At 40.7% G+C, this 219,731-nt stretch overlaps 2 protein-coding genes across 2 annotated transcripts; one reads left to right on the top strand and one right to left on the bottom strand.

Moving 5' to 3' along the window:
- The first annotated feature begins 19,671 nt into the window (after window positions 1-19,671).
- Window positions 19,672-186,835, top strand: ACAP3 (ArfGAP with coiled-coil, ankyrin repeat and PH domains 3). The gene is made up of 24 exons (XM_063436445.1): window positions 19,672-20,070; window positions 88,395-88,452; window positions 93,868-93,987; window positions 95,610-95,663; window positions 125,150-125,208; window positions 134,120-134,303; window positions 134,894-134,938; window positions 138,504-138,599; window positions 140,859-140,933; window positions 141,934-141,945; window positions 157,646-157,758; window positions 158,840-158,891; window positions 159,193-159,293; window positions 168,656-168,767; window positions 169,223-169,431; window positions 170,047-170,116; window positions 170,258-170,352; window positions 171,006-171,214; window positions 172,448-172,546; window positions 175,785-175,877; window positions 176,628-176,848; window positions 177,416-177,525; window positions 178,304-178,414; window positions 180,906-186,835. Exons 1-24 carry the CDS (start codon window positions 20,024-20,026, stop codon window positions 181,051-181,053), a joined length of 2,493 nt encoding a protein of 830 aa, XP_063292515.1. The 5' UTR covers window positions 19,672-20,023; the 3' UTR covers window positions 181,054-186,835.
- A 12,015-nt stretch (window positions 186,836-198,850) lies between these two features.
- On the bottom strand, window positions 198,851-202,973 carry LOC134576720 (phospholipase A2 homolog otoconin-22). Its single transcript, XM_063435437.1, has 4 exons — window positions 202,901-202,973; window positions 201,583-201,727; window positions 200,842-200,951; window positions 198,851-199,242 (listed from the first exon to the last, which is right to left on the bottom strand). Exons 1-4 carry the CDS (start codon window positions 202,938-202,940, stop codon window positions 199,094-199,096), a joined length of 444 nt encoding a protein of 147 aa, XP_063291507.1. The 5' UTR covers window positions 202,941-202,973; the 3' UTR covers window positions 198,851-199,093.
- Window positions 202,974-219,731: the final 16,758 nt, after the last annotated feature.

Raw genomic sequence — 219,731 nt, 5'->3', positions numbered from 1 at the left:
AAACGTTCGCGAACCGGGCGAACCGCCATAGACTTCAATGGGCAGGCGAATTTTAAAACCCGCAGGGACTCTTTCTGGCCACAATAGTGATGGAAAAGTTGTTTCAAGGGGACTAACACCTGGACTGGGGCATGCCGGAGGGGGATCCATGGCAAAACTCCCATGGAAAATTACACAGTTGATGCAGAGTCTGGTTTTAATCCATAAGGGGCAGAAATCACCTAACATTCCTAAATCACAATGGATATGGATTGACACCTGACATATGACATATTGACACCTTGACATATGGATTTACACCTGTCCTCAGAGACCCTGATACACACTGACACAGAGCAGAATAGGGACTGTTCCCCCTACATAGGGTCACCTGGCAGATATGGATTGACACCTGTCCTAAGGATCCCTGATACACACTGACACAGAGCAGAATAGGGACTGTTCCCCCTACATAGGGTCACTTGGCAGATATGGATTGACACCTATCCTAAGGATCCCTGATACACACTGACACAGAGCAGAATAGGGACTGTTCCCCCTACATAGGGTCACTAGGCAGATATGGATTGACACTGTGGCGAAACCAACTTCGCCACTGTGGACTGGAGAAGCCTGGTTGCTAGCCTCCTGCCCTGCGACTATGGCCCTGGACATATTGTACTTTAAAGACTATATTTGGGCATGTAATAATTTATATTGCTGCTACTGGCCCTTTAAAATCAGCGATGAACATTTTGGGACTACTGTCCCTTTAAGACTGTGAAGCATATTCTATTGTACTGCCTGTATATTGTATATGTATTTATGTATGCAGTTAACCTGGGTTATATATATATGCAGCCTGCATCTGATTGTTCGGTAGAATCACTCCATTCCTTGTATTGAGGAAACTACCGAACAACCAGACCACCCAGGACTAAGTGTGCCTCCAATTACCGTTTGCAACAATGTTGCAAACGGGTAATTGGCAATCAGTGCAGTGTGGTCTTTGTCCTCTGGGTGGCCGCCATTCAGGAAACAACCACGTGGCGGCGGCCATCTTTAACTACCGAACAGCGGTGTTTTGCCGTCGATTGTCTGGAACTGAAATCGGACACTCGACTAGGCAAACACCGCTGAGACCTCCAGACTTCCAGGATTTCGTGGGGAAACTACCGAACGGCCCGCCGTTCGGTAGAAAGAAACGTACGAACTAGGGGATTCATACGAATCCCCCTTAGTCTCTATAACACAGACAATTCGTCTGTTTCATTCACTTGTTTGTGACCGACCGCAGGGCCAAAATGCATGGAACGGTTTTCGGATACTTTACCCATGCGGTCGGTCAATACTTTAAAGTCCCATAACTCCCGAACCGTTTATCCGAATGGGCTGATTCTTGCATATGTTGTCCCCCTGAATAAGGGCTATCAGGGGATACCTGTTTTGGAGGTGTAGCATATGTATTTGGGGTACATCCAGGAATTGGGGAAAAAGGTGTACGGTATAATTGTGTTAAGTGTTAATCTAAGGGGAGGAAATGTGTGGGAGGTACATCCATGTGATTGGTTAATTTCATCCTCCCCCTGGGAGTGTCCTGTATGTACTTGTTTGTAATAAAAGCCAGACTGGGTGTCCCAGTCCTGAGTTCCTGCTTAACCCTCAAAATGAAGTGTCGTCTCGTTCTTGGGGGGGATTGGATTGTAAGCTGACTGCCAAGAGTGTAAGCCGATTTGTATGCTTTTCTTGTTCAGCTGTTCCAGTTCGGAGTGTTCGTGTGGTTCCAGTCGGGAGAATGGTGTTCTGCAGTAGCTGTGCCTGTCTCTAGAAAAGGGGATTATCGCCTAAACGGATTTTTCCCCTTTTATGCTGAAACGGTCCGTTACAGACACCTTTCCTCAGGGACCCTGATACACACTGACACAGAGCAGAATAGGGACTGTTCCCCCTACATAGGGTTACTTGGCAGATATGGATTGACACCTGTCCTCAGGGACCCTGATACACACTGACACAGAGCAGAATAGGGACTGTTCCCCTACATAGGGTCACTTGGCAGATATGGATTGACACCTGTCCTCAGAGACCCTGATACACACTGACACAGAGCAGAATAGGGAATATTCACTAAATGCCAAACATTGTTATACAGGGGAATATTCAGTAAATAAGGATAATGGGGGGACCTACTGTCCTCCCCCCCGGCCCCCACCCCTGCGCGGTGGGTGGGGGCCATAAATCACAATGGGGGGACCTACTGTCCTCCCGCCCGCCCCCACCCGTGAGCGGTGGGTGGGGGCCATAAAAATAATGATGGGGGACCTACTGTATGATGTTGTATCGATCAGGTAGTGTAAGGGTTACACCCGCTTCACAGTGACAGACCAAATTTCCCGTTTTACGCACCGCAAACAACCGCAAACAGTCCATTTGCACAACCGCAAACTCCCCATTTGCACAAGGTTGGATACCAAGCTAGCCATGTCCGTTCCTTGTCCTAATTGATGTAATTGAAGGTCTCTTCCTCCACCCAGCCACGTACAACACCAAGGGTCCCTGAAAGTATGCTAATAAACTGAAAAAAGAAAAAAATCTCCCAAGAAGGAGATCTAAAACTGGCATAGGAAAAGGTTAGAGAACTATAATAAAGTGATACCTACAAATCCTAGTGAGCATAGGTGTATAATAGAGGGAGAAAGGGAAAGCAGGGTAATGTTTCCTAATACCGTGGTTAGTACCCTTTGTTAAAGTAAGTTGAGTAATGGACAAAAGTCTTTATTGTATCATTTATAAATAACAAAGGGATACTATACTCATTCCCCTATAGTGGCTAATTGTGTAATAATGGTAATACTATTACCTATTATATAATATTGGCAGGGGCAAGGAAATTCCCTCTAAATAGATGGGTATAGGCAGAGAGTATGGAGACCGGAGTGATAAAGTGTCAATAAGGTGATATAAAGTTAAATGTATCACAGACACACAGACACCCTTTCTCTTAGCTAGTTTCCAGAAATGCTGGATAGGTAGAAGGGCTATAAAGACTCAGAGAGGTCTAAGAAGAATCCTCTAAACTAGCCCTAATCTCCTTAAACACCTTCAAGGGTGTTCTAAGCTAAAGCTCAATCTAAACGTTTAGGTGACTGCCTGATTTCCCATCACAGATGCTGGCTAGGAATAACACTGTGCAAGACAAAGAGTGGGTCTAAGTTCCCATAGTGCAGTAAAGTGTCCCTAGTGAAGTGAAAAAGAGAATAACGAGCTGGCGCCCAAGAGAATAACGAGCTGGCGCCCTATCAGGGGACGTGTATATGGCATCGATTTTAGGAACCGGGAGATGGAAAAAGATGCTTGGTCGGTCCTCCTACTTCAAATTTGGGGCACTGCGCGTGCAATCTAATGTGCCACCAGATAGGAGTGGTGTGTTAAGTAGTACTATTCCTATCAGTTTAATCCCTGTTATGTGCCTTTTATTTCGGTTTGGTTTTTGAAGCCACAGTACAGCACCAGAGGCCCGAAAAATTAGGCATGTACACATGCCTGAAAAATTAGGTATTGTTGTAGCTGCGGCCAGAAAAAATGATGTTTGTTTCCCAGGCAGAAAGTGCCCTAAAACATTGCGGCTTGAACCCTAGTTGGTGGCGGATAGGTCACGCAAGTCAACCGGCATTCAGAGCTAAAATAGAGCAGCGTGTGGATCATTTTTAGCCCAAGGCAGCTCATCTCATCAGGCCTTTTTTAGTTGAATGTATCGCCCACTGTCAGTCCCTTCGGGATCCATCCCTCATTCATCTTAATAAAGGTGAGGTAATCTAGACTTTTTTTACCTAGGCGACTTCTCTTCTCAGTGACAATACCTCCTGCTGCACTGAAGGTCCTTTCTGACAGGATACTTGAAGCGGGGCAGGCTAGAAGTTCTATCGCAAATTGGGATAGCTCAGGCCACAGGTCAAGCCTGCACACCCAGTAGTCAAGGGGTTCATCGCTCCTCAGAGTGTCGATATCTGCAGTTAGGGCAAGGTAGTCTGCTACCTGTCGGTCGAGTCGTTCTCTGAGGGTGGATCCCAAAGGGCTGTGGAGATGCGTAGGACTTAAAAAGCTCTGCATGTCCTCCATCAACAACACGTCTTTAAAGCGTCCTGTCCTTGCCGGCGTGGTCGTGGGAGGAGGAGGATGACTTTCACCTCTTCCCCTGTTAGATTCCCGTTGTGCTGTGACATCACCCTTATACGCTGTGTAAAGCATACTTTTTAATTTATTTTGCAAATGCTGCATCCTTTCCGACTTGTTGTAATTTGGTAAAATTTCAGCCACTTTCTGCTTATACCGGGGGTCTAGTAGTGTGGACACCCAGTACAGGTCATTCTCCTTCAGCCTTTTTATACGAGGGTCCCTCAACAGGCACGACAGCATGAAAGACCCCATTTGCACAAGGTTGGATGCCGAGCTACTCATTTCCCGTTCCTCCTCCTCAGTGATCTCAATGAAGGTATGTTCTTCCCCCCAGCCACGTACAACACCACGGGTACCAGATAGGTGACAACGAGCACCCTGGAATGCCTGTTGTGGTTTGTCTTCCTCCTCCTCCTCAAAGCCACATTCCTCCTCTGACTCCTCTTCCTCACAATCCTCTTCCAGCATTGCCGCAGGTCCAGCAAGCGATGCTGATAAGGCTGTTTCTGGTGGTGATGGTGACCACAACTCTTCCTCTTCACGCTCATCTACGGCCTGATCCAGCACTCTTCGCAGGGCACACTCCAGGAAGAAAACAAATGGTATGATGTCGCTGATGGTGCCTTCGGTGCGACTGACTAGGTTTGTCACCTCCTCAAAAGGACGCATGAGCCTACAGGCATTGCGAATGAGCGTCCAGTAACATGGCAAAAAAATTCCCAGCTCCCCAGAGGCTATCCTAGCACCCCGGTCATACAAATATTCATTAACGGCTTTTTCTTGTTGGAGCTGGCGGTCGAACATTAGGAGTGTTGAATTCCAATGTGTCGGGCTGTCGCAAATCAAGCGCCTCACTGGCATGTTGTTTCGCCGCTGGATATCTGCAAAGTGCGCCATGGCCGTGTAGGAACTAATTAAAATTTTCTAATAGAATATTTGATATATTTACTATTATTGAGAGAACATTTCTAAATGTTAAAATAATAAGGTAATTGCTGTTTAATATTGTATTGTTTACTTTATATAGAATGCTTGTATAATACAAGCCTGTGAGTCATAAAACACATTAACATAGCATTAGGCAAAGACATTATTCATTCATTCACTATTTATTTATTTTTTCATTATAGATACTAATTTATTTTCCTTTTTGTATAGATATGCACTTTGTTATATTAATTATTAATGCATTTTGCACTCTGTTTCTTGTTGCTATGAATGTATTATACAGATGGAACGCATGTGGAACGCATTTGGAACGCATATGGAACGCGGAAGTAGAATACTACACTTACTTCCGGTTTCGCTTTCATTTGAACGCGCTCAAATTTGATTGTAATGGATGTTGAAAGTATTATCAGCTGAGAGGAGCTGTCCCAGGACCAATGATGTCTGAGAAGATTGGAAACACCCCCAGCATTTACTAAATGGACTATGGGACTAGCCCTATTTAAAGGGACTGGACTAAGGGGGAAGTAGGATGTATGATTTTACTATTTGTAATATTGTATGTGGTTATTTAACTATTGCGGTCCCTGAAGAAGTTCATGCTTGAACGAAACGCGTAGGACCTATTGCCGCATTCTTAATTTTGTTCTTATTGGTGTTTTTTTCACCTTTAAAAAAAATAAAATCTGATTCTACTTGGAGTCCTGTGTACCTTTCAGCTACTTCACATTGGCAAGGAGGTTACTAGCCCCCCATACCATCAGGGGAGGCACCCTTATGAGCGCTTTTTTCTACACCATCTCGTGAGTGCATTCATTATTAGCGCAAGATTAACTGTTTAAACTGTATTACACTATTGTGTTCTTTGTATGTTTTCTCTTTAGATTTTACAGCCGTATCCCGTATTGTTTGTGTTTTTTTGTATTGTGTAAAGATCGTTAGTTGTGGATGAACGATCCCGGGAGGCTGCATATTAATTGAAGCGAAGTAATTTACACTTTTTTTCTGGTGTTTATATTTGTGTTCTTTTGCCGTGTAGCAACGCCTGATATGGCCACACACCTTCCTGGCCTGCTTCAGGACGTCCTGTAAGCCTGTGTACTTATGCACAAAACGTTGTACGATCAGATTACACACATGTGCCATGCACGGCACATGTGTCAACTTGCCCAACTTCAATGCCGCCAACAAATTTTTTCCGTTGTCACAAACCACTTTGCTGATATCCAGTTGCTGCAGAGTCAGCCACTTTTCCACCTGTGCGTTCAGAGCGGACAGGAGTGCTTGTCCGGTGTGACTCTCTGCTTTCAAGCAAGTCAAAACCAAGACAGCATGACACTGCCGTATCCGGGATGTGGAATAGTACCTGGGGAGCTGGGGGGGTGCCGTTGATGTGGAGCAAGACGCAGCAGCAGAAGAGGACTCAGCCGAGGAGGTTATGGAAGAGGATGGAGTAGGAGGAGTAGAGGAGGTGGCAGCAGGCCTGCCTGCAAGTCATGGCGGTGCCACCAACTCCTCTGCAGAGCCACGCATTCCATGCTTGGCAGCCGTCAGCAGGTTTACCCAATGCGCAGTGTAGGTGATATACCTGCCCTGACCATGCTTTGCAGACCAGGTATCAGTGGTCAGATGGACCCTTGCCCCAACACTGTGTGCCAGACATGCCATTACTTCCTTTTGCACAATCGAGTACAGGTTGGGGGTTGCCTTTTGTGCAAAGAAATTTCGGCCGGGTACCTTCCACTGCGGTATCCCAATAGCCACAAATTTTTTGAACGCCTCAGACTCCACCAGCTTGTATGGTAAAAGCTGGTGGGCTAATAGTTCAGACAAGCCAGCTGTCAGACGCTGGGCAAGGGGGTGACTTTCTGACATTGGCTTCTTAGGCTCAAACATGTCCTTGACAGACACATGACTGTGGGCAGATGAGCGGGAACTGCTCAAGGCGAGAGACGGAGTGGCGGATGGTTGAGAGGGCGCAAGGAGGACAGCAGTGGTTGACGTGGCTGAAGATGCTGAACCAGGAGGAGGATGGCGGCTTTGAGTTTGTGTGCTGCTTGTACTCATGTGTTGATCCCATAGGCGTTTGTGATGTGCGATCATGTGCCTACACAAAGCAGTTGTACCTAGGTGGGTGTTGGACTTCCCACGACTCAGTTTCTTTTGGCACAGGTTGCACACCCGCTTGAAGGACACTGACTGCTATTAGCTTACAGTGAACAACTTTTTTTCTTTTTAAAGGCACGCTATTGTGACACCAGATATGAGTGGCAAAGTGGACTGGCAAAAGTTGGCAGAGTACACGCTGAAGGCCTGACACCCGCTTGAAGGACACTGACTGCTATTAGCTTACAGTGAAAAACTTTTTTTCTTTTTAAAGGCACGCTATTGTGACACCAGATATGAGTGGCAAAGTGGACTGGCAAAAGTTGGCAGAGTACACGCTGAAGGCCTGACACCCAGACGCTTGCAGACAACTAACTGCTATTCAATCTATTACAGTGAAAAAAATGTTTTTGTTTTTAAATGCAAGCTATTGTGACACCAGATATGAGTGGTGGCACTGGGCAAGTGGGCACAGTATCCACTGTGAGCCTGACACAGAAGCTGGCAGGCAGGCAACTGCAATTACATTACACAGAAAAAAAAAGAAAAAAAAGCAGACTAATGTTCTAGCCCTAAAAAGAGCTTTTTGGGGTGCTGTCCTTACAGCAGAGATCAGATGAGTCCTTCAGGACTGTAGTGGACACTGAATACCCTAGCCTAGCTATCCATTTCCCTATCAAATGAGCAGCAGCTACACTTTCCCTCCTCTATCTAAGAATGCAGCTTCAGAATTAATCTAAAATGGATGCTGTACAGGAGGTGGGAGGGTCTGGAAGGGAGGGTCTGCTGCTAATTTGCTGGAATGTGTCTGCTGACCGTGAGGCACAGGGTCAAAGTTTACTCAATGATGACGAATAGGGGGCGGATCGAACCGCGCATGTGTTCGCCCGCCGTGGTGAACGCGAACACGCTATGTTCGGCAGGAACTATTCGCCCGCGAACAGTTCGGTACATCACTACTCATTAGCTCCTTTTGCTTCCAATATCATTTCTATGCAGATTACACAAATCTACCTGTTTTCTCCCAGTCCCTCTTGACTAGTGTCTCTGACTGCCTCTCTGCTATTTCTAACTGGATGGCTGCACACTACCATAAACTCAACTTGACCAAAACTGAAATTCTGGTCTTTCCTCCCTCAAGTGTTGCTACTCCTGTGTCTGTCTCCCTCCAAGTCAACGGTGCTACCATCAGCTCCACCACGCAGGCTTGCTGCCTGGGTGTTCTTTTTGACTCCGACCTCTCCTTTACGCCTCATGTTCAGTCTATCGCCAAATCCTGCCGCTTCCATCTCAAAAACATTGCGCTCAACCAACCCTACTTAACACCAGATGCGACTAAGGTAATCCGCTTCTCAGTTGTCTTACGTGCTCCCAACTTGCGCCTTTACAGTCCTTAATGAATGCAGCAGCAAGGCTCATCTTCCTGTCCGCCCGCACCTCCCACGCCTGACCGTTCTGTCAGTCCCTACATTGGCTTCCTGTAAGATATAGGGCCCAATTTAAAATTCTGGTTCTTGCTTTCAAATCTCTACATAATGCTGCTCCCACCTATCTATCCTCCTTAATACACAAGTATGTCCCGTCTAGGCCCTTACGCTCTGCTGAAGACTTACGTCTATCTTCTGCCCGTACTCCCACCTCTGATGCTCGCCTTCAAGACTTCTCGAGGGCTGCACCGTTCCTATGGAACTCACTTGCCTCCTCCATTAGATGCTCACCCAGTCTCCACTCCTTCAAAAAATCATTAAGAACCCACTTTGTCATTAGTCTAATACTATCCTTACCTTTTGTGTCACTTTACCCCACTCCCTCTAGCATGTAAGCTCATTGAGCACGGCCCTCAACCCCTCTGTTCCTTTGTGTCCAACTTGTATGGTTACAACTACATGTTTGTTCGTCCACCCACTGTAAATCGCTGCGGAATTTGTTGACGCTATATAAATAATAAAATAATAATAATAATCTGCTATCAACCATTACTCATTATTGGTTGGTTAGTCAGACGACCAGTAGAAAATCTTATTCTGTTCCAGAAAGACCTTAACCTTGATTCCAAAGAAAAACCCAATAACCCCCACACTCTAACAGAGAGACAGGGATATGTCACGACACCCCACCATGATATGTCCCCTTCTTTTATACCCATGAACAGCGTGATGCTGTTGCTCTGTAGGATCCTAATGAAAGCATAACATGTGTACATGTAATTTGTATATATTTTTGTCTTTATGGCAGCACTACTTAGAAATGCATATTCAGGTTTGCCCCAACTCCTTTAGTTTCTAGCAGTCATTTAATGTGATCCCACCACGATACCTAAATAATAGAGGGGAGTGCATGTTTACATTTGTCACTAAGGATGTCACTAGTGGCTGTCAATCAGATAACCATTATATTCACTATGAAGACTTTCACTCAGCAGAGGCTCATCCATTGGGGCACTTAGGTTCAATGTTTCTCTGTAAGAGGCATCACTTGGCTGAGCACCGTGATTGCAGCAAATATCTACTAGGTCCCTAATACTTCGTGAGAAGCACTTCTCTTCCATAAGAATAACTGAATTGAAGATAATCTAGATAGATACTGTAATTGAGGAAGGACAGTCATTTTGGAATAAGTTGGGGGGAGGGCTACTGTTCTAAGTAGGGAACACCCTGTTCCCCACCTGTAGGTCCTCACTGCGGCACGGAGTCGGTTGGTGAGTGACTGCAAGGATTTCCTCCATTGCAACGTTGCTTTGGATAAGTCCTGATAAAAAGAAAGTTGGGAGTCCTCAAATGTCAGTGGGATCTTGCTCCTCACCGCTGCCATGATGTGCCCTTTGTCTTGGGGTACTGAGCAGCGGAGTATTACGTCCCCGGTCACTGTGGAAGTAGTTTTGGGAGGCGGTATAGCCCAGCTATGTTGATTTTTCTTGTGGTTGGAGGTGGCAGTATTGTGGACAGCAGTCTCCTCACATAGTGTGTCAATTTCTCCCCAGGGACGGTAGAAGGTATGCCCCTTATCTTAATATGGTTACGGCGGTACCTATCTTCTTGCGCCGATAATTGCAGTGAGTGGGCCTGTTGGGCTGTTTGTAATTGTAGTATGGAGGCCTTCATAGCAGAGGTGTCATTGTGAATCTCCTCAACTTCAGCTGCTGCCATCCGTCCTGTCACCTGCTGCATGGCTGTTTTCAAGACTGGCAAGTCAGCAGTGAGGAGTCTCTGGGTGTCTTGGAGCATGGTGTGTAGGGTTTGGAAGTCCTGCTTCATTGCAGGTTCTGGGCAGCCAGCTGTTGCTGTGGGCTGATGTTGTTTGGGCTCTGTGCCTGCGGGGGAGCCAGTGATGTGGCATGGGAGACTCCAGTTGGAGGAAAGTTTTCCGCGGCTGCCATTTTGGCTGGAGTGTGCCGCTGGAGCATAACTCCGATGTCCCGCTGTTCATTTGCGGTTCCGGGCGGAGGCTTCTGGAATCTGTGCCCCATGGAAGGAGTAGTGAGCCCTGTGTGAGGTGGCCATAGTTCTGCCGTTTCCCTGTCAAGGTCCCTGCTCGGGAGATACTCGAGGTCACGGTATGCTGGCATGTAATAGGCCCTGTGCCTGCGTTTCGGCTTTGGTTGCTTCGGGGAGTATAAGAAGGGCATTGGGTGATGCAGCAAGACGTCCCCGGTCTGTATCTGCTGTGTGCAGGGTTGGATGGTGGCGAAGTGCTGAGATATAGTGTGGATTGGGTTTTAGGGTGTTGGAGCAGTCAGAAATGGCATCTGGTCCGGTTTAGTGCCAGGCTCCGCCCCCAGGTTTTTTGGTTTTTTTAATTCACTGTTGTGTGTATTTGAAATGGCCTGTTCACACTTTGATTTATCGACTGTATTCTTACATATCCTCAATAAAATTGCTAAGTAAAACTAAAAATATATCAGAGAAAGCAGTTTGACACAAATGAAATTGGGCATCTCTATTTCCCAAAATTGGTTAAAATACAGAGCTCACATATACACTGATCAGCCATTAAAACCACTGACAAGGGAAGTGGTTAACACAGTTTTATGATGATCAAAAAAATAAAGAAACATTATAGCTCCCCTCCTTTCTTACCTTTGACCAGAGAGGGGGGACATTGCAAACCCTGGTGGTTTGGCGGTACTGAGTGAACTCTAGCCTGCAGCTCCTCTGGCTAGAGTTTACTCTTCTCGCGTGATCGGGCACTGTGCTGTCGGAATGTTGCCATAGTAACCGCTGTAATGCTGCGAGCTTGTGAAAGGAGCATTCAGGACCCAGCAGAGCTACAGGTTAGAGCCCATGGGTACTTCTTCCATCTTCACTCTACTTCTGATATGAAGGGCCAGTGGGCCAGGGTGGAAGCTCTTTAATTTCCCCACCAGCCCATGAAGGCACACAGCATGGCCGGCGCTTGAATCCTCTAATCTTCCCTGTTGGCCGCAGCGCATGCCCAGCAGCAGCACAACAAAAATCCATTGTGCCCAAATCTGGTATTTAAAGGGCCAAACCTCCCAGGGACCATAATCACATGGCAAGAGGCTGGCAAGTAGTCCTCTCCAGGCACAAGTGGCGAGGTTAATTTCGCCACAATACAAAATCAGGAAACTGAATAAGGTTTTGTTTTTTCATATATTTCACGAGACTTCCAAATCTACAATGGAGACCTGCATGCCCCATGGCATAATTCATATTTTGCAACCTATGTGTTCCCAAATGTTTTACGTTAGCATGCTTACTGATGACCTTCACTTCGAGACCTGTGGGTCTCAATACATGTCATTTTCCACTGCAATGCTATGTTGAAAGTCGAATAAAACGTTATTTACAAAAATAAATGTAAAAATAAATATTTGGTCTTTCTGATAAACAATGAACAATATAAGCTTTGGGTTTATCACACTTATAATATTGATCAGAAAGTGATAATTCCAATTTCATTTGTAAGGCTGGGTGACATATCTTGTGTAAGATTTTTAGGGTCATTGCAAAGAATATTGCTGTCATTAGAAGTTTATTAATTACTAGGGACGCATCTAATGTGTCTTGTGATTTATGTCAGGTGAAGTACATAGTGTATGATGGCTGAGAAAAGGTTGGGTATAGCTTTTAGGATGGGAGGAGATCACAATAAGGATGGGGGATTTGGCCTTTGGGATGGGAGGATGTGGCTGTGAGGATGAAGAGTTATGACCATAGGTCTGAGGAATTCAGTGCTGGAGGGAATGTGGCAGTGCAGATGGGACATTTATTTACTTTTCTTAAAAAGAGAAAATCACATAATTTTATCTTGCATTAGGCTACTGGGACTTCTTTAGTTTTTATTTCTCCTTGTTTTAAAAATGAATTATTTATTTATCACTCTTTATAAAGGTTTTCAAGTTAAATGGTAGTTAAATGGTACAGCGAAAACTTAAAATGTCACAAAAGTATCAGATGGAGATGGATACATAATAGCATGCACTGGTTTGCACTGTTTAAAGTTTAACAGTAAAAGGAAATAGGGACAGCACTGAGACAAAGTTAAAACACGAACACAGAAATTAGCACATGATGTTGTCATACTATTTTGGTTAGTGCTGCAAAAATGCCCGTTGTAAGAGAGGTCGCAGGTAAAAATAACAGTAAAACCATTCAGATGTAGGTCCATCCATTTTTTTTTTTTTGGCCTTAAATTGGGAATTTCTGTTGGAAGGCAGGTTGAAAGGTGAAGGCAGGAGGAGAAAGGGGCTGTGATTCCAGCCTGAAGGCTGTTTTTGGTACCACTTTATTGGCAATTGAGTTAATAACTTGGAAGATGGAGTACCAGTAAGAGGCAATTTATGGGCAAGACCACCACGGGTGGGCTGTGGTGCCTTCAAACATTTATTAGAGACTGTGGAGGATTCTGTAAAGAATTTAAGAAGTGCGGTGCCATCTGCTTAATAATTTGTAGTTGACTAAATGTATAGAGGAGTCTATGAAAGAGGTATGTGTGTATAAAAATCTTTCACCCCATTCCTCCACTGTAAAAGAAAGAATTTAATTTTGTCATCCAGGCAGCAAGAAATGAGGAAGGAGATGCCTTATATAGAGATGTCTATAAACAGGTCTAGTAGATAAAATAAATTAGGTCCAGGCACTCAGGATTGCTGCAGGAAGGCTGGTTCATTGAAACAAAAAGTGCAACATTTCAACCTACACAGAGGCCTTTATCAAGCGCTTGATAAAGGCCTCTGCGTAGGCCGAAACGTTGCACTTTTTGTTCCAATAAACCTGCCTTCCTGCAGCAATCCTGAGTGCCTGGACCTAATTTATTTTATCTACTAAACTGGATTTTGCCAACCTTGGCCCTGATAAGCACCTGCATTCCTAAGTGTGAGTGCGGTATCTTCCGTTTGTGAATATAAACAGGTTTTGGTGATATATAGTTGTTTAAGCTTGGTGAGTGTCCAATTAGATGGCAGTTTGTGGTAGAGAGGTTTGAGGAAGTGATACATTTGGTGGTACTGAAACCTAGCTAAGGGTGTGTGTGATCCAGGTGGGAGAAAGTGTGTTAAAGGTGGTATACCCTTCCCCTGGACTACGTCAGATATTTTGAACTCTTGTGTGGAGTCAAATTGCTGAGACTCAGTTGGTCAAGTATAAATTGGCGATAGTGAGAGATTCGAAACAATGGAGAGATAGGCTCGGAGAGTCCCCTCTCTGTCTTGTGCTTCCTAGTCCTACATAGTGGGCTTTATGGTCAGGTGTGGTGTTTCTAAGGGTGCAGATTGCCGAGGTGTAGAGTGGAGAGGTACTCTTATAAATAAGCTTTCAAGTTGTAACCATGTTTGCACATATCTGATCTAGACCACAGAAAGATGAGAGATAGCATTACCGTTGCATGGTAGTAATATAGATTTGGCAGATTGAGGACTCCCTTGTTTCTTGTCCTGCAAAGGGTGGACTAGCTAAGCCATGGTTGCTTGTTTGCCCAAGTGAACTTAGTAAAGACTGCGTGCACTGAGCTAAAGAAGGGTGGTGGTATGTGGATTGGCAACATTTGCATTGCAATAGTGTTTTAAGTATTTGGACTCTGCCAAATAGACTTTAGTAGCGGAGGAAAATTACAGACATATAGTTCTGAAAGAGTAGAGGCAACGCTTATCCCCAGATATTTTACCTGGGAGATGGCCCATGTAAAGGTTAAGTGTGTTTTAGGGGATGCCAGTTCTCCAGGAGGAACCGTTATATTTAAAATTTAGCTTTTTTTCATGATTTAGGAGTTCCTCTGGACTCTGGTTTTTCGCTTCTTGTTGCCCATAATGGGTCAAAATGGCTTACAGCTTATCAAACCACTAGCGTGTGGAGAGAGCAGCACTAGAATGCTACCCTACACTCCTCTCACGGTGTAGACCACCCCCTTCTGCAGTAATTTTGATTGATTATTGAATTTTGTGATATATGACTTTTTGTGTCATATTCTATTTAGTGCAATCAATAAGTGCAACATTCTATATACTATTTCATGCTTTTTGTTACTGTAACATTATCTTAGTATTCTATTATGAGTTTTTGTAAATGTAATATAGTCTCATTCACACCTTTAATTGTGTTATTAATATAAAATTCCGTTATTTTTTGTTATCTAGGACTGTAATAATTTATTCAGGATATTCTATTTTTGTGAAGTCTGGAAATATAATATTATAACTCTTATATTCTATTTTTCTGCTTCCTAGTCTAGAATATTATATTCTGGTATTCTATTTTGCACTGTCTAGGATTGCAATATTCTATTTATATTCTATTTTGTGATATCTATAGCCGTAATAATCTATTCTTGATGCTGTATATTGTGCTGACTGTGAATGCTATACTCTGTGTATATAATGTTCTGTGTATTCTATTTTGTGATTTCCATGATTGTAAAATCCGATATGGTACATTCATTAAACACCAAAGTGTAGTGTATTAAACACTGAATTGATCATTTTAGGCTATAATAGCAAAGCTGTGACTATAGTTGTTTGTTATATACAATACTGTGCTAAGTGAATAAACGTCTATTGTTTTTTCATGTTTGGTACTAGTTTCAACTCAGCAGAGGAACACATTTCTGCATTTTTGCACATTGATTGTAAATAACAACCCCAATTTTAACTGCAGTGTTTAGAGGACACACTTTGTGGCTTTGTTCTGGCAGTCAGGGTGTGGTGAGGAGTATGGATGTATTTAATCCTCTCATCCTCTATTTAATCTTTCTTTTGTAATTAATTATTTGTAATTAATTACATTCTTGTCCTACAATGCATGTATGTTCAGATACCTGGTATAAGTGTGCATACTGTTTGTGGAGATTATGCCCCCATATAGACATTATTTGTTGCATTTCTAAAACCACCATCAGGTTCCTTACAAATACCAGTCAGAAGGATATTTCCTCACCTTATTATTTCCTACTTTTGTAACACATACTTTATGAAACAAAAATCAGGGGTCAAGTCCTGGGGAATAAAGTGTGGGAACTCAACCAAGACCAACCCCCCTCCCCCCCCCCCCAAAAAATAATAATAATATACGCTCGTGTATATATATATACACACTGACAGGCGCGCACACACACACTTACACTCACAGGCACGCACACACACACTTACACTCACAGACACACACACACTCACAGACACACACACATACACACTCACAAATTATTATTATTTTTTTAAATCTAAAAAAGTCCACCCAGCCTCCCTACCTGGAGAGCTGGCCTGGACCTGTCCCTTGGGTCCAGTGGGGCTCCAGTGCGGCGGGCGCCTGTCTCCCTGTCAGACGCGGCGAGGGAGCTGTGTCCTCTCTGCTCTGCTCCCTCTCGCCGCGCGGGCTGTCTACTGATCCCGGCATCAGCAAACGGCGCGCGAGGGAGCAGATCAGAGAGGACACAGCTCCCTCCCCGCATCTGACAGGGAGACAGGCGCCCGCCGGGGGAGTCCATCAAGCCACCCCCTGAGTGCCTGCAGGTGCAATGGGAATGGCGTTCCTGCTGTAAAAAAAAGTGCAGGAACACCGTTCCCGCGTGTTCCTGCAGGACAAAAACGGTATACTATTATATGCTAAAGCAAGTTATAGCATAATTTATCATCTCTAAAACATGAGCTTGTTATACACAGCATCAGGGCCAGCCCAAGACATTGTGCTGCCAGGGGCAAATGATGAAATTCTGCCCCCCCACCCCCTTCAACCTTGCGCACATAAAAGAGATGCAGTGTGTGTATTGTATGTAGTGTGTATAGTGAATGCTTTGTATGCATGTGTATAGTGGATACAGTGTGGGTGTGTGTGTAGTGGATGCAGTGTATGTGTTGATGCAGTGTAGTGGGTGCATTGTCTTTGTAGTGGCTGTTGTGTAGGGGGTGCAGTATCTGTGCTTGTGTAAGTGATACAGTGTAGTGTGTGCAGTGTCTGTGTAGTTGATGCAGTGTAGCGTGTGCAGTGTCTGTGTTTGTGTATTGTGTGAAGTGTAGTGAATGCAGAGTGTGTGTATAGTGGATGCAGTGTCTGTATTTAGTGCATGTAGTGTATGCTGAGTCTCTGTGTAGTGTGTGCAGTGTATGTGTGTAGTGCATGTAGTGTGTGTAATGGATGCAGTGTCTCTGTGTAGTGCATGAAGTGTGTGCAGTGTATGTGTGTCTGTGTATAGTGCATGTAGTGTATGCAGTGTCTGTGTCTAGTGTATGCAGTGTATGTGTGTCTGTATGTGTAGTACATTATGTGTGTGTAGTGGAGCTGTGAGGGGTGATCAGTTTTTTCTTTAAAAAAAAAAAAAAAGATATGATTTAGTGTATTTCCCCCTCCCTGCCTCTTACCTGTGATCAGGGAGGGGGCCACTAATTTCCATGGTGGTCCAGTGGCACATTTTGCTGTATCCTGTGGGCCCAGTGATCTGTTCTTCCTCCTGCAGCTTCATGTCTTCTGCTCTCGCGAGCTGCGGGTTTCTATGGCAACGCTCAGCTGCACGTAATGCACGCCTGAGCATTGCCATGGCAACCCGCAGCATTACTCTCGCCGTGTCACGAGAGCAGAAGACATGAAGCTGCAGGAGGAAGATCAGATCACTGGGCCCCCTATCCACAGGACATGGTAGCGGGGGCCCAGAATTGCATATATATATATATATATATATATGTAATCACTATATATATATATATATATATATATATATATATGTATATATGCATAGCCGGCCCAGGCCACACAACAGGCACTTTACAGTGTACAGGGGTGGCAAAATGCTGCCCCTGTAAAAGTGCCGCATGGAGCCTTCGCTCCACTGCTGCCAATGGACGGGCCGGCCCTGCATAGCATGTTTCAAATTATGGCATCCTATTTCATATTGTAATCAAAACAAACTTTCTAGTGAATCAGGCAGGTTAATCCTGTGTAACTGGTTTGTGTTACTGGGCAACATATGAAATTGCTGCCCTTATAAAATTCAAATACATCATTTAGGAAATTAACAGGGTTAATTACGAAACTGTAAATACTCATGAATTCACATTGAATTTGAGGTGAATTTTAATATTTTAAGCTGTAAAATGAGAATTTAAACTGAATACAAAGTGAATTTCAAATTTAAAGGGACACTGTAGGCACCCAGACCACTGCAGCTCATTGAAGTGGTCTAGGTGCATAGTCCCAGGTCCCTTAACCCTGCAAATGTAATTATTCAGTTTTTAATAAACTGCAATAATTATCTTTGAGGGTTAACTCCACATTTAGTGGCTGTCTACCAGACAGCCACTAGAAGGACTTCCGGGTCGTTTACTGATGCTGGACATCCTCACGCTATGCATGAGGACATTCAGCATCATGTAAAACCCCATAGGAAAGCATTATACACAGGGCTCGAATCCTGCAGGAACGGTGTTCCTGCACTTTTTCCACAGCAGGAACGCCGTTCCCGTTACTAGTCCTGCAGACCCAGGGCTGGCACAAGCGGCCGCCAGAGCAAGGGGGAGCACAAATCCGAAAGCTGGGGACTCGGATTTCTAAACCCACCTCTCTACCTGCAGCCAGTGGAGTCGGCCGGCCTTTCCTGATGATGTCAGGAGGAGGGGGCGTGACTTTCACTGCTCTTCTCACAGGACCGCTGGGCAGTCTGGGAGAAGAGGAAGTCACGCCTCCTCCTTCTGACATCATCAGGAAAGGCCGGCCGACTCCACTGACTGTAGGCTCCAGACTCTGTCCCACCCCACCCCTCCTTGCCCAAGGTAAGCCTCAGGGAGGGGGGAATGCATTTAGGTTTTTTTTTGTTTGTTTTTTATCCCCTTCCTCAGCCCTGTCCCCCTTACTCAGTCCCTGTCCCCTTCCTCATCCCATGTCCCCCTTCCTCATCCCATGTCCCCCTTCCTCAGTCCCTGTCCTCCTTCCTCAGCCCCTGTCCCTTTCCTCAGCCCATGTCCCCCCCCCTCCTCAGCCCCTGTCCCCTTCCTCATCCCATGTCCCGTTCCTCATCCCATGTCCCCTTCCTCATCCCATGTCCCCCTTCCTCATCCCATGTCCCCCTTCCTCAGTCCCTGTCCTCCTTCCTCAGCCCCTGTCCCTTTCCTCAGCCCATGTCCCCCCCTCCTAAGCCCCTGTCCCCCTCCTCAGCCCCGTGCCCTTACTCAGCCCCTGCATACAAGCTTATAATTATTATTATTTTTTTTTTGGGGGGGGGGAGGGGTGAGGGATCTTGGGTGAGTTCCTGCACTTTTTTACCCAGGACTTGACCCCTGATTATACATGCTTTCCTATAGGTGGAAATACTAATGCGAGCGCAGCCAATGCTGAGGTCAGCCAGCAGGGGCGGTGCCTGAACCAGCGCTGATGGACATCGGCACTGGACTCAGGTAAGTGACAGATGGAGGGTCTTTGACTGAGGGTGGCACTATAGGGAGTAATAGTGCCAGGAAAATAACTTTGTTTTCCTGGTTCTATAGTTTCCTTTCAAGGTCAAAGTAGTCAAACTGGAACTGGAATCATAGCTGACTGTTTCCAGTTTGGATAATTTTTTTACCTTGACTTTGAAATTCACTTTGAATTCTCACTTTGGTGAATAACGATTTACGATAGTAAATCTTTATAAATCCCTAGATTATAAGCTCACGGGCTATGTATCAAAGTGCTCTGTTAAAAGATTTTTAGATGCTAGATCTCCGCTTATCGGCAGTGCCCTCTACCCTTTGTATTGGTGTTTTTATATTGTACAGCGCTGCGGAATAGGTTGGCGCTTTATAAATGTCACTAATAAATAAATAAAAATAAAAGCATCTTCCCTCCTGGTTGCTGGTACTTTGCAGACGCTCCCTTCATATTCCCACAGCGTTCTCAGCGCTCTCCGTCAGGGACCAGCTGTGCACTTTTGCAGACGCTCCCTAGAGCTGACAGGCTGGGTGAGAGAGTGGAAGCATGCAGACGCTCCCTGGCGGTGACAGGCGGTGGGTGTGGAGTTTGTAGACGCTCCCTGGCGGTGACAGGCTGGGCTGCCTCTTGGTAGCCGGCAGTAGGAGTCCTGCACGCTCTGAGCCCGGGCAAGGATCGCTGGCTGGCTCTCCCGGGGTACCCAGAGCCCCGCCGCCGGGACCTGACAGACGGCTTGTGGATTGCTCGTGGATCCCAGCTCGGAGGGAGGGTTACTTTATTTCCTATGCAACAGCCCCATCAGCCGGTCCCCATCTCCTGGATCCTTGTGTATCCCCTGCACAGCCCATCCCATCCCGGGGTCAGGCTCACCGGCCAGGCATCCCCACACTGTGATCTCTGGGGTCCTGCAGGGGAAGGGCTGGGGGGTCACCTTACCCATTGCAATGCACTGAGGACCAGGAGCTGCAAACATGACGGTGGATTTCGAAGAATGCATCAAGGATTCCCCCCGTTTTCGGTAAGGGGGGGTTCCATGAGAGCCGATGGGGTGTGTACCCCAAAACAGGGACCAATGGAACATATTTTGGGGGGATGGGGGGCAGATTGAGTGTTTGTATTAGGGAGATGACCGTGGCTGGAAGATGAGAAAAGGTTCTAGAATCTTGGATTTTCTAAAATTCTATATGGTTATTTTCATTTGGTTTATGTGTTTAACTTATTTTTTTTTTTTACATTGGGAAATTACATGAGTCAGTACATAGTGTTGGAATTTTCTGTATGGTTTTTAGGAGGAAGTGTTCATTCTAAAGAACAGGCTGGAGTGACCATTGGGTTTTGGTGAAAATGTACTCCTATTTTAGACCAGGGATGGATAACCTTTAGCACTCCAGTTGTTTTGGACTATGTTTCCCAGCTAGATGATGGACAAGAGGGGTGCCAAAAAGCTATCAGTCAGTGTTGTGGAGCAAGTCATTCATTGCATGGGAGAAAGGGGGTTTCTGATCTGAAGGTTATAAGGTATTCTAGACTGAACTATATTAAAATATCATGTATTAATCTTATCTGCAGCAAATAGAGATTTAATGAAATCGATGGATTAAAGAATACATCTTATCTAAAAGGGCAATAGAGAGAGAGAGCCCTTAAAGTATCTGGAATTCGTTCATTATACAAGAATATACATATAAATGATGTATAAATACAATATTGCACTTAATGTGCTCTCTTGGGTGTTGTGTTATTTTAAAAGTTCAGGCAGGCAATAACATCTTTTAAGAGGTATGTGTTCTCTGCCTATTGAAGGAATAATACATTTGTAAAGACATTTGGTTTTATGAGTGTGCTATGTTGGTATGGAGTAAGAGGCACACTCAAAGGAACCCCAGTATTTACTTTAATAGGGCAAATTATATCTTAATAGGGAAATATTGCTGGAGGATCCATTACATTAACTGAAACCACATTTAAAGCATCAACTGAATGTTTCTTTAAAAAAAATAAAAAATCCGTTTTAAACAGCTTTGTTACATGTACAGATTTTGCATATATGTAAACTGACTATAGTTTACTATTTTCAGTTCTTCCAACAATTAAGTAATTTTGAAAGTATTGGTTGTTTTAGTAAAATACAATTCCACCTCTTCTACAAAACTCTCATTTTTAAAAACACTCCTCATCTATTCCTTCACCTGTCCATAGTATATTGGTGATTTATGTGTATTCATTAAGGGGTTTGTCAGGATGGATGTTCCAAAAAATGTCAACTTGGGTGAAAAAAAACTGGCCTAGTTTATGGTATAAAAAACTAGTTGAGTTCATTCATTGACATATGTAGCAACTCCCCCTATCTGGAATTGGTACTTCCGGGTCTTTATTATTTTTTTTTTTTGTGGCCTTATCTCTCTTACATGCAATGTGTGAAACCTGGGCAGTTTACAGTAATGTTTGGTGATGGGAGATGGGCAGCAAAGCATTGTGAATAATCGTGGTTTAAAATCTGATTTTTAATTCTGGTGGATTTTTAATATTATTGGAAATGTAATTTCTGGATGCACCAGGGCATTTTTATTATTAGAAACCGTCGTATCTCGTTAAATATACTAAGGGGTTTAAAAAGGTTGAATTAATACCATGTCAGCCTACATTATGAGTGTCCTCCAAAATCACTTAACATTTTTGGATTTTTTTAGTCCAAACAGAAATCTCTTGATATCAGTTGATATAGGATGTCACTTTGTAACATATCTTCTCAGTTTGCCCTCTTAGTCAATGCTTCTTCAAACCTAGAGGGCATTTTAGATACCATGGATGCTTTAAGCAAGGCTTTGATGTCCGTTCTAGATTAATGGGTGACATGAATGGCCTGCAGTTTTTGTTTTCCATATAAACACCATATAGATATTTGGAAATTGGTGTAAAATCATCAAATGCTTTTTTACTAGTCCCTCTGTTTTAAAAACATACCTGTACATCTTTGGTAGCTAAACATCATATGCAGTGGAGTTCCCAAATATCGGTGGTGCCAAGGCTTCCTTTACCTTCACCTTCACTGCCCTACAAGTATTAAGGCCAAATACAGTACAATCTACAGGAAGCTTGGTAGAATAGAATCAGAACAGTGGTACCGTCAATAATATTATCTGTTTAAATGTCAGCATTGCTTAAACATCTGTCTAAACTAGGAAGGAATTTTTGAACAACTAACAACTTGGCCCAACTTGAATAAATGAATCAAGTTAGCAGTATCGGAGGTGGCAATGCATCCTGGTCAAAATATAATGGGTCATAATTTGCATGTTAGGTAATTTGCATTCTTAGGAGTTGACTATGTTCATTATAGTAGTGGATTGTAGTACACTGAGGTGTGTTTGTGATTGTCTGGTGCGCAGACAGTTGCAGGGTTGGGCCACCGTACATATCAAGCTGGCAAGCCTTCCGTGTCTAATTTATTACTTCTGCTAAGACTGAGGATGCCATTATTAACTGCATAATGCACGCCCTAGTGTCACCGCGTTACATGTGTGACAACAATGTATATGCTGCTATATCTAGAACATTGCAGGCCCATTCTTTTTATTTTTACTTCATAGTTTATTGGGAAAGGCTTTCATTATAATATCTTGGTACAGGCTATGATTTGAACCTGCATAACCCTCTCCATTCCAGAATGCTAAACAATGGCTTTAAATTGTTTATTGTTGCAATTACATCCTCTTTGTGTTTTTTGTTAAGGAAATCTTCCTTTTTGTGAGGTTGTTGGCTCGTAATTTGGTGTCATAGCTTTTCAGTCTCTTATATATTTGGAAACGGTGTGTACATTCCCTACAATTGTATGAAATGGGCCTCAGGGACTGTGCTGACAGCTTTGGGTAGCCATAGTACTATGTGTTTTCTGCAGTCTTTAGGGACCGTCGTTCATGCACACACTTCTGATCACATAACAAAAGGGGCTGGCGTGTGGGTCAGAGGTGGGGTGGGGTATAGCGGGGAGCAGCGGGGAACATGTGTCAGTGCTGGAAGATATGGATGCTATGTTAACTGCAGAGTCACTAGTATTAACATGGTTAGGGATATTCCCTACTGACTGTGTTGTGTGGCTGCTACTGCTGCTAAGATCAAGCATATCCCGGGAGTCTTGATCAGGGAACAGGACAAACACTGTTTCTTTAGCTGCAATAGAATGGAACACATAGTTCAGCTAACTGGAAATTGTAATCCACAGAAGCTGCAGTTATCATATCTGGTCTGTCTACACCCACTAGATCCAGATGATGGAGTATGACTAAAGAATATAGGGATATATATATATATATATATATATACACATACATACATACAACTGGGACCCCCTCGTCGAGCAGACAAATAGCAGAGTCCATCTTTTTACGATGTGCCATAACAAAACAAACAAAGCCGTTGTGTAATAGTATTCTGTATTTAAATATACACAAAGTGTTAAATCATATCATATTATGCCAGGGTTGTAATCCACAATGAAACGTTGTTTTCAGTCAGTCATATAAAATGCATCAATGAGTTAATACATAGCCTAATTTTAAGTGTGCACATCTGGGTGGGTAAAATATATAATATTTTGTTTTTGGTAACATAATTGATCGTACGCCAGTTTGAGGGATTAAGTGTTTTTTTGTTTTTTTTGTTTTTTTGCTTTCTGAATTTTAAATTTAGACACTCCTGGGACAGCCTAAGGAATCGATGTAATAAGGGCTTAGGGCATGCCTTCCTTTCTCCTGTAGCTCATGCTTTTTCAGTACAGAGCAGATGATGGGAGCATGGCCTTGAAGTGACTGCAGCAATCAGCTCCTTGGCTGTGATGTGCATAAGTTATGTGTCAAATCGGCTGCATCCTGCTTACAGGGGTGGGGATGCTTGCTCTGCTCTGGGACATAATCCTTTGTGCTTACCTCATTGGGTTTCTCAGTTGTTTTGTCAGTATGTTTAACATTTTGTCTGACTCCAGTGTCACCGATTTGTACGTTGTTAAAGGGAAGTGATGTAACTCTAACATGGTAACCCATTAAATAAAAGATGGGCCTTGTGAATTTGGTTCTTGCATGAATTGCATGAATCTTGGGACACTACTTGCAAATGGATTCCAAGCCTACATGATTACGTTGAAATGACGATCTAGAATGTAGAACTGTAGATTTGTAGGGTAATGCTGAGTTGCCAAATCACCCTGATTCACAGGAAAATCCCTCCACTCAGGTCTGATTGGACGGCCAATGCATCTGCGTTTTGGTTTACAATAGCTGCACCCCTGCACTGCTATTCTGCTAAATGATTGCTGCGTGTGTTCTGAGATCGGGATGAGCTGACAGTGGACCAATCATTGATGATTCAATAGGATAGGGTTTTATTTTTATTTTGGATAACATTTTTCTTAGTTTTTTTTTTTTTTTAAACTGCAGTAAACACCGCAATATAACATAATTTTTATTCCTATACGGTTGTGTGAATTCTGTTTGCCTGTTATATGTTTGTTTACAAGGGCAAAATGTACATCTGCCATTACTGGTGAATTTATTTTTTTGTCTTTCATTAGTATTAATAATAATAATAATAATAATAATAATATTTATAAAGCGCCAACAAATTCTGCAGCGCTGTGCAATAGGTGGACTAACAGACATGTATTTGCAACAAGACAAGTTTGAGGCACAGGACCAGCGGTGTAGAGGGCCCTGCTCAAACAAGCTTACATTCTATTAAAGCAACACTATAGGGTCAGGAACACAAAAATGTATTACTGACACAATAGTGTAAAACCACCATCTAGCCCGCCTGCCCCTCCTCCCCCTAAATATTGCAAAATCTTACTTTTATTACAGTCTGCTGCTGCTGGCTCCTGCCCCTGATCTGCCTGCTTGGCTGACATAATCGGAAGTAGTGTTTTGAGCCAATCACAATGCTTTAACATAGGAAAGCATTGGATTGGCTGAGATTGTGATGGATACAGATCAGAGGCAGAGCCAACACAAGTCAAACTCAACCCTGGCCAATCAGCATCTCCTCATAGAGATGCATTGAATCAATGCATCTCAGTTCAGTGTCTCCATGCAGAGCTTGGAGACCATGAATGTCAGTCATTGTTATGTATTTGAGCTGTGAAGTCTGTGTTATGCTTTATTTATAATGGTACAATTAATACAGATGGCCAAATCAGAGATCATAATAATACACATTTATTTATTTTTTTGCTTCTCCGATGAAAGGTATGGAATGGCGTAACTGCCATTTTGCCATTACACATGTTCAGCCAAGTTTACAGACTTTTATTTCAAATTCAGATAAGCAACATTTAGCAGTCCCTTCTCCAAACAACAAATGATACTGAGATGAAAATTGAATTGCAAAATACTAGGCTAGTTTGTTTGTGTTTATGACCCTATAGTATTCCTTTAGCTTTGCAATTTAGTATTGATTTTATTGCTATCTAAATATTTCATAGTGGAGTTGTTATTAATGTTTGTGTTTCCTGTGTAGACTACCAGTCCATTTAGTTTGTGTACATTTTAGTTAAATGCTTATGACTACTGGAAAATTCATGTTAACAAAATAAATCGAAATTCCCACTGGCCATTGGTGAGTGGAAACTTACCCCACTGGTGTATGCTACGGCTTGCAGTGGTGAACAACTTTTAAGGCCTGGCTAGTTGCATGGGACTTTATACGTATCAATTACTCATAATGTAAAGTAACACTCTGGCACCATAACAACGTAATCGAGTGATGAAGCTGTTATGGTGCGGATAGTTCTTTGGGCGCTTTCTTACTAATGGTTACACTATTAACGAACAGTTTAATCCCAAAATCTGGCTCCCATTCGCTGTGCCCAGCTTCATCCTTGCAGTCCGAGGTTAAATTTCACTCTGTGTTTGAAAATAGGGAGCTAATGGCGCTCCCCGACTATCAGCAGCAATCAGCATCAGGGATAGTAGAGAAACAATAAGGAGATGCAACACCATGTCGTTGCGCGTATGTATTGTTTTTCTACTGCATGTGAGGTATTGGAAGGAGAACCTTGAAGACTTGCACCCACATTTCTAGTAGAGTGCTTGCCCGGGCTATTGTTTTGTATCAGCGGCTCCTTGTCTGAGACTTTCCTAGGGACCTTCTGGCATCATAACATCTCTATTCCAACGTAAGGGTAGTAATAGTGCCAGAGTGTATAATAAGAGAAATATGTTGGCTAGCTATATGTCAGTTTAAAGGAGAACTCCAGACTGCAAGTTAAATACATTTTAATGCATTATATAGATAGCGAGTAAATTAGAAAAAATGCCAAAAAAACAGTTTGTTTAACTGCTGCTCTTGCACAGAAAAGCCGCAGCAGGTAACCCGTCTCAGATCCAGAAAGGGGCTCCACCGGCCAAAAATCTTTTATTCTAGTGTATGTGTCTGATCGTTTCCCATAAGCCTCTATGCAGTGGGAAAGTGGGAGTTTATGGAATATGCAGTTAGACTCCCAGCAGTTCCATTTATCACATAGAATGAGTGGGACTGCTGAAGGAGCCGATTAAAGCCGTATTATGGTTGTGCATATTATTTCCCCAAGCTGACATGCTCCCAGCCGCAACTGGCGGGTGGAAGGTTATTGACTAAAAGTTAGTAATGTTGTGTTTGTGTTTTTGTTTTAATTTGGTTTTGCAGCATTGTATATCTAGCTATCTTCACACGTAGCATAGCATGCAAATTAATGTAAAATGGAACTGTCAGTTTTCTGGAAATTACAAGGAATGCGAGTCTGACATTCACCTATTAATGTATAAAACCTTAAAAAAAAATAAAAAAAATGTCATACTGAATTTTATTTCCTTTTAACTTAACCCCCCCCCCCCTGATCTCTAAAAAGACCCGAACCGTTTGAAACATCGATTTTGTATGCACAGCTGATTTTGATGGAATTTTGCTTAAAAAATAAAACACCGTTGATTTATTGGAAGACCTGTAAGTGCACCCTATTTTTATATTGTACTTGTATACAATGTGGGTTTGTCACCTAGGCATCTATTTATCTTATTTCCCCTTATTGGTAAAGTGCCAAGCTACCATCATTTCGGACTGGAATGGTTGAAGATAATTTAATGAGATAGTAAGTCACATGCCCAAGTCTGTATTTCCATCTCCTCTTGACAAGAAGCTCTAAGTTTATCTAGATGAGCAAAAAAAAAAGCACCAAACAACTTGAGACATTCTAGCAAGAACGTTTAGTAGTTCGTAATGGCCAACTCTGGTACATGAAGCTAATTTCTCGCAATTTTCCTTTTGTTTTAAGGGGATCGTACTCCCCTACTCTTTGGGCTTGTGACTGTCCAATCCATTGAGTGTTTGGAACTTTGTGTCTGATAATGATGTGAATCAGCCATTACTTGGCCCACCAGTTTGAAAGCCTTTCACATATTCTAGCTTGGCCATTATTCTGTTAATAATGATTGCATGTCATTTGTGCGTGTTCCATGCTAGGCTGCTTTTTGTAGTGACCTCTTCTATTCAGAACATCCGCAAATGTGATGACCAAGCTTGACAGAAAGCTTTCAAACACTTTAAAATTTTTATTTCTGGAATCCTAAAACCCCATGAGGACAAAACATGCACTTAAGTACTCCTCCTATACTCCTCCTATACTCTACTATAGCACAAAGAGTATTGATCACTTTGTAACTAAAAAGGTTTGAAAAAATTGAGACAGAAAACCAACGCAGTCTGTTAAAAATAAATAAATATATATATGTATAGATTGCTAGAGTAGGACCTGCCAAGAATGGGGTACATTGGGCTTATGGCTTATGCAATGTATGATCATATACTGTAACTAACCCTCCATTATTTTTGCCGAGGTGAGTTTTTAAAAAAAAATAAAACTTACATTTTTTGAGCTTTGAAATTGCTGTTTAGTGAATGCGTGAGTCCGCTGGATATTGTATGAATTGGCCCCAGCAGCACCCGTAAAAGTATGTATGTTCAGGTGACTGCAGCCTTGTCCGTCCTTCCGATCTCTATTCCCACACAATCCTATTTACAACCTATTCTGTGCATTAGAACAACACCGTACGTTTACTCTTGCTGTTGTAGATAACCTTACATTAAACATGAGTGATTGTAAATGTTCAGTTCTGGTGATGGTCCCTTTAATGTGTGTGTGTGTATGCATTATGAATATATTTGACTTGAGAATAAGTGTTCCTTTTCACTTTCCAGCAGCATGTTGGAAATATATATTTTCAAGAGCTTCATTTAATTACAAATGATTAAAGCGTTAAGATTCCATGAACGAATTAATGAGAGGTTAAGTTTAAACAAGGCATTAATCTTGGGATTGTGTCACTGGTGTGTGAGCCCGTGCGGGTAACACTTTAATTCTCAGCCTGGTCTCCTTGGCATGGGAGCGCAGGTGTTGCAGGCCTTGTTCTGAATGCGAGATGAGACATTTGCATCTTTTGAATAGATCTGTGTATTCTGACCTGGAGAATGAAAAGTTAACCTTGTTTTAAAAAAAAAAATAGACACAGGCTGGCTAAAAATCGGAATTTAAAAGAGTTTGCTGTTGATTTTTTTTGAGTTATTCTTTAGACTAGAGCCTGCTGAATGTGTTTTTATATGGTGACAAATAATACTTATCTATGTGATCAGCACAGGTATTTAAAAAATATATATTACCCACTATATTATACTATACTATATATTATATTACCCACTAACCCGCTGGAACCGTATAATAACTTCTATTCTGTAGGGAATATTTACTTAAAGGACCACTCTAGTGCCAGGAAAACATACTCGTTTTCCTGGCACTAGAGTACCCTGAGGGTGCCCCCACCCTCAGGGACCCCCTCCCGCCGGGCTCTGGAGAGAGGAAGGGGTTAAACTTACCTCTTTTTCCAGCGCCGGGCGGGGAGCTTTCCTCCTCCTCTCCATCTTGATCGCGACGTCATCGGCTGAATGCGCATGCGCGGCAGGAGCCGCGCTCGCATTCAGCCGGTCGCATAGGAAAGCATTTACAATGCTTTCCTATGGACGCTTGCGTGCTCTCACTGTGATTTTCACAGTGAGAATCACGCAAGCGCCTCTAGCGGCTGTCAGTGAGACAGCCACTAGAGGATTTGGAGGCTGGATTAACCCTCATTATAAACATAGCAGTTTCTCTGAAACTGCTATGTTTATAAAAAAAAGGGTTAATCCTAGAGGTACCTGGCACCCAGACCACTTCATTAAGCTGAAGTCGTCTGGGTGCCTAGAGTGGTCCTTTAACAGTGAATTGAAAGCAGGTTTGCAACATTTAGTCTAAAATAACCAAGATTTGACTGACCACAGTTGAGTTGGAGATTTTTCTCACATCAAATATTTGTTGCCTAAATTATGCCATTGTGTTTACAATTCTGTGAGTAAACCTTTGTGTTGTCTTTATTAAACTTTCAAGGATTACTATAACTTTTTGGAGCAGTGGTGGAGGGGGAGGGGGGTTTGTTATGTGTAAAATGCCCTGTTTAACACTATGATGAGGTATGATGGCATGATTGTAATAAAAGCTGAGAAAAGTTATTTTTTCTTTCTTTTAATTACCTTAAATCCAGCGACTGGTAAAAACTCCTGGTGCTGATATCGGTGCCCCCTTCTACTAGATGCTTATTGGTGACTTTTAACCCCTGACATCTACAGTCCACGCGCCTTAACTGCTATAGCTCAATGTAGCGTTTATGAAATACAATGTATGAATGTAGTTGCTCCAGCTCTTGTCAAACTGATTTCAAGTGATTTGATAAAAAAAACAAAAAAAAAACTGTGTAGTGCTCTGCACCTTTAGACCACATTAAAGGACCTCTGTAGGCACCCAGACCCCTTCAGCTCAATGAAGTGGTCTGGGTGCCAGGTCCCCCTGGTTTTAACACTGCAGCTGAAAACATAGCAGGTTCAGAGAAACTGCTATGTTTCACTGAGGGTTAATCCAGTCTCTAGTGGCTGTCTCCCTGACCGTCACTAGAGGCTGCTTCCGCGATTGCACTTATTTGACGCTGTACGTCCTCATGGAGTCCAGCGTCAAATAAGATCCCCATAGGAAAGCATTGAGTAATGCTTTTCTATGGGCGGGTTTAAATGCACGGGTGTGCCCCTCTGGCCGCGCATGCGCATGCAGCTCCACTCTGGAGGAGAGGTCACCAGGGCAGAGGACCCCGGCGCTGGATTAAGGTAAGTGGCTGAAGCGGTTATAACTCCTTCAGCGCCGAGGGAGGGGGCACTCAAAGAGCCTCTAGTGCCAGGAAAACGGGTTTGTTTTCCTGGCACTATAGGATCCCTATAACAGCAGGCAAAGTCCTCATGAGGAAGCTTGTTAGTTTGTAAAAGGCTGTAAAGTGCTAGAGGCTAGGAGGAAATGCTGTTAGACCTTTTGGTGGGGCTAAATTCATTTTAATCTTTTTGACACTGAGGTATTGACACTTTATTTGTGCTCCCTATGTACTAAAAGTCTCAGTAGTGATTTGGTATGCTTCTATTCTCCAAATGCAGAGTTTATGTAACAACTGAAAAATTACATAATTTAATAGCCTGTTATCCTGGGAGCAGTTAGTTCTCTGCTACAATGGAACTACAAGGCCCATTATGCTCACCAAACATACTAAACGTTTAGGAGAGTTTCTCTGGCTGACTGAGCATCACATAAATAGTCCATTTAAAAAAATTGAATTTTATTAAAGGGATATTCTCAGCACCAAAACAACTTTAGCTTAATGAATCAGTTTTAGTGTATAGATCATATCTCTGCAATCTCACTGTCCAATTCTCTGCCATTTAGGTATTAAATCGCTTTTGCTTGTTGCTTATGCAGGCCTAGCCATAGATTCCCTGGTTGTGACTCACATAGCCTGCATGAAAAAAATGGCGATAAAGTGGTTTTGATTGAATGGCCTTGCCACTTCTTTCTGACACTATTTACATTTTGCCAAAATCCTTCTGACAGTCTCTAGAGCTGTGGTTCCATAACAGGTCCTTCACCTGTCTTCCCCAAGTCCAGGATTTGTCTGAGGTTTTTTCCCCCTAAAAACACCTTAGACAAAGCAGGGTATTACCTAAATCCTGGTCTAGTTGAGGGGCGTTGGGACTGGTTTGGGAACCACTGCTCTAAAGGGTTAAGGTTTTCATGTTTGGTGTAATCACACATAAGATGTCAATTTAATTCAGGGCTTTTCTATGAGAAGCATTGAATTGGTGGGGGGCAACACGGGCTGAACCTGCACCTTAGAATGTTGGATTACAGGCAAGCTTTTTTAATGTTTATAAAGTTAGCTGTGCTTTTATTTTATTGGGGTGCACCCCTACAGTGTTTATTTTAAACCCTCCTCTTTTTTATTTTTATTTTTTATTATGTATTTAATTTTTTTTCTTGGTGCTACAATTTGTACTGATGACATTTTAAGCATCTATTAGACGCTGTTCTAAGTAGGAGGTGTGATTAATTTTATTGGCTTTGTTTTTTTCTGCTTCTTGGACTGTAGCCTAAAGCTTGTTATTTTTGTTTTTTGTTTTACTCTGAGAAGTGACTTCACAGAATGCAGACTTAAGCCTGTGGATAATGATCTGCAGTAAGACCAAATGACTCCATTAGGCTGAACGCTTGATAGGTATGAGGAACTCTTATTGAAGAAGATTGCTCAGCAAACATTTTGACACAAACAGGGATAAGCTGCTGGAAAGACCTGTTCTTGTCCCAGGGATAAATGCAACTTGGCCCACGCAGGATACAACACAAAGTGCAACCACTTGACTTTCATTTGGATCTCTGCATTTTATAACTCACAAACACATGCAGGAAACTTAAAGGAACACTTCAAGCACCATAACAACTTAATCGGAATGAAGTTGCTGTAGTGCAAGGTGGTCCTCTGGCACTGGCTAACTTCAAGGGGTTTTCACACCCAAATTATCCCAGAGTTAAAGAATATTAAATAGCAGAAATTAGGTGGAGCACAAAAATAATTTTTATTTATTTATTAAGCATTTATAAAAAAATATATATTATCTACGTAAATGGTAAGTATTCTTAAAAGTGTTTAATTTCATCAAAACATTGAAAACAAATGTTGCAATTTTATGGGATCTCCAAAATGAAATGTAACTGCTGGAACCCGGCAGAATCTAGATGTCCAGTAGTGCAGTCTTCATTGAAGACTTTTTTTTTGTAAATTCTTTATTTCAAAGATTTTGTGGTTGTGTCGCTGTAGAGAAAGGAAGGGTGAGGGGTTAACAACATAACATAGTGAACTTGCACAGTATACATTTTGCTTCCTAGTTGTTATATCCCCTTTCTTGCAAGTAGCTGCAATTGTTGCAGCATGCATAGAACTGCTAAACGTATTGTGTGGGACTTATGAGTAGCGTTTCTCTAGTAGTTCGACTGTGAGAAGTTAATTAGCCAGGTAATTGTCTTCAGTTCGTCTCATGGATTTCCGTGGGGAAACTTGTTAAGGGTCACGTAGGGTCTGCTTCTCCTAATGAGATATCGGATGTGGTATGGTCAGGCGTGGGGTTGGTGCAAGTTAACGTTAGTCCTCTACCCCTAGGCTGTCCTCCTATCACGTCTGGTTTGGCTGATTATTATCTAGGAGGTAGCAGGCATCTAATTAGTGAGGGATACATGTGAGTACCTAGTAATATGCTGTAGTGCTCCTTCCGAGGCTCTGCTCAGGTGTATCCCACTCAAGATAGTTCTCATTTCTCCCTTTTATATGCTATGTGTGGGACAAGCTGTTAAGTCTGAGCAATTGTAGTAGGGTTAGTGATTGATCGTTGCATCTTCCTAGTGTGCAAGTTAAGCCTCCGTCTATATTATTATCTATCTTGTGTTCCTGTCTCCCGCCTAGTAGTAGGCATCTCATCACTTATATGTCTTCCACTGTTCAGGTGTGTGTGTTACCTGTGTTGGACTGACTTCTTCTGTCCTTTGGGGTCAGTTAGATGTGGAGCATTCATGTCAGTCTGTCAGGATCGGGACAGGGATCCAACACGCAGAGTACAAACAGGTACAGGATACGTATACCGGACCTTAGAATGGCCGGACTAACGTACGGAGAATATAGAGAATAGTCAAAGACAAGCCGAGGTCGAGGGAGCGAGAAGACAGGTAAGCGAGGAACAAGCCGGGTCAAGGGTAACAGAGATAAACAGAGTAAGTCAAACAAGCCGGGTCAGAACCAAAGGGATAACAGAAATACAAGAGCACTGTGTGACTAGGCAGACTAGAACCACGACAGGGCAATGAGCAAATGGGAGAAGCAAGTTTAAATACCCTGGCTGGGAAGGGTAGACACGCCTCCGACGAGTCCTGATTAGTCTCTGAAGGATTGAGTGACAGGTCGTTCCGGGTTGGCGTCATGACGTCGGTTTCCGGACGTCATGCTAGAAAAGCAAGTGAGTCCCTCGCGGCCGGCGTTTACGTGACCGGATGGACCGCGAGGCACAGAGGAAACAGCCCGTCCGGACGGATGGACGTCTAAGTCTCTACCTCTCTCAGAGGTAGAGGCTTCAGGTACCCTGACACAGTCAAAGTGAGGACAGTGTCTTTTAGGTCCTCTTTCTAGTGGGTATGGCTGTTCCAAAGTCTCTATTTTATGTATATGTGAGTAGCTGTTCGATGTGCTAGTGTTAAGCTATGTCGTGTCTGCGGTATACGTTTCTAGGTTCCTCCCAGCTCCGTCCGCCCCAGAAAGTTTTATGATGCGGTATTTGGTTATCCCGTTCAAAGAGGTGTGGTGGGGTCAGATTAGAGTCAGAAGAACAAAAGGGGGACAAGTGGTAGTAAAGCTGTAGTGTGACAAAGGTCAAGGATATTACTCAATAGTAGCTGTGGGGGGGGGGGGGGAGGGAGGGGGTCAATTGAACACTTTACACCACTGCTGCACCTCCTTCTCTGTAACAACAAAGTGCAGGGCTTGACAAATTTGTTTGGAATCTAGGAGCCAGCTAAAAAAGTTAGAAGTTAGGTTTTTTTTTTTTTTAACCCCTTAGTGACCGCGGATGTACCAGGTATGTCCGACAAAAAATGGTCGTTTACGAGCTTGGACCTACCTGGTACGTCTGCGTCAAATTTTAGCGCTGGAAGCGATCGTGATCGCTACCAGCCGCTCTAACTTTATTGCAGAGATGCTTCGATGCAATACCTCCCCTGACTGCTGGGCCGCCGGGTGATCGCTCCCCCAAAGTGACCACTTCCAGTTTGCCCCATGTGGCGCCCGGCAGTGAGGCAGAGCAACGGAAGCCATCAAGTGTGTGTGTGTGTGTGTCTCTCTCTCTCTCTCTCTCTCTCTCTCTCTCTCTCTCTCTCTCTCTCTCCCCCCTAATAACTTGCGCGATTGTTCTTCCTCTCCATCTGGGGTCTGTCTGACAGCCCAGACAATCCCCCCCACACTGCAAATTAGGATCCCACGGGCCATGTGGTTGCATAGTGATCCATAGTGCTGCTTAAACTGACCCCCTGCTGGTAAAAAAGTAAAAAAAAAAAAAAAGTTCATAAATGTAAAATATATATATATATATATAATCTCTATCGCTAACACGTCATACTAAGTGTAAAAAAAAAAGAAAAAGAAAAGGCATTGTTTACATTGCTGCCTTGGGACACCTCTAGCGGCAGTCACTCAGACTGCCACTAGAGGTGATTCTAGTGCTCTAGCGCTCTGCATGGAGGTGCTGAATGTTCCCCATAGAGGTGCATTGATTCAAATATTCAGGTCTGTTAGAACTCATTAAATCACTGCTGCCCTTTCAGCATGGAAAAATTGTATTATACCCCAGTGTTTAAAGCCCCTCATTACACCTATTGTCCACAAGAAACACATTATGACGGATATTGTGAAAGTAACATTTCCTCGTTAGGACAAAGTGGGTGGACTTTGGTTGCCAGAGAATCCTCCATTCTTTGTCAAACCACGTAACAACTGTTTGAGCAAAAATAAGCTGCAGTGGTTATAGTGCTCCCAGTTGCACTTGTAAGGTTCTGATGACCCGGAAGTCCTATTGCAATGTAAAGAAGTGACTTCCAGGGTTGCTTGTTGTTTCTCTAAATGCCTTCCTGAAGTTATTGAAATACAGTGATCAGCGTGCTTATAGCCTGTTGATGTTTCTCAACCTTGTTCAACAGACTATCAGATCTTCTTTGATCATAAACTGCAATGAAACATCAGATGATGATAGACTAGTGAGACTTTGGCATCCGAGATATTTGTGAACTAAATCTCCTTTGATCCTCAAGCATCCTTGATTGGCCGAGTATCATGAGAAATGTGATTTACACGTGTCTGGAGTTCCATTCTTTATAGGAACATACAGCATTAAAAATACAAATCTGTATTCTTAATGCTATAGCGTCCCTGTCCCTACTCTTATTTAGGCCCCCCAGGTGTATTAAAATGAAAATAAAATAAAAAGATTTACTCACCTTTTTTCCACAGCTGAGGCTCCCTCAGCATTGCTTATCTCTTTGCTCCCCCCCCACCCAACAGAAGTGTATTCCTAACTCTATTTGCTACCCTCCCTTGTGCCCCCTGCCCCCAGTTGACACCCACTAGAGAGGAAGTCTTAGTCCTGCATTGTAGTTTCTATAAGGGGGACTTGGACACTGCACCCAGACAACTTCAATTAACTAAAGTGGTCTGGGTGCCTATAGTGTCCCTTTTCATAACCAGAACTCTAAGATACGTTTATGCTTTCATATGTGGAGAGCTGTTGTTCAGTCTTACTGTAGACACCAGTGATTTTAACGTTAAAGGATCACTATAGGGTCAGGAACAGAAACATGTATTCCTGACCCTATAGTGTTAAAACCACCATCTGGACCCCTCATGCCTCCATAAATATAGCAAATTCTTACTGTATTCAAACCGGAAGCTGTAACTCTGCATGCTGTTTGACTCATAAATACAGCAGTCTGCTGACATCATCAGAAGTGGTAGCCTGATCCAATCACAGGGCTTCCCCCTTAGGATTGTCTGAGACTGACAAAGAGGCAGGCCAGGGGCAGAGCCAGCATGATTCAAACACAGCCCTGGCCAATCAACATCTCCTCATAGAGATGAATTGAATCAATGAATCTCTATAAGAAAAGTTCAGTGTCTGCATGCAGAGGGAGGAGATACTGAATGTTTGGATGCATTTTAGGCAGCCATAACCCAGGAAGGATCTCTTAACGGCCATCTAAGGAGTGAGTGGCCAGTGAAGTTATCACTAGGCTGTAATGTAAACACTGCATTTTCTCTGAAAAGACAGTGTTTACAGCAAAAAGCCTGAAGGTAATGATTCTACTCACCAGAACAAATTCAATAAGCTGTAGTTGTTCTGATGACTATAGTGTCCCTTTAATTAAAATGCTGTGTAAATTACAGGTAACTTACTTTAAATCACTAGGTACATGGGACCTTCATGTTTTGCTTTGATATGTGATTAGTGCGTAGTGTTTTACTTTGCTTATGCAGCAAGAAATATTTAATGGATTCACTACTCTCGTTTGCCTTGCTGTATCAATACCATCACTGCAGTCAATTTTAATTAAGTTTTACGCATTTATATATCTTGTCCCCCCCCCAATTTCCTTCTTTATTTTAGAAAGTCTGTCTATGCATTGCAGTTCATATAACAGCAGGAGAGCAAACCTCCCCACCCCTGATGTAAATCATGATTAAAATGTCAATAAAATTAGATTTAGGAACAGTCTGCTCCCATGGAAAGTGCTGTCTCAAGCTGTAATGTTTAAGCAGTAATACAGCAATAAAATGCTGGGTGAAAGTAAATCGGAAATACAGCATTATCTAAAAAAAAAAAAACAAACAAAAAAAAAAACACCTCCCCTGACTTGCTATACCATCCGGTTGGCAGGTATTATAATGTGTTTTTTGCCCAATATATGCACATTTAATAAAGCCGATTTGATTATTGTAACACCACAGCTGGATATGCTTTGCCATCACTTATCAAGTGTTGATACTGAGGCATAGTTCATAAACTGGTTGTAGAATGCATGCATCAAGATATTCAATTAATTCACCCCTCTCATGCTGCCAGTCAACATCCATTAATATATATCTTTCTTAAAAGGCATCTGAGTTTGGTGAGATAGCTCAGTTAGCCAATGAATAAACTATACAATCTGCAAACCTCAGGGCATTGATTCAATTCCAGGGTGGATAAACCCATTCAATATTTCTTTGAGGTTGAGAATATGAGTTCCCTTGAAATTATTGATTACATTTTCCCGGATATCTCAACTTGTAGACCATCAGACTTTTAATCTAAGGGTCCAGGGTTCATGTCCCTGTTTAGGCGCTTGTGTTTTTCCAGATTGTAAGCTCTTTTGAGCAGGTTCCTCATCAACCCATCGTTCCCGTAACATTTTGCAATTGTCTCATTTATTGTAAAGTGCTGCGTAATAAGTTGGTGTTGTATAAATTCCGATAATATATCAACTGACAATATGTCTGAAAGTGGCCTCTAAGCATTTTGAGTCCATTTTGGGGAGAGATAGTGAAAGTTATTTATTAGTTATTAATATTACAGCCGAACTTCAACGAACATCTGCCATTATTCTTTATCCTGACACCCAGTTTTCTTAAATCGATCAGGAAGGTCTATTTTATGACTTAAGCCTTGATATAAATAAGAGATTAACGTAAACTCCGTAAATCCCTTGCATTGCTTCTGTGCTATTCTGAGTTCATCCTTTGGTCATGCAGATTAATGAGACTGAGCCTAATGTCGATAAATGTTTTCTGTATACGATGTGGATGTGTGCGCACGAACACGGCAATTGTTCGCATTGACGTACAATATAGACAGATGGCATGATGCAAATGAGAGAGTCAAATATTTATTTATTTATTTATTTTTATTTTTTAATTCTTTATTTTAGTAGTGCAGATAGACACAATATTTCGACAAGCGCCACAACAGCGTATTTCAAGTTTCTTACATGGTAGACAGTGGCATGAGAATTTGCACAATTTTTAACATTTAACATCTTAACCAAACAGTTGATTTGTCCTAAGAAGGTTGAGTGAGATAAAATTAAGTAATAATGCTGGTTGCTCAGCTAGATCGCCTGTGCTACTTGTGCGCCATATTATGTTTTTTGTGCACAGATATATAAAATGGTATGCTTAGCCACAATAGCTTCTGCAGGCACAAAATATCACGCAAGGACATTGTTCTGGCTTTGGTAAACTAGCATATTTTCAGTTTAACAAGAGTAATACAGGCTAACATGTAATTATGTCCCAGTAGTTAGGGTGTGCTTAAACTGACAGGTTAGACAGGTAAACTGGACTTAACTAGGTAAAACAGTATGAGTTAGTTACATGTTGGGAGATAATAAAAATAGAATTAATAATAAAAAAATAATAAAAAAATATATATAAAAAAAAAAAAAAATTAGACTATTGTTTGCTGAGCGAAGGGCGTTAGCTTTAAACATGAGATGCTTCTAAGGGTTTCAGCCAGATAGCCCTGGTTGAGCTCGGTAATCTTCTCTAAGTATGGCCGCCATTTTATTATATGATTAATGCAAGATGGCCGTGTCTGGCTACTAGTTTAAAACAAGGAGGGTGTATTTCAGTACATCCAGCTTTTTATGGACTAGGACAGCCAACGAAGCAAGTTAGTATAGACAAGTAGGACCGTAAATAAATGAACTATCTAGGTAATGCACCTCTGGGCACAGTGTGAGTAGGTAAGTCCCACTGCAGTGGCAGGAAACAACATAAGGAGATACATCAGAAATAAAAGGCAACCTACATGCTAATTAGTACTGCCAACTTAAATAAAAGAAAATATATATAAAAAAATAAAAACAGGGGGTCCACACAAGATGAACTCATAATACCAGACAGTGTCCACTAAATCTTCATGGACTTAAGTGGCATGGCTGCGGGCCATGTCTCAGTGAGGCAGCGAACGTCAGCCGACTCCCATGGTCGGGAAGAGCAGGGCGACCTCTGGGGAGTCCCAGTGAGCCTTAGTGTTGCGAGTCAGGCTGTGCTTATCCTCCCCGGTCCGTGTGATCACTGGTGCCCCTTGTGCTGGGATCATGGCCTGCTTCGGGATCCGGACTGCCCTGCCTGTGGGGTTAGCAGTGGGTCTGGCTGTGCTGCGCCGTCTTCGGTGAGTGGTCCGTCGCAGTAACGTTGGGCGCTTGGTGTAGGAGCCTCTAGGGTTTGGAGCTTGTGTAGCGGTATCGCCCGGAGGAGGTGCTTTCTTATTTGGCGGTTTGCCGCTGTCTGCAACCCTCCGCTGCTCTGCCACAGTAGCTTGGGTGCGTTCCCTGAGCCTCCGCCAGAAGTTTTGGAAGATTGCATCCAGGCGCCTTAGGGTGAGTTCTGTGCCGATGCTGCATGGCCTCTGGAGCGCATGTTGGTTGTGTTTGTCTGATGGTGGAGCAGACGCCATCTTGGGTGTGTGGTGTGGACCTTGCTTTGGCCGTTTGCCGTGTGGGGCCCTCTGCCTGTACGGTAGTCAGTAGCTGGACGTCTAGAGGTGACCAGGATATCCCCCGCTGGTCAAGGGGGGGGGGTAGGATTGCGAGTGCCGCAGAGCTGCTCCGGGGTCTAGGGAGCGAGGAGATCGGCCGCGTCTCCCCTGCCTAGTAGGCCGCAACTGAGAGCCCTGGTCTCCGGTGGGGTATGAGCTTGATTTGAAGGTCGGCGTGGTCAGTGTTTGTCCCCCAGCTCAGAGAATGCCTTTTCATGTAAGTCGCTTGTTGTTTATGGGGAGATATCACCCCTAAAACAGATAAACTCTGTGGAGCTCAGGCTTGGCACGTCTGCTCCGCTTGTAAGCCCGGCTCCGCCCCGTCAAATATTTATTTATTTTTCGAATTAGTGGATTTCATACAGCGAATCCTCCTATGGTGAAAACCAAGTTGTTGTTTTTTTTCGGGTACTTGCTCCCTAAAGGCTAGTGTGCAATATAATGAACACTACAATACAAGATATAGATTTGAAGTAAATTGGATATTATTGCTCTGTTCGCAAGAGCTTACAATTTAAAATAAGTGAGGATTAATTGATAGAAATGCTAACAAACGCTTCTAATGGAATTTTACTTTTTCCCTGTCTTTTTAGTTACGCTTGGACGTTCTATTTACTTGTGATACTGGTGGCTCTATTCTTCTTAGATTGGAAAATACTGGGTAGGGGTTTGGTAAACAAACTTCTATACACACATTTAAAATACATTCTAAATAATCTCACATTCTGTTGTAAGGGGTACTATGGCAACATTTGAGACATTTTCTCTAGGATTAGAGAGTCAAGGCCAAAAGTTAGATTTACTCTGTCTCGCAGTAAATGATAAGTGATGTGTGCTTTTACTTTTGTAATATTAAAAAATCACGTTCAGTACTTCAAAATGTGCCTCCCACCTAACGTAATCAAGCCTAAATAAATAAATAAACATAACATAAATACACGCCATGTGATGAAATCAAATATCTAAAACTTAACAACAATTCCAAATAAAATACAATGTTCAGTTACATTGTTCACATCCACATGGAACCGCGGAGAAGTGATATGCGAATCTTTCTTGGCATTTAAGTGGGCAGAATTGCCTTCACGCATTAAAAGGATTTTGCTGTGTTCTTCATGGCTCTAATTTGTCTTCTCATAAAATCCCTGAATATAAGAGGAAGAGAAAATTATTCTATATATTTTTAAAGGATAAGCTTCCTCTGCCATCCTTCTTCCCAGAGGTACGAGCAGGTGAAGGCAGCGCTTCACGGGCCAGAGAAAGTGGTCAAACTTTTATTAAAGCCATCGAACCCTTGTAAGAGATAAACCCTTTTAATAAAAGGTTATTTTTAAGCAATATAACAACCTTTCGTAGTTGCAGTGGTTATGGTGCCGAGAGTACCCTGTCCCAGTTTCCCAGCATAGTTTGGGCTCTAACTACAGCTTAATCACTGCAGCTATGAATCTGCTTCCTGGAACAATGACTTCAAATAAGGGAATTTTGAAGTCCTCCATTGCTGTCCTCACAGCTAGGAGTTTGTTGATCTGTCTCCTCCGAGATCCTGAGCTGTGGCCCCATGGTTGAGAGTTCAGAAGATCACTGCCCACAGGCCTGTGAACTGATAAGTGAATAAATGTTTTACTTTACGGAATTAAAAAGAGGTCAGGGACAGTGCACTCAAACCACTTCGATGACATGAAGTGGTCTGGGTGCCTATAGTGTCCCTTTATACTCCCAGTAAAGTGTCTTGAAACTACAATAAATGTGTTTAGAAATCAGTCTGTGTAAATAATTATTATAGAATTATATTTTAATTACATAAATTAGTAAGCCATTTAAATTTATTCAGAACAGCCCAGCCCCTGGCCACACCCCGCCCCAATGTGTCCCTCTTTGTACATTTGAAAGGTTGGGAGGTATCCAATTTGGCTAACACAATATGGAGATTAAAGGAACACTTCAAGCACCATAACCACGACAGTTCTATCAGGAATTACATGAGGAGTTGTGTCAGATTGTTCTGAAATGGTGTCATTTCTTACAGGGGGTGGGGGAGGGCACCGTGTCAGATTAGGCATGACTGAGGAAGTTTTCCTTTTCTCTGTTTATCATGGAACCTTCACATCTGATAACAGAAGTCCTTTAACCCCTTAAGGACACATGACATGTCTGACACGTCATGATTCCCTTTTATTCCAGAAGTTTGGTCCTTAAGGGGTTAAATTATTATTATTTTTTTTTTAAATGATATATTGGTATAACTGACAAGTATTTATATGCTCATTTACTTATTATGCCCCAATAGAACTTCAATGGCCGGAATCACCCCCCCCTTTTTTTATTCTATTAACCAGATGAGAGACTGCTGTCTGGACATTCTGCAGGCCATTAATGGAGGGACCTCCATCAGATGGCTGGTTCTGGGTGCCTAAATGTCTGTTTTCTAGTAGGAGCTCTTATCGCTGTTTAAGGGTTCTTAATTCTTACAATTGAAATAAAGCAAAACAAGAAGCAGATAACCTTATATGCTCTTTGTATATTGATGTTTGCCTCTATGCCAACAGAGCAGGGAACCCACTTCTGATGACTTGATCCACCTGCTCTGACTGCTCTCTACGATCTTCAGAAATCTATCTATTACTCATTAAGCTTGTGTATAAAAGTATATAGGCTATAGCCATCTGGTTGTCCCTTTCTCTATCTGTTTTTGCTTTGTCTCCATTTGATTCCATCCTGTCTTTTAAATCTTATAACTGCTCGGTTAGCACACGTCAGATACAGGGTGTCTATCTGTAATGCAGTTTAAAAAAACAAAAAACCCTCATCCGTAATTATTTGTTTCAACTGTATGCTCAATCTGTACAGTGTGGGCAGACTCACCTCATCCAAAATAAATAGGTCTTTATTGACCTGCTTTCCATGTGAACACTGCGGCATGTTTTTATACTGAAGACTGCGCGGGCGTACCGCGTATATCCTGTCATTCTATTTATACACTGACCCGCCAACATTTGGCAAAGTACATTTCGTAGCAGTTACAACAATGAGCTATCCGAAGGATCTTCTCAATCGGCATAGATTTTTGAAGCTTCAAAAATGTTGAATTCATGTGTTTTGCATGCTTAAAATCCAAACATGCCAAACTCAACAAAATATACGTTCCAAAGGGTGAGACTGTTTGTTTGTTTTTTATTTTTATTTTATTTTTTAAAATTATTATTCCTTTTAAATTTCATTTCATCAGACAGTGTATTGTTCTCTGATGGTCTCACTTTGTTTGCCAACAGCAAACCGAGTATTATGTTACTATGCAAATATAAGATGTTTAAATAATATATTTTTATCAACTTTCTTTTTTTTCTTTTTCTTTCTTTCTTATGGGTTGAGATCTTGCTTATATTTTAGTATTTTATTGCACTTGGTGACACATTCTCTACCAGACGTTTCTCTGTGGTCATTCCACTGCTAATGCTGGTGGCGTTGTGGCTTCCATATTACAGCATGTTTTCCAGCAGCCATCAGACAGAAAAGTGAGATCACTGGCACTGAGCGGACATCTTGGTTAAAGAGTATATTTAAAGAACTAAATATCAGGACCACAGAAAAGGCATTAAGACAGAAGATTTTATTTAATACTTTGTTGTGAGCAGGCAGGTATGGCAAGTCATTTTTAATTAGAGTGAGCAAAATAATTGAGTTGATATAGGTTGTGGGATGCATCTTTATACTGTTTATAAGCTACTTCTTACTTTGATGCTTGAAGGTTTTTTGTAAAAAAATAAATAAAAAAAAATTGTGTTGTGAACTGGCAGCAAAGTTGCAAAATGTGAATTAAAATGTCCAATACTTCTAATTCTGCAAAGATCACACAACTCACTGTTTTTGTTTGGTTAATAAACCTTTTGATATTTTACCCACACAGTGGATTGTAGTAAATATCAAATCAAATTTCAAAATTAGGACAAAATACCAGATTTTGGATATAATATCCAACTTTTACCCTGAATTTTGAAGGATTGTTTTCGGTTCACTATCCATTATTTAGCAAATACAGCTTTAGTTTTTTTTTTTGTTTTTTTTAAAACCTGTTTAGAACCCAAAATAATCTTTCACAAGGGAATCAAATGGTAGATGTGTATCACAGAGCTCCATGCTAATGGGTGGCGTGTATGAGCAAAGCGATCCAACTGCAATGAAACACTGTAATATGAAGTGTACGTGTGTCAATAATGGGTGGTGTGTATCACAGACTTCCACAGCATTGACAAACACAGGGTTATTCACGAAAGTGAGAATTCAAAGTGAATTTCAAATTTAAGGCCAAATTACCTAAAGAAGAAATAGTAGAGTTAGGAACATATTTCCTGTTTTGACTAATAAAGGGACACTATAGGCACTTAAAACACTTAATTCATCTCAATGAAGTGGTCTTGGTCCAGTTTTGTCATTGTAGATTTAAACACACCTTTAGGAGCTTCCCCTGTTAGAACAGTCAGTCTCTGCTCTTTAATCAAATGGTGCTGATTGGACAAGCACAAAGTTTTGCTGCGCATGTGTGTCTTGTCCCCAGTGCTTCTCTATGAGGGTTGATAGAGGCGGCACATGTAGCTGCAGCTCAGGTGCATCAGAGCTGGGTATGAAGTGATTAATTTATATTCAGCTTAACTTCATGTTTTTAACATCAATGGGTGGACAAAAGTCAAAACAAGGGAAGGGAACTTATAGTCCCCCGGACTGTATTGTATAGGGTAAGTAAAACAAGCTATGCAAGTAGTCACTGAAAACGTAAAACTTTGCTGGTTATAGTGTCTACCAGTGAGTTGAAGTAAAGAGCCAATGGGTTCAAGGTAGAAACCGGGTAGGAGAGTAATAGGAAGCTACAGGTAAGATGTATAGAGTACAAGCACTTGTCTGCATTGTGAGCCGGATGGTAATACTCTGTGGCTATAAGCTTCGAAGGCAGGTCATCAAATACCACATGTAGGCCATAGATGGGCGGTCAGCTCCTTGTTAGGACCGGCGATCACCTCCTTTGACACTAGTGTGTGTATATTTTGCAAGTGGTCGAATAGGTAGGGTGTAGCAGACCACCAAGCACTGCATCTCCATTTCCGCAGATATGAGCTTTTACTCTTTGATATTATTCTTCCATGTAGAGGTTTAAATTAGATTCTCTCTTTATATTGTTACCTATAACTCCTTTTACTCATTTATTTCTGTCAAGGTGGTAAGTAAGGTCCACAAATGACTTACCTGACGTCACCCAATTTTGCAGCCTGTCCTCAGAGAGAGTAAACTAAGCTGCAAACAGAAAGTCTTAAAGTGACACGATGTGCACTAATTATTCCTCATTTTTTAGTAATTAACGATGCAAATAATGGAAATAAAAGAAAATCTAAATTCTCCTTTTTAAAATTAATTCTGATCTATGGGTTTTTTCTTTCCTCTTACATGGGCTCCTGACGAGGACCCCTGTGCAGCGGGTTTAAGACATCCAGTTCATGCAGAGTTGCTGAATGCTGATAATGCCACGCATACATTGGTTGTGAGCGTCACTGATCTCTCTCAGCTATTCAATGACGTTCCGCGCATAGAAACCTGCACAGAATTGACATTAGCTAGGCCGGAACTCTTGTTCCTGTTTGGCTAATGACGTCCCAAAGACTCTGCCGGATGTTGAACAGCAAAGGAGTTAAACTCGGTATTTGCAGCTTGTCGTACGCACCATGACCACGTCATAATACTGAGAGTAACCCTTTAAATTCTAGATTGCTTTCTAGATTTGCAATACATTTCGTGTATTACATTTCATCTAATATTTGTGTTTTATTAACCCGCCCTTCACCTGAATGTATTGATCTCCCAATGTATATTCAGTAAAACAAATGCTCAAGAATTATAGGCTTAGAAAATTTGTAATTACCTCCCAGCTTCTGTGAATGCAAAGATTAAACCCAGTCCATGTTCTTCTGCATCCATAATCTTGCTGTGGTTAATGGAGACTACATGACGGCTCTAACAGAAAATAAGAAATCTACCCACTAAAAGTCATGTATATGTTTGAAGCAGACAGCCTTGTTTTTTAAACCACAATGCCAAAGTATTCTCTTGTTCGGTTTGTTTGATGTGAATTTGTCTGTTGTAAATCCCAATTGCAACAGAATTCCATTTTGTCTTCTCTCCACACTAGGCCCTTCAATTACAGGGCTGAGAATTCGCAATCTGCTCATCAGGATAAGGCCTTCAGGCTCAATACACAGAGCTAAATGTGTCATGTGTTCATTTCAGAAGGATCCCTTGTCTGAGATCAAGGATCTTTAGTCCGTATACCATGAGAAAATCCCTGAAGTCATAATAGCCATTTCAGTTTACATGTCAGTCTTTGAGACTACTTATCAATCTGAATGGGCTTGTTAGATATGCTGATAGCTAATAATAAAAACGTTGGAGACATTGTGCCTAGTTTTCGAATTGTGTTCACTGATTGGTTGAAAACTAAAGTAGCAGGCTTAGCACCAGAATCACAACATACTCTTGTAGTTGTTATGGTACTAGAAAGCAGCATGGTTCCCACACTGTTCTGGATCAAACCTGGTTTTGAGCAGCTTGACTAAAACTAAGGATCTTAGTACGCGCTAACCTAACCTAACCCTCCCATTTAATGACACTCATAACCAACTAGCACCATTACCAATACATCAACATGCAGTGGTTATGGTGTTTAGACTGCCATTTAATGACCAAATTGTTTGTCTCTCCAATGGTTTAAAGTTTGGATGATCATGGAATCTTCTGGACCTTGGAAGTTCCCGAAACTAGTTAGATGTTATAGAAAAAACCACAACCACAACCACAAGATGGATGTAATTAAATGGAATTTAACATTTATTTACTAGGTGCTTCTCATTTTCTCAAGAATTAAGATTTTACCTATTCATTTCCATGCGATGTAAGGTGGGCTTGTCATTTGTGGGCCCTCTGGGATATTGTGCAAAGACCCTCAATTCCCCATGACATGTCATGACTGTTGGTGCATCGCATTGGGATGGAGAAAAGGAGGGGGAAATCTGCTCACCCCAATTTCTCAGTACTTGGACCAACCACCTCTTTCCTCTCATGGCATGCCATGTGCCTACATGGTCAAGAGTACAAGGCTATGAAAGATGAATCCCTCCATTACTGCAGGAACCTCCACAGACATTCTTGTACATTAGCAATGAATGCCATACTAAAGGCAGGTGTAAACTAAGCAATATTCCAATGTTGTTGTTTTTACAATTTCCACAGGTATACAAGAGATCCCTATATATCGTTTTTCATAATATTCTGCCTATTTCCGACTGCCTAAGTACCACAGACTATATAAGCATATAATTTAAGTTTAGTTATGAAACTGTAAATAGTGGGAGCACTAAACCCCCTTATTAAGTCTATTTAAATAAAATTGTGTGTAGTCCGAAGAGAATAAGGCAATGTATATTTAACAGTTCATGCAATTTTCTAATGAGCATGGAGCTCCACTATGGCTGTCTTGAATTGCTCACTGCTACATGTAACAAGTGAGTTATTTGTATATGGAATGCGTAGTGGGGCCTCTAGCTAGATTTGCTTTGTCTACCGTTCCTGCTGATTGGCTGGCTGCATGATGATGCGGACAGTGCACGCCCCCAGCTAGAATAAAACCATGGCGGAAATTTTAATTTGATAAAAAAGTTCTGCTAGTAGAAAGTGATGCAACATTCTAAAAGGGAGCAATGACCATGAAACTATACGATCAGTTGGGACAATAATTTGTTTCCATGGTAATCACGATCAGTAGATTTAATGGAGAGCCTTTACACAAGAGCATAATCTAGTTTGGCGGATTTTGAGGGCGAAGGGCGGGCACACTTTTAGCAGAACAGAACAACTAGAGACAATTCGTTACAAATGGCAGCAATAGGTACACTTGGTTATTTTCAGATCTGCATCAGAAATTGCAGGGCCGTTAACAAAACTATTTTGCAGAGCCCCCCACTCACACTCAGACGTGCCCACGGATCCCTGTCTTTCTGATCCTGTCACCTTCCATTCCCTCCTGCTTCTTCCCTCCAAGAAGTCAGTAACGTAGCCTGCCTCTTGTGTTCCTTTTGGCAGGAGGCAATGGATGATTACTTAAAAACTACAGTTCGAGATGGGGCCCAGTGCTTGAGAAAGCGCAGGTCATACTTTCTCTGAATCACACTGTACTTTGAATGGAAAGCCTTTTTTTTTTTTCATTTTTTTTTTCTCTCTCTCTACATGCGTGTTCCATAATTCCTTCCTTGTACACTCTTTTTGCTTTTCTTTGGGGCATTTTAAAACATTGTAGCACTTCAATCTGTCAGATGAAATGATCCCCTTTAAAAAGTGCATCCTATAAGGCAAGGGAAGCCAAAAGTTACGTAGCCAGCAGTTGTGAAACTACAACTTCCTTGATGCTCTGGCACCCCTAAACTGTACCGATCAGATACATATAATTTAGGGAGCAAATGCTAGCAATGTGTTTATATTTAAATGTAATGTGCTTTAAAAAAAAACCAAAAAAAAAACTCACTCCTCGCCAGAATGCCAGCGTCATTGAGGATGATTGCCCAGATTGGAGATGTGTCACCAAGGTGGGCCAGTTGCGTCAGAGGGGCAGTAACAAAACAGGACTGGAGGGTGGAAGTGCAAGAGCTAAAGGTAGAAAATAAAGTAAAAATAATTATATATTTACTGCCTTAGGAAATATTCTGGTGTAAGGGGACCGGTTTACGTTAAGGTCATGGGGAGTTGTCATCTGACAACAGCAAGGATCTACTTTTTGTCTATTCTTGTCAAAGGGCGTGTGTGTGTGTGTGTGTGTATATATATATATAATACATTTTCTTTTTGGTATTGCTAAGGGTACAGTAGCTGTATGCCAAATAGTGGTTACGTTGTTTGGAGTCACACTCATTTTATATCACTATGATAAACCATGCTGACAAAATTGTATGGTCTACTCACAAAGCCCAGCATTTTTGTTTGGCTAAATGAAAAGCTTCCAAGATTGTGCTGGGCTAGTTCTAACTTTACCAAGTTTGTCCAACATTATTGTGACGGATCTTGTTGACGTTTCATTTAGCGATTGGCTCACGTGGCCTTGTGTTACAATATTCCCACCAATTCTGTACAGAACCTCTGAGAGTTTCTGTTTGGATGTCTGGAAATCTAGAATTGGATTCCAGTGCGTGGATATGGGCATCTGCTGAAACAGTCCCAAAAGGGAACAAAAGGAAATCAGAGAGCTAACTTTAGAGATTTATTTACATTCCACATGCCCTATGGCATCCCACCAAATGAACCCCAGCCCAGCTAAGATACTCTGCCACTAACTAAAGATGCATTGATTGAAAAGCACTACAAGTGCAGACGTTCCTGAGTGTCAAAAGCCCCATTTCTTAATTTAGCTGCATGTTCATGCGATGATATTACTGGTGGACTGGTGATTTTTGCTTTGGCTAACTGTGCAGTCAATGGGATTTCTCAGATTTGCTGTTTTCTGATCTCAGAATCGGGGTGAACTTGAGTGGGTGAAATTGCATTTACTATGCTAATAATTGTGTACGTGTATAACCCCTGAAGGCTTTAGCTAGTTTGTACTGCAGCTTGTTACCTGATACTATACTATATTAGGCTTTTATGTTATGACTCACTCTTTAAATTCTCTATTACATTATGTATTTTTTTTAAATTGTGTCCAACCCTCTAATATATAAATGTTAATGATGTATGGCCCACCCAGTAAAAAAAAAAGATGAAAAAAAAAAGAGCTGTGTGCATTTATAATGACGATGATATGAGTCAAAAACAAAGTTCATATGTGATTCTACAAAACATGATAAACCAGTCTGCTCAATGTGATTTAGCAAAATTAGAGATGTAAAAATTTATTTTTAAATTTATTTTTATTATTTTGTTTTTTTAAACAACCGCTTAAAGGGATAATTTTAAGCACCAAAACTGTTTAGTCATAATGTAGTTGTCTTGCTGCTTAGGATGCTGTCCCTTTAATTATATTTTTTGGACAGTATAAAACATTGCCATTTTAGAAGGCTTTTGATTTTTGGAGGTCTTCATGTTCAGTGTTATCATGCACAGCTTGGTGGTGCTGAACACCACTAATGCTTCTCTTGCATAAGCATTGGGTTGGCAGACGTGGTTGCCGCACATGCGTCATGGTTTTCCAGCGCTTCTCTATGAGACGTATTTGCTGATGATCTCAGAAGAGGCAGAGCAGCAGTCCACCCACCGTATTACAGGTTTAATTATTTTAATTGTTTTTCTTTTTATTCTTTAAACAGGGAGTTCTAAATCTAAAACAGTATATATATTTTTTTTTTCTAAAAGGTGTGTTTTCCTTTTAAAGAAGAAATTGTGCACATGGGTGCTGAATCGACCTGTCTTAATTTCCGTAACTATTAGGAGGAATGGCTCCTTCCATTTACTAAAGAGTGTTTGTTTATTTCCCATGAAGCTCATCAGATTTAAATGCTGAACATCATGGGAAGTATAGCTTACAAATGTCTACAGTGCCATGGTTTGCTACTGGTACTTTCTAGTTGTTTTGATCATCCCAATTTTGATCACTCATGTCTGTTACAAAATGTCTATAGGGGGCTCTGAAACACTGTGTCATTAGAACACTACATTTCTGATATTCAGATACAATGTTAAAAAAATAAATAATAAAAAAAAGACCTGACTCCCACAGGCTATTATAAAGTATATCCTTCACAAACTCATTAACCCCGAAGATTCCTCTCCAGCACCATTTCGCTCTGCCCTTCAAAATCTGTGTTCACAAAACTGCTCGAGAAAAATATGTATGTTTCTTAAGTTGGTTTTTAATGAATGGGGGAGCTGATGATTGGCTTGACCGCTCCAAAGCAATCAGCATGTCAGTCTGAGGCTTCCATTTTGAAGATCTTCAGAAACCGGATGTTGCAGGGCAAAGCAGCATTGTGGTTAAACTGTTTGTAAATGGTTTTACCCCTGAAGGTAAGCCAGCATAAGGGATCTTTTTGGCACCATAACCACTTTGGTTGAGTGAAGTTGTTATGGTGCCCAGAATGTTCCTTTACATGTTTTTGTTTTTTTTTAGTTTTTAGTTTTCTACATTTTGCATGTATACTGTAACAAAATATCACAAAATAATGGTTCCAATCTCCAGAAACACTTATATGCTCTGGGCTTTAGGAAGAGGATTTATTGGGAGACAGGCAATCATAAATCCTTTGCTTAGAGCAGGGGTAGGAAACCTTTTGGTCCGGCAAAGTCCCTTGGTGTGCTGTTCCATTTAAAAAAAAAAAAAAAATATTGAGCTGTGTATGTTACTGTATTCTGCTTATGTTATTTATGGCTGCTGCACCTGCTTTGTAGCATTGTATTTGTGTGTATGTGGGCTGTTTATTATATAGGTTCATGTGTAGTTTGTGGTATTGTGTATAATACTTGTGAATTGTGTGTGTAGATATGTCACTTTGTGTGTGACTGCTTGTGGGGATTTGTCTGTGTGTGTGTGTGTGTGTGTGGACTGTTAGTATTTTTTGCATGAGGGGGAGGCTTACTCTGCAGCTCTGTGTATATCTAGCAGCATGGGTGGCTTCGCCGGTGTCCAGTGAGGACCGGGCTGGCCAGGTACAGGTCAAAAGCAGAAGCGGACTCCTCTACTCCAGTGCGGATTCCCGTTCACAAGTGCTGGGAGGAAGTGATCTAAGATCGCTTTCTCTAAGTGCCACAATGCGTAACTGTAAGATTGTCTCTCTCACACCTGCAATCTTGCTCGGTTTGCACTGGCTGATATCTGGACTCGTGATAGGTTTAGAGTCTGTCTCTAGCAGCCTTGGGTGCCATAGTTTGTTGACTCCTGGCTTAGAGCCTACTGCAGAGCCAGAGCATGTAATACTCTCCTATTGTAGCCATTACTGCTGGATTTATATTCTTGCCATCACATCCCTTATTTTAGTTTGCTCTCATTCATTTTAATGGTTGCACTGCCTATTTCCTACATCAAGACAGGGGCAGCGTCTTTAGGTGTTGGGCCCAAAATTGGAACTGATCCACTTAAATTAGGGACATTAGTTTGATTTGTTTCTTATACATGGTTTTTGCTCAGTTAGTGGGCCTCATTAACCTCATTAATATTTAATAGCTACTGGATCAGTGTATATTGGTTAACTACCCATATTACAAGGGTTAATATGATGCCAGATGTTTGGGATTTGTGGAATGATGCTGGGGCTAAAGAGGTTATGCGTTTTGCTGCATTTCCTGTCTTGTGATGATCAGCAAATGACTGCTTTGTGCTCTATCCTGGGATTGTTCAGTAAATGTGTCCATTCCCTTCTTCAGATAGCCCCCCTCCCCTCCTAGTCCCCCTTTCTTGGCAGCACATGAATTATAATAGTAGCATTCCTAAGGAATAGAGGATCATTGTAACCACTCAGATGGATATCACAAATACCCCTCTGCAATAGGGATTTGCAGCCACAGACCATATATGTTCTTGAACACATTTTGATTTGGGGGCGCTCTTATTTACTGACCAATGGTTGTCTCGTCTTTTAACCCTAAAGATGACTGGATTCAACCTCGCCGGTGACCACGGGGTTAAGCAATCCTGTGAATTTTAAGATGTCTGGTTTACATCCAGTTCATTCAGCTATTAGCCTTTGTATCCCACCCATACTTTAACTTTAAATCCCTGCAATAAACAGTGTATACACAGGGCAGCCTTAAAGCAGGACTGTTACTGTAGAGATTTTAGCACAACTGAATAGCTAACTAAAAGTTGGCTGTTGATTGTAATATTTTTCAGAAATCTCATGAATTTCCATTTTTAAATTTATTTTTTTAATTTACCCAATGTGTCTGGCAGTTCCTTGGGGTGCAGAAGTTACCCACACGTTGACATGCAGTGGAGGTAAATAGGTTTACTTGCCTTCGCCGCATTAATTACCCTAATAAATTCTGCATTAGTGTTTATCCATAGTTGTAAGTAGGAACTCTAACAGAAATGTCATATTTCTGCTTAACATAGTAAGGAATATGTTTATGTAGAGTTTTACTCTCAACTTTGATAAAGTTATCAGCGATGAGAATCGTGAATTTTGAATTAATCAATTCTTGCTCCCCTAAAATTCTCTGGATGCTATAACTCTGATTAGAACCTTAGCTGTGCATACAGAATCTGGTTTCTTACCTCTACATTAACTTAGAGAAATAGTTTGTGTCTCTCTGGCTCAGGTAGTGGAGGCGGGAAGAGGTTCCTGGCAGACTCCAGGTAAGAAGTCAAACCTTTCTGTTATGACTACCTAACAGAAGGTGGGGCTCTGAAGTGTTTATAGTGCTTGAAGTATTCCTTTCAAAGATATTTTGTTCTGGTCGATTTCACAATTCTACATATTTTGATGTTTAACCCTTCAGCACCAGAGTTACACGATTAACTATCTCATGTCCATAACTGTCACTTAATAAACTATCCTTACACTCAGTGATGACTGATCTTGCTAATGCATAAATTTGTGACTTCTATTTACCATGAGGCCCAGCAAGCTTAAAGTGCATCATTCATCCTACTTACATAGCGACTAAGCATGGCACTGAAATAATGCAATTGCTCAATTATCAAGAGATGTGCAGTAATTTGTACGACCACACTTTCTAACATAGGAATTAGACTGTGTTGAGTTGTTTTTTACATTTTAGATGAATATCATTATTTGGAAGGTGTGCAATTGATTGACACCCTGCTCTACCTGTTTGTTAAATTTCCCTCTTCTTGTATAATAAGTCTCTGGCATTGATTACTCTGCCGGCTCCTGCATGTCCCGAGGATCAGATGATGGCCAATTTTTATCCGAGAAGATAGAAATCTGTACAAATTTTTGTGGGCCATAAGGGTTAAAGTAAAACAGATCTGTCAGCGTCATTTTAAGGCCTAAATTATGGGAGGAGGTGATGTACACTCCTGAACTCTGAAAAGTCATAAGAAAAGTATTTCGGCAGTTAGGCTGGAAAACAAAAGCCAGGGATGGGTTTCTGTAAGTTGAAGGGTGAGAGTAGACTCGCTCAGTGGAGGTAATAGAAGGAGGTGAGGTGTCGGAATCTGCTGAAAGACTGTTTATATTGTGTGTCTGTTATTCTTGGACATTTCACTCACCAGGCCATCTATAAACGCACCCCTATCTCTATCCCTCCTCCATGCCTTCGTACTCTTCATTCTTAACCTCTAACACCAGACAGCAGGTCATTATCTGCACCAGTTTATGGACTGCTTTATTGACACTGCATTTACTAATCTCTAATTTTACGCTTTATTTTTATATCCTTGTTTTCTTCTCTTGATTTCTTTGTGTGCCCTTAATTTGCGTTTGTCACATTTATCTACATTTTTTTCTCCTTTTTTCTTTTTTAACTCTATTGCTTTGTTAATTTCTCTTCTTCCCAGTCCCTTGAGTTTTTATGCAATTTTCTTTTTTTGTTTTTTATAATCTGTAGCCTAGCCACCTTAAAACCTCGGTGTCGAAAAGATTCCTGTTGGCATGCCAATTCAGAGTGCTGTCTGTAGGATTTCTTGGTTCTTTGCTAAGAGTATGTCTGTAAGTCCTACTATTCTTCCTGATCAACGAGCTACGTTTGTGCTTGAGTGTGGCGCACACATCTATGGCAAAAGGTAAACTACTTGCCAGCAGCCTCCTGTGTGCCATGTAAAGTAGGGCAGTACTTAACACAGCTAGCTTCTGTCCTGGCGCACATCACTGCACATACATTCTCTGTGCTTGAATTTAATTGGACGATGCCCAGCACAAACTAGGATGTTCGTGGTGGGCAAACAAAAGGTAAATTATCATTAGCCGCAGAAGAGAGTTCTACTACTAATGAGAGGCAAGGTGTTTATATATATATATATATATATATATATATATATATATATATATATATATATAATGTTTTTTTTTTTTATATATATATATTTTATGTTAAGAAGCCAGCCAACTGTGTAAAATAAATAAAATATTTTACAAGTATGGTGCTCTCCCTCTTTACGATTCTGTTATTGTTAGTTTGTTTTTAAAGCGCCTGCATATTTTGCATTACTTTGCAATATCTAGACACAACATACCAGGGATTGGTGTCATACAGTTTAGACAAGGTTTAAGGTGAGTTTAAGCTTATTGTTTCCAATAAAGAGAAGCTTGATAAAGACTCAGGAGGCTAGATAATACTACCACTGTGTTTCAGAGAAATCAAGATCTATCAAAAATGTGTTACTCCCTTTATTTTGAAATAATCTGGTCAGGATAGAGGCCAAGTCCTACAGCCATACAGCACCTGGGGTAATATTGGAATCTCTAGGGCAGTGTTGTAGCCTTAACCAGGGATAATGCAGTTAGCTGTGAGTGCAGCTATGGCAAGGGTCCCAAGGGATGGAAGAATCCTTCACTTTAGTAAATGAATCTTCTCAGTCATTGCCTGTTTTCATACATTATTCAGGAGGAGAGAGCACTCATTGTCCCTGGATCAACGTTGATGTCTATACACCCCACCCATCTTTACCTGTACCATGCGAGGATGGCGCGTTGTGTCCGGGTGTCAATACTGGTTGTTGGTAATCTGAATATGTCTGAGCTTTGGGGACTTCACAATGCAATATTTCACAAGTATCTTTAATATTCTAGGTGAAAGTATCTCTGTTCTGTTAAAATCTTGTCATCTTATATCTATTCTAAAATGCATCTCTGCCTTGCCTGTGTCCACCCGCCCCCCAATTTTTTGTTTTGCTACAGTTTAAAAAAATTCAATTTAAAATTTAAAAAATTTTTTTTTTTTTTTTTTTATTGTTCTTTCTTCAATCTCGATGCGTTTCACTCTCATGTCGTGCTGCTATTAATGTAACGAGGCTATTGAAACAACAAGACTGGACTACAGGGTTCTCCCAAGGGCCTTTAACAGGGATTGTAGCTGCTGTTTGCAGTCAGATAAATGGGCTGTTGAGACACGGTAAACATAAATAAAAAGAAGGAACGTGTGTTGTTCCAACTTCTTCTCCGTGCTATGCTTACAATCCTGCAGCGTTGTCCTTTCTTGCATGCTGTGCTGTTGCAAGGCTGCATTTGTCCATTGCAGGTGGATGAATTGCATGCAGTGGTATATGCTGAATGCTGAGCTAGCATAAGGTATCGGGAAAAATCTTCTTGGATGCAGGTCTGGACCATGTTGTATAGAGACAGACTGATGAAAATCATGTACTATAACCAGTGTTGCAGCTAGGATCTGTTATATGTGTGAATATGGGGATTATAGGGAACATTTTAATTGCAGAAATAGTATGATTGTCATTACTGCTGTTTTTTAATTAATTATTTTTTAAAATGTTGTTCTGTTCAAATGCATGGTTATATTGAGCTTACTGTGAACAAACTTGGCTTTTGTTTTTCTGTATTTAGTAGTAATGGACTTTGACATGTCAACTTCTTATTAAGTCATTCTTTGAGGTCCACCTGCCTCACCAGATCATCGTGTCCTGTGGGTAAGGACTGACTTTTGGAAAATCTTTTTATTTTGAGTGACACTATTTTAATTATTTATATGTGACTTTTGGAAATCTGTTCTCTAGACCAGTGTAGATGTGTGAGAAGAGATGATGCCTGGTGTCAGGTCCCTTGTTGTCTAGGAGGGCCACCACCTTGGGAGTTCAGATTTACTGCAGCATACATGTCTATTTTTCTCGCCTTCTACATACAGTGCACCAGGATATCATATAACTAGTGCTATTCCGTCAATTCTGTGCTAATTGTGATAATAAACAAGTGGCAGGATTGGCATCCAGCGTCTGTGGCTCGGCAGAAGCTTGAGGTCATAAAACCTGTTTTACTGGAGACCTATCTCCAACGGAACCAAGTAAGAGGGAAACTGTTGTAAAACGATTTTCCACATCACCAGGGAACGGTGCCACGGTACTCCTACCACTACAGCGTCTGTTGAAGTCACCCTTAAAAAGCTGGTTTGCTATAATGTATTTTAAGCCATTGGTTGGTCTTTCGTTTTTCAGCTGAACATTTCTAATCCATTCTGACTTTATAGTTTATATTGAAGTTATATTGAATTTTCCACGTACATATCAAAATAATTATTTTCTGCTTTATTAATGCATTTTGAACTTGTCTCTTTGGAATGTTAGAAGAAGTGGTGTTTTTTTATACAATTTTATTATTTATGTTCTGATATCGACTGTACTTTGAAGCCAATAGTATTATGCTGATTCGTTCCATTTAGGAAGGAATGTTAAAGGCATAGATAAACATGTACAGCACATGGAGAAGATCAAACGAATATTCATTTCAATCTTTTCCACTCAATATAAATTTTAGTTATCCTAGATTTTTATGTTGGACGTGTTTTGGCAAAGTTGGGATCACATGAGGTCAAGTTCCCGACTAAAAATAAAGTTTTTGGCCTACCGCTTCTTACTGTATTTGGTAGTCAGGTTAAGAATGGTTGACCCAGCGGCTTGGAGTCATCTCCTGTCCCCGTGGTGTGGGACAAGAAGCCAAAGGGCACTAGTCCAGGAAAAACAGATTAGAGTTGGGCTTTATGAGAACAGTGGAACAGGGAGACTAGGCTGTGGAGAGATTAGGAATATGTAGAACGTTATTTAGTGTAAAAGTGAAGGTTCCCTTTGGTTGTTGGAAGAGCATCAGTATTGAAATGTTTATTATTATTATTTATTTTTAATATTTTTTTTATTATTTTGGATAACTCTCCAAATACTTTCTTTTAAAGCCACCAATACGGGAAAATTACAACTAAACGAGCATTGGGTTATTCTAAACACATTTTCACAGTCATTTGTTGGCATAGACAGATTCCGTTCCGTCTGCAGTAAACTGTTTTAGTTTTGTCAGTGTGATGTTAAAATTAGCTCGTTTCTATTTATTTTTTCCATGGTCTGCTTAATACGAATGTTTTAAGTTAATTATTGTTATTGTTTACCTTCACCTCGTTCAACAAATTATGCTGCCAAGCTAAACATGTGGGAGGAAATACTCTGTACGAACGCTCATTGCAAATAGAACAATTTAGAGACTACATTAATACAAGATAAATCCGATTAAAGATCAGATATCGTGCTTGCAATCATTTACTATGGAAGCTTTGTAATAAAGCGGTTCATCTCCATGTTTATATTTTATATATTTCCATAACTCTGCTGATTTTGATTTGGCAGGACAATCCTGATTTGGGACACCACATTGTATTCCACAAAAAGCACAGCGTTGGAGTGTAAAACAGTGTTTCCATGCTGTTAAATGTATGGGCAGCTCTAGTTGGCTATTTTCCAGACTGATTGTCATCCCAGTGCACATGTATTGACCGTTGACCATTTTCAAACTAAATCAAAACATGCGGCAATCCGATTGTGTGGGAGAATAAAAATTGTTGCTACATATAGATTAATCCCTTAGTGATTAAGGTTTTTATTAAAATCTGCATACATAACTGTGAGATGATTGCTCACAGCTTAACCCTTCACCACCGGTCTTGACTCAGGCGGAGAGCTCTTGGGGACCCCAAGTAAGATGTCAAACCGTTCTAAAATGAGTGAGCTGCAGTGGTTATGGTGCTTGGATTGTTTAAAGATTTAGCAATTGACATCACAACCCAGTTCAGACATGGCAAAGCCTGGGCAAACATTGCAGTAGTTTCTGTTTTTCCTCTTATCTGTCTGCTGACTTCGAAGTGCAAAGAACAGAGCTTATTACGTTGACCGGAATGGAAGTACCCAATTGCAGGATAAAGTGTGTGGAGAGGATTTCCACATTTAAATTTATTTATTTTATACCTCTTAAACACATATTTGTTAAATACGGGGGATAAATAAACATATTATTAAAACTCATGGTATGGGACAGCCCTTTCTTTTTAAAGGGACTCTACAGTGCCAGGAAAAGAATCAGTTTTTTTCCTGGCACTGCTGGTCGCCTCTCCCTCCCACCTCCCAATGCCCGGTTTCTGAAGGGGTGAAAACCCCTTCAGTGACTTACCGATGTCCCTCGGCGGTGGTTTCGGGTTGCCGCCGCTCCTCCTCTTCATTACGTCGGCCGGTGGGCGAGACTGATCCGGCAGGCCAACCTTGGAGACCTAATGCGCATGTGCGGCAACGCCGCGCATGTGCATTAGAGCTCTTCATAGAAAAGCATTGCAAATGCTTTTCAATGCTTCCCTATGGGGAATTGAGAGATGCTGGAGGTCACACTGCATGAGGATGTCCAGCGACGCTCTAGCACAGGTCTTCTGTGCTATGGACCAGGAAGTGCCCTCTAGTGGCTGTCTACTAGACAGCCACTAGAGGTGGAGTTAACCCTGCAAGGTAATTATTGCAGTTTATAAAAAAAAAAAACTGCAATAATTACACTTGCAGGGTTAAGGGTAGTGGGAGTTGGCACCCAGACCACTCCAATGGGCAGAAGTGGTCTGGATGCCTGGAGTGTCCCTTTAAAGACAAATGTCTAAAACGTATTCACCTACATGTAAAGTGCAGTTGACATTCTGGAATCTTATCACTATCCTTAAATGAACCACCTTTTGAAAATTCATATTCACAGCTTATTTTCCTGTGGTGGCTTCCCTCATGTTTGGGGGCCGGAATGGATCAAAATTTATACTATAAAAATAAACGCTATGGCTATGTGTGTGTGTGTGTGGAGAACATTAGCTTGCATTGCTACTTGTTTGAAGGGCTTTATGTGGGGCTATTCAGCCAGTGTCAGGATTGGTTTTTCAAAGTGTTGAAGGTCATAGAAACATAGAATGTGACGGCAGATAAGAACTAGTCTGCCCAATTTTCTAAATACTTTCATTAGTCCCTGGCCTTATCTTATAGTTAGGATTGCCTTATGCCTATCCCACGCGTGCTTAAACTCCTTCACTGTGTTAACCTCTACCACTTCACCTGGAAGGCTTTTCCATGCATCCACTACCCTCTCAGTAAAGTAATACTTCCTGATATTATTTTTAAACCTTTGCCCCTCTAATTTAAGACTATGTCCTCTTGTTGTGAATGTAAAGGCCATATAAAGAGGAAGCATACCATGTGTGAGGCATTATAGGATATCCAGCTTCTGTCAAATCTCACACTTTCCATAGGGAGATTCCCACCTGTGAAAATACCTCCCTGCCGATATTACTTTAGTTCTTCCTCGTTTTTTTTATTTTAATAAAAAAAAAATAAAAAAAAAGTATTTGTTATTCTATGGTCATGAGGAAGAGAGGAGAATGCCCTTTTTCTTTTTTATTATTTTTTTTTTGGGCGTGTTTGTAATTGAAAACATACGCAGGTGTTTGAGCCCAGTTATTCTTTACCATATGTGCAGCATTGGTTTACAGATCTTGAAATATACAATATATATACTTACTATTCAGATAATCCAGATTATTATATATTTTTTGTTTAGCACAGAACTTGCCAAAGGAGTAGTTATTTTTTGTTTTCGTTTGTGTGTGTGTGTGTGTTTCACAATCTCAAGTCCTATGCTACACTTACCATAGCTGAATTACTTCTCACCAGGGCTGAATTTGCATTTGCCAATGACTATTTGTAAAGAAGAAATTTTGAGCCCTGCATGTGCGTACGTACGTACAATTTCCCCATCATATCTCTGTATCATAGGTTGGTCAGTTGTTACATTTTATTTATTTAACTTTCACGTGATTCTAGATGTTGTTGTTTGCATTCATTGTTATTTGGGTCCATGGTTTTACATCTTTCTTGTAATTGTTACCGTATTCCTTTGTTTGAAACCATAGTTCGTCATTGTATTTAGTTTTTCAATTTAATTTATTCTGGTTTACTAGCCGGTAAACGTGAGCTTTGTGTACACATGTTTCTTGGTGCAGAGACTTTGGGAGAGAGATCTATAGTGGGCATGTTTTTGTCCCAGGAATTTTGTACCCTTAGTGTGATGGACAAGGACTGGATTTGGGACAGAACCTGCTATAATTATGTATGGGTTTTCTGTTGCTGTAGTGGGAGACTCAGTAGTTTATTACACAATGGTAAGTATCTCTGTGTCTCTTTAGCATTTTATTCTGCATGTAGGAGGTCTGTTGCATAGGACCCTGATGTTTCTATGGAGAACATTTTATCTCCTGTTCACTAAGGAGATATACTGATTAAGAATCCTTTTGATCTTTTAGAAAACCAGGTTTTGCAGTGGTCTCTCACATATATGGACCCTAAAAACGTATTTGGTAAATGCATTGATCGCTTCTCACAGTCGTTTTGTTTTTGGGAAATACTAGTGAACCTTGGATCGTGTGAGATGTGGAACCAATACTTGGTTAAACTCCTTACCATAGGTTGGCATTTCATTAAGCAGCTTTGAAAATAGCCTGAAGTCTGACTTTTAGTACGGTATATCTCATTTATTAAATGTTTGTGGCATTTTTGACAATTGATGAGTCTCTCAGGTGTCATCACAGCCAGAATTTGAGGGATTGCGGGAAACAAATATATTTGCTGTCCTTGATGCTGATCTCAGACAGTCCTCAGATGACCGGTCACATTTTTCACATTGGATTTCTCTGTCTAAAAATCTCTTGGAATGGGAGACCTATCCGTAAGACCGTTATTCTGCACAGTGTATTCATTATAACTCTGGGGAATGAAAATGGTTCTAAAGGCCAAAGAAGATCAGAAGACCACAAAGCTGGGGATATCGTCTCTGAATATCAACAGCTGCCACTTTGGGATTGGTTTACCATTTTTTTTTATTTTCTTGGCAGTCCACTTTTAAATTCATTTTTCTATTTTATTATTTTTTAAATATGTTTTTAGCTGTACTACAGAAAATGAAAAAGGATTAGAAATGCATTTTTACGATTATGTCTGGAATGTCTTTTTTTTTTTCTTTCTTTTTTTTTTTTGGGTTAAAAGAAATCTCTGCAGATTGCATGTTCCACACATATCCTGTTATGAATGGACCTGTATTTTCATGTCTTAAAATAAATCAGATTACTTTACAGACTCAGACTTTATCGTCCACAATTGTAACCACACCTTTATGTATTTATAACTTTATCTGCTTAAATTAGTTTTGAAATTGTGATTCAGAGTGTTGTACTTAAGGAATGCAAGTGAAAGTTTTAAGGATTTTTTTCCCCCACATTCTCTACCTGTTTTATCCACACGGTTTCCGTAAAAAGTGCTTAGACAGATATGTTGATTTAAACCAAATAAAATCCCGAATTCTTCACCCACTGTTTTATTTACCAGCTCTATTGGTAGATTTGATTCTTTTGGAGCCACTTATGGTATTATGAGATTGTCATATGGGGTGCTTTTTAAATAAGGAATACTTTTGGGGCTTTGCACTGGGACCATTGCACAGGTCCTCTGGCATGCCACCTGTTATGAGTTCCTTGTTTGCGAAGTCCCTTACTTTAATACTCCCAGACTCTTTGGTGTTTACAATTAGGTCCCTGTGCCCAGCATGGCTATTTAAACACTTCAGATTCACTTTACAGAGTACAATACGGTCAATGTGAAACCAAAGTCTGCCGGTGCTTTGCTCTGTATCTTTTTTTTTTATTTTTTATTCCCCAATATTTGCTTAGTTTACCTGTCAACCATAGAGGGAAATTCTGATAGTAAGCATGGCAACCTCTCTTGCATTAAGGAGTTTAAGGATTAGGCATCCGATACATGGGTAGAACAACCTATTGAGTAGTCAGGGTCAGTGTTTTGTGAAAAGTTTGTTTCTTAGAAACAAAAAGCTCTCAGAGCCTTAGCTGTTATTAATGCCACATCTGCTTCCGACAGCTATAGTCTATGAAATTCCAGGCCCAGCTGTGATCTCAACCTTCCTTTGGGAATAGTCCAATGCTATCACTTGTTAATGAACTAAAGTAATGTTAATGAACTCTGCATGTCTTTAAATTACCTTCACAGGCAAACGTATATGGAATAGCGTTCTATCTTGGGGGGGTTCCAAAGATGACTAGTTTGACCACACACACAGCCCTCCCATCATTTAAAAAATCATCTAACAGAATTTTTGTATGTCTTCCTTCCTTATTAAATTTAATTTTACCAGTGTAGCTCTAGTGTTCCAAAACCTATCCTCTGTCTCTCAATAGGGTATTCACCTTGTCCGATTCTTCATTTTATTATATTAATTGAGTGTTTGTGGGTTTTTACTCAAGATACTTACACTGTGCTTGAATACCTTAACCCAGGCTTCCCCAAACTCCGGCCCTCCAGATGTTGCTGAACTACAACTCCCATGATTCTGCGAATGAAATAGATAGGCTGAGAATCATGGGAGTTGTAGTTCAGCAATATCTGGAGGGCCGGAGTTTGGGAAAGCCTGCCTTAACCCTAAATCTCAGACATTGCGGTAAAATTCTTGTATTCTGTCACATATTTTCTAACAATTATACTACGACAGAATGAGAAGAAGAAAAAAAAAGTTGAGGGAGGGATATTTATATTTTCATTTCCTGAATATTTGCTACACTGCAACGTTCTACCGCAATATACTCTCCACCCTTCACCTTCCAAACATTGTGCCAATTATCTTCAATACTCCATTGTTTGCTGAGAAAGAGAAAATACATTTCCTTCCTGCTGTACATTTAGAATCTTCAGCTGTCCTTTGAGTTTCCATTACCCAGCATTCCTGAAGGAGATCTAGAATTAGCGACTGCTTTGTAGATACTACACTAGTTTCCATCTTCCAGTGTATTTTATTTATTGAGCATAATTTTCCAAACTATTAGTTCCCCCCACCATATCTAATCGTTCATCCAAAACTTGATTACAATCTTATGGAATGAGGGCATTGCATTAAAGTGGCAAAATAATTTGATGGGCCGTACGTTGTGCAGGTCTGCCCTAGGGGGTGGCCATCATTGTCGTCTTAGTTTGGAGGCACAGCTTATCTTACCAAAACCAACACATGTAATCAAGAGAGAGCCACTCTTCATGAATCCTAGGCCACCCAACTATCCCGATTTCCATCTGAACTGTCCCAAAAAACATAGCTTAAGCGCATCACAACACATTTTCACTACACTCCGGGTGCTAGGACCCTCTAGAGAGCATTAAATCCATGCATTTGCGCCAGGTGTTCCCGCCCCATTTGGGCAGCACCAGTGACTTGACTTGCATCACTAGCCAGCTTGCTTTAATCCCTCCCACCGATGTCCTGATTTGTGGGATTCCGATATTGGAGCCTCTCCGCAATCCTGACATCATGCACCAGAGCCAGGCATTTAAAAAATGCAGTATGGGATAGTAGGAGACTCTCAATTTGTGCATGGTATTAGTAAATGGTGCATCCAATGTAAGAGGGCTAAAAATGGCTGCACCCTTGGAGCAATGGCGAACCAGGAGAAAATAGTTATTAAAGGGACACTATAGTCACCTGAACAACTTAACCTAATGAGGTTGTTCAGGTGAGAACTATAGCTCCCTGCAGCCTCTCTCATGTAAACACTGTATTTTCTGAGAAAATACAGTGTTTACATTGAAAGCTAGGAACACCTCCAGTTGCAGTCACTCAGAGTGAACCAGAGGGACTTCGGACTTGATGGAGGTATAATGTGCCTCCATCCACTCAGATCTGCTGTCAGCAGAGCACAGGGCAGCACTGTGCAGAGCATCCTGTGATTCATTATCTCCTCCCTTTGCATGCAGGCCCTGAACTTTCCTCATAGAGATTCATTGATTCAATTCATCTCTATGAGGAGATGCTGATTGGCCAGGGCTGTGTTTGAATTATGCTGGTTCTGCCCCTGATCTGCCTACTTGTCAGTCTCAGCCAATCCTATGGGGAAGCACTGTGATTGGATCAGGCCACCACATGTCAGCAGACTGCTTGTTTTTCTGAGTCTAACAGCATGCAGATTTACAGCTTCAGGCTTGAATACAGTAAGATTTTTACTATATTTATGGAGGCATGAGGCGCTCAGGGGGGCTAGATGGTGGTGTTAACACTATAGGGTCAGGAATACATGTTTATGTTCCTGACCCTATAGTGATCCTTTAACTTAAAAATTACAAAGTAATACACAACAAGGCTTCATTACATTTAATCTTTTATTTTAAATTTAATAAAAATGATAGAGGGGGGGAAAAATTGCTGCAATTTGCAACTTCTGGAAATTCTTTCTAGATACGTATAAATAGTTACGTTTAGGGAAAAGAAGAACTGGAATGTAACTCATACCTTCAGTGTGTGGGTCACCAGATGGTCAGCGGTTTGTGATTCATGTGGTGCTCTGATGGGTGCTGGGAGGAAATTTGGTTTTGGTTTTAAATGTACCCATTACCCCCTAATCTATCCTTTCCTATGAATGTTTCTTTTCCTTTTAGTACTTCCCTTGAGACAAAAAGAAACCTAAAACCTGCGTTTCTTGTGTGTCATGTTAATGATAAAGAAAAGCACTAGTTTGCAAACTCTGTGGAATTTGAAAGGTGAATTCCTGGATTGGATATACTGACATTTTCTCATGGTAAGCAGGGGGGCCTCATGAAAAAAGCATTATTTAGCTGAAACCCGAACAGTTCTTATCTGTAAATTGAATCCAAACATGTACCAATCCCGCATGTGGTTGTCACATGGTAATACATTCATGGGAAAATGTCAGTAAACTTTCCAGACAAAATGATATATAGTCAAATTAATGTACACTCGCTCGCATAATGTACAGCACAGAGTGCCCAAGGGGGACATAAAAGGGGAAGACAATTGGGAAACTTCAAATGTACAGAAATACTATAGATAATTCACTAGTGATGTCAGTAAAAAAACAACTACCAGTTAGAGCTCTACTAAATCCACTTTAACTTTACTCCCCCCCCCCCATATCCAATAGCCTGTTAATTGGAATGCTGAAATTCCAACACTATCTAAGCTTTACATGATATAAATAATATACTAGTGCAATGATGGACAATCATAGCATTTTAAGCATTTCAGAAAGTGTAGCACAGCTGGTTATAAAAGGGGTATTGTGTAATTTCTAACCTCATGATAAACATCGGACTACCTCAAATCCTCCTAGATTGTAAGCTCGTTTGAGCAGGCTCGTTACCCTTTTTTTGTATTGTTAAGCGCTGTGGAATATGTTGGCGCCATATAAATGAAATATAATGAGTGTTTCCCATGATGCACAGCTACACGAATGTTTCATGCTTAATCAAGGCTCCACTGCAGTGCCAATGCAAGCCATGGCTCCACTAGCAATGACTGCATTATAATGTCATGGTTAGCCTTTCTAGTCTTAGTTTGTATAATCAAATCCATTGTCAAGCTAATGTTGTTACTTTTAAATAATTCTGTTTGCCACTGATAACCAAGATATATTTGGCTTCAGTTTACATCGTAACTTTAATTCAATTTAAAGGAACGCTACAGTCACAGAGACCACTTCATCTTAATAAATGGGTACAGTGTCTCTGTCCCCTTAACCCTGCTGTGTAAAATGTTGCAGTTTCTAAGAAACTGCAAGGTTTAGATTACAGGGGTAAGACCTCATCTAGTGATTGTCAGTATGACGGCCAATAAAGGCGCACTGACTGAGTAAAATTCGGTCACGTGATGCAGAAGTCCCATTGGAAAGCATTGGTTCAATGCTTTCTTATAGGAAAGTTTGATTGTAAATGCTCTATGAGGAGAAATGGATTGTCATGGTGTCATTGAGGAGGCAGGAGTCCCACCACGGGTGGTGGATAGGTAGAATCAAAATAAGTATATGTTTTTTTTTTATGCCAAATTTATGCCAATTTTTATGCCAAACTGGGGGAGGTGCTTATTTAGAGGCAGGGATAGGGACACTATGGTGCTAGGAATACAGGTTTATATTCCTTACGCCATAGTGTTCCTTTAATGAAAGGAATCTGCATATTGTATGTTGTAGAGACACAAGAACTTGAAATATGTGGTTGGTGTTTTGTACATATCCCAATATATAATTTATATGATGGTAGAATGTATACAAACACAAGATTTTCAAATTGGAAATGACCCAATAAATTCTGGACTGTTTGAAGGTATGAATAGGTCTTCTTATTTGAGTAAATAAATAGTAAAATGAAAAGCTGGCCTCTGTAGGTACATGCGCATTCTCCAGTTCTTCACATTCATATCAACAAATGGCCTCAATTGAATTGATTTGGTGTTAAGTACAGTCATGTTCTGATTTACACCTGGACTAAATATCGAGATACAGAGTGGTTCCATTCAGTAGATAGTACACACATATATAATGTATGTACTATGTATTATTTATTTTGGTTATTTTACCTTCCCTCTCCCACCCCCTTCTAGAAGGGGAATTCTGTTTAGAGGGTGAGAATTACTGTATTCGGTATTGGTGTTTTCGGTCATCAACCTCTATAATCCACCCCTGTCTGTAGTGTGCAATGTGAGGGTTAAATGAAACTTTTCTTTTTTTTTTTGAATGGAAGTCAGTATCTTGGCAGAGCAAACTCTGGAGGCCACTTGGTTTGGCAAGAAAGTGACTTGGAAACAATTCCATTGAGCACATTTTTGTTTTGATGAATAACTTGACTTTTTTTTTTCCTTTTTCTGGCCAATTTTCCTCTCTTCCTCTCTTCCTTTCTTCCATCGTTTGTCACCCCCCAGCCCCACCTCTCTGATTGGGACATATTTAGCTGTGAGCTGGAACAGTAAGCATCTATCATAAAGTGTTAGACCTGGACATAATAACTGAAAGATTTGGAAGACTAACCATGCTGTCTTAACTGTTCTTAGACTTGCATTCACGTGTCACGAAAGGCATTTTCATTGAACAAGAAATAATAAAAAAATTAGACCTATAATAAAGCTTAGTGACACAGCAAATTCTATTTCAGCTTGCTTTAGCTGTAATCATAGATTCTTGAAACTGTTTAACTGATTTGGGGATCTGGAATGTAGAGAGAAGTAAAGAGTCGACTTGTGTATTAGTCTTGGTGTTTGGAACATTTGACTCCTCATCTTTTATCGTCCAAGTGCCTCTGGCATTAGATGACATCCAAAGTCATTTTCTCTTAACTGCAGAGAAATATCCATATTATAGAGACACACTGCATTCATACATCAGATAGCATGCCATATATAAAGAAAACTTAAAAAAACAAAACATTCAAATGAGACCTACCCCTTTCGGCTTACAGTTATCTTGTAATAATTCAGCTAAAATGCATGATTGTTGGTACCTTGCAGAAAGCCTTTCCTATTAAAGAACAGGTAGAATCATCGGACCACTGCAGCACTCAAAGTTCCTTATAACTTACATATAAAATAATCACCAACTGTTGAAAATGCACTCTCTAAGTGTGAAATTTGTCCAGCTGGTTAGTCTCTGTCTTGCAAGTCCATGGTTTTTTTTTAGTGTTTGTTTATAGACGCTTCAATAAAAGGAAATGCTTTTCAAGATATTAAGAAATGCGTGGTGATCATTTTGTATGTCAGCCATAAGGAGCTTAGCAGTGCTACGGTGATGTTAATGGTTCTTTATTATGGCAGTAAGCTGCCTTTATGAATTTCTTCTCAGTGGGAAATGTAACCTTGTATGAACCCCCAAATTCGTAGTTGCACGTGAAGAATGGCCTGGAGACTTCTTAAGCCATGTTCATATAATACTAGAGGAAAAAAAAAAAGGTGTCAAAAAATAATTACATAGTAAAATAGGAGGCAAAAAAAAAAGCCCATCAAGTTCAACATTTAATATAATTGTTACTAGTGTTGATTCAAATGAAGAGGAAAAACCCAGCTTCAAGCAATTTGTCACAAAATGGAATATGGAAAATGACAGACTTTTATTGAATTAACAAGTTGTTAACCCCTGAACACTTAAATGTTGTTCTGTACAGAATCTGATATTCCCGCCTGTTAAGGCAGAGATTTGTTGTTCTTAGTGTAAAGAATCCTTTCTTCTGCTGTAGGTGAAATCTCCTGTCTGCAAGTCTAAATTGATGCCTTTTCAGAATTCTGCATGTAAGTCGGAGATATGAGGACCTCCAGCATCAGATTTTCCCCCATAGGAAAGCATTGATTCAGTGGGGAGGTCTAATGCGCGCATAGCACCTGCTGCTCATGCCCATCAGCACCCGCTCGCCACGGCAGCTTTGTATTCCTGGAACTTATAGTACCCCTTTAACCCCTTAAGGACACATGACGTGTGACATGTCATGATTCCCTTTTATTCCAGAAGTTTGGTCCTTAAGGGGTTAAACACAATATCTCACAGGGAGTGTGAGAAATAAGATTGTAGCATGAGAACTTTTTTCCTCCAGTCCCTGTGACACCCACCAAACAAGTTTGTCTGCATCGATATTGATGATATTGTTTCCTCTCCACAGTTCTCTCATTTTAAATACTCTCCGTGGATTGCCTCCATTTTAAATAATTAATTGATACGTTATTTAATTTAAACACTATATCCATTGAGTATAGAATTTGTATAGTGTTACAGATTATGTTGGTGCTGTGTGCACTCCAATAATATGCACGTTAAAGTGAATTTGAAATTTTAGGCCAAGGTAACTGAAATGGAAGCCTAGCTAATTTAGAGGATTTTTGTAGGTTGACTATTTTGGCCTTAAATTTGAAATTAACATGGAATCCACTTTAAATTCTCAATTTAGGGAATAACCCTTTAAATATTTTATTAATTAAAGACCAATTCAGATTCCCTTTTTAATGAAGCCGATCCATGCTAAATAACTAATATTTTTATGAAGGCGGTTATATTTTGTACCCAAATTAGTTTTGGCATATTACTAGAATTTCTTGACCATGATGGGGAAGGCAGATCTACAGTAATTGGAGGACTAGTGTATGTCCACTCATGCAGTAAAACATTGTTGGTGAACAGACAGACATTTTCCTATGACATTGTTCTGCTTTTCCCAATGACTTACCAATGTCATGTGATATGGAACCTACAAGGCTCAAATGACATCTCCTACTATGACTAGAATCCTCTATCAGGGTGAAACCTTTACTAGAAGATTGACTTTCCTATGATAGATTGAATCCACTGAAGGTTTCTCTTGGAAGTCCTAATCATACTCTCAAACCTCTTCTCCTCCTTATTCTCAACTCCACCTGCGCCCCAGGCCTTCCTGTCCGCTGCATGTTCTTCCACAGTCTTCTCTAATTTTTAACGCATTTTAAATGCCACCTCTCTCTGTAATTAGTTTTAAATACACGTACTGTTATACTTCTGAAATGCATGTGACTGCCTGACTAGTAATTGTAACAAACAGCTCTTTGAAATCTCTTCCTAAATTGACTCTAGGCTAGAAAAGATTTTGATCATTTCTCAACCAGCAGCAAATTCTGTATCTACTTCCAATTTTACAATGGAGATATCATACTGCAAATAGTTGACAAACCAATCCATATGAACAGAACAAGTAAAGCGAGCCTTCCTCAGACAAGCTTACAATCAAGGCGAAAAAGATATATAATTTTTTGCCATTCTAGAGGTATTTTAAACCAAGAGAATAAATATCAGTGTTTCTTTTCATAATACATTCATTTTTTTTTTTTTATATGTATAGTTTTGTTGATTTTATAATTTTTCCTGCAGGAGTTGGATTGTGAGATTTTTGTTTTCCCCTTCCAATTCAGCTGACGTGGAATCGTATGCACAGACGTATGCACACAACTACGCACTCTCGAGCAGATACAGACACATTTTGAAATACATTCGTTTCTGTCTTAATGTTCTAGGCTGCCTGGGACTGATGGGAGTTGTTGATTATTAATAATACATTAATTATGTTTCTTACTTCTATACTGGTTTGTAGCTTAAGTTTTTTTATTAAATTGAATTTGCTGTAAAATGTGTAGATAAAGCCACATTCGGGGATAGCCTCTCAGCTGGGGCGTTGGGAATAAATGACAGGCTTTTCATATGGTTTATTCCAACATTCCAAAAATGGAAACATTCTAACCCCATTCTATGTATGAACTATTTTAGTGTGATAGATAAACTATATAAATAGCTGTTTATCCACTAAATTTCCGCTTTCCATAAAGAGTAAGCCATTGAATACGGCAGTTGTCCTAATTACAAAGCTCCATTATCGCCGTGAAGTACGTGTCATGGATTGTGCCATCAATTACATAACAACAAAGATACGGTCTGAGGACGCATAGAGAGGCAGTGAGTCACACGATGCTACCAACAGAACGCTTAGAATCCTACAAAAGCTTTTTATGTTTAGTAAGTGAACTAACCGCTTGCAGTATCTGTTTACTTAAAACACTGGAAACCCTCAGGTGAGGGTGAAAAGGAAAGTTCAGTCCATTTAAAATGAGCCGTCACCCGTAAAGTGCTTTACAGTAATTAACATGTTTTGTTTTTGTTTGTTATGATTCATTGTTCATTTATTTATTTTGTTATGATTGATTTATTATTTATTTGTTTTTGTTTGTTATGATTCAATGGACATTGAGGGGCTATTTACTATAGTGTGATTTGTTGGGAATTCACAATGAATTTCAAATCTTATGCCTTAATACAGTTTGTGGTGAAACCAACTTCGCCACTGTGAACTGGAGAAGCCTGGTTGCTAGCCTCCTACCTGCTGACTATGGCCCCTTTGTTATTTGGGCTAATGGATCTATATTGGGCTGCTGCTGGCCCTTTAAGAACTGTCTGGGGCCATATTGAGACTTTGGGTAACAATACCCTTTAAGACTATGGCCCCTGGAAGGTATTACCTGTTAAAGACTCTTTTAGCAGATTGGATTTTATAAGACTGTCCCTTTAAATAATTTGGAACAGTGCTGCAGCTTTAAATGGGCACTTCGGATGCAGCCGAAGTGCCAAAGTAGTCGAAGTGGCCGCCATTCGACAAACGAACACGTGGCGGCGGCCATCTTTGTTTATTCGAACGAGGTCAGCGGTATGTGTAGCCAAATTCATGGAACTGAAATCGGCTACACATTTTACCGAACACCGCTGACCCTTACCTTCTCCTACACTTCGTTTTTCAGCTCCAGAGACTAAGTCCCGTTCGAAATGGGACTTAGTCGTTTTTCCGCATGAAATTGACCGTCCGCACAGCCCAAATCTATGGAACTGTTTTGGGCAGGAAATTGTGCTTGCGGTCGGTCATAAAGGGACCTCCAGCTAACTTTTGATCCGCTGGAGGGATTTGACTGATTTTTGGAAGTGTTTATGTTTAATTTTTATGGAAATTGAATGTATAGTTTTAAAGTTATAGTGTATGTGTGAAAACTGTATTTTTACTGTATGCTATAATTATGTTATATGTTTATCTGAGGGGAGGAAACCTGGGGGTTGTAACCATTATGCTATTGGTTGTTTTGTCCCTCCCTTAGTGGCGGTCCTGTATTCTCAACTCTTGTAATAAAAACCATGCTGGATGTGCCAGTCCTGAGTTCCTGTTTAACCCTCAAAATGAAGTGTCGTCTCGTTCTTGAGGGGAATTGGATTGTAAGCTGACTGCCAGGAGTGTAAGCGGATTGTATGCTTTTCTTGTTCAGCTGTTCCAGTTCGGAGTGTTATCTTGTATCCAGTTCGGGAGTTTGGTGTTCTGCAGTAGCTGTGCCTGTCTCTCAAAAAGGGGATTATCGCCTAAACTGGGTTTTATCCTCTTGTAAGTGAAACACTCCGTTACACAGTTGTTCTACTTCAGCTATTCCAGCCTATTATTTAAATGGCTGCAATACACCCATCAAGCACCTGAGTTTCCAAAGTGCTTTATTTTACTGAGAGTAACCTATTAAAAAGGCATTTTATAACGGCCACGGAGGTTTCATTCCCACTTCCTCTCGCTCCCCTGAGCTACCGGAAGCGGCGGGCGTGATTCACTTAAACGGGCCTGCCTCCCTTTGCAAACCTGTTCTCGGACCTCAAATCAGACCAGTGCGAGCTTCAGAGGTTTCCCAATGACCTGTTAAATTATACCCCCCAATGAATACATGTATGAAAAATACATGCATGTATTTATGGGTTATAGTATATTTACTAAACAGTGATTAAAAATGTGTATATATATATATTTTTTTTTTTTGTTTCTCTGTGTATTTTGACTTCAAATTCATGTTTAAACTATACTTACAGAGGTATTCACTACAGTCTGAACTTGTAGGACAGAATTATAGAGAGCAGAAAACAGGAAATGGCTTGAAGCCAGACCTATAAGGTATTAATAAATATCTCATCCGCTTTAACGTGTAACAGACCACTTTTATGATCTAATTTTACTTTGGGGTTCCACTTTATGGGATGTACATGTTTTAGGCCTGTGAATAGAAACATCTAATAGCTGAACCATTACTTTTCAGTACTATGTTGACTAATCCCCTATATTTAATAAATGTGTTCTGGTGCACAGAGCAGTCAGGAAGAGCGCCCTCGCGGACATCTGATTGGAGTGTGAAAATTTTTATAAAATGAGAAAAAAGGGACACTGTTAACCTCTATGCCACTTCCGGGCTTTGGAGTGTTCCACCTGATTATCAAGTGAGGGAAGAGCAGGGCTCGAGTCCTGCAGGAATGCGTGGGAAAGTTCCCGTTAGTGCTCCTGCAGGTCTTGTTTGCCTTGTTAGCCTCGGGGCACGTGGCTGGTTGAAGTCCAGGCTGGCCGCAGAGTGATGCCGGAAGCCGGAATATGATGTCAGGTTGAGCTCACAAATCAGTGCTCCCTCGCTGCCCACCTGGCTGATCACCCGCCTACCTGCCTTCCTGCCCAAACAGCCCAGCCAGCAGCCTCACTGGACCCCAGGTAAAAAATCCATCCAGCTCTCCCAAAGGTAGGGAGGCTGGGTGGATTTAAATTGAAATTAAAAAATTATCTGTGAGTGTTGGGGGGGAGGGGGGAAGAGAGTGTGTGTGCCCTGTCACCTCTCCACACTCACACCCTGTCACCTCCCTACACACACTGACTCACACACAGTTAACCCAACACACACTCTCATCCCCATACACACACTGACACCCCATCCATACAATATCACCATCTCCAATCACTTTCAGCCCCCACACACTGTCACCCCTCCGCCCGAACCTAAAATGAAAGATAATTTAGCTTTTCTTTCAGTGGCATCTCTTTTGGCCACTCCAACCCCTGCAAACTCGGTGAAAGCAATCCTCCTGCATCACCAGTCACATATGTTGCATGCACGGCAATTGCTGCAAGAGCCAATAAAAGGTTTCTGAAGCACAGTTAGTCATTCAAGTGTAGTGAATCATGAAGCCATCTTGGCTTTCAGTTTGACAGCTAGAAGGGTGCTCCTAAATCGATACATAAAAATGCTGGTTTCTCTGGAGGGGACTGGGGTGTCCCCTTAACTTTGTCCATATAGCCTGCAGATATTGCAGTGCAGATAATCAATGCCATACAACTTGCTACAGACCAGTATAGTGGGCCAACATGGCTACTGTCATCACATCATTGTTTATGCATCCATAATATGACTTTTCGGGTATACCTCGCTGATCACCAATATGCTTCTGAATGTCACTGTTTATATGGAGGATTACCTAGTACAGGTGTAGGCAGGATTTGGCACTCCAGATGTTGTGAACTACATGTCCCCTGATGCTTTGCCAGCATTACGGATGCAAGAACATAATGGGATATGTAATCCAAAACATCTGGAGTGCCCGAAGGTTGCCAACCCCTGACCTATTGAGACGAACACAATTGAAATAACAATAACCCATCACACTTGCATTGACCTAGAATTAATAATTAAAACGTATAACTAGCACTATAATCCTCTAATGTTGTGTATTCAGGTATTCGTGTCCATGTGTGCTTATTCTGTAGGTCCTTGGGGTTGTAATCAATATGTCAAAATAACTCAAGAAAATATGCTGTAATAAGCATTTTTAATTCCTGTAGGAGCGAGTGGGTCAGATCCTCATCCGTAAGTAGAATACACCCATGTGAGCCACCTTAAAAGGGTCCATATGTCAAGGGATATCGTATAGGAGTTTGTAATATTTTTTGTTCTACCGGCTTCCTGTGAGGCAGAGCTAACCCATTTGTATATTCAGTCTTGATTTAATATGAATTAAAACTTGTTGCTAATTTTAAATCTTAAATATGTGTTTTGCCCTCATTTTAACGTGACATTGACATTGTCACATCTTGGGTCTCATCTAAGACACCCTAATCTTCTTGCCAACATACTTCTTTGGCTCCTGACAACTTTATCTGCCAGGATCTGTTATCACTGTTGTACTCTTGCACATCCACGAGAGTAAAAATCAAGGCCTATGGAGGATTCAGTGGGAATGTTGGGTCTTCTGTAGACTTTCTCAAGCATGCACAACAGATTGCTAGAGACATTTCTTTTCAATTGCAATGAGATGGGAAATTACGGAAAAAAATCCTTATGCCAGAGATTGAAGTAGTCAATGTGATCTTCTATAACCAAATTGCATATACAATACATAAATAGTGTTTAATAAAATCCTTTTCCATATACATATAATTTGCTGGGCTTGATAGCTGTGCAAGGACGTATTGACTTAGTAACGCTATGCCAAAAGCTGTCTTCCAGATCATTAGGTTGAATATTTAAAGTTCTGCGTTTGTTCCATGCATGTTAACCTTGTCAGATATAAAGGCATTGCTCTTGGCTTCCTCTTCTTATATCCTGCTGTCCCAGCATTTGTTACTGAGATTTTAAAACAGGGATTTCTATCTTCTATGACAGGGCTGCCCTGCTCTATGATATGCCTGTTTTAGGTAGTTAAGCTCTGGGTATACAATGTGGTTTGTATATAATGATCTCCGTAACATGCATGCATTACTCCTTTGCCTATAGCTCTGGTGTGCAAATGGTTAACAGCTGTAACATTGCAGTCTCGATTTGTACTATTTTGGTAAAATGTCTTCATATCGGAACCGATCTGCAATATGTAAGACAAGTAACACAATGTTATGTAGCTAGCTAGAGGCTAGCTGTGTTCAGAATGTTGTTTTGATATATATCTTGTTTTGTCTTAATCACTTTTCTCCACCTTACTAGCAAGTGTCCTTGGACAAGACACCTAACGATATACATCTGCCTTCCTCAAAATCCTTATAGATTGTAAGCTCTTTTGAGCAGGCTCTTCTTCACCTTCAAGTATCCCCCTTCCATGACTGTAAAGCATGAAGGCAGAGCTTAATATGCTGGTGCCACATAAATTATTCTGTCTGTCTGTCTATCTATGTTAGTTTCATTGTTATCATGTTTCCTGTATATTACAGCTCTTACCCTCATTAAGGTCGACCTGTCAAGGTCAGTCAGTTCAGTAATTTTTTACCATCTTGCACAGCAGAAATATACATATAATATACATAATTATTATTATTATTTTAATTGAGTCTCTTTGCTTGTCTTTGGCCATTTATGTTTTCGATATGCGATATCCTTTATACTATTGCCATTGGAGAGTGAACATTCAGTCCCAACAATTAGAAATTGAGCCCTAGTGAGTCCACCAAGGCTTGCAATAGTGGGTAACCTTTAGGCATGTCTAGTAGTGTAGGGGTTAGAAAATAACCCTTACACTACTAGACACTACACTACTAGCCATATATAATGGGTGACATCTCTGTATTTGTTAGTGGCACTCCTTGCTCCCATATACAATGCCGGAGGTGCCCAGCCTCTTGGTATTCAATCCTGCCACTCCCCATCCTTCTTACAATGCCAGGAGATTGTAAGTAAATATCATGTTTATATACCACTGATGAATATGTGCCTTGAAAATATTTCTCTTATTGAAGTGTTTCTTGTTCAAACAAAGATTGGCAACCACTAATGTGGTAGATTTATACTACTTTGTTATAACTGTAAACCTAAAAGGTGATTTTAGCCATTCACATTGCTCTTCTGTTATGATGCAAGTGTTTACACCCCCTGTGTTTTTGCAAATGTAAACATGTATGTGTGTGTGTGTGTGTGTGTGTGTGTGTGTGTATATGTATGTATGTATGTATGTATGTATGTATATATATATATATATATATATATTTAAACAGGTGTGTGTATGTATACACACATATACACACACACATATGTGTGTGTGTGTATACATACACACACCTGTTTAAATTTGCAATATATTCAGGTTATCTATGGTCGGTCCTGGGGTTCACTAAACATCAAATTGAATCCGTTAATTTTTTGGTAAATGTCTGAATCCCTATACTTTGTATAGAGTTCTGCCATTTTTTGAATTAATTTTTCTTAATATAAGGTGCTTCTTTGTATCTGTTTGGAACGTTCTATTCTGATCACCAAATTTACCTTCATATTTCTTTAATTAGCAGAGTTGTAATTTAACCCTCACTATGTTTTTCCCTGTGGACACCTGGTTAATATACATTGTGAGAGATCCACGTGTCTCTCTTTGCCCTGTACAGCATTCACTAACCAGCATCTTGTCTCCTGTAATTCAGTAGTTTCCTGGTAGTGTGTCATGAATAAATTAAGAATTGTTGACATTACATAGGGAAACCCAAGATGACCTGTGGAGTGAAAAACAGCAAGTCATTAACGAATTATGGTTGCTATGGATACTGTAGTCATGGGAAGCAGTTACCATGGAGATCTTCACAAAAAAAATGGAAAATTGAGATAGATGTCAGCAAATGGGGTGGTATGACTTCTTTTAAGGGAAGCAATTGAGTGTTGTAAAGGCTTGCGTTCCTATTTATGTCATCATCTTTTGCTGTGAAATTATTATTACCCTATGAGAGATAGACGTGCATTGACATAGCTCTTTCACTCACAATCATTATTATTGAATCTTTAAATCTGACCTTATAGGGCTATTCACATAAAGGGATTTGCAGACACTATACAGATCCTGAACGCTGCTGTATAATCTTACAAAGGGCTATTGAATGCTATCAGTTATATCTGTCTGACTCAGGTGTCGGGTATCTGAGAAGTGTTTATAATCTCTGCTTTTTGTTGTGTTTCTTCCAGCATTTAATCTTACAGCCGTTTTAGGTAAACTAAGGGAAAGGATGACTACCTTGCAGGTGTAGGCATGTCATATTTCACTAAGTAAATGTTTTAGAAAACCTGTGTCCTGAAACATTCTAAGCAAACACAGCACGCTGCCCCCAAATAAACGCTGACATAAAACCGTGTAGAATGGGTTGCTTATCGAAAGCCTTTCCACTGCATTCTATTCTATACGACAGAACTGACAACCCCTTTATACAGGACACAAAGGGGTTTGAATAGATCTGTACTCAAACAGAGAAACCTTATTAATCTCTACATTGTGTCCTAATTTAAGAAACATGCATTATTGTGCGTATTTTCCAGCCTGCAGTTTTTTTTTGGTAAAAGAATACTATATGCATTAAACAACCTTAGCTTAATTAAGCAGTTTTGGTTTATATATCATCCCCCCGCAGGCTCATTGTTCAATTCTCTGCCATTTAGGCGTTAAATAATTTTTGTTTGTTTATTCAGTCCTAGCCACACCTTCCCTGCATGTGACTCCCACAACCTGCATGGAAAAAAAGATTTTGTTTTCAATCTGATGTTAACTTGCTTTAGACTTTATCTCCTGATCTGTAACTTAAACACAAGAGTCTCCAGCAGTGTCTAGAAAGCTATTAACAGAGCAGGAGACAAGAAATTGTAGATTAAACAGACTGTGCTATAAAGGAACCTAAAATATATTCTTTTCAGGAAGTGTTTAGGAAGGCTGTGCAAGTCACATGCAGGGAGGTGTGACTAGGGCAGCATAAACAAAGGGATTTAACTCCTAATTGGCAGAGAATTGAGCAGTAAGCCTGCAGGGGCATGGTCTATACACCAAAATGGCTTCATTGAACTAAAATTGTTTTGGTGCTTATTGTATCCCTTTAATCTTTTTGGAACACACATTATATATATATATATATATATATATATATATATATATATATATATATATATAATTTATGTATGTCTGTGTGTGCAGTTTCTTGAGTTTTTGTGATATCAAGAGATTGAGGGGCAGTGAGCAAACAATATATGGAACAATCCTGCAACACCTTTGCTTCCATGTCTGTTTTGCCCAGTGTGGTATTCACTTAAAAAAAAAAAAAAAAAAAAAAAAAGCATTTTTTAAATAAACTTAAAATCAAGAAGTTATGTACAACGCACAAATTAAATAGAAAATACATTGTAAAACCCAAGGCACTTAATACATAGGACCGTGACCTAATTTGATGAGATTTGCTCCCGAGCAGACTCTTTAAAGGGACACTATAGTCACCAGAACAACTACAGCTTATTTAATTTGTTCTGGTGAGTAGAATTATTACCTTCAGGCTTTTTGCCATAAACACTGCTTGTTTCAGAGAAAATGCAGTGTTTACATTACAGTCTAGTGATAACTTCACTGGCCACTCGGATAACCTTCCTGGGTCATGGCTGCCTAAAATGCATCCAAACATTCAGTGTCTCCACCCTCTGCATGCAGGCACTGAACTTTCCTCATAGAGATTCATTGATTCAATTCATCTCTATGAGCAGATGCTGATTGGTCAGGGCTGTGTTTGAATTGTGCTGGCTCTGCCCCTGATCTGCCTCTTTGTCAGTCTCAGCCAATCCTATGGGGAAGCATTGTGATTGGATCAGGCTACCACTTCTGCTGATGAAACCGGGACAAAGCCAGCAGCTTCAGGCTTGAATACAAGTAAGATGTTATAAGATTTAGGGAGGCATGAGGGGACCAGGGGGGCTAGGTGGTGGTTTTAACCCTATAAGGTCAGGAATTGTGTTCCTGTCCCTATAGTGCTCCTTTAGCTAAAGACATCTCCACACTTTATCAATTACTGCACAATACAGACATAGCTTCACCCAAGGGAGGGGGGTGGGGGGAGCGGTCGTTTTCATGCTGCACATATTTTGGTATTGTCTGCTTTATTGAACTATTTTGGGGGCAGGCGTATAATGTGGTGACTCAGGTTGAGGATGAAGAACTAGGTTTCCACCCTGCGGAAATGTTATTGTCCTACACTAAGCTTCCCATTTCTAAATCTAAAAAAGACGTTCTCCAAGCACTTGTGACTGGCAGCGAGAACACTGGTGCCTGCTTTCTGGCCCTCATCCCCCTCATTCACTAATTGGCTCGACAGGGTGGAGGGAATTAGGATAATGGATGAACAGCAAGTTTACAGATCAGGACAGAAAAATACTAAGTAATATGGAGAGCAAAGCTGTCCTATATGTCTCGACATGAGAGATCAGTCTCTTCTCCCACCACCTCAATGCAAGACCACCCTCGGACTCTGTCTGGGGGATTCAGGAGGGATTCCCAGGTGGCACCCTCTATCCAGTTTTTGATTTCCCAGTCCCACCTTCCCCATCACTGCCATCTTCTTCACACTAGACCTCCTCCTAATATCTATCTATCTCATTCATATTTCACCCTTCCCTTTATATGTCTACACACTGATTATCTACAGTCAGCCTACGGTCAGCTCAGAGTTAGACCACACAAGTTGAACATGGGAAATTATAACAATCATACAATGCTACCTTAATGCCTTGGTTTGACATGAATATGCAAAGCAAATGATTTGACAACTATGCTGTACAGGAAAATAATTATGACCCCAAATGTGGCTACATATCAAAGCCTGTACTAACTATGCTTTTGTTTCCTCTTTTCACTGTAAAATGTGAACCTAAAAAGGAAAATAAAGATTAAAAAAAAAAAAGAAAAATAAATAGAAAAGACACATATTTATAGTGTTTTAAAATAACAACCAAAGAGACAGAAGTTAAAATTAAATTGACCCCATGGCATAGTGCAGCAGTACGAAGTGTGGTATAAATGGGATCTACAAAGTATATTACAATACAAATATTACACCGAATCATGAACTTTGTGTGTGTAATCTGTAATCGTGACCCCGGGCTGGGGGAGAGTGTATAACCTTTTGAGTCTATACTAAGCTCATGTTGGTTTTGGGATCCTCCAGGTTATAATGGCTACATGCCTATCGTTGTTTCTATTAGACCTCCTGTGTTGTGTACTAGAGGTGTGAAATTAATTTAGTATACCCTGTGATGATTCCCATTTTATCAGGTCATTTTTACTGCATCCAATAGTTTTAGCTTCATAGTGTGTTTTGGAATATAACTACTGTAGATAATGTATGACATAAGGTACAATGGGAAGAATACATGCCCTAGCCCAGGGGTAGGCAACCTTTTAGCAGCACTGTGCCGATATCGGATTGTGATGTCCCGTAGCGTGCCGATCCTATTTTTAAAATTGAGGTGTGTATGCTGCTGTATTCTGCTTGTTATTTTTACTGTAATTGCTTTGTATCTGTATTTGTGCGTATATGAGCTTTTATATTGTATATGTTCATTAGTAGTTTATGGTATCGTGTATGATACATATGAATGTGGGCTGTGTATGAGGGCTGCTTGTGGAATTGTGTGTGGATGGATATGTCACATTGTGTGTTTGGTAGTGTGTGGGGGCTGTTTGGGGTATTGCACATGAGAGGCTGCATGTGGGGTTGTGTGCATGTATGTATATTGTTAGTGGTGTTGCGATTGTGTGTTGTGTGTGTGTGTGTGTGTGTGGGGGGGCTGTTCATATTATTTGTATGAGGGGAGGGTTATTCTACATTTCTGTGTATATCTACCAGTGTGGGTGGGTTGCCTGGGTTCCAGTGGGGACCAGGCCGGCCAGGTACAGGTCAAGGACAGGAGCTGCGATAGCTGACGTGGGCTGCTCTACTACAGTGTGGATTCCCATTTACAAGTGCTGGGAGGAAGTGATCTGAGATCACTTCCTCTATGTGCTGCAATGCATAAATTGAGGATTGTCCTTCACCACCTCTTCATATTAGCAGATATCTGAAGTTTTACTGGGACTCCTGATAGGCCAGAGTGCGTTTGGCTCTAGCAGCCTTGAGTGCCGTGCAAAGACACCTTGAGTGCCGTGCATGGCCCTAGTGCCGTAGGTTGCCTACCCCTGTCCTAAAGTCTACAGAGACTCAGCAGAAGACAATGTTTTCTGTCGCCTCTGTCTACTGTATCTATCTATAACAGGGGTTGGCAACCTACGGCACTAGTGCCATGCACGGCACTCAAGGCTTCAGATATTTGCTAATACAAAGAGGTGGTGAAGGACAATCCTCAATTTATGCATTGCAGCACGTAGAGGAAGTGATCTCAGAGCACTTCATTCCAGCACTTGTGGATGGGAATCCACACAGTATTAGAGCAGCTCGCAGTTGTTGTTGCAGCTCCTGTCCTTGACCTGTACCTGGCTGGCCTGGTCCCCATTGGAACCTAGGGAAGCCACCCACACTGCTAGATATACACAGAAATGCAGAATAACCCTCCCCTCATACAAATAATATGGACAGCCCACACACAAACATACACACAATCTGCACAAACGCAACACCACTAACAATCCACATACATGCACGCAGCCTCTCACATGCAATACCCCAAACAGCCCCTACACACTACCAAACACACAATGGGACATATCCATCCACACATACAATTCCACAAGCAGCCCTCATACACAGCCCACATTCATATGTATCCTACACAATACCATAAACTACTCATGACCATATACAATATAATAGCTCATATACGCACAAATACAACAATACAAAGCAATTACAGTAAAAAATAACACAAGCAGAATACGGCAGCATACACACCTCAATTTAAAAAAAAAAAAAAAATAGGACCGGCACGCTACGGGACATCACAATATTCTATCGGCACAGTGCTGCTAAAAGGTTGCCTACCCCTGCTTTAGGAACTTAAAAAAAAATAAAAAAAATTACTTCCAGTTAATTTGTGTAAAAACTTGTCATCTGTATAATATGTCCGATAGCATTAAACCCTAATATTTCTAGCATTGAAGAATAATTTCTATGAATAAGTTCTTGTAAAGCTCAAACTGCATGTGTGGTTTGATGATCTTTTCATGCTTTCCCCCCCATCCTCTGCCCACGCTTGTTTATGTTTTAAGATTTTAACTGATGCTTGTTATGAAAACAGAATCTGATGATCCCTTGCTTGTGTGTATTCAACTCTCCCACTTACTAAGAAACAAAAGCAGCTGCCAAATTTTGCCAGTAAAAGGCAAAACAAAAGGAAAAAAGCATCATGAGCCCTCTAGTGGCTAGTGCTTTAGTGCATTATTGAGAATGTTAAAGGGACACTATAGTCACCAGAACAACTACAGCTTAATGTAGTTGTTCTGGTGAGTATAATCATTGCCTTCAGGCATTTTCATGCAAACACTGCCTTTTCAGAGAAAAGTCCGTGTTTACATTGCCCCTAGGGACACCTCCAAGTGGCCATTCCTTAGATGGCCACTGGAGAGGCTTCCTGGCTCAGTGCTGCACAATAGACAGCCCTGCCGTTCATCGTCTCCACACTCTGCATAGGGACACTGAATTTTTCTCATAAAGATGATTTAATTCAATGCATCTGTATGAGGAGGTGCTGATTGGCCAAAACGGCGTTTGGCCCCGGCCCTTGCCGATTTTAGGCATGGGAAAGCATTGGATTGGGTAAAAATCTGCAATTCTGATGTCACCAAGGGGGCGAGGCGAGTGCCAGCAGACCCGCGCGGTGCTGGAAATAAAGGGAGTTTTTCACGCTTTTAAGGGGGAGGAAGGTGACAAGCCACCTAAATAGTGGGTTTTGCACTATAGGGTCAGAAATACATGTTTGTGTTCCTGACCCTATAGTGTTCCTTTTAAGTCCAGTAGATAAATTGTTTTGTATAATTTTTAGTCTTGAATCAGATGTCAGATTGTTTTCATCATAGCAACATTCTTAAATATTGCCCACATTTTATGGGTCAAGAGTTTGTCTGTTTTTGGTAATCTATACAATGTTATTTGACGTGACTACAGTGGGTTACAGTCATTTATTAAATGGAATAGAAAAAGGAATATCTTTGGCCCTGAGGCTCATACATCACTTTCTGAACTACATGATATTAACTCCGAGTTAGCTGAATCTTAATAATGATTCTCTCTTGTACGTATTGTTTTGTACAGTAAAATATACTGATTACATTGTATTTTTCCTTAATTCCTGAAGTTATGATTTAGAGTTGGTAAAAGTAAAATGTAAAATCTGCATAATCTATTTTAAAACCTCTTGTCACTTCCTTGAACATGGCACGGAAAGTAACGTTCTTCTGTCTTAATTGTTACTATCGCCGGAATGGGAAAAGGAGAGATAAGGCTATTTTGTTCTTCTAAACATTTGTTGAGGAAACAGGAAAATCGCAATCTGTATGTCAGCAAGTTCTTCATCCTCTTGAATGATCACTATGTTATGTTTGTGTTTACATTAGTTTTTTTACGCTTCTGCTCGCATCTGTGTACATTGCCTATATAAATCCATGTGGCTGTGCTTGTCACCAAATTTTTGCGTGTGTGCGTATGAATGTTTGTTTACATACTTTGGGTAATATTCAGAATATTTACACTAGCTAGTGCTCTGTGGCTTCTATACTAAGTAACAATTTAACCAGTTGTAGACCACTCTGCTGCCAAATCTTTGTAAAAGACGGTGTTTTTAATACGCAGTCCCCAATAAACCATATGCCTTTCTCAAGGTGTATAAATGATGTGAGCCAGTTTTAAGTTGCTGCTGTATTATCTTATATCTTACGCAATATCACCCACAGCTACTAATCATCAGCTCAGCACAAAGAGTTGGCCTCCAATTCAAGGTCGTTTTAAGGTTATGTGGCAATCTTCAAACTTAACGTCACCTATATGTTGATTACCCATATCCTTTACTGATCCTCTTTCGTGGTTAACACATTTAGCAACAGGCATTATAGATTGAAGACTTCCTGCAACCAGAAACCCATTTGTGTGTAGAAAACGGGGTGACCGATACCTCATCAGACCTCGCTAATTATTTACCCATGTATCCAGTTATTGAGCTGCTTCCACTTGGTTTTGTATATGTGTGCATTGGCCATTGATACAATCATTTTGTGATTGACAACCCTGCGACAAATTCCATTTTTGTGTGGCTCATGATGTACATTGTTAAGCCTGGGTCCCAGAGTTGCTGACCTAATTCTATATTTGTTTTGTGGTTGTACATTTGTAGGTTTCAGCAATCATCTGGTGAAGTGTTGGTGAACCCTGACTGTTTTTCTTTGTCAACGCAATATATTTGTGTGTCATCATTTTTTAAGATATTTCCCTTTGACAAATGAAATGATAGGAATTCTTGTAACTATTGCACCTACAGTTTCAGCCCCAACTTCGGAATTCTGTAACTTAGATCATTTTGCTTTCAAAACAAACTGATCAGTAAGTACTGATTGTAAAATGTCTTTTATTGGCAAGATGCTTCTAACTGGTGGTCCGTCTAATAGAACTCACTTTTGTAGATACATTTGCAATTGTGATTTACTTACTTCAATGTTCCTTTAATTTGTCGCTTATGTTAATATACCCAGTCTCTGTATACAGTGTGACTGTATTGCCTTTATTATCTCTACAGATGATAATGTAGCACAGTAACACTGAGACTCCTTACTGTTAAATAATTAAATTTAAGTGCATGTGGATCTTGGATTTGATAATATGCCAGTCCCTGCAGAAGGGGTCTTTTCCTCCTGTGTTGTAGCAGTAAGGCTAAAATCTCTACGTTCCATTCTTTCCATTTGCTGATTGAGATTTTGTAATCACAACAAAAACAGGGACTGCTGCCTTTGTGGAGATCAGCAGGTTAGGGCAGTGGTTTTGGGTATAATGCAATGTCACGGATTGCTGAGCTGCAGAGACCTTCTAGAATTCACATCAGCAAAAGTTTGTTTGGAAGCTTTTTATATGGTTTACACCAGACATAAGCAACTCACAGGGTTTTAGCTGTTTGTCTGTAACATATCATCCCCCATCCTTTGTGATGAAAGGTTCAGGACAAAAGAGGCAGATAGTGGATAACATTAGCTTAAAGGAACACTGTAGTCACCAGAACAACTACAGCTTAATGTAGTTATTCTGGTGAGTATAATAGCTCCCTTCAGGCATTTTTCATGCAAACGTTTACATTGCCCCTAGGGACACCTCCAAGTGGGTACTCCTCAGATGGCAATTAGAGGGGTTTCCTGGCTCAGGGCTGCACAGTAAGCAGCCCTGCCGTTCAGCGTCCCCATTCTCTGAATGCATCTCTATGAGGAGGTCCTGATTGGCCAAAACAACATTTGACCCCGCCCTGTGCCGATTTTAGCGAATCCAATGCTTTTCCTATAGGAAAGCATTGGATTGGTTAAAAATCGGCCATTTTGATGTCACAAAGGGGGCGGAACCATCACGGTGTACCCACGCGGCGCTGGAAATAAAGTGAGTTTTAAACTTTTATAGGAGGGCTAAGGGGGAGGGGGAACCACTTAAATGGTGGGTTTAGCACTATAGGGTCTGGAATACATGTTTGTGTTCCTAACCCTATAGTGTTCCTTTAATTTGAAAACCAAGCCGTTATTTAAGGATACCAGGTTAAAGCTTTGGCTACTTGGCACATTGCCCTGGTATACCTTTATTTAAGATTGTTTTTTGTACTGCCTTTAGAGGGGCTCGTGAGCGCCTTGTCTGAATACATGTAATTCCAAATCTCTAGTACACAGACTACAGTCCAGGGCAGGTTTTATACCCAACGTTGTGTTTGCCCAAAGGTGGATTAATCAGAATGCTGACATCCCTAGTTAATATTTGATTACGCAATATGTGCATATGGCAGGGTTTTCGACAAAACCTTTACTGTAGTTTACCCAGAAGACTGGTAATTCTTATTGTATGTTCCAGACTGGTTTGTAATCATAACAAGTGCCATCTGAAAACCAGACATACAAAGGCTCTAATTCTGGAGGGTGTCTTCTAACGAGGAATCCTCCTGACTGGCGTTCTTCACCCCCCCTTTATTTTATTTTTTCTAGAGATCATTTTAATAATTTATTTATGCATTCTTTATAAATTAATCTAACTGTTCCCAATACATCCCGTTCCTCTGTATTTGAAGAGTACAGAAGGATTAAATATAATATTGTTAGTTTGAAAAGAAAAAAAAAAGATATACAGACATAAGAGCTTGTTAAAATAAATGTGCACCTTTCCCCTTATTTCTCTCTTATGTCTTTCTCTTTCCTTTCTTGTCTCTTTTCCTCCTTGTCTTTTTTTTTCTTTCCCTCATCTCCCCTTCTAGTCTTTCTCTTTTCTCTCCCCATTTCTATCTCTCCTTTTCTCTCTCCTTGTCTGTTTTACCCCCACTTGATTCTTCTTCTTTTCCTCTCACCTTGTCGCTTTCTCTTTCTCTCCCACCTGTCTTTCTCTTTTCCTCCCCTCTTGTCTCTTTTCCTCCCCCTTGTCTCTTTCACCCCCCCGTGTCTGTTTTTATTTGCCCTACTGTCTTTCTAATTCACTGTTGTCTCTTTCTATTTCCCCCTTTGTCGTTCTCTTTTCTCACGCTAATTTCTTTTTTACAGTCTTCCCTCTCATCCCACTCCATCCCCAGGGGGGAAAAGGATCTGTATTTGATACAGACCATGTGCTCATCAAGAAAATATTAAGCTTTAACATGACACCCTATCTTTCTGTCCTAAACCGTGGTTTGATCAAGACAGCAATGAAATAGTTTTCTGAGTAATCTTTCTCCGTGTCATTTTGCTTTATTTCCTGCTGGGGGAAGAATGTAAAAATATTGGACACATTTCATTTAGACTTACTACTGTGTAAACATACAGTTTTTTTGGTATCCTTATACTGGAGAACATTTCTTTCTTTAATTTGGGAAGAAGAGCTTGCAACGTTGGCCAATATCACTGATTTAATGAGCAGAATGTTGGGAGACGAACATTGCTTTTATATGGGTTTGACTATTCAGACCTGTTTTTGGCAGCACTTTGATTATACATCAAACTGCAGCCATTTAAGTGACTGATGTGATTGACAGTGGATAAACATGATTTTCTGTATTATATTCATATTGTTTATTTTTTTATGTATTATATTTTTTATGTATACTATTGTATGGACTTTTTTTTTTATAAATATTAATGTGCATTGTAGCTGAAGAAATATTTGTCAATTAAAACTGTCATTTTTTTTATGTATAATATATATATAACTTGTATTATTTTGTAGTGGAACTATACAAAATAACCGTTTTTAGTGCATCTCCTAGTTTTCTGTTACTAAGTTAGGGTAGCCATCTTCAGCATTCTTTGTTCGGAAGCAACACTTATATGCCAATACCATGCACAATTAGAAGACATGAAACCTTTTTAGGTGCATTTTTGCCCTCTGACTGGTGACATGTGACGACATCAAATTTGCTGATTTTTAGCCAATCCAATGCTTTCCATTGGATTGGCTAAAATCGACAAGGGGCATGGCCAAATGCCGTTTTGGCCAATCAGCATCTCCTCATAGAGCTGTAGTTGTTCTGGTGACTATGTAGTCCCTTTTAATGATGATTAATAACATACAGCAAGGGTAAAACACAATATGCACTGGGAAAAAAAAAGGATTTACATGTAATCTTTGATTTAAATAGTTAAGAATTGTGAAAGTTTTCCTTTAATTAGCTCCCCTCCCCCATTTTCAAATTATTTTTATGTTATACTGCTTTTTAGAGTAATTTGAAATGAAAGTCTTCCCTTGTTGCGTTGCTTGAAATGTCCATATTCCTCTTTTTGGATATTAACCTGTTCTTTCCTTTTCTTTTTTTTTTTTCCCCTCTCTCACAGGGCAACTATAGATGACGTGGAAACAGATGTTGTGGAAATTGAAGCCAAGCTTGACAAGGTAAGGAGCACACAATAGTACAACTAACCACCTCAAGGTCAAGCTTGTTAAATGTGACCTGACATTCCCCAAAAATCTTAAAAAGAAGTCTGCGCACTCAGAATAAAAGTTTTCAATATTTGAAAGTTACATCAAAACTCACATTTCAAACAGAAATTATGTTGGTGTAGTTTTCAGCACTCACCACAAGTACACCAGTATCTGTGGGCCATAACGTGTTCAGACACATGTGCTCTACTTGCTTACTTATAAATGACCGTAGTCCTTAACATTTACTTAATGATATTTTATTACACTCTATAGTGTCGCAGGACTCCCGAGGGACCAGTGTGTAGAATGTCGGCTTGTTTAATCTAAGGAGCTTAAGTGTACATAAAACACTTCACATCTATATGGCATGCTTCAAGAGCCATTTTTATTACTGTTTCCCTTATATTGGGATATTGTAGAACCTGTTAATACTGTACTGGGGTACTCTTTAATATAACGCTGGTGGTTTTTCCACATTATGGTCATATAACGTGACCAAATCCACATATTGAATCCATACATTTCAGACTCACAGCATTCATTAAAAATAGTAATGAACTGTGTGACTGCCACGATGCTGTGCAGCGCCTCTAATGCCAGGACAGCACATGTACCAGCCTATCCGATATTAGTGGGAGTTACCCACCCAAGCAGGAGTGTCTGTTTGCAGACTTTCCATTCATTCCCTTTTCCGTTAGTGATATGCTGGTAGAGGAACTAGGGGTTAAAGTGAAAATAATTTTCTCTCCCCGGAGCCCTCTCATGGCATATCACTAATGAGAGATGGGGCAAGCCCTAACCTGAAGTCATGACATATACAGATACAGAATGCTGAAACCTGTATTAAGGAAGCAATAATGCCATCTTTGCATTTCTGACATAAACATTTGGTGTTAAGAGAAAATAATTGCCATTGTGGGATTACGGTAGGGTTGCCACCTTTCTTGGAGGAAAAAAAAATACCTTCCATGCTTATTTGCATAATTAATTATATATGCGTACAATCACCGGATGTTAGTGGCTTTACAGGTTGTGACATTGAAAAAAAAAAAAAAAAACATTTGAAAGGGGGAAATTCCTTAAATCACTTAAAAAAAATTAATTAAAAATCCTTTCATTGTGTACTGTGTCTGTCTGTGTAGCACTGTGGATGTGTATTGTGTGTGTGTGTGTGTGTGTGTGTGTGTGTGTGTATATGGTTTCTGAGTGTGTTTGTGTAGCAGCAGTATGTGTATAAGTGTGTGCAAGACTGTATACTGTGTTTGTGGCACTGCTACAGTGTGTGAATACGGTTTATGTGTGTGTGTGTTATTGTGTCCTTGTGTCATGCTATGTAAAACAGTGTGTTCTGTTTGAGTATGTATATACTGTGTCTGGGTGTGTGTATAGCCGTGTATCATTATGTGTATACTTTGTATGTGTATAGATGTGTATACATACTACGTCTGAGTATGTGTCAATGCTTATATACTGTGAATGTATGTGTATAGCAGTGTGTCAGTGTGTGTATACTATTTCTGAGTGTGTTTGTGTATCAGCAATGTGTGTAAACCTGTATACTGTGTTTGTGGCATTACATCAGCGTGTGTAATATTGTGTCCTTGTGCTATACTATGTATACCAATATGTTATCGTGTGTATATACTGGGAGTGAATGTGTGTCATTGTGAGTATTCTGTGTCTGAGTGTGTGGGGTGTAATTAAGTGTAAACGGCCTTCTATAATAGAGATGGGGATTCTGGCTCCATTTCTGTAGCCATTCTCCCAAACTCCAGTTAAAGAAAATGATCGGCATTTGCATTACTGGCATTTTTTCATTACCAGCCAGACAGCCTTAAATACAGTCTGTCCATGTAAAATACTGGCCAGGTGGCAACTCTAGGGTCCTGAGACGATATATAAAAAAAAACATAACAGCTTTGCTATCATGAATCATCTCACTTTTTGGCCCCCCAAATCTTGCTCAACTACAACTCTCGTGATTCTCTGGCCCTCTATTGTATTCATAGAATTGCAGGTCATCAAAATCTGAAATCCCCGTTCTAGATAATACATTTGAGGTAAATGTTTTAAAATATCTGTGAACGATATGAAACCTGTGTATTGCGGGAGTCTGTGTGTCTGATCAATTATTTTCATGGGATTCCAATTGAGTTGATACATTATTTCCCCTGTGTCTTTACGCTAGAGGAGCATCATGGGAAATATAGCTGACAAGCATCCATAGTGCCAACATTAGCCATCACATCCCTAGCACCTGTATATTAACCACCTCCAAACATGTGATGGCCGCTTAGCGTTACAGGGCACAAAACATAGATTCAGTGACGCTATGCGCATGTCTTCAGCAACGACGGGGTTAACTTTGCAAAGGCAGTTGGGACTAAACATCTGCACCCAGCAAGCTGGAAACATTCCTGAGAAGTTTCCAGAGCACGGAAGACTTTTTTTTGTGCTGAGGGAGCATTCCCTGGCTCAGAGTCTTTGTGCATCCTCACAGCTTCACTGTATACAAGTATCCCAGCTAGCCTGCTGCTGTGCTCTCTCTGTCTGGACTCCAGATGACTGGGAAGTAACTTCCCATGTCTGCACACAAGGCACCCACGTTTACTGGCTCTGACGTGTACGAAAATCGAATTAAACAAGAAATGCTGTAGGGCAGGCTGTGAATTTCTAAATCCGATTATTAAATAGTTTCAATAAGGAAGAAATAGGAACACATTTCCCAAAGCTACTGGATAATGCTCAGACCTATAAGTAAACTGGGACAATAGGGGGCAAATCCACGTTAAACAGAAATTGAATGACCCTCGCACAGATACTGTGGGATTTATTCATTAAGCAGTTAATTTTTGAGAACTGAAATGGAACTGCAAATTTTTGACAAGATTTTAGTTTTTTTTTTTCTTCTCTATACTAATATTTTGGCCCAACATTTCCAAATCCATTGCCCCTTATCCTAAAAGCTTAGTTTATAAACTTTACCCCTGTTTGCCCTCGGCACATATACTGCACCTAAACCACACGCACAAAGCGTTCTTTAGGCATCAATTGCACTGCTCACAAACACACAAAGATGTATATTGTATGGTTTCCATATCTCTGATCTAAATGGCTGAAATGTGACAATTCCTTGTTCCGTCACCCTGTTAAGAGTTAAATTATCTATATACTTGACACTGATTTGCCCAACAAATCATATGAATGAACATAAAACTATCATTTAAAGATTTATTTATTTTTATTTTTAAAGAAAGATTAGGCTGTGCTAAAAATGAGGAAGTGACTTTTACTTGATTTGTCACTTCTCTGGAATTTACATAACTGAAAATCACCTATAACCTGTGTTAAAGGTTTACTTAAACCACCATGACCACTCCTACTTTTAGAAGTGATCATGTTGGTAGGAACCTCTATATGCAGTGTTTCTGCTTGAAATGCTGCACATACAAATTAATCTACACTTATGTGTTGGGACAGCCCCTGTACACGTGGCATAGACAGCCTGGAACTCTGTAGCGGAGAGCCGATCTTTCACAGCTATTCTCCACTAGAGATCCCAGGGAGGCTCAGGAACAAGGGGATGATAAGTCCACAGGCAAGGTTTCTAGCAGGTAGAGTAATACAGCACTATCCCCATCGCAATCCCAATAACTGGACGACACACAGTTTCAGGAGTAGAACTGACAAGCTTTATTCCACAGTGCCTTATAAAGCCCTCTCCCATGCAAGGGAGGAGGTTCTATCACTTAAGACATTATCCAATCTGTGAACAGTAACCTCCCACACATCTCCTCCCCTCCTCTAGCATCATAATCCCCTTATCATGTACATAGTTTTACCCAAGTTTTGGATGTACCCTAAATACTTGGGGTACATCCACAAATCCAATATCTCCAGATAGCCCTAGTCTGGAGGAACAACATATTTTAAAATCAGCCCATTCGGATAAAGCGTTCGGGAGTTATGGGACTTTAAAGTATTGACCGACCGCAGGGGTAAAGTATCCGAAAACAGTTCCATGCATTTTGGCCCTGCGGTCGGTCACAAACAGGCGAATACAAACAGGTGAATTATTGCTGTTAAGTGGCCTGACGGGGATTCGGATGAATCCCCTAGTTCGTGGGGTTCTTTCTACCGAACGGCGGGCCGTTCGGTAGTTTCCCCACGAAGTATTGGGAGTCTGGAGGTCTCAGCGGTGGTTGCCTAGTCAAGTGTCCGATTTCGGTTCCAGACACTCGACGGCAAAACACCGCTGTTCGGCAGTTTAAGATGGCCGCCGCCACGTGTTCGTATCCCGAATGGCGGCCACCCAGAGGACAAAGACCACACTGCACGAATAGGTAATTACCAGTTTGCAACATTGTTGCAAACGGTAATTGAAGGCACACTTTATACAGGGTGGTCTGGTTGTTCGGTAGTTTCATTCCCTTGTTTCATTCGAATGATTCTACCGAACAACCAGAGGAATACAGTACTTTACACACATTCAACTGCCAATATAACCGGATACAATGATTTCTATGCATGTTCACACACATTAAACTAGCAATATGACCGAATACAATTATTCCCATACATGTTGTAGGACAGCCCGGTACCAATCCGCTACAAACTCTGTGCAAAAATTACATCTGTCGGCAGCGGTAATGAGCGCCTACCCTTGCTGGCAGTGCTAGGAGCACTCCTGAAAAGGGAAGCTTAAATATCTCTTATTCTTGCTCTCCGTCCCAGCCCTCCCTGCTTGTCTACATTCAGCAGTTTGTTGGTTTTCCAAATTTAATGTCCTACATTTGCCCACTGCCTATTCCCTCGCTCCCTCCCTGGCTCAGAGTACACGTGCTTTGAGTCTGGGAGAACAGTCCAATCAACTGCAACAGACAGGAGATGGAAACGAGTGAGTATGGAATTCAAGGTGTGTTTTTTTTTTTTCTTGTTTTTTTTTGGTGTTTTTAATATTGTCTTTTTCATAAAGAAAAAAAGGGTGAAGGAGGAGAGGGTAATAGTGCCCAATATCATGAAGTAAAATAACTATATATTGAAATAGGGCTTAACCAATTTTTTCATGAGTCTCCATTTTCTTTTACATTTTTATTAAAAATGTATACAAAATATACGGAAGATCATGTAATGTAGTATTTGAATGGCACCTATGTTCTATACATTTAATAAATATGGGTAGGTACAGGGTTTTTTTTTTTTTTTGGGTAGAAAATTGGCGAATCAGAAAGATTCTCCATGTCAGCAATGTTTTCGTTTCGGCTTTTTTTTATCAGAAATTTGAAATTCACTTTAAACTCATGGACATTTCACACTTCCATGAATGTACTTTTATCTCCTCGTTCTTGCTCTAATGCTCTTTTTTTGTTTGTTTCTTTTACGCAGTTGGTCAAACTATGCAGTGGGATGCTCGAAGCTGGCAAAACCTACCTTACAACTAACAAGCACTTTGTAAGCGGTATCCGAGATTTATCGCAGCAGTGTAAGAAAGATGAGATGATCTCGGTAAGTCTCTTATATTGCAATGGCCTTATATTCATTCACGACTGGGCTACTGCAATTTGAATAAATGGATACTAACTTGATTTACACTATTTGCATTATTGAGGGTGGAATGTAAGTACAGTAATCCTTTCACAAATCATGTTAATCCAGAAGACAAAATGAATTGGAAAAAATGTTTGAAAAGTTTCCAGTCCTATATTTTCCATTGGTTTATATTTAAAAAAAATACAGTGGCGTATATGGAAACATGTGGCTTACTGAACAATACTGGGATACCCAGTGTGTGCACAGCTCTAGAACCAGTTCTTGCTAGAACCAGTAATCTTATCTGATGTGATGGAGAGATTTCTTTTAGACTCTGCAACTGTTTTCACTCTGGATCAACATTCCGACTGTGTTCAAATGAATCATTGTAATTGTGTATCCAGCTCTATTTTGAACTGAATATATCTATAAAGCACAAGCCTTATTGCTGTACTTTTAATGGTTCTGTTTATCCTTTCTAGTTTCCATATAGACTGATTACTTTGTTATAATCACCGGGCTGATGTCTTTTTACTGAATTATTGATATTCTTTCCTATTTTTCTTTTTCTTTCAAATACACACTTGTATCTACAAAGCAAGGAAACCTAGTCGTTAACAAAACTAGTACAGCCTAAAAGACATGCTGCAACTCTTAGACGTTACACAAGTATAGCATATAAGACGTAATGTAACCAAACCTTGGAAAAAAAACAGTGTGTTCTCAGTTTTGGACCTATTAAGACATAATGTATTGGCTGAGGGTATAATCCAGGGGTATGCAACCTCCAGCATTATAGATGATATGGACTACATCCCCCATGATGCTCTTATCACCATAAAGCTGATAAAGCTGACGGTTGCTTATCCCTGGTATGATCTAACTCTCGGAGCCGATGAATGATGTCCAGATAAGGACAAACTTTATATTGCTAGAATGAAATGGGAACATCCACTTTAGTGATATCACAAACGATTAGAAGGATCGTGGATGCCCAGGGGGACACAGGTAACTGTTAAACTGTTCAAAAATGGTTTGGCTCCTTAAAGTGGGATGTCACCTGGGGACTCCAGACACCATAACCAGTACAATATACAGTATTTGTGTATATTATGGTGCTGAAAGCGCCACCTTAACCCCTTAAGGACCAAACTTCTGGAATAAAAGGGAAGCATGACATGTCACACATGTCATGTGTCCTTAACGGGTTAAAGTGTATATGTCATTGTCTGAAAATGATACTAGGGGATTCATGGCAATATATCCACTGCTGTCTGCTGAAGTTATGATGCTAAGATTGTCCTTTTAATTAGCAGGCATGTAGCCTCCTTCCAATACAGTTTCCTCTCTGGTGTGTAGTTTTCCAAAACACATTTCAATTTTTCTTTGGAGTTTGTTTAATTTGTATACTGCAGGTGGGACAGTAGTAAATCCAATTATTTTGACATTCCTCTGTGATGTATTTGTAAAACCAGGAGAAAGAGGCCAGGTGTAAGTTAGTGTTCATCGGATGGAGTGGGATTGTTCTGCATAGGTGCAGAATGTGCTTTAAGGTTGGACAGTGAATATCTAGTAAGCCGTCTGATTTCTCTTTGCAGGAATGTCTGGACAAATTTGGGGACAGCCTTCAGGAAATGGTGAACTACCACATGGTAAGAGCTATTGGGGGGGTGGGGGGGGGAAATGCTCTTGCTTCCTTCTGTACTTATATTGCTGTTCATTGTTTTCTGGAACACGTAGCCTTCTTAATTGTACTCTCTCATGCTTTCTCGAACGTGCTCCTTCATTCCCTATTGCTCTCTTTCTTTGTCTAAGTTACTGTCTCTTTCACTAGCTGTCTCATGCTTTCTTGCACTTTTTCTTTTTCTCTATAGACCTCTTCTAGTGTTTTTTTTTCTCTCTAGAGATTGAAGCACAGAGATCTCTCCAGTCAGTATATTTGTCTGCATTGTTCTTCAGTGCTGGGGAATTATCTTAATTTTATTGATTACACTCCTCCCTCACTCATTCTCTCTCTCTGTCTCTCTCTGTCTCATTAACAGCAGTGGAGTTAAATAGGCAAGTAATATTGTGTTCTGTGCTTATTTAAAACACTCATCTCATTTGCCTGTTGAGACTGGATTATTACAGGGATTTCGAGACACATCTGCTTAGCCCGGCCGGTTGTTGCATAATCACACAGTGACGGGGTTTCTAGTGACTGCCAGATGTTCTAGTACACAGCCCAAGAACAGAGAGACGCTCGCTTCCCGTGGCTTTTCAGTTATTTGCCTAAATCAGGCATCTTATAAACCCCTGGCCTGTCGAGAAACAAGTGACAAAATGAGGGGTACAAGTTGCTCACTTTATTTAGTCTATATGTGTCCAGAAGCAGGGTGCCTCATATTACCTGTACAGCACCAACATGTTCTGCAGCGCTTTATAATATGTAGGTAAAAAAACGTAAATAAGTAAGGGGGGGGAGGGGCGGAATACAATGAAAAAGGAGCCAGTGGACAACACGGACCTGCTCAAATAAGCTTGGATAAAAAAAAAAAAATCATATATTACCATTTGAAAATAATGAATATAGTTTGAGTGATGCTCCAATGACGCAATGTGTCATTGTAGTGACATTCGTCCTGGAGGTATTTTAAAAGCTACAGCTGCAATTAAAGGGAATTAATTTAGAAAGGGCTTGTATTACGGTTTGGCTGAAGTTAGGTTTAAGGGATATCTGTAATCAAGATACTGTGGACCTAAAGTCCTATTTGCAGTTAGGTGAAGCTTGGCTGATGGTGATGGCTGTCGCAATCCACAATATCTATGTTATTGGTAATTCTAAATGTGATACTCTTCTCTAGTCTAATAGTGGAAGTTCAGGGGGTCACGGAGCATGCTTAATTGTTCCACTTGCGTTAATGATGTGCGTCATTCTAAAGAACGCTGTAATGACTCTGAACTAAATTGATTGCCTCTACAATACAGCATCACTATACAGATTTTAAAAATCAACCAAAAGTAAACCCATACACATCCCAGAAAGAGTAGTATAAAATGCATAACATTGGCGTTTTTAGAAAGTCCCCACAGGAAGAAATTCTTTCTCTCTTTTCCCAATACTCTTGCCTTCCCACCCAGCGCATATTGATTGCTAGAGCTTCTTGCATTGGCTAAAAAAAAATTCTAGAGAGGCCCCACTGGTCAGCTATACTTACAATACTCAGAGATTGAATACTCCGGAGCGGCAGACAAGAATCCTCAGGGAATTAATGAGTCAAAAAGTCTCCAGAACAAACGTAGCCCTAGCCCTCCAACTATTCACAGGTATACATTTCCAGTAACCCAGATGCAAAGTGCGAGGGTGTATCAATTTTGGTCTGTATACACACACCTTGTGTGCTGACTGCCTCCCTGGCTAATAATCATGGCAGAAATGTATTCGTAAAAGACACAATAACTTCTGAGTTTGCCTATACTTTCCCTATACAGGGCAAGATTGATTTATCTCTTAATAGATATTCACTAAATAGATTGGAGAGCTTCTGGGAGGAGCTACTTATAATGGGGTGGGGCATAAATAATCCACTAGACCCAAAGGCTGATACATCCAGCAGTTACCCAGCACATTGTTTACATAGCTTCAGGCACACATTGTGGAGTGTGAGACAAGCTGACTGCTGACGGGTGACAAATCCAGATGGTAGGGACTTTACTTACTTCTCTAACCTACGCAATCATTACCCCAGAATTGATTTTGTTTTAATAGCACTGGAAGCCCTGACCCACCTAATCTCAGCTAAGATCGGACATTCAGCATGGTATGACCATGCTCCCATCATCTCCAGCATAGCATCCCCCACTGACAAGGCCAAGCAAAAGATGATGAAAGTTGAACGAGACAGTTATCCAAGATATAGAGAGAGAGGTACCACTTAACGAGGGAGAAACTCTCACGGTTATTCTCTGTGAACGACACAACAGACATGTCTCTTCTCACCAAGTGGGAGGCACAAAAATGCGTAGTCAGGGGACACTTTGTAAACACCTGCACTTTCCTTAAAAAAATAAATAAGTAAAAAACACGTCCAAAAATTAAAGCCAGATTTACTGTCACAAATAGCAACATTAGAAACATCCTATAAAGCAAGCTTATCTGAGGAAGTTTATAAAGAATTACTAAATGCTAGATATATTTTGAATACACACCTAACAAAGAAACCTGCCATAACTCTCCGCAAGTCAGCTTGCTTCTTTTCCGAGCATTCGGACAAATGTGGACAACTGACAACCGTTGGCGGAATGCTGCAAAAGAAGAGACATGTGTGCCATGTTCATCGTATTACTAAAAGTTCTGGGATTGACATATGTCGACCAGAGGGCCATATCTAATGATTTTCATACCTACTACATCGCCCTAGATAAGTTGCAAAATACCCAGTCAGCAACACGAATAGCTACTAGAACTGGAAAGATTAGACTGTACCTGGACAAATATGTCCCAAGATCCTTAAGTGCAGCCTCTGACCTGGAGGTAAAGAAGAAGAGCTCAAAGCAGCTTGTAAATTAACCCAAGCCAGTAAAGCCCCTGGACCAGATGGATTGCCGCTCTGTTATTACAAGGCCTTCGGCAGCATCCTCTTACAACACGTGCCGTGGCTTTAGTGCACTACTACAGGGAAATATTTTCCACAGGGACTCCCTTTCTGCCTAATGCAGACTTGAAACTATTTGCAAAAGTCCATCAGGTGGTTCCTCTCCTAGTCTGCTCAGATCATTTGGCCTTTGTCTCGGATAGGGTGGCGAGGGACAACATGACCAGATTGTTTGATGTGGCTGTTCGGAGTCTATCCATGTCAAAAAGGCGTTTGACCGAGTGGATTGGCAAATACATGATGGCTATAGCCTCGAAGATAAACAGATCACAGCCTAGAGCAAGTTTCATATTATTAAGGACTCCCTAATTTTCCTAACACACCATGGAATGGACATAACCAAATTATAACGTGATTGCCAATCATTTCTACTCCTACTATCTGATCTGACTTTCCTTTTTTGTACTTTGTGATAAAAAATACTTGATAAATATAGATTTTCCAAAAAATTTAATAAAATACATGCAGTCTTTTACTATAAATTTAAAAAATGCCTGTTTTCTTTAAACAGTTGCTACAATTTAGAGGTCACTGTGTCCCCCATGACACCCTTGTCTCTGCTGTTCAATGGGGATTCTCTCTGTCCCTCGTATGGCAAGATACTGCCTGCCAGGACTCAATCACACATGGTAGTAAAAATCCGAAAGCTTCATCCCACTACGTCAGAATTTTGAGAGAGAAGCTTAGGGATGGAAGGCAGCGGAAGGTCAGACAGCAAATCCTATCTCATTTCCTGATGTCTTAACGTAAAGGGTTTAACAGCAGACTGCAGGCAGAATGGAGGGAGGGACGCAGGACATGCTTTAGGAGGGCAGATTTACAGGAAACATTAGGATATGATTTGAGCACCTAGTGATCATCCTCAAATTTCCCCTTGGAACTGAGAGCATTTTACAGGAAAGGGACTTCCCCATCCCATCTTGTGAGGGAAATGATTTATGCATACTATGGAATAGGGGGATGGGAAGCTGCTTAGAGGGGAAAGTGATGGAAAACGTAGACAGACTCCCAGGCGTTGCTGTACTAAACCTCAATTCATCCAGGCAGACAAATAGCAGGGAAATGCAGTGTGTGAAGGAAGAAACCACGTCTTAGAATTTGTTAGCGAAGCTGCTTAAATGGAGACAGTGGGTTCAAGACCTCCAGAGTTACAGACTCGCACATTTCATGATAACCATTTACCTGGCGCTTAACACCGACATAACAGTAGGGATGGCGAGGTGTATGATTGACGCCGTCCATATCTTTTTCCTATGCGACTCCACCTATACGTTGTGGGTATATGACTGAGATCTGTATTCCCAATGACAAAGTAGCATACAGCTCTCTTTCCTGTTCTCTCCCTAGTGCAGTTTATTGCATACTGGGGACATTAGGTTAAAACATGATATCATACCATCAGCAGTGAACAGACACATGCATTGGGTTCAGCCATCTCTAATTTACTTTACTACATCATCAGGGACTGGAACACTGAGTCCGATTTTAACTTCCCCAATGCCTGAGGGAGGCAGCCGGTTGAATAGGACACAAGGGGGTAAAGGATATTATCAGTACTGCCAACGCCGGCATTACTCCACCATAACATTCCCTTAACTTTTGCTCACAGTCATACATTTATTGTGTGTTAATTATAAAAACAAATAAAGCTCTAAAGTCAGAACAGTGGTACCCTTTAAACAGTGGACCAGGGTAACTTGATAGAAGCATTGCTAGAAGATAAAATGATTGACACGGCATTTGTTTTTTTCAAATATCTTTAATCATCATTAAGTAACCTGCACCAACGAGGGACACTTGATTAAATAATAATATTTATTGGAAGCGTGATGACGGGAGACACGTAACTAGGACGTGCACGTGCCAGAAGATGATCGTGGGTTTGGCGGGAGAGTGAAGTGAGCGACGGGAGGGTGGAAAAACGAAGCGGTGAAAGTGGCAAGGAAGCAAGTGCTGGGAGGAGAGTACACGAGCAAACGAGCAGATCCGAAAATAAAATTGGAGAAATAGCAAGCTGCAACCTTGACAGTCACGATACACAAGACTGTATTGTGCGTGGCAAAAAAAGATATAAAGAAAATCAGCTTCATACCACTAAATAATGCGACAAGACAAGCTAAGTATAAGCTGAGCACAAATGATTGACATTCCTAATTGCCACGCTACCAATTCATTATACTCTTTATACTCTTATTAGGTATTTATTTTACCATATTATAATAAATACTCTATACTATATATTAAACATCATATAAATTGAACAGATATATGAATGGATACAACAGTTTGTTAAAAAACAAAAAAACAAAAAAAAAAAAACGGAAAAAGCTGCTCTGCTATAGAACTACTTATAAGATTATAAGATCATCAAGACTGCTAAAAGTCTGTATATGACTGAAAACAAAAATTCTGTTAAAACTGAGTAGACACATAAGTTCTAATACTCCTCCTATTAGATCTTTTTTTTTTATTAGAAAACTCATATTTTTGCATGGGGAATATATATTAAAGAATCTCAGCACAAGAATTAAAACCGACACTCCAAATAGTGGCAAAAAACTAAGAAAATATAAAATGGCCACAAAGAAAAAAACACAAGAACAAAAGATGTCAACTAAATCTGACAAATGAGAGAAAAGTCAAAAAAATGAAAAAAGGCTTTCAACTTTTTTTCCCCCCACAGTCAAGTCAAGAAATATCAGAAATCTTAACTATGGAACTCTCTCAATCCACTTCACCGCTTTCTCCCAAAAGAGTGTCAGATAAGGAATCTGTCTCTTTAATGGAATTAAAAGTTTGCCTGGAAGAAGCAGTAAAGATTTAGATATGTAACACTCCATCCCCCTCATTCCTACTTATATAAGGAGTCAGCAGTTAAAACAATAGAGATCAAGTCAATCTCTATTTCTTCTACCATCATTGCGGGTTGGGTTGTCTCTCCCCATAGGGTACAAATAAGGTACTCAGACCTTGGATCACATTTAGTTATCCAAGAGAATGTGGATTGTTTATTGGGATATGAATGAGATTAATGCTTTTGTATGTCTTATGGATTGGGGATAAACTCTTAGAAGGTTTAAAATTGAAAAGGTTACATGATTAAATTAATTTCCATAAATGCGCAAGGCCTTAACTCCCATATAAAAATAGTTTTTTTTATATGATTTAATGACTAGAGAGAAGGTTAAGGTTGGATTCATTCAAGAGACTCACTGGTTAGCAAATAATAAACGCTTATGGCATTATAAAAATGTTCCATTAATTTATACAGCATCACAACAAACGGAAAAAAAGTGGGGTATCTATTATTTTTTCTAAGGACACAATATTTGAATGTCAATATCATAAAGCAGAATCAGAAGGTAGATTTTTGATACTAATTGGCCTACTGAATGGAGTAATGTATACATTTGTAAATGTATATTTACCAAACAAACACCTGATTAAATTATTAAATAAGAGCTTGAGACTTACTGAACAGGTGAAAAAAGGGTTGGTAGTGATAGCAGGAGATTTTAACTGTATACTTGACCCCATTATGGATAAACAAGTAGAAATTTGCCAAAACAATAATCAAAATTTGGTTAAACAGGCTAAAGAAATGAATAAAATTGTAAATAAATTTGACTTGATTGACTGTTGGAGAATGAGACATCCTAATGAAAAAAACTATACTCATCGATCGATCCCTCATGGCTCTGCGGCAAGAATTGATTTAATTCTTGGTAATTTAAATTTTTTAATTACCTCACATCAGTCCATATAAAAGAAAATACATGGTCGCACCATGATCTAATAATTGCTGAAGTAGCAGAAAGAATAAAAAAAATACCGCCAATATGGAGACTAGACGATCAGTTATTGGAAGCTAAACCAAATATCGAACATATGATTAATTTGATGGATTTATTTATTAAAGAAAATGAAACAGATGAAATAACAAAAGAATGTCTTTGGTGCACATTTAAAACAGTGATAAGAGGCTACTGGATCAAATTGGCGAGTCAACAAAAAAGTAATAGAGAGATAAAACTGTCAGACTTATACATAGAATACTACAAGTTATCAGCACTAAATAAAGATAATTTCTCAAGAGAGAGGCAAGAAAAGATTAACATTTGCGAATTCAATATAAACAAATTAGTTGAAGCAAGAATCCAAAAAATGTAAATAAACTGAAAATAAAATTTTACTATAAAAATAATAAAGTAGATTCCATGTTAACAAATAGACTAAAAAAACAAAATCTAGAAAGAAAAATGTATAAAATCTTAGTAGGTGATGAAAATATTATTAAGCCTGAAGATATAGCTGAAACATTTAGGAAGTTCTGTGGTAAACTATATAGTCCAAAACTTAATACCCCAATATCAGTCATGAAAAGTTATTTATCAAATATAAAAATGCCTAAAATCTCAAAGGACCAGTTAAAAAATTTAAATAAGCCTTTTACAACAGACGAATTAGGATGGGCAATTAAAAACCTTGCAAAACAAAAAGCTCCAGGCCCCGATGGATATACTAACCAATTTTATAAAACTTTCAAAAATCAAATTATCCCCATGCTAATTGAAACATTTAATGAAATATCAAAAGCAGGCCATGCTTTGGCAGATCTTTTGCGGGCACATATTAGTCCGATATTAAAACCTGGCAAATCTCCAACAGAATTATCAAACTATCGCCCTATATCGTTAATAAATGTCGATGTTAAACTGTACTCAGCTATATTGGCAAAAAGACTCCAAGTAATTATGCCGGATATTATACATAAAGATCAAATAGGTTTTATTGCAGGAAGGCAATCAAATAATAATACTCGAAGACTGATAGAAGTAATGGATTGGGCCCAAAAAACTACGGTGCCCTTGTTGACCCTGTCGGTTGATGCCGAGAAGGCTTTCGACAGGGTCAACTGGGACTTTTTAAAACAAACCATGCTGAAAATGGGTTTCGATGGGTGGTTCATGAGCGCAGTGGAGGCTCTATACTCGGCGCCGTCAGCTAGAGTAGTTGGTAGGGACTTAAGATCTGAATGGTTCGAAATTGTAGATTATGCTAGCTTTAGTGTACCTATAATCTTAATTTTATTAATGACAGGAGGCGAGTATTTGCTTAAGTCTCTCTTTACTAGAACTCCACAGCAGCACAGAAAACAACCAATCAGAGAAAAGTTAGGTACTATAAAACTCCCCTCCCCATGCATCATTTCCTCTTTCAAGCTGCGACAAAACAGAATAAAAGGCAGAGAACATCATGGGGAAGAAACGAAGTCCTAGATACGATGAATCTAACGATGTCCACCATCCAAGTGAAACCGTCAAACTAGATAGTGTAGATGGACTGTAAACTGAAACGAGAGAAAAACAGAATCGAACAGGTTGATTATCCAATGAAATGTACCCTGAATAAACATGTAGGTACCCAACGTAGCAACCAAATTAACCTAATATGTAAATATCCCAACCCTACTATGGAAAAGAACACAGACATAAGGAACAAGCGACAGGTAGCAGAGACAACAAACAGAGTTGCATACTTACCTGATAATCTAAACTATAACCTTAAACAAGGGAGGGACAAGAATGGGTGGGAAATACTCGCCTCCTGTCATTAATAAAATTAAGATTATAGGTACACTAAAGCTAGCATAATCTACAATTTTATAACATGACAGGAGGCTTCGTATTTGCTGTTTCAACGCTCAGTTCACCAATCCAACGCTGTTTGTGTCGCTGGTTATTATTCCAGGAAATATCAGAGTAATCCTAATTGGACATTCCAAATACGATAAATGACAGCCGACGGGTCAAAGAAGATGCCAACCGACGAAGTATCTCAGATAGGGAAAAAAAGCACCATCCGCCGGTAAATCCATTGTACGTGGAGTAGCGACCAGTTTCCTAGAAGTCGGTCCATGAGCTGGTAGGCTGACCTATTAGCCACCTTCCTGTAGTTGTATAACTCTGAAATCCGATCCAAGACTTAGGGTCGCGAGGAGAAAAACTGACACCAAGTCTCAACTCATGACCCGTAAGGCGGCTCCTCCGATCGTGCCAGGGCCATTCAGCGATGCGGCCTTGCAGGGAGATCTCCAATCTCAAGGAATGCACCGAAGACCACCACCAAAATCGCAAAATAATCGAGGAGGATTCTTCGTACCTTCCTGTCCCACCCGGTGGGGTGTCTCATCCGAGCATAAATTCATAATGCAGGCGATAGTGTGGCCAAACCAGCCGCATACTAAGTGATTCCAATATTCCAAACGGACTGTGTAAACTTCGGACGCCGTAGAGAAAAGGCTCCAAAGGACGTCCATTCAGGGTTCGAACTGAACTTGAGTGGAGGAACGGTGGTCGACTATTCTGGGAATAGGGAATCTCAGAAATCTTCAAAGGAATGGGAAGTGCAAACAGGAACGCAGATTCCCATCCAGAAATGCCCCCGTCCAAGAGTGAAAGATGTCTGTGTAGGAGTCGTGGTATAGCAGGTACCACCATAAGGTCTCGTAGGTCTCCTCGACGATAGTTGAAGAGTAGGGTAGCGCGAATCCAACAAAAACGGCTCCCGTGAGGAATAACTAGAGTATAGACGGAGGGTCCTCCATCTCCGAACCCTGATCACCAGGTATGCGTTTCGAGGAGACGGGGCAGTCCTGCCATCTTATCCCAAGATCTGATGACCGGGGAGGTCAAGACAAACCGGGTTTCCCGGTCTACCATGTGAACCATACGTACGGTTTGTACCTTCAGAGCGGGTAATAGGCCCTCCTTAATCCTGTTACCCGAGCAAGGCAGAGCCCGTTTGCTCCCTGTAGGTCCCCGTATCTCCTGCCACCTAAATATGGGAGAAAACTGTCTGAGCAGTTGTACAATGGTCTGGATATCCAGAAACAGAAAGCAATCCTCTGCTTTCTATGGTGCCGAATACACCCAAACCTGCACTCACATAATACCTGGGTTCCATCCGATATCCGAACCATCTCCAGGAATGTGTATAAATAAGTGGGAGTCACCCCTCGTTATACCTCGGCGAGAATATCCCTCCGTTGCAGGAGATAGACTAGAGAAATCCAGTCTAAATATGGATATCTTGCATGACCAGGCAGTCCTCTATATCGGAATCAGTAGCACGGACGTCAGATCTACTTGAATGCAGGAGGGACGCCCCTCCATGTGGTCATCGATGTCTTGCACAGGTACAAGCCTGTGTGATGAACAAATGGATGGCACCGTAGAGCGACGAGTGTATGAGAGAGCCGCGCTCTCTACTAATGTGGTCAAATAACGTGCTAACGTCCGGCTGATAGTCTGAGCGGGCCGTACCCGTAAATAACCAAACAGTAGAGTCTGCATCCGTGACCGTTCCTCTCTATGAGAATGTTTCCTCCAAACATGACCCCTGTATCCAGCTCAGTCTCTGGCTGAGGTTGAGGGAGGGGTGCGCCCTCTAATAACAAATCAGTGTCCGGTTCCGTATCTGAGAGGGGTTCGCTCTCTGCTCCAGAAGATAAAATGTCCTCGGATCGAAGTGATGGAGGGCCGCACCCTCCTGTGATCCAAGCTAGAGTCCCTAGAGACTCAGGGTGACCAACTATAGGGTACACCAAATACGAGTATCAGCATAAGGCTGAGGGTAATCTACGGGAAAAAGATGGAAAAACTATCAACTGACCGTCCGGATCCCGTGCGCGCGCGCGGGTTCCAGGCGGACCGTTGGTAGTCTGAGGAAAGCAGGAGACGTTCTCCGCAATCCACGAGCACCCGGGAGGCCGGAGGAGGCCAAGTCAGGCCTCTCGACGACCCGAGCGAAAGGAAAAGGAAGTCACGAAAAAGACAATAACGTAGGTATGAGTAAAAAAACGCAAATTCTATCTCAGCTAGAAGGCAAATAGCAGGCCGGAAGGCAAGACAAGTAAGCCCCACTGCACAGGGCCAGGAGCTAACCTTACGCGGGAATAACTACCGATAGCTATATGGATACCGGGAGGCAGATACGGAGTTAGTTGATAAAGACAAGGAGAACACCGCGTCCTCCTGTAGGTGACTGAGTACCGGTCCTTGCCTGTGCAAAGTTCTCCTTGGAGATGTGCCGTCGCCGGACTGGCGCAAACCGCGGATGTGTGTCCGGGGTCTTAGTAAGAAAACTTGCCCCTCAGGTCTGAGGTTTAGGGCCTTCACCCTACCTACCATATCCAGATGGCCGTATATTGGTGTCCTCTTGGATAGTATGGCAATGGTGCTTGTCCGGACACCTGCCTATTTCCGTGTCACTGGTGGGCAGTGGCTTCTCAGTGATATTCCCCCAGGCCCGCGGCCAAAAGGGGGTTCGGCACCAATAGAGCGGGCCCGGCAGGCCAAACTAATGGACACAGGATAGTTGGCCAAGCAGATAGGCACCGACATAGTAGGCCATACAAATAGGCACCGACATAGGAGGCCAATAAATGGGGCACCGACATAGCAGGCCGTGCTTATGGGCACAGACCTAGCAGGCCGTTCTTATGGGCACAGACATAGCAGGCCGTTCTTATGGGCACAGACATAGCAGGCCGTTCTTATGGGCACAGACAATAGCAGGCCATTCTTATGGGCACAGACAACAGCAGGCCGTTCTTATGGGCACAGACAACAGCAGGTCGTTCTTATGGGCACAGACAATAGCAGGCCGTTCTTATGGGCACAGACATAGCAGGCCGTTCTTATGGGCACAGACATAGCAGGCCGTTCTATGGGCACAGACATAGCAGGCCGTTCTATGGGCACAGACATAGCAGGCCGTTCTTATGGGCACAGACATAGCAGGCCGTTCTTATGGGCACAGACATAGCAGGCCGTTCTTATGGGCACAGACATAGCAGGCCGTTCTTATGGGCACAGACATAGCAGGCCGTTCTTATGGGCACAGACATAGCAGGCCGATCTTATGGGCACAGACATAGCAGGCCGATCTTATGGGCACAGACATAGCAGGCCGTTAATATGGGCACAGACATAGCAGGCCAATCAATGGGTTGTGTATTACCGTTATATTATTATTAACATGTATTTATATAGCGCCTTCCAATTCCGTAGCGCTTTACAATGGGTATTGAATGAGTAACGGGGACCTCTGGGTTCGAATAGAGGTCCCAAAATTTGTAGATCCTCAGGGCCTCTTGTGACATAGGACCCTTAGACACCAACCCTTTAGACAGCGTAATGCCGTTTGAGTAACCCGAACCAGGACTGGCAGTTCATAAATGCCCAGCAGGCAAACAGTGGTATTCCAACTGTAGCGGGTAAAGCGGAAGTTGTCCGAGTGACCACTATGTCCGTGAACGTAAGATACACTGGGCGATACTCTCCGTAAGGCGTGAATCGGTATGCCATGCACACACAGATCGTTAGAAATGTCGTAGCATATTACCATCACCATACCACCTTAATGATATGCAACCATGGGCACTTCCAGGAGTAGGGCTAAACAATAGCCAACTTCAATGACTCTCCCCAAGAACCTGATAAGATTGTAAGGTATCAGCGTCGACTGGTCTCCCATACCAGTTAGAGTCAGAGCCAGGTCTGTAGCTCATATATACGCCATAGGCAGAGAAAACATATCAGAGTAGTCCCTCCTGGGACCTCGCAGCTGGGCTAGAAAAAATATGCACTGAGAAGGATATGAATCCAAGAGCTAACTGGCACCGTATACCCCTGTACCGAGCCTGTATAACTGCGTTCATATACACCTGTAACTCGAAGAAAAACTGTGATATACCCAGACAGAGAACGCACACTAGACAGCGATACGCACTGACCGCAGAAACTCTCCGCGATCTGAGATATACACTGACGGCAAACCCACATGTCAGTAGCGAAACTCACAGCAGTCTGTGATACAGGTAGTCAGGAAAGCTAAAACTCTGAGTACACAGTCAGTACAACTAAATCTGTGATCTACACTGTCAGAAGGCACACAGCAAACTGTAATACTAAATCTGTGATATACCCTGACAGCAAAAATGTTATAGCAATCTCAAGAATGTAAAGCCAACTAAAAATCCTGCAGTCTAGATGTACACTGGCATCTAAAGATAAAGGGTGACCTAAGTATGTATGATCCACAAAGCATAAAAAGGTGGGTTATGGGAAATAAGGACAGAATTACAAGTAACAAAATAGAATATAAACGGAAGCGTTTTACATGTAAATATTCCTCTAAAGAAAGTCACACATCTACAGCCTTTCAGGCATCATATTACTCCTATATGAAACACCCTGGGCATAATGCGCCAGGTCTAAGCCTGTAGGTGTACATCATGTCTCTGTGATGAGATATAAGGCATAAATGAAAAGGGGGGAGGCAAACCTGCAGTAAATCCGTCGGGGAATCCCGGTAGGGCGGCAAAGGGCAGAGCTGTGATCCGTGGACGGAGGAGGGGCCGTTACGAGTAGGGGCACCCTCCTCCACCCGTTCGGCTGCCCGCGGCTCAGAGAAGGAGCTGAGTGTGGCGGCGGCCACGTGGAGAGCGGGGCGGCCGCGTGGGAGGGTGGCTCGGTCGCCGGGTACTCGCTGCCGACCGCGAGTACCACGGTCGCCAGTAAAATACAAAGAGGTTCGGAGAAATCAGGAGACAGCCAGAGGCTAGTCTCCTGAAACCCCTATGCCGTGCATGCAGCCCGGGGACGAATGGCGGGGCATGCAGAGAGGGGAAGGGGGAAGGCACGGCTGACAAGAAATCCCCAAGAACTCCCTAAAAACTACCACATGAGGAAAGGAATCCCCAAGAAGACAGGGGAGGCAAAATAAGAAGTAAACATATATCGATGATACTAACTAAAAAGTATAGATAACGAATAAGTACAAAAATATAACATATATAAAAGTAGAAAAATATATGATACTAAATAAAAGGTACAGACAACAAATAGGTAAAAATACCAGAAATTAATCCTAACAAGTCAAAATAAAACCCAAAGCCACCCACATAAGCAGGAGGCAGTGGTACTCTGACCTGTACTGATGCGGAGCAGCAAAGAAAGAGGAAATGATGCATGGGGAGGGGAGTTTTATAGTACCTAACTTTTCTCTGATTGGTTGTTTTCTGTGCTGCTGTGGAGTTCTAGTAAAGAGAGACTTAAGCAAATACGAAGCCTCCTGTCATGTTATAAAATTCATAATGGAACGAGACAGGGCTGCCCACTTTCACCACTCTTATATGTTATCTCAGTGGAACCTTTGGCCTGCTCAATAAGACAAAACATAGGAATTAAAGGGATCTCTATCCCCAATGAAGAACTTAAGATCTGTTTATATGCAGACGACGTTATATTAACTATTATAGATCCTGAACAATCACTGCCACTGCTAATGCAAGAGACAACAACATATGGGGAAGTTTCAAATTTTAAAATGAATATTAAAAACACTTGCATTAACAACAAACATAGAGGAAAAAATGACTCATTCAGTTGGTCAATTACTCAGCTTCTGTACTTAGGCATTCTACTGACAACGGATGTTGCCCGTTTGATGGAAATTAATTTCTTAAAACAACTAAAAGAAATGAATAGATTGTGTAAAGATTGGAGATCCCATGCAATATCATGGTGGGGCAGAATTAATACGATTAAAGCCTATATTGTCCCAAAATGGATCTATCTGTTCCGTATGATTCCCCTTAAGGTTCCAATACATTGGCTAAATTTAATACAGAGCAGCTTTACAGATTTTATATGGAGGGGTAAGAAACCGAGAATTAACACAACAACGTTGGCGAATAAAGCCTATTGGGGTGGTTTAGGACAGTGTTTCCCAACCCAGTCCTCAAGGCACACCTACCAGTCCAGGATTTAAGGATTACCCAGTTTTGTCTAAGGTGTTTTTTCTTTTTTTTCTAAAAACACCTTAGACAAAACTGGGTAATCCTTAAATCCTAGACTGGTAGGTGTGCCTTGAGGACTGGGTTGGGAAACACTGGTTTAGGATACCCTTTGATTAAAAATATTTATCAAGCAATTATAATGTCCCATGCACTCAATATACAAGCCGCGGACTGCAAAGAACAAGCATGGTACAAATTAGAAGCATATAGAGAAGACATGCCAAATTTAGAAAAATTATTCTGGGCTAAGGTAAAGAAAAAGGGTAACACACCAGAATGTAAAACAATGATTATTTCGCAAACAATAAATGAATGGTAGTATAAAAAAAATGGGAATAACTGATCTAATCCCAGAAACAACATCTCTTAAAATTATAGAAAATATCATGGAAGATATAACTCTGAAAAACTGGTATACCGAATCGGATATTCGCATTAAGGACATATATGAGAAAGACCAACTGATGGATTATCCCACTGTAAAAGCTTGATTGGCCCTACCTCCGAGGGAAATCTTTAATTACTTGCGTATAAAGAGCTTTTTAAAAATACACCTTATGAACTATAACGGAGAAAAAGGAAATTTATTAAAAAAATTCTCTCCATAGAAACTATGTACAAGAAATACTCTATCATACTTGAATTTTTGAATCTTATAAATCAAACTAATACTTCTACTGCATTTAAAAATTGGGAGAGAGATCAAGATATTAAGATAGATTTCAACTCCTGGTGCCTTATATTTCTTAAAATTAAAAAAACATTTTCATTGTTTAAATATACTGGAAAACTTTGTCAAAGTTAGCTATAGATGGTATATGGTTCCGAGGAGGCTAAACAAAATTTGCCAAAGCAATCCTCCAAACTGTTGGAGATGCTTTGACTTGGACGGTTCCATGATACATATATGGTGGAACTGCCCAAGTATCAAACCAACATGGGATCTTACATTTAAAACAATAACAGAAATAAGTAACGTTAGATTAAATTCTACCCCAGAAATAGCTTTTATTACATTTGTACAGCAATAAACTAGAAAAAAAGAAATGAAACCCTGGTCACCCATTGTCTTACTGCTACTAAGCTTTTGATTGCTAGATCATGGATAAAAACAGTCACTCCAAATATTTGTCAATTAAAGGCCCAAATTATAACTCAATTGGAGATGGAAAAAAGGCACAATCCTGTATAATGTGCATATAAATAATCCAATGAAACAGATATATAACACTCTAATTGAGGAAATTAACCATGTGATAAATTAAAACAAATATAATTAAATGATAAACTATATAAACTTTCTACTGCTTGATACATATAGATATAAACCCAATCCAGGTTTTATTATGTGTGGATGGATGTATGAATGTAATTTTTTTTTTTTTCAATGTATTTTATTTTTCGTTTGTCAGAAATAATAATAACATGAAAAACCACATTGGTGAGGGGGGTACAGAAAAGAAAAAGGGAGGGGGAAGGAGAGGACAACAGCATATACCACATCTGTTTTGAATACACAGCAGTTGTATACATACAAGGTTTCATCCAGTTTGAACATAGTGTAAAAACAAAAATTGGTACAGTTGACAGATTTACAGTTTAGTCACTAAGCATATAACCAATCAGTACAGGAATCCCTGATAGCGATGTGTAGGATGGCCTATACGCATCTTGTCCTAACTGGGTAGTGGGGGAGGAGGGAGGGAGGCAGCAGCGCGCGCTAACCTGTGATCGCTTACCATCTTCGTTACGCTAGGAGTTCACTGGCCCTAAATTAAGTATTATGTGTCGTTTGGCTGTTGGGTGCTTGTTATTTACTTATTTAAATATATATATAGTTTTATTTTTTATTTTATGTTTTAATCTATATTTTATTATTTATTTATTTTTTCATGTTTTAATTATTTACATGTTTCACCTTGCTGGTATTCCACCCATCTGTGCCAGCGTGTCATGTGTTTGGCTTGGTTACTGGTCAGACGACTAGCCATACATTCGTACGTGTAGGTGGAATCTAGTCTACTCAGGATCTCTGACAGGGTAGGCGTCTGTGTGGACTTCCATTTATGGGCTATAGCAGTCTTAGTTGCCAACAAGCAGTGGATCATCAGATAGAGTTCGTCTGCAGGGATGGTGTTCGGGAGGATGTGTAACAGAAAGCTTTCAGGCCTCATAGGCTCCTCAATCCCTAAGTGATTGCGTAGGAATGACGCCACGTCACCCCATAGTGTGGAGATCTTTGGGCAAGACCAGAAAATATGGTAAAGGGTACCCACCTGGTTCTGACACCGCCAACACATGTTATCCGACCCTGGGTATATGTGAGCTAGCTTGGATGGAACCAAATACCAGCGCATAGTCAATTTGCAATATGATTCCCAATGGGAGAGGCTACGGGAGGCCTGTTTTGTTTTCTTTTGGGCATGGTACCATGTGTCTATCGGGAAGCAGTTCCCTATATCTATTTCCCACTTTGTCATGTATGAGGGTTTTGTTTGTATGTTTTGGGATAGCAGTGCATGATAACACATAGATAATTTAACCTTCGGTAGTTTCCCCATACATTTTTGAATAAACGGCGGTAGGGAGGCTGGCTGTTTGAGTCGGAGTCCGCACTCCAGTGTGATATTTCTAATCCTTAGGTAAGGGAACAATTCTCGGGATGGTAGTTGGTATTCTCTAGCTAATTCCGGAAATGGTTTGATGCCTTGGGGCGTCAGGAGGGAGCGAACATATTGGACCCCATGCCTCAGCCACGGGTCAACCTGGAGGTTCGAAGTCCGGGCCGTCAGAGCCTGTAACGGCGCGGCCATAAGTAAGTCGTTTTCCCTGAGAAACCGTGGGGTAGTCTGCTTCCATGTATGGAGCAGGGTTTTCGTGACTGGTAATAAGGATTTTGAGGTGGGGAGCTTAGTGAGCTTAGTGCCCGCCCAAAGGGTAAGAGGGATCGTGTTCATGGGCATACATGCGTTTTCCAGCGCTAGCCATAACGGAGGAGATGCACACTCGAGGATCGTGAGACCCTGTGCCAATATTGATGCTTTGTAGTAAAGTTTTATGTTGGGAATGCCTAATCCGCCTTTAGTAAAAGATCGCCACAATGAGTTTTGTGCTATCCTCGGCGGTTTTCGCTTCCAAATGTGTGCATTAATTGTGGCCTGAAATTTATGTAAAATGGGGTTAGGGATTGTGATAGGGAGGGTGCGAAAAAGATATAGTATGTGAGGTAATATCATCATTTTAATAGTGTGGATTCGCCCCAGCCACGAGATCTCCTTGTCTTCCCATTTTTTAAGTTGTTGGTCTAGTCTGTTAATAAGTGGTAAATGGTTTTCCTTTATTATCGCTGCGTGTGATATGGGTAGTTTAATGCCCAAATACGAAATGGAAGTTGATCGCCAATCAAAGGGATATTCTGATTTCAGCTGTGTTATGGTGGCATGTGGGAGCCCTATCGCTAACGCCTGCGTCTTTTTGGCATTGTTCTTGTAGTAGGACATCCTCCCATACCTCTCCAGCAGTGTTAGCAGGACTGGCAACGTTGTCTCCGGGTATGTTAAAAAAAGAAGAACATCATCCGCAAAGAGGGCTATCTTTTGGACCCCCAGCGGCGTGTCTAGTCCTCTAATTGCATGGATATTCTTAATATGTCTGATCAGGGGTTCCATGCATAGGATAAATATTAAGGGGGACAGGGGGCACCCTTGTCTAGAGCCGTTGGTAATTCGGAAAGGCTGTGACAGAAAGCCAGAGTTGAATATTTTGGCAGCAGGATTAGAGTATAAGGCCATAATACATTTCAGGAAGACTGGGGGGATACCCATGTGTGACAATACCGCCTGCATATACGTCCAATTTAAGCGGTCAAACGCTTTTTCCGCGTCTAACGCTAAAAGCATGCCTATTTGGTTGGTGGTTTTGGCCCAAGTGATTAAGTTTAGGAAGTGGCGAGTGTTGTCCCCCGGTTGCCTGTTTGGAACGAAACCTGCCTGTTCTGGGGAGACTAAGTCTTTCAGGATGGGTTGTAAACGCGTGGCTAGTAATTTGGCGTACAATTTGACGTCCGCATTGAGCAGCGAAATCGGCCTCAGGTTGGCACATTCGGTGGGGGGTTTACCAGGTTTGGGGAGCGTAACAATATGGGCTAGCAGCATCTCCTCCGGAATGGACCCTGATTCCCTAAAAAAATTAAAGAGGTTCGTAAGGTGCGGAGTTAGAAGAGATTCGAATGTGGTGTAAAAGCAATTGGGGAACCCATCAGGGCCAGGAGCCTTGTGTTTGGGAAGTTTGAGAATTGCGGATCGCACTTCATCTTCAGTGAAGCTGGCCGACAGTTTAGCGCTATGGTGTGCAGACAGGCAAGGTAAGTTCGCCTCTTCCAAGAAGATGTCAATCTCCGCCTCTAGCGGCTGGTGGAGGCTAGTGTCTTGTGTAAGGTTGTAAAGCTTATTGTAAAATTTAGCTAGTTCATTCACTATATCTTGTGGGTTGAATAGTTTTGCCCCCGTGGCTGATGTCATGAAGGGGAGTTTGGATTGTACATATTGGGATTTTAGGCGTCTAGCAAGCATTTTACCCGCCTTATTACCGTGCATATAATGGGAAAGTTTCAGCTTGCGTAGCTGTCTTTCTAATGTTATTAGAGACAACGCGTGTAACTTTTCTCTTGTCTTTTCAATTTGTTGGGAGAGTTTTTTGGTTGGCCTTACTTTGTTGTCTTTATCTAATGTCTTGAGGTGTGTGAGTAGTTTGTCAGTTTCATTCTGTACCTTTCGCTTGTGTATCGAACCGGCTTGGATTAATCGCCCCCTCAATACTGCTTTGAGTGCTAGCCATTTAGTGTCAGTGCGCGAGGGGTCATTTTCATGGATTTCATAGAACGATTCAATGCATTTACTCAGTGTGGAGGCAGTGGTCTCGTCCTTGATAAGAGACTCGTTCAGGCGCCACGCACTCCGCCCACGGGCCGGGTACATGGCCCTGAACGTAACAATTACTGGGGCATGGTCCGACCAAGTTCTGTCTCCTATCTGCACCTCCACAAGGTTCGTAAGGGTGCCCTTGTCTACCCAGCACATATCTATGCGGGAATATGTGTGGTGGACCCGTGAGTAATAGGTGTAGTTTTCCTCCTCTGGGTATAGGGTGCGCCACGTATCATAGAGATCATGTCTGTGCAATAGGGTATTAAGGTGATAGCTCATAGTGTTGGCTTGTTGGAGTGGATTCTTGCCTTCAATTCTTTTAATGTCTAATTTTGGGTCTAGGGTGCAGTTCAGGTCCCCGCAGATTATGGTATGGCCCACCCGTATTTTGCTTATTTTGTTTAATGATTTTTTTATGAAGGAAGTTTGGAGGTTATTGGGTGCATAGATGGATGCAATCGTAAGTTGCATTCCGTTCAGTGTGCCCACCACTATGAGGAGTCTGCCTTGTACATCCACGTAAGAGTTATTTAATTGGAAAACCCAGTCCATATGGAACAAAATGGCCACACCTCTAGTTTTATTTGGCGATAGAGCGTGGTATACTTGAGGATACCTGGAGGGTAGGAAAGGAGGAGGGTTCCTAGTGCACATATGTGTCTCCTGGAGACATATTATTGCTGCCTTAGATTTGAGCATATCTTTGATCGCTACACTCCTTTTGTATGGGCTATTCAGGCCATTCACGTTCATAGATAGACATTTAAACTGACAAGCCATTAGTGGGTTAAAAATATTCTGGGTGGCTTAATAAAGGTGAGTCTATATCCATACAGGGGTGTGATCATTGGGAGAGCCAGCCAGTCAATAGACATTTGAAGATGTCTGGGCACATGGCAAGGCTTTACGAAGATATAGGAGATCAGCGCTGACTGGATAGGGGCGGAAAGATTAACCAGGGTAGAACAGAGAGTAAAAAAATTAGGTATATACAACGTCTCTCGAACCAGAGAGAATGACAAGGGATACAATGGGGAGACTACTCGCTCCTTATCCATTGAGAGTCCCGTTTGGGGGTCGTGCGGAGCGGATCCGCACCCGGGCCAAATAGTTGTCGTTGAGCCGCATTGTTGGTAGTGATTGTGATTACCGAGGGGCTTGTCTTAGATGGCAGCAGCTTCTCTAACAACGATTTCCCAAGGAAATATGAATATAAGTTGGGAACCGATATAGTGCCACTCCGAGGGACCATTGATTATCAGTTGTGAAATGTAGTAAACCATTTTGCTCGCCTTTTTTTTTTTTTTTTACTCATTTGTTTGTATACATTATACGGTTTGAGAGGCCTGATTTAGCCACCATCAGTTCTACTACTTCAGAAAGGCTATGTTTTACCTAAGGATATACAGCGGTAGGGATCTGGGATGGGATTTGGAGTAGCATGAGAAATCAGTGGAAGGTATAGTTGGCGATATCACAATAAAATAAGCATACAGTCATATACTAACCACATAACAAATATCAGTGTGCAAAAAAGTACAACTCCAGTTAAACTTGAAGTAACCATTAGATAGAAACCTCTGTAACCAACAAGTGAGTTGAAGTCTCTTGAAAATGTAGTTAGTTGACGTTAGATGCGTAGGGTCATATTGTGGCAGCTATCTGGGTTGGGATTTATGATATCGTGAGTGAATGTGACAAATATTGGTAGATCACAGTAACCTGGGCTTACAATGATAGGCTAAGTCCCATTACAACAACAGTGTGCAGAGAAGGATACAGCCCAAGCTGAACGTGGACTAACCAAATGTGTAAGGGCCTCCATACCCAATGCATGTGTTATAGTTTCTTGAAAACTAGCGCCGGAGTAAGTGTAAATCTACTAAACAGATGGCGCAGTAAGGTGTTATATTAAATACGGGCACTGGACTAAAGCATGATGGGGACTGATAAGAATTATGGGTACCATTTTTCCTTCGTTTTTTTTTTTTTTTGTATTTTGTATTTATCCCTTTTTTTGTGTGTTTTTTTTTTTTTTTTTGTTTAACGTGGTCTACTGTACTAAGTTAAGTCCCCACATAAATACCAGTCTCGTCGTCCGGTGACATCAGCCAAGTCCATTATGATAAAGTAAGTATGCTGAAAGAGCTTAGGACCATCGGGTGGCAAATAAGCGATAGTTCTTTTGGCGATCCGATCAGGTCACAGTCAGTTGGGTAGGTTCCTCGTAGCACTGTTAGTTTGTCCTAAGGTGATAGGAGAGAAAGCCGCCATCTTCAACTTTCGATTAGCGGGGTGGGAGGCCCGCCATCTGCCAGTCTGGCCTGATCTTCTTCGGCGGAGGTGTGACAGCTACCGATGTAGAGGCCTGGTCTTGTACATTCCATAAGCCCCATTTAGTGAGCGTGGTCAATCCTTCCATCGGATCATCTATAACATGGAGTTTGTTGTTTCTCCACACCAGGAGTTTGGTGGGGAAACCCCATCTATAAGCTTGCTCGTGGTTCCGCAGGGTTTTGGTGATGGTGGAGAATTCCTTCCTTCTTGCCATTGTTAATGCTGAAAGGTCAGCATATATCGAGATTGCGTTGAAGGGCTCCGGCAGCGACGGAGTTGATCTGGCCGCCTTAAGGAGTGCTTCTTTGGCTTTAAAATAATGGAAGCGAGCAATGATATCGCGCGGCACTTCTGCTGCCAACCTGGATGGTTTTGGGATGCGGTGGGCTCTGTCTAGCTCCCAATTAACGTCTTGTAGGCCGGGCACCAGTGTGGAGCTTAGGGTTTTAATGTAGGTGGGAAGCTGGTCAGTTGTAACGGTTTCTGGGACCCCACGGAATCTCACATTGTTCCGGCGGGAACGGTCCTCCATATCCGCCATTTTTTGCCAAAGCTTCACATTTTCCTCCTCCAGCTTCTGAACCTTATCAGATAAGGTATTATGAGCTGTGCAGAGATCATCAGTTTTCCTTTCGACTTGATCTGTGCGGTCCCCCAATTCTTCTAATTCTTGGTGGATGCCAGACACAATGGTTGTGAAGTCGTCTTTGATCGTTGCTCTTAAGTCCATGAGCATAAGTTTCAGGTAACCTTTAGTTACCTGGCTTTCGTCTGTTGCGTTTTGTGAAAACGCCTCTGAGTTGTTGTCTGTCACAGGAGACTGGGCTCTGCTAACGGCGCCATCTTGGGCCTGCTTCTGCCGTTCCTTTCTGTGCTGACGGACCGCGTCCGTTAGTTTCGTCTGCTTAGAGGGCGACATAGCACTCCTATAGACTGTCCCACTCGGTTTTGGGTCTATTTGTGTAGGTAAAGGAATACTTGGTTGCTCGTTCGGCCCAGGTTAGTACGGAGCTCCTACTCCATGCGACCGTCCGTGCCGGAAGTTGGACACGCCTTGTATGAATGTAATTTAACCATAGAATGCCATAAATGCAAATAATACAATATCACCCATAGTTATCATATAAGACAAGCTACCGACACACTATAAAGCCAGTCTATGGTTTGCTATATGAGGACATACAAAATGGGTTTTTATGGCTATATTTGGAATTTGTCTTCTGTTTATATGTATTTTGTCACACTCATTATGTAAATGTATGTATATTTATAAAATTGTTATTTTTATTGATAAATAACTTAATAAAAAAGAAAACAGAAAAAAATAAATATTTATTGATGTTAGCTTATATGCCAGTCACTGACCGATGACATTCCATAAACACCAAATTGTGCGTAGAAAACAAAAAAAAAATAGTCGATTAAGGCAAAAACTGTGGATTTATAAAAAATATTAAAATCTCAGACTCTATGCTGCTATAGTTAAAGTATTGCCATTTTGCGATTATGTTTTCACAAGTATTGCCAGCACACACAAGTTAGAAAGAACATTGGTGGTGGACTAGGTTCAAAGTCCATGTTATCTTACCATCGAAAAACATGCGTCAGCCAATCTTGATGTAGATGGGTCTGCTGATGTCAGATCATAAGCACATGCTTTGTCCATTAATGTTTCTGCAGTTTATTTCCATGTTCTGATATCTGGGTGACCCTTAAGCCTATTAAACAAACCCTTTAACTGCCATTTGAAAATGTAGTCACCATAATTTCTTGTTAACTTTTTACTTGCGTTGTCCGTTATCAGGTCGCATTGTAAAGGCAGGCTAAGTTTGATTGGAAATCTAGTTCACAAACACTCCTGGTGCCAGGTTTAGCCATCATTGGGAATAGGAAAGATGGGTAATATCACACAAAAGGTTTTATTCACTAAACGATGAATTGAAAACTGAACTACAAAATTCACACCAAAAGAGTTAAATTGGAACAATTCTCTAACTCTGTTACAAACAGACACAGCATGACTATTTTTGCAATACACTTTTACTTCATTTGAATTTACTATTTAGTCAAAAGGCCCAAAGGCTAAAAGTACAGGGGAAATTGATCACAATGTTTTCTAACAATATACACTATCCGTGTTATTTGTCAAAGTGAGAATTCAAAGTGAATTTCAAATTTAAGGCCAGGGTAGTAGTCCAACAGTGAAGTTGAAACAGAATTAAAAAAAAATAATAATCTCAAACTTGGCTACAGACACAGATTGGTTTATTTTTGCTTCAATGTTGGAATTTAGATTTCCATAAACTGCAGATCACTTTTTAGTAAATAACCCCCATGTATTTTAAGGACTTTTTCTCTGAAATTAGCTATATTGACTTCAGCATGCTATGTTTTTTTAAAATTTTTATTCTACTGCAGTTTTTTTTCTTTTTCTCTTTATTAGTTATTTTGATCTGGATAAAAGATGTTGGCAACTGATTTTCTTCCTGGTAATCTGTCTAAATCTATAACCCACTTTTTGGTTTATTTCCTGTTGCGCTGAGCCTGCTTGGACATGTGTCTAGATGTAGAAGAACGTTCATACAGTGCCTTCCATCATGTGAGATAGTCTTTCACAAAGGGATCTTACATCACAGCACATTGCAAGCATTCTTTCTATGTTCCCATTCTTGGATGGGCACATACAGTAACCATTCAAACTAAGCCTATCCCTGTCTTGGTAGAGCAAGAACTTCATACTGATGACTCATGGAACTGCGATGGATTTGTGCGGTCTGCATGCACGCCTAGATATCCAAGATCCAGAAAATGAACCTGTTTTTTTTTCTCCCAAGACACCCCTGCAGGTAGAAACTGAAACACACCCTTCGTGATCTATAGAGCAGGAATAGTGCTCCATGAATAAATATTAATGTATGAACTGTCTACAGATACATCATGTGCTGGTTATACGTGTCTTTTTGGCATTGTTGAGTTTTTTTTGTTCTTTTGGTGTGCTTGTCATCGGGTTAATTCAATTAATTGGACCTTATTACGGATGTATCTGGAACGAGTCAACCAGATCGCTGAAAGAAAAAAAGCTCCTCTGAGATCTGGCGACATCCTCTGTGTGCCTTTGTCATTGTGTGGGAATAAAATAGGGACCTACAAATCCATGTAACCCTTTGAGTGCCATCAGTGTCTTGTATAGTGTAAAAGGAATATTGTCATGGTTAAAACAACTTTACATCATTGTGTGTATTATTGCATAGCATATCTTTACAGAAATATCTGTTTTCAGTTTTTAATAACACCCCTCTTTGCCCCCTCCCCCCCCCCAAAAAAAAACAAATTTTTGTAGCCAATTAATTATTCATCACTTTTAAATGTACAGTGTTTTATTTGACTGCATATCTTCAATTACTTAAGGTACCCCATCTCAAGTAGATATTCGCTTCAAAACAATCAAAGTCGGAAATTAAATTCCCCATTGCTCTGGGATACCGTTGTCCGATTGGGGTTATATAGGAAGGCCAATGAAAAATGTATAGTTTGAACCTGGAATGGTTAAAGGGCAGCCCTGAAACATGTATTTCATATAAATGTCCTTAGATCAACTGCAGATCTTGCAGTTCTGTGCCATGCCATTAAATGTTTCACAAACAGGATAAGGCAAGTATCATCAAGCATGTGTGCAATCCGTGGGTAGCTTTATAATCAAGATACACAACTGAGTGGCAGTTTTGTCTATTTTTTTTTTTAGTTTTGGTCCTGCTCAGCAAGTCAAACAGCATTCTCATACTCTCTCTTTTGGTCTCTGGTTAACAGATGGTATTGGGTGCTCAGTCGCTTTCCCAAAAAGCTTACACTCTAAAATTCCCTATGCAAAACTGCAGTGTCCATTCTTCTTACCTACTCAGGGCAGCAATGCCACCTACCCTTCTCTTAAACCTGTCTTTCTACCTTGTCTTCCGGAAGACTGTTCTGTGTGCCTGCATCCCTCTCTGGCTCAAACTTTGCTTGGCATTAGTGTTAGTGAGTAACCTGTTATAAGATACCTTTATTTGATAGCTATGTCTGTTATTATGCATTGATTACTTCATCCTTTATAAGTACACTAGATTTAAACATGCATATCTGCTACCCTCTGCTGTCTGAAAGTAGAAGCGCAACTTTTGATATGGTGTTCACCTGCATGGTGTATACTACTGGCTTTGCCTCAAGATCAGTCTGGACACTGTAATCATAGTGGTTATGGTGCTCAGAGTCCCCTGGTGCTGTTTTCTGGCACTGTCCCAGTATAAGTAGTCAAAAAGTTTTTGATAAGTTTGACATTTATCTGGGTTCCCCAGGCGCCCACTGTCCAGATCTTCTTCTCTGATATATCTAAAGTGAAAGTACTCCTTCTGCAATAGATGTGTCAGTTTTGTAAGTACATATTTGTAGTGGTTATGGTGCTTAGGTTATCCCTTTAAAGCTTTTTAATTTTTGCCTTATCGGATCACAAAACCTTTCTCAATGTCACAATACTTACTGTATGGAAATGTACCTGCATATGTGTTTTTTCTGTGTAATGTAAAAAAAAAAAAAAAAAAGTATATATTTTAATATTACTCCAATGCATATATCGGCGTAATGTAACTTATTACATTTATGTGTTCACATTTGAATTTTGTTACCTATCTTGGATATCCCAATCACGTTTCACAAATTTGTAATACTATGTAGAATATAATATGTAGAATATTTAAAAGGAAAATTTGAGAAAAATATAGAAAGTGAATTAGATGTTGTCATTTAGATCAGTATATTTTAAATAATATGCCAAAGTATTTTTCATTTATCTATTTGTAATAATTTTTCTGTAAAGTTATCATTTCTTCTTGCAGTCAGGCAGCACATAACAAAAGTGCTACCCAACAGTATATATATTTCATACGTTAATAATCTAAACAAACACAAAGTGATAAATCACAGTGTTGGGTACACCCTAAATAGTGTTTTAAATATAAATATACTTATGACAAAAGTATTACAAGTTCTGGTATAATTCAGATGTAGCACCTATAGAGACAAAAATATGCAACACGTACTGTGTACTATATGGCAAACGGAGTATGGTAATGGTAAATTAATACACTCACACGTTTCAGAGCCATGCCAGGCTCTGTATAAAACGCCCAATGGTGCCCTATTGGGCAGGTAGAAACCACCTGTGGACAGCTCAGAATGAGGGATCCGCAATGAAGTGGATGTCGGCAGCAAAATCAAATCAATAGATCTATTAACAAAATAAGATAAAAACAAATAGACTTAGTATCATCCTTGTGGGAAAATAAATTCGGCCTCTATAAAAGTAGAGCGCAGATTGGTTTCGACTTTAATTCGGTCTTTTTCAATGTCTCTGTGTATTTCGTACGCTGCCAGAAACAAGTCTGTTTACTAGTCATCTCAGAGTTCTCAATGATCCACTATATCGGCTTATTCACTGAAGTGGGAATTGTCAGGAATTCAAAGTGAACTCCAAGTGTATTTTTTACATTTAAAGGGATACTATAGTGTAAGGAATTCAAAGCTGTTTTCTCTGGCCCTCTCTCTTCCCTCGTGCCCCCCTCCCTCCAGTTCAGAAAGGGTTAATAAACCCTTTCTGTACTCACCCAAAACCAGCGCCGAATGGCGAGCCCCTTAGAACCTCCCCATAGGAGAGCATTGCTGCAATGCTTTCCTATGGGGAGATAACTGATGCTGGATGTCCTCATGCAGAGGGTCAGTTAACCAAAAGTCACCTAGCAAGCAGGGAATGCCTCTAGTGGCTGTCTGATTGACAGCCACCAGAGGAAGTCTTAGTCCTGCAATTTAATTATTGCAGCTTCTCTGGAACTGCAATAATTTACATTGCAGGGCTAAGGGGGGCTGGGACATTGCACCCAGATAACTTCAATGAGCTGAAGTGGCCTGGGTGCCGAGAGTGTCCCTTTAAGGCTAAATTAGCCAGTGAAATTTTTTTTTCCAAGTCAACTATGCTTTGGCCTTAAATTTGAAATTCAACTAACCAGTATAACATTGGATCTCAACCGCGAGACGTTTCTTTTGGATATCTTCTCAGACACACTACAAGGACCTGCTAAAATGTTAACTATGCACGTACTGGTTACAGCAAAACTATGTACAGCATGTCACTAGAAATCCCCGACCCACTCCTCCCTCCCTCACTCTCTATGGTACTAATGTATATTTTGGGAGTTTACTTATTTTCTTTGTTCGTATCAAAAGCCCAATTTGATGGCCGACATGTAAGTGCTTACCTACCCTTGAATATTGATGCAATTTATTGGACTGTTCCCATGTCCTAATTGAAAAACCAATACAAATTAAAACAAGGGTAAAAAAGTAAATCCACTTTGAATTAATTGATAATTCTCACTCTAGTGAATAAGCTTTTTTTGCCTAATGTATTTTCCCCTCAACATCACATCACCTTTTATATATCATTGTACAACTGAATATAGAAATCAAAGCATCTGTGCTGGAGAAACCAGCACAATTCTATCCGAACACAATGTTTTCCATCTATCACTAGTACCAAAGTGGACGGTTTAGAGGACCCTTGGAGAGAGCGCTTAATGATTTAGTATAGGAGGAAATGCTTCATGGAAGGATGGAAAATTCATACCAAGCCCTGAACTTACTGACCTTCCAAGGGCATCCAGCTGGGGGAGCAGGAGGTGTCTGCATTAGGACAGATCTCTCTCCCTACTTCATATTTGAGCTCCAGTCTCATGAAGACTAGTGTATAGTCACATCCATTAATGGAGACGGGATTCTACTCCCCTCCACTAGACCACTTGCTAAAGATGTATCTGCTGTGGATGGAATGTTACCCAGTTCCGGAGATTTGGACATTTTGACCATCATTAAACTCCTACAGTTACACCACTTGGATTGTTGGGTGGTGATGAAAGTGGCAGGATTTCATAAATATAATATAATTATATAGTCGTTGATCAGTATTTTCATCAATAGGAGTAGGATACGGCTTTTTTTTTGTTTTCGTTCCTGAAATATATTGTTGTGGTGTTTGTTTTTTTTGTTATCGTTGCCTTACTCTTCTTTTGTCTGCTATGCTATCACTGTTTACTTAAAGAACTCTCCTAATACTCCGCTATAGGCATAGAACAATAAAACAGATATTTTATTGAGTGGCACTTGCTAAAACTTTCTACAATAAATAATAGAATAAGTTAGAAATAATTATTGTACTGATAACGCAGGGTCAGGATGATGTTAGAAGCTGCTAATAGACTCATTAAGAGCTGCTAAATGTTGAAAACTGCTGAAACCTAATAGAATTTAATGTCTTTTAGTAATTAAATTGGTTTCTATTTTTCTTTTCCCAGATCCTTTTTGATCAGGCACAGCGGTCGGTGAGACAGCAATTGCATATCTTTGTTAAAGAGTGAGTATTATAATTTCTTTTTATTTTCCACCTGTTTTCTTAATCTCTGCAAAAACATAGAAATAAACGAACTCATTGTATAACCGTTGCTGCTACAGGAAGTGAGGTGTAATGTATAGCCATCGTTGCTATAGGAAGTGAGGTATAATGTATAATCTTCGCTGCTATAGGAAGTGAGGTATAATGTATAGCCATCGCTGCTATAGGAAGTGAGGTTTAATGTATAGCCATCGTTGCTATAGGAAGTGAGGGATAATGTATAGCCATCGTTGCTATAGGAAGTGAGGGATAATGTATAGCCATCGTTGCTATAGGAAGTGAGGTATAATGTATAGCCATCGTTGCTATAGGAAGTGAGGTATAATGTATAGCCATCGTTGCTATAGGAAGTGAGGTATAATGTATAATCTTCGCTGCTATAGGAAGTGAGGTATAATGTATAGCCATCGCTGCTATAGGAAGTGAGGTTTAATGTATAGCCATCGCTGCTATAGGAAGTGAGGGATAATGTATAGCCATCGTTGCTATAGGAAGTGAGGTATAATGTATAATCTTCGCTGCTATAGGAAGTGAGGTATAATGTATAGCCATCGCTGCTATAGGAAGTGAGGTTTAATGTATAGCCATCGTTGCTATAGGAAGTGAGGGATAATGTATAGCCATCGTTGCTATAGGAAGTGAGGTATAATGTATAGCCATCGCTGCTATAGGAAGTGAGGTATAATGTATAGCCATCGCTGCTATAGGAAGTGAGGTGTAATGTATAGCCATCGCTGCTATAGGAAGTGAGGGATAATGTATAGCCATCGCTGCTATAGGAAGTGAGGTTTAATGTATAGCCATCGCTGCTATAGGAAGTGAGGTATAATGTATAGCCATCGCTGCTATAGGAAGTGAGGGATAATGTATAGCCATCGCTGCTATAGGAAGTGAGGTTTAATGTATAGCCATCGCTGCTATAGGAAGTGAGGTTTAATGTATAGCCATCGCTGCTATAGGAAGTGAGGTATAATGTATAGCCATCGCTGCTATAGGAAGTGAGGTATAATGTATAGCCATCGCTGCTATAGGAAGTGAGGTATAATGTATAGCCATCGCTGCTATAGGAAGTGAGGTATAATGTATAGCCATCGCTGCTATAGGAAGTGAGGTATAATGTATAGCCATCGATGCTATAGGAAGTGAGGTATAATGTATAGCCATCGCTGCTATAGGAAGTGAGGTATAATGTATAGCCATCGCTGCTATAGGAAGTGAGGGATAATGTATCGTCATCGCTGCTATAGGAAGTGAGGTGTAATGTATAGCCATTGCTGCTATAGGAAGTGAGGTGTAATGTATAGCCATCGCTGAAAGGAAATTGAACATACAGTGGGAGAAAGAAGGTGAGCAGCTCTAAATACACATAAAATGTGGTATCCCCTACACCACCATAAAAACTTAAAAAAATAAGTATACATACAAAACAATAGGTGGAGCCGCTTAAACCTTGAATAATCTGTAAAACACAATGGTATACACAAAATAGCGTAGTATGTCTATTCTATAGTAAACAATATTTAAGGTAAATAGTAGTAGTTTCACTCACAAAGTTGGAGTCATACCATCATATGACTCTCTTAGTATGCTTCTTTGGACCATTCAGGGGTTGTCCAGACCCTTTTGTAGCCAGGATCCTGGTGTTTTCCTCATTATGCTCTTATTTGGTATTCTTTATTTTGGAATACCAAATAAGAGCATAACAGGGGTCAAGTCCTGGGGAAAAAAGTGTGGGAACTCACCCAAGATTCCGCCTCCCCCCCCCTAAAAAAAAAATATTACACTCCTATGCATATAGTGCAGTGCAGGATGTGTATTATTAATGTAGTGTGTTTGTAGTGAATGCAGAGTATGGATAATGAATGTAGTGTGTTTGTAGTCAGTGCAGTGTGTATAATGAATGTAGTGTGTTTGTAGTGAATGCAGAGTATGGATAATGAATGTAGTGTGTTTGTATTCAGTGCAGTGTGTATAATGAATGTAGTGTGTTTGTAGTGAGTGCAGTGTGTATAATAAATTTAGTGTGTTTGTAGTGAGTGCAGAGTGTGTATAATGAATGTAATGTGTTTGTTGTGAGTGCAGTGTGTGTACAATGAATGTAGTGTGTTTGTAGTAAGTGTAGATTGTGTATAATGAATGTAGTGTGTTTGTAGTAAGTGTAGAGTGTGTATAATGAATGTAGTGTGTTTGTAGTACGTGTAGAGTGTGTATAATGAATGTAGTGTGTTTGTAGTAAGTGTAGAGTGTGTATAATGAATGTAGTGTGTTTGTAGTGAGTGTAGAGTGTTTTTTTAGTGATTGCAGTGTGAATAATAAATCTAGTGTGTTTGTAGTGAGTGCAGAGTGTGTATAATGAATGTAGTGTGTGTAGTGAATGCAGTGTGTATAATGAATGTAGTGTGTAGTGAGTGCAAAGTGTGTATAGTGAATGTAGTGTGTTTGTAGTGAGTGCAAAGTGTGTATAGTGAATGTAGTGTTTTTGTAATGAGTGCAGAGTGTGTATAATGAATGTAGTGTGTTTGTAGTGAGTGCAGAGTGTGTATAATGAATGTAGTGTGTTTGTAGTGAGTGCAGTGTGTATAATGAATGTAGTGTGTTTGTAGTGAGTGCAGAGTGTGTATAATGAATGCAGTGTGTTTGTAGTGAGTGCAGAGTGTGTTTAATGAATGCAGTGTGTTTCTAGTGAGTACAGAGTGTGTATAATGAATGCAGTGTGTTTGTAGTGAGTGTAGAGTGTTTTTTTAGTGATTGCAGTGTGAATAATACATGTAGTGTGTTTGTAGTGAGTGCAGAGTGTGTATAATGAATGCAGTGTATTTGTAGTGAGTGCAAAGTGTGTATAATGAATGCAGTGTGTTTGTAGTGAGTGCAGAGTGCGTATAATGAATGCAGTGTATGTAGTGTGTTTGTAGTGAATGCAGAGTGTGTATAGTGAATGCAGAGTGTGTATAGTGAATGTAGTGTGTAGTGAATGCAGAGTGTGTATAGTGAATGCAGTGTATGTAGTTTGTTTGTAGCGAATGCAGAGTGTGTATAGTGAATGTAGTGTGCAGTGAGTGCAGAGTCTATATAATGAATGCAGAGTGTGTATAGTGAATGTAGTGTGTTTGTAGTGAGTGCAGAGTGTGTATAATGAATGCAGTGTATGTAGTGTGTGTGTGGTGAATGCAGAGTGTGTATAATGAATGCAGAGTGTGTATAATGAATGCAGAGTGTGTATAATGAATGCAGAGTGTGTATAATGAATGCAGAGTGTGTAGTGAGTGCAGTGTGTACAGTGAATTTAGTGTGTTTGTAATGAGTGTAGAGTGTGTATAATGAATGTAGTGTGTTTGTAGTAAGTGCAGTGTGTGTGTGTGCTGGATTATGTGTGTGTGTGTGTGTGTGTGCTGGATTATGTGTGTGTGTGCTGGATTATGTGTGTGCTGGATTATGTGTGTGCTGGATTATGTGTGTGTGTGTGCTGGATTATGTGTGTGTGTGTGCTGGATTATGTGTGTGTGTGTGCTGGATTATGTGTGTGTGTGTGCTGGATTATGTGTGTGTGTGTGCTGGATGATGCGTGTGTGTGCTGGATTATGTGTGTGTGTGTGCTGGATTATGTGTGTGTGTGTGTGTGTGCTGGATTATGTGTGTGTGTGTGTGCTGGATTATGTGTGTGTGTGTGTGCTGGATTATGTGTGTGTGTGTGCTGGATTATGTGTGTGTGTGTGTGTGTGTGCTGGATTGTGTGTGTGTGTGCTGGATTGTGTGTGTGTGTGTGTGTGCGCTGGATTATGTGTGTGTGTGTGTGTGCTGGATTGTGTGTGTGTGTGTGCTGGATTGTGTGTGTGTGTGTGCTGGATTGTGTGTGTGTGTGCGCTGGATTATGTGTGTGTGTGTGCTGGATTGTGTGTGTGTGTGCTGGATTATGTGTGTGTGTGTGTGTGCTGGATTATGTGTGTGTGTGCTGGATTATGTGTGTGTGTGCTGGATTATGTGTGTGTACTGGATTATGTGTGTGTGTGTACTGGATTATGTGTGTGTGTGTGTACTGGATTATGTGTGTGTGTGTGTGTACTGGATTATGTGTGTGTGTGTGTACTGGATTATGTGTGTGTGTGTGTACTGGATTGTGTGTGTGTGTGCTGGATTATGTGTGTGTGTGTGTGCTGGATTATGTGTGTGTGTGTGTGCTGGATTATGTGTGTGTGTGCTGGATTGTGTGTGTGTGCTGGATTATGTGTGTGTGTGTGTGCTGGATTATGTGTGTGTGTGTGTGCTGGATTGTGTGTGTGTGTGTGTGCTGGATTGTGTGTGTGTGTGTGCTGGATTGTGTGTGTGTGTGTGCTGGATTGTGTGTGTGTGTGTGCTGGATTATGTGTGTGTGTGTGCTGGATTATGTGTGTGTGTGCTGGATTATGTGTGTGTGTGTGTGTACTGGATTATGTGTGTGTGTACTGGATTATGTGTGTGTGTGTGTGTGTGTGTGTACTGGATTATGTGTGTGTGTGTGTGTGTGTGTACTGGATTATGTGTGTGTGTGTGCTGGATTATGTGTGTGTGTGTGTGTGTACTGGATTATGTGTGTGTGTGTGTACTGGATTATGTGTGTGTGTGCTGGATTATGTGTGTGTGTGTGCTGGATGATGGGGAGGGGATGCATTTGCTTTTTAACCTTTGTTTTTATGTTTTTTTTACTTTACTCTCCCCCCTCCCTGCTTCTTACCTTGTCAGGGAGGGGGGAGATCGCCTGGTGGTCCGGTGGAGGGTAGCAGCCGCTGCATACAGGGGCCATCACACGCGGCGTTCTTCTCCAGCTCTCTCAGCTTCAACTCTCGCGAGACTCGCCTGTGCGGAGCGTTGCCATGGTAACCCGTGGCAACGCTCTCACAGCCGCGGGTCTCGCGAGAGTTAGAGCTGGAGAAGAACGCCGCGTGTGATGGTCCCTGTGTTCAGTTAGCAGGGCAGCGGGCAGGTCCTGCAGGACTGGGAACGGCGTTCCTGCTTTGGAAAAAGTGCAGGAACGCCGTTCCCATGCGTTCCTGCAGGACTCGAGCCCTGGAGCATAAAGAGGAAAACACCAGGATCCTGGCTACAAAAGGGTCTGGACAACCCCTGAATGGTCCAAAGAAGCATACTAAGAAAGTCATATGATGGTATGACTCCAACTTTGTGAGTGAAACTACTACTATTTACCTTAAATATTGTTTACTATAGAATAGACATACTACGCTATTTTGTGTATACCATTGTGTTTTACAGATTATTCAAGGTTTAAGCGGCTCCACCTATTGTTTTGCATGTATACTTGTATAGCCATCGCTGCTATAGGAAGTGAGGTAATAAGATAACGTTGCGTATTATTTATCAGTTTTGAATTTCCCTTTAGTTTCTTTTCATCTGAAATTCTTTTAGACTACCAAATTGTTCCGGATGTTAAAAGTGACCTTTTTAAATTAGCTACCACACCTTAAGAATAAAACCTAGCAGAGGGCATAGGTGCATTTACTTACATTCAGGCTAATGTCCGGCTTTAAACATCCTTCTATTTATAAGGTGCTGGAATATTCACATTTGCGTTCTAGAAAGCCAAGACATGGGATATATATAAGTTGAGGATACTGAGAACACTAGCCTTGATTACATTTATTTGAATCCGCATCAGAAATTATTTCAATCTGTTAAAAACCAAACCAAAAAAAGACAACTTTTTAAATTATATTTTTACAAAAATTCCCGTAGATGTTAATAGCAACTTCTGTAGAGAAATCATTGGAATTTGTTTTGTTTTGTTTTTTTCCTAATACCGTATATACTCTAGTATAAGTCGACCCGAATATAAGTCGAGACCCCTAATTTTACCCCAAAAAATGGGAAAACGTATTGACTCGAGTATAAGACTAGGGTGGGAAATGCAGCAGCTACTGGTAAATTTCTAAATAAAATTCTATCCCCCCAAAATTATATTAATTGAATGTTTATTTGCAGTGTGTGTGTGTATATAATGCAGTGTGTGTGTGTGTGTGAGATGCAGAGTGTGTTTGTGTATGTGATGCAGAGCCTTGGTGGGGGTGGGCATTTTTTTTTTATTTTTTTTTATTATTATAATTTTAATATTATTATTATTTTTTTAATATTATTATTTTTATTTTATTATTATTTAAATGTTTATTTTCATCCCCCCTCACTGCTTGATACATGGCTAGGGAGGGGGGCTGGTGGTCCAGTGGATGGGCTGTGTAGGAAGGGGGCTGGCAGAGAGCTGTAACTTACCTTTCCTGCAGCTCCCCTGTCAGCTCCCCTGTCAGCTCCCCTGTCCCGATGGGGCATTTAGGAGTAGAGATATTTAACTTTATTGTGTTCCTGCCTTCAAGACGTGGATGCTACCTCCTATTACTTCTCTCCACTATTCTTCATGAATCTAAACATTCACCTAATGCTTCAATCGAAGTAAAGCATGGCGCAGTGGGAATGATAGGCTGCGGGGCATCTTCGCTAAAACCTTGCGACCTATTCTTGCGGTTCAATGTCGACAGACTTGTATGGATAATTAAATAGACTTGAAACAAAAGTGCATAGGGATCAGTCTTTTGCCAACTGAAAATAATTCGAGAAAAACACATTGTCTGCATCGAAAGACTCTATGCACAATAACCATTAATCGATAGGCTATTGTCGTTATGGTGCTTATAGGGTCCCTTTAACACCTTGCCCCCTATGCTTATTGGGTGACTGGTATAGGAGAGGGCCCAGGGATGTCTCCCCTTATTGAAAGGCCAATTTAATCGGCAATGAATTGCATAAATTAATTTTCTCATCTTGTGTTTTGTTCTTTGTTTAATTCATATTGTGATTCTTTACGTCCGATCTGGACGAATTTAAACAAATGTTGAAAAATTTGCTCAAATTTGCATTTGTCCGAAAAGGAATTAAGAAGTCTATTATGTGTTGGTTCTTTTGTTGCTAATTTAGGAGATTCCTCCCTTTTGGATTGCAATCACAGTACTGTACCCTTTCTGTGCCACTGAGTATATTCATGCCATTGCTCTATTTTACCGTATCTCTGCTTACCTTTAACCCAGTTTTGTTGTGTGCTGATGCAGACAATGCTGGCACTTTTTAAATAATAGATTATCACAATGCTTAAATAGCCAATAGACAAGCTGTGTTCATTTACAAGCCGTGGTGCATTTCAAACCATTCATGTTTCTTTATTCTGAGGATAACCTACTTCCTGACGTCCATTAGGGATTTGGACGTACTTGGAGCTTTTGGCTCATCCTCTGCTTCTTGTAAGGTTGCCAAAGGAAGAGGCTGGTGGGCCACGGGCAGTACTGGCCCCCGTAGCAGCTGCCAAGGCAGTAATTCACCAATGCAGTCAATGTATATAGGCCACAGAAACTGCAGCATTGCTGGCAGCCAGGAGGGAGACAGTTTCCATGGTTACGGGTAATTAAGTGAGAATCTGTCAGAAGCACACTGCATATATGGGGAGGGGGAATGGGCATTTTATAGTATCCGGAGAATCCATGTATCTGATGTTTCTTCCTTAGTGTCTTGTAGATCAGGCATTCTTGTTATCTCTTTATTAAAAGTGAGTAGCCAAACCGATCTCAGAAACCAGTATTGAGGTTGCTTTGTGTTATTTTTATTTAACCCCATAACACCAAGTGTAGTGCAAATGTCTTCGCTTATCACTGGTACTTAAGTGGTTAATCACTTATGTATATCCAAAGGACAAACGGATATTTTATATCATCTCTGTATAGGAATTTTATTTATGTGTGGATATTATTTTTTAATTGTTCAATTGTTTTTGTTTTATTTTTTATTTTGTCAAAGCTAGAAAAAACTCCCGGATTCTTTACCCCGCATTCTTTGCATATTTTACAAACATTTCAGTGCGGGCTCCTAGAATGACCTGCAACCAATTCCTACATGTTTTTACACCAGCATATCATATTTAAGCACCCCCCATTTATTTGTAACTTAACTGCTAAATTATATCTTAAACATGCTTATAGAGAGTGTTGGTTCACTGTGGTCCTTTCCAATACCACTCGGTGCTCACATTTTCCACTCACTTCTAGCTATTAGTGAGTGAAAATTTAGCCGTGGCTAGTAGAAATTCTGGTAAGTGTTCAATAGACTCTTCAGACTTGCACTGTCAAGTAGCTTTCAGTGCCTGGCTGGTGGTGTAGACTTCAAATTATAAGCCTTGGTACCACTGATATTCAGCGGACATCGATAAAGATCGTTTTGCAGTAGGACTTTACACCAATTTACATTTGTCACACCTCAAGGTTCCATTAATAATGCAAAAATAAACCCTATAAACCCCCACTAACCTCTCTAGAATCCCCATAAATGGGATACATCTGGGGATAACACGAGGGCTGGTGACACACTGGCCCAAATTGGTCATGTCTCTGGATTGGCGACAGACAAAAGCTTTCCTTCTTATCCATAGTGAGATACAAGAAATCACTGGTAACTAACATTTTGTTGACCTTTAATTGCTACCATTCTAAGCCAGAATTGACATAGATGCTATTAGACTAGCAAAACCTGTATTTTCTCGTTTATTTCTACCGATTCTATTTTTTCATATCAAACCTCACAAGTAGGTAATATCCTGAATAGGCCAGGTTCTCCAAATTAAGGCCCTCCAGATGTTGCTAAACTAAAATTTCCATGATTATTTGAATAAAAGAGACAGAGAATCATGGGAGTTGTAGTTGAGTAACATCTGGTGGGCCTGAGTTAGAGGATCCCTGTGCTTTTGCTTCACGGTGGGGCTATGTTGTTTAGACATTGTCATGTTTTCCTTTTGTATAAAAGGAAAAGTATATAAAAAGAAAATGACCTTATTACACTGTGACAATTTCAGAGATGTGCGAAAGTTCAAAGAGTCCAAGAAGCAGTTTGACAAAGTAAGAGAAGACCTGGACATTGCACTGGTGAAAAACGCACAGGCCCCGCGCCACAAACCACACGAAGTGGAGGAAGCCACTGGCACCTTGACCATTACACGGAAGTGCTTCCGGCACTTGGCATTGGACTACGTATTACAGGTGAGCAGATCTGTATACACTATACAGACTTCACTGGTGGCAGGGACATGACCAAACTATACAGTTCGACAAGGGGTTCTGGAGACGTAAAAGTAAACTAGGAACATAGACCTGTGATAAATTGCTGTATATGTCTGCCTGTGCTCCTAAATTAAAAAATTAAAAAAATAAACTAGGAGACCGTAACCCCCAATTGGGAGTATTTTTCCAACACACTTTTCAGCATCCTTTATAATTTATATTCTCTGATTTCTTAAAAATAAGGTTAGGAGATTGGCAGAGGTTTGATTGGGAGTTACAATAAGTCCCGTGCAGGACATCTTATTTGTCCCTACTGCCATTAAAATAGTCGTCTTCTAATAATAATAATATGCTGAGGAGAGCGAATGGACTCTCTGGATTTTGAGTGTAGTGTGCCTTTAAGGTTCTAACCATTTCTCAGTTTAGTGACTTAACCTATTTAGGCTTAGGTTATTTTAGTACAATCTCAGTAAAATAAATTTTGATTTATTATTTTTTTTTTTATTATTATTATTATTTATTTTTTTTCTTACAAATTAAACATCATCTTTCTATTGTTATTGTTCCAGATCAACGTATTGCAAGCCAAAAAGAAATTTGAAATTCTGGATGCAGTGAGTATTTATTTATTAAAAGAGACTTCCGAACATGACATATCCGTATTCTCTTACTGTGCTTAGCCAAGGGCCATAAATCATTTCAAATCGGAGGATGTGAGACTGCATCAAATGCAGCCAATAATGTAATATAGCAGAATGTTCTGGGTTTTCACGAAGGATGGGGGTAAAATGTGAATAGCTGAGAGCTACATCTAGTCCCTGGGCCACTCAGTGAATAATCCTGCACTGTATAGGGGAAAACCTTTTAACGCAGAGAGTATATTATTGTTTAATGAGATGCACCGTATATTTTTCATCAGCAGTCAATCTTTATTGTAAGATTGATCATGAATAGTAACATATTAGTAACCGTTTAGGTCATATATGTTGGGAAAAGATTATCAAGTGAAGATGGCTATAGAAGGTTTTGGGAAAAAGTACACGTGGTCTCGTAATAAGTTACAGGGGAGGGGGGGCAACAAACCCACACAGCGCTGGGCTAGCAAAGACCATGCACAACTCCCGTAGAACTGTGGCAACAGATAAGCCAACTCACCTCCAGCTGGTTTTAATCTGGTTTTAATCTGATAAGATTGGTGCTATGGGGCCCACAGCCCACAATTCCTTTGCGCTAGCAGGTCGGGGGAAATTTCACCCTCCCCCCTCCTTGTTGGCCCTCGCTTCATATTTCTGTTACAAATTATCTTTTACATATTGGACCACATGTCTGATATATTCTGTATATTCTATGTCCTTTGTCTTTGCATCTCCTTTGGAAATTTTAAAAAGCAACTTTTATATAGTTACTGTGATGAATAGCAATATAGACAGACACCATGGCTGTTTGCACATTTATTCAGATTAACAAACATTGTCGGTCTGAATAGATGCCTTGCTGTCTATAGATGGGTTCCATAAGCAGGCATATGAGGTCTTTCCTCTGTGCATTAATTCTTTTTCGAACAAACTTCCTACTATAATTAATGTGTAAGTGATGCACTAATAAGGCTAAGCTGGCATATTATTGCCTATTGATGCTAATGGTCATTTTCTGCCAGATAAACACTTTAAGCACTTTGGGTGATGCATCCTGCTTGCTTGTCTCACCTGAGTAGCACCAGGCCTCTCTCCGCTTAATTCTGTAACCCTCACCTCTACTCTGACATCAAGAGAAACAAGGAAAATACATAATTGGATTACAATATTGTTGAATGGGTAAGGCAGTGTCTGAATGACAGGCAACAGAGGGTTGTAGTCAATGTAGTATATTTGAAGCATGGGCTTGTCACCAGTGGGGTTCGACCCATTCTCTTTAATATTTTTATTAGTGATATTTCAGAAGGTCTTGATGGTAAGATATGTCTTTTTGCTGATAATGCTAAGATATGTAACAGGATTTATGTTCCAGGAGGGAGGAGCCAAATGGCAAATGATTTAGGTAAACTAGAAATGGTGTGTGGCAACTGACATTTAATGTGGATAAGTGCAAGATAATGCATCTTGGACGTAAAAACCCAAGGGCAGAGTACAGAATATTTGATAGAGTCCTAACCTCAACATCTGAGGAAAGGGATTTAGGGGTGATTATTTCTGATGACTTAAAGGTAGGCAGACAATGTAATAGAGCAGAAGGAAATGCTAGCAGAATGCTTGGTTGTATAGGGAGAGGTATTAGCAGTAGAAAGAGGGAAGTGTTCATGCCATTGTAGAGAACACTGGTGAGACCTCACTTGGAGTATTGTACGCAGTACTGGAGACCGTATCTTCAGAAGGATATTGATATTTTAGAGAGAGTTCAGAGAAGGGCTACTAAACTGGTTCATGGATTGCAGGATGAAACTTACCAGGAAAGGTTAAAGGATCTTAACATGTATAGCTTGGAGGAAAGAAGAGACAGGGGGAATATGATAGAAACATTTAAATACATAAAGGGAATCAACACAGGAAAGGAGGAGACTAGATTTAAATAAAGAAAAACTACCACAACAAGAGGACATAGTCTTACATTAGAGGGACAAAGGTTTAAAAATATGAGGAAGTATGACTTTACTGAGAGGGTTGTAGATGCATTGAATAGCCTTCCAGCTGAAGGGGTAGCGGTTAACACAGTGAAGGAGTTTAAGCATGCGTGGGATAGGCATAAGGCTATCCTAACTATAAGATAAGGCTAGGGACCTAATGAGAGTACTTAGAAAATTGGGCAGTTTAGATGGGCCGAATGGTTCTTATGTGCCGTCACATTCTATGTTTTTATAATTCTTTACAGCTTGTGGGCTCAGCTTTCTGTTTCTTCTGTATTAGTATGTGTTTATTATGTGTCTGTACTCCCTTTATTGAACAGCACTGCAGAATATGCTGGTATTATATAAATGCCAAATAATAATATTAAATCAGTTCATTATACTACTTACTACCCACTGAAGCTTATTATCCTATAGCACACATTTATATATACACTTTGGCTATCAAGGATTATGAGAATTGGAGTCCCACAGCTTCAACTAGGATTAACAACACTAGTGCATGCTGGAGACATGCCTGGCTCCCATAAAACATTGATTTTTTAAAAAAAATTTCTTATAGACAAGCAGCTGTCTGTTATAGTACTATGCTATTTCAGTCAAATTACCTTGACTATGAATAATTAAGCATTTTTCTTTGGAAATGGTTTGCACTCTGTACAGTATTCTTTTAGGGTGGTTAAAATAGCTCTATCAAGGATGAAAAGTTATTTAATTAGTACTGGGCTCAGAGGAGCGTACATGGAACACAGTAGCATAATTAATATTTTAACTTTTTTTTTTTAACTAGAATCTGTTCTAGTGCAGGTAGCGGATAATTAATTCACATTTGTGTTTTGATTGTACCTTGCTGCAGCAGATGCCTGTCTCTGGTTAATTCCAAGTGACTAATGCCACACTGACACTAAATGTTCTGAAACTGCCTCTCTATAATCGTGTGACCTAGCGAGGCATTGGTAACCCCATCACCTTTAACCAGCATACCATATTGAGTTTAACAGTTTTCATTAAGCACTTATAGGTTTATTTGCTAACTGGTCAATTTTGGTGCATTGAAAGCCAGATTTCTAAATATTGGCTGAAGTAACTTAGCTGTAACTATCAGCGTTCTATAATTGTTTCCAAACCAGTTAGTTTTTTAATCGATTTTCTAATTTGGTTTTCAATTCATTCCTTACAGGGCTTTTAACTAAAGAGAGAATTCAGAGTGAATTTCACATGTTAGGCCTAAGTAGCCAAACTAGAAGCATAGTTGACTTAGAGAAATTTTCCATTTTAGCTTTTTTTTTTTTTTTTTTCTTAAATTTTGAATTCTCACATTCGGGAATGTTACTCCACTGTTTAATGAATAAACCAAATAAAGTCCTGCTAAAACATTTCGGCACTTGTTCCAAAATCACACAAGTCCCCATCTCCTGTCTATGTATGAGCCATGTGACTGATCACGGAAGAAGAGGCAGGACAGACAGATTATATGGGGACTACAAAAGTATATCAGGGGCACAATTCACTGTAGATTATAATTCTGTCCTGCAATTCTAACTGTGTGTTCCTTACAGATGCTGTCATTCATGCACGCCCAGTATACCTTCTTCCAGCAAGGATACAGCCTTTTAAATGAGCTTAATCCCTACATGAAGAAACTGGCGTCAGAGGTATGGCATTGTCGTCGTCATTGTACATGTATGTTATTGTGTTCAAGCAGCTCTGCATTTTGCCATGTTTTACTTTGAGTAATAGAATATAAATCTACAAAGTGGCTATATAACTTTTAGCATTGATCATATAAGTCCTACCCTTTGATTCCCCACGAGGCTGGATGTAAAGTGCCAAATATAGTATATTCCCTTCATCCAGTAGTATGTGGGCAAATTGTTGCCACTTTCCCCCGTAATTTCTCATCACATTGTAATATGTGAACACGCAGTCACACCCGGCACATCTCACCAAGTCACCTAATAACCATCTATTATCCAAATACTCTGTCTGTGTCTGTTCTAGCTTCTAACATCTATACCGAACCACAAAGTATTAAAGAACTTTACAATACCCATGCATCACTAATCAAACACCCAGCACCAGTATATCGCCGCAAAACACCAGGACAACTAACTAAAAAAAAGTGTGGGAGGTGTTTTACAATGCTGCCTCGTTTCACAACCTGTTTTTCTGAGTATGTTCTTGGCTTACCTTCCAATCAGGAGGATGTTTTGTATAAAGTGGAAATGTGGGTTAGAAGATGAAGTTATGCTGCTAAAAGAAGAAAAACATGTATTTTTTTTTATTTTATTTTTTTTATAAAGCAAAATCAACAGACTTAAAGGACCACTTTCATCAATGTTTCACTTCTCAATATTTAAATGTTTATTACATTAAATGAAATAACCATACATCACTATGTTTTTTTTTTTTTTTTTAAATTAGGTATATTTATTTGTTTAAAAAGCAGGATGTAAAAAGAACAGTTGGCCTTTAGATTTTGTTGGTACCCCAGAGCATTCCTTTAAGAGTATATATCAGTGTGTGTGTGTGTGTGTGTGGGTGTGTGTGTGGGTGTGTGTGTGTGTATATACACATTCAAAATAAACCTATATAATACACTTGTATAATTTAATATATTCATTTATACAAAATAAATTAAAATAAAAAAATGCCAAATTGCACCTCTTACTCTTAGAGCCGTCTGGATATGCCTTTTGAAATTTTAGAGCTTTGACCATAACAACTCCAGTGTTTTAATAAATACAGTATATTGTGAAAGAACATGAAGTGACTGGAATGTTGTGTGATTAAAAACGCAAAGCTTTGAACAAACTGGTGAACTTTATTGAAGCTGATGCTGCAGAAAATAATATGCAAAAATGTAATATTTTATAAGTACTTTGCAATCTACTAACCTGACATGGCACTATTGATGTTCTCTAAGTTCTCTTTTACATGTTATTAGTCATTTGACTTTTTTTTGCTTAATGTATATTCACCAGCAATAAATTACAATTGATCCGTGTGTAATGGGATGGCCATAATTCAGTGCTCACTGATCAGTAAATATCGATCTGCATGGAATGTGGCTCTCTCAAAATCTAAGAATAAATCTCTGGCATTTTCTACAGAGGTGTGGAAAATACTCCGTGTCTTGTTCTTATCGTATACCTCACAATTTTCAAAATGATGTTTTTCTAATACAGAAAATACTTGCTTTGAGATTACGTTGCAGTTTGTAAAAGTGCCCATTTATTAAACTACATTTGACGTTTTATTGGCTTTGCTGGTGATTTTTGTTGAATACAGAGCTTGGTCTTTCTCTGTAACAAACTATAAAAGCACCATTAAACCAGGTGTGCCGAAAAGGTAGATCCCCAGGTGTTTTAAAACTACAACTTCCATGATGCTTTGTCATTCTATAGTATTCTAAAGGCATGCAAAGCATCATGGGAGTTGTAGTTCTACAACATCTGTGGATATACCTTTTGGACACCCCTTGCATTAAAGCAATGCCCAGTTCTTTTATCCATAGCTGCACACTGTAAGGCCTACTTAAGTTTTAATACACTTACTAGCATAACGGAATCTTAGCATGGAGTTTCAGCGGTTTGTCGAAAATACACATTTTTTTTTTTGACCATAGTAGAGGAGGCCACGTAACAGCCCAACTGTAAAAATAGCACCCACTTTACTTTTCCTTGATGCTGTCCGAGATATCCTTAAAGGGTTACTCCAACCAAAAATGGCTGGCAGTTCTAAAAGGATTGGATTATAATAACGGCAAAGTGTAACCAAGTGCATTGAAACATGGCTGTTGGTAGGACAGAAGGATGAATTCTGAAGACGCTATTCTAAACAGAAAGTTTTGGTGTTGATACATAAAAGCTAAGTTTGGTTAAATTACACCTACTACTTCTATGTCTCCACAGTTGGACCAGTTGGTAATTGACTCTGCGGTGGAAAAACGAGAAATGGAGCACAAACATGCAACAATTCAGCAAAGGGTAAGTCCTAAAAAAATAAACACCTAATGTATTTGTGTTTTTTAATTTTTCTTCTTTTTTCTTTATTCCTCTACTCAAAAAAACCCAAAACCTATGTCTTCGGTGTTTACATGTTTATCTATATAATACATTACAAATGGTGGTTTATCCCATGTTTTCTGTTTAAAGGACCCTGTAGGCCACTTCAGCTCATTGAAGTGGTCTGGGTGCAGTGTCCCAGGTCCCACGAGGCCAATTTTTAATAAACTGCAGTGATCACCTGCCAGGGTTAACTCTAACTCTAGTGGATGGTTACCTAACTGACCGTGGACGTCCTCACGCTATGCATGAGGACATCCAGCGTCCCATGAAACAACATAGGAAAGCATTGTATAATGCTTCCTTATGGGGGAGGAGGGGGGTGGGGGGTGGGGGGGGAGTCCTAATACGAGCACGGCAATTGCAGTGTAAATGCAGTAGTACCTTCCCCCCACCCCCCCCGGGCAGGGGAGGTTTGGAGGCGGAACCTGAACCAGCACCGTGGGTCATCAGCGCTGGAATTAAGTAAGTGACAGGAGGATTTTTTACACCTTTTGCACTAGAGGGAGCTATAGTGCTAGGAAAACGACTTTGTTTTCCTGGTACTATAGTTTCCCTTTAACTACATTTTGGGATAAGCAACCTTCGGCACTCCAGATGCTGTGGACCATCTCCAATAACACTCTTACAGCGATAATGCTGTAGTCCACAACATACAGAGTGCCGAAGCTTACATACCCCTGCATTTACAAATATGACTGATTATTTACTTTTAGCCTGGTTCCACATTTTATTCCCCATGTGTTCAGTTCATTACTTGAGTCATCAAGAACAGCATTCTGATACAAATGAGTTATAATGTGACGCAATCTCCTGGCTATTTTAGCTGCTACAACAAATTATCTGTACTGTAATAGACACTAATTATATGTTTCTGTTCTTCTTTTTTCCTTATAACCTTGCTTACACGTTAATTGGCCAGACTCTTCTCCAGGTAGGTTCATTGTATCTCCATGACATAGTAATATATAAATGTATTTCTCTTTGTGTGCGTTATTTGTAAATATAAGCCAATATTACTTGATATTCCCATTATTTCAATCCCAATCAAAATGTGAAACCCTGTAATGCATGTAAATCATGTAATATAATCACAGAGCATGTATTATGGAAAAAGAATGGATTCCTGGGTTTATATATAGTTCATTCATATTACACTGGTTGAAATCAATGATCTATTCTAGGAATATGGGGAGATGTTAATAAATACTGTTGGCACGTTGTCCCCTAAAATATTTCAGCACAGGAAGGAATCCCACCTCGTGGTTCTGCTAATTCTCATTGTTGACATGCAAAATGCTATATTTTTCCTAAAAAGCAAACCTGACCGTATATAGCATTAAAGGGACTCTACAGTGCCAGGAAAACAATCCGTTTTCATGGCACTGCAGGTCCCCTCTGCCTCCCACCTCCCAATCCCCGGTTGCTGAAGGGGTGAAAGGGGAGACTAATCCCGCCCAATGGCCGGGGAGACCTAATGCACATTAGAGCTCTCCATAGGAAAGCATTGAAAATGCTTTTCAATGCTTTCCTATGGGGAATTGAGCGACGCTGGAGCTCCTCACACAGCGTGAGGACGTCCAGCGACGCTCTAGCACAGGTTTTCTGTGCTATAATTCAGGAAGTGCCCTCTAGTGGCTGTCTATTAGACAGCCACTAGAGGTGGAGTTAACCCTGCAAGCAGGGCCGGACTGGGAATGAAAAGCAGCCCTGGAAACAAAATATTTACCAGCCCCATAATGCGTCGCGCCAGCATAGTGTGCAGATACAGAGTTAGAAAAGAGAACTTAAAATTAAAAATTATTACTCCAACATGCAAAAAAGGCTTAAAAAAAATATAAGCGTGCAGATTTATTTTAAGCAGACGTGCCTTTGCATATAACCAACGTTTCAGTCCAACTACCTTGACATATTAAGGAAAGCTTGGTAATGGGACTGAAATGGTGAATGTATGTAGGACACAACTGTAAAACATTGACGTTATCTTGTTTATTTTGAAGTCCTGTGGGTGCGCTCTTCACTTTAAATATGTTATTGTGCTGGAGTATGCACCTAGCAACAAGACTGGGCCAATATCTGCTCATTACATATTATATAATAAATAAATTCTGTGTGTATTAAGCATATATACATGTATATTAATATATGTGTAAATATAATAGGCATAATTATATATATATATATATATATATAAACAAAATAATACTTTAGGCACTCACCCCTGAATGGTGTATAAATATATCTTGCCTCCGGTGCTTCCAGCGTCCCATATATATCCATATATATATATATATCAGTGGCGGATCCAGAGCCTGATCTCGGGAGGGGCACTTATAGATTATTTAAAGAAATAATCCATGCACAATAACCACTACTGCTCTGTGTAGTGGTTATGGTGCCAGGAGTGCCGGGGCCCGCTCCCAGAGTAAGTAGTCAAACCGTTTAAGAACTGTTTGACAACTTACCTGGGGTCTGATGGGATATGGGTCTGTAGTACGGTATAGGAGCAGTGGTGCAATGTGTGAGGGGTGCAGTTTGTGTGAAAGGTTCAGTGTGTAGGGTGTGTATGGGTGGCTGTGTGTGTGTGTGTGTACGGCAATGTGTGTATAAGGGTCTGTGTGTATGGGGGGGGGGGGGGGGGCAGTATGTGAATGTGTATGGGGCTAGAGTTCACTCTCACCACTGCGACCACCAGGAATCCCTGGTGGTCGCAGTGGTGAGAGTGAACTCTAGCCCATAGCTCCAGGGCTAGAGTTCACTCTCGTGAGAGCCGGAGCATTGCCACCGTAACCGCGACAACGCTCTGTGCTCACACAAGAAGGACCCGGAGGAGCTGCAGCCTGAGCTCCCGGGTCCTCTCTTCCTCCTTCCCCTGCCGGCTGCCTGCACGGTGCCTGTGGAACGGGGGGGAGATCTCTGATCTCCCCTCCGGTCCGTGAAGGCACATGGCGCTTGGACAGTGCCAGCAGGGGAGAGCCTCTGGGGGAGGGGGGGAAGCAATTGCCCGTTGCCCCCCCCTGGATCCACCAGTGATATATACAGCCCCTCTGTATGTTTCTTTCTCCCCCTCACTGCTCCTCTGTGTCCATGTCTCCCCTCTCCTTCCCAGTCTCTCTCTTCCCCCTCTGCCTCTCTCTCCCCCTCCCCTTGTGTGTCTCTCTCCTTTCTCTCTCTGTGTCTCACTCTCCCCCCTCTGTCTCTTTCTCCCTCCTTTCCCTGTGGCACTCTCCCTCCCCCCTCTGTCTCTCTCTCTATTCTCCCACTTCTGTCTCTTTATCCCTCCTTTCCCTGTGGTACTCTCCCTCCCCCTCTGTCTCTCTATTCTCCCACTTCTGTCTCTTTCTCCCTCCTTTCCCTGTGGCACTCTCCCTCCCCCTCTGTCTCTCTATTCTCCCACTTCTGTTTCTTTCTCCCTCCTTTCCCTGTGGCACTCTCCCTCCCCCTCTGTCTCTCTATTCTCCCCCCTCTGTCTCTTTCTCCCTCCTTTCCCTGTGGCACTCTCCCTCCCCCTCTGTCTCTCTATTCTCCCACCTCTGTCTCTTTATCCATCCTTTCCCTGTGGCACTCTCCCTCCCCTCTGTCTCTCTATTCTCCCACTGTCTCTTTCTCCCTCCTTTCCCTGTGGCACTCTCCCTCCCCCTCTGTCTCTCTATTCTCCCACCTCTGTCTCTTTATCCATCCTTTCCCTGTGGCACTCTCCCTCCCCTCTGTCTCTCTATTCTCCCACTGTCTCTTTCTCCCTCCTTTCCCTGTGGCACTCTCCCTCCCCCCTCTGTCTCTCTATTCTCCCACTGTCTCTTTCTCCCTCCTTTCCCTGTGGCACTCTCCCTCTTCCTCTGTCTTTCTATTCTCCCACTGTCTCTTTCTCCCTCCTTTCCCTGTGGCACTCTCCCTCCCCCCTCTGTCTCTCTATTCTCCCACTGTCTCTTTCTCCCTCCTTTCCCTGTGGCACTCTCCCTCCCCCTCTGTCTCTCTATTCTCCCTCTGTCTCTTTCTTCCTCCTTTCCCTGTGGCACTCTCCCTCCCCCTCTGTCTCTCTATTCTCCCCCCTCTGTCTCTTTATCCCTCCTTTCCCTGTGGCACTCTCCCTCCCCCTCTGTCTCTCTATTCTCCCCCCTTTGTCTCTTTCTCCCTCCTTTCCCTGTGGCACTCTCCTTCCCCCTCTGTCTCTATTCTCCCACTGTCTCTTTCTTCCTCCTTTCCCTGTGGCACTCTCCCCCCCCCCCCTGTCTCTCTTATCTCCTTCTGTCTCTTTCTTCCCTGCGTCTATCTATTCACCCTCTACCTTTCTCCCCCCCCCAGCCCCCCCACCAACCTTAGAGCAGTCAGGGGGGCTGGCCGCGTTCCACGCTGCAGCCTCGCCGGTCCGGCGGCACTCCTAATGCTGCGGACTGAATGAGGAGGGAGCATGTCTCTCTACCATGCTCCCTCGCGGTTCCCACAATCCGCTGGGGATTGTGGGAACCGCGAGGGAGCATGGTAGAGAGACATGCTCCCTCCTCCTTCAATCCTCAGCATTAGGAGTGCCGTCGGACTGGTGAGGCTGCCGCCCGGCTGGCCCCCTTTGAGTGTGCCACCGGACCGGCCACCCGGTGGCACATACCTGCGCAGCCCCCAGATGCCGCGGCCCACCGTGAAATTTCCCGGTATCCCGGTGGGCCAGTCCGGCCCTGCCTGCAAGATAATTATTGCAGTTTATTAAAAAAAAAAAAAATGCAATAATTACACTTGCAGGGTTAAGGGTAGTGGGAGTTAGCACCCAGACCACTCCAGTGGGCAGAAGTGGTCTGGGTGCCTGGAATGTCCCTTTAATATACTGCAGGATTGAAAACTGTTAAAATCTTCACTTTGAGTTTGCTGTTGTGAATAACAGATTTCTCGATGCAGCATAGGAATGCCACATACTACAAAATCACAGCGATATGGCACTTCTATTGCTGCCATTCACTTGTTTTTACGATTCTCCTTTAACATTTTTTACACAATTGCAGCATTCCTCCACTGTGCTTGTGAACCCTTTCCATCGCATCCTTTGGAAGTTAGGACGCACAGTGGGACTTTTTGTTAAACCATAGAACTGCAAATTCAATTCCGGTTTCAATTATGCAAATATGCTAATAATTTATGCCGTTTCCTAACCTGGGACTTAACGGTTTATTCAGCTTGCCAGATCAGCTGTATGTATACAGAGATAAGACAATATCACAGTTATTCTGCATGATAAATGCACTTGCATGCAAACACTGCATACATTGTATCCCCCGGGCTCTGCAACATTTTACTTACAATTCATTGGTCAAAGAGCCCCAGAATAAATCTATTGAGACTTAGTGCATTCTCATGAGAAAGTGGAATCTCTGTTATTCTCACAACAAATGTCGATCTGATTAAATAAATTGATAAATTGTGTTGGAATTTTACAGGAATAATTCATTTATTTTATTTTAAAAAGGGCGCATTTAAAATTACCAAAACACAGCCTTTATATGCTTCCATTTGCCTTGCCATTTCCTGTCAGTCCTTGCAAGGGCATTTAAGAGCATCTTCCTGTGTAATGTGCAAGAAAATCTATAGAGGATCTTCCGTAGACCCTTATGGGGCGCTGTTGGCGTGTACAGGTGTACAATGATATGTCTCCTGGCACTCTTATGTGCCAGGAGCTGAAAAGAGGAAAATGGCAGCTCTCAGAGAGCGCTTCCTGTAAGTATATGTCTTTCTCACTTTCTTCACCCACGCAGCAGTCATGTCGTGGGAAGGGGGGATAGTTTGCAAAAAGCGTTTTAAGCAATAGATTTAGAAAAAAAAAGTGTGTGTATATATTTTTTTTTAATGGCATGCTTAGTAGCATTGCGCCATTTTATAGTGTAACAAACACTGTATTCATTGGTCTATCCACATTATTAACAATTTCATAGATTTCATTTTATTAGTATTTTATAGCCAAGTATAATGGTGTAAACACATACCATGCAATCCAATATACACACTTGCCAGCCACCTCATTATGCACACGTTTAGTGCTAGATATTGGCCGACATTGCACCCAGAAACTGCTTTCTCATTGTGTTTAGAAATGAAACCCACTTCAGGTTTGTGATCTATTTACTGATAAACTTCCCTTACTGTCCTTGGCGAGTTTATGCCACACATATGTGGATCAGTTAATGAAAATATTCCCTCCAGTGCCAATTTAAAATAACAAAACCTGTAAAAAAACATATTTAAATCTGGCAATCTTGCTGGTGAGAGAAGATAGACTTTTCTTTGCTTGAGGTACTGCACCCTCCAATGTCCTATTGTACTTTGATTAAGTTAGTTCATGACATTATTCATTCCACTCGAATCTCTAAAGGGATTGATTAGCTCCTATTGTAAGTGCTAGCTAATGTTATACAAACAATAGACCCTATTTTTTCAGAGATCAGCCAGTCACCTTCCATTTGGCTGCTTGTACTGTGATCCTGTGTAGCACAAGCCGGGAGCCAAGTTTGTAACACCAGATATAACAATAATTAGGTTTTGTGATTTGTAAAAACAATAGGATGGGTATCTCTCAATCTAGTTTTGTGATAAATTACATGTTTGGACATGTAGGAACACAGTTTACGGAGTAGATTTCCAGAGAACTGCAACTCCCATTACTCTAACCAATTTATGAGAGTTTGTTCATTAATGGGTGAACGACTACACCAGGAATGGCCAACAAATAGACCTCCATCTGTTATAGTATTGCAGATTTAATATGTTGCTGAATATGGGCTGGCGATGTATTGTGGGATCTGTAGTTTTACTACACATGGGAGGCTATGTTTTAGTTACCCCTTGGCTAGACGTTAGCACGCCATCCAAATGTTTTAAGATTATTTAAAGATAAGCGATACCAGCCCCAAAGAAAATGATATGCCGTAAGCAGTGTCTGTTGGTATTGCATTCCACTGGCTTTCATTGTGTCCAAGGAGAAGACAAATGCAACAGGGTCTATTCAATGAAGCGTGTCTCAACAGATGTTACTGGGCTACAATAGAAATTGAGAACAAAGCCTTGAAGTGTCAGAGTGGTATGGTTGTCAGGTCTCTGGTGTATCACCCATTCCATCAAAGTCTCTTTTCAGGTTCAATGAGCTTGTAAGAATCTGTGCAGACCCCTTATTTAAAAGAAACCTGTAGCTTAAAATCACATGAAATGTATCTGTAGAACAGAGATGATTTAACATTTGTAATAAATAATCATGAACTGACGAAGCAACATAGGAAATGTATTTGTCTAACTTGTTCAATTCTAAGGTTACCCCTTGAATTCAACACTCAAAAATTGCTTGACCTTTGCATATAAAAACAAAGCATAAAAAAACAAACAAACAAAAAACTGCACATAAAATAGACACTCTCCCCAGCTTGTAATATGTATTGGAATGCCCATTCAGAATTTCTAAATGTTATTGAGGCACCAAACGTTTTTATTCAATATTTGTTTTTGTTTTTTCTCTAAACCGCAATTTTGCCAAAATTGCCAAACTGGAAAAACGGCTAAGAAAAAAATATAGAGGCCTTCCACAACTGCGACTTTGATATAATATGCAACCTCGGTTTTGATTCAATTCGCGACATTGATTTCGGTCTTCAGAGGCCTCAATGAAACTTGCAGTCTCTGCTGGTTACCTTTGGCTATATCAGATTGAAACTATTTATATATTCGCAATCTGGTTTGTGTGGGGAAAAAAAATAGCTGAGTTGGTCCGTTTTTCCAGTACAGCTTTTTTTTTTTTTTTTTAACCTAAAACCCCTTAGCCAATATTACCTAATTCCCAATTTGGGTGTAAATATTATTTATTTGTTTTCTCCAGATTTCTGAGTGCATGCCTTAGGCAATCTGTCAGTTGAGTGCTACTTTGGACCTTAAATCATCCTTAATTAAAATGTCCTTGGATTTGACATTGTTAGGCCCAAAAACCTCCCCTGCGGCTGTGTACCCTTTGCATTAGCGCCTGCTTATCCATAGAAACGAACAAGGGGACTAATCTATCGCGGGCCATGTTGCTCAAATATCTGTTAACACTGAAATTCCAGACACTTGAAAATTAACCACCAAAACTAAGCAAACCTTTCTGTAGCCAAACTATAGTTAACCTTTTGGCAGTTGTTGTGGGCACTGTGTGTACCATATGACTGTGCATCATGGGAACCACAATGCAGAACATCTGGAGTGCCAAAGGTTACCTCTCCCTTCCATAGGCAGTGTGTCACTGCTTCCCAGAAGGCCTTGCTTCCCAAACAGTAGAACACGGAACAGGACAAACAGCTGCCAGAGTTGAATTTCTCTGTCTTCACTCTCAATTGTTTTGGAACAATGTTAAATTCTCTCAAAGGCGGCAGTCTGGCACACACGCTTTGTTATAGTCAATGAAAGGTTAGAGGTACACGTGGACAGGCCGTTCGTAAACAAAGCTTTGGACCTGGGGGGTAAATTACTGGAGTCTTTACCCTTACTTTGTTTGATGTACAAAAAAAAAGTTTTGAAACCATAGGGAAAAAACATAGCTAATCAAGCCGCGTCTGGCAACAGCTCCCATCACCATCAGACAAAATGAGGTGTGAATGAGAGTAGAGGGAGTTGTAGTCCATCTTTAATTTAAATTGCTGGTTCCCTAATTAAATAAGCTACCTTGGGCGCTCTTCTCTTCCCTCATATTGTATCCAATTAAATTTAGAAGCTATTATAAAGGAGCAGTATGCTGATCAGAACTGCGCCGCCAGGTAAAAGGATAGAGATTAACGGATCGTTCATTAATTAATGCATCTGTTTGCAACCCATAGGGATTAATTAATTTATTTTAAAGGCGTATTTATTTAAAGAATGCTTGGATTGGAGAGGGGGTGAATAATGGTATTACTGCACAATATAAAATTTATTAGGATTTTCTAGAGAAATTTAACATCTAGAAAAGAGAAAAGGCACGTCACTAACCCCCTCTAAATCTCTGTAAAAATAATAGAAATAAAATAATTTTTTGAGCGAAATATTCCCCAATGGCGCATTGTTTTATTTGTCCCCTGGCATAATTTGCGAGGTGCGGGCTGAAATACCAGCAGTGCCTGCGCCATTCTTTAGGATCTATCTGACAGATCCGTCACGCATCCTCCTCCAAGGTCACCAAACATGTGACAAATGGATTGGGAGGAATCACTAGTAAAATACAAAGTCTGCAGCATAGCCTGTCTTCCCTCCCCTACATGCAGGAACGTGATCGGCGTGCTTAGTGGAGCAAGAGTTAAAATTAAGCTGTTTCATGGAGGAGGGCGAAGCAGATGGGACTGTGTTATCACCACGGTGTATGATACCTCAGCCTATAAGTTTTTGTGCTGTGACCGGGAATTAATGAGGGGGGGAGGCTTGCCTTTTAAATGCAGAACACTGATGAGAAAATATTTGCAGCAACACCTCTATGGCCTGAAGACTAAGCCAATAATCGTGCATTGTCTTGCCTTCATCACTCCCTGATTGGCCGGCAAGTGACAGCTATATGCTAATGACTTCATCTCTCACTGTGATCTACACTGGACTAAGGAGGTTAGTGGTGGGTTTGAAGGCAGACACACGGTTCAGGCTATCTGATGCCTAAAAATGAAGAGAGGGGGTATTCGGCCTGCGGATTTCCAGCAACTCAGTCTACGGATTGTATAGAGTGAAAAACACAGCATCAAATGCACTTTAAGCAATCTCAATTCAAATAGGGAATACGAATGGCCTATTTCCTTCAACTGATCTGATCATCAGGATTGTTATCAAAAGGTGAAATAATGAAGATATTTGGTCGCTTGGAATACTTGCTGGTAAGTAATAGGACTTTGTGTAATAGAGGTAATGCTTTTTCTAGGTCAGTAATGATTAATATTGCAATGGCAGGCTAAGCCTCATGCGCAATGTATTATTCTATGTTATTTTTTTAATAGCCTATTTGTTTTGTGTATTCGTTAGTATCTTTTTTCGCTACAATGTTTGTGCTGCCCAGCCAGCTGATGGTTTGTGTCTGTCTGTAATTTGTACAGTAAGATGACCCTGTGCCCACTGTTAATTTGTTTTACAAGTTGCAGTTCTGCCTGTTTGAATGCCTGATGCTCCTGGGAGTGGTTGTAGCACAGGTCTTGCTTGTAAAAAAAAATATCCCTGAAGGTGTCATAGCAACAGTGCATAGTGATTATATGGAAATGCAGCATTTAATTGGAAATATTGTTTTATTGATCCACCGAGCATCACTGCAGACATCCTCACATGATGCCTCTCACCATCTTTAACCCCTTAAGGACACGTGACATGTCATGATTCCCTTTTATTCCAGAGGCTTGGCCCTCAAGGGGTTAAATCTGATTGGCAGTGGGTATTTTTAGAGATTCTTCCCAGGCCCTTTTCCAAGACTAATATTAATTAAAAGATATGTGGTTTGGACATTTTTTTTTCAGGACATGCACTTAAATATGCATTTGGGAATCAAACATTTATTAAAATTAAACAATTGTCTAAAATACTTCAAATTGCACTAATTAAGATGCAAAGGCTGAATGTTTGACATTTTACATCTGCTGATTTTCTGTAAAAACTAGCAAGCAACCATCTCTTTATTTTACTGCAAATTGCAACGGCCAGTTAAACCCTAGAATCATACATATTTGGGTCTTGCACATAAATTGCTTTGAAAATGGCCGTTCACTTACAACAAGTATATTTTACCTCCTTAACCGTAATGCTGTTCTACTGATCAACAACACTTTGTTTTAACCCCTTAAGGACCCAACTTCTGGAATTAATGGGAATCATGACATGTCACACATGTCATGTGTCCTTAAGGGGTTAAAAGATAAAACCAAAGATTGCTACACCTTTCATAGGCATGTCCTCTTTTTATCATAATGTTATTTATTGAGCAATAATTTTATTGAGTTCAAATTAAAGTACTTTAGCATAGGCTGCTGTATAGAACCCTCGAGTTTGTATGAATTCCATTGCTTGTCAAGTCCTTTTATTTCTTTTTTTTCTCACGATGTTCCAGTCTCCTACAATTTTTTTGGGGAGTGAGCAAACTTTTTCTGCGTGTTATCGTCTAAAACGTTTCTTTGTGGAAGCTTTACTGGCATCATTTAGGCGATTTCACGTGTGTGTTCGCAGGGAATCTGTTACCATATTGTGTGGCCTCTCCGGCATTGAGTACGTTGGCATGGAAACAATTGTGGTGTCACCGATGGAAGGCCGAGAGAGTATTCAAAATAAACGCATGATGTGTTAACCCCTGAAGTGCTGGTCTTTACTTAAAAATTGTGACCATTTCATGGTGATTTTTTTCCAAACCATCAATCTGCCACCGAAAATAGAGTTCTGAAAACCTGAAAGGACTTAGTGATTTGAATTATATATTGTTACTGTACTTTTACAAGCCAGAAGACCACATGCACTCAGATCCTACAGTCACAAATTATTAATTTCTCCTTTAAGGGGGATGCATATGTGAAACTTTTTATTGGATGGCACTGATATGAAGCTAACCGTAGTATACATTTAAGTTTTTAGTGTTTTATGGAAGTATGTGCATTATTATTATTTAACTGTGGTCAATGGGCAAAGAATTTCATGCTGAATGTTTTATCAGAGACCTGTATGTTTGAAAAGTCATGTTCTATAAAACAGTGATTTTTTTATTTTTATTTTTAAAGAGCATTGCAGATCCTTACACTATGTTCTTATATTTGGTTTTTTATTAAAGGAACACTATAGTCACTTAAATTACTTTAGCTAAATAAAGCAGTTTTAGTGTATAGATCATTTCCCTGCAATTTCACTGCTCAATTCACTGTCATTTAGGAGTTAAATCACTTTGTTTCTGTTTATGCAGCCCTAGCCACACCTCCCCTGGCTATGATTGACAGAGCCTGCATGAAAAAAAAAAATGGTTTCACTTTCAAACAGATGGAATTTACCTTAAATAATTGTATTAACATAGCAGGGGATAAGAAAATCTTAATTAAATTTACAGGAAGTGTTTATGGAAGGCTGTGCAAGTCACATGCAGGGGGGTGTGACTAGGGTTCATAAACAAAGGGATTTAACTCCTAAATGGCAGAGGATTGAGCAGTGAGGCTGCAGGGGCATGTTCTATACACCAAAACTGCTTCATTAAGCTAAAGTTGTTCAGGTGACTATAGTGTCCCTGACTTTTTTATATCGCAGTGAAATCCGAGTTGGTTTGTATTGTGCGCAATCACGCATATATACTCGAGAACCCCAACTGACTTATTCTGTCCATATTCTTATCAGAATACAGTTAAAAGGACACAGCTAACATAAAAATACAGCTTTACATTTTACAAGGCTACTTAAAATCACGTTTCTTGGCAAACAAATTTGGGGATTCAGTTACACCATATGGTCATATTGTGTTAAGCCCACCACTACGTCACATGTTACCAGTAGACAATCAATGGCTTAGTCATGTCTGTCCCTATGGGATCACCTTACTGATTAATTAACAGATTCCCCTCTGGCACAATATAAACTGGATATTCTGGCAGGCAATATACCTCTAAAGGTGTCATCATTTATCACAATCAGATAAAGACGTGCTATTTGATGACAAGAGAAGATGTGTACACGCTGCTGGCTTTAAAGTTGTATTTAACTTCATAAGTCACAGTAAGCTGGTACAAATACAAGTACCGTATGTTAGAAGAAAGAATTGGATCAGGGTTATTTCTAAGTATATGAATCAGGAGTAATCATATATAGAGCTTTCATAGGGCAATTGGATATAGAGGTTCTGCGTATTGGCTAGTCTGTTGCAGAAGCTCAAAGCACAGGTCAAGAACAGTGTTTTGACAACATAATGCTTCTCAATTACTTTCTAATGCACAGCAATGGCTAAAACGTGTGAGAGAGTGTGTTTAAATGCTCATGTTCAAATAACATTATAATTGTTTTAATTCAATGAATTGTTTTGTAACACTTTAATATTTTGTAAACGTAAAGGCATTACTGGATCCCGACCAGAACATTTAGTGCACCTTTCCTCTTACCAATAGAAATCTTACTGTTACTAACAGAAAATCAATGGCTTAATCATGACCATCCCTGTGGGATCCCCTTCCTGATTCATTAACAGATTTCCCTCTGGCACAATGTAAATTCTACGTGCTGCCAAGCAATATACCTTAAAGGCTGTATACTCTGTAGTACTTGATTAATTGGACAGGTTTACGTGTGGATGGGACACAATGAAAAACATTCACTGGAATAAAGGAAAAGGAAGCTCTGTAATGCGGTCTACTCTAGCCTACCAGTTGTTATGGTGTTTGTAGTGCTGCGCCCCGCCCCCCCAGTGTAAGCAATCACTGTGGTTACATGAACACTATAAGCACCACAACCACTGCCAAGAGTGCCCTGGCACCCATCATCCCCCAAATGTAAGTAGGCAAATCATTTAGTAGTTAATGCTTTACTTCTTACTTTGGGTCTGCCGGGCACACTACCTCCTTTCAGCCAGAAGTGAGATCGGAAGTGCACTGTAGTGGTTATGGTGTTTGAAGTGTTCCGTTAAAAATGGTTTAGCGACTTACTTAGGTTTTCCCGGGCACTCAACTCTGACTCCTGTGGAGCTTCTAGTAACACTACTGAGTGAAGGCGATTCATTGGCTGGAACCATTAACTGAGCCTTCCCAGCCAATGAGCACCTTCCTTAGCATTCTTAAATGATTTCACTTCTTACATTGGGGGGCGCCTGGTCACTTCTGGCACCATAACCACTTCCAGTGAGTATGGTGTTTGGAGTGTCCCTTTAAGAGTTATGTAATTGCATATTTACTCTAGGACTTGGTCTACCATGGTAGTAGCCAACGAGTCTGGCAGATGTTAACTTCGACTCCCATAATTCTTAGCTAAGCTTTGATCGGCTTCAGTTTGGCAGGGAATCATGGGAATAGTAGTTAACAACAGTTGGAGGACTTTTTCTATCTCCCAAGTACTAAAGAATACAATTACAATACTTGTAAAGCGGTTTATGTTGTTTGAGAACTTCGCTCAGTGAGAAGGATGGTTCAGAGAACAAACTATCAGGAGGTCACAATCAGATAATTAATTAATCTAAATCCAATTATGGTACATGCAAGCTGTGCAGGTATGTTTTGTCTTTGATTAACCAATTATCCTAATGTTTAGTCCTACTAAAACAATAGGTGTAAATCCACTTAACATTGTTGCTTTTCCTACTCTAGGGATCATAAATGGTTGTTTGCATTTGCATAGTTTAACACCACCCTCTGTTACAGAGTTACTTTGCAGATAATTATATTATTGTGATGTTTTCAAGACCTGGACAATAATTGTTTTAAAGTGTAGTTTGCAACTGTTGTGTGAGGCTGGGTATTAAACTATGGTCTGTAAATAGTTACCTAAATAGTATTTATATCATATATATATGGGCAAAGGTGAAGAACCTTAAGCTGTTGTTGAACTACAACTTCTATGATGCTTTGCCAGCCTTAATGGGATCTTATAGTGCCAGGAAAACAGAGCTGTTTTTCCTGGCACTATAGGGTTAATAGGTCCTCCTCTCCCTCGCGCCCACCCTCCCGGGGGGCTGAAGGGGTTAAAACCCCTTCAGCCACTTACCAGAATCCAGCTCCGATGTCCCTCGGGGCATCAATTATCAATGCATCATTTTTTTTCAAAGCTTTCCTATGGGGAAAATCTGACGCTGGAGGTCCATGAGGACGTCCAGCATCAGATAACGGACCAAAAGTCCATTTGCATTCCGGAAACCCTCCAGTGGCAGTCTGTTAGACAGCCACAGAGGGCAGACCTAGAGCTCTGGAATTGCAATGTTTTACATTGCAGCACTAAGTGCAAATGGGACACAGCACCCAGACTACTTCAAGTAGCTGAAGTGGTCTGGGTGCCTACAGTGTCCCTTTAAGGACCAATGATGGACTATGTCGGAATAGCAAGCTGTTCTTTAAGGATCCTATTCTATGTAATAATCTTCTCAATTCTCATATGGACAGTAGAGCGGTACCAATGTTAAATAATCAGGGCGTTCTTTATTGGCATACAGTCTTTGGAGGCCATGTTGTTATGCCTGCATAATGTAGTTTTATTGTACGAGGGGTAAGGATCCTACTTCCTGGCCACCCTATAGAAAGAGAAACACCAACAGGATTATTCAGTCAGAATTCAATGTAAATATAAACTTTATGGCCAAAGTAGCTGATTTTTCCAGTTCAACAACTTTGTACCTTAACCCCTTAAGGACACATGACATGTGTGATATGTCATGATTCTCTTTTATTCCAGAAGTTTGGTCCTTAAGGGGTTAAGTTTGAAATTCACAGAGAATTCAGTTTGAATTCCCAGCAATATTCACTTTATTGAATTATCCACAGTGCTAGATAGCTCCAGCTACATCTCGGATAGAACACTCAATTATTTGAGTGAGTGCTGTCAATGGACCTGATTGGTCTTGCTTCCTACTCAGAGTTTTAGTTCTAAAGGCTATTTTGGTTAATGAACCCACTTTTAGACATGGCATTTGTACGTCATCCTCTCCCATGCATGGTAACTTGGCTGTAGTTCCTAAAGAAATCTTACTGGGACACAAAGCTTACACTGCTTATTATTAGGTTTCTGGAGTATATTAATATCTAAATATCGGGGGGCTGGAGGGGACTAAAAACGAAGGATACAGGATCTGCCATGTTTTACTGTACATATATCAATCCTACATGTTGCCTGAGGGAAATCCATTATCACAGTAGGCATTCCAAAGGAACCATCCAGATTTAATTAATTGATTTACTGGGAGGAATACATTAAGATCCTTCTTGTGATCATGTAAAACACTTGATAAAATAAGTTTGTTTGAGATAATACAGGGTATCACTTTTCATGTAACCGCTTGTAGAGGTGATATGGGTCCAGAAGATCACAATGACTCTGAATACCCTAGGGCAGGCTTCTCCAAACTCTGGCCCTCCAGATGTTTCTGAACTAAAACACCCATGATTCTGTGAATTAAATATATAGCCAGGGAATCATGGGAGTTATAGTTCAGCAATATCTGGAGGAAAGCGTTTCTAAGAAAATTATGTTTAAACTGACAACTTTATAAAATATTGGTAATTTTACGAGTGGACTGTGCCTAATATTGTTGCCTTTTAAGCTGTCCTACTCTTTAAATATACGTATTTCTCCCCCAAATACTATAAACGGTTTGTCGAAAGCTGATTTTTGTTGTTGACAAATTCCACCTTGTCGATTGTTGTATTTAAAATAAAAATAAAAAATAAATTAAACCCTGCACAGCTATTTACCTATCTGTTTTGAGATCTCTCCTTATCATACACTGCTAGCCTCCATCCCCCATGGGGTCTGGGGGAAATGTTACAACTAAATCAAAGGTAACTCTTCCCAGAAAAACTATAATAGACAGTAGTAGCAGGTCTGTTTAAACATTGCCCACATGTCTAGTCTAAGTAATGCCAAGCAACCACTTCATCTACAGGAAATAAATACATTACCTTCACCGTGACTTGTTCAATATTAAGTTAATAAGATCTCAGCTAAAAAAATTCTCATGCATCCTTCTGCTTTTATTTTAGGATTTCTCCTACGATGATTCTAAGGCCGAATTCAATGTTGATGCTCCCAATGGAGTTGTGATGGAAGGATACCTCTTCAAGAGGGCCAGCAATGCATTCAAAACGTGGAATCGGTGAGTTGATCTGAGTGCAAGTAGGGGAAGATTAGTGGTGGGAACTCATTGATAAAACTATGGTGTGAGTGTATTCATAAAGTTATGCATACTCTCAATCTATGTAGAAGAATGGAAGCCTTTGAGGTTTCTTCTTAATAACTGTCCTGATTGAATCCATTTGGTGTGTGTACTATGTGGGAATATCCATACATTTGCTCAAGACTGTAAGCTGGTTTGAGCAGGGCCCTCATCTACCTATTGTTCCTGTGTCACTGCGTAACTGTCTCGTTTATTGTAAATATACCCCTTTTATAATATTGTAAAACGCTGCAGAATTAGTTGGCGCTATATAAATACCAATAATAATAATTAACAATTTAGTTTTAGATAATACAGCAATCTTGGTTTTAGATAATAAAAAGCATTTAACGCAGAACATGATGTAAGTTTAAAGGACCACTCTAGTGCCAGGAAAACATACTCGTTTTCCTGGCACTAGAGTGCCCTGAGGGTGCCCTCACCCTCAGGGACCCACTTCCGCCGGGCTCTGGGGGGAGGAAGGGGTTAAACTTACCTCTTTCTCCAGCGCCGGGCGGGGAGCTTTCCTCCTCCTCTCCTTCTTCCTTGCGACGTCATCGGCTGAATGCGCATGCGCGGCAGGAGCCGCGCTCGCATTCAGCCGGTCGCATAGGAAAGCATTTACAATGCTTTCCTATGGACGCTTGCGTGCTCTCACTGTGATTTTCACAGTGAGAAGCACGCAAGCGACTCTAGCGGCTGTCAATGAGACAGCCACTAGAGGTTTTGGAGGCTGGATTAACCCTCAGTATAAACATAGCAGTTTCTCTGAAACTGCTATGTTTATAAAAAAAAAAGGGTTAATCCTAGAAGGACCTGGCACCCAGACCACTTCATTAAGCTGAAGTGGTCTGGGTGCCTAGAGTGGTCCTTTAATGCATGTTCTACGGTTCCACCCTGCTATATAGATGTAACATGGAGAATGCAATACATTTAAATTCCAAATTTAGTTCTTAAATACAGTTTTTTAAAAATAAAATATTTATCTTTGTAACATAGCAATTTTCTATTTTTATAATAGGCGATGGTTCTCTATCCAGAACAGCCAACTTGTTTACCAGAAGAAATTGAAGGTGAGTTTGGTGGAAAAACTATGGGTAACTTAGTCCGTAAGCTACAAAACAATTGAAATATCAATGCAAGGTTCTTGTACCGTTATGTTTTTTTTTGTTTATTATTGTGTGATAATTGTAACTTATTCATTCGTTAACTGTGCTCTTGTGTAATTAATGTTCCCGTTTTCAGGTATTAATCATTTTAGCAGTAAGCGTAGATGAGAACACATACATGCTGTCGTTGTGCCCGTTTTGCTGTAGCAGTGATAAGAGGCTTTGTTTAGATTGGGAAGTTTAAGATTATTTCTGTTTGTGGCAGGATGTCCTGACCGTGGTGGTGGAGGATTTAAGACTGTGTACGGTGAAGCCATGTGAAGACATTGAAAGGAGATTTTGCTTTGAAGTCGTCTCACCCTCCAAGTAGGTTTAGTATTTTTTTTTTTTTAAATACTTTATTTTTGCATCCTGTCGGACAAAGAGGAATGATAACATTGCATAGGCTTACGCAGAAGCCACAAAATATATATAAATGTTTAGGAATAACATCCATGAAAACTGTACATAAACTTCAAAAAATGTCACATGCGGCTTGATGTCGTCACTGTCTCTGTCCACCAGGGGATTTTTTCTTTTTATAGATCCGCAACATATCGTGGTGATGATACCAATTGAAGAAAGAAACAACCGTGGAACATAAAATATTATATATAACCACATGCATTGTAACCTGATAGGGTTGCCTCATCCCGTAGTAGAAGGGGTTTACCCTGGCGCACCTTGCCTTGTGCCTATCATGTAGAGCAATTCAAGTGTAAAGTGCGATTAGGGTCATGTTGCGTGGTGGTACATCGTTGTTGTATACCGTATGTATAAAAAACTTAAGGAGATTATGAGTGAAGAGAAAAGAAAAAAGGAAAGAGAAAAAAAGGGGGGGCAAGAAGGAAGGGGAGGGAGAGGGGGCATGGGGTAGATGGGGAGGGTCGTATGCAACGTCTCAGAGCAGCTCGGCAATGATCGTACTTTTTATCGGTGTGTGTTGTTCTAGGCGGTGACCGGGAGTACATAGCCATGCCATGGTTCCCATACTCTGTCAAATTTTGGTGTGGTGCCTTTCAATCTGGCCGTCAGACTATCCATTAAGTGTACCTCTTTTACGTTGCCTATTACTCTCTGGGTGGTGGGTAAGTCTGTTTGGAGCCACGTTTGTGCCATCGATCTCCTAGCTGCCAGTGTAATTTTATGGAGTAATGTTTGTTCAACTCTTGTCCAATTATCTACTGGTCTGTTCAGGAGGTACGTCCAAGGGTTGAGGTCAGGTGCCTTATGGAATATTCCATTAACTAAGTGATTGATCTTAGCCCAGAATGCCTGAGCTTTGGGGCAATCCCACCACATGTGAAGGTATGTACCCTTGTGTCCGCAATCCCTCCAACAGTCGTCAGTGGGTGTCTGGCCCATGCGGTGTAGTGTAACTGGGGTGGTGTACCACCTGAACATTGTTTTGTAGGATTGCTCCTGCAGTGTGACACTTATAGATACCTTATGGTTTGCTTCCCATATGTCCCTCCATTCCTCACCCTCTAGTACCTCTCCCAGGTCTCTTTCCCACGCCTCCGTATATGTCAGTGGTCCCCACTCTTTTGATTCCGAGCATATGTGTGCATACATGGTGGTAATTAAGCCTTTTCGTGTATACTCATTCAGACACATTCTTTCATAGAATGTTAGAGGGGCGGTTGCTGCCTGTCGAACGTCAGTCTGTTGAACGTAGTCTCTTATCTGTAAATAACGGAAGAAGTCTGCTGGGGTGAGGTGTGTTCGCTGTCGGAGTATGTCAAAGGGGACTAGTTTCTTTTGTTCATACATATGGCAGATTCTCTGAATACCTGCCGTCTCTATGTTAGCGAAGTCCCTAGCTGCTATGCCTGGGGGGAAATCCCTGTTCCTCAGTATAGGGGTCATGGGTGAGTGCCTAGATGTTAAGTTATATTTGTGGGCATACGTGTCCCATATGGTTAGGGAGTTCAGTATAGCTGGGCAAGTCGTCCTCAGGATAGGCCTGTCTTCTTTGCGCACCCACATGTGATACTGCGGGAGGTCGGCCCCTGTCATAAGTGACTCTAGGTCTACCCACCTTCTAACCTCTAGGGGAGAATGCCACATAGCGATCTGTGCCAAATGCGCCGCCAGGTAGTAGGAGTAAAGGTGTGGCAGGCCCAGCCCTCCTCTTTGTTTCTGTCTATATAGTACATTTCTGGATATCCTGTGCCTGCGGTTGTGCCAAATGAAATCGCCTATTGCCTTCTGGAGGTGTGCCAGATCTGATTTGAGTAGTCTGACAGGTAACGCCTGAAAGAGAAACAGTATTCTCGGTAGGATGTTCATTTTTACTGTGTGGATGCGCCCTATCCAGGATATGGGTTTGTCTTGCCAATTGTCCATGTCATGTATGAGTGTCTTAATCAAAGGGGTATAGTTCAGATGGTGTAGATTTTTTGGGTCTGCAGGCAGGCGTACTCCTAGGTACTTAAGATGGTCACGTACTATCGGAATGTTGTGAGTTTCCTGTATGGTCGTTATGTCCTCCGTTGTCATACCGAGCGGGAGGGCACTTGATTTATCCAGGTTCGCCTTGTAGCCGGAGAAGGCCCCGAACTGTGTCAGAAGGCCTCTGAGTGCCGCCATGGATGCTATGGGGTTCGTGAGGGTCAACAGAACATCATCCGCGTAAGCGGAGGCGAGAAACTCTTGACCCGCTACGTTGATCCCTGTAATCAGGGGGTGTCGTCGCATGGCTTGCATGAGTGGCTCAAGCGACAGCACAAACAGGAGGGGGGAGAGGGGACAGCCTTGTCTGGTTCCGTTCTTCAGAAAAAAGGGTTGGGGTCCAGCTCCCGTCATCCTAATTTGTGCAGAAGCATGATTGTACATGGCCCTGATTGATGTCACGTAACGTTCGGGGAAGTTCAGGTGTTTCAGTAGGTCGAAGAGGTATGGCCACTCGACCCTGTCAAAGGCCTTCTCCGCGTCCAGCGAGACCAGTAGTGTGGGGGTGGTAGAGGCCCTCTGACGCCATATGAGATTGATATTTCTCCGGGTATTTTCAAATAGCTGTCTATCTGGTACGAACCCCACCTGGTCTGGGTGGATCAGAGTTTTTAACACTGGGTTTAATCGGTCTGCTAGAATCTTCGCCAGTATCTTAATATCTTGATTAATCAGCGAAATGGGTCTATAGTTGTCAGGGAGTAGTGGATCCTTGCCAGGTTTCTGGAGGAGTATTATGTTAGCAAGTGACATACTGCTTTCCGTGTTGCCGCCCTCCATGAGGTCGTTAAACACTCGCGCTAGGTGTGGGGATAGTTCCTCTTTAAAGGACTTGTAGTACGTCCCATCAAAGCCGTCCGGTCCCGGTGCCTTGTTACCTTTCAGGCCTGCTATAGCCCTATCTACTTCCTCCCTTGTTATAGCTTCGTCAAGGAGCTGTGCCGATGCCGTCGAGAGTTTTGGTAGGTCGAGATCCTGCACAAAGTTGTGCATTTGCATGTCAGCTTCTTCCTGAGACGTTTGAGACCGGGGCGTGTGGTTGTACAGTTTTTTATAATAGTCGGTGAATACCTGTGCCACCTCTGCTGGGGTGTTTTTTATCGTTCCATCCCTGTGTTTAATCGCAGTGATTGGGGCCCGGTTTTGCCTTGGTCTCAGGGTTCTGGCCAATAAGGTGTCCATTTTGTTTGAGTGTTCGTAATACGTTCTCTTGGTCCAATTAAGGGCCCTTATGGTGTCATCCATCAGTACAGCGGTTAAGGATCGCCTGATCCCTTGCACTTGCTCTGTGAGTTGGGGGGTTGGAGCGGTTTTATGTCTCTGCTCTGCTTTCCTCAGTTCTCCCAGTAGTCTGTGCACCTCTTTGGCCTTGTGAGCTTTCTTTCTCGTTGCAAGTTTAATGCATGTGCCCCTGATCACGGCTTTATGGGCCGCCCATACCGTGTTTGAGGCAACATCAGCCGTTTCGTTTTCGTTGAAGTAGTTTTGTATGTCGGCGCGTATTTCAGCTTTGGAGCCCTCGTCGCGTAACAGGTGTGGGCTCATCCTCCAGTTCCATGGTGCTGCTGCGCACAGGTGATCCAGCGTCAGGGTGACTTCGGCATGGTCCGACCATGTAATAGAACCGATTGCGGTCTCTTTTACCTTTGCCATGCTTGTATCGTTAACGAGGAAATAGTCAATCCTCGAGTAGGTACCGTGCGGTGCGGAATAAAAGGTGTAGTCGAGTTCTCCAGGGTGCTGGGCCCGCCACACGTCAATCAGGTTGGTGTTTTGGAGAAAACCATGTAGCATTCTGTCCTGACCCCCCCTGCCCTGTGACCTCTGGATGCCCGTCTTGGTGCTTCTGTCAATTGCTGGACACGGTGCGGCATTGAAGTCGCCCCCCATGATTAACATACCGTATGGTAGGGCCTTAATTTTATCCGTCATTGTCTCCCAGAATGTTGCGTCTGGTAAGTTAGGGGCATACACATTGATTATGTGTACTGAATGGGAGTACAGCGTCCCTGACAGTATGATGTACCTGCCTTCCGTGTCTATGTCTGTGGAACGTATTTGGATCGGGCACCTGTTGTGTATTAAGATAGCCACCCCATTGTGTTTGCGATGAGATCTAGCCTCATAGGAGGTAGGGTAAGTACGGTCTCTAATGCGAAGCGTCGTGTTTTGAGAAATGTGTGTCTCCTGAATGAGTGCTACGTCAGGATTGTGCCGTTTGATCTCCCTAAGCATGAGGCGTCTCTTTCTAGGGGCGTTCAAGCCTTTAACATTTATGGAAAGCAGTTTTAGAGCCATATTTGTTGCGGTGTTTGCCGCTCGTCTCCCGTTAGTGGGCTCCCTATCCGATCGTCCCTAATGCCATAAGAGATACCGATCATAAGTGTTATGAGGAGTGCCTCCGCCTCTGAGACTATCGCATACCGGAGGGGGGGGGGTAGGAATGAGGATATGTAGAGGGGGGGAGAGAGAGACAAGGGTAAAGAGAAAAGAGAAGAAAAAAGGAATAAAAATAAAAAAGACTGGACTTGCTAGTCGCCAGTTCTATGTGGGGTGTCGTCCTCGCGTCCACGGTTAGTACCCAGCCGGGTACCATACGGACTTCGGGTTACAAAGCCGTGGCGGAGCCGCACCGCTTTAAAAGCTATATGTCAGTTTGGTGTGTGCGTCCCTTGTATGTGTATATGCGTCCCAGGTTGCGTGATTCCGTGGGGCTGAGAGGCAAGGAGCTGTAACTCCGGGGGGGGGGGGGGACCCCCAGCACATGAGGGGGAGTGGAACAGTGATCTAGCGTTAACAATTACATTTATCCAGCGGGGGAGTGCTGTACTATCAGTGTAAGTACTTGTATCTTAACTAGCTATTTAGTCAAGGAGCGTATTGGGTCATCCCTGCTAACACATCTGGGTGGGGTAGTTGCCTGTTGCGGGGCTATACAGCGTGTATAAGTAGGCAATACATTTAGGCTCTCATGCAGGTGGATCAGAAATAGCAAATACATGCACTTAACATAGATATGGTACATACATTACATTACTACCCCCATCCCCCCATCATCCGGGCACCCCCTCCCTCTCCTCCGGGCCACGGGGCTAGCCCCTAGGCCTGATTACCCTAGTACACCTATAGTTGTTCCAAGCTCAGCTGGGAGATGCCCTTTCCGTGGGGCGCAAGGGTATTAAAAGGAGCGGGGGGGGGGGGGGGGGGGTGGGTGGGTAAACTCCCTGCACGTGACCAGGGTCTCAGGGGGAGGGGATGCTGTCGCGGGAAGAGGAGCACTGACCCAGAAGCATCTTTAACGTTTGCAGTCACCCAGCTGAAAAGCACTGTACAATCAGCAAAACCGTTTGAACATTTATAAACCATTTAGGCAATAAGAGGTGGGAGATTCCCATAACTTTCCCCCAGGGTCGTCTACGCTACCCTCCTTATATGCTTGGGTGGGGCGTTTGGCCACTCCTGGGGCACCTAGCGTAGGTCCGTAGGCTATGCGGCTCCCATGCATGCAGATCATAACTAGCGAGTACATACATATAATAAAAATACGGTGCATACATTGTCATCCCAAAGCCCGTTCTCCCCGGCCACCCCCTCCCATACACCTGAGCCGGGTCTCGTCCGGTCCTCCAAGGAGGGTAGTCGCAGGGCGCGACCTCTCATATGCAATATGTGATAAAGGGGGCTCCGTGGTCAACAGGGTCGATGGTACTTAAATCTACCACGTATGTTTTTTTTCCCCTTTTTTTTTTTTTTTTTGTTCTTTTTTTGTCTTATTTACTATTTTTTGTCTTATTTACTATTTTTGTCGTGTGATCGCATAGTTTAAGAAAAAGACTGAACCTGGGGTCTGGCAGCATGGCTACGGTCTGGATCTACAGATAAACACATAAAGTATGCGGGATATAATACCATACAGAATTCTGGGTTTCATAATCAAAGACCAGTACCCCGACACCCAATCTCAGCAAACCCGGACCCCCCTTCCCCATCCCCCACCCAAATATTATTATACGGGATGTCCAGTGCTCAGTGTCAATCCCCGGTTGTCTGAAAGTGTTCTCCCACACCAATTGCTGAGATGTATTGTCCCTCTCCCAGTACCCCCCCCCCAAGTTAGCCGGTTCGGTCCCCTCCCCAGCCCCCGTTGAACTTTTTATGGACAGTCACTGTCCCTTGACGTGTATTGTGCCCCTGTACCTTACTCTCCGACGGCATACCATTCTCTCGGTAGGGGCTGTAGGGCTCCAGACTCCGTCACCATCTTGGGGATCCCCTCAGGGGCTGGTAATTCCATGGCTCGGAAGAAGGACCGTGCATCCGCCCCCGGGTGAAGGACATGTGTTCTCCCCTCCTTGAATGCCAGAAGCTTAAAGGGGTATCCCCAGGCGTATCGGATACCCGCATCCCGTAGTGACTCCGTAATGGGCCTCCAGTCTCTTCTCCTCTGTAAGGTAGTGGGCGCCAAGTCCTGGAATACAGATAGGTCAGCACCCTGGAAGGTGATCCGGGCCTCCCTGCTCCTCTTAAGGACGGCTTCTTTTGTTCGGTAATGCAGGAACCTTATAATGATGTCCCTGGGGTAGTTGGCGTCCGGCCTCCTAGCCCGCAGAGCTCTGTGGGCTCTTTCAATGTGCCATTGGTGTTCAGGGATATCAGGCAGTAGTGGTTTCAGAATTGTAGACACTATGGCTGCCACAGGGCCCTCTCCCGCGTTTTCTGGGAGGCCCCTCAGACGTATATTATTGCGGCGTGATCTATTTGCCATGTCCTCGATGGTCAATTCAGCTGCCTCCATTCTGGCTGTCAATTGATTAATCTGCGTGATGGCCGTATTATGGGCCTTCGTTGTAGTTTCAAGCCTCGTTTCCAGCCTCGTGGTGCGGTCTCCCAGGGTCTGGATTTCATCCCGGAGCAGCTTGACGGCTCGGTCTATCTCACCGGCCAAGAATGATTTTACTTCGGCAAGTGAGGTGAGTATTTGGGCTGTATCCGGAGTGCTCTGAGAACCCGCAGCATTGGTCCCGAGCGCCGGCTCCTCACCTCCTTCCTTCCCGCCGCCGCCGCCATCTTGGCGATCTGGGGTCGCAGCTCGCGTGGTGAAGAATTCTGCCATGGAGGTACCGGAGTCCTGGCCCTTTTTAGGGTACTTCTTCTGGATCCTCCTGTCCATCCCTGGGAGCAGATTAAGTTTCTTTTAGGTCAATTTAAAAGCTAATGTTTGCTAGTTAGCGGTGCGGCGGAGCGGAGCTCTAGGCAAACACGTCCAGCTCGCTCCGTGTCCAAGCCACGCCCCCAAGTAGGTTTAGTATTAATGAACTTTTCACTGACACCACTTAAAGCAGGCTTCCCCAAACTCCGGCCCCCCAGATATTGCTGAACTACAACTCCCATGATTCTCAGCCTATCTATTTCATTCATAGAATCATGGGAGTTGTAGTTCAGCAACATCTGGAGGGCCGGAGTTTGGGGAAGACTGACTTAAAGGGACACTTCCATGAACCTGGACAAATTTGATATGCATTAAAGCTCATGTTATAATAAGCTGCCTGTTTTAATATGAATGCTCAAGCTGTCATGGGAGGACGAGGGCTGGAAACCTAACTCCAATTTCTGGTCTCTGACTTCCTGAATGAATACCTGGTCATCTGATTCTCTCCCCTAAACCCCTTGTCTAAATCTCTCATTAGGAGATAACTTGCATCATTACTCATACATGAGTGGCATTACAGGAATAGTGCGCGTGCGTGGTGTTTTAATGCTTACGGATTCTCCCATAGAAAGCTATGGGAGGCCAGGAGAACTGGACAACTGATCATTTGGTAATATGTTTAGAATTCTGGTAAAGCCACGGTGGGCTGATTAGATCAGTATGGTTGTTGCTTATTCGTGTAGGACAAGGCTGGGAATCTCTACTGATGTAAAATCTGCAATGCATTTCTAGCGAGAAGAGCTGCTGTTTAGACAATACAGGCATTCACAGAAGCAAAGGAATTAGAGCAGGTCATGAATCCCTCCTGGTCCATCCATGATTCACAGAATGCGTTTCCCTGTCCAGACTTCTGCTGACAGATATTATTTTAGGAAGCCTGTGGCTTCTGTTTTACATTAAGACATCAATAATGAATCATTCTAGGCACATCTGCCCAGCTCCTCCAGCTTCTAAAGTTTTATGGCCTAATTGCCATTTGGCCTTTTCAAAGTGCATTAAAACCATCTGGTTGGAGAAACACTCTAAGGTCAAAGCTAAACTCCCACAATGCATTGCACCTTCAATGTTCGCCTTTATGTGTGGCTAGTCAGCTAGAAATTACTGTGCATGTTGCACTGTAGCACAGCCTGGTGTCTTGTACGATTATTGCAACTTATGTATCTGTTTTCATGCTGCATATTTTGGCATTTAGGGTTGCCACCTGGCCAGTATTTTGCCCAGTACAGGCGGTTTTTGAGGCTGTCTGCCCAGTACCAGTACTCAAAAAAATACTGGCCTTTTCCTCTGATGTGTGAGATAGAAATGGAGGTATGTGGTCTACAGCAGTGGAACATGTTGACTACAGTTCTATAATAGGGGGAATGCAGTCCTTAAAGGGACACTGTGGGCATCATAACCATTTCATCTCATTGAATTGGTTATAGTGCCTGGAGTCTCCTGGCATTGCCCCTCCATTCAGTGTTAAAGCATTTTCGAGCAATTTAACACTGAATGTGGGCCCCTGGCTTCCCTCAGCCCAGCCATCACTGGGGGTGTGGCTAGGGCAGAGATTAGCCACTTCCTTATAGAAATACCAATTCATATCTGAATGGTTGACTGTGATAGGCTGAAAGCGGTCAGCTGACCCGCTCGGCCAATCACTGATACACATAGTTACTCAGGCTAATGATGGCTGTAGGGAACTCTCATATAGCATTAACAAACTGTTTTACATTGCAGTTCACTGGTGCAGTCATTCCATTCAGACACCATAACCTCTTTATTAAGATGAAGCAGTTATGGTACTTACAGTGTCCATTTAAAATATTTTCATAAAACCTTCCTTTTTTTATATATTTCTGCCACTTTTCAAATGTTTTATCACAGATAGGCATAGTCAGCCCAAGGGTTCACTGGGCATCAAGGGAGATGTAATTCACCAATTACCGCCAGGCTGGGGTTAGCTGTAACTCATTACTATCCTACACCAAAATAGTCTAGGCCAACAGAGTTTTATTAATTCATTTTTCTTCATGTGCTCTTGTAGGAGCTGTATGCTTCAGGCTGACTCTGAGAAGCTTCGTCAAGCGTGGATTCAAGCTGTCCAGGCCAGCATCGCCTCTGCTTACAGGGAGACCCCAGATAACTACTACATAGAGGTAACATCTTAATAATATTACTAATATTATTCATATAGCACCAACATATTCCACAGCGCTGTATAATGGGGATTTAACGAACCATAGGCTCTTAGCATGCTGGGAAATGTAGTTTGCAACAGCTGCAGTGCCAGAGGCTACATTGTCTTTCTGTATACCGAGCATCTTTCTGTTTCTGAAGGGTATAATCTCATATGGCAGCAGTTTTTACTGGCTTATAGCCGTTTTTAACCTTCCCCATTTTTTTTTTTTTTTTTTAATGGTTCAATGTTTTACATTTCAATGATTTTTTGTGTTTAAAAGTAATCTTGTTTTCAAACAAAATGGCTTTATTTTCTTTCAAATACATCTAAATGGACTAATTTGATTAAGAAAACTCAGTCCAAATTAACTACAGGTCTTATCTGTTCCACTGACTATCTGTCCTCATTAAAACCTTTGTGTCTTTTGTTCAGAGGCTTGACAGAACGGCTTCCCCCTCCACAAGTAGCATAGACTCAGCCAGTGATTCACGCGAGCGCAACATGAAAGGAGAGAGCATCTTGCAACGGGTGCAGAGCATTGCTGGCAATGATCAGTGCTGCGACTGTGGACAGACCGATCCTCGATGGGCCAGCATCAACTTAGGGATCACCCTTTGTATTGAATGCTCAGGCATCCACAGGTAAACAGCGCAACCTACTGGCTGTGAAGTGCTACAGCAGTGAGCACTAGCTGGTGACAATGCTTATAATGCAGATTGCATGTAAAATATTCAATCCAATGTTCATATTCCTTTCACTTAAATGAGAATTCAGGTGAAGTATTTAAATGTAAGGCCAGAGTAGCTGAACTGAACGCATAGCTGAGTTTGAGATTTTTTTCCATTTCAGCTATTTTGAATTTGAAATTCACTTTGAATTCTCACTCTAGTAAATAAACCCTTTTCTATCTCACAGATTCTATAGTGGGTATATAGATACACACCTGCTACACACGCAGTGTATACGTTTAGGACAGGGTTAGGCAACCTTTAGCACTCTAGATGTTGTGGACTACATCTCATTACAGTCATAATGCCTGCGAAGCATCTGGGGAGACGTGGTCCACAACATCTGGAGTGACGAAGGTTGCCTATGCCTGGTTTAGGATATCCACTTCTATTGCTGCATAATGCTTCATACAATCATCATATGCTGCAGGATTGAAGTAAAGCATTCCTGTTATTTTACAAAGGTTCTTATTAGAGGCAGTGCCTGAAATTTGACCCAGTTTCGACATAACTCTTCTTTCTTCATAGGAGTCTTGGTGTTCACTGCTCGAAAGTTCGCTCCCTTACGTTAGATTCCTGGGAACCAGAGCTATTAAAGGTAAGTAAGGCTAATACTGTCATCTTTCACTTACCAGCTTATATTTCCTCTCAGAAGTCAAGAAATAATCCGTATGTCTATTTATTTATTTTTTTCTCTTTTCTTTCTTTCCTTCTCTTCCCGATTGTTGACTAAACCCAGCTGATGTGTGAATTAGGAAATAGTACCATAAATCAAATCTATGAGGCGAAATGTGAGCACCTAGGTCTGAAAAAGCCAACGTCGGGATGTTCTCGGTATGTATTTAACTGCTTTATTGGTATCTAACCTTTTTTTTCAAAAAAAATATATCGAACCAAAGTATCATGAAAACAAATCCACTAATACTGTTAATAGTTTTCTAACGTGTGAGCGGTCATCAGATCAGACAAGTGTACCCCACACTCCTCTTTGCTAGACACACACCAGAATGAGAAGCCCTTGATTGTTGAAGTCTCTTCCTGATCTAGAACGTGTCCTCCTAACCTTTACCTGATTTATCTATACAGATTTAGTTTTTTCTTTCATTGTCTTCTTTTAATGAATAGGTTATTCTAATACAGACTGTATTGTTGGTGCAAGCTAGCTTGTGTGTATTTTTATTTAAAAACTCATAGGGAGATGTTTATAAAAGTGTCTGAATTTGAAAAGTAAGGAGAAGTTGTGAAAGTAGAGGAATCCTTCTTGGCAATAAATGGTATCTGCAGAAACATGGGATTAGTTTCCGTGGTGATCACTCCACTTTTTTCGAATTATATCAAACATTTCCACACTTAATGATTGTAGCACAAATTAGTTTTTATTACTGTGCTAGTCCATCTTTAGATCTGCATCAATGAATAAAGATAAACCTGTATTAATTATTACGATGTGTGTGTGTGTGTATAAAATAACACAAATGTTCCTTAAGACAGGAAAAGGAAATTTGGATAAAAGCAAAGTACGTGGAGAAGAAGTTCTTGAAGAGGTTGGGCAGTGTTGAGGTGGAAAATGAAAGAAAGCCTCAGAGATGGAGTGTGAAAAAATGTCATCGTAACAACAGCACCACCAAAGTGCCCTCTGCCCGCAGGAAGTACCGACACGAGGGTGGAAATGCCTCTCCAGCCATGCTCTCCTCTGGTAGGCTTACCATTTGATTTTTTTTCTTCTTCATACAATAAGGTCAGTTCCAGGATAATAGAGGAACAAAAGCGACGTGAACAATAGCTCCTTTTTGTGTAAAAACAACCAACCTGCTATAAAACACTTAAACAAAAATGTTTTAGTATAAATTGCATGACATCAAACATACAGATATTAATTGATGTAATTGCACTAATTGCGTCTTTGTTACTGATTTTGTTGCAAAGCCAAATTGCTTCCATATATACAGATTCACATTTATTAAATGGGAAAGATTCCACTTTTTACTTCTGTGTCATTGGCATAGAGGTGTATAATGTTTAGCTGTGCTGATGGAGAAAACCCACATTGTGGTGTGCATTCTTTGAAGCCCATCCCATAATTCCATTTACAGAATTGTATCAGTAGCCTTATGAGTTTCAGCTGATCTTTTTCCCTGCACAGACCAAGGAGCTAATATTATCTTCCAATTAGGAGTTAAGTCACATTGTTTGTGTAACTCTAGTCACACCTCCCTGCCTGTTACTTGCATGGTCTTCTAAAGCACTTCCTGTAAAGAGAGATCTAATGTTTAAACTTCTTTCATTGCACAGTCTGTTTAATTTAGAATGTCTTATCTCCTGCTCTGTTAATAACTGGCTTGAGCCTATAGTAGTCTCCTGTGTGTGATTAAAGGTCAAATTAAAGAGCAGGAGATTTAAACTTCTAAAACGAGTTAACATATGATTTGAAAATGAAACCATTATTTGTGACTAACACAGAGTCAAAAGTGATTTAACTCCTAAATAGCAGATAATTGAGCAGTGAGACTGCAGGGGCATGGTCTATATACCAAAACTGCTTCATTAGGCTAATGCTGTTTTGATGCCTACTGTATTCCTTTACAAGCATCTGTTGGTCAATCACATTATGTACAAGACTTGGTGACCTGTTCTTCAAATGTCAGTGACCCATTCGGCATTTGTAGTATAATTACAGTTGTGTAATACATTTTGCATAGCACCCTAATCTTCTCAGGATCAAAGAAGTGTCCACTGAACTGGGGGATCACTGTGACATCGTCACTATATTTTACAGCTGGGGATATTCAATATTATGAGGAGTTTTTTTTAGGAGTTATTTGCCCAGGTAGGCTATTGATCACAAAAAAATATCACACAGATATTGCAGAGTTGATCACACAGATCTTTATTTTATAATTTTATAATGTGCCTCCGTTTTTTCTCCCAGCTGCAACTTTGGAGCGCAAGTTCCGTCGGGATTCTCTGTTTTGTCCAGATGAGTTGGACTCACTCTTCTCCTACTTTGACACAGGGGCTGGCCCACGCAGTAAGTATGCTGTCTTCAATCTTACATGTGCATTTAAAGGGACACTCCAGGCACCCACACTACTGCCCATTTTTATAAACTGCAATAATTACCTTGTAGGGTTAAGTCCTCCTCTAGTGGCTGTCTATTAGACAGCCACTAGAGGGACTCCCGTGTTCTTAGAACATTAAAAGTTTTAAACAATGCTGGACGTCCTCATGCTATGCATGAGGACCCCCAGCGTTGCAGGAATCTCCATAGGAAAGCCTGGGAGGTCTAATGTGTGCGCGGCCATTGCCGCGCATGCGCATTAGGTCTCCCCTGCCAGCGACTGGGGAGGAGCGTGGGCAGAACCTGACCCAGCGGCGCTGGATTCAGGTAAGTCACTGAAGGGGTTTTAACACCTTCAGCAACATGGGGTGGGTGGGAGAGGGGCATTGCAGGGTCCTGCAGTGCCAGGAAATCCGATATGTTTTCCTGGCACTGGAGAGTCCCTTTAACAAGGAATGAGGACACATCTCCAGTTTAGGATTTAAATAGAGGGATTTCTCCGGCACTTGCTAAATCTAGCTTTAATGTATTTTGGATTAAAGTTTTATGTGCAAAAGCTTAAATCTCCATTGCTACGGTTTCCAGCTCAGCATTGCTCCAATGCAGTTATCAATATTACAAAGATTTAAGAGTATGAAGTCGTTTGTCCTAGTTTTCTCCTTTACAACCAAAATTAATATAAGATTTAGTGATTGAGTTGAGCATCACGGGATAATATTCTACCACTGCGAGAATGCTCATTCACCCCGTATTCTAACTTTCTTAATGTATCTAAACGGAATGATTCTGAAAAAGTTACTTTACCATTGTTGGCTTATGAAGATTTCCATATAATGAATTCTTAATACATGGCCTTCTCATTAAAGATATAAATGTAGCTGTCCTTACACAATTTACAGATCAACATTTTGCTCTTGTATCTTCTTATGACTTGATCTGACCGATATGTACTAGCTGGTGCAACAACGTTGGTGACCTCTCCAAAATTGTATCCCCTTCAGGCCCAGCGACCTGTTAGGACAACGAGTAAAGTATAGGTTTACCCAACCTAGTCCTAAATTATTCCATAGCTCCATGTTGACGTTTTACAAAACCATAGAGAAACGCTTTTGTTTCTTCGTAGCGTTTCCTTTATTTGTTCGTCTTTCACCTTAGTCTTTAGTGACATTTTGGACAAACCACTTGATATTTCGGTGGCTCAGCTGTTAGTAGCCAGACTAGGATTTGCATTCATTGAGGTCATTGTGCAGTTAGTCAGGAACACGAAATTCTAGCTCTGTGACCGTATTGCATGAATAGTGTCATTTCATCGCTTTTGCTCTACTGAAAGTGCGAGACTGTCTAATATTTCTATGATTTCTGTGACAATGCCCTCACCTTCCTCTTAGGTGCCAACCAGCTTCTTGCACAGCAACCCCTGCCAGCTGCACCATGGACTGGCAGTGGCGCTGAGCCCGGTGGGAGCGCTATGCCGTTCCTTCCGGATGGAGGTAAGGTCAGCGGCAATAGAACACTTGCTTACATTCCTTCACAAACAATGTTGTAGTGCAATTGTAAGAGAACGCCAGGTCCTGCAAACTAAATGGGTTGTTAAAATGTATTAGGGAATGGTCACATCTACCATTTTGAACCTTGACATGTCTTTTTGATACCAGTGAAGATGTACCTTCTTTAGAATGAAAATTTTGAAAATGGGAACCTGCCTTTTTTTCCTTTTTACATGTTTTTTTGTCACCAACCCAATTTTTAGCTTCACTGTAACTGTAAGCACGTTACAAAGCGTATTTTAGTCTTTGATTAGCTGTGTAGCAGTTAAAAACTGGCAAAACATCACTTGCTGTGAGTGAAGTTCTGCATTGACGTCATGATGTACTTTAATCTCTTCACGCACGTGACCGCTAACGCAAATTGTTAGGTTGTCCAGGTTCATTCCAGTACTTGAAAGCCCATGTCAGGATGTTTCTCTGGATGTCACTTGTCTGACGGACACACCAGTGCTAAAAACGTGTAATCCACTTATGATTACTCAGGCTTATCCTAAAAAAACAATCTGACGATTAGGGTGAACTCTACTCTACTCTACTTAATTACAAGACCGAACATCACACAGCATCTTGTTTGATGTTCTAGAATCTAGAGTAATGTTTTTCAGCATGTATCAAAGTATTTATAATAAGTAACTGGGTCACAATTCCAGGCACGTGTTGTAATTCTGTGCTGTTTACATGTGCTCCTGTGCTACTTCTGTCTCCCGATACTCCTTATTATGTACGGACAGACTTCTTGTACGTTACTTCGTTATTGATATGGAGCAATGTTTAGCCAGTATCCCTAGCAATGTGTTGGTTTAACACTGTCACAATGTAATGTAACTGATAAATACAGGTACATTCAGACATGTAGCATATATAAAATTCAGATTAATAGCACCATCACGGATAAATAACACATTTGAGTGATTTACTGTTACTAATTTTGTTTTCTTTAACGTAATTTTACAAGTCTGAAAAATATTGAAATATAAATTCTTAACAGAATAGTCACAAATAGGGGTGTAACCCAGATTTCATCATTGTTTCATTGGGCAAAAATGTCCTATTCTGTATCTTAGTTTTTTAACCCTTCAGTTAGGAGTGTAGGTTCTAGGTAGTTAACTAGGGCTGAGTTAAAATGTAATTGTAGTCGGAGCTATATATATATATATATATTTATGTGTGTGTGTGGTGTGTAACATCTGTATATCAGATCCCTTTAGTGTGATTATTACATACCTCCCAACGGACAAAAAGGTGCATTTACATTTTAAGGGGTGTGGCTGGAGGTGTGGTCAGGGGAATGACTGTTCCGAAACAATGAAAATGTCTCAGAAATTAGGGAATGTAAATAAGAAACTTTGGTGTTAATTTACATTTTCAAACGGGAAATGAATTAATTTATTAAGTTTTAAGGACAATTATGAGTCTTCTTTCTATGTAATACTCATGCACCCCAGCTATTTAGCGCTCCCAGACAAAATAGAGGGCATTCTTAATAAAGAGGTACCCTGGGAGGTATGTTTTAACTACTGTCTGTATGCTTGCAATCAACATATTTCCCTTCCTTTCTATTGCAGGATGTGTAAATGATATAAACTTGAGTGCTTGAAACATCAGTGATCTGATTATTGTATATTAACATGACTCTGCTTTGTGTCTTGTTGGCCCTGCAGGTTTGAGCAGTGACAGTGGACTGGGGGGCAGCACGGATGGCAGCAATGATATTCTGGTTTTTGGCTCAGTAGTGGATAGTGTCACGGAAGAAGGTAGGTATTTATTTGATAATGGAACATTTAATATTCATGGACTACTACAACTAAAATCCAATTCCTTAAATGACCACTAAAATCAGCCAGACCACTTCATGTCAATCAAGTGGTCTGGGTGCAGTGGTCCAGTGGTCTAAATAGCCACTAAAGATGCTTCCACATTGAGAACAGAGCAAGTCAAACTCTGTTCTCAATCAAATGCTTCTCCATAATTGGAATTCAAGCTGGATTCTGATTGGCTTGTAGGTTGATAGGCTAACCTCTTTCTTTCTGCCCAAAAGTTCTTCTAACGTACTTTATGTAATGTGCAGATCATCTAGCAATAGCAATCCATAAGAGTTTGAAAAAAAAAAAATTACATACATATTTGAACTTATGTCCGTGTCCCATTTAGTGATAAAGGCAGTTATAATAAAACCTAGTGACCCTTAAAGGTTTGCTCATGGATTTGTTGGTTGTTCCATATAGTGCTATTGTAGAGGAGAGTCATAGGAAAAAGAGCCTAGATTTAGATCACTATTGCAAATCACCAATGCATGCAGTTTTAGTAGAGCAAGATTTGTAAAAGAAAATGTGGACTTAGCGTAAATGACAGGGTCTCTGTCATTCTCTAGTGTCCACTGAAACAAAATTAGTTCAGTTAATTTCAAATTTTAAAAACAAAATGTTTGAAATATAACTTTTTCTTTCTCGGTTCTCCATTATTCCAGCACTCATTTATCCAGTATTCCTGTTTTGTTTATCCAGAATGTGAGATCTCTGAAGACTCAAGTGGGGAGGCAGAGACTGAGCTGGAACCTTCTGATCCAGAAGACTTTCGAGAGCTTCACCCAGGTCTCTTGTTGTATAAAGCATCTCGTGCAAGGAACCTACCAATTATGGCACAAGCTCTGGCCAATGGGGCTAACGTAAATTGGGTAAATGATGAGGATGAAAGCAAAACCCCACTCATCCAAGCTGTAATAGGGGTAAGAAATGGTCACCAACTTTTTTTTTTTCTTCTCTGGTGAATGGAGATGTACATAATAGAAAAAGCAAATGTATAATTGCAGCTCACATTATTTAATTATGGGTATAGTGTCCAAATAATTTGCTCCTCTTAGGCCAGTCCTCAGAATGGGATAAAAGAGTTGAGACAATTAACTAAACGTGGAACTTAAAGACACAATAAGTTTTATTCTCAAAACCATGAATTGGGGAGAATTAACAAGGGAACTGAAACTTTTAGTTCACCATAGCTGAGCTGAAGAAATTATTTTTCAATTTGGTTCATAGAAATTAACATTTGCAAATTCCTTGTCAATTCACCACAATGTCCTGTTAAGTTGTGAAAAAAAACAAACAAAGAAACAAACCATACGCACTGTGCATCCCAGCATAGGGTCGGAAACATAAGGACCAAATGATTTGGGTGCAATGCCATGACAGGTTAGTGTAGCATTGGCATTGTAAAACTAAGTAAAATACACAAGTTAAATATGTTGCAGTAAGCATTGATTTTGTATAGTTTGTAAAATGATGTTTTCTTTGTCCAGGGTTCACTCATAGCTTGTGAGTTCTTGCTGCAGAATGGAGCCGATGTCAACCAAATCGACATGAGAGGACGAGCGCCAATCCATCATGCTACATATTTGGGACATACTGGGTATGTGCGTGGGCTGCTGCTGTGGAGAATTAAATGTCACTCACATGGAGAGGTGTCAGGAATTGTTCAGTTTTGTTATGGTCACTTCATAAAAGTCTGCTGTCCTCTTCATGTACTGATGTGTCCCACCCCCTCCCCCCGACTGTCAATCAACTGGTCCTGTTACTGCTCTTACTCAAGAGATGGGTAATTGCCAAGAGCTACTGCCTGGCAACGACGTCTTATTGAGCTGTGATTAGACAGCCACAGAATGTCTGGGCGGAATTACAAGGGGAGAACTTGCAAAGGCTTCAGACAAGATCTGTTGCTTTTTCAATCTCTTTAGATATACCCTCAAAGACAAATGGATAATTAAATGCATGCATGTTTACATTGGAGGTATATTTACTAAACGGTGATCCACCCCCTTTGCATTTGGGCAGTCCCTTTAAAATGCATATTATTTTAGACTGTTATCAGACTCCAGCAGTGTGCTGGCACTACTTGTGAATACTGATCCATTAAATGGGTTTTGAAAACCGCTGCATACATTTTTATTATATACTTTGCTTTATTATTTACTTAGGAGTCAGTGTAATGAGATTAGGAGTTGCTCTATAAAGTGATAGTAATATTCATTTATAGAACACTTTTCACCATGTAGATGTTTAGAGAAAAGGAGCTTTGTCCTTAAAAACCAACAACAAGCGTGATGTTAGTGAGTGTAATAATGAGTGAACCTGCTGACTCTTCTCATTGGCCTTTAAGTATTTTTTTTAATGATTGTGTTCCTCTCCAGTCAGGTCTGTCTGTTCTTGAAGCGAGGAGCCAATCAGCATGCAGTAGATGAAGATGGACAGGATCCCCTCAGCATATCTGTGCAAGCGGCAAATGCAGACATCGTTACCTTGTGAGTTTTATCTCTTCCTTGAACAGTTTACATATTGTCTAACCCTGTGTTCATTTAGTACCTTCGTATGAGAGGATTGTATTACATACATAACACTAAAAGGGACACCATAGTCACCAAAACAACTTTAGCTTAATGAAGCAGTTTTAGTGTATAGATCATGCCCCTGCAGTCTCACTGCTCAATTCTCTGCCATTTAGTAGTTAAATCACTTTAGCTATGAACCCTAGTCACACCTCCCTGTATGTGACTTGCACAGCCTTCCTAAACACTTCCTGTAAATAGTCATCTAAAGTTTATCCTTCCTTTATTGCAAGTTCTGTTTAGATTTTCTTTTCCCCTGCTATGCTAATAGCTTGCTACACCCTGCAAGAGCCTCTTGTATGTGATTAAAGTTCAATTTACAGAGACAGAGATACAATTGTTTAAGGTAAATTACATCTGATTGAAAGTGAAAACAGTTTTTTTTTTCATGCAGATTGTGTCAGTCATAGCCAGGGGAGGTGTGGCAAGGGCTGCATAAACAGATACAAAGTGATTTTACTCCTAAATGGCAGTGAAACCTGAGAAGCATGATCTTTACACAAAAACTACTTCATTAAGATAAAGTTGTTTAGGTGACTATAGTGTCCCTTTAACGTTTTGGAGAGTTTTGTGTGTGGGTTTTTGTTTTGTTTTGGTTTTGCCTCTTGACAAACACAGTGTTTAGCAAAGAAAAATCAGCAGGTAACTCAGTGTAAGACGTAATTAAAAGGCTGCATTTTATAGCGCTAGAGGTTCTGGATGGCCACAAATTAATGTTTAGGCTGTACTAAATCATGTATAACAGCTATTACATTAATTTATACGAACATACATTGCTAATTAACTAATAAATAAAGTCACATGACCGCACCATCACAAATAATCTCCCCTTACATTGTTTTTTTTTCATGAAATGAAAAACTAAACTGAAACAAAGTATACAATAAAATATAATGGAAACCTTGAAGATACAGTATCACAGGTACAGAATATATTTGCATTGCGACGTATAGAAAACTCTGAGTTAGCGATCATGCCTCAAAAGGCTTGAAAAAAACAAGAAAATAAAAAGTAAAAAAAATAAGAAATAAGGTATATTTTAATTCTTAATGGTACGTTATTTAGAGGTACACTACGGTCACCAAAACAACTTTTCAAATCGAATCTAGAACAGTCAGCTGTAATGTAATCAATAACTTGTTAGTGTATTTTCCTGTAGAAGATTTAGCTAAGACCAGTAATAAATCTAATGATTAGCGATATTTGCAGATACAGTATTCCAATAGTAACATGTAAGAGAGATCTTCTGGTATGCAGCAGAGAGGTCCAATTCAAGGGACAAGAAGCCAAAGTAAATTAAATGAAACTCTTGGTGTCCTACCTCTGATTACGCCAAATCAAACGACCTGGTGCAGGGGGGTTAGGGGGAGGGAAACACCACCACATATACCACCACCTATAATGCCATCTATAAAAGAAGAAGAAAATCCAATATTAAAGATAATATACCGTATTTATCGGCGTATAACACGCACCGGCGTATAACACGCACCTCATTTTTAGAAAGAAATTCCAGGAAATTTCCCCCCACCCCCTCAACTCATAGTATTCCCCCCTCATCCCATAGTGTTCCCCCCCCTCCCATAGTATTCTCCCCCCCTCCCCTCCCATAGTATTATATCGGCGTATAACACGCACCCACGATTTTTCCCCTATTTTCAGGGGAAAAAAGTGCGTGTTATACGCCGATAAATACGGTAATTATCAGCACACAGAATGTAAGTCGAACACTCTGCATTTAGTCATTAATCCAAGTGAGTAAGGTCCAACCACCTAAAGGCTTACCATTATGGCTACTCCTAATCTGTATAGAAAATCAACTAGCATACATAGAGTGGTAGTATTAAAGAAACTCATCTATCGAAAACTTTACATTTAAAACCCAGCTTTTGGCAGAAGGGAAGGGCAGGGACTGAATGTGTTTTGATCTTTTTTTCTTTTTTTTATAGTAATTGCTGTATTTATAATTTGTTTTATACTACCAAGTTGTGTGTGGAAGCAGATTTTCTATGCTGTTTATGAGTGACTAGGCACAACAAGGAGTTCGGTGCTGCAGAGTTCTGGACTTTATAGTGGATTATGGACTAACCACTGTTTTTGCCATGTTTGTGTTGGGGGGTGGGCCTTTAAAATATTGTGTTACAACTCTAGGTTCGGAAGTTTGGTGTTGCGGTGGTTCTGAAGATGTAACCTCCTCTACATTCCACTTTTCCTGCTAAGTGGAAAAGTGGTGTTCCGTCCCTGGTGGTTGAAGCTAGTTCTCTCCCTTGACTATGGTCGGGGTACATTATGCCTGGATAGGTCTTTCCATATATTTGACATATAATGCAACTCACTGTGGTGCAGCCAATACCAGAAACTACCCTACAAATGTGTTAGAAAAATTTACTTTTTTCTTCTTCTGCAGGTTGCGACTAGCTCGGATGAACGAGGAGATGAGGGAAGCAGAAGGACCATTCGGCCAACCAGGTCAATATCCAAGCAACAGTCCTACTGAGCAACAGTACAGAAAGTGCATCCAGGAATTCATCTGCCTTAATATAGATGAGTGTTAGAGTCAAACAGGCAAACTCCCTCCTCTGGCTCTTGCTTGAAGGGGTGCAGCTGGTCTTTCCTTTGAACTTTTACAACACTAGTTTCTCTTGGCATCCTTTTGGAGTCCTGCATGGGGATTGTCTTCTTCACCAGGGGAGGGAAGAATTACATGCGGACCAGGGGCACAACTAAACCAAAATTTTGGAAGGGTCTGGACCAATATTATTATTTTTTTCTTTCCCCAACAAACAAAAGATGTGATATCCGCATATTTTGTGTACTGTTCAGCACTTTTATGAACTGTGATTTATTATAAATTTTTTATGTTACCAAGTTTAGAGTGGGCACTAAGGCAACTGAAGCATGTGTATTGTCCATAGCTCTGTTACCTCTCTATTGCCTGGCTGTGTTTTTCCTTAGTGGTATAATGTTCACCTGATTGCCAGCTGAACCTTATCAATGGTACTCGTAGACGTTCAGGGAGGACTGCTCATTCCAAGGAACTGGTTCACACCAGCTTCTTAAGTTATTGGGGGGGTGTTAATGACTTGATACATTAATAATCTGTGCTGTATGTAGCAGCCAGAATCAGCCGCCTTCCACAAATTATTTTTGTGGATCCCGGTGGGAGAGAGTGGAGAGGTCCAGAACAGGCAGTATTGCTATGTGGAGTCCTTAGATACTCTCATTGAAAGCACTTTTCTGTCTTGAGAGTGTTCGATTCTTGGTGCTTTTTTATGTGTTTTGTTAAGACACAAGATCCTTCAGCTTCCCCCAACCTTCCACACCTATTTTATTCTTTCCGATACCCCATCACTGCCAGTAGCTGGCTGAAGATGCAAGACCGATAGAAAAACAGCATATTAATACCTTGTGGTTCCAAAAAGGCTATGTGATTACTGTGCAACAGTTCTCCATCCCTTACATAAAATATCAGTGAACAGTCTTCATAACCTTTCAATTTATTGATACTTTTACTTCAGACGTGACAACAGTTGATCTTCACTTTACCAGCTTTAGCCATGTTGATTACAAAAGATTTAAACACTTAGTTTGAGCCCCATGTTTTTCTAGGCAGTGCAAGTGTTGCTACATCAGCAGCTCCATTACAGTGATGAAGGGGATTAACGGGCCTGAGTAGATCACCTCCACCTTCTATGTGGAGAGATTAATGTGCACTAATTAAGCTTGGGTCATGCCACTACATTAAACTATATCTTCAACTGAAGAGACACACTTGAGGTTTGCTCACGTCAGGAGTTGGGTAGATCTAATCATTCACTAACAAAGGGAGAGTTGTAAATCGAGGAACTACCACATTTTTGGGATGAAATTAGGATAGAGGCTTCCCCGGTGAATTCTATTGACATATCCAATGCTATGCAATTCCATTGTATGAAGAGGTCAGGACATCAGGAACACTGGATGGACTGTTACATATCTGGGTATTAATCTTCATCGAGACCTGATCTTGTCACCAAGTATTCCTCTTTATATTTGCTTAGACTGAGAATTGTACATACTCCACTCTTTTTAGTTTTTCACATGGTGTTTGTCTTTAAGATCACTACTTTTTTTTTCTTTCTTTATCCTTTAATCCCACCAGTCCTTTTAAATTGGAGATTGCCTGTTTTATGATCTCAGATAAATTTGTATCACTATATTAGCCTCATGACCTCTCCAAGCCTTATTACTTGCAGAATAATATGCACCTTAGATCCACCGTACCTTCATACTGAAGTTTGGGGTGGAGCAGGTATTGAAACACCCCATCAGAAAAGCACAGACAAACACATCCATTCTTTAAGATATATACAATATAATTCAGTTTCTATTCGAATTTTATTGCTCCACTATACAACATGCAATAAATGTCTACTCGTATAAGCACCAAATATTTAATTAAGCAAGTGGAAATGGCAGCCATATTTGTATCAATCTCCAAAGGCCTATAAAAACACAAAGTAAGGATTTCCATATCGTTTAAAATGGCAAAAAGCAAAAACACACATCGTAGGACTCATGGATATAGTCACTAAGAATTTTCATAAGCACGTAGAGTGGACTACTGCATTATAATATCAAGATCGCACAAATGGACAAACATAGGATCAACTGATTACTGCTCACCTTCCGTAATCTCAAGCAGTAACATAAGGACACCAAAACCAGTCAGCACTGCCAGATAGAACTACAGGCTTCTCGTCCTAACTACAGACCAGCAGGACTCCCCCCATGGGAGGTATAAAAAAAGGTGCTATCTTTATTCGGAGGTCCAATTGTATGACCATTTTACTTCAGTCCTCACCAGAATTTTCTATAAGGCGTTTACACTACATCCTTCAAATAAATGCCTTTACAGCAGGTCAGATGTAGATATGTAGGAAAAACTAGCTGTGAACTCAATCAAGCTTCAATCCTTGGCATAGAATTCCACCCCTTTTGTGGCAAGGAGGAAACAGAATTTCGTTTTCTATCCTCTGCAGTAGCGAAGGGTTTTTTTTATTTTCTATTTTCTCTCCTTGTAAAGGTTGTGTGTTTTATGTAAAGAATACAATTAAATGTGCACTTTTCCTCTTTCCAGTATTGGAGATACACACACATATATGTATATTGTTTGTTTGCGTAAATGTAATTTTATAAGTGAATTTTTTTTGTACAGCTTAACCTATTTTATTTTTTTTTCTTTTCTTCAGAACAGCAAAAGTGTTTATGTTTTGATACTTAATTTATTTTAGTTTACGTATTAGGACAGAGCAGTGCAAGCTGATGGAATAGAGTACAAACTTAATTTAACCCCGTAAGACTGGTACATTCTCTTTTTTTCTCTTTTTACATTTTTTTCTTTTAATACAACAAGCTTGTGAAACTCTTTGCAGTTTTACATTCTCAACTATAGTTTCTATTGGCAATGCTGTAACATCTTTTGTTTAGTTTGTGTTTTTTTGGTTTTTTTATGTAAAGGGTTCTTATTTTATACTTAGCATGAAAATCAGCAGAATTCTGCGTTGCTCTGTTGTACTCGGATTAAGATATTTAGCAAACAGTACATCCTGCAAATTCTATGTAAATGTATTACCTACTAAATATTGTGATTTATGAGCATGTGAATGAATGAGTGTTTGATGAGAGTGTATGAATTTATTAGTTTGTTTTTGTTTGCAATGTCTTGGGTATTTTTGTGTTTTTTGTTTAGTCAGAACAGGATTTTTTGGTTTGGGGTATAGGAAGTTTATAACTATTGGTTATTTTTCATACAAACGCTACAACTACCTTTTATTTTTATTTTTTCTGCCAATCGATTCTACAAATAAATATATAGGTATCTTTACATAGCTGCTAAGTATTGCCTCTTAGAATCGGGCTGTTAGTTTCAGCCATACTATTGCCATCTTGTTATCACACTTGTGAATTTTTGTATAAGCTCCATCAATTAGCAGGCACTGACATTATAAATGACAACATGAACTACTGGCCTGTGAAATTAAAATCCCATTTTGTACCAAAGCTATACAAAGATGCCTTCAACATTATTTACAGTTACTGGCTTTGCTCAAAGACTTCCGTTTCAGCATCGTTATCCAAAATCTATTTAGAAATATCTATTATTTCTGTTAATCATTTAAAAAGGTAATTGTGTTGAATGAAAATTTGCCAAGTTAGTTCTTATCTCCACTATTTTGATCCTAATTTAGGAAATAGAGTTTCGGCTCACAGTTTACTGATAGCAGTTAACGAGCAGTGTAAAATTACTTTATAGAAGGCACTACTTTTAAATGTCCATATCCTACAGCATTTTATGAATTGTTTACCCCACTAGGTTTTTATTCTTTTGAAAGAAAATTATTTTTGCTCCCTATCTTTCTCTTCCTTGTAGTTCTTTGTCCTTTACAGTATCTTCTCTAACTCAAATGTTCAAACCTGTCACACTTTAACCAGTCAGGGCTGCCCTTACACCAAGCACTACTGAAGTACCCGTGTTGTTTAAAATACAGACACTCCTCCCATTTCTACGACCCGGTTGTAGAACGAATTGGTCGTTAAGTGAGGAGTTAAGGGATTCCCTGCTCTTGTGCATTCTTCTATGTTCAGGGAAATGTCCCTGAACATAGACAAACACAACAGAGGAGGGAATCCCTCTGATCTACGTTCGGGTAAATTTCCCCGAACATAGGTTTAAGGGATTCCTTGCTCTGGTGAGCATGTCTGTGTTCAGGGACATTTCCTCGAACATAGATGAATGCACAAGAGCAGGGGATCCCTCTAATCTATGCTCGGGGAAATTTACCCGAACATAGATTAGAAGGATTCCCTGCTCTGTTGCGTTCGTCTATGTTTGGGGAAATCTATTTGTACCCTCTGGGTTGAAAGCGTAAAAAATGTGGTTTCTTGGTGTCTATGTCTGCTAATTGAAATTTCTAATTTAAGGGTGCAATATCTGCGGGTGGATTTATTAATGCACAAACTAATATTTATGAGTTTGAATTATTCACAAGTTTAAAACTGGAGAGAATGGATTTACTCCAAGAAAACTTATATCAATGTGACTTTTTTAAGGATAAGTAGAGGAATTTAATCCAAATCATTGTTTTTTTTTGTGTTTTCTTTTTTTTAAATCTCGCCCCTCAAAACCAATATTTTACTGCTATGCCCATCCATTACAATTATGGGTCAACAATCAGAACACAGTAGGTAAATGTTATCATGTCTTGTAAATGTGTTAACTCCTTGTAGTTAAAAGTGACAGCAAATTTATTTAGTTTTTAAATAAATTTTTCTGTACGTAATTGGCAACCAATGTAATCAAACTTATTGGTTGTGTTCTAAATCACTTGGAGTTACACGACAGAAGTTGCTGATCTCTGATTACGGATTAAATGTTAAATTGTCTGTGAGCTTATCATTTTTAGGGCAATGGGTTTTACAAGGAATATATGCCCAAGTAGTTACTAACAGAAATGTGCAAATCTGAGTGGTATGACTTTTAACAGCCCATGAGATGAAATCTAGCTACACGACTTGTTGGTAAAATGGTTGCTTATTCTAGATGCGAGTGACTGAGTTGGACACATGCTGGAATTGTGATGTTATTCAGAAACAAAATGGCCTCTTTTCTGTGATGTCACATCCTGTCCCTTGTAAACTCGTTCAGTGTTTTAAACGCTCCCATTCTGGAGCACAGTGGGTGGATCGGAGTCATTCAATCACATTTTGATAGCTCCGTTAAAGGTTTCATCTCTCTGTTGGGAGCTGTGTGTCCAATATAACTTGGAAAATTAAAGTATATACATTTTCTGGCTACAAGCTTGAGCTACATCAACATGTAAGGCATTTGAATTTAATGCTAATGACGGTCTTCTATAAGAGAGTGGTATATCTTACCTTATGGTATATCGCTTCAAAGAGAAAAGTCAGGGAACGATAGACGCATGATGAATTTTAAAGCTGCACAATTATGACAAATCCCTCTTGCTGTATATAGCCTGATGCATTCTGTACTCTTCACTTTCTGCTTACACCTCCATTGTACTCTTTCTTTCATGCTTGTTCAACCTGTAGATGTTATCTGTGAATATTGTATGTCATTTTCGCTGTGTTCCTAGCCTCCTGTTTCCAGATGGGGACAATGTGACTCACTGCAGTTCCCTTGGCAACAAAGGGGCTTAATTTAATGCAATGGTGTATGGTATGTGGTGTACATCTACACACTATATATCACACACAGTCACACAATCCCGATGTTTTTACTCCTTCAATCTGTCTTTATAAGGACTGTTAATAAAAATATACTCCAACTCTTAACCTGATCTGCTTGATTTATTTTTGTGTCGTCTGGCTTTATAATAATATAATAACACTTTCTCTCTGATGCTAAGCTTTTCTATGCTTTATTTTTGCATGGTATGTGCCTTCAGACACCAGGTGAGATTACATTTAGCATGGAATATTTTGTTTAACCCTCTCCACTTGCAACCCATGATCAAGTGCTAAAGTGGAGTTGACATATCTCCATATTCTGCATGTTCAGGAACAAAGAATAGAATTTACAGAGTGCAATAGATGTATGTATTGGTAACGCACTATGTATCTTTGTCAATGGGAGTAGCCATTTTTACTATCTAAAAGCTTTGTATAATTGCTCCTCACACTTAACTTCTTTCTCTTGTTTGGTGGAAGCGGATTGGTTAAGGCAGACTTAGAAAAATGAGTACGGGGGAAGTGAGTTTAGAAGAATATATCTAAATAAATTACTGGGGAAAAAAAAGCGCAAGTAGTAGGCAGTTTTGAGAAATACTCTTAAAGGATCACTATAGGGTCAGGAACAGAAACATGTATTCCTGACCCTATAGTGTTAAAAACACCATCTAGCCCCCCCTGGGCCCCTCATGCATCCATAAATATAGCAAAATCTTACTGTATTCAATCCTGAAGCTGTAGATCTGCATGCTGTTTGCCTCAGAAAACCAAGCAGTCTGCTGACATAATCAGAAGTGGTAGCCTGATCCAATCACAGTGCTTTCCCATAGGATTGGCTGAGACTGACAAAGAGGCAGATCGGGGGCAGAGCCAGCATGATTCAAACACAGCCCTGGCCAATCAGCATTTCCTCATAGAGATGTATTGAATCAATGAATCTCTATGAGGAAAGTTCAGTGTCTGCATGCAGAGGGAGGAGATACTGAATGTTTGGATGCATTTTAGGCAGCCATGACCCAGGAAGGATCTCTAACAGCCATCTAAGGAGTGGCCAGGGAAGTTATTACTAGGCTGTAATGTAAACACTGCATTTTCTCTGAAAAGACAGTGTTTATAGCAAAAAGCCTGAAGGTAATGATTCTACTCACCAGAACAAATTCATTAAGCTGCAGTTGTTCTGGTGACTATAGTGTCCCTTTAACTGATGTCAGAGGTTTGTGGGATAAAAATCTGCATTATAGGGTAAGCAGCAACAAAAGTAAAAATAGTTTTAATGTACCAGGTTATTGAGAAACAGATCACACAGCAAGCTACTTTAGTGTATTCTCATCGGGTGCTTGCAAATTCGAGGTATTTTGTTAGTGACGGTGCAGTGATACGAGCCTCTGTAAAATCAGTATTACCTCATTTATATGGACTAGGATTAGGAGCCCATTGTGCTGGGCCTAATTACATAATCTTATCTACAGAAAACACTAAAATAGTCATACATCACAGGTGTCGTGTATGACCGGATACATTTATAAGAAACACAGTAATTATGCTAATCTCTCAACCACACCCATACCGCCCAGCATTGGCGTCTTGTGAAGCGGGATGTTGGTGGGCGGTGTAAAAGGTGTCATGACAAAGACTCCAAGGAGCCGAAACGTAGTTTTAGTTCTGCACTTTATAATAAAGGTGCCTACTGAAGAAACCACCAGGTGTGCCCTGATATACACTGTTCTGTTGAAATTTTCCTGGGTTTGTGGCCCTGTCTGTCTGGAGCACAATGATGGGAGTACTCCCTGGATAGTGTTTGTATATCCTCTCAACTTTTGCAATATGTTACAAGAATGTCACTTTTTTTTTTTTGTTCTATTCTATATTATTATTAACGTTAACACAGATGATGTAAATGATTTTCGAAAAATTTCAAGCAGAAGTTTTTAATACAAACTTTAATTTGCATAGTGAACATGCTCGAGTGGAGCACTTGAACCATTTAAAAAACGTAATGTTCACTTTTCCCTGCTGTTTATGAAGATATTACTTTTCCCACGATTCCCATGATCATCTATGTACCTGCAAGTCGTTATTAAGGGAGAGGGCGCTGCATTGATATCGGTGAAGACTAGTCTGTCCAGTTTAACTCCGTGAACCCTATATTGACTAGCAAGAAATAACCATGATCACGTGCCCTAAGCATGCTAGAACTCATCCGAAATTATGTTACTTGCATGAAAAGCCCTGTCTTTGACTTTTCACAAGGCAATTATGATGTAATGGCGTAAACCAGAGGTTCCCAACCCAGTCCTCAAGTACCCCCTACCAGTCCAGGATTTAGGGATTACTTTGTCTCCAAAGTGTGTTTATTTTTCTTTTCTAAAAACACCTTAGACACAACTGGGTAATCCCTAAATCCTGGACTGGTAGGGGGTGTACTTGAGGACTCGGGTTGGGAACCACTGGCATAGACTCTATACTCATAAAAAAAGTTATTCATAAATCTGTGAAATCTGACAATAACATTTTGATATTTTGTGAGATTTTTGACAATTTGAGCAGGTAACAAATAATTATGTAATACACTGCTAGATTTTCTGTCACTTGAACACGCATTCACAAGGACATGCATTTGTTATGGAATAACCCTGGACTAAATGTTTGCTTGTTACCAATATAGAAGAGCTACAGACCCTATGTACTATTTTACAAATATCCACCTATATTGTGTGAGTGAAATACTATGTGTAATCCTTCAATTGAAATCCCTGAAGGTGTATGTTACACCTGGCCCAGAGGAACACAATCGGCAGGAATGAGGACTTTAAGCTGAAAACATGACCTCAAGCAAGATTGTAATCATTTTATTTTATTTTTTTATCATCTTTACAATTTTTACTCCTCTTTTGTCCTGATATCTGTCTATGGCATCAATTTTTAAAGGACAGTATCACCGCAAAACAATTTTGTGTAATAAATTAGAAACACTATATACAAAAGCAGGGAAGACCATAGAGACTAACTAACCCAAGGTCCCTGTCATATACTAAAGGTAGGGATAAGCTTTTCTTTTTTTTTTTTTTTTTTTTTTAAATATAGATTTTGTATTACTTTTTTTTAAGAAGTATATATTTATTTCAATACTTGATTATCTTGAAAAGTACTTGTGAGGTACTTTCATATTTTTGGATAAGCTTTTCAAACGATCGAATATATTTAGATAAACTTTAAAAAAAAAATCATATTTAAAAAACATTTATCTGATTTATTTAAAATAGATTTACACATTGTTTTTTTATATATATTATTACAGTTTTCATTATTTGAATATTTAAAAAAATAGTTTATCCAAAAATATTTAATCATATGAAAAGCTTATTCAAAAATATTACATCGAGGCCAACTATTGCAGGCATCCCTGCAACGGTTGTGTACAGTTTCATCCCTTAAAGACCCCTGGCTAGCAAATAATGCCCTACTTTTATTCCAGACCATCAAAGCTCTATAGGTTCCTGCTAATGGTGTAAGAGTAAGAAATGTTGGTATAGGGTATTTAGAACCTCCTTGTTGACCAGAGGACTTGGTTCTTAATAGATTAAATGTTCGTCACACTGACTAAACATGGGTGGTAATTTCTTTCACCAAACCCGTAACTATTTTAGCCATTTCTTTCAAGTTATTCTTCTGGCAGGTGTAATACTTTTATGTAAATTGTTATTTTTCTCTCAAGACTTCCTAGCTAGTAAATGAGGTCATTTTTGTCAGTTATCTGCCCTAAAGTCTTGAGTAGGACAAAAAAAGGTTCCCCCTAGAAATTGCACCGAAAGGCTGTGATTCTTTGTTGGTCTTTGTTTTTATTTTTGATTCATTGCCTTACAGGTGACACCACTTATTTGGACATTTTCCGTGAATTTTCCCATATGGCATCCAACAATCCGGAGAAGCTGAGCCGTAGAAGTGTTCACTTCAGTCATTCTTGCAGATAGAGGAGACAGAAGCGTCTCTCTAAATGAAAAGTGTTATGTGCTGTGTCCACTATGAAGATTGCCCAGCACCAAGAACTTGTCTGCTGACTGAAAACCAGGGTCCATGTATTGTCTATCCCTGGATTTTATGTTAGGCATGACCAAAACATGCTCCAACGCCTGTTACAATGCACCAATCATCACACTCGGTACCCCATCTAATTACATAACCCGAGGAGCACAAAATCCTGAATGCGACCCTAGCTAGGTCTTTCCATAACCACTGTGATGCCTTTAATAGACGTGCTTCAAGTATATGAGTACTGTATTAATACAGTATAGTATACTGTATTAATTTGGAATTTCAAATTAATACAGTAATATTATGTCTGTTTATGAGACATGCTTAGAAAAGAAACACATTTTGTGCTCTGGCTGCTAAAATCTTCTTTGTCAAGTTGTTGATCAATTTTCTTGAGAAATATATTGCATCATAGAATCAAATCTAGACATCCAGCTGGCTGAAGTTTATAGGGGTTGTAATGAAATGACAGCAATGATCTGCATTTAATAGACTCACTTTTCTTTTGACCATAGTTTGGGTTGAAAGGGGAGAACAATGCATTGAGAAAAGCTTAAACCTATACCAACTATATAGTCTCTTTGCCAGCAACGTTGTTACCAAAACTAGACGTTCTCAACTGCGAGTCATTGAGGACACCTTGTTAGGAAAGCTTTATGGAAAATATAGAATTAAGTTGGGCAGTCTACATCCTCTTCAAAGCTAGGGTCTTTATATTCCTACTGTGGTGAACTTGGCAGAGTTTTGGGTCTGACAATTAACTTTGAGAATGTGATGTATAGTAATTGTGGAGCAAAATTCCAAATTTAGACTTCTTAAAAGTGACATTGGCTTCTATGGTGATTGCTCCAAATATGGCTCCTGTTTTGTCTAGATCTCCTGTTTTGTCTAGATCAATCGTTCCCAACCCAGTCCTCCATACCCCCCAACAGTCCAGGACTTGGGGATTACCAAATTGTGTCTAATGTGGTTTTAGAAAAAAACACTTTAGACACAACAGGGTAATCGCTAAATCCTGGACTGGTAGGGGGTACTTGAGGACTGGGTTGGAAACTCCTGGTCTAGATAAATATAGCTCTGTGTATTAGTCTTGTATGACCTGAGCCACAATTGGCCTTCAGAATAATGCACTTTCTCTAAATCCCACACCAGTCCTTTGTAATTAGTTTTGGTCATACTAGGGGTAGTGTGTTGTATTTGTTTTGATTCTTTATTTTCTCGTAAACTTTAACCCCTTAAGGACCAAACTTCTGGAATAAAAGGGAATCATGACATGTCACACACGTCATGTGTCCTTAAGGGGTTAATTAAGAATGTAATAGTTCAATTTTTTTTGCGTTTTACAAATTTTATCAGTGCCTTATGTTACAGTAGGGCTTAACAGAGTTTTATCTTTGTGTCCCATTTTTCTGTTTTCTTACGAAGTATGACTCTAGCTGCTACAATACTCCAGCTGCTATAAAATTCTTCTCATAAAAGATGATATAGTCCAGTAGACCAAAATAATGTGCCTGCCATGCTGCTTGAGTTGACTGGTGGATGAGTAACCTCCCCATGAGATGTTCATTGGTGGTCATCAACCTAGTAGATCAATTGTTGGTTTTACTCATCACACAGATTGCCATCTCCAGTCCAAGAGGACCAGAGATAATAGAAGTTTACAGATTAATACATAATCCTAACATAGTTTAGAGTAAAAAAAAATAAAACATTTGTTTTTAATGATTCAATATCATTGTCCAACATAGAGGACACTATCAAGGATCTTAACCTGTGTACAATGCAATCAGGAAGTATAACTTTACTGAGAGGGTAGTGGATGCATGGAATAGCCTTCCAGTAAAGTAAAGGAGTTTAAGCATGCGTAGGATAGGCATAAGGCTATCCTAATTATAAGATAAGGCCAGAAACTAATGAAAGTATTTAGAAAATTGGGCAGACTAGATGGGCCGAATGGTTCTTATCTGCCGTCACATTCTGTGTTTCTATGTTACACAACTAGTACTCATAAAAGCGATCAATGTGATGAATTTGTCCTTGTGTTTATTTTTATTTATTTTTACTCCAGGAAAGATTGTACTAACTGTGGCTTGTATAACCACTTTACACTATATGTTTTTTTTTTTGTTTTTTTGTTTTTTAGCTATCATCCACAGAATGAGCAGATAGTTAAAGCATTTTTTTATTCTCTGTTATTCAGAAATGTATCTACGTATAAAGCACTTTCTTGATATATACTATGCTTTTTCTGCTCCGTCCTGTATTTCACAGTGTTTTTCAGGCATGTGCCATTGTATGATTGCAAGACAAGCTATATGTAGTTTTTTTATGTCAAAAATATGAAGTATATTAATGCATGCTCATTTTCTGGCTGGCCCAGAATGAAACCAAATAGTTCAGATTATACTGTAAAAATATATGAATATGTATGGACTTTTCATGATTATTATTATTATGTCATTACCCATGAAACTGATATGAAGCCAGAGTCTGATTTGAAATCAATTTGAACAAATCTGTTTTGGGGATGGTTGACTTATGGGAAATAAAAAAAACTGCATTCTTTACTTTCACCTACTGCGTGATTGATTAACTTGCTGCAGTCTACCTGTTTTCTTATATTAGATAATTATTGGTATAATAAGCCCCCTAATAAAAGGTCGAGGCTCAGCACCCCTGCTCTATACTACTATAGTCCAATGTATTAATGTGGAGACATGGATGTGCTATTCACAAGCTATTGGTGTAGGCGCCAACTACTATTACATTAATGTTGTGTTAGAACAGAGCATATTGGGTGTTCTCATGATACGAGTCTTAACATTTTGAGAACCATTTCCGGCCCATGGACCACCGATAATGATCTGTTGACGAATTACCCACAACTTGTACGTTTTTGGTGGAACATGCAATTGGCTTTAATAACCATTAGAATCTCATGTAGAACATTATTGCTGTCACTGGAACGTCCATGTCAAAGGTCCCATATGTACTGTCCTGCATCCCTGTGTCTCTTTAAAAGGCCTACAGGCTTTCTGTTTACATAGTTGGACCATGGTCTAAAGAACAATATGAAGAATGGGGAGTAGAGCTGGGTTTGATTCTTTTATACTTGATCTTTCCATAGACATTCCTTTTGGTGAATCCTGCAGTTGGGAAGTAGTATCATGATTATGGAACCCAAAAAATGTTGTCTACCATGAAACTGCATGGTTGCTCCCTGCATGTTTATTTTTATCTGTAAGCAGAAATTTTAAATGCGTTCATTAAAATGTCAGGCCCCACAGTCCTGTCCCGCCATCCCGATTCAGTTCCCTGGTGTCCCGCATACGGGGGCACCCAGAAACTGTCCTTGTGCATCACAGCGTGAGAACCTCATTAGATGCGCTTGCACTGTGCACGGCACTCGGACCATGGAAAGAGCACTTCAGCATTTGGCGACACCCCCTCTTATGCCCATCCAAAGGTCTCGATCTGCTTTGCTCCAATGCTGGGAGGTATGAAAGGTGGTTGCAGAAGAAGTTGTGGAAATTATATTCTATACTGAGGATTGTGTAGAATTGGGAAATAAACACCATTTTTAGGTCAAATTAACTGAGCTGGAAAATTACAAGAGTTAGAGTTTTGCAATTCAACAATTGTAACTTAATAATTGCAACGAGTAAATTTCGAACCATTACAGGCTCAGAATTTAACCCTGTGAGGTACTCTTCACTGACTGTGTAGTGTAGACGATTTATTCACTAAATCGGAAATAAAAGATTTAGTGCATATATTATCTGTGACAAATGTTTAGATTAAAATAAGCCAAACTGGAAAATATGTACACCCCAGACGTTTTTACAGTACAGTTATTTTGGTGTAATATTTGTAATCCTCTTGTTAATGCTCCTCGGTTCCTTCCCAAGCTCTTGCAACCTAATATTGCCATCCAAGGCCGGACAGATGTGGACAGATAATTAGTCAGTTCAATTTACAAATTATCCAAGCAGCTGCAGAGGCTCGCACTTTGGTTGTTGGGTTTTAAAAACCACTCAAAAACAATTTAATAGAAAACTAGGAGTCATCATTAATTGCACTAAAATTAGCGTAATTGCCTGTAGTGTTTATGGTGCTTAGGCTGTTCTGTGATCTTTTTGTGCTTATCTGCAAAGTGCGCGATGAATGAGCCAAATGTTGCACTGCAGTGTAATGCAGTGCTTACATGCACTCAAAAAGTTAAGTCAGCCTGAGGTTTATAGGAGTTTTAATCTCATGGCAGTTATGTCACCAAAAGCTCATCTGGTCCAGTCTTGTGACAATTTAATGTACAAACGGCAAATGCTCTTGACGTTGATGAGTTACCCCAGTTCCCCAATAAACTATTGTATTGCCTTCCTGCATATGGATCTCAGTAAGTCTACCTCTAAATATAAAAAAGTCTCCACTCCATATTTACCAAATGCTGCATTTTGTATAAAGCATGGCTTGCTCTGTATTATATTATTGTTCACTATTATTTACGTGCATATAGATAAGGGTGCCAAAGGGATGAGAACTTACCCACCCTCTGGCACCCAATGGTAATGAAGAAAGCAGGATATGCTGGTATATTCCTTGTTCTCTCCTGTGTATTAATTAAGGTCAGACAGCAATTAATCCTGATTAATTATTGGACTTAATGTACAGAAACTGTCTAAATGCTGAATAATATATCATATTGCAAAAGATGTACTATTTAAAAAAAAAAAAAAAGCTGAATGCGGAAGAAGAGATTTAAATAATACTCTTTCGAGTATTGAATTATTTTGTTGTTTTTGCCTAGAAAATGTCCATAAAATGAATCTGACTTTGTTAGGATTCTTCACTAAAGTGTGAGTTGCTAGGGATTCAGAGTAAACCGTAGCAAATTGAAATAATGTAAGAAAATTGTGCCTAGCTATTTGACTACATTTTGCCATTCTGGTTTGAGTTTGCTACAGTTCTGAGATAACCGAATTACCCTGTTGGTGAGTTTCAAATTTAAAAACCACTATGTCAGCAATGTTTTCAGTTTGGCTGTTTAGGCATGGAACTTGAAATTCTCATCAAAGGGTTAATCTAAACACCATAACGACTTGAACTTTCCAAAGTGGTTTTGGTGCTTTGCCCTGGTTAGTGTTGCGTTGCCACATACACTTTTTCCCGATCCAAGATATTTAGCATTATCATGATATAAAGGGACACTATAGTCACCAAAACAACTTAATGAATCAGTTGTGCTGTATAGATCATGCCCCTGCTGTCTTTCTGCTCAATTCACTGCCATTTAGGAGTTTAATCACTGTGTTTGTGAAGCCTTTGCCACATCTCTCTGCATGGGACTTCCTAAACACTTCCTGTATTGCAAATTTTGTTAAATTTATAATGTATTATTTTCTCTTCTGATAAAATTCTGATAGAGACTGCATGAGCCTCCTGTGTGTGATTAAAGTTCACTTAAGAAAACAGGTGATAACTTCTAAAGTAAACAGAGTGTGCTGTCACGTGTTTGTTTTTCCTGTCATGTTGGTTTCAGGGGAGGTGTGACTACGGCTGCATAAACAAAAAACGAAAGTGATTTGAATCCTTAATAGCAGGACAATTAGCAGTAAGACTTCAGAGGCATGACCTATACACTAAAAGATTAAACTAAAGTAGTTTTGGTTCTAAGAGTATCCCTTTAATAAAATTTATATCATGTGCCTCCTCTTTTTCCCTACATTGCTTACTTTTTCTCTCTTGATCTGTGAACCAAATGGCAGGAAAATGCACCTATCCATGAACTGCAATATATATATATTTATAGGTACTGCTCTAGAAAATGTAAGTACATTTTCACATTTATTTTCATTATATATATATTAGTACTTACTACACCATTGGAGTTCCTGTTTTTGCCTTATGTCTCCTGCATATATCATCATCAATTGGAAGACTAGCAACACCATTACCACCATACATCCTTAGACGGGGATTATACCGTCCACGCGTTATACAGCAGAGCTCTAATAGCTCTAGCGTATGTTCACTACGCTTCCTCCAAGGTCTATGTATGTATAATATTTAGGCGCAGTATATGCTATATCCTGTTTTTAATATATATATATAATCACAATAGATTAAATATATTTTGTATTGATTTGTACATTGATTGTCCCATTTTCACACACTTTTTAATTGTTCAAATAGTTTTCCCAAATATTTCCCATTCAATATTTCGAGTAGCGCCTGGTTTGCCTTCATAAATCTTAGTTTCTGGATTTTTAATCCTTTTTGATGATGTTTTACCACAAAATTAAGTAGTCAGAACAAATTATGGAGCAGATTTTATTTTATTGCACATTACTCGATATAAGCAGTTTTCCTTTCAATTCAGATTAAGAATGCCTGGGTACACAAATCTACCTGTTTGTTCTACAACATCCGTGTTTGTGAGGTACTACTTGATATAGCTAAAAAGCGGACATATCCATGATTTAAACAGAAACAATCTAGCAACTTCTAGCTATAATCTGAGGTGTAAATTGGAACCTTGTGTCTTCAAACTCAGACCTGGGATATTTGTTACAAGTAGAGGCATGCTGGATTTACCTCCCACAAATGGTGAGTTGGAAGCTCCTGACTACAGATAAGTGTCCATCTCCAAAGACCTCTCTAGAGTTCTGGAACCTCAGGAGAATTGGAAGTCCCTAGGTGACAATAATGCATCTTGGCAGTTAGTGCTAGGTATACAAAATGATAGGTAGTTGCTACATTTAAATAGATTTAAGAAGGCAGCTCCTAACGACAAACAGAATCAGCTCTAGAGAGGTCACAAGGACATTCTGTCTATAGGGAACCGTCAACAGAGGTAAATTGGAATTATCAAGGTTTAAACATGGACACAGTATATTCTAAATTGTACACAGAGATAATCTTTAAACTTCCTGAGCTATTATGTCCTTGTTCTACACCTCAGAAAACAAAGCTAGATACACTCAGTGAGGGCAGCATTGTGCCTTAAACTGATATAAATTGCTAACTTCAAGCTTCAAACAGAAGAGACCTGGCAGCTCTAACCTCTACTTGATGTAAATTGGCAGCTCTTACCCTCCAACACATACAATCTGTCTCAATCTGCTCTATACAGAAGGGTTCTAGATACCTCCCAACTTCAGCGTCCTGTGAAGTGGGACACTGGTGGTTGGAGTAAAAGGGAACTGGTGGCGACATGGTTTTTGCCCATAGAATTGACAGGTTGCCCATAGAATTGATCACGCAATGCTGCCTGGCAATCAAGTAGGCCAGCCCACCAAGGGCGGAGAACAATGCTTCAGGGTTTTTTGCCGGGTCCTAATGCCCTGAGCAATAGATCAAGTTCATCAGGATAGGATCTAAAAAGCTGGACTTAACTGAGGAGAGTTGGGAGGCCTTGTTCTATGCAACGGTAGGCTGGCCCGATCTACGTCTTAACTAACAACTGTCATATGCCAATATCTCATATAGAACTAGAGCCTTGGTTTAATATTTTTGGATAAGCTTGTCAAATGATTGATATACCAAAAATTCCCATACACTTTAATGGTGCTTTCTACAGATAAATCATTTGAAAAGCAGTTTGTTTTTTTCTAACAGATTGTGATCATCTGAAATGCTGATTCAAATGAATAAAATTGATGCTAGATTCTGATACCAAGCAAACATAACTAAACCATGGGAATTTATTAATATGCTCTGCGCAATACTCTAACATGCTGCTTGATGGTGACTCTCAAGAGCTATCTGTAGCTGGTATGTTTGAATGAATTTCCTAAACAAGTCTGCCTTCAGGAGAAGACATCAGAGATTATGTAAAAAGTGTAATTCTGGTTCTAAGAAGAGTCAGTCATCAGGAACTTTCAATTGGTTTCCATGGTGACTGTTCCACTTTTCGAAATTCATCCTCGAATTACTCTTTATCCATAACCCTAAATGTCTCTGCTTTTCAGTCTCTTCATCTTCCATGTGATTCAAATGTATCTATTTTTTTTTAGTAAAGTTAGAATTTCAATGTAAATATCAGCTGTTATGCTGCAATGTATTTAAAGGTAGAAAACACAAAAACATTCATTTAAATGATACGTTCCCTTTAATGACATCTTGAAGCCAGGGTTGTACAGTCTGTAAAAATACATTAGTGTTGGTTTAATTGGAAGCAATATATAAATACAAGAGTTTTTTTCCCATTTTAAGACCCCACTTAACAAAATGTTTCAAATTTAAAATTCTGCTCCAATCCACACTAGCACACTAAGAACTGAAACTACCAAGCGATGCGCGACTTGTAAGGTGTCTGGAAAGGAAACAGGGCGACTAACAGAAGGGTCTGGGCCCTCTACAAGCCCCAAGGGAAGAGAAATTTCGAAAGTAGATATTGTAATCTTCTAGCTCCTTCCTGAAACAGTTTGCGGCCTTCTCATCGCATTCACAAATCATCTTCTCGCACCGATTATGGGCTTTCACTGAGGAGAGAAATGAATATTATATCATATCAGCATCTTCTACCACTACAGGTCTTAACAAATATCACAACACCCATCTCATGTTCAATATTATTATTACTGTATTTTTCCATGTAGAAGATGCCCCCATGGGTAAGACGACCCCTGCTTTTGAGCCCAAAATTAAGAAATCAATATTTTAAACATCAAGTAGAACAACTGTGATATTTTAGAGGTGACTTCTGAGGAGAACACATTCCTGATTCTCATGCCTGTCCTGTGCTGCGGCACTCTGTGAAGGTAATGGCTCTATAGTGCATGCTGGGATACAGCTCCCACAATACAGCAGGTGGTGTGAGGGCATGCTGGGACATCACAGCAGTATTCCCTCTGCTCCCTGATCCCCATTTCCTCCCCCCTAAATATAAATCAGAAAGCAAGACATGCCTGAGTTGGAGCAAACCTTAATGTGGCTGCTCCTTTTATGGTGTGGCAGGTCTCTGGATCTCCGTTGGTGGTAAGTGCGGATGTCTGCTGCAGCTCCCACGCATATAGGGACCTCTTCCTCCTTGCCACAGCATTCAAAAGTGGATCGGCAGGAGGGAGGCCAGGTATGTGTTTTAGCCTTGGCAGACTGAAATGTGGCAGGCGCCATCTGAACTTAGGCCCTGCGCACAAGTGTTTTTTTTAACCCCTGCAGTAACATTCTGTGTATAAGGCGACCCCCAATTTTAGACTTAACATTTTTTAGAAAAAAAAAACAGTCTTATACATGGAAAAATATGTCAGTTTGCTGATGCATTTTGTGTGTATGTGTGTTTTTTTTATTTTTTTAAAGATCTGTATGAATCTAGGTTCAACTTGCAGATGCAAAGAATGTTGGAAAAGATGCATAATGAACTTCCGTCACAAATGACAATGATGCATTCAGTCTGTGCGGACATGAACCATATGAGTATCCATAATATGTGGATAATGTGCATTGTAGTCTGCACTGTACTGGCAGAGATAAATTCATTAGGTACACTGCACCTACATACAGGTGAGTTAAAATGCTTACAATCACTGAGACCCAGTGGAGCTTTACTAAAATATATGTAAGTAAGAATTAAAAAATAACTTCTAAGTCTGGATATATTTTATCGTGAAAGAGAAGATGATTTCCTGTCTACTGTGGAGGCAGAGGGAAACTTTAGTGTTAGGAATACCGTTTTTTGTAGTGTTCCTTTAACTATTGTGACACTCCAGCCAGTGTTCTGTGGTAAACCTGAGTCTAGTTAGTTAAAGTTAGAATATGTGCAACAACTAATGTACGAATCTAGTTTATATGCGTGAATCTAGTTTATATTGTTCCGTCAGTAGATGGCAGTGTTTCAGTTGTATTATGACTGCATTCATGGAAGTATCTCCAATAGTTGATATTTTTGCAACATCAAGTGATGTATAGAAGAGCTGCATAGAGTATGGTTTCTCACTGCATCTAGAGCCTGAATACCTCACGTTGAGTACTGAAAAGCAAGCTAATCTCATCTGCTCATGAGTTAAGTGTATTTGCGTTTTTTCTGTTGCACAAGAGGCGCTGAGCTGCATGGGACCTTTTGACGTCACAAGTGTACTTACTGCATTTAACTTTCTTTTCCTCTTCTACATAGAAACGGTAGGTCTGTGTTACTGGATTGCATCCACTAATCTCAGCCTTATTGTAACAGCAATCCTGGCTGTGGCAACACCTTAAGAACAGATATACGTGATTATTGTGAAATTCCCCACAATTTGCACATTATTCAATAACCCTGGCTATGACTAACATCACAGTACCTGAGCGTTTAGATTACAATTTCATATCACTTTGTATTACACCGATTAGGCTATTAAATAAGGAAAGGAGACACGCCAAACTTTTTTTTAAATTGTGAAAAAATAGTTTTAGTTGTAACAAATGCCTTTTCTGTTTCTACTGCTATCAAAAGACATGTGGATTGGACCATCTTTATGCTCTCCCACCTCTGTTCTTCATATTTCACAAACTTTTTACCCATTTAAAGATGGGGGCCTTCTTCACGACTATACCTATCGATCAATGACCTACTTCAATACTAACAAGTGACCATTAGCTTGTGTCAATGCTCTTTATTTTAACAAGTTCCGTTCTATCATTTTGCACTGACTGTATTTTGTGACTTTTGAAATTCAATAAAATTTCTAGAACATAAAAAGCTAAAAAAGTCCTAAATTGTTGCCATAAAGACTCAACAAATGACTAAAACGAGCACATCTTTTGCACCTAGTGTACAGATTTTATACTTGGATTTTAGCAGATGCTTATAATACTCATATTCAATAAAATACTATTTATCTTACCAGTCAATGGCATCGACGGGCATTCCTTGGTTGTTAACGCCGCAGTGACAGCCGTAATCGGAGAAGTTTGCCAGGCCATATATAACCGTAGTCACCTTAATCATATCATCAAACTGGACAGGAGTACTGCTAGCAAGACCTACAACTGTATGAAAAAGTAATGTGTTACTTGGTTTGTGGAGGCCGCCGATCCACTTTATCAAAATTTAACAGTAGAAGAACTACAATATTCTTTATGCTTTGCCAACCTTATGGTGTGGTTTAACAACATCTGGAAATCTATCATTAGAGGACTGAACAGTGAGTGATGTAACATGAATTCAAGAAACAACAAAGTCCATGATGCTTAGTGCATTGCAGCCTAAATAAAGGGGACATTACAATTATTATTATTTTATTATTTATATAGCGCCATCAGATTCTGTAGCGCTGTACAATGACAAATGTGTTAATGAAACTAAAGCTGCATTCCTGCATGTAAATGCTACAACTCACCTGTCGTGAAAATATTTCTAGTGCTGATTATTTGCGACTTAGCTAACATATTTTCAGACACTGGGGAAACTACAGGCAAGTGGTAAATTTTTCAGAGGGATAAAGAAAACTTTAACAAAGATATTCAAGTCGATGGTGAGTCCTAAAAATCCTTTTTTTTTTTTTCCCTTTATACATTGGGGAAAAGCTAAGTCAAATATAGACGATTTTGGAAGAAAAAATAAAAACTCACAGCTTGTCTAGTTAAGCCTATATTTTGATATTTGGATTATAATTCAGAGTTTAGAAAATAGGCTCCGTTACATAGAACTCTGTGTGTACAGTGCTTTTCAATATTACACAGATTTGATTTTACGATAGCATTTCCTTTATTTATTGTTAACAATACACATGTGCACAGATGTATACATTTTCCTTATACCCAAACATACAGAAGTTTATATGTAACCATTTCGGCAGAGGCTCCCACATCCCAAAATATTATTTTTGCAGATAACTCCCACATACACATCCTTTAATTGTAATATAATATATACTTCGTTACAACCTTTATTAGACTTTTCTCATTGTGAGAATAGCCATCATGAAAGGCAGTACTAGTCCAGTAAGTTGCATATTGGGGACTAATCACTAAAGTGATTTGGTGTGTTCCAATCACTGGGGACCTACCTGTTCAAAGGATTAATAATAACTTGAGTTCTTGACCATGGCTGTTTTTACTGTAACATATTGTCCGATTCCTGCATGTGTCTTTATATCAAGGGTCACAATGTTTCCAAAATAGAGACATTTTTTAAAATAATATATAACAGAAGATACTCACGGCCGATCAGAGCCACTGCTAAGAGGAGATGTCTTTCCATTTTGAGGTTTCCTTGTGTGCAGTTGTCTAATGCTGTTTTAGGTCTGACTATTGTACCTTATATATAGATCCCTTACCTTCATCTGCTAGTCTGCAATTACTGTTCTTACTAGGGGTGGCAACAACGGAGATTAAAAGGGGAAAAATACAGTATTTGTTTTGTGGCTGTTTGTGGACCAGAGATTAACAAAATTCCAAATGACAAGTACAGATGTAATTATAGAGTAGAACTCAGTATTATTTGCAAAGGTAATATTTTAGGATCTGTATAGATGTTAATTATTTTTACTTTTAATAAAGTCTGAAGGATGTAAATCCGGAATACGTAAAAGGAAGTTACACCATCAGTTTTGCTGAAGGACGGTTTTGTTTAAAAAATGAATCCATTCTGAATTATCGTTCAGTTTGTTAGTGTAGCTATTGAGCAATCAAAGAGGGTTAATTCACTCAATGGTGATATCTGGTGTGTTTACAGCTGGTTTGAAAAATGTAGGCCCTAAGGATTTATAGTTCGTATCAGCTCACTGTTCATTGAACAATACCAACTTTATTACCTTATTACTGCTCCCACGCACCCAAAAAAAATATAATATATGTCACTTTATTTCTTTACATGGGGTATACTAAGGCCAATTTAAGTAAGGTAAGGGCAGCTTTACAACATTGACTGGCATAAACGCTTTAGTGAAATAAACACTAAGGTAAATGGAATATCTTTAAACAAATTCTAGAAAGGTACACTTCTCAGTATGTACCATTGGGTAATAAATATAAAAGAAACACATTGAAACCAGTATGGATTGGTGTTAAGGTAAACCAAGAGATTAAAAATAAGAAAAGGGCATTTAAATCATTTAAAAAAAATCACAGGCTTCCCCGGGGCGGGGCCGGACCGCCGAGCTGGACGGTCGCACTCGACACTAGCTCCTGCAAACTATGGCTAAATAAGCACAGAAAATGCAATTTCAGGCTAGAAAACCGTCCAGCACCAGTGGCCCTCAGCGGGCAGAGAGCCCTGGATCCAGGGAGAGGCTGGTCAACCGGGCTTCAGTCCCCAGGAGGAGGGTTCCTCATTGGCATTTTAAGGCCTACTCTGGAGGTGAGCGGGGTGGACGGCCGCTGCCCCGCAGCCTGCCGATCAGCGCTCAGCCATAAGTCGGACCTGCGGGGATCTGGCCCCGAACCCCCCCCCCTTTTTGGACCGGGGGGGGGGGGGGGGGGTGATCCCGGTCCCCATTTTCAGGACCTGAACACCACGAAGCACCCGGGGTGCCGTAGCTGGGCCGCCAAGACCCGCATCCCAAGCACTGCAACCAAGATGGCGGCGGCCATGTGCGATGGCACCGAGACGAAACGCAGTCCAAACGCAAGCTCCCACTCGCAGCTACACATCAGCAAGACCCCCTCATAAGCGAAACCTGTGAAGCATTTATCAACCCAGCCTCTCATTGCCTGGCGCAGTAAAACGCGACCTCCCGCCACCAGCGCTGCAGATAGAGAGGCTGAGCGACAGTGAACCCCACAGGACGCCATTAAAGTTGGATCCAGATATGAAGGCACCTCGCTCATAGTTTCCAAGAAGGCAAGGGGAATCGGCTGACAAGTCCACCGCTGAGCCTCTCAAGTGCATATGCCACACCTGCATCTAGAGGGCACACTCACAGCCAGCAATAACCACCGATATATGGATCACCCATACCTCGTAAATACAAATCTCACTGCATGGCCTAAGAGTTCTTAAGTGGACAATGCCAGCCAAACATATAACATGGCTGCACAAAGATGCTGTACAATATGCCATAGACTACCTATCGTCATTATTTGTTTAGCTCAGGACCAGATAGTCTATGCTCTCATCTGCGATTTATAATTTTCATTGTGTTTATTTATGGTTAAGGTGCAGCAGACTAGCATAATACCACATACCCAGCAGCCATATAGGCAAATTACAATAGCCTGAGCCATCAATTAGCATTTTTTTTTTTTTTTTAATTCTTTATTTTATTGTGCACAGGAGTTGACAAACAGCCTTGATTCGCCACAACAGCGTGTCAAGGTATGATTAATTTCAATTTGCAGTACATGTTGTGACATTTATTACTCAGGCACATTTTTAAGTTTTTTAGTTGCTAACAATCAGCAGGTACATCATAGAATTGGTGAAATATATATGAGAAATTACTTCGTTTAACTGTTGAGTGAGTACTGGATTATCTAAGAGCTGGCTAATGTTTTGTTCTCTTACAAGAGTGGAGTTAAAAGCTTAATAAGAGGAGTAAACATCGTAAATTAACAAATTAACAGATTAACAGAGCAAGCCACATGTCTAGTATTCAACATTTATAAATCTCAGTGAGTATACTTGTTAGGTTAATGTTGTTATAAGCCTCTAGAAAATAGGCAAGATTTTGCACGATTTTGTATCTTTAAGCTTAGCTATACATTTATTCCAGCAAAGTAAGATTTAGTTAAAATAACTAATGTGAAGAGAAGACCTAGATGATTTACCATGCTATTTCAATAGAGGGCTATTATTCTGGAGAGATTAGTGGCCTGGTTATGGCTGAGACAGTGGTTCCAGCTAAGGTTAATGTAAAGCTCCTTAATTACATTAGCATTGTAGCTTAATATGCAGACCGCCGTGTTGGCTGCGAGTGATGGGAGTTGTGAGAAGCAAACCTGAACATTAAATGAACAAATTTTTAAGAGCAAAAATAAACAGGAGGATAGGGCTGGTGAAGAGTTCATAGTTAGTCATTCAGTCCCAGTGGTTCATCCGATGCCTTGTATGGGCTCCCCCTGCACAGTCTGCTGCAGCTCTGTTGCGGTCCGTGTTGCACCCGGTCCGGCAGTGCTTGGGTGAGGCATCTGAGCGTGGGTTAGCATTTGTCGTGGCAGGTAGGAAGCAGCTCCGGTGTTAGGCTCTATCCATCTCTGTGTCGGCAAGCTGGGTCTGTGTTCGTGGCGTTGTGCTATTGCGGCCCCCATGTTTTGCTGTGTGGTCAGTTGTTTGCAGGCGTAAATGGGGTGCTTCATACCACTCTGCATCTTAGCCGGGCGGGGAGTCTGGATTCGGCGCCACCAGCTTACTGCTGCGCCCCCGGTATGTTTTACCCGGGTCCGGCTGTGGTTGCCCTTAGTGAGGCTACGGGTCTCCGCTAGCAGGGCGGTCTTTCTCGGGAGCCTGTGGGGTCTGGGTAGGGAGCCGGCGGTGTATGCCGGGATTCCCACTGGGGTCTTACGTGCTGGTTCTCTATGCTTGCCGTCCGTCTTGATCCCCGACTCCGAGGGCCACGCCAGTTTCTCCAACTGCTCCCAGAAGGAGTTGAATATGCGGGTGAGCCGGAGCTCCGTGTCTCGTCTGGCCTCGTGGAAGGCTGAGGCGTGGTTGCTGTCCGCCATTTTGTCCGCCGTTTCTGCATCTGCTATGTCTCGTGGTTGTTTCAACCGCTCATCTCCTTTCGTGGGGATCGTGAGTGGGTGGACCGGGATGACCCCCACCGGTCCAGGGGGGGGGGAACGAGGGCTCGGAGGCCGGCACCTGGCTGGTACAGGCAGCAGGAAAGCGGCCGTCTTCCCCGCGCCCGCCATGCTGGTAGGCCTCGTCTGGATTCTGGGTGCGCCTGAGGGGTATCTTCGCTTATGTGGTGTCCATTTGTGCGCCCCAGTATCGCCTGTCGCTTGGTGGCCATGAGGGGTCATTGTGACGCCGTTTTGGTGCCCCAAATTAGCTTTGTTTGCCCTGAATTGCAGGAGCCGGCGAGGCATGCTTCCTCACAGTTCAGCGGTCAGGCCCCGCCCCTCAATTAGCATTTTTGCACAACATTTATTGCACTGTCCCAAGCAATGCCTCAAAATAGTTCTAATGATGTTTTATAGTTCCACAAGCGATAATTACACTGTTGAAACAATAATTCTAATAACCTAAATTATGTGCCTAACTAACCAATGTCATAACCTGAATTGCAAATGTTTTCCAACCTATCCCACTGCTGTAAGCTGTATATGTCTGAACATGTCTCTACTAACGTGCCTTATCTTCTCACTATCTCTCTCCTTCAGTGTTATAAGCTTAATTGTGCACTGGTTGCTTATATGCGAAATCACATCTAAAACGCCCGCGGGGCTGTTCAGAAAGTCCACCCTACTGTGTGTTTCCACACTAGCTTTGCCATTAGTTTCAACAGATACTCTAGACTTATATTGTTAAGCCTGTTTAGTATATATAATTACTCGCAATCCTAACCTCGTATGCAGTGCCACAAAACGACACCTATTAGATTGCTATCTTTACGTGATATGTATATATATATATATATAAAAAAAAGGGCATTGTCTATCTACCCCCCACTGTAACCAATGTCTTGAAACCTGCATATGGAATGCCGTTGGGGTACCATATGTATGTCTGTGACTAATATACGCACTGCAAAAATAAAGAATTAAAAAATCTAAAAAAAAAAAAAATCACAGGCTTCCTAATTAACATATGAGGAGTCCAATAATGTAGGTCTTGAAAAATTTCCAGTGAGAAGAGAAACATGTTGACGTCGTCATACAAGTCACGTTAAGTTTAAGACTTTGTCTCGGCCTGCTTTCCTCGGAGGATTCTGCTTTCTCTACGGTAGCAGTATATGAACTACACAGCCTAGCAGGGCTGTACACCATGAGCTATCCAGCATTTGTAATCCCTCCTGGACACCTGGATAATTTATGGTGCATATAGACTGTTTATTGTTGCATTTTTCTATTGGTTGAATACACAGTATTCGCCTCTCCAGTCCTCCGGGCTCTAAGTATTCCACAGTTTGGGATGTTGCGGTTTTTCTACGGTTTATACATACTTGGCGATCAAATGAGTCTCTGCTACTTTGACAGCTTTCAAGTAAACTTACAATTTTGCTTTGTTTGTGGTCTTTTTGCTGAGTTTTAGACGTCCAGGCATATGATGTGGACAAGAAATACACAATAGAAGGGAAAAGGGCGCTATACACAAAATACTACAACTGCTGCAGCTTAAAAACACATCGGTGTTATTACACCAAATGAAAGATATAGTGAACAGAAAAGAAAAAGGTGAAAGCGCACAAACAGTGGAATATTTTACCTTTAAAATCTTGTATAGGTCCATAGGTCCTATTTTCAGCAACAGACAGTAACTGTGGACCCTATATATAATATATTCAAGAAAACAACATAGTGTATACTGTTGAAACCTATTTACAGTATGTGGAGAATAAAAAAGGTTCACTCACACTTTCCAGAGCCACATAAGTTAGGCTCTGGATTTTAAAAGGTATTTCATCCACCAAGTGCCGTACAAACAAACAAACAAACATCTAAGAGGAGGATCAGATCCAGTGTATCCCTTGGTGGATGAAATACCTTTACAGTCCAGAGCCTAATTTATGTGGCTCTGGAAAGTGTGAGTGAACCTTTTTTATTCTCCACATACTGTAAATAGGTTTCAACAGTATACACTATGTTGTTTTCTTGTATATATATTATATATAGGGTCCACAGTTACTGTCTGTTGCTGAAAATAGGACCTATACAAGATTTTAAAGGTAAAATATTCCACTATATGATGTGGACACTCTGCCCTTTTCTCCCGGAATGGTTACATTGTATTACATTTAACTTATCAATGTTTTTTCCCGTTCTTTTTAAAGAGGACCCTAATTTCTTTATTGTAGCAATGTTTATTGTTATGTGTTTGTCACTTCGACGCTTCCAAGTTCCCCATCCAGTCAGCTTGTCATCTCTTATACCAAACCGTATAATCCAGCGACAGTTACCATTTTGGCTTGTTGGGTTCAGTGAATCCTCTCCCTAGTGGGTATCGGCCCAGCTTTTGGTGCACACTCGTGGTACTGTGGCTTCTGGCGCTTTTTCGTCAGAGGCGTCACTTGTCGATCTTGTGAGTTTGGTGGATTAATCCCGTGAATCGATGTTCCGTACTTTCGCCCTTCTCATGCTGCTTTTTCGCTTAAAATAGCAAAATGTGAAGCCCCCTTTCATGTTGTAAAAATGCAGAGTACTTTTTCTTTAGTGAAGAGATCATCTTAATTTTATTGACAGGAGGCGAACATTTCCCCTCCCTATTAATTTTGTTACATGTATGACTATGGTGTTATCTATATTATGGTTCATGACATTCATTTAGTTGGTTTACATTCAATATTAACTGCATTTGCCGTTTGCTTAAGCATGTGTTTGTTGCAGTATATGTTTTTTTCCGTTTGTCAGTTTAATTCTTCATGGAATCATTTGGTTTTTGAGATTTCTTCCCAAAAAGCAGTTGAATGGATCCGTTAGTTCCCATTAACGCTTATTCTGTGCCACCGAAGAAAGAAGACGTGCTTCCTGTGGAGAGGCTTACATACCCTCCTTTTCTGTTTCTGATTGGTGGTTGTTTTTCCTAATTAATCTTTGCTGCTATGGAGTTACAATAAAGGAACTTCAGCAAAATACTGTCCTCCTGCCATTGTTAAAATTAAGATTATCTCTTCACTAAAACTAAGATAATCTACAACTATTGATAACACTAGAGTGGTCCTTTAAAGTCCGGTTATCTGGTTAGGACAAAAATTAGAGGATGGAGTGTTGATATAGTTTAAACCTTGTCGTGTAGACCGTAGTTTCAGCAATAAAAAATATGTTTATAATATTGCTGGATGGATGCAAACGTTCAAATTTCATGACTTTGTGATATGCATAGCTTCTCCCAAATACTGACAAACCCACCGTTATTGCTGATGGCAGGTATAATCTAACAGTAGTTCCTATTGTAAGTGAAACTGTGATTAAACACCGACCCCTCCCAATAATAGTAGCTCTTTGTGTGTGATTGCTACGTCGATACACAACATTAAGAAAAAAAGCAGAATACAAAAAATCTTTTGTCCAGAGTCCTCTCAATGAATAAAATTGCATTGTGTGAACGCCAAGTTTAAGAAGAGGCCATCCTAGATAATTGCGTAGATCCGCGCAAATACTTACAATGCACTGTGTATTATTATTTTATTATTATTTATATAGCGCCATCAGATTCAGTCATTCTGAGTTGGTGATTTTCACGTGAACGGTGAAGCACTATCCTTGTGTTTCTATTCACTTATTAAAATATATTATACTCAGAAAAATAGAAATATCACCCCAAACCGGCCTGTATTCAACAGCCCCATCACGCCCGATCCCTGTCAGACTGGAACAGCGCGGCTACTGCTACTGACAGGAAATTATTACATACAGTTCTGGCACACACACACACACACACACACACACACACACAATATTTTTCAGTATCTGAGAGAATTTATTTGTATTTTCTTTGTCTCTATTTCACTGCTGGTTTCTATTTATTAATAGTTTCTACTATTAGCTTCTAAAAAAGGAGAACTGTCACCTCAACAATGTTTCTTTTTTTTTTTTTTTATATAATGATCCTTTCATCAAGTTTAGAAATGAGTTAGATTGTGTGTTAAATGAAGTGTATGTAAAAAAAAAATAAAATGAGAAAAACCCTTATCCCTATGTGTAGTATATGACAGGATCATTCAGCCATATACATACACCTTGGGTTAGTTAGATAGAGAAAACCTCTATATAGTCTCTATGGTCTTCCTGGCTTCACTCCCAGCACAGTGACATCATCAGACTAACTGTCAGATTTCAAACACTGTCTGACCCAGGGTGTATGTATATGGCTGAAGGGTCCTGTCATATACTAGCGGGAGGGATTTTTCTCATTTTTAACCTATATTTAATTCAGCAAATAATCTATTTCCTTTCAAAACTCCATGAAAAGATCAATATATTAAAAGATAGTGCTGAGGTAACAGTTATCCTATAATTTAGCTCTTTCTGTACATACCTATCACCACCAGAGCCAGATTTATAATAAGGCAGAGGGCATGTATCTATGTAGGTACCTACCTACAGCCACTTGACTGCTTGGGCACAGAAAGTGAGTGAGTTAAATTCAGCCGCCTGGAGGGCTGGGCTTGGCCGCCATACTGGGCAGATGCATGGCAGACGAGCTCCTCATGTACTTTGATATAAAGCTTATAATTAGAGCACTATCCGCTTATTATTCGCCACCAAAAATGGCACCATTACATTCAGCAATTGGCGGACACCTGACCGTGCTTTTTTGCTACGCGTATCGCTGGAGATCTGGCCTTTTGCAACCACAGCCTAGCGTTGCCTCGGAAGGGAGGGGAAGTCGAAATCCTTGTCTGAGCTTGTCCTGGTTGGCCGGAGGGTCCCGTAACACCCCTATCTGGAACGGTGGGGGTTATCCCGGTCCTCACCTCTAGAGTGCGTGACATTCACCTGTACAACCGACACAGACCGTACTAGGCCACGTGCCTGACATCAAAATGGCGGCAGACCTTGAATACTCCCAGGAGTCCCGTTGTGGAGTTGGAGGGAGGCCTTCTGCTCTACATTTGACTGCATCTGCGAGAAATTCTGGCTACGGATCCAGACAAGAGCAATGCAAGTCAACTCAACAGCTGGGAATCCGCTCCCTGTCTTTTCCTCCATTTCTGAGCTGGGAACCCATATGGGGTCTCACTGTGAGCAGCGTCCATACACCCAGGAGATTCCACAACAGGATGTCACCTGGGACATTGCCCTGAATATAGGGGCCAGTGGACATTGTACTACACCTCCCAAGGAGATTTGGAGCTGGGAGGATGAAATCCAGGCACAACACGGGAAGCAACTTGCCACTACACCTATTTTCCTACACAGAATAGCCTTCCACACCACTGGCATCGGCTGACTCTCACCTTACTATGACAGGATACCCCAAGTCTCGGGGTCAGTGGGGCTAAAAAAAGCGATTGTCAATTTTTTTGTCAAAAAAAAAAAAAAGCAGCAGCCTGCAGTGCCGAAATCAAGGCTGCTGGAGTCTTTGAGGAGATCACGGGTTTTCCCATTTTGTTTTCTTTTAGTTTTCCTTTCCTTACGCCCCCTGTATCTTCATGACTGCACTCCAAATTGCCTTTGCCTATATTTGTATTTATTACCTTCTCACCCTATGTCAATACCTGGGTGACTCCATTTTGTATTCCTCCATTTTGTATTCCTCTGTCCATGACGTCTTCAGTTTTCCGTCTGTGGGATTTTTCTGACTGATGGATTGTGGCTATTCCTCATGAGAACATCTGTACATACACAGGGTTATATACTTAAATTTAAAGAGATTTCCAAGTGATTTTCAGTTTGAAAGACCAAGCAGCTGAAATGGAAACATTCTCCAAGTCAACCATTACTCCAGTTTGGCTACTTTGGCCTTAAATTTTAAAATCATTTGGAATTCAAAACAGTTTTCCTTTTAGTAAATACCCCTGTCAGTGGTTACAGACTATATTTCTTTATCATTTATTAACATCTCTTATTGCAAACATATTTTTAGGTTCTGTCAACTAGACTAATTTTGCAGTTTTGTTTAAATAAAGCTTTTATCCCTTTAGTTGTACACAGAGAAGCAATGATTATGGTCACTCAGATATAAAAACGCTATTCTCCCAGTTAAAATCAAAGTGATCTATAATTACGCATACAAAAAAAGCAGCAGAATTAAAATAGTAGGTTAGAGAATACAAGATAAAACAGTACAATCAGGGCAATTAATTTTAAAATAAGCCAGTGAGAACTAGGAAGATTATCTGAATCACTGAGAGCTTTGGTTAAAAAAATAATGGGTATTGAACCTGTTTTTTAGTCATCCAAAATAATGAACCTATTGAAAAGCGCTTCCAGAGGTCCGAGGCAGTGGCGTAGCTAGAGCTTTTGCCGCCAGGGGCTGCCCCCAAGTTTGCAGCCCCTATCTCGACCCACATCATGTCTGGTGCAGTTGCGCATGTCCGTGGCTGCACCAGACATACCTCTTTTAAGTACTCATCAGCTCTGGCCCAACACAGTTTACAACCTTTTCAAGATTTGTAAAGATATACACCCAATGAATACATGCATGTAATTATTGGGGGCATATGCACTATGCAATAGTGAATGGGGGGTGGGGGGGGTGGGTGGGAGGGATGCCCATTTGGGCACAGTGTTCCTTTAAATAATTATTGTTACTTAAGTGCTTCAGTATATTTATCTTTTTATTGGTGTGAAAGGAAACACTTAGGAGTGAAGCCCAGCTTATTGAATTTAAATTTGTATACACATTTTAAATATATATACACTTCTATTTTTTGGCAGGGAGGGGGTGTGTGGAGGGGGGCTGTGAATGGTGCAGGGATGGCATGGTATCTGTGCAGGGAGAAAGGGGGACGGTGCTGGGGAGGCAGGGTGATCTGTACTGGGGAGGGAGGGGATCTGTGCAGGGTGGAAGATGGACTGTCAGAGTACAGAGAGGGGTGGCTGGCTGTGCAGGGGAGGCAGCGGGGAGAGGGGATCTGTGCAGGGAGGCGGACAGTCAAAGAGGTGGGGCTGAGGGAGTCTGTGCAGGGAGGGGGACTGTCAGGTAAGCAGAGATGATCTGTGCAGTGAGAGGGGGATGGGGCTGCACAGGAAAGAGCTTACCTGGAGTCTCTGCCAGACTGCTCTTTCTCTTCATTCCGCAGGACAGTACAGGAGAACACAGGAAAAACCTGCCCCGCCTCTTCCTCACAGCACCGCATGGAGGAGACCTGGCAAGCAGAGCAGGATCGCTGCCAGGTCTCATTTAGAAGGTTGGAGGAGAGTCACTGCCGCCCCCCCAAAAAGTGCTGCCTGGAGCGATCCGCCCCCCCTTGCTACGGCACTGGTCTAAGGGTATGCATGTGATGACAAGAATTCAAATCGATCTGTAGGCTCTTCTTTACAGGATTGCATAGATTTTTTTTTTATAGATATTTAGAAAGGTTACGTTAAAAGTAAACAGATTTTATGTTATTATTCATCAAATACTGGCAATTAAAGGCATTTAATGCAAATTATTCTGCTTTTTAATTGCCTAGATTTTTAACATAAAAGGCAAAAATCTCTGAGACAGAGCGGATATTTTTCTAAATCCCTTCACATTTATTAACCCTTAATAGGGAATACATGGGATGGGCAGCAGCAGTGTAACATGGCTGTGTAATACAAAAGCAAACACAAATATACAAAATAAAGCCGTGCTCAAACTCCCACAACTCCTGGGCGGCAGCAATGACTATAGTACTTATCAGCCCCAATACATACAATACATTTTTGCTTAGTTTTTATTGTATGGATTGGGCCTGATGTGTGCTTTAGTCATTGGTGATGCCCAGGAGTAGTGGGAGTTTGAGTGCAGGGCTTGATTTTGTATGTTAGTTTTGGAACATTGCTTAACCCTTTCAGGACCGCGGACGGTTCAGGACCGTCAGCGGTAAAACGTGCGTTTGGACCGCTGACGGTCCTGAACCGTCATAGCGAATAACGGGCTGCAGGAAGCGATCAAAGATCGCTCCAGCCAGTACAATGCTGTAACTATCTGCCAGACATCCCAGGCAGATAGTAACAGCCAATTACGGTACAATTGGCTGCTGTCAAAGTGGGTGTTACAAACACTCACTTTGACAGTGATCTCTGCCCCTCTCTCCTCTGTAGCGTTTTGTGAGGCGAGAGAGACAGAGATCGTGATAGTTAGTTGCAGCAGAAGTGTTCCAGAGTATCTAAAGTGAATTAAAAATCAATTTTAACCCCTTCCCTGACAGATCTGTTACAGCAGTGCATTTGTACTGTCTGTATTTTTTTTTGCCCTTAAAGGGTTAAATTTGTTTTAAAAATATTTGTCTTGGTCTGTCTTAGTCAGTCAGTTTCCTTCCCCCAAATCTCCATTAGATTTTTGTGACAGGAGTTAGTTTAGGGATTGCTGTTTAGTCTGTTTTAGTAAAAAAAAAAGTATTTGTGTGTTTGTAATTTGTTTTAGTCGTGTGTAAAACATGCAGCGTATGTATAACTTGCAGGAGGCATATTCCTTCTTGGCGTCAGACTCTGACGCCACTGACACTGCGTCAGATTTTGACCCAGGTCAGTTTTCTGACATGTCTAGTCAAGACGACATGTCATCTGTGTGTGAGCCGGCTGAAGAAAGAAGCTGTGCTTCCTCTGCTATGCCAAATGTGGAGGAGGACTGGGTACCTCCACAGTTAGCCGAGCCCAACGTCCCCCCTTTTAGTGCCAACGCAGGCATTAATGTTAATGTGGATGGCTTCTCCCCAATGCAGTATGTAGAACTATTTTTAGGGGATACCATCTGGGAGGAGATTGCTTCCCAGACTAACTTGTATGCTACCCAATTTATTGACAACAATCCAGGTAGCTATACAGCCAGGGAGCATGACTGGCATCCCACAGATGTCCCAGAGCTTAAAAAATTCTGGGCTCTTACAATGCTCATGGGGATTATAAAAAAGCCATCGATTCGCTCATACTGGAGCACCAACCCAATAATGTCGAGTCCAGTATTCTCCCAAACCATGCCTAGAGCCAGATACGAGTTACTGCTGAGATTTTTACATTTCAGTGACAATACCCTCTGTCACCCTAGAGATCACCCCCAATACGATAGGCTTTATAAAATACGCCCACTGCTAGACCATTTTCAGGACAAATTTTCGGATGTTTATACCCCCCCAACAAAATGTATCCATAGATGAATCTCTAATGAAATACAAAGGGAGATTAGGGTTCAGACAATACATCCCCTCAAAGGTATGGCATAAAACTGTACAAACTGTGCGAGAGCGAAAGTGGATACACATTTGCCTTTCGTGTATATGAGGGGAAAGATGGTCAACTGGACCCTCCTGACTGTCCTGACTCCCTGGGGACAAGTGGGAAACTTGTATGGGACCTACTAAACCCCTTGTTTAATAAAGGTTACCACCTTTATGTGGATAACTTTTATAGTGGTGTCCGTCTATTTAAAACACTTTATGCTTTACAGACACTGGCCTGCGGCACTGCCAGAAAAAATTCTAAAGACTTTCCACGATCTCTCATAGATGCAAAATTAAAAAAAGGCGAATGTAAAGCACTTCGCAAAGCTGAAGTGCTTGCACTAAAATTTAGGGACAGGAAGGATGTCCACATGCTCACCACCATCCATGACGAACGCATGTCAGACGTCTCTGTCCGGGGCAGAGTAGAGTCCAAATCGGTTTGCATCAGGGCGTATAATAAGTACATGGGGGGTGTTGATTTGGCTGATCAGCTGATGCAGCCATATCTTATTTTACGAAAAACCAAAGCATGGTATAAAAAGGTGGCTATCTATCTGATGCAAATAGCAACCCACAACTCATTTTTACTTTTAAAAAAAAATAATCCAGGGAAAACCACCTTTCTCCAATTTCAGTTGAAAATTATTTCTTTAACAATTTATGGAGATGGACAAGTTCCAACAACGGTGCAAGCTGAGTCCAGACATTTTATTTTTAAGTTACCGCCAACTGCTAGAAAAAAAACCCCCCAGAAACGTTGCCGGGTCTGTTTTAAAAACGGGAAAAGGACAGACACCCCTTTTCACTGTCCTGATTGCCCTTCGAAACCAGGACTCTGTGTAGGAACATGTTTCAAGCTGTACCACACAGAACAGTTGTAAGAAGTGTTCCTGAATTTTTATTTTATTTTCTGTTTCTTTGGAAAGCAGCCATTTTTTTGTTAGTCAGTTTCCTTCCCCCAAATCTCCAGTTAGATTCTATTTGCAGGAGTCAGTTTAAAGATTGCTGCTAAATGTACATTTTCTACCTGCACATTTGGCCTAACAAGTTTTCTGGCAGTAACACATAACCAGCTGGCCAAAACCAGATGACGTGTGCATAAAAAGCAGAGTAAAAAAAATACCACTACACTTTCTTTGGGGGGCAAAATGGTTGGGGGAAAGAAGTCAAAACACCCCATCCTCTTTAACCTTTGATGTCTACTTTATAAAAATATATACTATACATATTGTCATGATGGTAACATTAACTGGGGGGTACAAAAATATGTCAAACTGAAGATAAACCAAGCATACCTATATATCAAGTTGAAAAACTGACATGTACAAGTTCTGATTGTTGCCTTTTGGCCCCCAAACAACCCGGCAACCATATAAATGGGGGGGGGGGGGGGGGTGTATCACTGTACTTGAGAGATGTTGCTGAACATATTGGGCAGTGTTTGTCAGTGACACATAACAGGATCTGTTAATTCATGCCTAAAGTACAATGTGTGTGACAAAGAAACAAAAAAAGATTACTATCCAAAAGTTTGACAAAGGCTGGTGGTAGAATTCAGTGCATGAAAAGTGTTAAAATACCACCATTTAAAATGCCCTGGGTTGTCTACTTTTCAAAAATATATGGTTTGATGGGGGTAAAATACATTGGCTCAAATGGGACATGGGCGCAGGTTGATTACATGTCAAAATTCCAAGTTGGGAAACTGATAAGCGCACCTGCCAAACGTGGCCTTTTAGCCCCCAAAGAACCCGACAAGCCTACCATGGGTGGTATCACTGTATTCAGTAGATCTTGCTGAACACATATTGGGGTGTTGTTTGGCAGTGACACATAACAGGATCTGATAATTCATGCCTAAAGTACAAGGTGTGTGAAAAAAACAGAAAAAATTTTACTAACTCAATGTTTGACAAAGCCTGGTGGTAGAATTAGTGCATGGAAAGTGTAAAAATTCCACCATGTGAAATACCCTAGGGTGTCTACTTTTCAAAAATATATGGTTTGATGGGGGTAAAATACATTGGCCGGCTTCAAAAATGTCCCAAATAGGACATGCATGCAGGTTGACTACATGTCAAAATTCCAAGCTGGGAAACTGATATGCGCACCTGCAAAATGTGGCCTTTTAGCCCCCAAACAACCCCAAACACCTATACATGGGGGGTATCCCTGTACTCGGGAGATGTTACTGAACACATATTGGGGTGTTGTTTGGCAGTGACACATAACAGGATCTGTTAATTCATGCCTAAAGTACAATGTGTGTGAAAAAAACAAAAACAATTATTAACTCAATGTTTGACAAAGCCTGGTGGTAGAATTAGTGCATGGAAAGTGTACAAATTCCACCATGTGAAATACCCTAGGGTGTCTACTTTTCAAAAATATATGGTTCGATGGGGGTAAAATACATTGGCCGGCTTCAAAAATGTCCCAAATAGGACATGCATGCAGGTTGACTACATGTCAAAATTCCAAGCTGGGAAACTGATATGCGCACCTGCAAAATGTGGCCTTTTAGCCCCCAAACAACCCAAAACACCTATACATGGGGGGTATCCCTGTACTCGGGAGATGTTACTGAACACATATTGGGGTGTTGTTTGGCAGTGACACATAACAGGATCTGTTAATTCATGCCTAAAGTACAATGTGTGTGAAAAAAACAGAAAATAAATTACTAACTCAATGTTTGACAAAGCCTGGTGGTAGAATTAGTGCATGGAAAGTGTAAAAATTCCACCATGTAAAATACCCTAGGGTGTCTACTTTTCAAAAATATATGGTTTGATGGGGGTAAAATACATTGTCCGGCTTCAAAAATGTCCCAAATAGGACATGCATGCAGGTTGACTACATGTCAAAATTCCAAGCTGGGAAACTGATATGCGCACCTGCAAAATGTGGCCTTTTAGCCCCCAAACAACCCAAAACACCTATACATGGGGGGTATCCCTGTACTCGGGAGATGTTACTGAACACATATTGGGGTGTTGTTTGGCAGTGACACATAACAGGATCTGTTAATTCATGCCTAAAGTTCAATGTGTGTGAAAAAAACTGAAAAAAATTTACTAACTCAATGTTTGACAAAGCCTGGTGGTAGAATTGGTGCATGGAAAGTGTAAAAATTCCACCATGTGAAATACCCTAGGGTGTCTACTTTTCAAAAATATATGGTTTGATGGGGGTAAAATACATTGGCCGGCTTCAAAAATGTCCCAAATAGGACATGCATGCAGGTTGACTACATGTCAAAATTCCAAGCTGGGAAACTGATATGCGCACCTGCAAAATGTGGCCTTTTAGCCCCCAAACAACCCAAAACACCTATACATGGGGGGTATCCCTGTACTCGGGAGATGTTACTGAACACATATTGGGGTGTTGTTTGGCAGTGACACATAACAGGATCTGTTAATTCATGCCTAAAGTTCAATGTGTGTGAAAAAAACTGAAAAAAATTTACTAACTCAATGTTTGACAAAGCCTGGTGGTAGAATTGGTGCATGGAAAGTGTAAAAATTCCACCATGTGAAATACCCTAGGGTGTCTACTTTTCAAAAATATATGGTTTGATGGGGGTAAAATACATTGGCCGGCTTCAAAAATGTCCCAAATAGGACATGCATGCAGGTTGACTACATGTCAAAATTCCAAGCTGGGAAACTGATATGCGCACCTGCAAAATGTGGCCTTTTAGCCCCCAAACAACCCAAAACACCTATACAAGGGGGGTATCCCTGTACTCGGGAGATGTTGCTGAACACATATTGGGGTGTTGTTTGGTAGTGACACCTAACAAAATCTGTGAATTTATACCTGAATTGCAATTCATGTGAAAAAAATAAAAAAATAAACTACCTATGCAAAGTTTGACAAAGGTTTGTGGTAAAATGGCTGCATAGAAAGTATCAAAATATTCTTAGATGAATACCCTGGGTTATCTAGTTTAAGAAAAATATATACATGTGGGGTGTTTTTTGGAGATTTATGACATAAGTGTTACAATGTCACTATTGATACATTTGAAAAATGTAAATTTTGAAACCGCAATTTCCTACTTGTACTTATAGCCCTATAACTTGCAAATA

The sequence above is a fragment of the Pelobates fuscus genome, chromosome 11 (assembly GCF_036172605.1).
Source record: "Pelobates fuscus isolate aPelFus1 chromosome 11, aPelFus1.pri, whole genome shotgun sequence".
Classification (NCBI taxonomy): Eukaryota; Metazoa; Chordata; class Amphibia; order Anura; family Pelobatidae; genus Pelobates; species Pelobates fuscus.
The sequence above is the reverse complement of the archived record's forward strand: the minus strand, read 5'-3'. Positions and strand labels throughout refer to the sequence as shown.

Excerpts from the sequence above, each read along its gene's own strand:
- ACAP3 (XM_063436445.1), top strand. The coding sequence starts at position 20,024 with ATGACGGTGGATTTCGAAGAATGCATCAAGGATTCCCCCCGTTTTCG. Across the intron at positions 168,768-169,222 it reads CAGATAACTACTACATAGAG|AGGCTTGACAGAACGGCTTC; the intron begins GTAACATCTTAA and ends TCTTTTGTTCAG. Across the intron at positions 172,547-175,784 it reads CACAGGGGCTGGCCCACGCA|GTTTGAGCAGTGACAGTGGA; the intron begins GTAAGTATGCTG and ends TTGGCCCTGCAG.
- LOC134576720 (XM_063435437.1), bottom strand. The coding sequence starts at position 202,940 with ATGGAAAGACATCTCCTCTTAGCAGTGGCTCTGATCGGCC. Across the intron at positions 200,952-201,582 it reads CCCGTCGATGCCATTGACTG|GTGTTGCCACAGCCAGGATT; the intron begins GTAAGATAAATA and ends TCTGTTCTTAAG. Across the intron at positions 199,243-200,841 it reads GGAAAAGAAAGTTAAATGCA|TGAAAGCCCATAATCGGTGC; the intron begins GTAAGTACACTT and ends TTCTCTCCTCAG.